Genomic DNA, 288,358 nt, shown 5'->3' with positions numbered 1-288,358 from the left:
GGGTCACCCTGCTACATACACACACGGGTCACCCTGCTACACACACACACACATGTCACCCTGCTACACACACATGTCACCCTGCTACACACATACACGTGTCACCCTGCTACACACATACACGTGTCACCCTGTTACACACACGTGTCACCCTGTTACACACACGTGTCACCCTGTTACACACACGTGTCGCCCTGTTACACACACATGTCACCCTGTTACACACATGTCACCCTGCTGCACACACGTTACCCTGCTACACACATACACGTGTCACCCTGCTACACACACACACTTGTCCCCTGCTACACACACACACACACACACACACACGTGTCACCCTGCTACACACACACACACACACACGAGCGTCACCCTGTTACACACAGACACGTGTGTCACACTGCTGCACACAAACACACGTGTGCCACCCTGCTACACACACACATGTCACCCTGCGACACACACGTGTCACCCTGCTACACACACATGTCACCCTGCTACACGCTTGTCACCCCGCTACAAACACATGTGTCACCCTTCTACACACACGTGTCACCTGTGCATGTCTAGCAGAGTGACTGTGTGTATAGCAGGGAGACGTGTGTGTGTGTGTGTGTGTGTGTGTGTTAGGGAGACACGAGCAGGGTGACACGTGTGTAGCAGGGTGACACGTGTGTGTCAGGGTGACACGTGTGTGTCAGGGTGACACGTGTGTGTGTGTGTGTGTGTAGCAGGGTGACACGTGTGTGTGTGTGTGTGTGTGTGTAGCAGGGTGACGTGTGTGTTTGTATGTTTGTGAGAGAAGGGATCTAACATTTCGAGGCGGGACGACTCTTGGTCAAAGATCCTTGGATGACTGCTGGAGTTCAAATATACAGCAGAAATGATCTGACAGAATGGTGGGATAGGCTCAAGGGGCAGAATGGCCTCCCCTTGTTCCCCACACTGTGATGTATTTCATAATAACGGGTGTATTTGGCCACACAGTGTCCAGTGGAATCTGGGCACAGATTTATTTCCTGTCTTTGCTGACCCCCCCCCCCCAACCAAATTGGAAAACTGAATGAAGGCAAAAGCATATCTGTGCGCAGACAGAACCTGATTTTAAACAGGGTTAACCTCTCCATATGGGAGACCTTCAAGCAGTGTCTACATCAGTTAACAAAACGTTGGGAAAGGGTTGCAATGTGCACCCACTGCACAGGGTGTTCATCTTCACTTTGCAGGATGGCACAGGAGCCATTCAGCCCATCGAACCCGTGGCAGCCCTTGAAAGAGCAATCCAGTTAGTCCCGCCCACCACTGCTCGCCCCCCGCCACCCTGGGAAGTTCTCCTTTTCAAGTATTTATCCAATTTCCTTTCAACAGTTCCTGTTGATTCTGCTTCTTCCCCCATTCCAGAACATCATTTACTGCATCCTCAATCCTGGAAACACTTCGCAGTGACAGGAGCAGACGGCACTGAATTAAAGCGATTGGCAAGAGGGCCAGAGAGGGAGCTGATGGTTTATTTTGTTATCCACCTGATCTGGAAGTTGCTGCCTGAAAGGACAGGGAAGCAGATTCAACAGGAGCTTCCCGAAAAGAATTTGGATAAAAACTTGGAGAGAGAATTCAGGGGAGAGGGGCTAGTTTTACCAGAGCCAGCAGAGGTACAATGGGCCAAGTGGCCTTCTCATTCCATATGGGCGGCACGGTAGCACAGTGGTTAGCACTGTTGCTTCACAGCGCCGGGGTCCTGGGTTCGATTCCCAGCTTGGGTCACTGTGTGGAGTCTGCACGTTCTCCCCGTGTGTGCGTGGGTTTCCTCCGGGTGCTCCGGTTTCCTCCCACAAGTCCCAAAAGACGCGCTTGTTAGGTGAATTGGACATTCTGAATTCTCCCTCTGTGTACCCGAACAGGCGCCGGAGTGTGGCGACTAGGGGCTTTTCACAGTAACTTCATTGCAGTGTTAATGCTATGTTAGAATAAAGATTACTTGTGAGAATAAAGATTATTATTATGATTCTAATAAAGCTACTCATTAATGTTAATCAAATGTTAATCAAAGAATGTTAATCAACAAGGATAATAAGGAAATGGTGCAAATTTAAATGCTTCAGAAAGGAATTGGAAATTAATTTCAGTGAGGTGGCGGATTTTGAATTAAAATTCCCCTTTTGGCTTCGAGTTATAGTCACTGAGTCAGGGGGGGAGATTATGTTTGGAAAATGTGTTTAGTCAGAACCTGGAGATGGTAAGTTAGGGATGAACTGGCCTTGCCGTTGATACCCACATCACGTGAAGTCATTTTCAAAAACCATTTATCATCCCTGATGACACCAAGATTGGTGGAGTAGTGGATGAGGTGGAGGGCTGGTGTAGGCTGCAAAGAGACATTGATAGGATGCAGAGCTGGGCTGAAAAATGGCAGATGGAGTTTAACCCTGATAAGTGCGAGGTGATTCATTTTGGTAGGACAAATTTGAATGCAGATTACAGGGTCAATGGCAGGGTTCTGAGGAATGTGGAGGAACAGAGAGATCTTGGGGTTCATGTCCACAGATCTCTGAAGGTTGCCACTCAAGTGGATAGAGCCGTGAAGAAGGCCTATAGTGTGTTAGCGTTTATTAACAGGGGGCTTGAGTTTAAGAGCCGTGAGGTTATGCTGCAACTGTACAGGACCCTGGTGAGACCACATTTGGAGTATTGTGTGCAGTTCTGGTCACCTCACTATAGGAAGGATGTGGAAGCATTGGAAAGGGTGCAAAGGAGATTTACCAGGATGCTGCCTGGATTCGAGGGTAGGTCTTATGAGGAAAGGTTGAGGGCGCTAGGGCTTTTCTCTTTGGAGCGAAGGAGGATGAGAGGCGACTTAATAGAGGTTTATAAGATGATGAGGGGGCTAGATAGAGTGGACGTTCAGAGACTATTTCCTCGGGTGGATGTAACTGTTACAAGGGGGCAGAACTATAAAGTTCGGGGTGGGAGATATAGGAGGGATGTCCGAGGTAGGTTCTTTACTCAGAGAGTGATTAGGGTGTGGAATGGACTGCCTGCTGTGATAGTGGAGTCGGACACTTTAGGAACTTTCAAGCGGTTATTGGATAGGCACAGGGAGCACACCAGAATGACAGGGAGTGGGATAGCTTGATCTTGGTTTCGGACAATACTCGGCACAACATCGAGGGCCGAAGGGCCTGCTCTGTGCTGTACTGTTCTATGTTCTATGTTCTAAAGTAAGTTGTGAAGAGGACATAAGGAGGCTGCAAAAGGACAGGAACAGGTTAATAACTGGGCAAAGATCTGGAAAATGCAGTGTGATATGGGAAATTGTCCATTTTGGCAGGAAGAATAAAGAAGCTCACTATCTAAATGGTGAGAGATTGCAGAGCTCTGAGGTACAGAGGGATCTGGGTGTCCGAGAGCATGAATCACAGAAGGCTGGTGTACAGGTACAGTAAGTAATTAGCAAAGATAATGGAATGTTACTGTTTATTGTGAGGGGAAGTGAATATAAAAGTAGGGAGGTTATGTTTCAATTAAACAGGGAACTAGTGAGACCACATCTGGAGAACTGTGTACAGTGTTGGTCTTTTTATTTAAGGAAAGATGTACATGTGTTAGAAACAGTTCCGGGAAGGTTTACTAGATTGATACCTGGAATGGGTTGGTTGTCTGATGAGGAAAGGTTGGAGAGGTGAGGCTTGTATCCACTGGAGTTTAGAAGAGTGAGAGGCAACGTGATTGAAACCTTTAAGATCCTGAGGGGTATTGACAGAGTGGCTGTTTCCCCTTGTGGGAGAATCTAGAACTCGGGGGTCACTGTTTAAAAATATGGGGTCACCCATTTTGAGAGGGGTGAATCTCTGGAACTCTCTTATTCGAAAAGCAGTGGAAGCAGAGATTTTGAATATTTTTAAGGCAGAGCGAGATAGATTCTTGATTTGATTAACGAGGAGGGGGTGAAAGGTTATTGGGGGGTCGGCAGGAAGGTGGGGTCAAGTTACAATCAGATCAGCCATGACCTAAATGAAATGAGAGGGAGAGGTAACCGATGGAAGGGGAAACGTCAGTATTAATATTGAATGAACAAACAGCAACAATCCTGGAGTGAGTGGCGGGGGAGACATTTTCTTTGACTTTACTGAGTTTTTGGCAGTAAAATTCTCTCGTCTCCACCTTTCTCCCCGATTAAGAGAAATGGGTGGAGGGATTGAATGAACGGGGAAGTGAGTGAAGAGGGAAAAGACAGCAGAGGAGGGGTGGGAAGAGGCACAGAATGCAAGGGTCTCCCAGGTGGAGTCTGTGCCCAGGAAGTGTAAGGTTGGTTATTAATATTAATGTCCAAACACCGGTCCTGGAGTGAGCAGGGAGAGTGGGTGGACAGTGAATGGGGTTGTGCCTTTATTCCCAATGATGGAGTCAGAGGTGGAGATTAAACACAAGAGGGAGAGACACAGGCCCTGGGAGATGGTCTCCAGTCTGTACTCACGGCCCATCCTCAGGTGTACCTCTCTCCCTCCCTCTTTCCCTCCATTCCCCCATCCACAGGGTGCTTCAATGTGTTTATAACAACTAAATTGTTCCATTGTCTGGCCGTGTTTTATAAAACTGAGATTGGGAGCTGGTCCAGAATGTTGCTGTGCCTTTATTATTTCAATGATGCTTTGCTTTAATCAGTTTCCAGCTTTCTCTCCCCGAGGAGAGTTGATTTTGAAGCTTGGACGACGCAAACAGAATCTTTCCTCGGCGTGGAATCCTCAGACAAGAGTTATAACCTGAGAGAAACATAATACGTTTCAATGTGTCTTTGTCCTTCAAAAAAAAAGATCAGCCATGACCTTATTAAATGGTGGGGTAGGCTCGAGGGGCCGACTAGCCTCCTGATTCATATGTTCATATCTCGAAGCACAATCTCTGACCCACATTGGCTCCTAGCCTGGCAATGCCTCAATTCTCATCCTTTCCAACCTCAAAGTCTTGTTCCCCCCCCCCCCTCTCCATGTAATCTCCTCCACCACAACATCCCTCTGAGATATTTATGCTCCTCCAATCTTGGCCCCTTGAGCATCCCTGTTTTTAAGCACTCCACCAATGATGCCATTCCTTTCCCTGCATCCGAAGCTCTGGAATTCCCAATCCCAAAGCTCTTTATTTCTCTGCCCATTTCCTTCTGTAAGATGCTCCTTGAAACCTCTAGTTTGGTGCCCAGTCCTGGATATCTCCATGTGTGGCTCATTGACAAACTCTGGCCAGTCCCGGATATCTCCATGTGTGGCTCATTGACAAACTCTGGCCAGTCCCGGATATCTCCATGTGTGGCTCATTGACAAACTCTGGCCAGTCCCGGATATCTCCATGTGTGGCTCATTGACAAACTCTGTTCAATACTTCAGTGATTGAAAGCATTTCAGAGATGACAGGTGATATATCTCAGTCAGGAAGGGTTGTCTGTTTGGGATTCGGAAAGGTTTATAATGAACATCCCGGATTGGTATTGGGTCCCCTGATTTTCTTGATATTCCTGAATGGCCTCGGTCTTGGTGCACAGGGAACAATTTGCGGATGACACAAAACTTTGGAAACATCGCGAACTGTGAACAAGATGCTGTTCAACTTCAAAAGGTTGTATACAGGCTGATGGAAAGGGCAGACAAGTTTCAGATCACATTTAATGCAGAGAAGTGTGAAGTGAATCATTTTGGGAGGAAGAATGAGGAGAGACAAATAGAGTGGTGGGGGGCAGGAGCAGAGGGACTGCAGCACGGTTCAATTCCCGTAACAGCCTCCCCGAACAGGCGCCGGAATGTGGCGACTAGGGGCTTTTCACAGTAACTTCATTGAAGCCTACTTGTGACAATAAGCAATTTTATTTCTTTTTCTATATGTAAAGAAATAATTGAAGGTGTCTGGACAAGTTCAGACCATGGATAATAAAGGATACAACATCCTGGGCTTTATGAGTAGAGGCACAGACTACAAGAAAGTTATGTTTAATCTGTATCAAACACTGGTTCAGCCTCAGCTACAGTATTGTGTCCGGTTCTGAGCACCACACTTTAGGAAGTTATGAAGACATTAGAGAGGGTGCAGAAAAGATGATCAAAGATGGTTTAAGGAAGGGCAGCACAGTGGTTAGCACTACTGCCTCACGGTGCCAAAGTCCCAGGTTCGATCCCAGCTCTGGGTCACTGTCCGTGTGGAGTTTGCACATTCTCCCCGTGTTTGCGTGGGTTTCGCCCCCACAACCCAAAGATGTGCAGGGTAGGTGGAGTGGCCACGCTAAATTGCCCCTTAATTGGAAAAAAAATGAATTGGGTATTCTAAATTTATTTTTAAAAGAATTCCTTTTTTAAAAAAAGAATGATTTAGGGATGAGGAACTTCAGTTACATAGATAAACATAGAAAACAGGAACAGGAGGAGGCCATTCGGCCCTTTGAGCCTGCTCCCCCATTCATTATGATCATGGCTGATCATCCAACTCAATAACCTGTTCCTGTTTTCCACCCATATCCTTTGATCCCCTTCACCCTAAGTGCCATATCTAACTCCTTGAAAACAAACAATGTTTTGGCCTCAACTACTTCCTGCGATGAGGAATTCCACAGGCTCACCACTCTCTGGGCGAAGAAATTTCTCCTCATCTCTGTCCTAAATGATCTAGCCCTTATCCTCAGACTGTGACCCCTAGTTCTGGACACACCCACCATTGGGAACATCCTTCCTGAATCAATCCTGTTTAGCCCTATTAGAATTTCATAGGTTTCTATGAGTTCTGAACTCCAGCAAATACAACCCTAACCACAGGGCGTAGCTGAGTAGTGATGCAGAAACCCAGGACAAGGCTCTGGAGAATCCCACCAAGGCAGATGGTGAAATTTGATTCAATAATCTGGGATTAAAAGTCTAATGGTGACTATGAAACCATTGCCGATTGTTGTAAAAACCCATCTCGTTCACTGATGTTCTTTGGGGAAGGAAATCCGGTGGTTGCACTGGTAGTAATCTTCCAAGAATCCTGGAAAAGTCCCAGAGAATTGGAAAACTGCCTTTATTCAAAAAGGGAGGGCGACAAAAAAGAGGTAACTATCGGCCAGTTCGCTTAACATCTGTCATTGGGAATAATGTTCAAGTCCACTATAAAGGATGTAATAGCAGAGCATTTAGGAATGCAGAATATAATCCAGCAGAGTCAGCATGGCTTCATGAGGGGGAAGTCATGCCTGACAAATTTATTAGAATTCTTTTAAAGGATCTGAATTGAGGAAAGGCTGCAGCACGAGGGGTTTGGGGTCCTCGTGTATAAATCACAAAAAAGCTAGCATGCAAATTCAGCAGGGAAGGTTAATGGAATGTTGGCCTTTATTTCAAAGGGAATGGAATTAAAAAATAAGTAAGTCTTGCTAAAACTGTACAAGACACCAGTTAGACCACACCTGGAAAACTGTGAACAGTTTTGGTTCCTTTATCTAATGAAAGAGAGACTGGCATTGGAGGCAGTCCTGAGAAGGGGTAGAGAGGGATTCACTATGAGGAGAGGTTGAGTAGGTTGGGCGTGTACTCACTGGAGTTCAGAAGAATGAGAGATGACCTTATTGAGACATATCAGATTCTCAGAGGGTTTGACAGGGTCGATGCTGAGAGGTTGTTTCCTCTTGTGGGAGAGTCTAGAGGGTATAATCTCAGAGTAAGTGGTCACCCATTTAAGATGAGGAGGAATTTCTTCTCTCACAGGGGAGTGAATCTGTGGAATTCTTCACCGCAGAGAGCTGTAGAGGCTGGGTCGTTAAGTATGTTCAAGGCTGAGACAGGTAGATTTTTAATCAGTGAGGGAATTGAGGGTTATGGGGATAAGGCGGGAAAGTGGAGTTGAGAATGATCACATCAGATCAGTCAGGATCTCATTGAATGGCGGAGCAGACTCGATGGGCCGAATGACTGACTTCTGCACCTACGTTTTATGGTCTTATGAACAGGTCACTGGTCTGTCAAACAAAATCAATATCATCAACATTTATCCATTTCTAACACTGAGCATAATAACCCACAAGGAGAAAGCATGTTGTACAGAATTCCTTTGGACTTCTTTATTGTAAAGTCATGTTTGTATTTGTGCTGGACTGGAAACTGTCGCATTTTCTGGGTTTAATTTTTATTTCTTTCAAAGAGTTACAAAACTAATACACAGAGTAGCCAGGGAAATCCCTTAATCCATCTCTGTGCTTGCTCCAGAAACCAATTCAAGTTCAAAAATTAAATCCAATTCATGATCCCAAATAAGAGACTAGCAAGATTAAAGCAAATTACTGTGGATGCTGGAATCTGAGGCAAAAACAGGAAATGCTGTTTTTGTTTTTCTGGTTGGCAGGATGTAACCAGTGGTGTGTCACAGGGATCGGTGCTGGGGCCTCAACTGTTTACAATTCATCTAATTTACTTGAGCGAGTGGGCAAATGTATGGCAGATGCAGTTTGATTTGGATAAATATGAGGTTATTCACTTTGGAAGCAAAAACAAGAAGACAGTCAGGCACCCAAGTCTGAATGGCCATTAATTAGGAATCTCAGCCGGTCTGACAGCGTCTGCGGTGGAAGAAGGCAGCTAACGTTTCCAGTCTGGATGACTCTTTGTCAAAGCTGCGTTGCACCTGATTTCGGGCTTGATTCTCCGCTGGATCAGGTTTTTAAATTGATGACATTTCATTGCAGAATTGACAATAAGCACTGCCCAATCCCAGAATTGTTGAATTCCTGAAGGATCTATTTTGATTATATTCAGGAGCAACGTTCTCATGCTCAATTTAAAATCAGTGTGAAACCTCCTCAGATGTACACCCTGGGTACACCGCTGTGCTGTCAGTTGTTAATGATGTCGAGGCTTCTACAAACTGACATTTTTTCACCGAGCTTTGGCGGAAATTTTTCAACGTGTTTTTTGCGAGAGATTTTCCCCAAATGAGTTACAGCCAATTAATTATTTTGGAAGTGCAGTTACTGTTCTAATGCAGGAAGTGTCACAGCCAATATCTAATAATAATCGCTTATTGTCACAAGTAGGCTTCAGTGAAGTTACTGTGAAAAGCCCCTAGTCGCCACATTCCGGCGCCTGTTCAGGGAGGCTGGTACAGGAAAATCTACACAGCAAGATTGAGAGGTGATCTTATTGAAACGTATAAGGGGCTTGACAGCGTGGGTGCTGAAAGGGTGTTTCCCCTTGTGGGAGAGACTAGAACCAGGGGACATCGTTGAATGATGAGGTGTCTCCCATTTAAGATGGAGATGAGAATTTGTTTTCTCCGAGGTTGGTTAGTCTGTGGCATTCGCTTCCCCAATGAGCAGTTGAGACAGGGACAAGGTCATTGATATTCTGAAGGCTGAGTCAGATAGATGCTTGGCAGCCGAGGAAGCAAAATGGTATCGTAGATAGACAGGAAAGTAAGAGCCCATAATCAGGTCAGCCATGATCTTCTCAAATGGCAGAGCAGACACGAGGGGCCGAATGGCCTATTACTGCTTCTAATTCATATGTGAGGTCTGGATAGAGTGGATAGGGTGGACCAGTTCCCCTTAGTTGAGGTGTCCATGACCAGGGAGCAGAGAGCGGTCAGATGTGGGAGATTTGGAGGGAATTCAATGGAAAATGTTTCACCAAGAGAATGGAGATGGTCTGGAGCTCACTGAAAGGGTGGTGGAGGCTGAAACCCTCATAACATAAAATAACTGTTAACTGCACTGGTACATGAAGTGCCATAGCAATAAGGGCTGCAGATTCACAACTGGAAAGTGAGGCTAGGCTGGAGAACCATTTTACAATCAATGACTGGAGTATTACAGTACATTATAGGGTGTATTCCCCCAACTAAGGTGCCTCATCAAAAATTGTTCTAGAAAGCAGGGTGGGGGATAACATATTGGCATGGATAGAAGATTAGCCAGCTAACAGGATACAGAGAGTTGGCAGAAATGGGTCATTTTCTGGTTGGCAGGATGTAACCAGTGGTGTGTCACAGGGATCGGTGCTGGGGCCTCAACTGTTTACAATTCATCTAATTTACTTGAGCGAGTGGGTAAATGTATGGCAGATGCAGTTTGATTTGGATAAATATGATGTTATTCACTTTGGAAGCAAAAACAAGAAGACAGTCAGGCACCCAAGTCTGAATGGCCATTAATTAGGAGAGGGGAATGTGCAACGAGACCCGGGTGTTCTCGTACACCAGCCACTGAAGGTAAGCGTGCAGGTACAGCAGGCGGTAAACAAGGCAAATAGAATGTTATCATTTATTATTAGGAGAGTGAAATACAAACGTAAGGAGGTTATGCTTCGGTTGTACAGGATGCTGATGAGGTCACATTTGGAGTATTGTGTACAGTATTACTTTACTTATTTATGGAATGTAAATATTTTGAAGCAGTTCGGAGGTTGACCAGACCATTACCAGGAATGGGTGAGCTGTCTTGTGAGGAAAGGTTAGGCTTGTATCTGCTGGAGTTTAGAAGAGTAAGAGGTGATTTGATTGAAACATACAAGATGCTGAGGGGTATTGACAGGGTGGATGTGGAGAGGGTGTTTCCACTTGTGGGAGAATCTAAAACACGGGGTCACTGTTTAAAAATAAGGGGTCGCCCCATTTAAGGCAGAGAGAAGGAGAATTATTTTCTCTTTGGAAATCTCTTCCTCAAAAGACGGTGGAAGCAGATTATTCGAATATTTTTAAGGTAGAGCTATGTAGATTCTTGATTAACTATCCTACACTTCCATTTTTCCAGAGGAATAATCGTGCTGTTGTCAGGAGACTTTGCTGCCGTTCTATTCATGAGTTCTCTTTGCCGTGGTTTATAGAGACGGTTTAGAAGAAGGTAAATAAACTGAATTTGATTCACTGTTTGCTTTGAAAATGTATGGCGAATTGGGAGTGTTCTCCGCATCCATAAATGTATTATTGGGCATTGTGATGTTGTGCAGTGTTCCCGCCAGTTTTAGGGTGTATTCCACATAATAGGGGCTTAAAAATGGAACCCCACCCACATTATGTAAATGAATAGTGTATTTAAGGTCATTAAGGACATAACTGACTGCCATAATATGGTGTGAATGCTATAGTACACCTTTAGAGATAGATGCACGCCATGTGTGGTTTCTGTTTTTTATGGGGAAGCTTGTTGGGGCAGGTTTAAAAGCTACAGCTGAACCTTCAGCTTAGTAGATCTGTTACTGCTGGGAGTGCTTATTTGAATGAACAGACTATCCATTTTAAAACCATATGAGATGGAGGCCTTTTCAGCAGCTGATGGCTCTGCTGAGGCTAAACTTTGTACCTGGCAGACTCGCATGGTCAAAAGGTATCTGAGAGATGGGCATTCTCAAAAGATGTCTATGGGTGCACTCATTGGCAGTTACAGGTTATTCAACGGCATGCTGTGTTGTCCATTAGTAGCTCAGTGTGTGCATGCCTAGATGCTGTGCTCATCTGACATATGTTCATTCTGCCAACCACCCATCCTGAAATTGGAACAAAGCTTTAAATGTGCAATTACATTGTCGCTGACAGCTGCCATTCTGCCTTGAAGCTCCAGCCAAACTCTCTTTCCTCCTGAATTCAGGAGTGTGCCCTGCAACACTGACACAAGATTGCACATACTGAGGTCTCACTCCACCCTTGTTAGGTCATTGAGCCGCTTCTGGCATTGGGACCATGTCCGTCTGACCAGCCCAACATCACCTCAGCCACGAGCTGGTCGGACCTCCCACCCTCCAGCACTGATTGGTTGAGATGACAGCCTCAAACCCAACGTAAGCTGCAGTTGATGTTTTATCGAGCACGTTCCGAAGGCGAACCTGGGAGTCGAAAGGCTGCCGACTTGTGGGTGTGGAATGCACCCTCAGTGGCCCAGGGCGATTATTGGAAGGTAGTCTGTGGCTTCCAGCGGCTGTTATTGGGTATTAATCATCTCGCTGTGAACCTTCTCCATTACCCTCAATAGGTGGAACTCAGGAAATCCATTCTCACCTTCCCTCCGCCATTACTCAGCGCTGTTAAGTTGTAAACAGAGCAACTCCCACATCCCTATTTCGAATTATAATAATAATAATAGCAATAAAGTTACTGTGAAAAGCACCTAGTCACCACACTCCGGTGCCTGTTCGGGTACACAGAGGGAGAATTCAGAATGTCCAATTCACCTAACAGCACGTCTTTCGGGACTTGTGGGAGGAAACCAGAGCACCCGGAGGAAACCCACGCAGACACGGGGAGAACGTGCAGACTCCGCACAGACACTGACCCAAGCCGGGAATCGAACCTGGGACCCTGGTGCTGTGAAGCAAAAGTGCTAACCACTGTGCTACCGTGCCGCCCATTTCTCTGAATGAAGATAAAGTCAGCCTGCTGGCTGCAGAAGGAGCTGCCTGACTGAGTAGATTTGGGACATTCAATCCTATCTTGCACCAAGGATTTGTCTGGATCTTTTCAGTGTTAACTATTGCCGGCAATAGTAATCTGATGTCATGAGTGAAAATGATCATTTCAACCTGCCCCATTTCCCCTCCTCCTGCTGGAGTTAGTGACTTGTTAAGATTACTATTTGGAATCGCGGGTTAATGTCTCACAGCTGATGTGAATGTGAGTGAGTTTTCCACTCATAGTTAAACCAATTCAGCTCCACCTCCCTGTTCTATCTCAGGATAGGGCACATCGGAGAGTGAAACAGTGTCTCCATTTCTGCAGCCCCCTTTAACATTAAGGCAGAGAGATGTCTGCAGAGGCAACGCTCATCCACAAAGAGAGAGTTTAAGAAAAACCTGGCCATAGGGTTACTTCTGGAGAAGGTTTTTAAAGAAAGGCAGAGAAATGGGGGAACTTGGGGAAGCAGTTCCGGGGGCTTGGGGGCAGCAACATCCACAAGAAGTAGACAAGGGAGAATTGTCATAAATATTGAATGCACAGACTTGAATACATAATTCAGACTGATGCTGCCAGAGCAGAATGGAGGGAGTGCTGCTCTGTCGGAGGTGCCGTTTGTCAGGTAAAATGTTCAACTGAGACCCCACTTGCCTGCTCAGTTCGATATGTTATTTCCCGTGACACTATTGTGAAGAAGAGCAAGTGAGTTTCCCCCCAGTAGTCTGCCCAATATGTATCCCTCAACATCACTTAAAAGCAGATTATGGTCATTATCTCAGTGCTTCTTGTGGAATCTTGCTGTGCGTGTGCATGAACCATCTGCCGTATTTATAGCGCTACAGCAGTAACTATGCTTCAGAAATATTTAATTAGCTGTGAAGTGGTTTGGGACAAGCTGAAAGGTGCTATAGAAATTCAAGTTCTTTTCCATTGGGTTTAACATTGTTACTGGATTTGCATGAATGTGTAAAACGGACTCTGTTTTGATTTTGTAACCTTAACCTGATTTTAAAATAACCGCAACACAGTTTCTGAAATGTTCCTGTGTGTTTTTGTATTCATTTTTTTTGCTTCCTTCCCTAGGCTGATGATGGGTGATGAGGATACATATCGACTTGGAGTTCCTGGTGTAAGTGGCAGAGCTTTCCTATCTTGTGACACATTACACCTTTCAGTTTGTAAACGCACTCCAGTTTTCCAAACAGTGCAATGTCATTCCGTGTCTCTGGTTTGCATCTCATTCAGTCCTGATAAACCTAAATATTTACAACTTTTAAGGAGCGGTGTTCAAAATTCTGAACGATTTGACAGGGTAAATAAGATAATAATCTTTATTCTCACAAGTAGGCTTACATTAACACTGCAATGAAGTTACTGTGAAATCCCCTCGTCGCCACATTCCGGCGCCAGTTCGGGTACACAGAGAGAGAATTCAGAATGTCCAATTCACCTAACAAGCACGTCTTTCGGGACTTGTGGGAGAAAACCGGAGCACCCGGGGGAAACCCACGCAGACACGGGGAGAACGTGCAGACTCCGCACAGACAGCGACCCAAGCTGGGAATCGAATCTAGGACCCTCAAGAAACTTAATTCCAGTGACAGGAGGGTTGGTTACCAGGGGGACAGATTTAAGACCATTGGCAAAAGAACCAGAGCGGGAGATAGGAAGAAATGTTAATGGGACATTGTGATCTGGAAGTCGCTGCCTGAAAGGGCGATGGAAGCAGATTCCATAATAACTTTCTGAAGGAGCAGAAGTGTTGGCCAAATGGGAAGGTCTTTTATAGGCTTGATAGGCTGAATGGCCTCCTGTGTTATGAGATCTAAACTCATGTCAATCATCAGCTGAATTCAGAAGCAATTTGAAATGTTATTGTGGTTTAGGATCTACCCTTTCACTTCGCTGCAGTCTCCTGTGCTGCCCCTGCACAGAATGAGTTTTCACCGCTCTGAGAGAATGCAGAATGCAACACAAACATGCTGCAAATTCATTACAAATTAACAATCTTGCCCATTAATAGCTGGTGGGGTAAGTCAGACTGAGACCGAAACTGAGGCATTTGTTGCAGGAACTTTAATCGTCATCAGGTCTGGTGTGGGATTGTTTGTGGCTCTCTCTAGGTGCTTGAAATGAAAAGAGTTCCATCTCTCCAGTCATTCTCACCCACTTCACCAGTTCAAAAACTAAGAAGATACAGAGGAACTTAAATCGTCAACATTTAATATTTCTCTGCTGCTCCTGTGGTAGATATGGTTACGAAACTGTCAGCACATCACACACGATTACAATAAACCAGTTTTACTGAATTATTGTCACAACATTTTAAACATGATGGAAGTTGTATGGTTATTACTAAATATCTGCATCATCTTAACCAGTGAATTTTTAAAAAACAGTTTTTTAAAAAAAAATTCACCAAAAACTTACAATCTTGAGTAAAAATGTCTCGAGGTGCTTCACAGGGGCTTTAACATTTGGCAATGAACCTCATAAACAGATACCTTTCTGGCCTCTCACGATCCAACGTTCATAGGTTCATAAAATTAAGGAGCAGAATTAGACCATTTGGCCCAACGAGTCTGCTTCGCCATTTGCTGCAGAGGGAGGAGTAAAAAGTGTGGGAATGCAATAATTATCGGGGATTCAATTGTAAGAGGAATAAATAGGCGCTTCTGTGGCCGTAAACGAGACTCCAGGATGGTATGGTGCCTCCCCAGTGCTAGGGTCAAGGATGTCTCGGAGCGGGTACAGGGCATTCTGGAGGGGGAGGGTGAACAGCCAGTACTCGTGGTACACATCGGTACAAAAGACATAGGTAAAAAAGGGATGAGGTCCTAAAACCAGAGTATAGGGAGTTGGGAAGAAAGTTGAAAAGTCGGACCTCTAGGTTAGTGATCTCAGGATTATTATCAGTGGCATGTTAGTCAGAGCAGGATATATCGGATGAGTAGGGGGCTGAAGGGATGGTGTCAGGGGGAGGGTTTCAGATTCCTGGGGAATTGGGACTGGTTCAGGGGGAGGTGGGACCAGTACAAACCAGACGTGTTATAACTGGGCAGGACTGGGAACGATGTTCTAAGGGAAGTGTTTGATAGAGTGGTTCGGGAGGGTTTAAACTAAATGGCAGGGGGGAGGGTGGGAACCTATGCAAAGAGTCAAGGAAAGATGAAACAAGGACAAAAACTAAAGGCAGAAAGGGAAATAAGAAAAGTGATAGGCAGAGCAAACAAGGGCCCGATTCAAACAGGGCCAAAGTGAAAAATATTGGGAGCGGGACAAGTATTGTGAAAAAGGCAAGCTTAAAAGCTTTGTGCCTTAACGTGCGGAGCATTCACAATAAAGTGGATAACTAATCGCGCAAATAGATGTAAATGGGTATGACATAATTGGGATTATGGAGACTTGGCTGTAGGGTGACTAGGGCTGGGAACTGATCATCCAGAGTACACTAGTATTTAGGAAGGATAGAAAAAAGGATAAAGCAGTGGAGTGGCAGAGAAAATTGACTCAATAGTGAGGGAGGACATTAGCTCCGACAATGTGGAATCTATGGTTCGAGCTGAGAAACAGCAAGGGGCAAAAACATTACTCGGCATTTTTCATAGACCCCCAAACTGTAATGGAGAGGTTGGGAATTCCTGCCCTGCCTGCCCAGCTCCCTTGCTCTGCCTTGTGGTCACCTATTTCCTTTCTGCCAGTGAGTCTGTGCATGCAGTGCGACCACCTCGCTATACTTGATATCCACGGCACTCCCCACCACGTGGATATTCCACAGTGTCCCCAGCCGCCGCTCCAGCTCTGAAATCTGGGTTTCCTGGAGCTGGAGACATTTCCTGCACACATGCTGGCCCTGGGCAGTGTAAATGTTCCAGGCTTCCCACATGGAGCAAGAGGAGCAAACCACGGTGTTGACGTTGAGGTCCCTGCCATGACTTGCATCTTGAAATTAAATCTTTGAAAGATGCTTGATATCAGATTGGGGTGTAGTTCACTGGGTATGTAGGAACGGGAGAAGCCCATTCAGCCCATCGGTCCTGTCCCACTGTTTAATGAGATCAGGGATTTTCTGTACCTTAACTCCACATCCCATAATATCCAAGGCTTAAAAAAATTCTATTAATCTCAGATTTAAAATGATTAATTGAGATACTGGGTGGGGTTCTCCCACTCAGTGGCGCACTTTCTCTTCCTGCTGCCTGTCAATGGGATTTCCCATTGAAGCCAGCCCACGCCTCCGGGAAGCCCGGGGGGGGGGGGCTGCGCTTCCGGCGGGAAAAGAGAATTCTGACCAGTATCTGTTCCTTTTGTGAGAGTGTTCCAGATATCTTCCACATTTGTGTGAAAAAAATGCTTCCCAACTTCGCGGAAAGGTCTGGTTACATTTCTTTGAAACAAGTTGGGAACAATATTCCTCAGTTCCATTCCGGATTTCACCATTGCAGGCGCTGGCTGGGATATGCCCAAGTTGGGAAAGGTCACTGTTGGTTGAATACACCGAACGCCAGCCAACAGTAAATGTTGTGTCCACCAGTTTGAAAAACACCTCATCTGCAAGTAGTTCTCTATCTCTTTCCCCAAACAATGATTTTCACTAACCCTTGCCCAAAGAAGCGTACTGATTGGCTGGTTACCCACTTGAGTGGCATCAAGTACCATCTGTGATGACTTCAATACCTGACATGGAACAATGGTTTATTTTCTGTGTAATTTACAAGTGAACTCGAATTTTGACACTTTTCTCCATCTCACCCCATTTAGATTTATGGCATTGATGATTACAATGCTTTAGACATACCTGCCACCATATTTAACTCCCCGATGGGCCCCACAGACTCTGCACTACAGACAAGTGAGTATCAGTGATGGATGTTCTATAACTCACTAGGTCCTGAATTATATATTTACATTTTAATACTCTCTTAGACAATTATCAAATTGCTTGCATCAGATTTTATGTATTTTCCCCCACAAAATAATCATTGTCATAATATACACCAGTATATCATGGTGCAGACACACACTGATGGACACACAGTGGGACCAATCAACACACACAACACCGCAGCCAATCACCAGTGAGAGCACACGCACTATAAAGACAGGGGGCATCAGAGTTCCCGCCCATTCGAGTAGCAGCTAGCTAGGTTAACAGAGCTCACAGCCTGCAACACAGACATTCACCATGTGCTGAGTGCATCAACTGGTTAGGACAAGGCAAAGGTCTTTAGTTAAAGCTAGTATCGTATTTACCCACAGTTCAAGTATGTTTAAATAGTTAACCTTTTAATAAAATAGTGTTGCACTACATCAAGTGTTGGTGACCTGTATGTGATCCAGAACACCCAACACATCATGATACCAGGGGTGGTTGCATACTAGCACTTAGACCTACCTGCAAGTGATTTGCCTTCCGCCAGCATTCCGTCATCCTGCAACGTGGACAACATCAGCCCGCCGCCGCCGCTCCGCATCGCCGGCAACCTTGGGGCCAACTGGAAGATTTTTAAACAGCGCTTCCAGTTCTTCCTCGAAGCCACAGACAGGGAGGGCGCCTCGGACACCAGAAAGATTGCTCTTCTCCTCTCCACGGCCGGGGACCATGCCATCCACATTTTCAACTCTCTCACCTTTGCAGACGACGAAGACATGATGAAGTTCAAGACGGTTCTCCTCAAATTTGACACTCACTGCAGCGTAGAGGTGAATGAAAGTTTTGAACGCTACGTGTCCCAGCAGCGTTTGCAGGGTAAGGATGAACCTTTACAATCCTTTCTAACGCACCTCCGCATCCTTGCGCAATCTTGCAGCTACAGGCCCACCTCCGACTCCATGATACGCGACCAGATCATTTTTGGTGTTCAGTCGGACCCCCTACGTCAGCATCTCCTCAAAGTAAAGCAACTCACCCTAGCGACCGCCATCGAGACCTGTGTCCTACATGAAAATGCCACCAGTCGGTAATCCCATATACAAGCGGCTGAATCGGCGCGGCAAGGTCCCCACGAGGCGGAACGGGTCCGAGTGATTGAGCACCTCCAGGGCCTCAGCCTGGATGAGGGCGGCCATTTTGCGCGCTTTTCGCGGACTCCCGCGCTTGTACGCACCAAACGAGGGGACGGCGAGGTGGAGGAACGTAATGCGCAGGCGTGCACCACGCAGGACCGCACCGCGCATGCGCGGTGGCGCAGCGAAAGTGCTGACGTCACGACGTGCAGCAACTGTGGCTCCACCCATTTAAAGCGGCAATGCTCCGCAAAATCTCGACAATGCCTGCGATGTGGAAGACTTGGCCACTATGCTGCCTTCTGTCGAGCAGCTCAGCCTTCCAATTCATATCGCTTCAGCCAGCCTCGCAGGAATGTTCGGGCAATTCAACCCACGGTCACCGAGTCCGATTCCGACCTCCCACACAGCAGTGACACCGAGGACCCGAAGGCGCCTTTTCGAGTCGGTGTCGTAACGAAAAACAGGCTGTCCCCGAAGCAAAGACACCAGCCGCTGTCGGTATACAGCATCGATCCAGACGATGAGTGGTGTGCCACCCTGACAGCCAACCGGTCCCAAATACGATTCCGCCTGGACACTGGTGCCTCCGCCAATCTCATAGCATGGTCTGCTTTCCAAAGCCTTCGTGTCAAACCAACCATTCTTCCATTGGCCTGCCAGCTATTGGACTACAATGGCAACATCATGCCAACTCGAAGTGACGCACAAGTCACGAAAAGCCATCCTTCCTTTCGAGATCGTGGGCTCCTCAACGGACTCTCTGCTTGGCGCACAAGCGTGCAAGCTGCGAAACCTCGTTCAAAGAGTTCACTCTATCTCTCCTGATGACACATCTGCCTTCCAGGATGCTGACTTCAGGACGCAACTCAACGCCATCATCGACCAGCACCACGACGTCTTCGAAGGCATGGGCACGCTCCCATATACTTACAAGATCCTACTCAAACAGAACGCCACGCCTGTGGTGCATGCACCTCGCAAAGTCCCAGCACCCCTCAAGGACCGCCTCAAGCAGCAGCTGCAGGACCTCCAAGACCAAGGAGTGATCTCCAGAATTACAGAACCAACCGACTGGGTCAGTTCCATGGTGTGCGTAAAAAAGCCTTCCGGCGAGCTCAGAATCTGCATTGGTCCAAATGATCTGAATCGCAACATAATGAGGGAGCATTACCCAATCCCTAAGCGCGAAGAGATCACATGCGAGATGGCTCACGCCAAGCTCTTCACCAAACTTGACGCCTCGAAAGGATTCTGGCAAATTCAACTAGACAGATCCAGCAGGAAACTGTGTACCTTGAACACCCCTTTTGGCAGATATTGTTACAACAGGCTGCCGTTTGGGATCATATTGGCGTCAGAAGTGTTCCACAGGATCATGGAACAAATGATGGAAGGCATTGAAGGTGTTCTGTCTATGTCGACGACATAATCATTTGGTCCACCACCCCGCTGGAGCATATCAGTCGCCTCCAGCGCGTGTTCAAACGCACACGGGAGCAGGGCCTACGCCTCAACAGAGCCAAATGCTCCTTCGGCTAGATGGAACACAAGTTCCTAGGGGACCACATCTCCCAGTTGGGTGTGCGGCTGGACGCGGACAAGGTGGCTGCCATCACAGCCATGGAAACGCCAGAGGACAAGAAGGCGGTCCTCCGATTTCTGGGCATGGTCAACTTCAGCTCATCCCTAACCTCGCCTCTCACACCGCAGCTCTCAGGAACCTGGTCAGGAAGACGACAGACTTCCAATGGCTTCCTGCCCACGAGCGCGAATGGAGAGAACTTAAAACCAAACTTACCACGGCCCCGGTATTGGCCTTTTTTGATCCAGCGAAAGAGACAAAAATTTCGACCGATGCCAGCCAATCTGGCATTGGGGCAGTGCTCCTGCAATGCGATGAGGCCTCATCATGGGCCCCCGTTACATATGCATCACGCGCCATGACCCCCACGGAACAGTGCTACGCACAGATAGAAAAGGAGTGCCTAGGCCTTTTGACTGGTGTCGTCAAGTTTCATGATTATGTGTACGGCTTTCCCCAATTCACCGTCGAGACCGACCATCGCCCGCTGGTCAATATAATACAAAAAGACTTGAACGACATGACGCCTCGCCTCCAGCGCATTCTGCTCAAACTCCAGCGATACGACTTCCAGCTCGTATACAACCCGGGCAAAGACCTGATCATAGCCGACGCTCTGTCCAGGGCAGTCAACACCCCGTGTGACCCAGCGGGATTCGTCTGCCAGGTTGACGCCCATGTGGCCTTCGTGGCCTCCAATCTACCTGCCACGGATGAACGCCTCGTCCAAATTCGACGCAAGACTGCGGCTGACCCCCTGCTACAGCGTGTCATGCGCCACCTAACAGACGGGTGGCTCAAGGGCCAATGCCCGCAGTTCTACAACATCAAAGACGATCTGGTGGTAGTCGATGGTGTCCTCCTGAAGCTGGACCGCATTGTTATCCCGCACAGCATGCACCAGCTTGTCTTGGAACAGCTACACGAGGGCCATCTTGACGTGGAGAAGTGCCGCCGACGGGCCCGAGAGGCAGTGTACTGGCCCGGCATCAATGACGACATCGCCAACACAGTGCTCAACTGCCCCACCTGTCAGTGGTTCCAGCCGGCCCAACCACGTGAGACCCTACAGCCCCATGAGTTGGTCACGTCCCCTTGGTCCAAGGTCGGCATCGACCTGTTCCACGCGCTGGGCAGGGAATGTTCTGATTGTAGACTATTTTTCAAACTACCCGGAGGTGGTGCGTTTGCACGACATCACATCGTTTGCAGTCATCCGTGCCTGTAAGGACACCTTTGCTCGTCACAGCATCTCACTCACTGTGATGTCGGACAATGGCCCCTGCTTCGCAAGCCAGGAATGGTCCAACTTTGCCAGGAGGTACAACTTTGTGCATGTGACATCCAGCCCCCTGTACCCCCAATCCAATGGCAAAGCGGAGAAGGGCGTCCATATAGTCAAACGGCTCCTCTGCAAGGCTGCCGATGCTGGGTCCGACTTCTACCTCGCCCTGCTGGCCTATCGCTCAGCCCCACTGTCCACTGGCCTGTCGCCAGCCCAGCTGCTCATGGGTCGCATCCTGAGGACGACGGTGCCGTCCATTCACGTCCCAGACTTCGACCACGTTCCGGTCCTTCAACGAATGCAACTGTCGTGCACAGCACAAGGCGCCTCATGACTCCCGTGCAGCTGATCTCCCTGCTCTGGCTCCAGATGACAACGTCCGTATCCATCTTCCGGATGGGGGCTGGTCTGCAACTGCTGTGGTTCTTCGGCAGGTGGCCCCCCGCTCGTTCCTGGTTCGTCTACCGGATGGCTCCATTCTGCGCCGCAATCGACGTGCCCTTCGTCTCGTTCCACGCTCGCTACGTGATCCTCCGCCAGTGCTACGCCCTCCTGTTGTCCCTGACCTGGACTATGCGGAGATTCCGGTTACTCTGCATCCTCCTCACTCTGACGCAGTCCAGTCTGCTCCTCAGCCGGCGGCTCCCGACCCACCCTTGAGGCGGTCAACCAGAATTCGTCACCCACCTCAGAGACTTAATTTGTGAACTTTGTGCACTAATGGACTCTCTGGTCTGTTCTGTTCTTCCGTTTAATCGTTCAAGTGGTTTGTATATAGTGTTCATCTCGTTATTTGTGTGACATACTGTTTTTTCTGCGCCAGGTATCTTCCCATGTAAATAGCTTAGTTTTATGTACATAGTCCTGTAAATATTTCGCACACACGTAGTCAGGATCATTCACCACACACTATTTATTGTCACGCAGGCATATTTTTTAATCTAAAAGGGGGGATGTCATAATATACACCAGTATATCATGATGCAGACACACACTGATGTACATACAGTGGGACCAATCAACATACACAACACCGCAGCCAATCATCAGTGAGAGCACACGCACTATAAAGACAGGGGGCATCAGAGTTCCCGCTCATTCGAGTAGCAGCTAGCTAGCAGCACAGAGCTCACAGCCTGCAACACAGACATTCACCATGTGCTGAGTGCATCAACTGGTTAGGACAAGGCAAAGGTCTTTAGTTAAAGCTAGCATCATATTTACCCACAGTTCAAGTATGTATAAATAGTTAACCTTTTAATAAAATAGTGTTGCGCTACTTCAAGTGTTGGTGACCTGTATGTGATCCAGAACACCCAACACATCAATCATAAGAGACATTCACTGGTCAGATGGGGTTATGCAAATGAATGGTGCATCAGACGTATCCTGTTGTACTTCACTCTTTCCCAGAGATCTGAACTGAGAGACTATAATAATAATCGCTTATTGTCACAAGTAGGCTTCAATGAAGTTACTGTGAAAAGCCCCTAGTCGCCACATTCCGGCGCTGCTGGCATTGTTCTGCATTGCAGGCCAACTGTGCTAAACCAGCCCCTATACCTATCGGGAAAGATTGAACAAGCTGGAAAGTTTGGGCTGAGTGGGTGATGATTGAGGTCTTTAAAAATATGAAGGAAGTTTGATGTTTGAGAAGAATGTTTCCACCTATGGAGGAGCCAAAGCTAGAAGTTATCAATATCAGACAGTCACTAATTAGTCCAATGGGGAATTCAGGAGAAACTCCAGAGACTGGTGAGAATGTAGAACTCACCCCCACAGAGATTGGGTGAGGAAAATAACAGATGCATTTTAACAGGAAGCTGGAGAAATACATGAGGGAGAAAAGAATAGAAAAATAATGTAAATGGAATGAGTGGAAGGGCAGGTGGGAGGAGATATATAATCTTTTCCTTTGTCTAGTGAAAGCTGAAGAAATGATCTTTTGCAGTATTATAGAATCATAGAATTTACAGTGCAGAAGGAGGCCATTCGGCCCATCGAGTCTGCACATCTTTGGACTGTGGGAGGAAACCGGAGCACCCGGAGGAAACCCACGCACACATGGGGAGAACGTGCAGACTCCGCACAGACAGTGACCCAAGCCTGGAATCGAACCTGGGGCCCTGGAGCTGTGAAGCAACAGTCCTAACCACTGTGCTACCGTGCTGCCCAATAATGAATAATAAACTGTGCTGACTGGATTGATTCCTGCAATTCAAGGATTCCCAATGAGGAGCGCTTTTTTATTCATTCACTGGATCAGGATGTCTGTGGCAAGGCCAGCTTTTATTTCAATTACCTTTGGTGGTTTCCTAGGCCATTCCAGGGGGCAGTGAAGAGTCAACCACCTTGTTGTAGGCCTGGAGCCACATGTAGGCCAGACCGGGTAAGGACGGCAGATTTCCTTCCCTGAGTCAGATGGGCCAATGTTCACAGACATTTAGAAGAATGAGAAACCACATTAAAATGTATAAAAGGCTTTGCGAGCTAAACGGGTGGACAGAGGGGGAGATCATTTCCCCTTGGCCCGAGAGTCTAGAACACTGGGCCACAACGTCAGGATAAGGAATTGGTCAGTTTGGGCTGAGCGGAGGAGAGATTTCTTCATTCAGCGAGTTGCGAATCTCTGGAGTCCTCTTACACAATAGGGCTGTGGATGCTCCAGCATTGGACATATTCAAGGTGGAGATTGATAGATTCACGGACACGAAGACGATGAGGTTTATGGAGCTGGTGCAGGAAAGTGCTGAGGTAGCGGAGCAGCCATGGTTTTATTGAATGCTGGAACAGGTCTATGGAGCCAATTCCTCCGATTTTTTAAAAACTTTTTTTCCCCCAAAATTCTTCCCAATCTCTAGCCATTACCTCAGATCAGCGCCAAATGGTGGCCTTCAAGATGCCTAATTTACAACCTCAAGATGCTCTTGAGGTTGTGACCAGCTAATGTTTCATTGATCTCATTCCTATTTGCGTGTCCTTTTTTTGTATAAATTGGCTGCATTATTTGGCTGCTGCACAGTAAAAAAAGTGATTTTACTGACACTCCTTGAAACATCCTGAAGGCGTGATAAACTCCAATTTCATTTTTGCCCCTTTTCTCTGTTCCTCGCTCGCTCCTGCTGACAAGCTCCTGCTTTCTCGTGCCCTTTCCTCCCTTCTTCACTTTCTCTCTGTGTCTCTTTCTCTTTCCCGTTTTCTCTTGTCACTTGCTCTCTCCTTCTCTCACTGAACGACTTTACCTCTCGTTTTGTATTAATGGCATTTGTTTAATAAGTTTGTGAAATCTTCAGCTTCTCATTTACTGTACCAGACAAGAGTTGAAACTCGACGCGGATTAGTCCAAATTCTAACTACTTCCTGTCTAAGACTTTACAGAGATTTCACTAAATGTTTTCAGCGATGACAATAGCTAACTCTCAATCTCAAAGCTCCTTAACGCATTTGATACCAGCCGTTTCTTATTTTCCGCATTGTATGAGGAAAAGCTTGTTATCACAAGTCTTATTGGACTGTCTGTCACACAGTCTCTCTGTCTGGTTTCATGCTGTAGTTTATTAACAGTTTGAATATTTTTTCCACTGTACATAATGTACTTATAAAATTGCAGTGTAGCTCCTTTTTTAGGAATTAAATTAACGGTTTTAGACTTGGTAGAGATGACAGTGAGGTTTTGTTTTAATACAGGAACAGGAGGAGGCCATTCAGCCCGTCAGCATTGGAGATCTACCAAGGCTCGATGGGATACGAGGGTTTCCTAAGGGAATTGTGTTTGTAGGGAAACAGGCTACGGTTGAATAATGTAGATCGAAAGGTGGACAGTTATTGTAGTTTTCACTGAGGAACAAAGACTTATTTGTGCCGAGCTTCTCCTCAGGAATTGGAAAGCAATAGGCCCATGAGTCCACTTTAGGAATAGGCTTCAGAGAAAGTTCAGACAAGGTTTACAAGAATGGTTCTCGGGATGAGGATAGATAGGAGAAGCTGGAGTTGTGCACCTTGGAGAAGAAAAGGACGAGAGGATTTCTGCTAAAAGTGTTCATAATTATGAGGGAACAGTGTAGAGAGAGAGAAACTGTCCCCATTGGTGGAAGGATCGAGGACCAGGGAACACAGATTTAAGGCGATTGCCGAAAGAAGCAATGGCGACATGAAGTCCAGAAAAGCTTCGGTTTAAGCGTTCTCACGCTTGTGTTTCAACATCTCCATCGCTGCACCATTGACAGCTTCAGCTGCCTGGCTCCCTAAGATTCCAGAATCTTCTCTCAGAGATGGAATTTCTCTTCAACCCTGTCTTAAATGGGAGACCCCTTATTTTGAAAGTGTGCTCCCTGGTTCTAGATTCTCGCACGAGGAGGATTATCCTCTCCGTATCCCGCCATCAAGGCCCCTCAGCATGTTTGTGCTTCAATAGGATCATCTGTCATTATTCTAAACTCCAAAGAGCATAGGCCCAACTTAACTTAACCTTTCCTAATTACACAAATTAAAACCTCAATCTTGTGCGAGAAGATGCATTAAGTATGGGAAATTGAGATGTAATTCATATTTTGTGCCGTGACCTTATTTTTGATGAAGTGACGAGACCTGATATCCTTTTGGGAAAACACTCATCATTTACTGATTTGAAGTTTGACCTGTTTTCCTGGCAGGCGCAGTTGGGGTCAGATTAATAAGTATATTCACAGATTGAATTGACGCACTCAGTATTTTGTGATCTAGGCCTTGTGAGGGAGAAGCATTTTTTTCACAGGCGGGCTGGGGATTTCCAACTAAAGAACTTCACTCAAACTAGACTCCCAACGGGCTAATGAAATGTATTTTCTGTAGATTCAATTTCTGCAGTTGTAATAATGACTCTCACTTTTCTTCCAGATGATGGGCCATATCTGCAGATTGTAGAGCAACCCAAACAGGTAAGCGAGAGACAACAGCAACAAAATTAACCCCCGCTCCGTATCAGAAACATCAGCAACACGTTTACCCCCCCGCTCTGTATCAGAGTAACATCAGCAACACGTTTACCCCACGCTCCATATCAGAAACATCAGCAACACGTTTACCCCACGCTCCGTATCAGAGTAACATCAGCAACACGTTTACCCCATGCTCCGTATCAGAGAGACATAAGCAACACGGTTACCCCCCCCGCTATGTAGCAGAGTAACATCAGCAACACGTTTACCCCCCGCTCCGTATCAAAAACATCAGCAACACGTTTATCCCCCCGCTCCGTATCAGAGAGACATCGGCAACACGTTTACCCCACGCTCCGTACCATAGAGACATCAGCAATACGTTTACTCCCCGCTCCGTATCAGAGAGACATCAGCAACACGTTTACCCCCCGCTCCGTATCAGAGACATCAGCAACACGTTTACCCCATGCTCCGTATCAGAGGGACATCAGCAACACGTTTACCCCCCCCCGCTCCGTATCAGAGGGACATCAGCAACACGTTTACCCCCCGCTCCGTATCAGAGAGACATCAGCAACACGCTTACCCCCCCGCTCCGTATGAGAAACATCAGCAGCACGTTTACCCCCCCCCCCCCGCTCCGTATCAGAGACATCAGCAACACGTTTACCTCCCGCTCCGTATCAGAAATATCAGCAACTTGTTTACCCCCCCGCTCCGTATCAGAAATATCAGCAACACGTTTACCCCCCCCCGCTCCGTATCAGAAACATCAGCAACACGTTTACCTCCCGCTCCGTATCAGAAACATCAGCAACACATTTACCCCGCTCCGTATCTGAGAGACATCAGCAACACGTTTGCCCCCCGCTCCGTATCAGAGAGACATGAGCAACATAATTTCCCACTGTACATTCTCGGCTCTAAGGAGAACAATCCCAGCCACTCTGGTCTCTCCACATTGACCGAAGTCCCTCATCTCTGATACCTTTCTGGTAAATCTCCTCCTCATCCTCCACAAAGCCTCGTCATCCTTCCCAAAGTGCCCAGAATTGGGCACAGTCTTCCAGCTGGAGTCTAACTAGAGTAAATTGGTATTGAATTCTGATTTTAAAATCTTTGCACTCAGCTTGGAGAATCCAAAACCAGCTGGGTCTGAGTCCATGATTCGGTACAGATCTGAGAATTGATTTTAACAAAAGCTGGTCCCTGTTTTCGTGTCTGGACTGATGGATGGATTCCATTGGTTAGTGGGACAGTAATAAGAGGGAAGACATTTTAGATGATCACAGGGAATCAAAGGAGAGTTTAGAAATAAAATGAGTTTCTGGTCAAGTGGGAGTTATACGAGAGTGGAGCGTGGAAATGTTATTTTTTATACAGCATGGTGTGATCGGAAGGCGCTGCCTGAAAGGCTGATGGAAGCAGATTGAAAAGGAACTTTCAAAACGGAATTAGATAAATCCTTGAAGGGGAAAACTTTGGAAGACTGTGGGGAAAGTGTTGGGGGAATATGAATAATCGGATAGTGCTGGTCGAGGCTCAATGGGTTCCTGTACTTGGATTCTATTCTGTGCAGTCAAAAACTTTACTTTCAAGAGTAAATAGGTCATTGCTTGACGAATATTAAGATTTATGGCGAAGAGCAAAGAAAGAGGTTTTCGGCTTTTGTGCCAAATCTTAGCTCACTTAATAAATAATATTTCCAATCCTGTTCTGTGAGCAGTGGCTGAGGACATCTGCTTGTGACTCGTCTGGGACCTGGAGGGCAGTTTAGTTGCTCGGGTGGAGGTGACTGTGGCTGTCAGATATTCCTTATGGACCAATGAATCTTACAGCAGCATTCTGAGATTCATTCACAGCCAATCATTGAGAGAAGCTTCTGTAGGTTGGTGGCAGCTTAGAAATGCCTGGATTTGTATTTTTGGGATATCAGGATCAAACAAAATCAACAGGAAATGACCAGCTTTCTTCATACTTTTTGAAAAATTGGGGTATATTTATTCTTGGAACTTCCCCCTAGGCAGAGATAGCCTTTCTCAGATTATTTTGGATTGTACGCATTGATGCTCTGGCAGATTCTTGTTAAATTGGATTGATCCACCTCGCAGGCTGTATATTGGGTATAGTCAGTGCTGGAGCGATTGCAGCAGTTTCACTGTCACTTGTGGAGTTTTCAGATTGGTGATGTTGTTTCCTGTGTGGCATTGACCCTGTTATTTCATTGTTTCTGTAGCATGTGTTTGGTCAGATTGGTGAAAATGACCAGAGATTCTGAAGAAGGGGCATCGATAGACGAAACTGATTGCTATTCATAAACTTTTTCTAAACAATTTATTTTCTTTCATAAGCTTCTATGATTCGAAGGCAAGCCAGGTCTGTTTGAACAGTAACAACCACAAGATAAACCACAAGTCCTTGATATTAACTTAGCAATGTCAGTAAATGACAGAGTTTTCTAGATGTTGGGTTTGTAATTCTGGCAAATATTCACAATAGGAAGGAAGTCAGCGTATGAAATAAATGTCAGCACTGAAATGTGTACGTATGCATCCCCAAATGATGATTATCTCAGTCCATTTAAGCTTCCTCTTCACCGTATTACAGAGAGTGTTCAGCAGAAAACACAGCCCAATGCTTCATGCTGACACAGATGCCCCACACAAATCCTTCCAATCCAACCTCATCTCCCATGCTCACATATCCATGCAAGTATGCTGCGTAAGTGGGGTTCCCCTTTGTTAAATGAATTTATAATTAAGATTAAATCTGAAATCTAATATTTGCAGCAAGAAATATCTGGTAAATGCAACCCTTGGCAGCTGTAATGAGACAAATATTACTGCGAGAAGAGTGACGTTTTGTTGAGGGTAACTGCAAATCAGTCAATGTGCTACTTTATAGAATCATGGTTCAAACCTGGTTCATCTTTGAGAGTTAATTTTTAATTTGTAATGTCAAATCACTTCACTTATTGGGAATTTTTCCCTGCCTTCAGAGGTAACCTGGCTTTAATGCATCAAAGCCTCCGAAACCATCAGTGTCCCCATGGTAACGGCAGGTGGTGGGACAAGTTGTTGAGGTTCTTTTAAAAAATAAATGGGATCCCAAGCTTGATAAATGCAGCATTGAGTACAAAAGCGGGGAGCTACGCTAAACCTTTGTTCAACATTGGTTAGGCCTCACCCGGAGCTGCATCCGCATTTTTGGAAAGAGTGTCAAGGGCTTGGAGAAGGTGCAGAGAAGATTTCTCTGAACGGTAACAGGGAAGAGGGGTTTGGCTATGTTGAGAGATTGTTCTCCTCGGAGCTGAGGCAGTTAAAGGATATTCGGAATCATGAAGAGTTTTGATAAAATCAGGAGAAACTGCCTCGGGTGGCAGAGGACACGGATGTAAGATAGCTGGTGATGTTCCAGGGGGAAATTTAGTTTCTTTTTAACGCAGCGAGTTCTGATCTGGAATGTGCTGCCTGAAAGCTGGAAGGAGAAATTTGCAAGGCTATGGGGAAATAGCAGCAACGAGTGGGGCTAATTAAAAGCTCGCTCAAAAAGCCAGCATGTATTTCATAGAATTAACGAATGGTTACAGTACAGAAAGAGGCTATTTGGCACATTATTTTTGTGCTGACTCTCTGCAAGAACAACTCACTGACTCCCGCTCCCCTGCCCTTTCCCCATAAGCCTGGGAATAATTTTCCCTTCAGTCATTTATCCAGTTGGGTTTTGAAGGCCTTATTTGAAGTTGCCTCCACTGTCCTCTCGGGTTGAACATTCCAGATTCTAACCACTCGCTGTCTCAATAAATCTTTTTCCTGATGTTTTTTTTTGCCAATAACCTTACATCTGTGTCCTCTGGCTCTTGCCCCTTCCACCAATGGGAACAGCTTTTCCCCATCTACTACTCCGTCCAGATGCCCTCATGATTTTGAACAACTGTAACAAATCTCTTCTCAATCTTCTCTTCCCCAAGGAAAACAACGGGAGTTTCTCTAATCTGTCCATGAAATTGAAACCCCTCATCCCCGGAACCATTTTGTATACCTTTTCTGCACCCTCGTTTTTTTTTAAAAGGTTTATTGTTTCTGATTGAGTTGAATTGTTCTTGTACACATCGGTGCTCACAGTCCAATCTGATTTATCTTTGTAGAGGGGTTTCCGCTTCCGTTACGGATGTGAGGGTCCATCACATGGAGGGTTACCTGGTGCCTCGAGTGAGAAAAACAAGAAAACCTACCCGACTGTTAAGGTCATTGCTTCAATATTAAAGCTACTTTTCTTTTCCACATGAATTGTAAATATCTTGTTGAACGAGTCTGATCACTTCCATTCCCCCCCGCCAGTACCTCAGTTCATGGTGTTTATAAAAAACGTTTTACATTTTCGGATCTAAGCAGAGAAAAATCATTAAAGCAAAGTATCACCGGTTAATGTTTTCAAGCATGTCTCGACACTGAAATAAAATTTCAGGGTAATTCTGTGGATTTCTGTCTGTTCAGCAAATGAGTTGGCAGATGGTGGGTGGAATTCTGACTGTAGAATTTATATTTAGAACATATTCAAATATGTACTTGATTAGATATTTGTGTGGGCATGGGGCATTGGTGAATAAACTCGACATAGGAAATAGCTTAATTCTGTAAGCAGAAAATTTATGTCTGCCGTAAATGCTAATATTTTAACATAGAGACCGGTGGCGCAGGAGATGGCTAAAAATCCTTGGATTTATTTGTTGTAGAATTTTGCCTGCCTTGCATGTCTTCAACAGAAAGCTGCGATTTTGTTGTTGAAAAAGAAACCAAGACTTTTGCATTTTATTCAAACTTGCATCAAAGTAGGTTACGGCAAATAAACACCCCAGGAAACATTCTTCCCAACAATCAACTATACAGTCTGTACAGATTTCTCTCCTTTTACAACCCCCCCCCCCCCCCCCCCGCGACGAACAGCTCCTCAAACATGGTCACAAACATCCCCCACCTTTTCTCAAACTCCCCTGCTGAGCCCCTTAACTCATACTTTATCTTCTCTAACCGCAGGAAGTCATACAGGTCACCCAACCAAGCCGCTACCCCCGGCAGCGATGCCGACCGCCACTCCAGCAAAATTTGTCGCTGTGCAATCAGAGAGGCGAAGGCCAAGACATCAGCCTTCCTCCTCTCCATGAGCTCCGGCTTCTCAGAAACCCCAAATATCACCACCAAAGGCTCTGGGTCCACTCCCTCCTCCACTATCCTGGCTAAGACCATAAACACTCCCGCCCAGAATCTTCCCAATTTTTCATAACCCCGACACGTGTGCATGATTCTCTGGCCCCCGCCCACACCTCTCACACTCATCTGCTATCCCCTGAAAGAACCCACTCATTCTCGCCCGAGTCATATGCACCCTGTGCACCACTTAAACTGTATCAGGCTCATCCTTGCACAAGAGGAGGTCGTGTTTACCCTTCGCAGTGCCTCACTCCATACTCCCCAATTGATCTCCATTCCCAACTCCGCTTCCCATTTCTCCTTGATCTTCGCCACCCGCTCGCCTCCCTGCTCCCCCAGCCACTTATATATATCCCCAATTCTTCCCTCCCCTTCCACATCCGGAAGCAGCAGTCGCTCCAGCAGGGTGTATCCTGGGAATCTAGGGAACCCCTTCCAGACCTTTTGTGCAAAGTCCCTAACCTGTAGATACCTGAACTCACTACCCCTCGGCAACTCTACCCTCTCCCTTAGCTCCTCCAGACTGGTGAACCCTTCCTCCAAATACAAATCCCTCACCTGGACCAGCCCAATTTCCCTCCACCTCCTGTATACATTATCCATTCCCCCCCGGCTCAAACCCATGATTCTCGCACAGCGGCGTTAGCACCGACACCCCTTCCACCCTAAAATGCCTCCTCAGCTGATACCATATCTTCACTCTGGACTGCACCACTGGGCTCCCTGAAAACCAAGACTATTGTGACCACTTAGCCCATCTTCAACCCCTTCTGAACAAAAGGAATATCTCTCTGATTTAAAGTATGGAGCCCAAATCAGTTCAACTTCTGGCTTCTGTTATTTAATCAAATATAGAGTTGAAAATGGGAAGCTAAAATAGGAACAAATCTAGTGCTGAAATTTAAATGCTAAAATATAAATGACGGAGGAAGCAGAAATCCCAAGAGGGAACTGTCGTCGTTGTGTGGTTCCTCTAACCTGTTCTGTTCTGCACCTCATCTCGAGACAGAATCAGTGACCAGGGATTTGTAACAACTTGTTTTTACACAGCATCTTTAATGTCGTAAGACTCTGTCTGAATTCAAATTCTTTTATTTGCCTGGAGGTTGGTTCTCAGCTTGTCTCACCTCCAAATAATTCCTGGTGCCTTTCCAAGACTCTGCTTTTGAACTCCATTCTCACCTTGTAGTGACGGAGACTCTTAAAACCAATGGGTTCGATTTGTGGCAATGACCTAATTCCAATCGGTGACCTCTGACATCTGTGGAGTCTCCAAAAATGTATTTCCATTTAGAAAAGAGAAGGCTGAGGGGTCTTTAAAATAATGAAGGGGTTCAGTGGGATAAACATAGAGAAGAACATTTGGGGCAGCACGGTAGCACGAGTGGATAACACTGTGGCTTCACAGCGCCAGGGTCCCAGGTTCGTTTCCCCGCTGGGTCACGGCCTGTGCGGAGTCTGCACGTCCTCCCCGTGTGTGCGTGGGTTTCCTCCGGGTGCTCCGGTTTCTTCCCACAGTCCAAAGATGTGCACGTTAGGTGGATTGGCCATGATAAATTGTCCTTAGTGACCAAAAAAGGTTAGGAGGGGTTACGGGGATAGGGTGGAAGCGAGGGCTTAAATGGGTCGGTGCAGACTCGATGGGCTGAATGGCCTCCTTCTGCACTGTATGTTCTGTGTTGTATGTAAGATGCAGTAATAATCTTTATTATTGTCACAAGTAAGGGCAGCACGGTGGTGCAGTGGTTAGCACTGCCGCCTCACGGCGCTGAGGTCCCAGGTTCGATCCCGGCTCTGGGTCACTGTCCGTGTGGAGTTTGCACATTCTCCCGTGTCTGCGTGGGTTTCACCCCCACAATTCAAAGATGTGCAGGGTAGGTGGATTGGCCACGCTAAATTTCCCCTCAATTGGAAAAAAATGAATTGGGTACTCTAAATTTATAAAAAAATAAAAATATTATTGTCACAATAGGCTTACATTAACATTGCAATGAAGTTACTGTGAAAGGCCCCAAATAGCCACACTGCTGCACAGCGCCAGGGTCCCAGGTTCGATTCCTGGTTTGGGGTCACTGTCTGTGCGGAGTCTGCACAGTCTCCCCGTGTCTGCGTGGGTTTCCTCCGGGTGCTCCGGTTTCCTCCCACAAGTCCCGAAAGACGTGCTGTTAGGTAACTTGGACATTCTAAATTCTCCCTCAGTGTACCCGAACAGGCACCGGAGTGTGGCGACTAGGAGCTTGTCCCAGTAACTTCATGGTGTGTAGATAGATTTAAATACAGATCAAGCATATGTTTGAATGGTGGAACCTGCTCGAGGGGCTGAATGGCCTCCTTGTTCCACGTTCCTACAAAATAAATTCTCCACATTCCTCCCATTGTTTACTGACTGGGCACAAAACCTTTTTGTAATTATGAACATGTTATTGTTGAAAAGTGAAAGAGGTGATTTGTACAACTTAAAACCCACAAGATGTGTTCCAAAACTGCTATGATATCGTCACCTCAGGCCAACAAGCTAGCTTGATGGTTACATAACTGCCTAATCATGGAAACATTTATATGGATGGCCAAGTGATTTGACATTCCAGAAGGAAATGATACTCACATGGGGGGCCTTTAGGGGTGTCTGCCCCCGCGCCTGCCATCTGATAGGATTTACTCCCTGTCGGGGCTGCTCTTCAATAAGACCGAGGAATCACTCTCTCCTGGAATGCTTCAATTCGAGCATCTTGATAAGGGGTCTAACTAAAACAGGGCTACGGGAAGAAGCTAGTGTGTGGAATTAAATTGGACCGGTCATTCCAGGACCTGGCACGGCCACTGGACCAAATGGCCCCTCAATGTATTGTAAGCTTCTATAATTCTCCGAGACTAATTTTTACTGCCCCAATTAAATTGGATATATCAGGAGGAATAATGGCCATTTAGATTAATTTAGTGAAAAATTCAGCAATATTTCCATCCCTTGTAAGTATTGAAAGGAAATTGTGATAAGTGTAACATTGTAAGTGGTTAAAAAATCTTGATAAATGCTAGTCTTAACATTGCACTCGGGAATATATAATTTAATAATCTGGTTTGCTGACGTTTCTTTAAAGAATAGTTATTACAAACCCATTCAACAAAATAACATCAGCTTAACATCCAATGTATACAGTTTGTATATTTTTTTCCCCTTTACCCCGCCCCCCCCCCGTGACAGACAGCTCCTCAAATATAGCCATAAACCGCCTTCCCCGGAGCGCAAAGCTCTCTGACCCCCTTAAGACAAATTTGATTTTCTCCAACCTGAGAAACCAGTACAAATCCCCCAGCCAGTCCGTGACCCCCGGTGGCGTAGCCGACCTCCAATTGAAAACTATCCGTCGATGGGAAATCAGAGAGGTGAAGGCCATGACACCAGCCCCCTTCCCCTCCAACACCTCCCACACCCCAAAGATCACCACCATGGGGTCCGGCTTCACCTCGACCTGTACAATCCTCGCTATGGTCCCCAACACCACTTCCCATAAGCTCTCCAACTCCTCACATCCCAGAATATATGGGCAAAGTTCACCGGCCCCCTCCCACTCTCCTCACACCCGGCTGCTACCCCCGGACCTTGTGCACCACCTTCAATTGTATCAAACTCATTCTTGGGCAGGATGAAGTTGAGTTCACTCGCCACATCGCCTCACACCAAAGTCCCTCCTCAGCTCCTCCTCCCACCTTCACTTAATTCTTTTCACTAATGTCTTGCCCTGCACCCCCAAACACCCAGACATATCCCCAATCCAGCCATCCCACCTCTTCCGAGAGCAGCATTTTCTCCAGAAGAGTATACTCCGGTACCTGAGGGAATGAAGGCAGCTCCTTACATGCAAAGTCCCATGCCTGCCTGTGCCTAAACTCACTCCCACCTCCCACCCTTGGTAACTCGAGCCTGTCCAGCTGCTTCTCCAGCACAGCAAACGTCCCCTCCGAAAACATGTCCCAAACCTTTTCCAACCTCTCCTCCCTCCCAACGCCTGAACACCTCACCTTTCTCTCTCTCTCTCCCCTCGGGCGTGAACATTTAGTTCCCACAATGGCGTCAACACCAACATTGGACCCAGTTTAAAATGCCTCCTCAGCTGGTTCCAGATTTTTATAGTTGACTCCACCACCAGACACCCCGGACACTTCATCTGAGCGAGCAGCAACGGGGCTATCAGGGCAGCACGGTGGCACAGTGGTTAGCACTGCTGCCTCATGGCGCCGAGGTCCCAGGTTTGATCCCGGCCCTGTTCACTGTCCGTGTGGAATTTGCACATTCTCCCCGTGTATGTGTGGGTTTCACCCCCACAACCCAAAGGTGTGCAGGCTAGGTGGATTGGCCACGCTAAATTGCCCTTTAATTGGAAAAAATGAATTGGGTACTCTAAATCTATTTTTTTTAAATAAGAAAAAAGCAACGGGGCTATCACCAGAGCCCTCAGGCTCGTACCCGTACAAGACTGTTCCTCTAACCTGACCCAATCATCCCCCTCCCACCATCGTCTCACCTTCTCCACGTTCACTGACCAATAATAACGCAACAGATTCGGAGCGCCAGCCCGCCACCCCATCTCTGCCTTTGAAACAAAGCCCTCTTCCCACTCGGTACCTTCCCCGTCCACACAAAATCCGAGATTAGCACATCCAACTTCTGAAAAAAGGCATGGGGAGAGAAAGCGGGAGGGACTGAAGCACAAACGGGAACCTTGGCAGCGCGTTCATCTTCACCACCTGCACCCTCCCCGCCAATGTTGGGTGCAGCGTATCCCACCTTTTCCGGTCCCCCTTTGATCTCCTCCACCAATCCTGTCAGATTCTACCTATGCGTTGTGGCTCATTCATGCGTTACCTTGATCCCTGGATACCGAAACCGCTCGCCTGCCATGTTAAAAGGCAGAGCCCTCCGGTTCGCGCACAATGCCGATGAAGGTTGGTGAATGCTATGGCTGGGGGAGGGAGTGAATGCAGTCGGGGAAGGCGCAGGGGCCAGTTGGATTTCCAGCAGAATTTTATAAGCGGTTCACGACGGCATTCGCCAAAAATACCCTACATTCAATTTATAACCAGAAAAAGCCCAAGCCTCTCCAGTCGGCCCATGATTCTGCCCATGCTTTCCAACAGGTCCGACATGAACAACAGCAGGTCATCGGCGTACAACGACACCCAGTGCTCCTTGCCACTCCTCACAAACCCCTGCCACTCAACCAAGGCCCAAAGTGCCATCGCCAAGGCCAACGCAAACAATAGCGGCGACAACGGGCACCCCTGCCTCGTCCCCCTGTACAACCCAAAATACCCCGAGTTTGTCTCCTTCGTTCGCACACTTGCCATGGGTGATGCGTACAACAACCGGACCCACACCTCAAACCCCAGCCCAAACCCACACCTCCCCAGAATCGCAAACGGATACCACCACAGTACCCAGTCACGGCCTTCTCTACTTCACCTCCAGCACCCGCTCCCCTACGGGTCATAATTACATTCAGAAACCTCCTAATGTTACTGGAGAGCTGCCTCCCCTTCACAAAACCCGTTTAGTCCTCCAAAACTACCTCCTGCACACACCCCTTCGACCTTCTTGCCAATACCTTAGCTAGGACTTTCATGGCCGTATCAAGCAGTGAGAGGGGCCAACAGGACCCTCGCTCCAGTGGATCCTTCCCCTTTTACAGGATCGCAGAAATCGACGCCTGCACCTGCGTAGTTGGCAACTCCCCCTTTTCCACCGCCTCATTGCTGTAGCTGACCCGCCGCCCTACCCATTGTCAACCAGTCAAACTGCCCCGTAACTTCTTTCTTTCCGGCAACAACTCCTTTGTGGGGGGGCCCACAGCGTACCTCCTATCCACCTTGACCATCTCATGCAACAGTCGCCGATGCTCTTCCCTTCTCTATCCTATCCCCTATCCTTCTCGACCTGGAATTAACTAACTTTCTCCCCCGGACCACCGCCTTCAGGGCCCCCTAATACCTGGCTGCAGATATTTCCCCATTCTGATTGAGCTCAACAGAATTCCTAATCACCACCATCACCTTCCCACAGACCTCCTTGTCGGCCAAAACCCCCGAATCCAACCTCCATCCCGGCCTCTGTGCCTGACCAGAGTCCCACGTCTCTTAAGTGCGGAGGGTGGTCCAAAATCACTCTTCCAACGGTGCTCTGCATCTTCCATCTCCATCAGCACCACCGTGGTCACCACAAAAAAGTAAATTTTGGAATAAACCCTAAACACATGGAAGGAATAAACCCGATACACTTCTCCCCCCGGTGCCAAACCTCCCCATAAATCCTCCCAGCTCTCGCCTCATTCTCGGCCTCCCCATCAACTAAGGGCTTGACCTATCCACCCTCTGCTCCAATATACATTTGAAATCCGCCCTCCTTCACTCCATAATCAGCTGCTGAGAATCCCAAGTCCAAGATTGCCCCCAATGTCCTCTTCACGAATCTGGCATCATCACAATTAGGCGCATATACATTCATCAACAGCACCCGAGACCCCAGTAGCATCCCACTCACTATCACAAACATCCCCCACCCCCACCCCCAGGACCCTATTTCCTATCCCCCATAAACCCTGTTTTCTTGCTCAACAGTGTGGCAACCCCTCTCAACTTCGAGTCAAACCCTGAGGGGAACATTTGCCCCACCCACCCCTTCCTCAACCTCATCTGATCTTTCACCCAGATAGGTGCCTCCTGCAAGAAAATCGCCTCTGTTCTCAAACTCTTAAGTACGAAGTCTTACAACACCAGGTTAAAGTCCAACAGGTTTGTTTCGATGTCACTAGCTTTCGGAGCGCTGCTCCTTCCTCAGGTGAATGAAGAGGTCTGTTCCAGAAACACATATATAGACAAATTCAAAGATGCCAAACAATGCTTGGAATGCGAGCATTAGCAGGTGATTAAATCTTTACAGATCCAGAGATGGGGTAACCCCAGGTTAAAGAGGTGTGAATTGTACCAAGCCAGGACAGTTGGTAGGATTTCGCAGGCCAGATGGTGGGGGATGAATGTAATGCGACATGAATCCCAGGTCCTGGTTGAGGCCGCACTCATGTGTGCGGAACTTGGCTATAAGTTTCTGCTCGGCGATTCTGCGTTGTCGCGGGTCCTGAAGGCCGCCTTGGAGAACGCTTACCCGGAGATCAGAGGCTGAATGCCCTTGACTGCTGAAGTGTTCCCCGACTGGAAGGGAACATTCCTGCCTGGTGATTGTTGCGCGATGTCCGTTCATTTGTTGTCGCAGCGTCTGCATGGTCTCGCCAATATACCACGCTTCGGGACATCCTTTCCTGCAGCGTATGAGGTAGACAACGTTGGCCGAGTCGCACGAGTATGTACCGCGTACCTGGTGGGTGGTGTTCTCACGTGTAATAGTGGTATCCATGTCGATGATCTGGCACGTCTTGCAGAGATTGCCATGACAGGGTTGTGTGGTGTCGTGGTCACTGTTCTGAAGACTGGGTAGTTTGCTGCAAACAATGGTTCGTTTGAGGTTGCGCGGTTATTTGAAGGCAAGTAGTGGGGGTGTGGGGATGACCTTGGCAAGATGTTCATCGTCATCAATGACGTGTTGAAGGCTGTGAAGAAGATGACGTAGTTTCTCTGCTCCGGGGAAGTACTGGACGACGAAGGGTATTCTGTCGGTTGTGTCCCATGTTTGTCTTCTGAGGAGGTCGGTCCGGTTTTTCGCTGTGGCGCGTTGGAACTGTCGATCGATGAGTCGAGTGCCATATCCCGTTCGTACGAGGGCATCTTTCAACGTCTGTAGATGTCTGTTACGCTCCTCCTCGTCTGAGCAGATCCTGTGTATACGGAGCGCTTGTCCATAGGGGATGGCTTCTTTAATGTATTTAGGGTGGAAGCTGGAGAAGTGGAGCATCATGAGGTTATCCGTAGGTTTGCGGTAAAGCGAAGTGCTGAGGTGACCGTCCTTGATGGAGACGAGTGTGTCCAAGAATGCAACTGATTTTGGAGAGTAGTCCATGGTGAGTCTGATGGTTGGATGGAACTTATTAATGTCATCGTGTAGTCGTTTCAGTGATGGCACAGGGGTTAGCACTGCTGCCTCACAGCCCCACGGAATCTGGTTCAATTCCGGCCTTGGGTGACTTTCTGTGTGGAGGTGGCACAGTGGTTAGCACTATGGCTTCACAGCGCCAGGGACCCAGGTTTGATTCCCGGCTTGGGTCACTGTCTGTGCGGAGTCTGCGTGGTTTCCTCCAGGTGCTCCGGTTTCCTCCCACAAGTCCTGAAAGACGTGCTGTTAGGTGAATTGGACATTCTGAACTCTCCCTCTTTGTACCCGAACAGGCACCGGAATGTGGCGACTAGGGGATTTTCACAGTAACTTCATTGCACAGTTAATGTAAGCCTACTTGTGACAAAAATAAAGATTAATAATAATAATAATTGCTTATTGTCACAAGTAGGCTTCAATGAAGTTACTGTGAAAAGCCCCTAGTCACCACATTCCGGCGCCTGTTCGGGGAGGCCGGCACAGGAATTGAACCGTGCTGCTGGCCTTGTTCTGCATTACACTGTGCTAAACCAGCCCCTGACAGATTGTTATTATACGTTAGCACTTCCTCCCCGTGTCAACGTGGGTTTCCACCGTGTACTCTGGTTTCCTCCCACAATGCAAAGATGTGCAGGTTAGGTAGATTGGCCATGATCAATGCGCAGGGTTATGAGGGATAGGGAGGGGGAGGGGGCCGAGGTAAAGTTCAGGCTCTTTCAGATGGTCAGTCCAGACTCAATGGGCCGAATGGCCTCCTTTCTGCACTGCAGGGATTCTATGAAATGTGTTTCATGTTAATTACTTAAATTGAAGAACCTGGGTATAATTAGGTACAGCTCGGGTATGGAGGCTGAATGACCTTTTGTGCTGTTATTTCTCTGATATTCCAGTACTGTGCTGTCAGTTTCTGTCATCTTAACACAACCACTTCAGAAAATTATCCCCATGTTTTGTATGGCTTAAGGTGGTAAAAAAGTAATCTGCAATGGCAGAGTTGATTTTGGTGCTGTTCTAAGAGCAATGGGCGGTTGTTAATGTGGGGAAATCCCTGGTATTTCCGAGATGCATAACAGACCATGTGGCACAAACATCCAAATGTATCTTTGGTTCCTATTCAGGAAACAGCATGTGACTCAGGAGCTGCATCACCTTCACAGTCAGGAATATTCTGCCAACGACATGTGGTTGGTTGTGTTGAAACTTGGGAAATTCCCCTTGTGTCACCAGTGGAACTTCACTTAACATGTTGTGAATTTCTGAATGGGTGATGTTGATTTTGGATGTGGCCTATGTTAAATTACCCCATCATGAAGGTAAATTGGGACAGAAAAGAGAATTATTCAGTAATTCATGAGCAGTACTGAGGCACACAGATTTAAAGACATTTCTTCCTCTGTTTTGGATGAGACATTAAATCAAAGCCCCAACTTGCCTCATCGGATGAAGGCAGAAGACCTAAATACAGAATTTGAGGCTCAGAGAGTACCCTTGGTGTTGTGGACAGTGCCACTCCCCCACAACTTCTTCATCGAACCTAATTAATCAGCTACTTCCCATGTTTGTGGATTTTGCAGCCTACACAAGTAGTTACACTTGTGCACACTTGCCGGCTACGTGACTTTCTTTCGTCTACAAGATAATGAGGGGCATGGATAGAGTGGATGGGCAGGCACTCTTTCCCAGGATGGAGCTGTCAGTCACCAGGAGGCAGAGGTTTAAGGTCCGTGGGGCAAAGCTTAGAGGAGATGTGCGAGGCAGGTTTTTTTTACACAGAGTGTGGTGAGTGTCTGGAACGCGTGGCCAGGGGAGGCTGTGGAAGCAGATACATTAACGGCGTTCAAAAGGCATCTTGACAAACACATGGATAGGACGGGTACAGAGGGATACGGCACAAGAAAGCAATAGGGTAGTTGTTATGGGGGACTTTAACTCTCCAAATATTGACTGGAAACGCTATAGTTTGAGTACTTTAGATGGGTCCGTTTTTGTCCAATGTGTGCAGGAGGGTTTCCTGACACAGTATGTAGATAGGCCAACGAGAGGCGAGGATATATTGGATTTGGTACTGGGTAATGAACCAGGACAGGTGTTAGGTTTGGAGGTAGGTGAGCACTTTGGTGACAGTGACCACAATTCAATTACGTTTACTTTAGTGATGGAAAGGGATAGGTATATACAGCAGAGCAAGAGTTATATCTGGGGGAAAAGGCAATTATGATGCGATGAGGCAAGACTTAGGATGCATCGGATGGAGAGGAAAACTGCAGGGGATGGGCACAATGGAAATGTGGAGCTTGTTCAAGGATCAGCTACTGCGTGTCCTTGATAAGTATGTACCTGTCAGGCAGGGAGGAAGTGGTCGAACAAGGGAACCGTGGTTTACTAAAGCAGTCGAAACACTTGTCAAGAGGAAGAAGGAGGCTTATGTAAAGATGAGACATGAAGGTTCAGTTAGGGTCTCGAGAGTTACAAGTTAGCTAGGAAGGACCTAAAGAGGGAGCTAAGAAGAGCCAGGAGGGGACATGAGAAGTCTTTGGCAGGTAGGGTCAAGGATAACCCTAAAGCTTTCTATAGATATGTCAGGAAGAAAAGAATGACTAGGGTAAGAGTAGGGCCAGTCAAGGACAGTAGTGGGAAGTTGTGCGTGGAGTCCGAGGAGATAGGAAAAATGAATATTTTTCGTCAGTATTCACACAGGAAAAAGACAATGTTGTCGAGGAGAATACTGAGATTCAGGCTACTATACTAGAAGGGCTTGAGGTTCATGAGGAAGTGTTAGCAATTCTGGAAAGTGTGAAAATAAATATGTCCCCTGGGTCGGTTGGGATTTATCCTAGGATTCTCTGGGAAGCTAGGGAGGAGATTGCTGAGCCTTTGGCTTTGATCTTTAAGTCATCTTTGTCTACAGGAATAGTGCCAGAAGACTGGAGGATAGCAAATGTTGTCCCCTTGTTCAAGAAGGGGAGTAGAGACAACCCCGGTAACTATAGACCAGTGAGCCTTACTTCTTTAGTTGACAAAGCCTTGGAAAGTTTTATAAGAGATAGGATGTATAATCATCTGGAAAGGAATAATTTGATGAGAGATAGTCAACATGGTTTTGTGAAGGGTAGATCGTGCCTCACAAACCTTATTGAGTTCTTTGAGAAGGTGACCAAACAGGTGGATGAGGGTAAAGCAGTTGATGTGGTGTATATGGATTTTAATAAAGCGTTTGATAAGGTTCCCCATGGTAGGCTACTGCAGAAAATACAGAGGCATGGGATTCAGGGTGATTTAGCAGTTTGGATCAGAAATTGGCTAGCTGGAAGAAGACAAAGGGTGGTGGTTGATGGGAAATGTTCAGACTGGACTCCAGTTACTAGTGGTGTACCACAAGGATCTGTTTTGGGGCCACTGCTGTTTGTCATTTTTATAAATGACCTGGAGGAGGGCGTAGAAGGATGGGTGAGTAAATTTGCGGATGACACTAAAGTCGGTGGAATTGTGGACAGTGCGGAAGGATGTTACAAGTTACAGAGGGACATGGCTAAGCTGCACTGCTGGGCTGTGAGGTGGCAAATGGAGTTTAATGCAGAAAAGTGTGAGGTGATTCATTTTGGAAGGAATAACAGGAAGTCAGAGTACTGGGCTAATGGTAAGATTCTTGGTCGTGTGGATGAGCAGAGAGATCTCGGTGTCCATGTACATAGATACCCTGAAAGTTGCCACCCAGGTTGAGAGGGTTGTTAAGAAGGCGTACGGTGTGTTAGCTTTTATTGGTAGAGGGATTGAGTTTCGGAGCCATGAGGTCACGTTGCAGCTATACAACACTCTGGTGCGGCCGCATTTGGAGTATTGCGTGCAATTCTGGTTGCCGCATTATAGGAAGGATGTGGAAACATTGGAAAGGGTGCAGAGGAGATTTACCAGAATGTTGCCTGGTATGGAGGGAAGATCTTATGAGGGAAGGCTGAGGGACTTGAGGCTGTTTTCGTTAGAGAGAAAAAGGTGACTTAATTGAGGCATACGAGATGATCACAGGATTAGATAGGGTGGACAGTGAGAGCCTTTTTCCTCGGATGGTGATTCTAGCACGAGGGGACATAGCTTTAAATTGAGGTGAGATAGATATAGGACAGATGTCAGAGGTAGTACGGGCGTGGAATGCCCTGCCTGCAACAGTAGTGGACTTGCCAACACTAAGGGCATTCAAATGGTCATTGGATAGACATATGGACGATAAGGAAATAGTGTAGATGGGCTTTAGAGTGGTTTCACTGGTCGGTGCAACATCGACTATGTTCTATGTTCTATTATCATAGAATTTACAGTGCAGAAGGAGTCAATTCGGCCCATCGAGTCTGCACCGGCTCTTGGAAAGAGCACCCTACCCAGGGCCAACACCTCCACCCTATCCCCATAACCCAGTAACCCCACCCAACACTAAGGGCAATTTTGGACACTAAGGGCAATTTATCGTGGCCAATCCACCTAACCTGCACATCTTTGGACTGTGGGAGGAAACTGGAGCACCCGGAGGAAACCCACGCAGACACGGGGAGGATGTGCAGACTCCGCACAGACAGTGACTCAAGCCGGAATTGAACCTGGGACCCTGGAGCTGTGAAGCAATTGTGCTAACCACTGTGCTGCCATGCTGCCCTTAAGTGCTGAGGGCTTTGGCCAAGATTGGTATCATGACCAGTACAGGCTTGGAGGGCCGGAGGGCCTGTTCCTGTGCTGTATTGTTCTTTGTTCAAGTGGTAATTAGTTTGTGAAGTGCTTTTGGCTATTTTGAAGATGTGCTAAGATGTTTTGGAGCTGCACTTCCATCCCTGTGTTTCCTGAAGGTGAAATTCCCACTCCTGGAGATCACTGATTGAACCGCTCAGCCGAGCACTTTGCCCAGTCCTTGAAACACACTCTGAAATCCTCCAATGGCCAAGGTTCATTGCATCGCCGCTTAAACAGTTTCTTGGGGACGTATCGCACACCACACGCAACTACTCAGAGCTCCCCAGCTCTACTGTTACTGAAGGGGGAGCTGAGAACCATCTTTGATCTACTCTTACTGCAGGAGATGTCCGCGATAGCAGAACGCAATCAGCAGTCGCAGATCCTGAGAAGAGAGGGTAATTTGAGAAGATGCTTGTTTAAACAAGGAGAGTGAGTGTTGGTTCGCAGCTATACCACCAGCGAGAAGTCCAACTATTGGCTCAGACTGGCTCAATCTCCCAAACAGCACAAATGGGAGATGTGGAGATGACACACAGACCGTCTGCTATCTGCATGTATCGATGTGCTAGTGCCATGTCTGACAGAATTACCTCCAGTGGAAACACCGCCCACACAGCCAGATGGTGTGAATGTGACCCCTGGTTAATCCGCTGAAGCAGAGATTGCTGAAGAATTCTCTGTTGCTACTAGATTCCTTCTGAAAAAGTGACTAACACCTTCCAGGGTAGAGACATCCACAGAAGACCCAGAGAGGACTTCTAAGGTTAAGAATGACCGAATCCAGGGCAGCACGGTGGCACTGTGGTTAGCACTGCTGCCTCACGGCGCCGAGGTCCCAGATTCGATCCGGCTCTGGGTCACTGTCAGTGTGGAGTTTGCAATTCTCCCCGTGCTTGCGTGGGTTTCGTCCCCCACAACCCAAAGATGTGCAGGGTAGGTGGATTGGACACGCTAAATTGCCCCTTAATTGGAAAAAAATGAATTGGGTACTCTAAATTTATTTAAAAAAAGAAAAAGAATGACCAAATCCCTGAAGTGTGCAGTCAGCCAGTGCAGGATAGACGCCCACCAGATCGTCTTTCCTATTAACTGGATTATTACTGTGTAATAAGGTAATGCCTGGCCTTGTTAATATGTGTAAATGGCTATGGAAAAATACAATGGTTATTTGTTGTGGTGGACCTTCAAAGTCAAGGGGGGGGAGATGTTCTGTATGTGGATTGTCATAAGAACTAGGAGGAGTCGGCCATCTGGCCCCTCGAGCCTGCTCCGCCATGCAATAAGATCATGGCTGATCTTTTTGTGGACTCAGCTCCACTTACCCGCCCACTCACAATAACCCTTAATTCCTTTACTGTTCAAAAATCTATCTATCTTTGCCTTAAAAACATTCAACAAGGTAACCTCACCTGCTTCACTGGGGAGGGAATTCCACAGATTTACAACCCTTTGGGTGAAGAAGCTCCTCCTCAACTCAGTCCTAAATCTGCTCCCCCTTATTTTGAGGCCTGGCCCCCCCTTTTTGCTGGTGTTGTGCTGTTGTATGGTGCCTTTAAGAGTTGAGTCACGTGGTAGTACGCGATGTCATTGGCTACTTTGTGGACTTCGAGTCAGTCTAGACCCAGCCTTTGCCCAGTTAAAAAACAACTAATGAACCTCTGTGAATTATTGCGTTCAACCCATGTGCTTCAGTATTTCCTTTCTTTTATCCTGCAGGTACAACAGAACATACTCTTTCCAAATATTTTCCAAATCTTCACCTGCTGAATATTAAAGATTTAAAAAAAGGGAAATCGCTTAATATTTTTATGTGGGCAATGATCTTCCTGAGTCTGACTATGTAAATGAGCTTAAATGTCAGGACCGAGATTGATTAATCGACTGGTAATTCAGTTCCTTGACCCCCCCCATGCCTCTCTGTGCGTGTAATCTCTGATCAGCGTGGTTTACAACCGCAGCAGCTTCTAACGGTGCATTATTGTCATAAATCTGCAGAGCTTGACCATTTGGCACACCCTAGTCCCTGACAGGTTTTGTGCATCACACATTGCACAACAATGGGATTAGTGCATTTATTTAATAATTGACAAAAATCATTTTTGCGGTTTGCTGAAAACTGTACAAGTGAGGCATAAACTGAGTGCGAGTTCGATCTTTTCAAGTCACACTGTGGCTGGTTTATTAACATAGAAACTTTGGAAATATAGCACACCATCATTTCAGTGACCATATTGTACAGGCACATTATATATCACGTTACCTGTGATGTTGCAGTCTCAGTGAAGTTGAGGTAAACATTGAGCTATGATCTTGGCGAATGGTGCAGCCTACTCGAGGGGCCAACTAAACTTGTCCAACTCCTCTTATTCCTTATAATCCTATCTGATTGGCTTCAATATCCTGCTAATATAAATCAACATTTCACTGTCAATGGATTAATGCTAACTGTTTGAAAAATGAGGAGCAGGAGGAGGCCATTCAAGCCCTCTGTTCTGTTCCTTGGTGATCTATATCTTATGTCCATATACTTGGTTCCATAACCTCTGTGCCCTTACACCCAACCAAACTGTCAACCTCAGGCTTGAACTTTCTAATTCACCCCCAGATTCAACAGCTGTTTTTGGGGGCGAGAGTTCCAGATTTCCACTGTTCCTTGTGTGAGGAAGTGCTTCCTGACATCAGGCCTGAATGGTCTGTCTCTAATTTTAAAGTTCTACCCTTTGTTCCTGGTTCTCCCCCCCGCCCGCCCAACCCCTCCATCCCCACCCCTCCTACCAACTATCACAGATATGGCATCTACAAATGAACAAAATAAAAAGGAGGTATTGTGATGTTCCGAAATAAATATTTATCATGAAACAAATATTCTCTGTTTCATGGTGAATCCCTGTCAATGTTTGGTGCAGTGCAGGCGAAGCCATGGCTACTGCATTCCACAGTGATCTCAATGGTAAGCAGCAGAAACAGGCAGCCTATTACAAACAGAACAGTATTGCAGCATCGGTCACTGCTTTTGGGAGTTGTTGACGGCTGCGAAGTTGTTGTGTGAAATGAGCCAATGCAGTTTCCAGAGTAGATCAGCTCCTCCCGCACTCATTGACAATGTACAATCTCATTCTTGATGTAAAATCTGATCTCACTCAGAGGAACGACAAGAATATTCAGAGGAAGGGCAGCACGGTGGCACAGTGGGTTAGCCCTGCTGCCTCACGGCGCCGAGGTCCCGGGTTCGATCCCGGCTCTGGGTCACTGTCCGTGTGGAGTTTGCACATTCTCCCCGTGTCTGCAAGGGTTTCACCCCCACAACCCAAAGATGTGCAGGGTAGGTGGATTGGCCACGCTAAATTGCCCCTTAATTGGAAAATAATTAATTGGGTACTCCAAATTTATAAAAACAAAAGAATATTTAGAGGTGGGGAATGGAGAAATTCATTCAGGCACTGTTTGAGTCCCTAATTTTAATCATATTGTCACTGGAGGCCCTGTTACAGCTACTTAGGGACTAGAGTTCTGGAGTGCCCTTCCTAAACCTCTCCATCTCAATGTCTCTCTCCTTTAAACTGCCCCTTACACCTATCCCTGTGACTAAGCTGATGGTTACCTGCCCAATGTCTCCTTGTGTATCTCAGTATCAAACACTGTGAAGCACTTTATTTAATATTTTTATGGTGCTATCTAAATGCAGGTTGCCTTTAGTGACCCTTGAAAGACCATCCTGGTTATCTTGGAGGTTATAGAGTGACAGTCAGGAAAGCTGGGTTTGCAAACAGTGAGTTGACGAAGTTTGAGTGTTTCCAACTGCCTCACTGAACGACTGGTCGAAACAAAACTAACCAACTTGTTAACTAGATGCGAAGCTGACCATCCATTTCACACATCAGCAACACTTTAGTGATGTAGTGACTGCTTTTTGTGTCCATTAAGATATTGGAAATGGAAAATGGGCAATGATTTTACCCACTTGGGGTCAGAACATTAAGCATCAACCTTGCACTCTGCTCGAGGCCTATTTTTCCTCTCCTAGCTGGAACCCCGCCCAAGAGAAATTACACTGTTCATTTTGTGAAGCTTGAGCAGTGCAGCACTCCCTCAGTACTGACCCTCTGACAGTGCAGCACTCCCTCAGTACTGACCCTCTGACAGTGCAGCACTCCCTCAGTACTGACTCTCTGACAGTGCGGCACTCCCTCAGTACTGACCCTCTGACAGTGCAGCACTCCCTCAGTACTGACCCTCTGACAGTGCAGCACTCCCTCAGTACTGACTCTCTGACAGTGCGGCACTCCCTCAGTACTGACCCTCTGACAGTGCGGCACTCCCTCAGTACTGACCCTCTGACAGTGCGGCACTCCCTCAGTACTGACCCTCTGACAGTGCGGCATTCCCTCAGTACTGACCCTCTGACAGTGCTGCACTCCCTCAGTACTGACCCTCTGACAGTGCAGCACTCCCTCAGTACTGACTCTCTGACAGTGCGGCATTCCCTCAGTACTGACCCTCTGACAGTGCAGCACTCCCTCAGTACTGACCCTCTGACAGTGCGGCACTCCCTCAGTACTAACCCTCTGACAGTGCAGCACTCCCTCAGTACTGACCCTCTGACAGTGCAGCACTCCCGCAGTACTGACCCTCTGACTTTGCAGTGCCCCGTCAGTAGGGCAGTGATCGTGTCAGCCGCAATCTATGTTGTCAACTCTCTGGAGTGAAAATGTTTATTGCTGATCTGTGGTCTGGGTGTGGAAAGCCAATCTGCTCAAAAACCAGAAAATCTCTGACTTCACATCAGATACCTAAGTTGCCATGCCACGTTGTACAGTTTACTGTTTAAGAAGTAAGGTATTTCAGTGCCCCTAAAGGGTTCTTTGGGAGTTCAGTGCAGATGGTGATCTGGTAATCAGTTTATCATGAGATAAAATTTAGCTTTTCACAATTTCATTTTAAAAATCCAATGATATAAAATCAAAATGAATGTTTGGTATTTGAGATAGGTCTGATGCAATTCAGGAACAAGTGTTCGCCATCATCCTCCATACCTTCTTCATCTCATCATGTGAAATGAGGAGATCTGTTCTTTTTCTTTAATTGAATCCTGCACGATTCTGCTGATAGGGGAGCATGGGCTCAGGGTTGTGAACTACCCATTTGGGAAGAGGCGTTGGGAAACATTGTTGAAATGGGATATGGATACAGTGGTGGGATATGGATACAGTGGTGGGATATGGATACAGTGGTGGGATATGGATACAGTGGTGGGATATGGATACAGTGAAGAGATATGGATACAGTGGTGGGATATGGATACAGTGGTGGAATATGGATACAGTGAAGAGATATGGATACAGTGGTGGGATATGGATACAGTGTCTCAAAACTGACAACCACCAGTCCGAGGCTGTGCCAGGTTTTAGATCTTGCCAAATCTCAGATTGGATGGTTTAGGTCAAACCAGGTCAGGTGGGGTCAAGGTTCACTGATAGCACAGGAATAGACCGGCGCACAAGTAGTGACGGGGTTAACTACTCCAATGCCACACCGTGCCAATATAGCGACTCGCTGAATTGTCCAGGTAAGTCACGTCTTTCACGAATCTGACTCGATTAAAATTGGTGCACGGAAAATTTTACGAATGTCTGGTTTTTGAACAGCCAGATTTGAGACTCTGTTCCGTACAATGAAAAGCTTTCAGAGGCATTTATTTTTGAAGCAAGTGGGGTGGAGCTAAGTTGGTGTTCCAGAGATCAGATAGGCCTCATCTTCTGTGGAATATTTTAATGAGTAGTGTCGTGTTCTCATTCTGTTTAGATCTGCAACTACGTTGGACAAGCAAAGATTGTCGTTCAGTTGGTGACCTTTGGCAGAGATACTGTCCACCTCCATGCCCACAGTCTCGTTGGCAAACAATGCGAGAAAGGAATATGTTTAATTCAAGTGGGGCCAAAGGAAATGATTACAACGTAAGTCAAAACCTGTCCTTCAGAATTGCCTTTTAGAAAAGAAAATTCCTACTTCAAAAACCTACCCTTTCAATGCGAGTGTCATCCTGTTAGTAGACTTTGAAATCTTTTTTGTTACGGTAACTGTCGGTGTGGAGTCTGCACATCCTCCCCGTGTGTGCGTGGGTTTCCTCCGGGTGCTCCAGTTTCCTCCCACAGTCCAAAGATGTGCGGGTTAGGTGGATTGGCCATGATAAATTGCCCTTAGTGTCCAAAATTGTCCTTAGTGTTGGGTGGGGTTACTGGGTTATGGGGATAGGGTGGAGGTGTTGACCTTGGGTAGGGTGCTCTTTCCAAGAGCCGGTGCAGACTCGATGGGCTGAATGGCCTCCTTCTGCACTGTAAATTCTATGATAATTCAATGACTTGCCAAGTTTCTACCATCAAGCCTATCAATGTTCACTGTGTGTGTTTGGCGGCAGCTTCAGATACCAACTCCCCAAATCCCCCAGGAGAAGACAAAGGTCAAATAGGCGAAATTCCCCTTTGGATGTGAGATAGTTGAGAAGCATTAAGCTCGCTTATCCGTGACACACCACTCAGATAGTGCATGACTGGGAAAGAGCATTGGGCTGCTCTCAATGAACTTGTATTTGATGCCTCACTTTATCTCCTGTGTATTCTAGAGGTCAGCCGGAAGAATCCATAGAATACCTACAGGCAAAAGGAGGCCATTTGGCCCATTGAGTCTGCACCACCCCTCTGAAAGAGCACCCTAGCTAGGCCCACTCCCCCGCCCTATCCCCGTAACCCTGTAATCCCATCTAACCTGTAATCCCATCTAACCTTTGGGATATTAAGGGGCAAATTTAGCATGACCAATCCATCTAACCTGCCCTTCTTTGGACTGTGGGGGAAACCGGAGCACCCGGAGGAAACCCACGCAGACACGGGGAGAAAGTGCAAACTCCATAACGACAGTCACCCGAGGCTGGAATTGAACCCGGGTCCCTGACGCTGTGAGGAAGCAGTGCTAACCACTGTGCCACCGTGTTAAATTGCCCCTTAGTGTCCAAAAGGTTAGGTGGGGTTACTGGGTTACGGGGGTGGGGTGGCGGTGTGGGCTTCAGTGGGGTGCTCTTACCAAGGGCTGGTGCAGACTCGATGGGCCGAATGGCCTCCTTCTGCACTGTAAATTCTATGATCTTCTACTGTCAGCCTTTTGAAATTTATAGCATCACACAAGGGGAAGAGAGGCTACAGAGGGGAGGTGGACTGTCTCAGGAGCTTGAACTTGGGATTGTCAGAATTGATGCTCCGCTGGGGCATGTGTCAGGGCAGTGGTTCACTATATAGATATGGCATTGCTGGTCAATTATGGCGATTGTTGTTCCTCTAGATTTCCGAACCTTGGTATCCTCCACGTAACGAAGAAGAATGTGGCCAACACGCTGGAGCAGAGAATGACTCAGGCTTATGTGATGGGTTATAATAACGGGGTTTTAATCCACCAAGAATTAAACCATCAGCACGGCGAGGGTTACAGCCAAAGGGAGCTCACAGGTCAGTTTGAAGCCATTTGCAATTAACACGTGAGATCTCCCTGGCGGTTGGGAAAAGGTCTAACAAGGCTGTTCGTGCCCGAAGATAAGTATAAAAATTGAAAACATTGTCCCAGATTTTTAAGATAATTAGCAAAGCCAGCGTGACAAGATGCAAATGTTTTTTTTACACAACGAGTTGTTGTGATATGGTATGCACTGCCTGGGAGGGTGGAACTTACAAAAGAAAATGGGATAAATACTTGAAAAGGGACATTTTTCAGGGCTTTGGGGAAAGGGCAGCTGGAATGAAACTAATTCAAAAGGTGTTCCAAAGAGAGCTGGCCCAATAATCCAATAACCCCCAATAACACCCAATAACCTCCAGACCTCAACCCACAAGCCTCACGTTTCTGTGCTCTTCCATTTCTGACCTTGGTACCTCATTGACGCCTCGTCTTTAGCTGCCTGGTGCTATGCACCACGCTGATGTTAAATGCAAAGTTAGACCAGCATCTATTGCCCATCCCTAGTTGCCCATCACCTAGTTGGTGGTGAGTTGCCTTTTTGAACCTCTGCAGTCTATGAGGTGTAGGTACAGCCACTGTGCTCGTGATTTTGTAGCGGTTGTGTACAACTGAGTGGCTTCCTGGGCCATTTCAGAGGGCATTTAAGAGTCAACCACATTGGCGTAGGTCTAGAGTCACATGTAGGCCAGACCAGGTAAGGACGGCAGATTTCCTTCCCGAAAGAACATTAGTGAACCAGATGGGTTTTTACGACAATTGACAACAGTTTCATGCTTATCATTAGACTTTTAATTCCAGAGCTTTTATTGAGTTTAAATACAGCCGTGGTGGGAATTGAAACTGGGTCCCCAGATCATTACTCTGGGTCTCTGGGTTAATAATCCAGCGACAATGCCACTGCCTACCTGTGTTTTTTTGTATAATATGAGGAATGATGTAACATTCAGTGAGAAACAGTCCAGTCATTATGTGAACAATTAATAAAGAATATTTATTAACTTAACAACACACATGACAAGAAGGACTATAATACAATATAACACTTAAACATGCTGATGTCGATATATGCATAATTTTACATGAAACTATCTCTAGACCCCCAATTGCACAACTCGCTTGAATTCTGAGACACCCCTTTTCCCAAACAACATCCAATATTAAGGAACTCTATGAGCTAAATCCAGCATATAATTACCACACCCAGGTTAAGGTGGTTATGCTGTGAAATAGTCTTCAGGTTCAGCGAAGGAGAAAAATGCAGGTACAAGTCAATTTCCTTACCTTTCCACTTTGAAGTTAGCACCCCATTGTTTTCTCTGGTTACATGTATAAAATACTTGTTTTCCACTGATAGACAAATTTGTATCTCATCATTTCTCCAGATGTCTGCCTCTAATCAACTCCCTGTTTTGTTTTTTTAATCTTAATTTTCTCCAGTTATTAACACTGGACCCTACGCTTTGGAATTCACCCCCTAAACCTCCCCACCTCCCTACTTTTTAGGACAGTCCTTAACAGCTACGTCTTGGGCCAATCATTTTGTCGCCTGTACAATATTGCCCCATATGGCTCAGTGCCAGATTTTGTTAGAAATATCTGTGGAGCTGCCTTGGGGACACTTTACTATTGTTAAAGCAGCTATATAAACACCAGTTGTTGTTGCTCTCGTTTGCCTTGCCTTTTACACCAGAATGCTAATGATGCAGGATTGTAATACCTGTTTGCAGAGCATGAAAAGAAATTAATCCATGAGGCATCAATACAGCAGGCGAGGGAAATGGACCTCAGTGTCGTCCGCCTCATGTTTACAGCCTTACTCCCAGACAGCAGCTGTCAGTTTACACGGAAATTGGAACCTGTCATTTCTGACCCCATCTATGACAGCAGTAAGTGGAGACTTTATAAATCTGCACCTTGTTAAACTTGATGTGGCAGTAAACTGGAATGTTGTGAAATTTCTATTTGTTCATCCTCTTATTTTAAATCTGTTTACTTTGCCTTTCATATCGCAGAATGTTTTTTGTTTGATAAATTGACATTTTAACAAGGGTCGGAATTAGCGAATAGTATGTTCTTACAAAAGAGTTGGAGTATAAAAGTAAAAGGGTCTTGGGGCACCTCGCCTGGAGTACTGTGTGCAGGTTTTGGTACCCTTACCTATTGAGGGTGGTGGGTATATTTTCCTTTGAGGGAGTTCAGCAAAGGTTCACTAGACTGATTCCTGGAATGTGGAATGATGCCTCAGGAGACCAGGCCTATATTCCTGGGATTTAAAAGAATAAGAAGCGATCGTTGGTCATTTTGGACTAAGATGAGGAGAAATATGTCCACTCAAAAGATTTGTGAAGTTTGGAATTCTCTACCCCATGACTTGTGGCTGTTCCATTACCTCTTGTTGGTGTTGTGATGACCATCAGATGCTCCTGGTCGTCACGGAGACATTTTGAGCTATCGACTAATGCACGTTTGAAACAGGACAGACTTGCATTTCTATAGCACCTTTCACATCCTCAGGACATCCCAAAATACTTTACAGGCAATTAAGAGCTTTTAAAGTGTAGTCACTGCTGTAAGACAGGAAGTGCAGTCAGCACTTTACGCACAGCAAGATCCCACAAACCGCAGTGTGATTGTGACCAGATCCTCTGCTTTAATGACACTGGCTGAGAATTAAACATTGGCCAGGAGAACAAGTTCTGTGGGATTTTTTACTCCACTGGAGAGTCAGGCAGGAGGCCTCCGTTTAACGTTTCATCCGAAAGGTGGCACATCGGGCAGTGCTGCACTCCCTTGGTCACCCACTGGGGGGACAACTTAGACTTTGTGTCCAAGTTTTTGGAGTGGAGTTTGAACTCCCCACCTCCTGACTCGAGTGCTAGCCACTGAGAACCAGGACTGATATCATCTCGGTGTCAACTGGAAGGATTGGGAGTGATCCCAGTGCTGGTAATAACTTCCCAATCTTAATACTGTAGCGTACAGCATTCCCAACCTGAGGCCGTGTTTCTGTCCAGCACCTGGATTGTGGCAAATTGCTGGGACTCATCAGGGCATCACAGAATTGAATTATAGGACGGTTACAATGCTCTCTCTCTCTCTGGAGGGCAACAGTCACTCAGTGTAAGAATATTGTTGATTTAGTTTGTTTAATTCATGGATATCGCCATTGTTAACTGACTTCCTAGGGAAGACCATGGGCACCACGGTAGCACAGTGGTTAGCACAGTTGCTTCACAGCTCCAGGGTCCCAGGTTCGATACCCAGCTTGGGTCACTGTCTGTGCGGAGTCAGCACGTTCTCCCTGTGTCTGTGTGGGTTTCCTCTCACAGTCCAAAGATAACAAAGAACAAAGAAAATTACAGCACAGGACCAGGCCCTTCGGCCCTCCCAGCCTGCGCCGATCCAGATCCTTTATCTAAACCCGTCACCTATTTTCCAAGGATCTACTCCCCTCTGTTCCCCGCCCGTTCATATATCTGTCTAGATGCATCTTGAATGATGCTATCGTGCCCGCCTCTACCAGCTCCGCTGGCAAACTGTTCCAGGCACCCACCACCCTCTGCGTAAAAAACATTCCATGCACATCTCCCTTAAACTTTCCCCCAGATGTACAGGTTAGGTGGATTGGCCGCGCTAAATTGCCCATAGTGTCCAAAAAGGTTAGGTGAGAGTTACTGGGTTACGGGGATAGGGTGAAGGCGTGGGCTTAAGTGGGGTGCGCTTTCCACGGGCCGGTGCAGACCCGATGGGCCGAATAGCCTTCTTCTGCACTGTAAATTCTATGATTCCTGGAACAGATTTCGGATTGCTATCCTTCCCTCCCTCATTCACTCATTTCATTCCTTTATTCTCACAATATCGCTCTCCTCACTATCCCTCTGCACTTTCACCGTCTCTCGCACACTGCTCCTCTTTCTCAATATAGGGTAGGTTTACAGATAATTGTTGTTCTTCCTAAATAGCCTCTCTAAACTCTCTAATGATCAGTTAAGTAGGGAGCGGCTTTCAGAATGTCAGTGATGTCCAGTAAATTTCCTTTGCTTTGCTGGTGCTGTTGGGGAGGTTTTAAGCCAGTATGGCAGGCGGATGGAATCCGAGGTACGCTTAGATGGGGCAGGTTCAGATCAGGAAACAGGAGGCAGAACATTTGTTAGCGATGTCGTCAGTGACTCGGAAAGACAGAAGAAGCAAGGGTTAAAACCTGTGCTGACTGTGCCCTCTGATGGTCAGCTTTTGGGTCGCCATCGTTAACACTGTGTCAGCGATTCCCAATATGTATCTGGAGCTTTGTCCCTTGGTGGCCATTTTCCGGATGTTGGACTTGCCGGGACTGCAGACCGGGGTGAAGGCGGACGTTCTGGCCTTTACCTCGCTGATAGCCCGGAGGTGAGTTCTGCTAGGATGGAGAGCATCCCCTCCGCCCGGCGGCTCGGCCTGGTTGGGTGACCTTATGGAGTTTCTATATCTGGAAATGGTCAAGTGCAACGTGAGGAGATTGGTGGAGGGATTCAGCCTGAGATAGCAGCCATTCATTTCCTACCTTAAAGAATTAGTTGTCATCAGCTGTTGAGGGGAGGGGGAGGTGTGGGGGAGGGGGAGGTGTGGGGGAGGGGGAGGTGTGGGGGAGGGGGAGGTGTGGGGGAGGGGGAGGTGTGGGGAGGGGGAGGTGTGGGGGAGGGGGAGGTGCGGGGAAGGGGGAGGTGCGGGGAAGGGAAGGGGGAGGTGCGGGGAGGGGGAGGTGCGGGGAGGGGGAGGTAGGCGGCGGGGAGTGCGAGGTGCGGGCGAGTGGGAGGGGAGGGGAGGTGCGGGGAGGGGGAGGTGCGTGGGAGGGGGTGGAGGTTGGGTAGGGGGGGTGTAGTTAGTTTTGTTGTGAAAAAGTTATATGACAGGTTGTGTTGGTCTTGTTTTATGTGTGTGTTTTAACATTATTATATACTGTGTAACATCAGTTATGTTATTGATGTCCTGTATTTTATAAATGAAAATCTTGAATACAAATATTTTTTTTAAACAATGGCAATATCCATGAATTAAACAAACTAAATCAACAATATTCCTACACTGAGTGACTGTTGCCCTCCACAGAGAGAGAGAGCATTGTAACCGTCCTATAATTCAATTCTGTGATGCCCTGATGAGTCCCAGCAATTTGCCACAATCCAGGTGCTGGACAGAAACACGGCCTCAGGTTGGGAATGCTGTACGCTACAGTATTAAGATTGGGAAGTTATTACCAGCACTGGGATCATTCCCAATCCTTCCAGTTGACACCGAGATGATATCAGTCCTGGTTCTCAGTGGCTAGCACTCGCCTCTTGAGTCAGGAGGTGGGGAGTTCAAACTCCACTCCAAAAACTTGGACACAAAGGGCGTCATTCTCCGACCCCCCGCCGGGTCGGAGAATGGCCGTTGGCCGCCGTGAATCCCGCCCCCGCCGAAGTCTCCGGTACCGGAGATTGGGCAGGGGCGGGAATCGGGCCGCGACGGTTGGCGGGACCCCCCGCTCAATTCTCCGGCCCGAATGGGCCGAAGTCCCGCCCAGAAATTGCCTGTCCCGCCGGCGTAAATCAAAGCTGGTATTTACCGGCGGGACCAGCCGGTGTGGGCGGGGTCCCGGGGGGGGCGCGGGGCGATCTGGCCCCGGGGGGTGCCCCCACGGTGGCCTGGCCTGCGATCGGGGCCCACCGATCCGCGGGCGGCCCTGTGCCGTGGGGGCACTCTTTCCCTTCCGCCTCCGCCACGGTCTCCACCATGGCCGAGGCGGAAGAGACTCCCTCCACTGCGCATGCGCGGGAAACTATCAGCGGCCGCTGACGCTCCCGCGCATGCGCCGCCCGGAGATGTCATTTCCGTGCCAGCTGGTGGGGCACCAAAGGCCGTTTCCGCCAGCTGGCGGGGAGGAAATTCGTCCGGCGCGGGCCTAGCCCCTTAAGGTTGGGGCTCGGCCCCCAAAGATGCGGAGCATTCCGCACCTTTGGGGCGGCACGATGCCCGACTGATTTGCGCCGTTTTGGGCGCCAGTCGGCGGACATCGCGCCGTTTCCGGAGAATTTTGACCCTGGTCACAATAACACGGCGGTTTGTGGGATCTTACTGTGCGTAAAGTGCCGGCTGCATTTCCTGTCTTACAGCAGTGACTACACTTTAAAAGCTCTTAATTGCCTGTAAAGTATTGTGGGATGTCCTGAGGATGTGGAAGGTGCTATAGAAATGCAAGTCTGTCCTGCCTCAAACGTGCATTCGTCGATAGCTCAGAATGTCTCCGTGATGACCAGGAGCATCTGATGGTTATCACAACACCAACAAGAAGTGTAACTGGTGTTTTGTCTTCACTTTCTTGTTTTCACAAGGATTGCTGAACTTTTATTTTCAATGTTACAGAGGCACCAAATGCATCAAATTTGCGGATTGTCAGAATGGATAAGACTGCTGGATGTGTGATTGGAGGAGATGAGGTTTACTTGCTTTGTGATAAAGTCCAGAAAGGTAAATTTATTCAGCAAGTGCTGCCGTTATAACTCGATGTAAAATATTCTATATTTGCTTATGGTGCTCGCTGCTTATTGAGCGTGGCTTTGAATCTGTTCCAATCATTCATTGTCTGTGTGCTTGTGACTGTTTGTCTTTTCTGTCTAAGTACGGATATACCCCAATGCTCTGCTATCTGACTTTATGAAGCTTCATTAACTCTCCATTATGAAGGGGTATTTTCCTAGGCTGCAGAATGCATAATTAAATTCTAATATTAAGTCTCCAAGATAATTTCACCTGCACTTCTAGTGAGCAGCTTGTTGTGACTATGATGTGAAGATTCCAACACTTTCGGCTAGTCTCTCACCTTTCATCCTTGAAACTTTTGCTCACCCAAAGTTCTGCTTCTTGTATCCTTACCCCGAGTCCTGTTCCCATGTGCTCACTGATCTACACTGGCTCCCACCCCAGCAACACCTCAGTTTTAAAATTCACATCCTTGTTTTCAAATCCTTGTGAAGGCATTTAAAAACATATTTATTAATTTTTATGGGATGTGGGCGCCGCTGGTCGGGCCAGCATTTATTGTCCATCCCTAGCTTCCCTTCAGAAGGTGATGGTGATCTGCCTTCATGAACTGCTGCAGTCCCTGAGGTGGAGGTCCACCCACTGTGCTGTTAGGGAGGGAGTTCCAAGATTTTGTCCCAGCGACAGTGAAGGAGCAGCGACATTTTTCCAACTCAAGGTGGTGTGTGGCTTGGAGGGGAACCTCCAGGTGGTGGGGTTCCCAGATATCTGCTGCCCTTGTCCTTCTAGTACTGATGTGGAGATGCCGGCGTTAGACTGGGGTGAGCACAGTAAGAAGTCTTACAACACCAGGTTAAAGTCCAACAGGTTTGTTTCGATGTCACTAGCTTTCGGAGCGCTGCTCCTTCCTCAGGTGAATGAAGAGGTATGTTCTCTTCATTCTCTTCATTGTTCATTCACCTGAGGAAGGAGCAGTGCTCTGAAAGCTAGTGACATCGAAACAAACCTGTTGGACTTTAACCTGGTGTTGTAAGACTTCTTACTTCTAGTACTGGTCATGGGTTTGGAAGATGCTGTCAAAGGAGTTTTGGTGAGTTGCTGCTGTGGATCCAGTAGATGGTAGACACAGCTGCCACTGTGTGTCGGTTCATGTTTAAGGTGGTGGATGTGATGCCAATCAAGCGGACAACTTTGTCCTGGATGGTGTTGAGCTTCTTGAGTGTTGTTAGAGCTGCGCTCATCCAGGCAAGTGGAGAGTATCCCATCACACTCCTGACTTGTATCTTGCAGGTAGCGGACAGGCTTTGGGGAGTCAGGAGAGGAGTTACTCGCCGCAGGATTCCCAGCCTCTGACTTGCCCTGGTAGCCACAGTATTAATGTGGCTGGGTCCAGTTCCGTTCCTGATCAACGGTAACCCTCAGGATGTTGATCTTGGGGATGTCAAAGGGAGATGGTTTGATTCTCTCTTCTTAGAGAAGGTCATTTTCTGGCACTTGTGTAGTACAAATGTTACTTGCTACTTAGCAGCCCAAGTCTTAATGTTGCCCAGGACTTGCTGCATTTGGACAGGGACCGCTTCAGTATCTGAGGAGTCACGAATGGTGCTGAATATTGTCCAGTCATCCACAAACATCCCCACTTCTGACCTTGTCATAAAGGGAAGGTCATTGATGAAGCAGCTGAAGATGGTTGGGTCTTGGACACTACTCTGAGGAACTACTGGAGCGATGACATTGTTGATGTTGACAAGACTCGGAATGGGGGCTAACTAGCCTTGAAGCATGGCTCCTATGAGATCTTTTGAGTGTAGTGAATTTACCCTCCTATCTACAATCATTATTCAACCAAATGTACTGTCACTGATCATGTCCATGACCCATTAGACAGACTGCTAAATCTCAAAAGCACGTTTCTGCATTTCACCACCTTTCTCTCTCTCTCTCTGACCGCTATTGCTTCTAATTGGTTAGAGTGATAGAGGCTAGACGTTTTGGGGAAGTGTTTGTAAGTGGTCACTCTCAGGGATTCTCCAGTGACGACATCAGGGGAATTTGCCAAGCTTTAGTAAGTACATCTTGTCCGATATTTGTGAATACTATATTTTTGTAACAAGTTAAACTTGTACCTATGCCAGTGCAAACCTTTGGAAATTTTACTTCTATTGAAGGTGATTTTTTCCCAAAAAGATTCAGATTAAATGTATATTGTTTATACTTGGAAGAAAAACATACAATTAAATAAACCTGGGGCAGTTGTTGTGCAAATGTGATTGAATTGAGAGCATAGATTAGTTACAATACAGAGTGAACACTTTGATTGCCGATAATGGCATGGCTTTATCAGAGGGAGGTCATGCCTAACAAATTTGATTGACTTTTTTGAGGAGGTGACCAGGTGTGTAGATGTGGGTAGTGCAGTTGATGTAGTTGATATGAATTTCAGCAAAGCCTTTGACAAGGTCCCACATGGGAGACTTATAAAGAAGGCAAATGCACATGGGATAGAGGGGAACTTGATAAGGTGGATTCAAATCTGGCTGAGCTGTAGGAGACAGAGGGCGATGACAGACGGCTGCTTTAGTGACTGGAAGCCAGTGACCAGTGGGGTACCACAGGGATCCGTGGTGGGTCCCCTATTATATGAACAACATAGATGACTATGTGGGGGTAGGATCAGTAAACTTGCAGGTGACAAAAAGATTGGCTGCGTAGTTTACAGTGAGGTTGAGTGTCTTGGTTTACAGGAAGATATTGACGGGATGGTCAAATGGGCAGATAAGTGGCAGATGGAATTTAACCTGAAAAGTGTGAGGTGATACACTTTGGTAGAAGTCATTTGATAAGGAAATATTCAATGAATGGCCTGACACTGGGAAGTTCCGAGGAACAAAGGGACCTTGTTCGTCCATAGATCTCTGAAGGCGGAAGGGTTGGTTAATAGGGGGGTGAAAAAGGCATATGGACCTTTAAATGAAATGAATGAAAATCGCTTATTGCCACAAGTAGGCTTCAAATGAAGTTACTGTGAAAAGCCCCTAGTCACCACATTCCGCCGCCTGTTCGGGGAGGCTGGTACGGGAATTGAACCATGCTGCTGGCCTGCCTTGGTCTGCTTTCAAAGCCAGCAATTTAGCCCTGTGCTAAACAGCCCCTTTAGCAGTTGAGGCAAAGATTATTATTATATTGAAAAAAAGAAAATTATTTCTGAAATCCGCTTTCACCATCTTTTCAAATCCAAACAACCCTGAGTGAAAACAATTCTCCTCATCTCCCTCTAAATCCTTTTACAAGGATTTTGATTCCATGACTCTCGGTCATTGACCGAGTCTCCAAAGGGAATCGTTCATCCCTGATCCAGGCTGTCAAAACCTCATTGCATCTTGAAAATCCCTATTTGGTCACCTCTGAACCTACCCTGTCCCAGGAGAGCAGTCTGCAACTTTCCACCCTCTCCTTGGAACTGAAGTCCCTCGTTCCTGGGAAACCTCCGCAGAATTGTCCACAACATTCCAGCTGATACCAAACCAGTAATTTGGAAAGTTCCAGAATGATTCCATTCCTTAATTTACATACCCAACGTGCCTGACAGTTTGCCACCTATTCTCTGCACCTGGTCTCCACTCTTCAATCCCATTTCAGGCCTTAATAATTCACACACTGTATGTTTGATCTACATTTACATGGAGTTCCTTATCTCAAGTGAAGGCCCTCATTAAGCAAACTCCGATCCCCCAATTAATCCCTGATATTGGCTTTACACAACGTCAGAAATGGATACCACTATTTCAGGGAGGGGTAAATTTTAGAATAAATATTCTTTGAACTTGTCAAAACCTTTCCCGAAGTCTAAATTGACAGGAAGTATGACTTTTCTCACTGCATAAGAATTTTAAAGAGGTGTTTTTTATATAATACGCATATGTCCAAAAGTGTTTAGCAACCAATCTTGTTATATTTGAAGTGTTGTCCATTTCTTTGTGTTGGTCAATCTGGAAGACAATTTGGACATGTCTTAACAATCCTCTATATTTCTAAACAAAATCATCAGTTATCCTGCAACCTGATAACACATCTCTTCATCCTGTTTAAAACTTTGATGAGGTGTAGGTTTGGTAGTTTTGCTTTTCCACAATCTGATAACCATTCTCATTTGGCCAGATGATATCCAAGTTCGGTTCTATGAAGAGGATGAAAATGGTGGAATTTGGGAAGCGTTTGGGGACTTTGGTCCGACGGATGTTCATCGGCAGGTCGGTGTCTGAATAACCTCCTTGCTCTGATTGCTTTCTCTTCACTGCTGATGACTTTTGACTTTTTTTAAATTCTCGCAGTGCCAGGGACCCGGGTTCGATTCCAGCCTCGGGTGACAGTCTGTGGGAGTTTGCTCTTCCTCCCCGTGTCTGCGTAGGTTTCCTCCAGATGCGCCGGTTTCCTCTCTCAGCCCAAATGTTTGCAGGTTAGGTGGATTGGCCATGAGAAAATGGCCACGGGCATGGGACTAGGTAGCATGCCCTTTCAGAGGGCCAGTGCAAGCCCGATGGGCCGAATAGCCTCCTGCACCTTAGGAATTTTATGAATCCATGGTTCAAATCCTTCCTCAAATAAGGAGACCAAAACTGGACACAATTCTCCAGACGTGGTCTCCCCAACACCCTATACAATTGCAACAACACTTCTCTACTTTTATACTCCATAAATGCTAAAATTCATGTTAGCCTTTATGACAAGGATTTGAGTACAGGAGTAGTGAGGTCTTGCTCAATTGTACAGGAGCTTGGTTAGACCGCACCTGGAGTACTGTGTGCAGTTTTGGTCCCCTTACCTCAGAAAGGATATTATTACCATAGGGCGAGTTCACCAGACTGGACCTGTACTCTCTGGAGTTTCGAAGAATGAGAGGTGATCTCACTGAAACCTACAAAATGCTTAAAGAATAGACAGGGTGGATGTAGGTTAGATGTTTCCCCTGGTCGGGGAGTCTAGAACCAGGGGGCATAGCTTTGAAATAACGGAGAAGCCACGTAGGTCCGAGATGAGGAGAAATGTCTTTACTCAGAGGGTTATCAATCACAGGGCAGTGGAAGCTCAGTCATTGAGCATGGTTAAAGCAGAGACTGACAGATTCACAGATTCCTAAATACCAATGACATAATGGGGAAAGAGTGGGAAAATGGTATTGAGGTGGATGATCAGATTTGACCATATTGAATGGCGGAGCGATGGGCTGAATGGACAACTCGTGTTCCTATGCCAACAGCAATGTGGAATTATTAGTTTGGATGTTACACTTTTTATACACAAAAAGCGAAATAGGCTGCCGGTTCTGGAAATCTGACGTAAAAACCAAGTGTTAGAAATGCCCGGCAGGTCTGGCAGCATCTGTGGAGGAAGAGTTAATGTTTCAGGTCAATGATCTTTTACCAGAATTGAACAAGTTCAAGTTTTAAAGGGACTAAAAGCCTGTGATCGGGGCGGAGATTAAATGATAAAAGGAATGAGAGTTCAGGGCCAAAGAGGGCGGTAATGGGACCAGGAAAGAAACAAAGACCGTCCAGACGGGACGCACCTGCCATCAAGGGAAAGAAATAAAAGCAGTGGCAATGATCTGAAATTGCCGAATTCCGTGTCGGGCCTGGTGTGATAGAAAGTGTCTGATCAAAAAAGGAGGCGCCACTTCTCGCGCTTGTGAAAAGCAGTAAAATAACTCGTCTGTCAAATGAATAGTTCGCAGTGTCTGAAGCAGAACAAGGCTGGTAACGAGATGTTTTGGGGACTTGAACAATGGTCAGTCACAGCAGTGACTGAGGAACTTTCCCTCTCCGTCCATAGTAAACAATTTAATAAATGAACGAGGCTGCTTCATGCCTAATTATCAGTAAATACTGTCACCAGTTTTGACGGACGGCTTAATAACGCAGTCTTTCCTTCCAGTTTGCTATAGTTTTTAGGACACCAAAGTACCGGGATGTGGACATTTCCAAGCCTGCGTCTGTGTTTGTCCAGCTTCGGAGAAAATCCGACAACGAAACAAGTGAACCAAAGCCATTCACATACTACCCGCTGATTAAAGGTGAGGGACAATCTCCTGCAGTAATTATAGGTTCAAGTCAGTTCTCCACATGAAGAAGATATCAAGTGGCAGCTGAAGGTAGCCATTTGGTCCTCTCAGCCTCTCTGACATTCAGTGGGCTCACACTGATCTTCAACTCCGCTATTCCCACAAACCTAATCAATCCCAACCTTGAGTTCACAAGGAGCATCCACAGCTCCCAAGAAAAGAGAATTCCAACGCTCACAACCCTTGCAGTGATGGGATTTCTCCTAAATTCAGTCCTAAATAACGACCTCTTGTCCTGAGACTGACTCCTGCCCTTTCCTCGTGTCAGTTTGTTCTAATTGTCATCATTTTGGAGAAAGAAAAAAATCACTTTGGCTGCCTGAGGCTGATAAATTCCATAGAATCCCCACAGTGCAGAAGGAGGACATTCGGCCCATCAGGTCTACACCGACCCTCTGAAAGAGCACCCTACATTGGCCTACTCCCCCACCCTATCCCTATAACCCTGCAGATTGATCTTGGCCAAGCCACCAAACCTGCACATCATTGCACCCGCCTCACCCTATCCCTGTAATCCTGCCCAGCCCCACAACCCTCGGAGATCTCTGCACTTTTCCAATTCTGGCTTCTACAACTCCCTGATTTTAATAATTGACAGCGTATCTCCACCTCACTGGGCCCAGAGCCCTGAACCATGTGGGGTGTTTACGTGCACGGGGTGGGGTTTACACATGGGAGGGTGGGGGGGTTTACGTGTGTGAGGTGTTTATATGTGGGGTGTTTATATGTGTTGCGTTTATTCCTGGCTCTCTCCAGATAAAGAGGAAGTACAAAGGAAGCGACTGAAACTTTTGCCGAATTTCTCGGACCATTTTGGAGGAGGACCAGGTTCAGGTGGAGGTGGAGTTTACGGAGGAGGGGGTGGAGCAGGCGGGTGTGAGTATAACACCCGTTACCAGAGGAATGTCCACTCAAATGTTGTCTTTAATTGTCTGACTGTCCAACTGGTAAATTGTGGCCCAATGTTTGACCTGAATTGGTGTTTCTCCGACTTGGGATTCTCTGTTCCTGCCGGCAGCGCACCCCTGCCTGTGGGTTACCCCACAGCGTGGGGGTGGCTTCAATGGGAAATCCCATCAACAAGCCTCGCGAGGGGAATCCCGCTCTCAGCGAACAGTCCACTACCGAGAAAGGCGGGGCTGGGGGACCTGACAACCAGCCCATTGTTTAGTATTTATCTCTGGTACACAGTTTGTGGTACACAGTTTGTGATACATGTTTTTGGTACACTGTTTGTGGTACACGGTATGTGGTACATGTTTTTGGTACACTGTTTTTGGTACACGGTTTGTGGTACATGTTTTTGGTACACTGTTTGTGGTACACGGTTTATGGTACATGTTTTTGGTGCACTGTTTGTGGTGCACTGTTTGTGGTGCGCTGTTTGTGGTGCGCTGTTTGTGGTACCCTGTTTGTGGTACCCTGTTTGTGGTACACTGTTTGTGGTACTCAGTTTTTGATCCACTATTTGTGGACCCTGTTTTAGGTACATGTTTTTGGTACACCGTTTGTGGTACACAGTTTGTGATACATGTTTTTGGTACACTGTTTGTGGTACACGGTATGTGGTACATGTTTTTGGTACACTGTTTTTGGTACACTGTTTGTGATACATGTTTTTGGTACACGGTTTGTGGTACACGGTATGTGGTACATGTTTTTGGTACACTGTTTTTGGTACACTGTTTGTGATACATGTTTTTGGTACACTGTTTGTGGTACACGGTATGTGGTACATGTTTTTGGTACACTGTTTTTGGTACACTGTTTGTGATACATGTTTTTGGTACACGGTTTGTGGTACACGGTATGTGGTACATGTTTTTGGTACACTGTTTGTGATACATGTTTTTGGTACACGGTTTGTGGTACACGGTATGTGGTACACGGTATGTGGTACACGGTATGTGGTACATGATTTTGGTACACTGTTTGTGGTACACGGTATGTGGTACATGTTTTTGGTACACTGTTTTTGGTACACTGTTTGTGATACACTGTTTGTGATACATGTTTTTGGTACACGGTTTGTGGTACATGTTTTTGGTACACTGTGATACATGTTTTTGGTACACGGTTTGTGGTACACGGTTTTTGGTACACTGTTTGTGGTACACGGTTTATGGTACATGTTTTTGGTGCACTGTTTGTGGTACGCTGTTTGTGGTGCGCTGTTTGTGGTACCCTGTTTGTGGTACACTGTTTGTGGTACCCTGTTTGTGGTGCCCTGTTTGTGGTGCTCTGTTTGTGGTACACTGTTTGTGGTACCCTGTTTGTGGTACACTGTTTGTGGTACTCAGTTTTTGATCCACTATTTGTGGACCCTGTTTTAGGTACATGTTTTTGGTACACTGTTTGTGGTACATGTTTTTGGTCATCTGTGTTTGGTACACTGTTTGTGGTACCCTGTTTTTGGTACATGTTTGTGGTACACTGTTTGTGGTACACTGTTTGTGGTACTCAGTTTTTGATCCACTATTTGTGGACCCTGTTTTAGGTACATGTTTTTGGTACACCGTTTGTGGTACACAGTTTGTGATACATGTTTTTGGTACACTGTTTGTGGTACACGGTATGTGGTACATGTTTTTGGTACACTGTTTTTGGTACACTGTTTGTGATACATGTTTTTGGTACACGGTTTGTGGTACACGGTATGTGGTACATGTTTTTGGTACACTGTTTTTGGTACACTGTTTGTGATACATGTTTTTGGTACACTGTTTGTGGTACACGGTATGTGGTACATGTTTTTGGTACACTGTTTTTGGTACACTGTTTGTGATACATGTTTTTGGTACACGGTTTGTGGTACACGGTATGTGGTACATGTTTTTGGTACACTGTTTTTGGTACACTGTTTGTGATACATGTTTTTGGTACACGGTTTGTGGTACACGGTATGTGGTACATGTTTTTGGTACACTGTTTTTGGTACACTGTTTGTGATACATGTTTTTGGTACACGGTTTGTGGTACATGTTTTTGGTACACTGTTTGTGGTACACGGTTTATGGTACATGTTTTTGGTGCACTGTTTGTGGTACGCTGTTTGTGGTGCGCTGTTTGTGGTACCCTGTTTGTGGTACACTGTTTGTGGTACACTGTTTGTGGTACCCTGTTTGTGGTGCCCTGTTTGTGGTGCTCTGTTTGTGGTACACTGTTTGTGGTACCCAGTTTGTGGTACACTGTTTGTGGTACTCAGTTTTTGATCCACTATTTGTGGACCCTGTTTTAGGTACATGTTTTTGGTACACCGTTTGTGGTACACAGTTTGTGATACATGTTTTTGGTACACTGTTTGTGGTACACGGTATGTGGTACATGTTTTTGGTACACTGTTTTTGGTACACTGTTTGTGATACATGTTTTTGGTACACGGTTTGTGGTACACGGTATGTGGTACATGTTTTTGGTACACTGTTTTTGGTACACTGTTTGTGATACATGTTTTTGGTACACTGTTTGTGGTACACGGTATGTGGTACATGTTTTTGGTACACTGTTTTTGGTACACTGTTTGTGATACATGTTTTTGGTACACGGTTTGTGGTACACGGTATGTGGTACATGTTTTTGGTACACTGTTTTTGGTACACTGTTTGTGATACATGTTTTTGGTACACGGTTTGTGGTACACGGTATGTGGTACATGTTTTTGGTACACTGTTTTTGGTACACTGTTTGTGATACATGTTTTTGGTACACGGTTTGTGGTACATGTTTTTGGTACACTGTTTGTGGTACACGGTTTATGGTACATGTTTTTGGTGCACTGTTTGTGGTACGCTGTTTGTGGTGCGCTGTTTGTGGTACCCTGTTTGTGGTACACTGTTTGTGGTACACTGTTTGTGGTACCCTGTTTGTGGTGCCCTGTTTGTGGTGCTCTGTTTGTGGTACACTGTTTGTGGTACCCAGTTTGTGGTACACTGTTTGTGGTACTCAGTTTTTGATCCACTATTTGTGGACCCTGTTTTAGGTACATGTTTTTGGTACACTGTTTGTGGTACATGTTTTTGGTCATCTGTGTTTGGTACACGGTTTGTGGTACCCTGTTTTTGGTACATGTTTGTGGTACTCTGTTTGTGGTACACTGTTTGTGGTATCCTGTTTTTGGTACATGTTTTTGGTACTCTGTGGTACACTGTTTTTGGTACACTGGGCGTCATTCTCCGACCCCCCAGCGGGTTGGAGAATGGCCGTTGGCCGCCGTGAATCCCGCCCCCGCCGGTTGCCGAAGTCTCCGGTACCGGAGATTGGGCCTGGGCGGGAATCGGGCCGTGCCGGTTGGCGGGCCCCCCCGCTCGATCCTCCGGCCCGGATGGGCCGAAGTCCCACCGAGAAATTGCCTGTCCCGCCGGCGTAAATTAGAGTACCTATTTACCGGCGGGCCAAGGCAGCGTGGGCGGGCTCCGGGGTCCTGGGGGGGGGGGGGCGCGGGGCGATCTGACCCCGGGGGGTGCTCCCACGGTGGCCTGGCCCGCGATCGGGGCCCACCGATCCGCGGGCGGGCCTGTGCCGTGGGGGCACTCTTTCGCTTCCGCCTCCGCAACGGTCTCCACCATGGCGGAGGTGGAAGTGACTCCCTCCACTGCGCATGCGTGGGAAACTGTCAGCGGCCGCTGACGCTCCCGCGCATTCCCCGCCCGGGGATGTCATTTCCGCGCCAGCTGGCGGGGCAACAAAGGCCGTTTCCGCCAGCTGGCGGGGCGGAAATCCCTCCGGCGCCGGCCTAGCCCCTCAATATCGGGGCTCGGCCCCCAAAGATGCGGAGCATTCCGCACCTTTGGGACGGCGCGATGCCCGTCTGATTGGCGCCGTTTTGGGCGCCAGTCGGCGGACATCGCGCCGTTGGGGGAGAATTTCGCCCACTGTTTGTGGTACACTGTTTGTGGTACACTGTTTTTGGTACACTGTTTGTGGTACACTGTTTTTGGTACACTGTTTGTGGTGCTCTGTTTTTGGTGCACTGTTTGTGGTACATGTTTTTGGTGCACTGTTTGTGGTACATGTTTTTGGTACACTGTTTGTGGTACATGTTTTTGGTACACTGTTTGTGGTACATGATTGTGGTACATGATTGTGGTACACTGTTTGTGGTACACTGTTTGTGGTACACTGTTTGTGGTACATGATTGTGGTACACTGTTTTTGGTACACTGTTTGTGGTACACTGTTTGTGGTACACTGTTTGTGGTGCTCTGTTTTTGGTGCACTATTTGTGGTACATGTTTTTGGTACACTGTTTGTGGTACATGATTTTTGTACTCTGTTTGTGGTACACTGTTTGTGGTACATGTTTTTGGTCATCTGTGTTTGGTACACTGTGGTACCCTGTTTTTGGTACATGTTATTGGTACACTGTTTGTGGTACACTGTTTGTGGTACATGTTTTTGGTCATCTGTTTTTGGTACACTGTTTGTGGTACCCTGTGTTTGGTACATGTTTTTGGTACATATTTTTGGTACCCTGTTTGTGGTACACTGTTTGTGGTACATGTTTGTGGTACACTGTTTGTGGTACATGATTTTGGTACTCTGTTTGTGGTGCCCTGTTTGTGGTACATGATTGTGGTACACTGTTTTTGGTACACTGTTTGTGGTGCTCTGTTTTTGGCGCACTGTTTGTGGTACATGATTTTGGTGCTCTGTTTGTGGTACCCTGTTTGTGGTACCCTGTTTGTGGTACCCTGTTTCCGGTACTCTGTTTGTGGTGCTCTGTTTGTGGTGCTCTGTTTGTGGTACACTGTGGTACACTGTTTTTGGTGCTCTGTATTTGGTACTCTGTTTGTGGTGCTCTGTTTTTGGTGCTCTGTATTTGGTACTCTGTTTGTGGTACACTGTTTGTGGTACACTGTTTTTGGTACTCTGTTTGTGGTGCTCTGTTTGTGGTGCTCTGTTTGTGGTGCCCTGTTTGTGGTGCCCTGTTTGTGGTGCCCTGTTTTTGGTGCGCTGTTTGTGGTACACTGTTTGTGGTACACTGTTTTTGGTACACTGTTTGTGGTGCTCTGTTTTTGGTACACTGTTTGTGGTACACTGTTTGTGGTACACTGTTTTTGGTACACTGTTTGTGGTGCTCTGTTTTTGGTACACTGTTTTTGGTACACTGTTTGTGGTACACTGTTTGTGGTACATGATTGTGGTACACTGTTTTTGGTACACTGTTTGTGGTACACTGTTTTTGGTACACTGTTTGTGGTGCTCTGTTTTTGGTACACTGTTTTTGGTACACTGTTTGTGGTGCACTGTTTTTGGTACACTGTTTGTGGTACACTGTTTTTGGTGCTCTGTTTGTGGTGCTCTGTTTGTGGTGCTCTGTTTGTGGTGCTCTGTTTGTGGTGCTCTGTTTGTGGTACACTGTTTTTGGTACACTGTTTGTGGTACACTGTTTTTGGTACACCGTTTGTGGTACACCGTTTTTGGTACACTGTTTGTGGTGCACTGTTTGTGGTACACTGTTTGTGGTACACTGTTTTTGGTACACTGTTTGTGGTGCTCTGTTTGTGGTACACTGTTTTTGGTACACTGTTTTTGGTACACTGTTTGTGGTGCTCTGTTTGTGGTGCTCTGTTTGTGGTACACTGTTTTTGGTGCTCTGTTTGTGGTACACTGTTTGTGGTGCTCTGTGGTGCTCTGTTTGTGGTGCTCTGTTTGTGGTGCTCTGTTTGTGGTACACTGTTTGTGGTGCTCTGTTTGTGGTGCTCTGTTTGTGGTACACTGTTTGTGGTACACTGTTTGTGGTACACTGTTTGTGGTACATTGTTTGTGGTGCTCTGTGGTGCTCTGTTTGTGGTGCTCTGTTTGTGGTGCTCTGTTTGTGGTACACTGTTTGTGGTACACTGTTTGTGGTACACTGTTTGTGGTACACTGTTTGTGGTGCTCTGTGGTGCTCTGTTTTTGGTACACTGTTTGTGGTACTCTGGTTTTGGTACACTGTTTGTGGTGCACTGTTTGTGGTACATGTTTTTGGTACACTGTAGGTTTAGTGGCTGCTGTCCACACTTTACAATCCATACATTGTACTGAAGTGAAACCCACGGTCTGTCCACCCAAATTCCTGTCGGGTCATCCTCTGGACCGAGAGTGAAATTTCATAAATTCCACCACTAAATATTTTATCAATTGTGCTTTGTAGGATTCCACAGGAACTGGCCATTCGGCCCAAACAATCCATGTTGGTGTTTATGCTCCACTCAAACCTCCTCCCATTTTTCCTCCTCTAAATCTACCATTGTAACCCTCTGTTCTCCTTTCCCTCGCATCCTTATCAAGTTTCCCCTTAAATGTCTCTACACTGTTCACTCCAACCACTCGCTGTGGGAGCGGGTTCCACATTTTGTATAAAGAAGTTTCTTTCTGACTCCCTATTGGATATTTTGGTGACTATCATTTATACAAATGGCTTCTAGATTTGCTCTTGTCCGCGCGAGCAAACATTGTCGGTATCCAGCCTACCAAAACCCTTCAGCATTTTAAAGATCTCAATTAGAGAGCTTCAGATCACCTCCTCAAGAGGAAAGAAGACCCAGCCTGTCGATCATTTCCTGATTTGTAAACCAATGCCATTCTGATATCACCCGTGTGAATCTGGATGCACACTCTCTGTTCCCTCTACATCCTTTTTGTAATCCTGTTTGGGTAGACAGTTGTTCCAGGGGTGTTGATTGATGTGTATCTGAAGCAGCAGAACGTGCTTTACCGTACGGGGTTGTGAACCAAATGAAGGGAAGCTAAATAAATTTCAAATAGCTGTTTTCTGAATATTGCCTTCCCTTTCCCTGGTATTATAGTTTGACAAAAGTTTGTGAAGTGTTGGATAGATTGAAGCTGGAAGTTGCTGCCAAGATCCTGATTTGATTGTTTCACTCCGTCACAGGGCTGTCGTTATACTCTTGATGTAACTGGCTGCTCTTGTCAATTTTCACTGTGTTTGTGGCTTACTGTTTTCTTTTTCTCCCAGGTACCAATTACTTTACTGGATTTCAAGGATTTTCCAACTATGGAAGTTATGCATATAACCCCGGAACGCCAAACTCCAGTGCGGGAATGAAACACGGTAAAATTGCAGACTTGATTTTAGTTATGAACGAACAAACGATTTTGGCATTTCTGCAAAATATTCAGCGAGTGGCACGGGATTGTGAATGGGGGGGGTTACGGGGTTGTGAATGGGGGGGTTACGGGGTTGTGAATGGGGGGGTTATGGGGTTGTGAATGGGGGAGGTATGGGGTTGTGAATGGGGGGGTTACGGGGTTGTGAATGGGGGGGTTACAGGATTGTGAATGGGGGAGTTACGGGATTATGAATGGGGGGGGTTACTGGATTATGAATGGAGGGTTACGGGGTTGTGAATGGGGGGTTACAGGATTGTGAATGGGGGGGTTACGGGGTTGTGAATGGGGGGGTTACAGGATTGTGAATGGGGGAGTTACGGGATTATGAATGGGGGGGTTACTGGATTATGAATGGGGGTTACGGGGTTGTGAATGGGGGGTTACAGGATTGTGAATGGGGGGGTTACGGGGTTGTGAATGGGGGTTACGGGATTGTGAATGGGAGGGTTACGGGGTTGTGAATGGGGGGGTTACAGCGTTGTGAATGGGGCGGTTACGGGGTTGTGAATGGGGGGTTTACGGGGTTGTGAATGGGGAGGTTACAGGATTGTGAATGGGGGGGTTACGGGGTTGTGAATGGGGGGGTTACAGGATTGTGAATGGGGGGGTTACGGGATTGTGAATGGGGGGGTTACAGGATTATGAATGGGAGGTTACGGGGTTGTGAATGGGGGTTACGGGATTGTGAATGTGGGGGTTACGGGGTTGTGAATTGAGGGTGCGGGGTTATGAATGGGGGGTTACGGGATTGTGAATGGGGGGTTACGGGGATGTGAATGGGGGTGCGGGGTTGTGAATGGGGGGGTACGGGATTGTGAATGGGGGGTTATGGGGTTCTGAATGGGGGGTGCGGGGTTTTGAATGGGGGAGTTACGGGGTTGTGAATGGGGGGTACGGGGTTGTGAATGGGGGGGTTACAGGATTGTGAAGGGGGGTTACGGGGTTGTGACTGGGGGGGGTACGGGGTTGTGACTGGGGGTTAAAGGATTGTGAATGGGGGGGTACGAGATTGTGAATGGTGGGGATACGGGGGTGTGAATGGGGTGGTACGGGGTTGTGAATGGGGGGGTTACGGGATTGTGAATGGGGGTACAGGGTTGTGAATGGGGGTTACGGGATTGTGAATGTGGGTACGTGGTTGTGACTGGGGGTTACGGGATTGTGAATGGGGGTTACGGGGTTGTGACTGGGGGTTAAAGGATTGTGAATGGGGGGGTACGGGGTTGTGAATGGGGGGGTACGGGGTTGTGAATGGGGGGATACGGGGTTGTGAATGGGGGGGTTACGGAATTGTGAATGGGGGTACGTGGTTGTGAATTGGGGTTACGGGATTGTGAATGGGGGTACGGGGTTGTGACTGGGGGTTACGGGGTTGTGACTGGGGGTTACGGGATTGTGAATGAGGGGTTACGGGATTGTGAATGGGGGGGTACGGGGTTGTGAATGGGGGTTACGAGATTGTGAATGGGGGTTACGAGATTGTGAATGGGGGTTATGGGATTGTGAATGGGGGTTATGGGACTGTGAATGGGGGGGTTACAGGCTTGTGAATGGGGGGGTTACAGGCTTGTGAATGGGGGGGGTTACGGGGTTGTGAATGGGGGGGTTACGGGCTTGTGAATGGGGTGTTTACAGGATTGTAATTGGGGGGTACGGGGTTGTGAATGGGGGGGTGCGGGTTTGTGAATGGGGGGTTACGGGATTGTGAATGGGGGTTACGGGATTGTGAATGGGGGTTACGGGGTTGTGACTGGGGGTTACGGGATTGTGAATGGGGGTTACGGGGTTGTGACTGGGGTTTAAAGGATTGTGAATGGGGGGTACGGGTTGTGAATGGGGGGGTACGGGGTTGTGATTGGGGGGATACGGGGTTGTGAATGGGGGGTACGGGGTTGTGAATGGGGGGGTTACGGGATTGTGAATGGGGGGGTACAGGGTTGTGAATGGGGGTTACGGGGTTGTGACTGGGGGTTACGGGGTTGTGACTGGGGGTTACGGGGTTGTGAATGGGGGTTACGGGATTGTGAATAGGGGTTATGGGACTGTGAATGGGTGGGGTTACAGGCTTGTGAATGGGGGGGTTACAGGCTTGTGAATGGGGGGGTTACGGGGTTGTGAATGGGGGGGTTACGGGCTTGTGAATGCGGTGTTTACAGGATTGTAATTGGGGGGGTACGGGGTTGTGAATGGGGGGGGTACGGGGTTGTGAATGGGAGGGAAATGGGATTGTGAATGGGGGGGTTACGGGCTTGTGAATGCGGTGTTTACAGGATTGTAATTGGGGGGGTACGGGGTTGTGAATGGGGGGGGTACGGGGTTGTGAATGGGAGGGAAATGGGATTGTGAATGGGGGTTACGGGATTGTGAATGGGAGCGGTACGGTATTGTGAATGGGGGTTACGGGGTTGTGAATGGGGGTTACGGGGTTGTGAATGGGGGGGCTACAGGATTGTGAATGGGGGGGTTACAGGATTGTGAATGGGGGGGTTACGAGATTATGAATGGGGGGTTACAGGATTGTGAATGGGGGGGTTACGGGGTTGTGAATGGGGGGGTTACAGGATTGTGAATGGGGGGGTTACGGGCTTGTGAATGGGGGGGGTTACAGGATTATGAATGGGAGGTTACAGGGTTGTGAATGGGGGTTACGGGATTGTGAATGTGGGGGTTACGGGGTTGTGAATTGGGGGTGCGGGGTTATGAATGGGGGGGTACGGGGTTGTGAATGGGGGGGTTACGGGATTGTAATTGGGGGGCTACCGGGTTGTGAATGGGGGGGTTACGGGATTGTGAATGGGGGGGTTACGGGGTTGTGAATGGGGGGGTTACAGGATTGTGAATGGGGGGGTAACGGGGTTGTGAATGGGGGGGTTACAGGATTATGAATGGGAGGTTACGGGGTTGTGAATGGGGGTTAGGGATTGTGAATATGGGGGTTACGGGATTGTGAATCGGGGGTACAGGTTTGTGAATGGGGGGGTACGGGATTGTGAATGGGGGGGTTACGGGATTGTAATTGGGAGGCTATGGGGTTGTGAATGGGGGGGTTACAGGATTGTGAATGGGGGGGTACGAGATTGTGAATGGGGAGTACGGGATTGTGAATGGGGGGGTAGGAGATTGTGAATGGGGAGTACGGGATTGTGAATGGGGGGTTTACGGGGGTTACAGGGTTGTGAATGGGGGGTTACAGGATTGTGAATGGGGGTTACGGAGTTATGAATGGGGGTTACGGGGTTGTGAATGGGGGGGCTACAGGATTGTGAATGGGGGGGTTACAGGATTGTGAATGGGGGGGTTACGGGATTATGAATGGGGGGGTTACAGGATTGTGAATGGGGGGGTTACGGGGTTGTGAATGGGGGGGTTACAGGATTGTGAATGGGGGGTTACGGGCTTGTGAATGGGGGGGTTACAGGATTATGAATGGGAGGTTACGGGGTTGTGAATGGGGGTTACGGGATTGTGAATGTGGGGGTTACGGGGTTGTGAATTGGGGGTGCGGGGTTATGAATGGGGGGGTACGGGATTGTGAATGCGGGGGTTACGGGATTGTAATTGGGGGGCTACGGGGTTGTGAATGGGGGGGTTATGGGATTGTGAATGGGGGGGTTACGGGGTTGTGAATGGGGGGTTACAGGATTGTGAATGGGGGGGTTACGGGGTTGTGAATGGGGGGGTTACAGGATTATGAATGGGAGGTTACGGGGTTGTGAATGGGGGTTACGGATTGTGAATGTGGGGGTTACGGGATTGTGAATCGGGGGTACGGGTTTGTGAATGGGGGGGTACGGGATTGTGAATGGGGGGGTTACGGGATTGTAATTGGGGGGCTACGGGGTTGTGAATGGGGGGGTTACAGGATTGTGAATGGGGGGGTACGAGATTGTGAATGGGAGTACGGGATTGTGAATGGGGGGGTAGGAGATTGTGAATGGGGAGTACGGGATTGTGAATGGGGGGTTTACGGGGGTTACAGGGTTGTGAATGGGGGGTTACAGGATTGTGAATGGGGGTTACGGAGTTATGAATGGGGGGATACGGGGTTTTGAATAGGGGTACAGGGTTGTGAATGGGGGTTACGGGATTGTGAATGGGGGGTACGAGGTTGTGAATGGGGGTTACAGGGTTGTGACTGGGGGTTACGGGATTGTGAATGGGGGGGTACGGGATTGTGAATGGGGATTACGGGATTGTTAATGGGGGTTAGGGGATTGTGAATGGGGGTACGGGGTTGTGAATGGCGGGTAGGGGATTGTGAATGGGGGTACGGGGTTGTGAATGGGGGTTACAGGGTTGTGAATGGGGGGTACGGGGTTGTGAATGGGGGGCACGGGGATGTGAATGGGGGGGCACGGGGTTGTGAATGGGGGGCACGGGGTTGTGAATGGGGGGTTACGGGATTATGAATGAGGGGGTTACGGGATTATGAATGGGGGTTACGGGATTGTGAATCGGGGGGTACGGGATTGTGAATGGGGAGGTTACTGGATTGTAATTGGGGGGCTACGGGGTTGTGAATGGGGGGGTTACGGGATTGTGAATGGGGGGGTACGAGATTGTGAATGGGGAGTACGGGATTGTGAATGGGGGGGTACGGGGTTGTGAATGGGGGGTTTACGGGGGTTACAGGGTTGTGAATGGGGGGTTACAGGATTGTGAATGGGGGTTACGGAGTTATGAATGGGGGGATACGGGGTTTTGAATAGGGGTACAGGGTTGTGAATGGGGGTTACGGGATTGTGAATGGGGGGTACGAGGTTGTGAATGGGGGTTACGAGGTTGTGAATGGGGGTTACGGGGTTGTGACTGGGGGTTACGGGATTGTGAATGGGGGTTACGGAGTTATGAATGGGGGGATACGGGGTTTTGAATAGGGGTACAGGGTTGTGAATGGGGGTTACGGGTTTGTGAATGGGGGGTACGAGGTTGTGAATGGGGGTTACGGGATTGTGAATGGGGAGTACGAGGTTGTGAATGGGGGTTACGGGGTTGTGACTGGGGGTTACGGGATTGTTAATGGGGGGTAGGGGATTGTTAATGGGGGTACGGGGTTGTGAATGGCGGGTAGGGGATTGTGAATGGGGGTTACAGGGTTGTGAATGGGGGTTACAGGGTTGTGAATGGGGATTACGGGATTGTGAATGGGGGTACGGGGTTGTGAATGGGGGGCACGGGGTTGTGAATGGGGGGCACGGGGTTGTGAATGGGGGGTACGGGGTTGTGAATGGGGGTTACAGGGTTGTGAATGGGGGTTACAAGGTTGTGAATGGGGGGTACGGGGTTGTGAATGGGGGTTACGGGATTGTGAATGGGGGTTACGGGGTTGTGAATGGGGGGTTACTGGATTGTGAATGGGGGTACGGGGTTGTGAATGGGGGTACGGTATTGTGATTGGGGGCGTACGGGGTTGTGATTGGGGGGGGTTATGGGATTGTGAATGGGGGGTTACGACGTTGTGAATGGGGGGTTACGGGATTGTGAATGGGGGGGTAATGGGATTGTGAATGGGGGGGGGTACGGGTTTGTGAATACATAGATACATAGAAGATAGGTGCAGGAGGAGGCCTATTGGCCCTTCGAGCCGGCTCCGCCATTTATCACGATCATGGCTGATCATCCAACTCAATGGCCTAATCCTGCTTTCTCCCCATAGCCTTTGATCCCATTCCCCCCAAGTGCTATATCCAGCCGCCTCTTGAATATATTCAAAGTTTTAGCATCAACTACTTCCTGTGGTAATGAATTCCACAGACTCACCACTCTTTGTGAAGAAATGTCTCCTTATCTCTGTCCAAATGATTTACCCTGAATCCTCAGGCTGTGACCCCTGGTTCTGGACACACCCATCATTGGTAACATCTTCCCTGCATCTACCCTGTCCGGTCCTGTTAGAATTTTATAGTCTCTATGAGATCCCCCCTCATTCTTCTGAACTCCAGCGAGAACAATCCCAACCTAGTCAATCTCTCCTCATATGACAGTCCCGCCATCCCTGGAATCAGTCTGGTAAACCTTCGCTGCTCTCCCTCGAGAGCAAGAACATCCTTCCTCAGAGAAGGAGACCAAAACTGCCCACAATACTCCAGGTGTGGCCTCACCAAGGCCCTGTACAATTGCAGCAACACATCCCTGCTTCTTTAAAACAGAGATGAGGAGGAATTTCTTCAGCCAGAGGGTGGTGAATCTGTGGAACTCTTTGCCGCAGAAGGCTGAGTGTCTTTAAGACAGAGATAGATAGGTTCTTGATTAATAAGGGGATCAGGGGTTATAGGGAGAAGGCAGGAGAATGGGGATGAGAAAGTATCAGCCATGATTGAATGGCGGAGCAGACTCGATGGGCCGAGTGGCCTAATTCTGCTCCTATGTCTTATGGTCTTCTATACTCGAAACCTCTCGCAATGAAGGCCAACATACCATTAGCCTTCTTTACCGCCTGCTGCACCTGCTGCTTACCCTCAGCGACTGGTGCACAAGGACACCCAGATCCCGCTGCACACTCCCCTCTCCCAACTTGGTAAGTGAATAACCTCACACTGATGATACTGCATCACCAAATGATACTGCATCTGCCATTGATTTGCCCACTCGCCCAACCTGTCCAGATCTTGCTGTAGGATCCCTGCATCCTTGTCACAATTCACCTCCCCACCCAACTTGGTATCATCTGCAAACTTTGAGATGTTACATTTTGTTCCCTCATCCAAATCATTAATATATATTGTGAATAGCTGGGGTCCCAGCACCGATCCCTGTGGTACCCCACTGTTTACTGCCTGCCAATTTGAAAAGGGCCCATTAATCCCTACTCTTTGTTTCCTCTCTGCCAACCAGTTTTCTATCCACCTCAATACATTTCCCCCACTCCCATGCACTTCAATTTTGCACAATAATCTCTTCTGCGGACTTTGTCAACGCCTTCTGAAAGTCCAAATATACCACATCGACTGGCTCCCCCTTGTCGACTGTACTGGTTACATCGTCAAAGAATTCCAACAGATGGGGGTTACGGGGTTGTGAATGGGGGGGTTGTGAATGGGGGGGTATGGGGTTCTAAATGGCGGGGTGCGGGGTTGTGAATGGGGGGGTACGGGGTTGAGAATAGGGGTCGTGAATGGGGTGGGGGTTACGGGGTTGTGAATGGGGTGGGGGGTTACGGGGTTGTGAATGGAGGTACAGGGTTGTGAATGGGGTGGGGGGTTACGAGGTTGTGAATGGGGCTACGGGGTTGTGAATGGGGGGGTACAGGGTTGTGAATGGGGGTACAGGGTTGTGAATGGGGTGTGGGGTTACGAGGTTGTGAATGGGGCGTGGGGTTACAAAGTTGTGAATGGGGCTACGGGGTTGTGAATGGGGGGGTACGGGGTTGCGAATGGGGGGTACGGGGTTGTGAATGGGGGTACGAGGTGGGGGGGTATGGGGTTGTGAATGGGATGGGGGTACGGGGTTGTGAATGGTTGGGGCACGGGGGGGTTATGGGGTTGTGAGTGGGGGGGGTACGGGTTGTGAATGGGAGGGTACGGGTTGTGAATGGGGGGGGGTTGCGGGATTGTGAATGGGGGGATTACGAGGTTGTGAATGGGGGTATGGGGTTGTGAATGGGGGGTACGGGGTTGTGAATGGGGGGTACGGGGTTGTGAATGGGGGGTACGGGGTTGTGAATGGGGGGGGGTACGGGGTTGTGAATGGGCGGTACGGGGTTGTGAATGGGGGGTACCGGGTTGTGAATGGGGGGGTATGGGGTTGTGAATGGGTGGTACGGGGTTGTGAATGGGGGGTACGAGGTTGTGAATGGGGGGTGGGTTCGGGGTTGTGAATGGGCGGTATGGGGTTGTGAATGGGCGGTACGGGGTTCTGAATGGGGGGTAGGGGCTGTGACGAGTGTTACGGGGTTGTGAATGAGGGGGGTAAGGTTTTGTGAATGGGGGGTACGATTTTGTGAATGGGGGGTACGGGTTTGCGAATGGGGTTACGGGGTTGTGAATGGGGGAGGGAGGGTATGGGGTTGTGAATGGGGGGGAGGGGAAGTACGGGGTTGTGATATGGGAGTGCATGCTCCATCATTCCGTCCCATCGACTTTTATAATGGGGCCAGAAATTGCCCAATTTTGGCCAAGTGGCTAATCGACTCAACAACGCCCGCAGGGCTGTCTACAAATGTGAAATTTGGATTCCCCGGACGTGTTCCCCAATCCCCCACTGGGAGCCATTTTTATCAGGAGCTCGGGCACTGATTGGCTGAAAGAGGTTTGCGGACTCAACCCAAATGTGCGCAGGGTCAGGGACACTGCTGGAGGTTAACCAACCAAAATGAACAAGTAGGGGCAATTTTAACTGGGATGCAAGAACAGAGAGATCTGGAAGAGGGCAGGTTAAATTGAGAAGGCGGGGCAGCACGGTGGCGCAGTGGTTAGCCCTGCTGCCTCACGGCGCCGAGGTCCCAGGTTCGATCCCGGCTCTGGGTCACTGTCCGTGTGGAGATTGCACATTCTCCCTGTGTCTGCATGGGTTTCGCCCCCATAGCCCAAAGATGTGCAGGGGAGGTGGATTGGCTTTGATAAATTGTCCCTTAATTAGAAAAAATGCATTGGATACTCTAAATGAAATGAAATGAAAATCGCTTATTGTCACGAGTAGGCTTCAAATGAAGTTACGGTGAAAAGCCCCTACTAGCCACATTCCGGCGCCTGTTCGGGGAGGCTGGTACGGGAATTGAACCGTGCTGCTGGCCTGCCTTGGTCTGCTTTCAAAGCCAGCGATTTAGCCCTGTGCTAAACAGCCTTATATTTTATTTAAATTTGAGACGGCTGAGAAAGGCAAAGATCCCAAATGGATCTTAACTATTAGAGGCGGCATCCAAGAGGGTTCTGGTGAATCAATGTTCACCCTCAGTCGGGGATTGTGTCCAATTCTGGGCACGGCATTGAGGACGTCAGTGCCTTGGAAAGGGTGCGGAGGAGATTTCCTGGAATGGGATTGGGGATGAAGTTACATGGAGAGACTGGAGGAGCTGGGAGTGTTCTCCGTAGAGCAGAGAAGGTGAAGGAGAATTATTAAGAATTCACTTCCATCCATGTGCAGGTTTTAATTAAACAAACAAGGAGAAACTCTCCAGGTGGGTCAGAAATCAGAGGAGATGGATTTAAGGTGATTGCCAGAAAATCAGAGGATGAGATGAAGAGGCTTTTTGGCGGTGGGTTGTGACCTGGAGTCGATTCCAGTGAAGCCACATCCGCTGAATGAATAAAATAGAAAATAACCTCTTTCAAAAGGAAATTGGATAAATATTTGAAAAGAGTTCCTTGCAGGACTATGGGAAAGGAGGTGGGGGGTGATGGAATCCCTCTTTCCAAGAACTGGAACATGTATGATGTGGCCGGCGACCCATTTCTGTGCTGTATGAATGAAATCCACATCCATCTTCCTGCTGTGTCCCACTCAGTCAATCCGACCCGTTATTAAGTGACTATTTGATCTTGTTTTTGATGCTGAGGGACTGAAGAAGACGTTCTTTTAACTCTGCATTTCCCTGATCAAAATCTTGTTGGAGGTTTCAGCAATCAATGAGTTAACTCCGCTACTGAATACTTTGATTCTGTTGCAGCTGCTAACTGTCCTACTGAACACGGCGACGGTAATGTGATGACTGCTGGCAATGTCACCTCCAGTTTCCAGCCCCCACAGGAATCCACAGAGTTCCTCAGTAACTCGGAGGCTACAGAACCAACAGGAATAGGCGAAGAACTTCAAGAAGCAGGTAAGTCAGTTGTGTTGTAGCGATTAAAGTGAAAAGAGCTGCTTTTTCATCAAATATTTTCAGTTGGAGTAACTTGCATTGGATGCATTTTAAAAGACTGAATTTCGCTGTAAAATCCAGAGAAAATCTAAACATCTCTTCTTGACATCCAATAACATTCGCCAATCGCTGAATCCCTCACCACCAACATCATTGAGCAGAAACCTGATGGGTTGTTAACTGTGTTAACGCAAGCGCTGCCAGATTGCAGGACTCCCAGGGGTTTCCATTTGTATTTCAGATTTCCAGAATCTGCGGTATTTGGTGTTTATATTAACACTGACGCTTGCTGTCTTTGGCGATTACTTTTGTTGTATTTTAACTAAGTCTTCAAACTGAAAAGAAATTAGTGATTCCTGTTGCAATATCTTCAGTGCGTGTCCAGTGATCAATGGCTCTCGTGCCTTGCGAGAGAAACTAGCAAAACCATGATGTGTGTACAATGTTTGTACAATGCAATGCTTGACTGTCACTGAAAATAACAGAATGATTGACCTGTGCGGTGACTGGTTTCAGATCAATATTTTCTGGAGAAAGCCCTGACTCTAGCTGAGCGACACGCAAGTGCCCTTCTGGACTATTCCGTCACTGGTGATGCCAAGATGCTGCTCGCTGTTCAACGCCACCTTACTGCAGTTCAAGACCAGAATGGAGATACGTGAGTTGTTCAAAAATGCCATTGCTCCTTAGCGATGTAGCTCACTGCGGAGGGCTTGTGAAGTCTCTCTGGTTGGTTCCAGTTAATATCACATAGAATCTTACAGCACAGAATCAGGCCAGTCAACTCAATGGGCCTAACCACTGTCTATTGCCACTGGAGAGAGATGATGGGCCATTGGTGTCACGTCTCATCTGAAAAACGTCACGTCTGACGGTGCAGCACTCCCTTAGTACTGGCACTGGGGGTGTCAACCTTGCTTCTGGGATTAAGTGTCTAAAGCAGGACTTGAACCCACTTGGACCTAATTTTCACTCCTAAAATCCACATTGTTCCCAGAGTGGGGAATGAGGGGGACCTGGGTCAGGGTTAATAAAATTACACCTTTGCTGGTTTCCTGAACATAAGCAAATTCTCAAGTGGATACAAATATAAACCTTGGAGTAAAATACTGCAAAATATTGCATAATTAGACTGTTTTCAAAGTCAACTTTTTCCAAGATTAATTTTATTATTTCTATCTTCCCTAGGAATGATAAGTGAAGTAAAATGTGAGAAAGGTGCAGAGATATTACATTTCCTGTATCACACCACTTGACACGTGTCATGCTCAAATCTTCCTTCACTACCCAGAGAATGAATCAATGTTTGTCTTTTGATATCTCAACTGTTTCAGCTACATTTCAGAGACTTTTGCCACGATAGTTACTGTTAAAGTGTGTCAGCGAATGGTGTTAACCAGGGATTTATTAAATCTTCAAAGTGCACGGCTTCACTGGTGAATATTTGTGTGTGGTTTTACTGATGGAATCTGCCCGGAATGTTCTCTGGTACTGAAGGCCTGATTTGAACAGTGGAGACACTGGAAAACTGGTAGTAATGCTTCATAAAGGACAGCTAGATAAAGTCACAGACAATTTCATAGAATTTACAATGCAGAAGGAGGCCATTCATAGAACATTACAGCGCAGTACAGGCCCTTCGGCCCTCGATGTTGCACCGACCTGTGAAACCACTCTAAAGCCCATCTACACTATTCCCTTATCGTCCATATGTCTATCCAATGACCATTTGAATGCCCTTAGTGTTGGTGAGTCCACTACTGTTGCCGGCAGGGTATTCCACGCCCTTACTACTCTCTGAGTAAAGAACCTACCTCTGACATCTGTCCTATATCTATCTCCCCTCAATTTAAAGCTATGTCCCCTCGTGCTAGACATCACCATCCGAGGAAAAAGGCTCTCACTGTCCACCCTATCCAATCCCCTGATCATCTTGTATGCCTCAATTAAGTCACCTCTTAACCTTCTTCTCTCTAACGAAAACAGCCTCAAGTTCAATTCGGCCCATCGAGTCTGCACAGGCCCTTGGAAAGAGCAACCTACTAAAGACCACACCTCCACCCTATCCCAGTAACCCCACCCAACATTTGTTTAGACACTAGTGGCAGTTTAGCATGGGCATTCTACCTAACCTGCACATCTTTGAACTGTGGGAGGAAACCGGAGCACCCGGAGGAAACCCACGCAGACACGGGGAGAACGTGCAGTCAAGTGGAATAGAAGGAGAAATGATGAAAGGAGCAGAAGTCGACCATTCAACCCACCGAACATGCCCGCCATTCAATATGATCATGATGTTTTTGCACATCCACTCCCCATATCCCTCGACTCCCTAAGACACCAAAAATCAGCCTATCCCTGCCTTAAGTACATGCAGCAAGGGCGTGTTCACAACCTGCTGGAGTAGAGAATGTCAAACATTCACAACTTGTTGGGTGAAGACATTTCTCCTTACGTATTGTAAAATTCAGGACCGTATTTTTAAAATCAAAATTTCTCAAACAATTCAAAAAGAGATTGAGAAAAGACAAGTACAACTGAGCCTTAAAACTGAGGTACCCAAAGAGATAAATTATTTCTCTGTATTGCCGAGGAGTACGGACTTATGCTGCCAAAATGTTGAAACTATGAAGAGTGCCAAACTGAACAGTTTCCTCTGTGTTTTTGTCCTGAATGACAGAGCTTTACATCTCGCAATTATTCATCTCCAACCTGGCGTTGCTAAACACCTTTTACAAGTTATCATTAGCCTTCCTGAGAAAGGCGCCATCAACATGAGGAACGATCTTTATCAGGTACGGTTTATTCATTGTCAAGCTAGGAGAGCTTCACTGATATATGTCTAATTGTATATGTACAACCGGAGTGCTCGGGATTGAGGGAGATATTGCAGCTCAGGATTGAGGGAGATATTGCAGCTCGGGATTGAGGGAGATATTACAGTTCGGGTATGAGGGAGATATTACAGTTCCGGATTGAGGGAGATATTGCAGCTCCGGATTGAGGGAGATATTACAGTTCGGGATTGAGAGAGATATTACAGTTCCGGATTGAGGGAGATATTGCAGTTCGGGATTGAGGGAGATATTGCAGTTCGGGATTGAGAGAGATATTACAGTTTGGGATTGAGAGAGATATTACAGTTCGGGATTGAGGGAGATATTGCAGTTCCGGATTGAGGGCGATATTACAGTTCCGGATTGAGGAAGATATTACAGTTCGGGATTGAGGGAGATATTGCAGTTCCGGATTGAGGGCGATATTACAGTTCCGGATTGAGGAAGATATTACAGTTCGGGACTGAGAGAGATATTGCAGTTCGGGATTGAGAGAGATATTACAGTTTGGGATTGAGGGAGATATTGCAGTTCGGGATTGAGGGAGGTATTGCAGTTCGGGATTGAGGGAGGTATTGCAGTTCGGGATTGAGGGAGATATTGCAGTTTGGGATTGAGGGAGATATTGCAGTTCTGGATTGAGGGAGATATTACAGTTCCGGACTGAGGGAGATATTGCAGTTCCGAATTGAGGGAGATATTACAGTTTGGGATTGAGAGAGATATTACAGTTTGGGATTGAGGGAGATATTACAGTTCGGGATTGAGAGAGATATTACAGTTTGGGATTGAGGGATATATTACAGTTCGGAATTGAGAGAGATATTACAGTTCGGGATTGAGGTAGATATTACAGTTCCGGACTGAGGGAGATATTGCAGTTCCGAATTGAGGGAGATATTACAGTTCGGGATTGAGAGAGATATTACAGTTTGGGATTGAGGGAGATATTACAGTTCGGGATTGAGAGAGATATTACAGTTTGGGATTGAGGGATATATTACAGTTCGGAATTGAGAGAGATATTACAGTTCGGGATTGAGGGAGATATTACAGTTTGGGATTGAGGGATATATTACAGTTGGGAATTGAGCGAGATATTACAGTTCAGGATTGAGAGAGATATTACAGTTTGGGATTGAGGGAGATATTACAGTTCGGGATTGAGGGAGATATTACAGTTCGGGTTTGAGGAGGAGATATTACAGTTCGGGATTGAGGGAGATATTGCAGTTCGGGGTAGAGGGCGATATTACAGTTCCGGATTTAGTGAGATATTACAGTTCGGGATTGAGGGAGATATTGCAGTTCCGGATTGAGGGAGATATTGCAGTTCTGGATTGAGGGAGATATTACAGTTCAGGATTGAGGGCGATATTACAGTTCCGGATTGAGGAAGATATTGCAGTTCGGGATTGAGGGAGATATTACAGTTCGGGACTGAGAGAGATATTACAGTTTGGGATTGAGGGAGATATTACAGTTCGGGATTGAGGGAGATATTGCAGTTCCGGATTGAGGGAGATATTGCAGCTCCGGATTGAGGGAGATATTACAATTCGGGATTGAGGGAGATATTACAGTTCGGGATTGAGGGAGATATTGCAGTTCGGGATTGAGGGAGATATTACAGTTCAGGATTGAGGGAGATATTGCAGTTCGGGATTGAGGGAGATATTGCAGTTCCGGATTGAGGGAGATATTGCAGTTCCGGATTGAGGGAGATATTGCAGTTCCGGATTGAGGGAGATATTACAGTTCGGGATTGAGTGCGATATTACAGTTCCGGATTGAGGAAGATATTGCAGTTCGGGATTGAGGGAGATATTACAGTTCCGGATTGAGGAAGATATTGCAGTTCGGGATTGAGGGAGATATTGCAGTTCGGGATTGAGGGAGATATTACAGTTCGGGTTTGAGGAGGAGATATTACAGTTCGGGATTGAGGGAGATATTACAGTTCCGGATTGAGGGAGATATTGCAGTTCGGGATTGAGGGAGATATTGCAGCTCCGGGAATTCAATCAGCTGCTTCATTTAAGGCTTCAACCGACAATTGTAGACATTGGTGAATCTGGTTGGATGACATTGTTCTATCTGGTTACACTCTTCCCCCCCCCCCCCCCCCCCCCAATAGCCCTGTATCAATCTCAAACTAATCCCACTGCCCCGCTCTCTCCCCATAGCCCTGTATCAATCCCCAAACTAATCCCACTGCCCCACTCTCTCCCCATAGCCCTGTATCAATCCCCAAACTAATCCCACTGCCCCACTCTCTCCCCATAGCCCTGTATCAATCCCCAAACTAATCCCACTCTCTCCCCATAGCCCTGTATCAATCTCAAAATAATCCCACTGCCCCGCTCTCTCCCCATAGCCCTGTATCAATCCCCAAACTAATCCCACTCTCTCCCCATAGCCCTGTATCAATCTCAAAATAATCCCACTGCCCCGCTCTCTCCCCATAGCCCTGTATCAATCCCAAACTAATCTCACTGCCCCCCCTCCCCCATAGCCCTGTATCAATCCCAAACATAATCCCACTGCCCCACACTCTCCCCATAGCCCTGTATCAATCCCCAAACTAATCCCACTGCCCCACTCTCTCCCCATAGCCCTGTATCAATCCTCAAACTAATCCCACTCTCTCCCCATAGCCCTGTATCAATCTCAAAATAATCCCACTGCCCCGCTCTCTCCCCATAGCCCTGTATCAATCCCAAACTAATCTCACTGCCCCCCCTCCCCCATAGCCCTGTATCAATCCCAAACATAATCCCACTGCCCCACACTCTCCCCATAGCCCTGTATCAATCCCCAAACTAATCCCACTGCCCCACTCTCTCCCCATAGCCCTGTATCAATCCCTAAACTATCCCACCGTCCCGCTCTCTCCCCATAGCCCTGTATCAATCCCAAACTAATCCCACTGCCCCACTTTCTCCCCATAGCCCTGTATCAATCCCCAAACTAATCCCACTGCTCCACTCTCTCTCCATAGCCCTGTATCAATCCCCAAACTAATCCCGCTGCCCCACTCTCTCCCCATAGCCCTTTATCAATCCCAAACTAATCCCACTGCCCCACTCTCTCCCCATAGCCCTGTATCAATCCCAAACTAATCCCACTGCTCTACTCTCTCCCCATAGCCCTGTATCAATCCCAAACTAATCCCACTGCCCCACTCTCTCCCCATAGTCCTGTATCAATCCCAAACTAATCCCACTGCCCCACTTTCTCCCCGTAGCCCTGTATCAATCCCAAACTAATCCCACTGCCCCACTCTCTCCCCATAGCCCTGTATCAATCCCAAACTAATCCCGTTTTCTCTCCCCATATCCCTGTATCAATCCCAAACTAATCCCACTGCCCCACTTTCTCCCCGTAGCCCTGTATCAATCCCAAACTAATCCCACTGCCCCACTCTCTCCCCATAGCCCTGTATCAATCCCAAACTAATCCCGTTTTCTCTCCCCATATCCCTGTATCAATCCCCAAACTAATTCCACTGCCACTGTCTCTGACCATAGTCTCTGATTCACATATTTATCCAAATTTTCTTGAAAAGGTGCAATGGTCTCTACCTCAGTCATTCCCTGTGCTAAGAAATTCGTACAAAATATTTCCTCCTGGTTGGAATTTGAAATCGCTGACTTTGTCTCTTCCAAGAAGACAAGTTTCACTTTTCATTTCCCATCACTGGCATTATCCACACTTTGAGCTCTTAGTCTTTAAAGTCCTTTATATCGTCTTAACAAAACAACATTTTATACAAAGTTTTTAGTGTTTCCTTCCCCTCGTGCTCTATTTTCATATTTGTAAAACCAGAATGCAGCTGGAATTGTCTAATGGTTTTATTTTACCTGAACACTCATTCAGGAACCTTTGGAGTTTATTTGCTTTTGAGATAAGTGTCAGAGTTTATTCCCCTCTCTAGTTACTCTAAAGGGCATTGTGGCAGATAGTTTTAACCAGATTGGGTAAACTGGCCAATCACACCTTGAAGTAATTAGTAACCCAGTTGGGTTTTTGGAAGAATCCAGCAGCTTTAATCCAAATCCCACAGCGCAGGAGAGGGCCATTCGGCCCATCGGGTCTGCACCGAGCCTCTGAAAGAGCACCTCATCCAGGCCCACTGCCACACTCTATCCCCATAACCCCACCTAACCTGCACATCTTTGGACTGTGGGAGGAAACCGGAGCACCCGGAGGAAACCCACGCAGACACGGGGAGAAAGTTCAAACTCCACACACACAGTCACCCGAGGCTGGAATTGAACCCGGGACCCTGGCGCTGTGAGGCAGCAGTGCTAACCACTGTGCCGCCGCGCTGCCTCAGCGTGTCCCTGTTGCTAACCACAAGTTACTCAATTTATTGAACTCACTTTCATTCTGAACCTTGTTGAGATTTGAACTCCTGACCCCTGGATTGTTTTCTGAGTTATTGTATCCTGGATTTGCAATAAGATATCTTTACACCTATACTCAAATCTTCTTGTAATAAAGGCCAACATACCATTTGCCTCCTTAACTGCTTGCTGTACCTGTATGTCAGCTTTCCGAGACCTATGAACAAGGACACCCGAGTGCTTTAGAAATTCAACACACCGCAGCGTCTCACTATTTGAGAAATACTCTTTCTGTCCTCCTTCAAAATGGATAACCTCACATTTCTCCACATTCCATCCCTGAAATTTTTACCCACTGTCTTCGCCTCTCCAAATTCCCTTGAAATCTCTTTGCATTCTGCTTCTCGCACTTCCACGTTTCTTTGTGTCATCTGCAATCTTGGAAATAATTATTATTAATATTACAATTAATCCCCACATCCAAATCATTGCTATTGATTGTGAACAGCTGGGGCAATATCCCACTAGGCACAGCCTGCCAACCTGATTTTTATTCCTTCTCGTGTGTTTTCTGTCCATTAACCAGTTCTCAATCCATATCCCCGAAGTCCCATTTGAAAATGGAACACAGATCATTACAGCGCAGTACAGGCCCTTCGGCCCTCGATGTTGCGCCGACCTGTGAAACCACTCTAAAGCCCATCTACACTATTCCCTTATCGTACATACGTCTATCCAATGACCATTTTAATGCCCTTAGTGTTGGCGAGTCCACTACTGTTGCAGGCAGGGCATTCCACGCCCTTACTACTCTCTGAGTAAAGAACTACCTCTGACATCTGTCCTATATCTATCTCCCCTCAATTTAAAGCTATATCCCCTCGTGCTAGACATCACCATCCGAGGAAAATGGTTCTCACTGTCCACCCTATCTAATCCTCTGATCATCTTGTATGCCTCAATTAAGTCACCTCTTAACCTTCTTCTCTCTAACAAAAACAGCCTTAAGTCCCTCAGCCTTCCCTCATAAGATCTTCCCTCCATACCAGGCAACATTCTGGTAAATCTCCTCTGCACCCTTTCCAATGCTTCCACATCCTTCCTATAATGCGGCGACCAGAATTGCACGCAATGCTCCAAATGCAGCCGCACCAGAGTTTTGTACAGCTGCAACATGACCTCATGGCTCCGAAACTCAATCCCTCTACCAATAAAAGCTAACACACCGTACGCCATCTTATCAACCCTCTCAACCTGGGTGGCAACTTTCAGGGATCTATGTACATGGACACCGAGATCTCTCTGATCGTCCACACTGCCAAGAATCTTACCATTAGCCCAGTATTCTGTCTTCCTGTTAGTCCTTCCAAAATGAATCACCTCACACTTTTCTGCATTAAACTCCATTTGCCACCTCTCAGTCCAACGCTGCAGAGTGTCCCTCTGTAACTTGTAACATCCTTCCGCACTGTCCACAACTCCACCGACTTTAGTGTCATCTGCAATTTACTCACCCATCCTTGTATGCCCTCCTCCAGGTCATTTATAAAAATGATAAACAGCAGTGGCCCAAAAACAGATCCTTGTGGTACACCACTAGTAACTGGACTCCAGTCTGAACATTTCCCATCAACCACCACCCTTTGTCTTCTTCCAGCTAGCCAATTTCTGATCCAAACTGCTAAATCACCCTGAATCCCATGCCTCCATATTTTCTGCAGTAGCCTACTGTGGGGAACCTTATCAAATGCTTTACTGAAATCCATATACACCACATCAACTGCTTTCCACTTGTTTGGTCACCTTCTCATAGAACTCAATAAGGTTTGTGAGGCACGACCTACCCTTCACAAAACCGTGTTGACTATCTCTAATCAAATTATTCCTTTACAGATGATTGTACATCCTATCTCTTATAAACCTTTCCAAGACTTTGCCCACAACAGAAGTAAGGCTCACTGGTCTATAGTTACCGGGGTTGTTTCTACTCCCCTTCTTGAACAAGGGGACAACATTTGCTGCAATTTTGTTTACTAATCTATTGTGTGGGCCCTTATCAAATGTTTGGAAAATTTATATATACCACATCCACTGGTTCTGCCTTACTTATTCTGCTAGTTACAGCCTCAAAATAAAACCCAACAGATTTTTAAAATAGGATTTCCCTTTCACAAATCCATGGTGACTGTGCCCAATCCTGCCATCACTTCATAAAGTGTCCTGTTACCACATCCTTTATTATGGATTCTAGCATTTTCCCACGATTGATATCAGGATATAACAGGTCTGTTGTTCCCCATTTTCTTTCTCCCTCCTTTCTTAAATAGTGGGGTTACAATTGCCACCCTCCAATCTGCAGGAACCATTCCAGAGTTTATAGAATTTTGAAAGGCCATCACCAATGCCATCTACTACCTCTACAGCCACCTCTTTCAACACTCTGGGACGTGGAGCATTTACTTCAAATTCCATTAATTTCTCTGAACTTTTTTTACAAATAATAACTTGCAGTTCCTCATTTACACTCGTCCCGATTCTCCAGTATTTCTGGGAGGTTCTTTGTATTTTCCATTTTGTTTTGTGAAAACAGACAAAGTATTTATTTAGTTTTTCTGCCATTTCCTTATTCCCCATTATACATTCTCCTGACTCTGTTTGTAATGGATAGGGTGCTGAGAGATTGTTTCTCATGGCTGGGAATTTAAAACACGGGGGACATTTATACTCCATCTGCCATCTTTTTGCTCATTCACTTAATCTTTCTATCTCTGTCTTCCCCAGTTTACCTTCCCACCCTCACTTTGTAGTGTCAGCAAACTTGATACATTAGCCTCTCTCTCTCTTCGCCTAAGTCATGAATATGTAAATAATTGAGGCCCCAGCACTGATCGCTGTGACACTCTACGATTCACTGCCTGCCAGTTTGAAAATGCTCCGTTTCTGTCCACTCTTTGCTTCCATGCCCTTAACCAATTCTTGATCTGTACTAATATATTACCCCTAATTCCATGAGTCCTTATCTTGCCTATTATGTGGCACCTTATTGAAAGCCTTTTGGAAATCCGGGTATACTCCATCTACTGGTTCCCTTTATCTACCTAACTAGTTACATTCTCTAAAAAAACTCCAATTAATTTGTCAAACAGGACTTCCCTTTAACAAAACTATGTTAACTTGCCCTAATCATACTCTGCTTTTCTAAGTAATATTGCTCAGACTTCCTGAAGAAGGAATGTCTCCCAGTGACTGCTTTTAGGCTAACTGGACTGTAGTTCATTATTTTCTCTCTCTCTCACTCTCTCTTTTTCTGTCTCCTTCCTTGAAAAGCCATGTAATATTTGTCAATTTCCAATCTGATGGGACTGAACCTGAATTTAAGGAATTTTGGGAAAGTGGGGATTTTTCAACCTGATTCCCATTATCTAATCCAAAGAAGCTGTGCTCGCCAACGCTCTTTAATTGTTCTAGTATTGACAGTGGGTCTCTCTGAACTGTGCACAAACACAGGAGTGTTTTCTTTTCAGACTCCGTTGCACCTGGCAGTGATCACGAAGCAGGTGGAGGTGGTGGAGGCATTGCTGCAAGCTGGAGCTGATGTGGGTCTCCTGGATTGCCACAGTAACTCAGTCCTACACCTGGCTGCGGAGCAGGGAGATGTGAAGATGCTGGGTGTCCTGCTAAGCAAAAGGAGCAAAGCTGTCCTCGAACTCCTCCGTCTGCCAAATAATGCAGGTGTGTAGATCAGGGATTGTGAGGCAGCCCTACCCCACGGGAGGAGATGGGCCTCTCTGATTTCCACAGTGCTGGTTTGTTGAATCTTATAATTGACAGTGGGTAAATAATATTTTACACTGAAAAGGTTGATTATTCGGGGTGCCTGTCCCTCATGAAGTTTTTTAGAATTAGCAGAATTCCTTCCAGATGTTTTGATTTTTGTGATGTCGCTTATTTTTACATTTTACCCCCCTGAGGATTGTGACCTTGGCCGGGATTCTCCCCTGCCTGGCGGGCGGGGGAATCCGGCGGGATGGAGTGGCGGGAACCACTCCGGCGTCGGGCCGCCCCAAAGGTGCGGAATTCTCCGCACCTTTAGGGGCTAAGCCCTCACCTTGAGGGGCTAGGCCCGCGCCGGAGTGATTTCCGTCCCGCCGGCTGGCGGGAAAGGCCTTTGGCGATACGCCAGCCGGTGCCGAAAGGACTTCGCCGTGCGACACATGCGCGGGAGCGTCAGCGGACGCTCCCGGCATCCCCGCGCATGCGCAGTGGAGGGGGTCTCTTCCTCCTCCGCCATAGTGGAGACCATGGCGAAGGCGGAAGAAAAAGAGTGCCCCCACGGCACAGGCCCGCCCGCCGATCGGTGGGCCCCGATCGCGGACCAGGCCACCGTGGGTCACCCCCCCGGGGCCAGATCGCCTTGTGCCCCCCACCCCAGGACTCCGGAGCCCCGCCCGCGCCGTCTGCCCCCGCCGGTAAGAGAGGTGGTTTAAGGCGAGGGTTGACAGCAGCGGGACTTCGGCCCATCGCGGGCCGGAGTATCGCCAGGGGGAGACCGGCGCGGCGCGATTCCCACCCCCGCCGATTCTCTGGTGGCGGAGAATTCGGGACACGGCAGGGGCGAGATTCACGCCAGCCCCTGGCGATTCTCCGACCCGGCGGGGGGTCGGTGAATCGCGCCCCTTGTCTGTGTTAATTCTGAAGCAGGTTCTATTGCAGAAACCTACCGGTTTAGTTTTGTGTTGAATCAGTGGAATTGATCTGTCCAAATACGTGACTCAGCCCCAAGCTCAGAAAAGCAGACCTTAGTGTATAATAATCTTTATTATTGTCACAAGTAGGCTTACATTAACACAACAATGAAGTTACTGTGAAAAGCCCCTAGTCGCCACATTCCGGCGCCTGTTCGGGTACACTGAGGGAGAATTCAGAATGTCCAACTCACCAACAAGCACGTCTTTCGGGACTTGTGGGAGGAAACCGGAGCACCCGGAGGAAACCCACACAGACACGGGGAGAACATGCAGACTCCGCACAGACAGTGACCCAAGCGGGAATCAAACCCGGGACCCTGGCGCTGTGAAGCAACTGTGCTAACCACAGGGTAAAAGCAAATTACTGTGGATGCTGGAATCTGAAACCAAAACAGAAAATGCTGGTAAATCTCAGCAGGTCTGACAGCATCTGTAAGGAGAGAAAAGAGCTGATGTTTTGAGTCTGGATGACCCTTTGTCAAAGCTAAAAGGCACAGAAAGTGGGAGATATTTATATTGTAGGGTGAGGGAATGAAAGATGAGTCATAGCCACAGAAACCAAGGGGAAAGAGTGCTGATGGCAGTCCCCAGAGGGAATAAAAGGTGTGAAAAGCCAAACAGCAGAGAAACTAAAATCAGAGGGTGCTAACCACTGCCACAGTGTAATGTTTCCATTTCCTACACCAATTATCTTTAGTGCCAAATAAGAGGCATTGTTGCTGTTCAGACACACCAGAGAGTGGCTTGAATATTAAGACCATAAGACATAGGAGCAGAATTAGGCCACTCGGCCCATCGAGTCTGCTCCGCCATTCAATCATGGCATTTTTCTCATCCCCATTCTCCTGCCTTCTCCCCATATCCCTGATCCCCTTATTAATGAAGAACCTATCCATCTCTGTCTTAAAGACACTCAGTGATTTGGCCTCCACAGCCTTCTGCGGCAAAGAGTTCCACAGATTCAGCACCCTTTGGCTGAAGAAATTCCTCCTCATCTCTGTTTTAAAGGATCGTCCCTTCAGTCTGAGGCTGCGCTCTCGGGTTTTGGTTCCTCTTACTCGTGGAAATATCCTCTCCACGTTCACTCTGTCTAAGCCTCTCAGTATTCAAATAGCCAAAGAGTAAGAATAGACGAGATGGCAGTTGTAGGGTTTTGGATAGCGTTGGTCAATCTCAATCTCAATGAAGATCTCGTAGTCTTAAGTAGGTTAACTATTTATTTATCAAAGGCAAGAAGTATGTACATATAAAGAGTAAAGAGTTCAAGCTAAGAGCTTTCTCCACACTTGCTTGTGAGCAGGGCTCTGTCCAACACTAAGCTGACCCCTCAGTGTGGTCAGTGTGTGTGGGTAGTACCCACCTCAGTTCCACGTTAACCCTATATGTGTCAGACCCTATACGACAGTGACTCGTGGAAAATGCAGGAGGACAGACTCTGGGTCAAATAACCTGTTTTTGTGTCGGACGATTCTGATTCCTTTAAAGAACATAATAACTAGGAGCAGGAGTCGGCCATCTGGCCCCTCGAGCCTGCTCCGCCATTCAATGAGATCATGGCTGATCTTTTGTGGACTCAGCTCCACTTTCCGGTCCAAACACCATAACCCTTAATCCCTTTATTCTTCAAAAAACTATCTATCTTTATCTTAAAAACATTTAATGAAGGAGCCTCTACTGCTTCACTGGGCAAGGAATTCCATAGATTCACAACCCTTTGGGTGAAGAAGTTCCTCCTAAACTCAGTCCTAAATCTACTTCCCCTTATTTTGAGGCTATGCCCCCTAGTTCTGCTTTCACCCGCCAGTGGAAACAACCTGCCCACATCTATCCTATCTATTCCCTTCATAATTTTATATGTTTCTATAAGATCCCCCCTCATCCTTCTAAATTCCACCGAGTATAGTCCCAGTCTACTCAACCTTTCCTCGTAATCTAACCCCTTCAGCTCTGGGATTAACCTAGTGAATCTCCTCTGCACACCCTCCAGTGTCAGTACGTCCTTTCTCAAGTAAGGAGACCAAAACTGAACACAATACTCCAGGTGTGGCCTCACTAACGCCTTATACAATTGCAGCATAACCTCCCTAGTCTTAAACTCCATCCCTCTAGCAATGAAGGACAAAATTTCATTTGCCTTCTTAATCACCTGTTGCACCTGTAAACCAACTTTTTGCGACTCATGCACGAGCACACCCAGGTCCCTCTGCACAGCAGCAAGTTTTAATATTTTATCATTTAAATAATAATCCCTTTTTGCTGTTATTCCTACCAAAATGGATAACCTCACATTTGTCAACATTGTATTCTATCTGCCAGACCCTAGCCCATTCACTTAACCTATCCAAATCCCTCTGCAGACTTACAGTATCCTCTGCACTTTTTGCTTTACCACTCATCTTAGTGTCGTCTGCAAACCTGGACACATTGCCCTTGGTCCCCAACTCCAACTCATCTCGGTAAATTGTGAACAATTGTGGGACCAATACTGATCCCTGAGGGACACCACTAGCTACTGATTGCCAACCAGGGAAACACCCTTTAATCCCAACTCTTTGCTTTCTATTATTTAACCAATCCTCTATCCATGCTACTACTTTACTCTTAATGCCATGCATCTTTATCTTATGCAGCAACCTTTTGTGTGGCACCTTGTCAAAGGCTTTCTGGAAATCCAGATATACCACACCCATTGGCTCCCCATTATCTACCGCACTGGTAATGTCCTCAAAAAATTCCACTATATTAGTTAGGCACAACCTGCCCTTTATGAACCCATGCTGCATCTGCCCAATGGGACAATTTCCATCCAAATGCCTCGCTATTTCTTCCTTGATGGATTCCAGCATCTTCCCTACTACCGAAGTTAAGCTCACTGCCCTATAATTACCCGCTTTCTGCCTACCTCCTTTGTTAAACAGCGGTGTCACGTTTGCTAATTTCCAATCCGCCGGGACCACCCCAGAGTCTAGTGAATTTTGGTAAATTATCTCTAGTGCATTTGCAATTTCCCTAGCCATCTCTTTTAGCACTCTGGGATGCATTCCATCAGGGCTAGGAGACTTGTCTACCTTTTGTCCCATTAGCTTGCCCATCACTACCTCCTTGGTGATAACAATCCTCTCAAGGTCCTCACCTGTCACAGCCTCATTTCCATCAGTCACTGGCATGTTATTTGTGTCTTCCACTGTGAAGACCGACCCAAAAAACCTGTTCAGTTCCTCGGCCATTTCCTCATCTCCCATTATTAAATCTCCCTTCTCATCCTCTCGCGGACCAATATTTACCTTAGCCACTCTTTTTTGTTTTATATATTTGTAGAAACTTTTACTATCTGTTTTTATATTCTGAGCAAGTTTACTCTCATATATCTATCTTACTCTTCTTTATAGCTTTTTTAGTAGCTTTCTGTTGCCCCCTAAAGATTTCCCAGTCCTCTGGTCTCCCACTAATCTTTGCCACTTTGTATGCTTTTTCCTTCAATTTGATACTCTCCCTTATTTCCTTAGATATTCATGGTCAATTTTCCCTCTTTCTACCGTCCTTTTTGTTGGTATAAAACTTTGCTGAGCACTGTGAAAAATCGCTTGGAAGGTTCTCCACTGTTCCTCAACTGTTTCACCATAAAGTCCTTGCTCCCAGTCTACCTTAGCTAGTTCTTCTCTCACCCATTGTAATCTCCTTTGTTTAAGCACAAAACACTAGTGTTTGATTTTACCTTCTCACCCTCCATCTGTATTCCACCATATTGTGATCGCTCCTTCCGAGAGGATCCCTAACTATGAGATCATGAATCAATCCTGTCTCATTACACAGGACCCGATCTAGGACCGCTTGTTCCCTCGTAGGTTCCATTACATACTGTTCTAGGAAACTATCGCGGATACATTCTATAAACTCCTCCTCAAGGCTGCCTTGACCGACCTGGTTAAACCAATCGACATGTAGATTAAAGTCCCCCATGATAACTGCTGTACCATTTCTACATGCATCCGTTATTTCTTTGTTTATTGCCTGCCCCACCATAATGTTACTATTTGGTGGCCTATAGACTACTCCTATCAGTGACTTTTTCGCCTTACTATTCCTGATTTCCACCCAAATGGATTCAACCTTATCCTCCATAGCACCGATGTCATCCCTTACTATTGCCCGGATGTCATCCTTAAATAACAGAGCTACACCATCTCCCTTACCATCCACTCTGTCCTTGCGAATAGTTTGATTCCCTCAGATATTTAACTCCCAGTCGTGACCATCCTTTAACCATGTTTCAGTAATTGCCACTAAATCATAGTCATTCGCGATGATTTGCGCGATCAACTCATTTACCTTATTCCGAATACTATGAGCATTCAGGTAAAGTACACTTATGTTGGCTTTTTTACCTCTGTTTTGAATCTTAACACCTCGATCAGTAACCTCTCCTAAGTTATATTTCCTCTTAACTTTTCTCCTAATTTTCCTTGTCGTTGAACCCATATCTTCATGTAACAACCTGCCGCGTCGCCTACCATTAACATTTTTACTTCCCATTTTATTCCTTTTAGTATTCCTGGTCCTATTCACTGAGCTCCCCTTAGTCACTGTACCTTGTACTGTCGCCCTTTTTAATTTTTGACTATGGCTTCTCTGCCTTACACTTTCCCCCTTACTGCCTTTTGGGCCTGTCCCTGTTTTACTACATAAATTCAAATAGCAAGAAATTGCATATGACCTATCTTCTGATATTGAGTCTTGGCCATTCCCAAATGAGGAGTCACAGGTTGAAGAATAACTGGTATATCTGAGACAAACTCCTGTACAACAATGAGCAGACATATTGTCCCTGACTCCTGATGGATTTCAGCTTTTCCTTGATTTGTGCTGTTGGATATTTTAAGTTGCTGGGAAGGGGAAGATGGTAAATGGGCTTTAAGTTTCAGCGTAGCACTCCATCATCATTATATTTCCAGGATTGCCGCACTATGACCCTCCGCCAGTTTCAACCTTCCAAAAATGCAACCGATGAAATTGATTAGCAAGGATGTGGCTTTATATCCGGGCTGAATGAACTAGACATCGAACCGCAGTGATTTCTCCGTTCCAGTTAAGCTGACGGATTGTGCACAGTCTTGCTAAAGATTTTCTCTCCTAGCTTTGGTTTTCTGTCCCAATTAAGTGGAGCTCTGAAAATCACTTTAACCGGTAATTTTGAAGTTGATGGCAGTGCAATAGAATAATTGGTTCTCATGCTTTTGATATCATTCTCTGGGCATTTTAAATTTTGTGGACAATTCTTCGCAGTGCCTTATACCGGTTCCCATCACCAAATCTGATCCAGCTGATTTTGTCATTCTCCATTGAGTTTCCACCAATAAGATAGTGGACTGTTCACTTGATTATTTTAACAATTATATAAAGTAAAGACAAGAATTATTAGTTTGGCAAATAAATCAACAGCTGGTGAAATAAGCAGTGACCCCGCACCTTGTTATTCCCAGGTTTCAGTGCCATACACCTGGCTGTGATAGCGAACAGCCTCTCGACACTGAGGCAGTTGATTGCAGCGGGAGCGGAGGTTGATGGTCAGGAGCAGCATTCCGGCCGGACTGCACTCCACCTTGCCGTCGAGCAGGAAAACATCTCTTTGGCCGGTAGCCTTCTGTTGGAGGTGAGTTTGGAGCAATTACATTTCACAATCTCAGACAATCTCAAAGAGTGTTAGAGCCAGAGGAATTGATGTAATATTGGAGATCCAGCAATCAATTACACGCAGCAGAGCAAGATCCCACAAATGGCAATATGATAATGACCCAGGTCATCTGGTTCAACATCAGACGAGTGATACATTTCAGCCCAAAGGGACGGGGACAACGGCCCACCCTTCACAGTAATAATCACAGGTTACATTAACCGGAGAAACATCACAGCGGAAAGATTGAGCCTCTGACGGTGCAGCACTCCCTCAGTACTGACCCTCTGACAGTGCAGCACTCCCTCAGTACTGACCTTCTGACAGTGCAGCACTCCCTCAGTACTGACCCTCTGATAGTACAGCACTCCCTCAGTACTGACCCTCTGACAGTGCAGCACTCCCTCAGTACTGACCCTCTGATAGTACAGCACTCCCTCAGTACTGACCCTCTGACAGTGCAGCACTCCCTCAGTACTGGCCCTCTGACAGTGCGGCACTCCCTCAGTACTGACCCTCTGACAGTGCGGCACTCCCTCAGTACTGACCCTCTGATAGTACAGCACTCCCTCAGTACTGACCCTCTGACAGTGCGGCACTCCAACAGTACTGACCCTCTGACAGTGCGGCACTCCCTCAGTACTGACCCTCTGACAGTGCGACATTCCCTCAGTACTGACCCTCTGATAGTACAGCACTCCCTGAGTACTGAGCCTCTGACAGTGCGGCACTCCCTCAGTACTGACCCTCTGACAGTGCGGCACTCCCTCAGTACTGAGCCTCTGACAGTGCGGCACTCCCTCAGTACTGACCCTCTGACAGTGCGGCACTCCCTCAGTACTGACCCTCTGACAGTGCGGCACTCCCTCAGTACTGACCCTCTGACAGTGCGGCACTCCCTCAGTACTTTTTAAATGAATTTAGTGTACCCAATTCATTTTTCCAATTAAGGGGCAATTTAGCGCGGCCAATCCACCTACCCTGCACATCTTTGGGTTGTGGGGGCGAAACCCACGCAAACACGGGATCGAACCTGGGACCTCGGCGCCGCGAGGCAGCAATGGTAACCACTGTGTCACCGAGCTGCCGAGCCTGCTGGCTGTCAAACCGCTGCCAAGACACTTGGAAATGTTTCATGATGCCGTTCAGAAACAAGTCATTTCAAATAGTTTCCTTTCAAATCTGATCATTTGTCTAAATTGAAAGGTCACAATTCTGGGCACGCTGCATCTTCCCATCATCTTTTTGGCACAAAGCACTTTGTGCGTGTAGTGGGAGATCTGGTCAATGTTGCAGTGGTAATTCGCTACAAACATGTTGTGATTAGCAGGTGCTTGTATTGAGGTAGAGCTGGTGAAACGTTGCCCTGGCTGGCGGTGATTGTATTTTTGATACCGTTGCTTTGCAGTAATTGATAATGAAGTGCAGCTCCCTCCAGTGGTGAGTTTGAGCTGCAGTCAGACTGTGCTTTCTGAGAATTGGGTGATACTTTCTCTCTGCCCCACGATTGTATTGAGGAAGGTCCCACGGAGGCAGCAAAGCCTCACTGAATTATCTCCGTCTGTTCAGGCTAATTGTGAAACTATAGAATCCTCTAGCGACGCTCTTTTTAATTCTCATAATGTAACTTGTTGACATTGGAATTTCTGATGTATTTTGTTGTGTACAATAGACCTTTCCAGATATGGTTGAAAATGGGAAGTTTGTCTACCCCTCATACTGCTACAGGATTTCTGACCGACTCCAGTGTTCTGGGTGTGATTCAGATAAAGAGAAACCAAATACTTGCATTTAAATATCGCCTTTCAGAGCCCCAGAATGTCTCAAAGTGGTTTGCAGTCACTGAAATACTTATTGAACTGCTGTTGTGTAGGAAACAAGCAGCCCAGTTAATGCACAGGAAGCTCCCACAAACAGCAATGTGATAATCAGTTTTCAATGATGTTGGTTGAGGAATATTATTGTAGCAAAGGTGTCCATCAGCGTTACCACGGACTGTCTGGTGCGTTACCATGCACTGTCTGGCGGCGTTACTACATGCTATCCAGTGGCTACCGCGTGCTCTCCAGCAGCATTACCGCTCACTGTCCACCGGTGTTACTCCGCACTGTCCGGCGGTCTTGCCGCATGCTATCTGGCGGCATTACTGCGTGCTCTCCAGCGGCATTACCATCTGATGTGTTTCAACCCTCAGGGCAGTGCTGAAATTGATTCCACCACATTTGATGGATCGACGGCACTTCACATAGCAGCTGGAAGAGGCTGTTCCAAACTTTGTGCCCTTCTAATGGCAGCAGGTATGTAGTCGGGTGTTTTTGTGCAAGGGACGCTTCACTGGGTAAATCTGGTTCTTCAAAGGATGATGTTGCAATACAATAATCTTTATTGTCACAAGTCGGCTTACATTAACACTGCAATGAAGTTACTGTGAAAAGCCCCTAGTCGCCACATTCCGGCACCTGGTTGGCTACACGGAGAGAGAATTCACAATGTCCAATTCACCTAACAGCACGTCTTTCGGGACTTGTGGGAGGAAACCGGAGCACCCGGAGGAAACCCATGCAGACACGGGGAGAACGTGCAAACTCCGCACAGACAGTGACCCAAGCCGGGAATCGAACCCGGGTCCCTGGCACTGTGAAGCAACAGTGCTAACCAATGTGCTCCTGTGCTGCCCATAAAAGCATTAAGCAGAATAATGCTGTGCATCTCACGGATGGTGCGCTGAATGCCCCAATGTGTTGTTTTGGGAAGGAAGCGAGTATACTTGTGGAGACCTGGGGCCTCGAATTTGATTGAATCATTAACAGAAAATAATCCCACACATTCTGTTAGCCTCTAGTATCTGGAGCATGGGGCGTCTGGGCAGAGGCTTGTTATTGTGAGCATTGGGGAGGAGCACATCCTCTCACAACACCCACACTGCGCACCCTCAGGCAGCCACTGTGCACGTGAAGCAGTACAGAGAATCAAAATGCGTTAAGGGAGACCATTCCGCTGTCTTTGAACAAACTATCCAATCAGCCCACATCCACTCAGAAACTTGTTGCTCGGCCTTGAGGGTGACCTGCTTCCTGATCTATTTGAAATTATATGTTTGTATTTCAAATGAAAGTTTAATTCTATCTTAAAATTGATTTCACAATTGACTTTATTACAAACGTTCTTATTGGTCACTTGCTAACCTGGCGTTTTTTCTGGCATCTAATTTTCCCAGGTGCAGATCCACAGATCGAGAATCATGAACCACTGGATGACGAAGATGATGATGAAGGGATTTTTCACGGGACCACACCCTTGGACATGGCAGCTTCGGAAGAGGTAAGATAACCAACTGAAATAAGTCCATTCCTGGGAGACTCACTGATCGATCATTTGAAGGGAAGAAAGGTTTTAACTTCAGAAGTACTTTGCACATTCCAAGGATGTCCAGAAGTGTCTCACAACTAATAATAATAATTGGTTGGTGTCATTCGCACTGCCCTGAAAACATCTGCTTTCCGAGTATCCATTCAAAAACATTCTCATCTCTCTTATTTGGCTTTTCTTGCAATTCATTTTTGATTCTTTTATTAGGAAATCTAGGATGTGTGTGATTGAGGGTAATATATTCAAATGGATTGAAGATTAATGGATAGGAAAGAGTAAGAATGAACGGGCTGTAATTTAGCAGTGATCACTCCCGGGGCCTCCGCTATTTACAACATATCAATGATGTGGATGAGTAGACCCAGGGTAATGTATCCGAGTTTGTCTGTGGTACAAAGCTAGCTGGGAAAGTAAGCTGCAAAGATGACACAACAAGGAATATCTCAACAGGTGGAGTGAGTGGGCAAGAACATGGTAGATGGCATATAATCTGTGGAAATATGAGGTTATCCACTTTGGTCGGAAAAATGCTTCCCATTCAGAAGACTGAAGTACAAGATGTCGTTGTACATGAATCACATGAAGTTAACGGAAGTAATAACAAACAATTAGGAAAACAAATGGTAGGCTAACCATTATTACAAAGCGATTGTCCTATGAGAATAGAGGAGTCTTAACTGCAATTGTATCGGGCCTTGGTGAGCACCAGACCTGGGATTTTGTGTATAGTTTTGATTTCCTTACCCAAGGATGTATACACAGGTTTTCGAGAGCGTGCAGCAAAGGTTCACCAGATTGATTCCTCAGACAAGAGGATTGTTGTAGAGTAGAGATTGAGTAGAATACACCTATATTCCTAAAGTTTATTAGAATGAGAGGTGATGTTATTGAAAGAGGTAGAGGGTCACAGTCTCACGGTAGGAGCTGGCCATTTAGAACTGCGATGGGAATTTCTTTATTCAGATGGTTGTGAATCTCAAATTCAGTGGCTGCTCAGTGAGTATATTCAAAGTGGAGATTGATAATTTTCTAGCTATAAAGGGAGTGGAGGGATATGGGGTCACGTGGGAATGTGAAGTTGATACAAAAGTTCAACCATGATCTTATCAAATGGAAAAATAATTACCACTGGTCCAAGAGCATCAATGTCATAAATTTACTGCCACTAAAAATAGTGATGTGGAGATGCCAGCGTTGGACTAGGGTGAGGACGGTAAGAAGTCTTACAACACCAGGTTAAAGTCCAACAGATTTGTTTTGAATCACTAGCTTTCGGAGCGCTGCTCCTTCCTCAGGTGAATGAAGAGGTGGGTTCTATAAACATTTATATAGACAAAGTCAATGATGCAAGACGATACTTTGAATGCGAGTCTTTGCAGGTAATTAAGTCTTTACAGGTCCAGACGGTGCGACTGGAGAGAGGAATAATCCCAGGTTAAAGAGGTGTGAATTGTCTCAAACCAGGACTTTGGTTGGATTTTGCAAGCCCAGGCCAGGTGGTGGGGGGGGGTGAATGTAATGCGACATGAATCCAAGGTCCCGGTTGAGGCCGTACTCATGTGTGCGGAACTTGGCTATAAGATTCCAAGAAAAGGCTTGAATGTACGTATGGCCTAACCCTTTGCTCTTATTTCTCATCCCCTTCTAGTTATTAAATATTCTGCTGTCTCATTAATTGTGAGCTATTTGATTTATCAATTGTCATTTATTTTCCAGGTGTATGATATCCTGAATGGTAAACCCTACCAACCAAAAGCTGCAGCTATTTCTCCTTTCCCACAAGGTAATAATTAGTCACCGCTTCAGGGAAACACATCATTAATGTTTATCACTCCTTCAAATGAACCATCTCCAGAAGTATTGTTGTGCTGCAAACAGGTGGGGAATCTCAGTCCTTTGACTCCACAGCTTCTAAATTGTATAATCTGGTGTATCCTGTTCAGAATTGGATTATTTGATATCTGACATTTGTTTTATATGTAATTAAATAAGTTTTAATAGGGGCCTGTGATTGTGCTAAAGATTTGCAGAAGGATTTCGATCAATTATAAAACTGAGCAAGAAAATGCCAAATGAAATGTTACTCTGGGAAACGCGATGGGTAAAAAATGTAAATATTAATGGCAAGAACAGAAATGGACATGTCGAAGCAATTAATAATACAAATAAAATATTCAGAACTTGGATTTTTAGAGTGCCTTCCACGCCCTCGGGGTGTCCTGACGGATTTCCCAGCCAATGGAGTACTTTCGTGTTGCAGTCATTGTCATGATGTAGGAAATGTGGCAGCCACTTGTTTAGAGAGAATGGTGTAGTGTCTGTCCAGTGAAACTTGACTGGTCAGATCACGCTATAAAAATGACATCCAAGAAAAGGCGACATTGATTCCGGAGGGTGTACAGTTTATAAACTCAATTTGCCAATCCTTTCCCTCCATGTGAAGCATTTCTGTGTTCCACTGGAACGTCAGGAAGCTAAATAAGGTAGAAATGTTCAACCTTCCTGGAATACTCGACCAGGCAGCACAATGTTGATTCTACACGGAGTCTGTTTGTTTGTCAGGTGATCTGGGACAACTGGATGTGGAAGCTAAGCTGGAGCTTTGTAAACTGTTGGAGGTGCCGGAACCCAGTCTCAACTGGATGACCCTCGCACAGAAATTGGGTCTTGGGATTCTAATCAATGCCTTTAAACTCAGCCATTCGCCAGCGAAAACTCTGCTAGATAACTATGAGGTGAGCTGAATATGTCCTCTCTCTTATACATATCTCATTTTGAAGCTGGATTTAGATTTGTCACCTGTACCGAGGGACAGTGAAAAGTATTGTTCTGTGTACATCCCAGGCAGATTATCCATACATGGGAAAAACATGGAACGTACATAAATACACAATGTAAATACATAGACACAGGCATCGGGTGAAGCATACAGAGTGTAGTACTACTCAGTAGAGAAGATGTGTGGAGAGATCAGTTCAGTCCATAAGAGGGTTGTTTAGGAGTCTGGTAACAGCAGGGAAGAAGCTGTTTTTGAGTCTGTTCGTGCCTGTTCTCAGACTTCTGTATCTCCTGCCTCCTCGGATAAAGACGTTGAGAGAGAGAATAAGCCGGATGTCCATTGGATTAAAAATAGAGGGGGCTGTGTACTTTACAAGCCAGGTTTGAGACTGAATGGTTAAGGTATCTCCCCCTACCCCTCCCCATTCATAGAATGACACAAAGATTTGCTACTTTGAAAAATGCACTGACTGTCTGTTGACATGGTTGGGGGGCGAACAATAGCCAATGTGCTGCACTCACTGCCGGATTCCCCCAGCGTTTCGATCAGGAATGGGTCCTGAATGCAGGTTTGTACCACCCCTCAGCAGAGCAAAGCTGAAACTGCTGTACACCATCTGTCAATGCTGCCTCAAATATTCACCACTCTCAGGTGCTCTTTCAGTTTGCATGTCTCCTTTGTGCTGTACTAACCCCTTTCTATTCCCTTGTTTATTGAAGGTATCTGGTGGCACAGTCATGGAGATTCTGGAAACATTGGAGTCTATGGGCTACAGTAAAGCAGTTGCGGTGCTTCACAAAGCACTGGCAACCTCAGAAAACACGCAACCAGATGAGAGAGACAACTCACCAACACCCATTGAACAGCACAACAGTAAGTGCAAATGTGAGAAAACTCCGGCTGGTAAAAGTAGGGAAAATCCCAAGATATTCTATAAATATATCAATGGGAAGGGGATAACCAGGGAAAGAGTAGGGCCCATTAGGAACCAAGGGGGAATCTGTGGGTGGAGCCAGAGGACATTAGTAGGATGTTGAATGAATGCTTCACATCTGTCTTCACCCAAGAGAATGAGGTAGATATGGAACTCGGTGAGAGAGACTGTGAGGATCTTAAGAAAATTGTCAGAGGGAATGACAAGGTATTGGAGGTGTTGGGAGGCTTGAAAGTGGATCAGGGGTTATGGGGAGAAGGCAGGAGAATGGGGATGAGAAAATATCAGCCATGATTGAATGGCGGAGCAGACTCGATGGGCCGAGTGGCCTAATTCTGCTCCGATGTCTTATGGTCTTATGGACAAATATGGATGAATTGTGTCCCAGGTTGCTGTGGGGGGCAAGGGAGGAGTTTGCAAGGGCTCTGACCCAACATTTTAATTCCTCTCTAGCTATGGGGGAGGTGCCAGAGGATTGGAGAACCGCTAATGTGGTCCCACTATTTAAGAAAGGTTGTCGAGACAAGCCAGGGAACTACAGACCAGCGAGTCTCAAGTCAGTGGTAGGGAAACTATTGGAGAAAATTCTGAAGGAGAGAATGTATCTCCACTTGGAGAGGCTAGGTTTGATCAGGGAGAGTCAGCATGGCTTTGTCAGCGGGAGGTCATGCCTAACAAATTAGATTTTGTTTGAGGAGGTGACCACGTGTGTAGATGAGGGTAGTGCAGTTGGTGTAGTTTATATGGATTTCAGCAAAGCCTTTGACAAGGTCCCACTTGGGATTCTTATCAAATTATACTGTATCCCAAATGCATTTGCCTTTATAAGGTGGATACAAAATTGGCTTAGCTGTAGGAGACAGAGAGTGATGACAGACGGCTGCTGTAGCGATTGGAAGCCAGTGACCAGTGGCATACCACAGAGATCGGCGCTGGGTCCCCTATTGTTTGTAATTTATATAAATGACATGGACCTCCGGTTGCGGCTATGCGGAGCTAAGTCGCACATTCGGTGGCTCCCGCAAAAACGGACTTTTGGGCTCTTTACAGGGCCCCCAACGGCACTTTTTCGACGTTTCCCGGTGTGGGAAGGAGATTACAACAATTCCCCGATAGTATATGGCTTTTACCAGGAGCGGGGCGACTAAAAAGGTGGTGGTGGACCCGAAGAAGGTGCGAGGGAAGAGAACAAAATGGCGGCGGGCGGAGACCAGGCAGCGTGGAGGCAGTGGGCGCAGGAGCAGCAGGAGGGTATCCAGCGCTGCCTCAGAGAGATTAAAACGGACCTGCTAGAGCCGATGAAGGCTTCTATCGATAAGCTGCTGGAGACACAGACGGCCCAGGGGGTGGCGATCCACGAAGCTTGACAAACGATCTCCGACAACGAGGACGAGATCTTAGGCCTGGCGGTAAAGGTGGAGGCGCACGAGGCGCTCCACAAGAAATGGCAGGAGCAGTTCAAGGAGATGGAGAACCGGTCGAGGTGGAAGAATCTGCGGATTCTGGGCCTCCCGGAGGGGCTGGAGGGGCCTATGTGGTCACCATGTTGAACTCGCTGATGGGAGCGGGGTCCTTCCAGGGGCCCCTGGAGCTGGAAGGGGCCCACAGAGTGCTGGCGAGGAGGCCCAAGGCTAACGAGCCTCCGCGGGCGGTGCTGGTGCGGTTCCATCGGTTCGTCGATCGGGAGTGTGTGCTCAGGTGGGCCAAGAAGGAGAGGAGCAGCAGGTGGGAGAACGCGGAGGTTCGGATATATCAGGACTGGAGTGCGGAGGTGGCGAAGAGGAGGGCCGGGTACAATCGAGCGAAGGCGGTGCTGCACAGGAAGGGGGTGAAGTTTGGCATGTTGCAGCCGGCGCGACTGTGGGTCACCTACAAGGACCGGCACCATTGTTTTGAGTCTCCGGAGGAGGCGTGGGCCTTTGTTCAGGCCGGGAAGCTGGACACAGATTGAGGGTCGGGATGGGCGATTGGGGACTGCGGTGGATATGTTACTTTTTGAGGGGGGGTCCTTTGCTCTTGGTTTCTTTTTCTTTGTGTTTTTCTCTTTCTGGTCGGTGAGGGTGGTTAGGGCGGGTTGGGCACTGTTTTGGTTGGGTTGGTTGGGGGGGCTCTTGGAGGGGGGGTAAGCAAATGGAACAGGTGTGGATGGCCGGCGGTGAGATGGGGCCCCGCGGGGGAGGGGGAGGCCCGAGTCGGGGGTGAGGGGGGACTGGGCCTGTAAAAGGAGCTGCGTCAGAGGTGGCGGGGCCGAGCAGGTGGAAAGCGTGGGCTTTTTCCCGCGCTGAAGACTGGAGGGGCCGGGGCCGGGAAGTGAGGGTTGTTTCCCGCGCTTAGGATGGAAGGGGGAGGGGGAGAGCCTATGGATGGGGAGCGGGAGAGGAGGGTGTGTCACACAATGGGAGGAGTCGAAGTAGAGGCGGGAGTGGCCGGGGTCAGCAGGAGTCAGCTGACTTGCGGAAGTGCAATGGGGGGAGTAAAACAGCTAGGATGGGTCCTAGCCGGGGGGGGAGGGAATCGAGTTGCTGCTGCTTTGGTCAAGGGGGAGCTGGAGCGAGTGGCGGGGGGGGGTCGAGATGGGGTCTGCCGCCCTGGGGAACGGGCCGGGCGTGGGGTGCGGGCGCGTGGCTGGCCGAGGAGGGGTTATGGCTAGTCGGCGGGGGGGGGGGGGGGGGCGGGTAGCTCCCTGATCCGGCTGATAACCTGGAATGTAAGGGGACTGAATGGGCCGGTTAAGCGGGCCCGGGTGTTGGCGCACCTGAAGGGGCTGAAGGCGGATGTGGTTATGCTCCAGGAGACACACCTGAAGGTGGCAGACCAGGTAAGATTGAGGAAAGGGTGGGTAGGTCAGGCGTTTCATTCGGGGCTGGATGCCAAAAATCGAGGGGTGGCGATCTTGGTGGGAAAGAAGGTGTCGTTCGAGGCGTCGAGCATTGTGGCAGACAATGGCGGTAGGTACATAATGGTAAGTGGTAAGCTGCAGGGAGAGAGGGTGGTACTGGTCAATGTGTATGCCCCGAATTGGGACGATGCGGGTTTTATGCGGCGCATGTTTGGTCGGATCCCAGACTTGGAAGTGGGGGCCTGATAATGGGGGGAGACTTTAACACGGTGTTGGATCCTGCACTGGATCGCTCCAGGTCTAGGACGGGTAGGAAGCCGGCGGCGGCTAGAGTGCTGAGGGGGTTTATGGACCAGATGGGAGGGGTGGACCCTTGGAGATTTGCATGGCCGGGGGCTAAGGAATTTTCATTCTTCTCACATGTCCATAAGGCTTATTCCCGAATCAACTTTTTTATTTTGAGCAGGGCGCTGATAGCGAGAGTAGAGGATACCGAGTATTCGGCAATAGCCATTTCGGACCACGCCCCGCATTGGGTGGACTTAGAGCTGGGGGAGGAGAGGGACCAGCGCCCGTTGTGGCGCTTGGAGGTGGGGCTGTTGGCGGACGAGGAGGTGAGCGAGCGGGTCCGAGGAAGTATAGAGAGGTACCTGGAGGCCAACGATAACGGGGAGGTCCAAGTGGGGATGGTATGGGAGGCGGTGGTTAGGGGAGAGCTGATCTCCATTAGGGCCCACAAGGAGAGGTGGGAGCGGGGGGGAGAGGGAGAGGCTGGTGGAGGAGATGGTGAGGGCAGACAGGAGGTATGCGGAGGAGCCCGAGGAAGGATTGCTGAGGAAGAGGCGCAGCCTCCAGGCTGAGTTCGACCTGGTGACCACCAAGAAGGCGGAGGTGCAGTGGAGGAAGGCCCAGGGGGCGATTTACGAGTATGGGGAAAAGGCAAGCCGGATGCTGGCGCATCAGCTTCGGAAGCGGGACGCAGCTAGGGAGATCGGGGGAGTTAAGGACAGGGGATGGAGGTGGGTTGGCATCAATGGGGTCTTCAGGGACTTTTATGAGGAATTGTATCGGTCCGAGCCCCCACTGGAGGAGGGAGGGATGGGCCGCTTCCTGGACCAATTGAGGTTTCCGAAGGTGGAGGAGGGACTGGTGGCGGGATTGGGGGCCCCGATTGGGCTGGAGGAGCTGACCAAAGGGATAGGAAGCATGCAGGCGGGGAAGGCACCGGGCCGGACGGTTTCCCGGTCGAATTCTATAAAAAATATATGGACCTGTTGGGCCCGCTGTTAGTTAGGACCTTCAATGAGGCAAGGAAGGGGGGGGCTTTACCCCCGACGATGTCCCGGGCACTGATCTCCTTGATCCTGAAGCGGGACAAGGATCCCCTGCAGTGTGGGTCTTACAGACCGATTTCGTTGCTAAATGTAGATGCCAAGGTGCTGGCGAAGGTCTTAGCCACGAGGATTGAGGATTGTGTGCCGCAGATCGTCCACGAAGACCAGACTGGGTTCGTGAAGGGGAGGCAGTTGAACACGAATGTGCGGAGGCTTTTGAACGTTCTCATGATGCTGGCGAGGGAGGGGGAGGCGGAGATCGTGGTGGCGATGGACGCTGAGAAAGCCTTCGATAGGGTAGAGTGGGGGTACCTGTGGGAGGTGCTGAAGAGGTTTGGGTTTGGGGAGGGGTTTGTCAGGTGGGTTAGGCTGTTGTATGAGCTCCCGATGGCGAGTGTGGCCACAAACAGGAGGAGGTCCGAGTACTTTCGGTTGCACCGAGGGACGAGACAGGGGTGTCCCCTGTCCCCCCTGCTCTTTGCACAGGCGACTGAACCCCTGGCTATGGCACTGAGGGAGTCGAGGAACTGGAGGGGGTTGGGGCGGGGTGGGGAGTAGCATAGGGTGTCGCTCTATGCAGACGACTTGCTGCTGTATGTGGCGGTCCCGGTGGGAGGAATGCCAGAGGTAATGAGGATGCTTAGGGAATTCTGGGATTTTTCGGGGTACAAGCTCAACATGGGGAAGAGCGAACTGTTCGTGGTTCACCCAGGGGACCAGGAGAGGGGGATTGGCGAGCTCCCACTAAAAAGGGCGGAGAGGTGCTTCAGGTATTTGGGGGTCCAGGAGGCCAGGAGCTGGGGGGCCCTGCATAGGCTTAATTTTACAAGGCTGGTGGAGCAAATGCAGGAAGAGTTCAAGAGGTGGGACACGTTGCCACTGTCCCTGGCGGGTAGGTGCAGTCAGTCAAAATGACGGTGCTCCCAAGGTTTTTGTTCCTGTTCCAGTGCCTCCCAGTGTTTATCCCAAAGGCCTTCTTTAGGCGGGTCAACGGGAGCATAATGGGGTTTGTGTGGGCGCGAGGAACTCCGAGGATGAGAAGGGTGTTCCTGGAGCGGAGTAGAGTTAGTGGGGGGCTGGCACTGCCCAACCTCTGTGGGTACTACTGGGCCGCCAATGCAACGATGATGCGCAAGTGGGTGATGGAGGGGGAGGGGGCTGCATGGAAGAGGCTGGAGACGGCGTCTTGTGTGGGTACGAGTCTGGGGTGCTGGCAACGGCGCCGCTGCCACTCCCTCCAAGGAGGTATACCACGAGCCCGGTGGTGGTGGCTGCCCTCAACATCTGGGGGCAGTGGAGGCGGCACAGAGGGGGAAGTTGGGGCATCGGTGTGGACCCCAATACGGGGGAACCACAGGTTCGGCTCAGGGAGAACAGATGGAAGGTTTTCGATGTGGCACAGGGCAGGGATACGAAGGTTGGGAGACCTGTTTGTGGACGGGAAGTTCACGAGCTTGGGTGAGCTAGAGGAGAAGTACGGGCTCTCCCCCCCGGGGAACACCTTCAGGTACTTGCAGGTAAGGGCGTTTGCCAGGCGGCAGGTGGTGGAATTCCTGCGGCTGCTGCCACACACAGTACAGGACAGGGTGCTCTCGGGGGGGTGGGTGGGAGTGGGGAAGATTTCGGAAACTTACCAGGTGATGCAGGAGGAGGAGGAGGCCTCGGTGGTGGAGTTGAAAGGTAAGTGGGAGGAGGAGTTGGGAGAGGAGATTGAGGAAGGGACGTGGGCAGATGCCCTAGGGAGGGTGAACTCTTCCTCATCGTGCGTGAGGCTCAGCCTCATACAGTTTAAGGTGCTGCACAGGGCACACATGACCGGGACAAGGATGAGCCGATTTTTTGGGGGTGAGGACAGGTGTGTTAGGTGCTCAGGGAGCCCAGCAAATCACACCCATATGTTCTGGGCATGCCCAGCGCTGGAGGAATTTTGAAAGGGCGTAGCAAGGACGGTGTCGAGGGTGGTAGGATCCAGGGTCAAACTGGGCTGGGGGCTCGCAATATTTGGGGTCGCAGAGAGTGCAGGAGGTGAAAGATGCCGGTATTCTTGCCTCTGCGTCCCTGGTAGCCCTGCAAAAGATTCTTCTTCAGTGGAAGGATGCGAGGCCCCCCAGCGTGGAATCCTGAATCAACGCTATGGCGGGGTTTATTAAGTTGGAGAGGGTGAAATTCGCCTTGAGAGGGTCGGTACAATCGTTCCTAGACTGCCTGGCAGAACGGTAGACATTGGTCAATGGCAGCAGCAACTCAGGGGGGGTGGGGGGGTTTATTTATTTATTTTTAATTTACACTGGAGGGTCTGAGGGGGTGTATATACCTGTTGTGTTAAGTCGGGGTGTTAATTTATTATTTATGTACAGGGGGGAGGGGGGTATGGAGGGTTGCTTTTCTAGACTATGATTTGTACTTAACCCTGTTGGGTTCCTTTTTCATTTTGTTATTGATATTTTATGAAAACCTTAATAAAAATTATTTTACACATTTCCAACTTGTCCTTTATACAAAACACCTGATGCACCATAAATGACAACTTTGTCCTCAAACCAATTATTATTATTGCCCATACATTGTGAAGTTCATTCCATTCCTATCTCTCCAATGTTCAGCCTCTTGAGCATCCCAGATCTTCGCTGCTCCACCACTGAATGCAGCTGCTTTCGCTGTAACAGATTCCCCATCTCCCTCCCTTTAAGATGATTCTCAAAATCCTACCTTTTTGACTAAGCTTTTGGTCTAAGGTGGAGGTGAATAGTTACAGGCCTTTATTCCTTCAAGTGTAAAATTACTCTCATCGTGGTATTCTTTTAAATGAAGAGGCCTCTGTGGTTTGGGTTGAAATTGATGTGACAAAGACGTCACAAAGAGCCTGAAGAAAGGGGTTTTCAGGCTGGACCTGTTACTTTTACAGTCAGCATTTTATGATAATTCTGTTTATGTTTGAAACCGGTTACGAGAGTCCATTATCAAAGATTTTCTAGCAGAGCACTTAGAAAACAGTGGCAGGATCGGACAGAGTCAGCATGGATTGATGAAGGGAAAATCATGCTTGACAAATTACTGGAATTTTTCGAGGATGTAACTAACAGAGTTGATGAGGGGGAAGCCAATGGATGAGCATTTGGATTTTCAGAAGGCTTTCGACAAAGTTCCACACAAGAGATTAGCGTGTAAAATTAAAGAGCATGGGATTGGGGCAGTGTATTGAGATGGATAGAAAACTGGTTGGCAGACAGGAAACAAAGAGTAGGAATTAACAGGTCTTTTTCAAATAGGCAGGCAGTGACTAGTGGGGTACCGCAGGGATTGGTGCTGGGACACCAACTATTCACAATAGATATTAATGATTTAGGTGAGGAAACAAAATGTCACATCTCCAAATTTGCAGATGGCACAACTGGGTGGGGGGGGGGGGGGGGGGGGTGAAGCAGAGATGCGCGAGTGGGCAAATGAATGGCAGATGCTGTATAATTTGGATAAAAGCGAGGTTTCCACTTCGGTAGCAAAAACAGGAAGGCAGACTATTATCTGAATGTGCTCAAACACCAGTCGCTGAAGGTAAGCATGCAGTGCAGCAGGCGGTAAAGAAGGCAAATAGTATGCTCGCCTTCATTGCGAGAGGTTTCGAATATAGAAGCAGGGATGTCTTGTTACAATTATACAGGGCCTTGGTGAGGCCACACCTGAATATTGTGTGCAGTTTTGGTCTTTTATCTGCGGAGGGATGTACTTGTTCTCAAGGAAGCGCAGCAAAGGTTTACCAGACTGATTCCTGGGATGACATGACGAGAGATTGAATCGGTTAGGATTGTATTCGCTGGAGTTCAGAAGAATGAGGGGGGATCTCCTAGAAACCGATAAAATTCTAGACAGGATAAATGCAGGAAGGATGTTCCTGAAGGAGGTGGTGTCCAGAACCAGGGGGAGAACGTTTAGGACAGAATTCAATACATCATATTCTGTCACTAGAGGAAGTTTGGCTTTTTAAATGTGCAAAAACGTAATTTGTACTTGGTGACTATGATAAACCCCTCATTCTTTTGCAGATATTCAGATTGACTCAAAATCCCAGCAATGTGACAGTGTGTACGACAGTGGAGTGGAGACGTCATTTAGGAGACTGAGCCATATGTCCTCCGAAGCATTCTGCAACGACCAGACTTCGTTCGAACTGTGACATTTGCAGCAAGAATCGGAGTTCAAAGTTGATTAATCAGGACCAACCTCACCTGTGTAATCCAGTTTTGATTACTGCCACAAGGCAACAGGTTTGCTTGGAATTATTCAGACAAGTTCTCAAACCTAATTATCACTTTTTTTTCTACTATGTTTAAAAATACACATGGACCAAAAAAAAAATGCCAATAATCTTGTGGGTCCAAGCTCCAGAAACATAGGGCGGGACTCTCCGTTTTGCTGGCAGCCCCGGGAGTTTCCCGACAGTGTGGGGCTTCCCCACATTGGGAAACCCCATTGACCAGCAGGCATAACGGAGAGTCCCGCCCATAGTGCATTGTGTTGGCGGAGGTGCTGTTTGCCCCCCCCCCTCAAGGGGACATATATTCCAGTGTCTGGGTGCCATTGATCCCTCAATCAGATTCTGGTCACATCATACCGTTTGTGGGATCTCACTGCACAAATAAGCTGCTGAATTTACAATCTGACAGTGACCACAGTGCAACTTGTTACTCCATCGGGTGCCCTGCCCTTGCAGTGAGAAAGGCACTCTATGGAAATGCAAGTCTTTACTTCTGGCTGTTTATTGTTGCAAATGCAGAAAATGAAGTTGTGGGGATTGAGCTGAATGTTTTTCTTTGGAACAAAAAGCTGGATTGTTGTACATTTATCACAGATTATTTCATTCAACCTTTTACTCATTCTTAAAATGGGTTTTTGTAAATAGTTTTAGCTTCTGTTGCCTAAATTACCCCCAGATTTTTTATTTTTGCTTAATGTAGTTTGAAATTCTTAGCTTTTTTAATAAACAAATTTTAAAAATGGACCAATTACATTGACTAGCTGTTCTGTTCCCCAATTTGAACCATTCATTTTATCATCAATTCAGAACTTCACAAACAAATACTCTCTTGGTGCTCCCACCTCACTGGTGACACATTCTCATTCTTTCTGGTCTTGTTGGACATGGTACAAGTCATATTTGCACAAATGTTTTACAGAACTAGCGAAACTACTGTATGTGATTTGATTTAGCAGGGCTGTGGGAGAGGTCACACTTACACTATCTAATCTGTTTTAAAAAAAATAAATTTAGAGTACCCAATTCATTTTTTCCAATTAAGGGGCAATTTCGCGTGGCCAATTCACCTACCCTGCACATCTTTGGGTTGTGGGGGCGGAACCCACGCAAGCACGGGGAGAATGGGCAAACTCCACACGGACAGTGACCCAGAGCCGGGATCGAACCTGGTTCCTCGGCGCTGTGAGGCAGCAGTGCTAACCACTGCGCCACCGTGCTGCCCTAATCAGTGTTGCCGGAAGAAACTTCAGAGCAAAACATCCAGGTCCAAATTGCGAGGTGTAGCAAACTGAAGGAAAATTCAAACAGATAAAAATACAATTTAGCACAAATAACACAGGGCAGTGCATAGTAAGTGGTCAATCACTAAAATCATGCGTCTTGACATCCCCACTAGAGGGAAGCATTTCAGGCAAATGTGATGTATTTTGTACATAGTATAGCCATGTATCGTACGGACTGGAACAGTGACGATATCTCAGCCAGCTGCTTTTGGACAAAAGTAAAGGGAATTTCTAGGTTTTTCATATAAATACAGGAAGATGGAGGATTTGTACAAAATATGAGTTGTGCCACAATTGGAGGTTTGGCGCAGTGGAAACTGACGAGTGACAAGGACAGATGTTGAGAGGAAAAGATTCACCAAAAACTTAAAAGAATTAAAATAAAATTTTCACAGACACAAATGCATCAGAACTGTCCAGCCGCTTCCAGTTTATCAAGGACTCTAGCCCCTATTATGACAAAGGACATCACTGATTCTTATTCTAGAAGGCCTAACTTTCCAATGGAACGCACACAGCAAAGCAAGTAGTCTAGTTGAGTATATAAATAGAAAATGCTGAATATTTCATCAGGCCAAGAAATGTCTGTGTAAAGAGTTACATCTCAGGACTGTAAATCTTTCATCAGAACTGGAAAATGTTAGCTGTTAACAGGGTTGAAGTAAATACAGAGGCAACTAGCAAGGGGAAGGGGGAACCAAACAGGAATGGTCAGGTGGCAGGTGAGAATGAATGTGCAGCACCCACTGTCTGAGCAATGGTTACGATCAGAGGTTGTTGAGAACAGTGTTGAGGCCAGATGTCTGCCAAGTGCCTGATGGAAAGACAAAGCAATGTTCCTCGAGTTTCACAAACAGCGGAAGACAGAAAGTGGGAGTGAGATGGAGAATTCAAACAGACTGTGGTTGATCATCTACCTTGGGGCCCATTTTTCCCCACATCCCTCGATGTCATTAGTATCCAGAAATCTATCGATCTCAGTCTTGAAGCTGCTGAGTGACTGAGTTCCACAGCCTCTGGGGTAGAGAATTCCAAAGAGTCACCATCGTCTAAGTAAAAAAAACCTCCTCATTTCGGTCTTCATTGCCCTACTAATATGAGACACTCCCCTGTTTCTAGACTCACAGCCAGGGGAAAAAGCCACATCTCCCCCGCCACACCCTGCAAGAGTTTTGTTTCAATTAGATCAGCTCTCATTCTTTGAAACCCTGGAGAGCACAGGCCCAGTTTCTTCAATCTCTCCTCACAAGACAATCTCCCATCCCAGGGATTAATCTGGTGAACCATTATTGTGCTCCCTCCTTGGCGAGTATATCCTTCATCAGAAAAGGGGACCAAAATTGTACACAACACTCCAGGTACGGTCTCACTGACCCTCTACACAATTGCAGCAAGATATCGTTACCCCGCTATTTAAATCCACTTGCCATGAAGGCCAACATACCATTTGCCTTCCTAAATGTTTGCTGTACCTGCATGCCACCAGCTTTTAGTGGCTCATAAACAAGGACACACAGGTTTCTTTGGACATCTACACTTCCCAACATCTTATCTTTTGATAAATATCTTGCCTTTCTATTTTTGATGCTAAAGTGGACAACGCCATGTTCTTGGCCATTTACTTTAGCCTGTCCCAAGTCCCCTTGAAACCTCCTCAGAACGCATCATCAGCAAAACTGGAAATATTCCATGAATCCATATTGACTTTGCCCAATCATATCATTTTTTAAGTGTCCAGTTGTCATATGTGAATTGGACATTCTGAATTCTCCCTCATTGTACCCAAACAGGTGCTGTGGTGTAGCGACTAGGGAATTTGGGCAGTCTGGTATTAGTGGTTAGCACTGTTGCTTCACAGCTCCAGGGTCTCGGGTTCGATTCCCGGCTTGGGTCACTGTCTGTGCGGAGTTTGCATGTTCTCCCGTGTCCGCGTGGGTTTCCTCCCACAAGTCCTGAAACACGTGCTTGTTGGGTGGATTGGACATTCTGAATTTTCCCTCTGCGTACCCGAACTGGCGCAGAGTGTGGCGACTAGGGGCCTTTCATGGTAAGGTTATCATTAGATACTGGAAAGGAGCAAATCTAACTCCATTATTTAAGATGGATGGGAGCAAGAAAACTGGCCTATTAGTTTGACATCCGAATCTATAGATCCCCAGTGTGAAAAAGAGTTCTGGAGATCAGGGGCTGTATTCTTCGCCGGCGAGATGCTCCGTTTTGCCAGCAGCCCAGGGGTTTCCCGACGGCATAGGGCTGCCCCACAATGGGAAACCCCGTTGACCGGCCAGTGTAACGGAGGATCCCACCGGCGGGGTGAAACAGAAATGTGGCGCGGCAGGACAGAGAATCCAGTCCCAGGTTTCTCACAGATGTTGGGAATAACAGATGTGAGCACAGTCAGCACTAAAAGCCCCTCCAACAAGAATAATTCAATCACATATCCCTAAAATCTCATCTGTAACTGGGGATCAGGACATGCATTACAACCTCCAATGTTGGTTCTGACTTGGACTTTGAGATTTTCCTTCTGATTCACTGCAAGTGGAACATTGACAAATAGAATAAAGGAATGTGGAATGAAAGCAAAAAACTGCAGATGCTGGAAACCTGAAATAATATCAAAAAGCACAGGAAAAACTCAGCAAGTCAGGCATCTGTGGAGAGAAAGGGAATTAACGTTTCAAGTCAATGGACCTTTCATCAGAACTGAACTTTGTTCTGGTGTTAGTTCTGATGAAAGGTCATCAATTTGAAATGTTAACTCAGTTTCTTGCCCGAGATGCTGACTGACCTGCCGAGTTTTTCTACCGTTTACTGGTTGTATTAAAGCAGTGTGGTGCCCAGAGAGGATTCCAATATAAATCGGCAGCTGCTGAAAGTTCCCTTGCAGCAAGTAAGTATTGAGTTTAACTGCAACACTCTGCAGGGCAGCCATTTCTCTCAAAGGTGATGTGGTCCTCCAATCAAGCACTATCAGGGGTGAGATTGTCGGGGAGCTTGATGTTTGTAGAGGCATTTCCTGCGAGTGGATGGGCCCAGAGGTATCTGTGAGCTTCAGCTGGATCGCACTTTAATCATTTTCCCGTTTGAATCAACTCTAACCAATCAGCTCCTGTGCACAAATAATACCGTAAATATCTGTATAATGACATATGATAAAAGCGAATTAACATTGTCCAATTAAATTCACTGGGTCTTTCTAAAAAAAAAAACAAGCTCCCTTTAACACAGAAATCAGAAATTTCCTTTTTATATCCATTTAATTAAAATCATATGAAAAAGATTTGCTACGCTTAAAACAATTGATACAGTTATTCTTCACATAATCATTTCAACAATTTGGTGATTTAGAAGCTGACTGGTTTTGTCCTGGATGATGTTGAGTGCTGAGGCTTGTTGAAGATGTATTCATCCTGGTAGGTGGAGAGTCCAAAGTGATTTTATGTAAGTCTTTCAAGTAATGAAATTACAGATGGCCAAAACCTTCAGTAAGATTTTTGTGATGGACTTTGACCATTGAAACAAAAGTCAGTACAAAGTGTGTAGTAGGAAAACTGCACCTTTGTTTAACTGAATTGAAAAAAATATACTTCACAACTGGAAACAACATTTCCTTTCCTGATTTTGTCTTTGATTCCAAACACACCCAATTCTGAGTGAGAATTGCAGAAATGAACAACCATCGGCATTCGCCAATTTCATTTCAAGTTCAGTTTTTTTATGTTAAGTCCTCTTGATTACACAAGGCCTGCATGTCCATTATACAAATCAGTCTCTGCCTTTTTAGGATATTAGCTGTCAATAAACATCTGGAAGTGACTGAACACGCAAAGACTGCTTCAATTCGGAGATGCTGGTCGGGCGCCAAGGGTGAAAGGTCGTCAGTTTGGTCTCCTCCAGCATGAGGAAACCATTGTCGCCAAACCTTCCCGGGATATTCCCTACATCCAGCCAGACGTAAGGGGCAATACTGGAAGTTCGCAGAGTGATCCTGTACATCTCCCCTTGCTCGCTGATGGTAGCCTAAAAACAGACAGGGTACTGGTGTAAAACAGGTTATTTCTGTTTACCATGACACAATATTCCCTCAACTGTCGTTAGATTCTGCCAGAAGGGTTTCTAATCTGACAGTACAGGATAAACTGTCTACCTGTGCTGAAATGCACTCACATGGAGAAATACTGCTGGAGTTTGTCATTTCCTAATCTGCAATCCTAAAGAGCAAGATATTAATGACGTTCACTCAGTTAACTAAAAAATAACTACCTTATTTAGACAACTTGACCCAAAACGAAGTGTACAAGGCGAGAATATAAGTCTCAGTTTTTAATTTATCGATCAACCCTCAATCCCCCAGCATCAACAGTGTTTCCAATAGAGATTCTCACTGCCTTTTGTGTGAATAAATACTTCCTGGCATCATAACACTTCAGGAATAAGGGTTGCCCGGGCCACCACAATTCCAGAAATTTCACTTGCTGCTATTAAGGGGTTAACTGAATGTTAAGTCAGGTTTATAAGAGTTATAGAATTCCGACAGTGCAGAAGGCAGCCATTTGGCTCATCCAGTCTGCACCGACCCTCTAAATGGACACCCTACCTAGGTCCACTCCCCCGCCCTATCTCCCAACCCCACCTAACCTGCATATCCCTGGACACGAAGGGACAATTTATCATGGCCAATCCACCTAACCTCCACATCTTTGGGACTGTGGGAGGAAACCGGAGGACCTGAAAGAAATCTATGCAGACACAGAAAGTGTAACTCCTCAGTCACCCAAAGCCGGTATTGAACGCGGGTCCCTGTCGCTGAGGCAGCAGTGCTAACCACTGTGCAGCCGTGCCTCCCGGTGCTTCATACAATTGTCCTGATTTCCATTGCTGTGCTCAAATCGGTTTTAACACACACATAACAAAACTGCAGAGCAAATAATGCAAACTAATTCAGTGTTAATGAAACAGCTGGAATCGCACTGGGAGGCTTAGGCAGGTGTGAACTGCAGAAGCTTGGAGAAAGGTAGAATGGGGAAAGGCAGATATACTGGTCAGGTTTTATTTTAATCCATTCACAGGATGTAGGTGCCATCATTTACTGTCCAAGTCTAATTGCCCTCAAGATGATGGTGGTGAGCTGCCTTCTTGAATACAACTGAGTGGCTTGCTGGATAATTTCAGAGGGGAGTTAAGTCAACCACATTGCTCTGGGTCTGGAGTCACGTGTAAACCAGAAGGGGTAAGGACGGCAGGACCAGGGGTTTAGGTTTACATCCTTGGACAAAAGAGCTGAACTCCAAAGGTGAGAGTGACTCTGTCCTTGACATCAAGGCAGCATTTGACCGAGTGTGGCATCAAGGAGCCCGAGCTAAACTGGAGTCAATGGGAATCGAGGGTAAAATGCTCCACTGGTTGGAGTCATACCTGGCACAAAGAATCACCACCTTCTCAAGGGCAATTAGGGATGGGCAACAAATGCTGGCCTAGCCAGCGAAGCCCACATGCCATAAAAAATGAATTTAAAAGTCAAGAAGATGTAGTGCAGGACTGGTGATTACAGGCTGCTCTCAAAGTGCAGCAGATTGCGCAACGGGTAACTGCATGTTCAGGGACTACAGAAGCTGCCGTATGTCAACAAATCTGTTTAAGGGTCATCTAAAACTCTTTAGAAATTCAGACCTTATATGAGCTGTGAACAGGGACTGCTGCCTGAAAAGGATCCCCTACAAGCCTAATGAATCATACAGCACAGGACCGTGGCCATGCAGGCACTGAGTCTCCAGCAATTCTTTGAAATAACAATCCATGTAATCCCACTCCCCCCTGCTCTGTCACACAAAGAACATAAGAACTAGGAACAGGAGTAGGCCATCTGGCCCCTCGAGCCTGCTCCGCCATTCAATGAGATCATGGCTGATCTTTGTGGACTCAGCTCCACTCTCCGGCCCGTACACCATATCCCCAAATCCCTTTATTCTTTAGAAAGGTATCTATCTTTTTCTTAAAAACGTTTAAAGAAGGAGCCTCAACTGCTTCACTGGGCAAGGAATTCCAGAGATTCACAACCCTTTGGGTGAAGAAGTTCCTCCTAAACTCGGTCCTAAATCTACTTCCCCTTATTTTGAGGCTATGCCCCCTAGTTCTGCTTTCCCCGACCAGTGGAAACAACCTGTCCGCATCTATCCTATCTATTCCCTTCATAATTTTATATGTCTCAATAAGATCCCCCCGCATCCTTCTGAACTCCAATGAGTACAGTCCCAGTCTACTCAACCTCTCATCATAATCTAATCCCCTCCACTCTGGGATCAACCTAGTGAATCTCCTCTGCACTCCCTCCAGTGCCAATATGTCCTTTCTCAGGTAAGGAGACCAAAACTGAACACAATACTCCAGATGTGGCCTCACCAACACCTTATACAATTGCAGCATAACCTCCCTAGTCTTAAACTCCATCCCTCTAGCAATGAAAGACAAAACTCGATTAGCCTTCTTAATCACCTGTTGCACCTGCACACCAACTTTTTGCGACTCGTGCACCAGCACACCCAGGTCCCTCTGCACAGCAGCATGTTTTAACATCTTACCATTTAAATAATAATCCATTCTGCTGTTATTCCTCCCAAAATGGATAGCCTCACACTTGGCAACATTGAATTCCATCTGCCAGACCCTAGCCCATTCACTTAACCTATCCAAATCCTTCTGCAGACTTCCGGTATCCTCTGCACTTTTTGCTTTACCACTCATCTTATTGTTGTCTGCAAACTTTGCCACGTTGCACTTGGTCCCCAACTCCAAATCGTCTATGTAAATTGTGAACAACTGCGGGCCCAACACTGATCCTTGAGGGACCCCACTAGTTACAGGTTGCCAACCAGAGAAACACCCATTTATCCCCACTCTCTGCTTTCTGTTAGTTAACCAATCCTCTACCCATGCCACCACTTTACCCTCAATGCCATGCATCTTTAGTTTATGCAGCAACCTTTTGTGTGGCACCTTGTCAAAAGCTTTCTGGAAATCCAGATATACCACATCCATTAGCTCCCCGTTATCTGCAATTTTCTCTACTTCAACTGTTTAACTATTTCTCTCTGAAAGTGATTACTGAATCTATTTCCGGGACCCTTTTGGCAGTGTGTTCCAGATCATAACTCACTGTGTACACAATATTCATGCCACCTTTGCCTCATTTATCAATTACTCTGGTTACTGACCCTCCTACCATTGGAAACGGTTTATCTTTATTTACTCTATCAAAACCATTCAAGATTTTGAACACCTTTATCAAATTTCCTTTAATCGTCTTGGCTCGATGGGGAACAATCCCAACTTCTACAATCTCTTTCCATAACTGAAGTTCCTCATGTCCGATACTATTCTAGTAATTCGATAACCTCTCCAAATTTTGATATCCTTCCTAAAGTACGGTGGCCATGTAGCTGCTCACTTGGAGAGCTGGTGCAGTAAATGGGCCAAAAGGCCTCCTCCTGCACTGTAACATTTCTGTGTCCTCAGTTAATTTCCCCCCACTCTCCAATGCAGAGCAGTACACCCCAAATGCATGCTGAGACTGGTGGGTAAGACTAACAGCAGTTTCCACATTCTGAGCCAGAGTATCCAGAAATGGAGTAGCAATACGCTGCAGGAATTCAGTCTGAATACTTGCCAGAAATCATTCAGTCGATTGAATTGCAACAATGACTGATGCCTCAATACATCACGATTAGATAGATTGGAAAATAGCAGCAAACTGGTTTATCACAATCTGAAACAATTGCATACCTGCATTTCCACGGTCTGTGATGTTAAAACGAGGAACTGTTCAAACAGGGCAGGAATTCAGTCTAAGCATGTTTGCATATTTTATAATAATTCCAAAGAGAACAGGATTATTTAAGGGTGTACTGGGGATACATCTCGGTGTATATCAATAATCACAAGGTCAAATACAGACTGTACGGCCTTGACTTTGAGACACCCAAGGCATTGAGCAAGGCAGCTCATAATTTAAACAATTCAAATCACAATGTAACTACTTTAGGAAACTTTTATGGATACAGTGTTAGATGAGGCATAGTAAATATGTTTGCTTACATTAATTTGTGGCTTTCTGAGGATCTGAGCATCTTTTAACGAAGATAACAAATAATAGTTCATAGGTCCCAGCTGCTGGTCATTATCCTCGAGGTTAAATGTTGCCACACAGTTAGAGCGGCAACAACCACATCGCCTCAGCAGATTATCAGTGACTTCCTTGTACACTGGGGCTGAGCTCTTTGCCTTCAGGATAAAGGGCTCAGTGGCATCAACACACACTGGCTCCATCAGATTCCACTTGTAAACCTTAACCTGAAAGACAAATATATTACAAAATTAAATCAAATAATATTTAAGCTCATACAATGTCTACCAGCTTATACATGAAACTATACCGCTAGTTTAAGGTTAAATACATAAAATCACAGAATAATGCAGCATAGAAGAAGCCCATTCGGCCCTCGAGTCTGCACCAACACCTGACCTGCCCACCTAACCCCATTGGCCAGCACTTGGCCCATAGCCTTGAACGTTAAGACGTGCCAAGTGCTCACCCAGGTACGTTTTAAAGGATGTGAGGCCACCCGCCTCTACCCCCCCCCCCCCCCCCCCCCCCCCTCCCAGGCAGCGCGTTCCAGACCCTCACCACCCTCTGGGTAAAAAGGTTTTTCCTCAAATCCCCCTAAACCTCCTGCCCCTCACCTTGAACTTGTCCCCCCCTCGTAACTGACCGTTCAACTAAGGGGAACAGCTGCTCCCTATCCACCCTGTCCATGCCCCTCAGAATCTTGTCCATCTCAGTCAGGTCACCCCTCAGTCTTCTCTGCTCCAGTGAAAACATTCCAAGCCTATCCAACCTCTCTTCATAACTGAAACGTTCCATCCCAGGCAACATCCTGTTGAATCACCTCTGCACCCCCTCCAGTGCAATCACACCCTTCCTATAATGTGGCGACCAGAATTGCACACAGTGCTCCAGCTGTGGCCTCACCAAAGTTCTGTACAACTCCAACATGACCTCCCTGCTTTTGTAATCTGTGCCTCAATTGATAAAGGCAAGTGTCCCAAATGCCTTTTTCATCACCGTTTAACCTGCCCTTCTGCCTTCAGAGATCTATGGAGAAACACGCCAAGATCCCTTTGTTCCTCGGAACTTCCCAGTGTCAGGCAGTTTATTGAATATTTCCTTGTCACATTACTCATTCCAAAGTGTATCACCTCACACTTTTCAGGGTTAAATTCCATCTGCTACTTTTCTGCCCGTTTGACCATCCCGTCCACGTCTTCCTGTCACCCGGGACACTCAGCCTCACTGTTACCCACCCGGCCAATCTTTGTGTCATCCACAAACTTACTGATCCTAACCCCCCACATAGTCATCTATGTTGTTTATATAAGTGACAAATAATAGGGGACCCACCACGGATCCCTGTGGTACGCCACTGGACAGCGGCTTCCAGTCACTAAAGCAGCCGTCTGTCATCACCCTCTGTCTCCTACAGCTCAGCCAATTATGAATCCACTGTACCAAGTTACCCTCTATCCCATATCCATTTGCCTGGTAAAACCTCAACCTTGTAATACCTCAAGTTACATCCTAAAAACAAAGCATCTTCTGGCATTTGAGTTCAAAATAACAATCACATTGAGGATGTTGTCAATAGGATTTGCCAGCTGGGAAATAGGCAAAGCTGTCTCAGTGATGTAGCCATCTTAGATGGCCACCTGCAAAGGACCATGGGAATTATGGCCAACCCAGGACTCAGACAGATACAGAGCTTCCCGTACCAGCCTCCCCGAACAGGCGCCGGAATGTGGCGACTAGGGGCTTTTCACAGTAACTTCATTTGAAGCCTACTTGTGACAATAAGCGATTTTCATTTCATTTCATTGTTGCTGAGAATTGGATAAACAATGTTCATCTCCAATAATGTGATGAGGCTCTATTTATGATATGTTATATCCCAACAGCGTCGCCAATACTGTGAGTGTTTCTATTTCTCTGACTGAACCACAAGGCTTTCCCGTATATCGGTCAAATGACCACACAACCAGTTAGTCAGTTCAAGTTCAAAGATGGTTTATTTACACACAAGGGTTACTTCGACCATGCAAGCACAATATACTACAAGTTAAACTACACCTATCAGCTACAATAACCTATACTTAACTTCCAGGTGACCGGCACTGTGCAAGTGGATAAGGCCTTTATCTTGATTTCACGTGGCTGATTTGAAGAAGTGACTCTGTCTCTGCTGGGCTCATCCATCAGGTAGCGATCGTTGGTCTTGAACTTGGCTGTCTGGTCGTTATGCTGCAGTTGGGCTGGCACAGGCCGGGTCCAAAAGAGGCCAAACACATGGCTGTGTCCCCTTTTATCCCTCTGGGATTTCGTGCTCTTTGGGGCGGTCCTTAATCTTGGACCCAATAATTCGACAGGGCTTCAATCATTGCCTTCGATTTCGGCTAATAAAGGGGTGGGTGGCTTGGTAGCTGGGCGGGTCCTCAGCGGTCATTGACCTTGGCAGTTAGGCTCTCTTAGTAAAGGGAGTGGCGCCGATCAGTGGCTGTATCGGTTTCTTGAGTGCAGTCCTATTGTTCTGGGGAAATGGGCCATTAGAATGCAAACAAGCAGGGGTTTTGATCAGGTCTAGTTGCCTGTGCTTCAAATACACAGAAGCTCTGTCTCTGTCTGAGTCCTGGGTTGGCCATAATTCCCATGGTCCTTTGCAGGTGGCCATCTAAGATGGCTACATCACTGAGACAGCTTTGCCTATTTCCCAGCTGGCAAATCCAGTTGAGTTTCAAGCTTGCATTTTTTTTTAAACATTTGAACTGTTGGCTATTTTCTATACTACACAGAGTATACCGTACAGAAGCAGACCAACTAGCCCATGCTTGTGTTTTTGTCCCACAAGTCATTTCCCCCCATACTTGGAGTTTCGGCGGGAGCGGAGTGCAGAGGCTGCCGGTGGGTGAGTATTTAAGTTTAAAATAACTTACCTTGCAGGAGCAGCACTTGGAGTTTCAGCAGGAGCGGAGTGCAGGGGCTGCCGGTGGGTGAGTATTTAAGTTTAAAATAACTTACCTTGCAGGAGCAGCACTTGGAGTTTCAGCAGGAGCGGAGTGCAGAGGCTGCCGGTGGGTGAGTATTTAGGTTTGAAACACTTACCTGGTCCCGTTTCTGTTCCTCTTTGATGTTGTATTTTTTTTAACATTTTTTTTTTAAGGCGGGAACCGGAAGACAGGGGACAAGGATGTCAGGCAGGCTTTCAGGGAGCTAGGATGGAAGCTCAGAACTAGAACAAACAGAGTTGTTATCTCTGGGTTGTTGCCCGTGCCACGTGATAATGAGATGAGGAAAAGGGAGAGTGAGCAATTAAACACGTGGCTACAGGGATGGTGCAGGCAGGAGGGATTCAGATTTCTGGATAACTGGGGCTCTTTCTGGGGAAGGTGGGACCTCTACAGACAGGATGGTCTACATCTGAACCTGAGGGGCACAAATATCCTGGGGGGGAGGATTTGTTAGTGCTCTTTGGGGGGGGTTTAAACTAATGCAGCAGGGGCATGAGAACCTGGATTGTAGTTTTAGGGTAAGGGAGAATGAGAGTATAGAGGTCAGGAGCACAGATTTGACGTCGCAGGAGGGGGCCAGTGTTCAGGTAGGTGGTTTGAAGTGTGTCTACTTCAATGCCAGGAGTATACGAAATAAGGTAGGGGAACTGGCAGCATGGGTTGGTACCTGGGACTTCGATGTTGTGGCCATTTCGGAGACATGGATAGAGCAGGGACAGGAATGGATGTTGCAGGTTCCGGGGTTTAGGTGTTTTAGTAAGCTCAGAGAAGGAGGCAAAAGAGGGGGAGGTGTGGCGCTGCTAGTCAAGAGCAGTATTACGGTGGCGGAGAGGATGCTAGATGGGGGCTCATCTTCCGAGGTAGTATGGGCTGAGGTTAGAAACAGGAAAGGAGAGGTCACCCTGTTGGGAGTTTTCTATAGGCCTCCAAATAGTTCTAGGGATGTAGAGGAAAGGATGGCGAGGATGATCCTGGATAAGAGCGAAAGTAACAGGGTAGTTATTATGGGAGACTTTAACTTTCCAAATATTGACTGGAAAAGATATAGTTCGAGTACATTAGATGGGTCGTTTTTTTGTACAGTGTGTGCAGGAGGGTTTCCTGACACAATATGTTGACAGGCCAACAAGAGGCGAGGCCACGTTGGATTTGGTTTTGGGTAATGAACCAGGCCAGGTGTTGGATTTGGAGGTAGGAGAGCACTTTGGGGACAGTGACCACAATTTGGTGATGTTTACGTTAGTGATGGAAAGGGATAAGTATACACCGCAGGGCAAGAGTTATAGCTGGGGGAAGGGCAATTATGATGCCATTAAACGTGACTTGGGGGGGATAGGTTGGAGAAGTAGGCTGCAAGTGTTGGGCACACTGGATAAGTGGAGCTTGTTCAAGGAACAGCTACTGCGTGTTCTTGATAAGTACGTACCGATCAGGCAGGGAGGAAGGTGTAGAGCGAGGGAACCGTGGTTTACCAAAGAAGTGGAATCTCTTGTTAAGAGGAAGAAAGAGGCCTATGTGAAGATGAGGTGTGAAGTTTCAGTTGGGGCGATGGATAGTTACAAGGTAGTGAGGAAGGATCTAAAGAGAGAGCTAAGACGAGCAAGGATGGGACATGAGAAGTATTTGGCAGGTAGGATCAAGGAAAACCCAAAAGCTTTCTATAGGTATGTCAGGAATAAGCGAATGACTAGGGTAAGAGTAGGGCCAGTCAAGGACAGGGATGGGAAGTTGTGTGTGGAGTCTGAAGAGATAGGCGAGATACTAAATGAATATTTTTCGTCAGTATTCACTCAGGAAAAAGATAATGTAGAGGAGAATGCTGAGACCCAGGCTATTAGAATAGATGGCATTGAGGTACGTAGGGAAGAGGTGTTGGCAATTCTGGACAGGCTGAAAATAGATAAGTCCCCGGGGCCTGATGGGATTTATCCTAGGATTCTCTGGGAGGCCAGGGAAGAGATTGCTGGGCCTTTGGCTTTGATTTTTATGTCATCATTGGCTACAGGAATAGTGCCAGAGGACTGGAGGATAGCAAATGTGGTCCCTTTGTTCAAAAAGGGGAGTAGAGACAACGCCGGCAACTATAGACCGGTGAGCCTCACGTCTGTAGTGGGTAAAGTCTTGGAGGGGATTATAAGAGACAAGATTTATAATCATCTAGATAGGAATAATATGATCAGGGATAGTCAGCATGGCTTTGTGAAGGGTAGGTCATGCCTCACAAACCTTATCGAGTTCTTTGAGAAGGTGACTGAACAGGTAGACGAGGGTAGAGCAGTTGATGTGGTGTATATGGATTTCAGTAAAGCGTTTGATAAGGTTCCCCACGGTAGGCTATTGCAGAAAATACGGAGGCTGGGGATTGAGGGTGATTTAGAGATGTGGATCAGAAATTGGCTAGCTGAAAGAAGACAGAGGGTGGTGGTTGATGGGAAATGTTCAGAATGGAGTTCAGTTACAAGTGGCGTACCACAAGGATCTGTTCTGGGGCCGTTGCTGTTTGTCATTTTTATCAATGACCTAGAGGAGGGCGCAGAAGGGTGGGTGAGTAAATTTGCAGACGACACTAAAGTCGGTGGTGTTGTCGACAGTGTGGAAGGATGTAGCAGGTTACAGAGGGACATAGATAAGCTGCAGAGCTGGGCTGAGAGGTGGCAAGTGGAGTTTAATGTAGAGAAGTGTGATAGAGGTGATTCACTTTGGAAGGAATAACAGGAATGCGGAATATTTGGCTAATGGTAAAGTTCTTGGAAGTGTGGATGAGCAGAGGGATCTAGGTGTCCATGTACATAGATCCCTGAAAGTTGCCACCCAGGTTGATAGGGTTGTGAAGAAGGCCTATGGAGTGTTGGCCTTTATTGGTAGAGGGATTGAGTTCCGGAGTCATGAGGTCACGTTGCAGCTGTACAAAACTCTGGTACGGCCGCATTTGGAGTATTGCGTACAGTTCTGGTCACCGCATTATAGGAAGGACGTGGAGGCTTTGGAGCGGGTGCAGAGGAGATTTACCAGGATGTTGCCTGGTATGGAGGGAAAATCTTATGAGGAAAGGCTGATGGACCTGAGGTTGTTTTCGTTGGAGAGAAGAAGGTTAAGAGGAGACTTAATAGAGGCATACAAAATGATCAGGGGGTTAGATAGGGTGGACAGTGAGAGCCTTCTCCCGCGGATGGAAATGGCTGGCACGAGGGGACATAGCTTTAAACTGAGAGGTAATAGATATAGGACAGAGGTCACAGGTATGTTCTTTACGCAAAGAGTAGTGAGGCCGTGGAATGCCCTACCTGCAACAGTAGTGAACTCACCAACATTGAGGGCATTTAAAAGTTTATTGGATAAGCATATGGATGATAATGGCATAGTGTAGGTTAGATGGCTTTTGTTTCGGTGCAACATCGTGGGCCGAAGGGCCTGTACTGTGCTGTATCGTTCTATGTTCTATGTTCTATTATGAACTTTAAATTTTAGTTAGATTTGGTTGATCACTTGACGTAAAACAATCAAGTGGTTCCGAATAGGTCACTGCTTCACCTGAACTGGATTCAGACACGTCACAAACATCGATCAAACCAAGATAACGAGCCAACAACCTTTTCCTGGAGTTTAAACAACTGAATCAGCCAGGTGACATCAAAATTCACCTTTAACAAGGAGGTTTAAATATAGTTTAGGCCAACCTTCCCACACAAACGGTTACTACAGTTTGAAACTGTCAGGAAAGATTGACAGGCTGGGACCTTTTTCTGTAGAAAAGAGAAGTTTGCAGTGGCAACCTGATTATGAGTTCTTCTAGTTTTTGAAAGGTTTCAACAGGGTAAATGTCGAGAAGATGTTTCTATTTGTGGAGGACACCAAAACTATTGACCATGACTATAAGATACTTGGTAATAAAACCAACTGGAATTCAGGAGAAACCTCTTTACCCAGAGAGTGGGGAGAATGTGGAACTCGCTCCCACAGGGAATAGGGGAGAGTGTGGAACTCGCTCCCTCAGGGAATGGGGGAGAATGTGGAACTTGCTCCCACAGGGAGTGGGGGAGAATGTGGAACTCACTTCCACACGGAGTGGGGAGAATGTGGAACTCGCTCCCACAGGGAATGGGAGAGAATGTGGAACTCGCTCCTACAGGGAATGGGGGAGAATGTGGAACTCGTTCCCACAGGGAGTGGGGAGAATGTGGAACTCGCTCCCACAGGGAATGGGGGAGAATGTGGAACTCGCTCCTACAGGGAATGGGGGAGAATGTGGAACTCGCTCCCACAGAGAGTGGTTTGAGACAAATATCATGAATACATGCTACCAAATGTCTGAGTGTAAAGTTAAGAGTTGATATTGAACAATGGGAACAAAGGCTATGGGGAGAAAGCAGGATTAGGCTATTGAGTTGGGTGATCAGCCATGATTGTGATGAATGGCGGAGCCGGCTCGAAGGGCCAAAAGGCTTCCTCCTGCTCCTATCTTCTATGTATCTATGTAAAAATATTTCCTGCGACCAATTCATATAATTCACCCAATTTTTTTAATCAGCGGTGCTACTTTCAATTTATCTTGATAGGCAATTCAGTTTGACCTGATGTTTCATATGAAATCATTTTTCAAAACCACTCACTATACAGAGTAAAAGGGCAAATTCTTACATTGAAAAACCAGGGATTGAACCGCTGGACAAGCTCTCCTGGTATTGATGTGTAGGGAAATACAGTATTGGCAACTGATGGCGCAGTCAGATCCAACTTATTCATATCTTTAAAAGTATTTACAACGCAGAACAGGCTGATCAATTAAAGGGTATATGTCGGTTACGCTCAAAACGTGGGCAGCACGGTAGCCTTGTGGATAGCACAATTGCTTCACAGCTCCAAGGTCCCAGGTTCGATTCTGGCTTGGGTCACTGTCTGTGCGGAGTCTGCACGTTCTCCCCGTGTGTGCGTGGGTTTCCTCCGGGTGCTCCGGTTTCCTCCCACAGTCCAAAGATGTGCAGGTTAGGTGGATTGGCCATGATAAATTGCCCTTAGTGTCCAAAATTGCCCTTAGTGTTGGGTGGGGTTACTGAGATAGGGTAGAGGTGTTGACTTTGGGTAGGATGCTCTTTCCAAGAGCTGGTGCAGACTCGATGGGCCGAATGGCCTCCTTCTGCACTGTAAATTCTATGAATTCTATGAAAACAAACTGTCTCCCTCCCGCCCTCTTCATTTATTCCCATCAATGTTTTATTGTGTTCTCCCTCAGACGCTTTTCTACTTCCTCTTTATGTATTCATGCTATTTGTCTCAAACCACTCTCTGTGAGAACGTGTTTTGGTGTCTTCCACAAATAGAAACATCTTCTCTACATTTACCTGACTGAAACCTTTCATAACATAGCCCCTCACCCTGGCCCTCAGTTTTCCCAACCTGTCAATCTCCCCTGACAGTTTCAAACTCCTGGTTCTGGTCTGAGTAAATCTTTCCAGCAGCTTCTCCGGTGCCCCCAAAGGACGAGTTGTTATCCATACCTGAAGAATGAGTTTAAGGTCTGTCGGTAAATCGGAAATGCCATAGATCAACAGTGTTCCACGGTCTTCAAAGGCGACTGGCAAAACAGGGGCAAAGAACTTCTGCGCAAAGTAATGAAGCATCTTCCACTTTCCACCATATTCTGGGGTGAAGAAAAAAGCAGGATATTTTCAGTTGTTACTGCAACATCAACTGAAAACATGTCGATATTTCTTTTGGTTTACCTTGAAATCCTAACCTTCAAGGAAAAGGTAAACAGAAATCGTGCCAAATCTTTTTAACAAATAACATCTAGAAGCACAACAGAGAGAGATAACTGGACCAAGGACAAACGGTTGTGCGCTCAATGCTTGTTACTGGTAACACAGGAAGCGTTATCAAAAGTACTAGAGTAATAAATAAAGTTGAACTGAGAATTCTCCATCGTGCGTGTCAAAATTCACCACATCAATGACAGACAGACAGTTAGGACATCCGAGAATTGGAGCTGAGATTGAAGACAAACAATAGTTGCATTGGAAAAGCCCAGGTGACGCTGTGCCAAATGACCAGAGGAAAGTTCCAAGTTGATTCCCTATTTGGACTGGACTGGAACAGCTCACCTGGTGACCTGTCGACCCAGTGCTGGACTAGAGAAAGTCAGGGGGAATTACCATCACACTAGTTACCCAGTACTGCTGGCTGGTTTGTGCAGCAGGGGGAAACGAGAAAAGAGAATCAGGAAAATTCAAAAGTATCTTTTGACATAACAAGATGAATCTGGCTGGCACAAAGAGATGGGAATTGTTTTTAAGTGTAGAAAAGTGGAGTTTTCTCAAACTTGAAAGGAGAAAGTTATAGGTAGGAATGAACAATTTGTCTGTTCTCTAAGTTTATTAAGTTAGAACACAGAAAGGAATACGTTAATTTTAGGACATTTTGTATTTATTTCACAACTCGCCACATCTCGGAGTAATCCAAATCCAATTAACGGTAACGGTAGAAGCCAATTTGCTTGCAGCAAGAAGCCACGAGCTATGTGTTACAACAAGTCTTTGTATCACACATCCTCATATCTCAGAGAGCAGCAAATTATTGCTCTGAAAAAGAATCTTGAAAATGCACCCAAGGTTAAAACCCAAGACCGATCAGAAACAGCAACAAACTCAAACATTTTCTTGTTGCAAGATTTTTCAGGAGAAACTCTTACTTGTTTTATTCTTTGGGGGACAGTGATCACAGAATGATTAGGTTTAAAGAGATTTTAATTCTGATACATCAGAAACCAGAGTCCAGGTTTGGAAGATGACTTTAGAAGGGTCAGATTCCACAGAACGAAGGAACATGGAAAGCAGACAGCAAACCGAAGACAGTACAGACAGGAGCGGCAGTTGCAAATCAATAATGTGGAGAATACAAGATAAACTTAGAATAAACAAACAGAAATAGATTAACAAATTAAAAATGAAATACAGGAAATGAAATGAAATCTTGTCGGGGGGAGGAAGTCATTGGCATTCTCCCTTACAAAGGAATGAAAGCGAAACAAAGAAAATAGGAAAGGTTTGAATTTATACGTGCGACAATGCAGAATTGCCGAGCTGAAACTTATAGCCAAGTTCCGCACGCATGAGTAAGGCCTCAACCAGGACCTTGGATTCATGTCGCATTACATTCATCTCCCCACCACCTGGCCTGGGCTTGCAAAATCCTACCAACTGTCCTGGCTTGAGACAATTCACACCTCTTTAACCTGTGATTATCCCACTCTACAGGGGCTCCGTCTGGACCTGTAAAGACTTAATTACCTGCAAAGACTTGCATTTAAAGTATCGTCTTGCATCATTGACTTTGTCTCTATGTGTGTTTCTGGGACCCACCTCTTCATTCACCTGAGGAAGGAGCAGCGCTCCGAAAGCTAGTGTTTGAAACAAACCTGTTGGACTTTAACCTGGTGTTTTAAAACTTCTTACTGTGCCCACCCCAGTCCAACGCCGGCATCTCCACATCTTGTATTTATATAGCACCTTGCCAACTGCAAAACGTTCCAAAGCACTTTACAACCAATGACGTACTATTGAATATAGTCATTGTTACAACTTGGGAAACACACCAGTTGATTTGTAAACAGTAAGATCCCACGAACAGCAATGTGATAACAACCAGGTAATCTGCTTTTTAACACTGTGAATGAAAGGATAAATATTTTCCATAACATTGTGGAGAACTCACTCTGTGCTTCTTTCAAATATTGCCGTGGGATCTTTTACATCTGCATCAGACGAGCCCTTGGTTAATATCCTGTCTGAAAGACAGCACCTCAGACAGTGCAGCACTCCCATAATGTCTGGTATAACGCTGGGGTCAGGAATCCTTTGTAACTGTTTTTTGTTAAATTATATATTGTTTTCCCAATTAAGGGGCAATTTAGCACGGTCAATCCACCTAACCTGCACATCTTTGGGTTGTGGGGGTGAAACCCACGCAGACACGGGGAGAATGTGCAAACTCCACACGGACAGTGACCCAGGGCCGGGTTTCGAACCCGGGTCCTCAGCGGCGCAGTCCCAGTGCTATCCACTGCGTCACATGCCGCCCCTACTATTTTCATTTTTAATGGAGGTCAAATTTTATAGGAAATTCTGGAAACCTTAGATTTTAATGAACCTGAAAATGAAAGCGGAGGTCATCACAATGGTAAAAAAGGTCATTTTCGATTAGATATTTTCTATTATATTTTATAATTCCTATTCATTAACATTCATAAAGAACACAAAATATCAAATTATATTACAAATCCTAAGGACATAGACAGGAGCAAAAGTCTCGACAGCCTCTTATGTCTGTCCTCCATTCAATACAGCCACAACTGACCTGTCTCAGCTCTGCTTTCCTACTCATTCCCTATATCCGGTGATACTGAGGCCAAAAAGTAGGCACTTTCTAACCATAAAACTGTATTTCCTGTTGTTGTGTTGTCACATTTTCGAGTCAACCATTTCTACCATTATAAAATCGGAAAACCAATTTAACGGTATCAATGATGACTCACGCTCATTCGCCTCTGTACTTCCAATCACTGGAATCTAGGCATTAGCAAGAATGCTGTGATACTTGAGTAAGTCCTAAAATTCTTTCTCCTTTCCAACCAGAAGGTCAAGTTACAAAAATAAATCTCCTCAGTATTTAAACGACTGTGTTCTCTGAATTCCAGTGCCAATTCCAGGTTTGTAAATGTCTGAACAATGCAGTGCATCAACCCATCAAAATCAACACAAATCTTCGAGGCTGAGCATTAGGACCTGATGAGATGGCTAAAATAAAATTCTATTTCTATTGCACCTTTAATAACCTCCGGACATCCCAAAGTGCTTCACTGTGAAAGACTTTTTGAAGTGGAGCAGCTGTTGGAAAGTAGGGAATGCTGCTGCCAATCTGCACTCACAAAGCTCCAGCAAACAGCAAAGTGACGATGCTATCCCAGAACAAATGGGTCCCTCAGGCTAATGTTACAATCCCAGTCGATGTTATTACCGAGCAGGAAAATCGCAGCATGGAACCCTGGCTCATAAGAACCTAACTTGCTTTTTTTAATAAAACGTGGTGAAACAGACTCACAGGACCAGCAATTCTTTTTAACAAGAAAAAATGTATTAAACATGAAAAGTTGGATTATGTAATACTCCTTACCTCCTCCCTTAGCTTCAGAAATACACACAGATTTAAAGATTAACACCGTTATGACACCCTGAGCTAGTGTGATCAATTCCAGCCCCATTTGACCTGGAGTCACAACACAGGTGAAATTAGATTTTGTGTTAATTACCATGGCTTTGGTTGAGTTAAATTGACCAGTCACCAGGTTTGTAAAATTTAAACACAAGTAATCTTTTATTAACACTAATTATAAAATACAACTTCCTCTCCTCTATCTAATTCCCAACCTCCCCGACCCCCTTTCTAACTCCCCCCTCTCTAACTCCCCCCTCGCTCTACGCACACAGGCAACACAGAGGGAAAAGGGTGGTTGAGAGGTAAAGAAAATATAATAATATAAAAGGATAAGGATCTTTGATTCAGATGGTTGTCTTTCAGTTAGTTTCTTTCTCAAGGTTAACCATTCAGTTGGGTACTTTCTACTTCAGCGTGTAATGATCTTCACTGTAGACTCACAGAGACAGCAGCAGAGAGCGGGGAATACAGAACTCCTCTCCCTCCGATAGCCCAGAGATTTCTGGCAGGTTCGTTCTGAAGAAAGCACCTGACAGGAAATAATCACTGATTGTTGTCAGGCACAACACTGTCCCTGGCCAACCCACTGGTTCCTAAGATTCACCCAACACCGACGAGTCTGGTTTCTCCTCTCCAAAATACAAAACCTAGGGAGACACTGTCCCAGCAAGCACTCTGCTGCTTAAAGGCACACTCCTATTATGAGTCCACGGACCAAAGATAAAATAAATGGGAACAAAGGAAATCATAGAATTTATCATAGACTTTACAGTGGAGAAGGAGGCCATTCGGCCCATCTAGTCTGCACCGGCCCTTGGAAAGAGCACCCCACTTAGGCCCACACTTCCAACCTATCCCCGTAACCCCGCCTAACCGTTTTGGACACTAAGGGCAATTTAGCATGGCCAATCCACCTAACCTGCATATATTTGGACTGTGGGAGGAAACCGGAGCACCCGGAGGAAACCCACGCACACACGGGGAGAACGAGCAGACTCCGCACAGACAGTGACCCAAGCAGGGAATTGAACCTGGGACCCTGAAGCTGTGAAGCAATTGTGCTAACCACTACGCTACCGTGCTGCCCGGACTCAATAGACAGCTCGGACTCTCACAACACTGATTACAAAGTACATCTCAAGATACTGTGGTCTCATCACCCCAAAAAGTCCCCTTCAAGCACACAAGATGCCTGCGGTCAAATATACACACTCCGCTCTGAACCCAAGTTAGTGTCTATGGATTTCTCCACAGAATTCCCCAGATGACCACGAGAGTTTCCAAGCTCCACTCCCAAAACATGCTTTAAAATCTTCTCTCAAATGCTTTCCCTTAGCAGTTTGCATTCTGAAATCCAGTCCAGGTTTTGCAAATGATACTTTTAAACAAAGCTTCCACTTCACTTTTAGCAGCAAATCCTATCCAGGATTTTACACCACCCCCTTTTAGGTTTCCTTTGTCTTAACCCCTTTTACATAAACTCTGAAATCCAGCCACAATTTCCAGAGTTATTTCAACTCGTATTCCAAAGTAAAATCTCACAAACCTGAAAATCACTTCAGATAGCTTTCTGGCCTCTCACAATCCAATGTTCTTAAGTTCATAAGATATAGGAGCAGAATTAGGCCATTTGGCCCATCGAGTCTGCTCTGCCATTTGATCAGGACTGATCTCATCCTGGCCTCAACTCCAATTTCCTGCCCGTTCTCCATAACCCTTCATCCCATTACCCATTAAAAATCTGTCTAACTCTGTCTTACATTTACTCGCTGTCCAGCATCCACCGCACTCTGGGGTAGCAAATTCCACAGATTCACAAACCTCAAGTTTCTCCTGAACTCTGTTTTAAATTTGCTACCTCTTTATGACTTCTTGTTTTAGAATGCCCCCACAACAGGCTTCTGCTCCACATCTACTTTATCCATATCTTTTATAGAACATAGAACATAGAACAATACAGCGCAGTACAGGCCCTTCGGCCCACGATGTTGCACCGAAACAAAAGCCATCTAACCTACACTATGCCATTATCATCCATATGTTTATCTAATAAACTTTTAAATGCCCTCAATGTTGGCGAGTTCACTACTGTAGCAGGTAGGGCATTCCACGGCCTCACTACTCTTTGCGTAAAGAACCTACCTCTGACCTCTGTCCTATATCTATTACCCCTCAATTTAAAGTTATGTCCCCTCGTGCCAGCCATATCCATCCGCGGGAGAAGGCTCTCACTGTCCACCCTATCCAACCCCCTGATCATTTTGTATGCCTCTATTAAGTCTCCTCTTAACCTTCTTCTCTCCAACGAAAACAACCTCAAGTCCATCAGCCTTTTTATCATCTTGCATACCTCAATTTGATCTCCCTTTGTTCTTCTAAAATGTCTTTTCAACTCTGTGACTTTACTTAACAGTTCTCTATTCTAGTACCTTTACCCTCAGACTTCTTCGAAACTTCTCATCATTTCTCTAGCTTCCTTAACTAACTGCTCTTAAGATCTCGACACTTGTTTTCTAAACCATTACTCCATGGCATGGCTTTTCGACTAGCCTTTTAAACACAGCTGCTTCTAACAGCTGTGAGAGCTGCCTTCGCTCTCACTACCTATCTCCAACTACCCACAAATTAGCTAAACTAAAACTAAAAAGCCTCTACCTTACAAGGCTCCAGTCGCGAGGCAACACCCACATGCTTCAACATTTATTTATTCTTCACACCGTAGCTCTCTCTCGGCACAACACACATTTGGCACTTAACCAACTCACACACATACATACACCTTTGTCCAACATGAATCTAACCAAAGGTTTTACTCTTCCAGACACAGAACCATTAAATTAAACCCACTTAAAACTATACCTCATTTCCAATGTTTACCAATACAAATATAAATCCCTAAAACCACCTTTGTTTTCCTCACACAAAGGTCAATGTCTTAGCCACAGAGAATATATTAAAGCACCCAGCTCACCACACATCCCTCAAACCAAGGATAAAACTGGAGCCGGAGAAAAACACGAAGCAGTTCCTTGTATCACTGCCCGCTGAACAAAAAGCTGCTGCCCTCCTGTTCTGCCACCAAGTCCTCTCTTGCCAACTGATCAAAAATTAACTGAAGCATTGTTAACTCAGTCACGGCCAGAGAGGAAACAGTACGGGTCTCTCTACAATGCCTCTATGAATGTTCTACTGAAATGCCATGGGAAATATTACGTACGTACATAGGAAGAGGAAACCATTCAGCTCCTTGAGCCTGATCCACAATTCAACAAGGTCAGTCAATCTGCAACCAAACTCCATAAATCCTCCTTTGCCCCATATTAGAACATGAACATCATCAGGGAATTCTGGTTTCCATAGAATTCCTACAGTGCAGGAGGAGACCATTTGGCCAATCGAGTTTGCACTGACGCTCTGAAAGAGCACTCTACCTAGGTCCACTCTGCCACCCTATCCCTGTAACCCTGCACATTGATCATGGCCAATCCACCTAACCTGCACATCTTTGAACTGCGGGAGGAAACCGGAGCACCCGGAGGAAACCCACCAGATACGGGGAGAACATGAAACTCCACACAGACAGTGACCAAAGGCCGGAATTGAACCATGGTCCCTGGCGTGGTGAGGCAGCAGTGCTAACCACTGTGCCATCATGCCACACCTTAATTACTTAATCAGCGGAATTCAGTGTGAATTCCGCCCCACCGCCCTCTGCCGTATTCTCCGGCGCCCGGTTTCGGGCGGGGTTCACGCCACGCCGGTCGGGGGCCGATGGCAGCGGCCCTCCCGGCAATTCTCCGGGCCCCGATGGGCTGAGCGGCCATCCGTTTCTGGCCAGTCCCGCTGGTGTGGATTAGACAAGGTCCCACACGGCGGGACCTGGCAGGTAAGTCGGCTGGGGCGGTCCTGGGGGGGGGGGGGGGGGGGGGGGGGGGGCGGCGCGGGGGGGATCCGGGCCCCACGGTGGCCTGGCCCGCGATTGGGGCCCACCGATCTGAGGGGGGCCCTGTGCCGTGGGGGCACTCCTTCCTTCTGCGCCAGTCCCTGTAGGACTTCGCCATGGCTGGCGCGGAGAAGACAACCCTGCACATGCGCCAGAATACGGCGGCCGGTCTGCACAGAACCACGCCAGTGGTTCTGCGCATGCGCGAGATCATGTCGGCCCTTCGGCGCATGCGCTAACTCGCGCAGTCCCTTCGGCGTCAGCTGGCGCTGCGCCACCCCTCCCACGTCCACCTAGCCCCCGGAAGTGCAGAGAAATCCGCACTTTCGGGGGCTGTTGACACCAGAGTGGTTCGCGCCGGTTTTCCCGCCGGCGTGTGGACTTAGTCCCGTGAAAGGAGAATCCAGCCCAATATCTTTGGTTAACCAAAAACTATTTTCCTCAAATTTAAAATTAACAATTGAACTATCATTAATTGCCAAATTTACAGGTGTTCAAAACTTCAACCATTATTTCAGTGTCAAGGCATTTTCTAATTTCCCTTCTGAAATGTCTGGCCCCTAGTTCCAGTCTCGCAAACCAGTGGAAATAGTTTCTCTCTATCTACGCTACCTGTTCACCTTAAAATCTTGAAAATTTCATGATATTGGACCTCTTTGGACTGTGGGAGAAAACCGGAGCACCCGGAGGAAACCCACGCAGACACAGGGAGAACATGCAAACTCCACACAGACAATCACCCGAGTCAGGAATTGAACCCGGGTCCCCGCCACTGTGTGGAAGCAGTGCTAACCACTGTGCCTCACAATAACATTGTCAAATTTGTCAATGTTGTCAAAAATTCAATTTGCTCACAATAAAATCCACTATCCACTTCGACCCATTCACTTAATCTATCAAAATGTCCTTGTAATGTTATGCTTCTATTGGCAATACTTACAATGCTGACCGTCCTTGTGACCGGCTTTCGGTTCCATCATCTAAGTTATTAATAATCATGATGAATATTTGAAATGAAAATGAAAATCGCTTATTGTCACAAGTAGGCTTCAATGAAGTTACTGTGAAAAGCCCCTAGTCGCCATATTCCGGCGCCTGTTCGGGGAGGCTGGTACGGGAATTGAACCGTGCTGCTGGCCTGCTTGGTCTGCTTTAAAAGTCAGCGATTTAGCCCAGTGTGCTAAACCAGCCCCCAAGCAGACCCTTGCAGGATACTAGTGGTCACATCCTGCCAGTTATAATACCTGCTGTCCTGTCTCTTAACACTCAGCTAACCTCCGAACCAGGTTAACAATATTCCTTCAATTCAGTGACATTCAACTTTAGATAAGAATCTCTTATAAGGAACTTCATCAATGGCTTTCTGGAAGTCCATATAAATAACATGCACAGACATTCCCCTTTTCATTACTTCAGTCATATCTTTTAAAAATTCAATTAGTTTGGTCAGACAGGCACTACTCTTTCCAAATCCATGCTCCTGGTCAGCTGGAAGTTTTCTAGTTTTCAGTTATTTTTATAAGGGCCCCGAAGAATCCAGCACGAGTTTTAAGGATACAAAATGATAACGTTTATTTACTATAACAATATATACATAACAGTAGCAGTAACTTCCCTTGCTACCTTCTCCTTCCTGGTTCCTGGACTGGCCAGCTTATTTATAGTAGGAGTTTCTCCGCCCCCCTCATTGGGGAAGTTCATACTCCCATAGGATTGTGGGATAGTCATTAGTCCCCAGCCAATCGTCAATAGGCAGGTTATAACATCCCTCCCCCCCAAAGTCCAAGGAATCCACCGTAGGCCCTGGCGAAGGAAGGCGTCAAACTCGTTTGGCCGCAGGCCGGACGCCATTTGCACGCGGCGCTGGATCAGGCGGCGTATAACGAGACGGAGACCGGCGCTTCCGTGATGAACGGCGCAGTTGTGCATCCACGGCCTGTGGACCCGAGGATTCCCCCTCTGATTCATCCTGTGTCTCCATCTCGGAGTCAGAGTCTGCTGCCTCCGTCAAGTCAGCGTCTCTATCCCCATTCGGTCCCGTCACGACCTGCGCAGGCTTCGAGTGAGGCACCAGTGGAAGATTTGGAGGACTACCTTCCCTTGTTTCTGGTCTTTGCCGCTGTTGAACTGAGCTCCGGGGGCGGGGAATCTTTTGCGGGGATGATCTTCTGGACCGGACGTGGTCTACATGTTTTCGCTGGAGACGACCCTGGGCTTGCACTTGGTACGATATAGGGCCCGTTTGGCGAAAGATTACACCAGGAACCCATTGGGCACCACCAGCAAAATTCCGCACGAATACTGGGTCACCGGGAGCAAACTGCCGAATCGGACGATGCCGAGACAATCCCGGTCCCTGCCGTTCTTGTGTGCGGCGTACTTTTGCGTCAATGTCCGGGAAGACCATACTAAGGCGGGTGCGAAGTCTCCGGCCCATTAGGAGTTCTGCGGGAGCTACCCCAGTCACTGTATGGGGGGTGGTCCTGTACGTAAACAAAAACCGAGCCAGTCTCGTGTCCATTGATCCGGAAGACTGCTTCTTTAGGCCTCTTTTGAATGTTTGCACTGCACGCTCTGCCAACCCATTTGAAGCCGGGTGGTAAGGGGCAGTGCGGATATGGCGGATGCCGTTCGTCTTTGTAAACCTAGCAAACTCCTCACTCGTGAATGGAGTGCCATTATCCGTGACCAGCACCTCGGGGAGGCCATGTGTGCTAAATGATAAACGCATTTTTTCAATTGTTGCGCAGGACGTTGTCCCCTGCATCTTATGCACCTCCAGCCATTTGGACTGGGCGTCAATTCGTAGAAGGAACATGGATCCCTGAAAAGGGCCTGCGAAATCTGCATGTAAGCGTGCCCAATGCCGCCCTGGCCATTCCCAGTGATGTAGGGGCGCGGCCGACGGAAGCTTCTGATGCTCCTGGCAAATGGAGCAGTTTTGGGCCACCTTCTCAATGTTGGTGTCGAGGCCTGGCCACCAGACATAACTCCGGCCAACATTTTCATCTTGGTCACGCCCGGATGCCCATTGTGCAAGTCTGTTAGTATCAGCTCCTGGCCTTTTTCCGGGACAATCACACGCGTCCCCCACAAGAGGATGCCGTCTTCCACGCTGAACTCTAACAGCTTGGAGGAAAATGCCCGCAACTCGCCTGGGAGTTGTCTATGCTGCCCACCATACAGGACTATGTGCCGAACCTTTGACAGGACTGGCTCCGTCTGGGTCCACTCACGGATCTGTGATGCCGTGACAGGCAAGGTGTCCATAAAATGTAGGGTTGCGACCACCTCACCGGTCGTGGGGGTCGACATGGGGCCGGTTGATAAAGGCAATCGGCTCAGTGCGTCGGCATTTGCTATCTGCGTACCTGGTTTGTGCTCCAGAGAATACTCGTATGCAGCAAGCAACAAAGCCCAGCGCTGGATCCATGCAGAAGCAATGGGCGGTATTGGCTTATCCTCTCTGAAGAGTCCCAGCAGGGGCTTATGATCAGTCACGATAGTGAAATGGCGGCCGTACACATACTGGTGGAAGCGTTTCACCGCGAAAACCACTGCCAGGCCCTCCTTCTCGATCTGCGCGTACTTTTTCTCCGCTGCAGTCAATGTGCGGGAGGGGAAAGCTATCGGTCGCTCGGCCCCGTTCTCCATCTTGTGGGACAGGACAGCCCCAATACCATACGGGGATGCACCACATGTGACGAGCAAAGGCTTTCCCGGATCATAGTGGGTTAGTAACCCAGACGACGACAATTGTTGCTTTACCCGCCGGAAAGCGGTTTCTTGCGGCTGACCCCAAACCCAGGTGTGATTTTTCTTTAGCAGCAGGTGTAAGGGGGCCAGCGTAGTTGCCAGATTGGGGAGGAACTTCCCGTAATAGTTTACGAGACCGAGAAAAGAACAAAGATGCGAAGTGTCAGTCGGGGTGGGGGCATGTTGAATTGCACGCACCTTCTCTGCGACGGGGTGCAGACCATCGCGGTCCACCCGATAACCTAGGTAGACTACTTCTTTTGCCTGAAATACGCACTTTGTGTGACATAAACGGACTCCAGCCTCCGAAAGGCGTTTAAGGACAGCCTCCAGATTTTCCAAATGCTCTTGCTCCGACGTCCCTGTAATCAACACGTCATCTAGGTAGACAGCCACACGTGGTAAACCTCTCAAAATGCCCTCCATAACACGTTGAAAAATTGCGCAGGCAGAGGATACTCCAAAGGGCAACCGTGTATATTCATACAGGCCCCGGTGTGTGTTAATTGTTACATATGGTCGGGAGGCAGGGTCCAGCTCCAACTGCAGGTAGGCGTGACTCATATCTAATTTTGTGAATGAGAGTCCGCCTGCAAGTTTCGCGTAGAGATCCTCTATGCGAGGCATTGGGTATCGGTCGAGTCGGGAAACTGTATTCACTGTAAGTTTATAGTCGCCACACAAGCGAACTGTGGCATCTGGCTTCATTACTGGTACAATTGGTGCTGCCCAGTCAGCAAAACGGACGGGCCTGATAATACCCAAACTCTCCAAACGAGTGAGCTCCCCTTCTACCTTCTTGAGCAAGGCGTAAGGCACTGGGCGCGCCCGGAAATAGTGCGGCGTGGCTCCTGGTTCAACTTGGATACGGGCTACGGCCCCTTTTATTTTCCCCAAACCAGGCTGGAATACCTCTGGGTATCGTCCTAGCACCTCAGTCAACCCTCCAGAAACCGTTTGGAGGATGTGCTGCCATTGCAACCGCAAATGGCGCAACCAGTCCCGACCCAACAGGCTGGGCCCATGGCCACGCAATACGATAAGTGGGAAACGCCCCTCCTGGCGTCCATAGACAACAGGGGTCATTGTAGTTCCTGCAATGTCCAGTGGTTCCCCCGTGTAGGTGGCCAACCTGGCCTGTGAGTCAGTTAATGTAAGGGTCTGTATACCCTGCTTGATGCGGTCGAATGTCCTCTGGGCAATCACGGAGACCGCTGCGCCAGTATCCAACTCCATCTCCAGCGGGTGGCCATTGACCCGTACTGTCACCTTAATGGGGGCCACACGGGGAGCTGCCACACAATGCAGCTGCAGGCAGTCGTCCTCCGTCTCCACGTCCTCAGGTGTGGTCGCCGCAGGTTCATCCACATGGAAGGTACGGCCTCTGGGCTGGTCCCAGTTACGGCCCCTGGGCTGGTCCCAGTTTCGGTCGGAACGACGGCGCCTCTGGCGTCCCCAGGACCGCCGTCCGCGACGGGGTCGGCGCCTACAAGTCTGACACGGACATGGCTCCTCATCCATTGGCTCTGGAGAAGGCTCCCTTCGGGGAGGAATGTCCGATGGCCACTGGCGTCGGTCTGGTCGTTGCCTCGCCCAAGGTACCGCAGGAGTGCGGGGGGACGTTTTTGGGCGGAAAGGGTTGCGCCCCAAGGCATGCACTTCCATTCCCTGTAGCTCCTGTACTCCTCGCTCTGCGCTCTCTCGGAACAAGACTATTTGTATTGCCTGTTGAAAAGTCAATGTTGGCTCCGCTAACAACTTTCTCTGGGTGGCCGCATTGTTAATACCGCAAACCAAACGGTCGCGTAACATTTCTGACAAGGTCTCACCATAGTCACAGTATTCCGCAATCCCGCGTAGCCTGGATAAAAAATCGGCAAGGGATTCTCCAGGGGTCCTCTCAGCGGTATTAAACCGGTAACGCTGGACTATCGTGGACGGGGTTGGGTTAAAGTGTTGCCCCACTATATTCACAAGTTCGTCAAACGTTTTGGTGTCCGGCGCAGCTGGGTACGTAAGGCTCCTAATCACCCCAAACGTATGCGGCCCGCAGGCGGTGAGCAATATGACCACCTGGCGCTCGTTTTCAGTGATATTGTTTGCCCGGAAATAGTAACGCATCCGTTGTGTGTACTGGTTCCAGCTTTCCAGCGCAGCATCAAAAACATCCAAACGTCCGTACAGAGGCATGGTATAATAGAAAACAACTTCCAACCTGTATCCAACAAAAATCCAGGGAGGTGGCTTCAGCAGTGTAGACAGCTATTCACTTTTACCTTCGTCACCAGTTTTATAAGGGCCCCGAAGAATCCAGCACGAGTTTTAAGGATACAAAATAATAACGTTTATTTACTATAACAATATAAACATAACAGTAGCAGTAACTTCCCTTGCTACCTTCTCCTTCCTGGTTCCTGGACTGGCCAGCTTATTTATAGTAGGAGTTTCTCCGCCCCCCTCATTGGGGAAGTTCATACTCCCATAGGATTGTGGGATAGTCATTAGTCCCCAGCCAATCGTCAGTAGGCAGGTTATAACAGTTATCCTGCGATAACCACTAGTGATTTCCTCACTACATATTCTCGGTGAACTGGCTCAAATTCCCTGGTTTCAGTTGCTTACCTTTCTTGTCCAGTGGGCACTCCAGTCTGCGATTGTACTTTGCACCTAATATTTATCTGACAGTAATATCGGTCTTCTACAGAAATTTCCCAAACTCACAAGGAGAGGTAACAATAACTTGGTGTACCCAGACACCAAGCTACACGCTTTACTGCAGCTCCAATGTTATTGTGCAACGGTTAGATGTTACAAATGAAGAAAATTATAATTGTATAATTTTAGGGTTTACAACTGTAAATGGTGACAACATTTCAAACCCAGGAAGTTATTTTGAAATAGTTGATCAGTAACATTTTATTTTTTGTCTTCAGGTAGCTGTGCACAAGCTTTTTTTAAAAAACCACCACAAACATTTCAGTCTAAAATGTGAAATTGAAAAAAGATAGTTTTCAAACCTGCCTTGACACTATAATTACATTTATATTTCCACCATTTCCAAGCTGAAGTGGGAAAAGTTCTCTCTTGGAGAGGGTCTTGCGTCAATTAAGGTGATGTTATACACCCAGCTCGCATCAATCCAGAGCTACTTTGTATAAATGCACATGTGTAAGACAACAGTGCTTCTGTTTTCAATAAACAATGTTCAGGCAGTGATCTCAATACTCTGAGTGTGCTGACAGGAAAGTACAGCAGTCACCACCCGCAAATATAATAATAATCTTTATTGTCACAAGTAGGCTTACATTAACGCTGCAATGAAATTACTGTGAAAATCCTCTAGTCGCCACATTCTGGCGCCTGTTTGGGTACACAGAGGGAGAATTCAGAATGTCCAAATTACCTAACAGCACGTCTTTCGGGACTTGTGGGAGGAAACCGGAACACCTGGAGGAAACCCACGCAGACACGGGGAGAACGTGCAGACTCCACACGGACAGTAACCCAGGGCCGGGATTCAAACTCGGGTAGCAGAAATACTTTTGACTCGGAAGTCAGACGGTTGTGGGTTCAAGTCTCCAAGGCTCCAAAGATTTAAGCACAAATGTCGGTTGACACTCCCGTTCAGTACTGTGGGAGTGCTGCATTGTTGGAGAGCTGTCTTTTTGATGAAATGTTAAACATTAGTTCTCCCAGGTGGACAGAAAAGATTGTGTACATGGCAGTACTGGATGAAGAGGCAGTTACCCCACTGCCCTCCCCAGCAGCACTGAAACAGATAATCTGGTCATCATTGTTGATTCTGGGAGTTGGGTGTTCCTAAATTGGCTGTTACATTTCCTACATCACAACAGTAACTATAATATCATTGGCTGCAAATAGTTTTGCGTTGTCGTGATTGTGAAAGGTGCGATATAAATACATATTCCTCACCAACACAATCTCAGGGGATTTAACCCGCTGATTATTTTGTAATGAGAACGTTTTAAGACCATCCATAACTTGCTGACCCGATGTGCAGATATTAAAACATAAGTTCATAAGTTATAAGATATGGGAGCAGAATTATGCATTTTGGCCCATCGAGTCTGCTCCGCCATTCGATCATGGCTGATCCCATCCTGACCTCAACTCCACCGTCCTGCCCGTTCTATATCACCCTTCAACCCATTACTAATTAAAAATGTCTAACTCTTCCTTAAATTTACTCACTGTCCCAGCATGCACCACACTCTGGGGTAGCGAATTCCACAGATTCACAGCCCTTTGGGAGAAGTAGTTTCTCCTCAATTCAGTTTTAAATCTGCTATCTCGTATCCGGAGACTATGACCTCTCGTTCTAGATTACCCCACAATCCGCTCCATGTCGACTTTATCCATACCGTTTATCATCTTGTGCACCTCAATTTGATCTCCCCTCATTCTTCTAAAATCAAGAGAGTATCGGCCTAAACTGTTCAATCTCTCATCATACGACAAACCCATCATCTCTGGAATCAACCTAGCGAACCTCCTCTGAACTGCGTCCAAAGCCACTACATCTTTCCTCAAATAAAACATTCAGTAGATTCTCTCAAATTGGTTTGAAGAAAGGTTTTCAGCCTGAAATAGAGGTCAAGAAATGCAACGATGACTTTATGTTTGAAAATGCATACCAATGGAAGCCCAGGAGGGCGCCTGCCAGATGTCATTAAGCTGCCAGTATAATGCGCCCATTGTCAAACCTTGGCCATTGATGATCTCACTTTGACTTCGACGGTAGAATTCAGTTTGTGCTTTTATACATTGTGATTGCATCACCTGTTTGTAAGTACAAGGAGGTCACATTTACGATGGACACATATCAATGTTATTAAATAAAAATAAGACTTAGTCAATGATTTAAAATGGCTTAAATCTGTACCTCTCAAACTTAATGCTATTTAAAATTTTCAAAGGTTCAAAATAAAAAGTTGAAAATCTTTAACGTGATGCATCCCTTTTAAGTGATCCTATTTTATGCGAAGCCACTGAAATATTGTTATCTCCAAGTAAAAATTCTATTAGGTTTTCGTCAAAACCATTTTGTTCTTTTTTTCTCCAATCACGGGAAAACAATTCATATTCCCAATTCCTTCACCTCCAAACCCTCCCCCACCCCACCACCCTTCACAGTGGGAACTCGATGAACTGACTGCTGGAGCTCAGTAAAACCATGTCCAATTCTACTTTAAAAATCATTAACAGGGAATTGTGCAAAACACCTGTGTCAGGTTTCCAAGTCTGCAATGAAGCATTTATGTTATAGATACATAGATACATCGAAGATAGGAGCAGGAGGCCTTTTGGCCCTTCGAGTCTGCTCCGCCATTCATCACCATCAATACTGATCATCCAACTCAATAGCCTAATCCTGCTTTCTCCCCATAGCTTTGATCCCATTCTCCCCAAGTGCTATATCCAGCCGCCTCTTGAATATATGCAATGTTTTAGCATCAACTACTTCCTGTGGGAATGAATTCCACAGGCTCACCACTCTTTGTGTGAAGAAATGTCTCCTTATCTCTGTCCGAAATAGTTTACCCAGAATCCTCAGGCTGTGACCCCTGGTTCTGGACACACCCGTCATTGGTAACATCTTCCCTGCATCCACCCTGTCTAGTCCTGTTAAGAGTTCAGCATTGACCTGTTTGCCCAGCTGAACCTGGAGAACTGCTGTAGTTTTGATCACCTGACTTGGGATTATACTTGCATTAAAAGCAGTTCAGAGAAGGTTCACTAAGCTAATTCCTGGGATGTAGAGGTTGTCTTATGAGGAAAGGTTAAGCAGGTTGGGTCTATACTCACTGGAGTTTAGAAGAATCAGAGGTGTTCTCATTGAAACATAGAAATACTGAGGGGGCTTGACAGGTAGGACCCAGAGAGATGTTTCCTCTCGTGGGGGAATTTAGAATTAGGAAACAGTTTTAAAATTAGGGGTCTTGCACTTATGGGGAGAAATGTCTTCTCTCAAAGGGTTGTTAGTCTTTCCATTCTCTTCCCCAGAGAGCAATGGAGGCTGAGATAGACTTCTAATTGATAAAGGATTAAGGGTTATGAGGACGGGGAAGAGAGTGGAGTTAAGGCCACAATAGATCAGCTCTGATCATATTAAATGGTGGAGCAGGTTCGAAGGGCTGAATGGCCTACTCCTAGTTCTCATGATCCTATGAGATCAAACAACACATGCAAACCTGGGAGCTGAGTCACTGGGTTACCAGTTGGCATTGTTCAACACCAGCAATCTAGATACTTTTATTTATCCAATTAAACAGATATTTATGGGGGGGTGGGGGGGTCACGAGATGTAGTGTAGGAGCAGGAGCGGCTGCGTTTTCGCAAGCTCTGAGCTCTCGGTCTCAGCTCTCGGGCAGAGATGATTGGTGCTCACACAGATGATCTGCAAGATATCCTAGAGAATGGATGAAGTGGAGAAGAGAATCCTATCAGTCAATAGGGCAGTTTCCTTTGTGGGAACACACCATCAGTCCTTGTAAATCCTGCTGCATGGTATCCTGGTTGATTCGGGGAGATGGGGCCAGACAAGAAGTATTCATGCCCTGCCTCCTGCGGGGAGCTGAGGTGAATTCCCGTCCGAATTGGAGAACTGGTGGCCATGCTTTCACAATCTCGATTTGAAGGCTGGGCGTTTTGAGTTTGATGGAGCACATTGTATCCAGTCTTCAAGGCCTGGGGTCAGTTGGAAGCCCTGACCCTGGTCTTCTGCTGTCTTGTCCTTTGTGTTCGTTGAGAAGGATTGGAAGCGGCCGGAGTGTCGTGTGTTCGCCCAGAATTCTCTTTACCAGGGCTCCGGGACAACGACATGGCCCTGGGGCTTTGGACCATCCTGTCATGGCATTGCCCTTTACAAGCTCTGTGAACTGCGATATTATCCTGCAATTCATCAACAACCTTGAACTTTGTTCCCTTGATTACACTTCTGATTTTGTGTTATGCCTTTTACCCTGACACGGGGTATATGAAATATGAACACAGAGGTGTTTGTCACCTGTTATATTATGAGAATCATGCGGAGCTGGTTGTATAACATGAGGGTTGTGCAATAGTTCCTACTTTGTTTTATGTGCTGTAATCCTTGCTTTTATACTGAGGGAGTATATTTTTTTTAGATAACCTTCACTTTATTTGTCAATAAGATGAGTAGCGCCACAGGAGGGTGGCAGGTAGATGGTTTGAAGGTTGTTGCTATGGCTTTATAAGTCCTCATTGTGGGTGAGGAAGACCCCCCGTTATTCTGGGATTAAGGAATCCTTGCTGGTCTCCTATGAAGGTACAGGCAGATCATGTATCCTGCAGAAGACTGGGTTCCTTCTGTTTTGGTTGGCACCTCTGGTGTTGGGAGTAGAGGGGGAATATGTACTGGTGCACGCCCGAGCATGGGTGGTTAATCCGTGGATATCTAGCCTTTCTGCAGTTGGTCTTTTATATTTATTGGCTGTGCGAGTAGTGGCAGTGGTCATGTGATTGAGTAGGTTAGAGCAGTAGTAACTGTGTTTATCTGGGGGTTCCTGGACTGCTCTCCTTCTTCAGATTAGGTACCCCATGGGATGTAGTATCCTGCTGGCTGAGGGGCCTGAATGGAGTCGCAGTGCTTTGTTTCAGCGCTGTTGGAGGTTTTCCTCAGATGGAGGAGTAGGTCCCTCTCCTCCAAGTGGCCTTGCACAGGGACTTCCTTCTTGAGGCTTGGGCTCCCCTGGGAAGAGGGCAGTTATGGTACTCTGTCCCAGGTATCCTTTTTGCGAAAGTGTACATTGCTAGATCTTGTCGGACACCTATTGGCTACTCCTGGTGTTCCCCCTCTGGGTTTCCTTTCTTTATCTGGGTAGGCGAGGCGCTCACACAGGCTCCGATTTGTTATATTTAATCCTAGAGGGTTTCCCTTATCTTGTTGGGGCGAAGAGAGTTGTATCTCCCTGCGAGATAGCCCGTTGATGGGTGTATTGATTAAGATCATAAGACATTGGAGCAGAATTATGCCATTCAGCCCATTAAGCTTGCTCCATCATTCAATCATGGCTGATACGTTTCTCATCCCCGTTCTCCTGCCTTGTCCCCATCACCCCTGATCTCCTTATTAATCAGGATTCTTCTTCTTCGTGTCGGTGGGTTTCTTCGGTGGAAAACAGTTTCTGTTTTCCGGTGATGGTGGGGCCTGAACGGTGCCTCTGATTTGGCTGGAGTGAGCGCTGCTGTGTAGCGAGTCTCGGCACGGTGTACGTATCCTTGATTTACTGCCCCCTGTATTCAAGAGCGTTCACTGCCATGTCACGTCTTGTACCAATGGCGACATCCTATTATCCCTTCTCTTGGGAATGTTTGGAGATCTTGGGAGGCTGAGTTGTTTTTTACCCCATAAGGAATCTTGTATATTGCGTCGCTTTTATTTGTGCCTTATGGAGGGCGTGCACCACAGGGCCACGTGCTCGTGAACTTTCGTGGTATCCTGAGATCCCCTAATCTTTTTGGTATCCTTTCATTTTCTGTATGAAGGGAGATGCCGACTGCAACAATTACAATGTTTGATCTAAACCAATTGTATTGAACCAGATTTTGGGCATTTGCTGCATCTTGCGGTTATATTTAAAATATCTCCTTAGAACTAATATCTTTGCGGATTTTTTTCTGGATTTCCCTTTCTTTATTTTGGGGTTAAACAGTCATTGGCTGGCTCCTGCAGAAGTACAGGCAGATCTCATATCCAAGAAAAAGATGTGCTAATGTGTCACTGGTGGCTCTGGAAATCTGGAGTTGGGGGGAGGCACGCTTTGGTGCACACCCAAAGGGGCGCAAAAATCTTATCCTATATTTTATTTAGTTGTATGAGGAATTGTTACACATGAAGGTGTGCACCATTTTACCATGTTTCATTGCTTTTCTTCCCCATTCTGTAGCTTATCCATCCACCGTCTTTCCTTCATAAATAGAGGCATCAATTTTACTGATTAAGCGGAACCAATTATGTTGGTGTTCTCCTGTCTTTTTCTGTACTTATTTGCATGGAGTATTTAAGCTGTACTGTGCCAGTTTTGAGAGTTTGTTGCGTTATTGTAAAAATGGGAAAAAATTCTAATTAAAAAAAATATATATATACATAAAAAATAGGTATTTATATGTACAGAAGCCAGTATCCGACGACCTGGGTCACATTGAGATCCAAAAAGACGAGGTGTTGGGCGTCTTGAAAAATATTACAGTAGATAAGTCCCCAGGGCCTGATGGGATCTACCCCAGAATACTGAAGGAGGCTGGAGAGGAAATTGCTGAGGCCTTGACAGAAATCTTTGGATCCTCACTGTCATCAGGTGATGTCCCTGAGGGCTGGAGAATAGCCAATTTTGTTCCTTTGTTTAAGAAGGGTAGCAAGGATAATCCAGGGAACTACAGGTCGGTGAGCCTTATGCCAGTGGTAGGGAAATTACTGGAGAGAATTCTTAGAGACAGGATCTACTCCCATTTGGAAGCAAATGGACGTATTAGCGAGAGGCAGCACGGTTTGTGAAGGGGAAGTCGTGTCTCGCTAACTTGATAGAGTTTTTCGAAGAGGTCACAAAGATGATTGATGCAAGTAGGGCAGTCGATGTTGTCTATATGGACTTCAGTAAGGCCTTTGACAAGGTCCCCCATGGCAGACTGGTACAAAAGGTGAAGTCACACGGGATCAGGGGTGAGCTGGCAAGATGGATACAGAACTGGCTAGGTCATAGAAGGCAGAGACTACCAATGGAAGGGTGGTTTTCTGATTGGAGGGCTGTAACTAGTGGTGTTCCGCAGGGATCAGTGCTGGGACCGTTGCTGTTCGTAGTATATATAAATGATTTGGAGGAAAATGTAACTGGTCTGATTAGTAAGTTTGCAGACGACACAAAGATTGGTGGAATTGCAGATAGCGATGAGGACTGTCAGAGGATACTGCAGGATTTAGATTGTTTGGAGACTTTGGTGGAGAGATGGCAGATGGAGTTTAATCCGGACAAACGTGAGGTAATGCATTTTGGAAGGTTTAATGCAGGTAGGGAATATACAGTGAATGGTAGAACCCTCAAGAGTATTGACAGTCAGCGATCTAGGTGTACAGGTCCACAGGTAACTGAAAGGGGCAACACAGGTAGAGAAGGTAGTCAAGAAGGCATATGGCATGCTTGCCTTCATTGGCCGAGGCATTGAGTATAAGAATTGGCAAGTCATGTTGCAGCTGTATAGAACCTTAATTAGACTACACTTGGAGTATAGTGTTCAATTCTGGTCGCCACACTACCAGAAGGATGTGGAGGCTTTAGAGAGGGTGCAGAAGAGATTTACCAGGAGGTTGCCTGGTATGGAGGGCATTAGCTATGAGGAGCGGTTGAATAAACTCGGTTTGTTCTCACTGGAACGAAGGAGGTTGAGGGGCGACCTGATAGAGGTCTACAAAATTATGAGAGGCATAGACAGATAGACGGATAGTCAGAGGCTTTTTCCCAGGGTAGAGGGGTCAATTACTAGAGGGCATAGGTTTAAGGTGCGAGGGGCAAGGTTTCGAGGAGATGTACGAGGCAAGTTTGTTTACACAGAGGGTAGTGGGTGCCTGGAACTCGCTGCCGGAGGAGCTGGTGGAAGCAGGGACGATAGTGACGTTTAAGGGGCATCTTGACAAATACATGAATAGGATGGGAATAGAGGGATACGGACCCAGGAAGTGTAGAAGATTTTAGTTTAGACGGACAGCAACATCGGCACAGGCTTGGAGGGCCGAAGGGCCTGTTCCTGTGCTGTACTTTTCTTTGTTCTTTGACCAATAATGCACTTACAATCGAGTAAAAAAAATAGAAAGGGTGCTAACTCCAAGGAGTTTCCATTTCATTCTCACAAGTTCCAAATATTAAATTATTCTGAAAAGGTACAATTGATTAGGTCGCTACCTGAGTAAGGTAAAGTGTATCTTTAAGGTTCTGTAGGGGATTCTTTGCGTGAGAAAGGTTAAAGTGAAGCTGAGTTTGGTGCAGCAATATCTTGTTGCCAGCTTTCTGGTGCTGTCGATGATCCATGAAAGGACTATTGTAATACCAGTCTTCAGGCGATGAAACCTTGTCAAATAAAAATGAACAGAAATTTGAGTTCATTCATTTTCCTCTCAGACACAACATTCCCTCAAATATTTTGATTACCCTCCTGGCCACTCTGTCTTCACAAAAGTGATGATATGCAGATCATAGAATCCCTATAGTGCAGAAGGAGGCCATTCAGCCCATTGAGTCTGCACCAGCCCTATCCCCGTATCCCAGTTTGGATACTGAGGGGCAATTTTCATGGCCAATCCACCCAACCTGCACATCTTTGGACTGTGGGAGGAAACCGGAGCACCCGGAGGAAACCCACGCAGACACGGGGAGAACGTGCAAACTCCACACAGACAGTCACCCGAGGCCGGAATTGAACCTGGGACCCTGGACCTGTGAGGCAGCAGTGCTAACCACTGTGCCACCATTATATTCTTTGAATATAATTTGTGACAAAGCCATTTTCCTTTACTTCAGAAAGATGCCTTTTAAATAAAAAAGGAAAAGTGCAAAGAGTTTCAGGTGTATTCCAAATATATAGCATCAAAGAACCTCATGGATCAGAAATGGGCTGGTTTTTGGTGCACTGCTGCTTAAAGGGTTAAACTACCGATGGGGCATCACCTATAGTTCTGACATTAAACTTCTGTGAACCAGAGCGATAGGAAAATCCTCAGGTTAAATCCTCAGACTGGTTTTAATCAGGGCAGTAGTGGAACTGACTGCAGCATTCCTAGCTTTTAAAAAATTACTAACATTAAATCCCCACGTTTTACTTTTCGAGGCATTCTATAAATGCAAGTTGTTATGTAAAAGCACATCAGGATCGATTATGAGGTTCCTCATAGTCAGCAGCTTTCAGCCTTCACTGTTCACATTCCCAGTCCTCTTGGGTAACAAACTGAAGACCAAAGCAGTGTGGCAGTAAATGCTTTCAGGAGTGAAGGGACTGCAGAGGATTAAAAAACCTCACAGGGCCCTCTTCCATGATCCAATTCAGATAACTGTCCCAAACTCAGAAAAAAAGAACACTTCAATAAAAAAGACAATGTCTAGCCAATGCAACTATACGTTTACCCAAAACATTTTCAAGAGTCAACTGCAGTTAATGGAAGGACATTTAAATTTATTTAATCCGTTACTCAGTAAAGATTGCAACCATAAATCATGTGCTTAAATGGAATGTGCTGCCTTAACAGGTGGTGGAAGCAGTTTCGTAACTTTCAGAAGGGAATCTGATATATATTTGAAAATGAAAACGCTTGCAGGGCTATGGGGAAAGGGCAGGGGGGATGTGACTAACTGGAAAAGCTCTTTCAAAGGGCTGGCAGAGGCATGTTAGACTGAATGGCCTCCTTTTGTGCCATCCAGTTCAATGCTAACTTTTCATCACCAACGTTCCCAAGGCAGGAATACTGAAATTCTCAATATGGAGAGTGCCTTTGGAAAGTCTCTGCTTCAGGAGCATTGAAGGTTGACCCTTACGGACGCAATGTAACATAGTCGACTGACATCAAGAATTGCTCACTGTGTGAAGCCAGGTGGCAGTAACAGAGAGACACTGATTACCAGTTTCACAAGACTCTGATGACATTGCTACACCATCTCCTTGCTCACGCACAAACTAACATTAGTACAAGTTACGCAACAAACAAGAATGACTAATTCTGTATGTAACAAGACAAAGGTAACAACACATCTAGCATTGAATTCATGCCCTTCACCACTAAAGCTAGTTTTAGATATCAAGAGGAGAGCTCAAGTGACTGAAAACAGAAAAGCACCTCTGTTAAATTTCCAAATCAGCAGTCACCCAGAACAATTTCAATATTCAAAATACCAGTGACTAATGAAATCTCAACAGTTTCTGCAAAGCAAGAAATGCAGACAGACTCAGCTCAGATCACAGATTATCATAGAATTTACAGTGCAGAAGGAGACCATTCGGCCCATCGAGTCTGCACCGGCCCCTGGAAAGAGCACCCTACCCAAGGTCAACACCTCCACCCGATCCCCATAACCCAGTAACCCTACCCAACACTAAGGGCAATTTGGACACTAAGGGCAATTTATCATGGCCAATCCACTTAACCTGCACATCTTTGGACTGTGGGAGGAAACCGGAGCACCCGGAGGAAACCCACGCACACACGGGGAGGATGTGCAGGACACAGACAGTGACCCAAGCCGGAATCGAACCTGGGACCCTGGAGCTGTGAAGCAATTGTGCTATCCACAATGCTACCGTGCTGCCCATGATCATGCGTAAAATGATCATGCGTAGAATTGGAAAACGCTGTATGATGAACATGGTTTATTGGAATTATTTCAATTAGTTAAAAGGAAACTGACACCATTTAATCACATGATCTGTTTATTTGTCCAGGGATTCCAAACAATAATTTCTAGCCATTGAAATTAAAGAAATAGATTCATTTTTACTGACCGTTTCCAAAGTAGAGAAGGATGGCCAAGATTGGAAGCCGTATTCAGATGCAAATCTTGTTTTTGGATAAAGTGTCCAGTCCCAGCAGTCTGCTATGTAATTATAATAATGAACATCACCATAATGGACATCGTAAGGGTTGTTGGCAACCCACTTCTCCTGAACCGATTCTGCTCCATTAGTGGGACTTGAAGTAATATAAGGACGACTTCTGTCCTCCTGGGAATGGATTGTAAATATTAGTCAAGCACGATGAAGTCTTGAAATAAATATTAAGTGCTGGAAAGAAGCAGGTCTTGTGGCATCTGTGGGGGGGGCAGGGAGAGGGAAGAGAGAGAGAGAGACAGACAGAGAGAGAGAGACAGAGACAGAGTTAACGTTTCAGTCCATTATCATCCATCAGAACTTGTTTCTCCGCAAATACTGCCTGGCTTGCTGAGTGTCAGTAGCATTTTGTTTAATTTTAATGTACTTTGTTTTTATAAAAATACTAAATATAGTTAAATGGCTTATATTGTCTTTTATGGGCAAATTTGGTCCCTATCCCATAATAAATAGCCTGTTGCACAAAGCTATGAAGATGCACACTTCAATAAGCAAGGGAGCAAAAGGTTATGGGGGTAGGTGGGAATCTGGGACTGAGGTTACAATCAGATTAGCCATGTCTTATTGAATGGCAGAGCAGGCTCGAGGTGCTGAGTGGCCTCCTCCTGCTCCTAATTCGATGTTTATATGTACTGCATCTCCAGTAGCATTGAACCTCCCAAAATGCAGGTTTTGCTCACAATATACTGACAATGACCACCTGCTGGTGCAGTGTTGATGTCGTTATAAATAGAGTGAGGGATTTCGCTTGATCTTTTCCAAGAATTCCAGACTGACGCTGCCCATCTCTGCTGATTCATGGACAGCTTTGTGAAACTCGTCTAGAGCCACCAGAGCACAGAGACGAAGCGAACATTACTCTCAATAGGACCTCATCACAAGCACATGGGAGAGATTTTCACTGAATCATCCTAGGCTGGAATCAGAACCAGATCACAGAGATGAGTTAGTCGTGAACTAATCCATTAGTCACTCAATCTCAGCGCTCTGGGTCAAACATCTGTGTAAAATCAGCTTGGATTCTGGAGAAGCAACTAAAGAGTGTTCAGAAAGGCATATACATTGGCTGAAGTGTTGTATATGGCGTGCTACAGTTATATAAAACTCTGACTCGGCCCACCCACAGTAACTATTCACTTCTGAGCTCCGCACTTCAGTGAATGTATACTGGCCTTGGAATGGGCGCAGTGTACATTCACCAGACCAGTACTACAATTAGGAGAACGGGCTTAAGACTTTTGGGGTAGGTGGTAGTGTAGTGGGAATGTCACTGGACTAGTAATCTAGAGGCCCAGGCTAATACTCTGGGGACACGGGTTTGGCAGCTGGTGGAATTTCAATTCAGTTAATAAATCAGGACTATAAAGCTAGTCTCAGTGATGGTGACCATGACAACTATCATCAACTGTTGCAAAAACCCATCTGGTTCACTCATGTCCTTTCGGGAAGGAAATCTGCCGTCTTTACCTGGTCTGGCCTACATGTGACTCCAGATGCACAGCAATGTGGTTAACACTTATATGTCCTCTGGAACTGAGCAAGTTACTCGGTTCAAGAGCAATTAGGGATGGACAACAAATGCTGGGCCAGCCGGCGATGCCCACATCCCAAGAAAGAATAAAGAAAAAAAAGTTAAGAGGTGATCTGATTGAGATGTTTAAGATGAAGATGAATTGAGAATTTTAAAACGTGTGGTTGATTTGTTAGCTAAAGATATTAAGGGTTACGGAATCAAGGAGGGATGACTGACATAAGGTCAGCAATAAGTGAACTGAATGATAGAACAGGTTCAGAGGGCTGAATGGCCACCTGTTCTTGGAGAATTGCTCTTCAATGTTCCAACTCAATAGTTAAGATCTGCAATTCAACTTAATTAATAGAATCAAAAGCCCATGGCAGCAGATATCAGAACATAAGAACAAGGAACAAGAGTAGGCAATTCAGCCCCTTGAAGCTGCTTCGCCATTCAATACGATCAAGCTGATCTCATCTTGGCCTCAACTCTACCTTCCTACCCACTCTCCATAACCCTTCATCCTGCTACTAATTGAAACCTATCCATCTCCTCCGCCAGTAACAGTGGAGTGGTTAGAGCCTGTTCACAGGGGCTGGATTCCAACGAGTTGAATGAGGCATGGGGGTGGAACTTTTACAGACAAAAAGGAGATTCAAACAGTTTTCTGTTCAAAAAGGAAATAGTTTCCAAATATTTTGCACTGTTTGATTCCCAGAAATGTAACAGATACATTGGATTTGTGGGTTGAATTCTTCTAACGAAGCTGTTCCCAGTGAACTTTACTTACAAATCAATACTCTGCTAATCTGACTATTCAAATCACCAGGCTGCATTACATCTTTTTATTTCCTCAAAGCTTGTGACTGTAACAGAATCACGGTCTATTTTTGGAACATTTCATAATACTCAAGAATATAAAGCAACATAGGTTTTCATACTAACACAACCAATAAATTTTGAACTGATACTAAACTGTCCATTTTGCAATGTGATATTGAAGTAAAATGAAAGCCATTTAGTGAAGCTTAATCATTATTGTGCATATTCATTTAGATATCTATCTGTAAGCAACTATAAGTAACAACTTGTTGTGGTAAAATGGACAGCGGCCCAAATGTTGGACCCGATATAAAATTGGACATTCTAAATTAAAAACTGGGCATTTTAAATCAAATTACAGTCAGCTCCAGGACTGGCCTGATGGGAATTCGAACTTGGCCAAGTTCGAATACACTGAACACAGACAGACTGACAGGGCATGTCTGGACCTGCCCATCAATCACCCATCAATCACTGTCAATCACCCATCAATCACTGTCAATCACCAGTCAGGACATAATCAATCCTATTCATATGGATCGCTTTATTTGGGTTGCTCCGATAGAGCTAAACATTCCAGCAGCCAGTTACCATATATGGAGAGAGATTACGTGCAAACAATACACATAGGAATAGACCACTGGGGTTGGGTTCCTGGTGTCCTGCAGAGTTGCAATCGGCAACACCATTGGGTATTGCGATCCCTTCCTCGAGAGCTCATTGACTGAGGGCCAGAGAACTTTCTGGCAAGGCAAGTAGAAGGATATAAAAATCGACCACCAGGACCCTCCCCAGCAAAGACTCGCAGAGGTAGCAGAGAAGATTGGAACCGATCAGAGACAGAAGGAAGCAGCGTGTGAGACCCACATTCACGGACGAAGGCCCCGAGGAATCAAGCCTCAGAGAATCAGACCAGCAGCTTAACTGAGTCCATTGGCTCATAATAATAATAATCTTTATTATTGTCACAAGTAGGCTTACATTAAAACTGCAATGAAGTTACTGTGAAAATCCCCTAGTCGCCACATTCCGGCGCCTGTTCGGGTACACAGAGGGAGAATTCAGAATGTCCAATTCACCTAAACAGCCCGTCTTTCGAGACTTGTGGGAAGAAACCGGAGCACCCGGAGGAAACCCACGCAGACACGGGGAGAACGTGCAGACTCCGCACAGACAGTGACCCAAGTGGGAATTGAACCTTGGACCCTGGAGCTGTGAAGCAACAATGCTAATCACGGTGCGACCGCGCCACCAGGTAGTATTATGAATTTTGGGAACATTTTGGACTGTTTTGGGATAATTTAAGAAGGGTAACTGTTTTTACTGTTTGATAAATAAATTTGGTTGAACCATACACTTGTATTTGTCCTTTGTTTACCTGGCAAAGAAAGACACTGGGTAAAACCTTGAGTAATAAACTGGTCGAAGTGTCTGAGGTTTTACAGACAACACTGTCTTTCTGAAGACAACTTGTTTTGTTATTTTGATACCCAACCCCCAGAAGAGCAATTGCGGTATTTTAAAAAAATAAATTTAGAGTCCTCAGTTCTTTTTTTCCCAATTACAGGGGAATTTAGCATGGCCAATCCACCTAGCCTGCGCATCTTTTTGGGCTGTGGGGTCAAGTTGCAGTGCACCATGATATTCACTCTAAAATTCACTGGTGTTGGGAAAATAAAGGTAATTTTAAGGGATTTATTTAGTATTGGGAAACATTAAACATAAAGTATAGTGTTAAGTAGGTTTAATTTAATATTTGTGCCTGGAAAGGTAAAACCTATAGATACATGCTGGGCAAGGGTGTTTGTACGAGGAGGGATTGGTTTCAATTCCAATCGTGATTCCATTGTACTTAAGTGATGGCTATGGTGCGTAGAATAAATAGTAAGACGTTTTACAACACAAGGTTAAAGTCCAACAGGATTGTTTCAAATCACTAGCTTTCGGAGCACTGCTCCTTCCTCATGATTCTCCGGAGGAAGGAGCAGTGCTCCGAAAGCTAGTGATTTGAAACAAACCTGTTGGACTCTAACCTGGTGTTGTAAGACTTCTTACTGTGCTCACCCCAGTCCAACGCCGGCATCTCCACATCAAAAATAAATAGGTGAACAGATGTATGCAGGCACTGCTTAGAAACTGGAGCAGTGTGAGATAGGGAAGATTTTAGTTTAGCTAATTTGTGGGCAGTTGGAGATAGGTCATTAGAGAGAAGGCAGCTCTCACAGCTCTGCTAGAAACAGTAGGTTTCAGAAGGCTAAAAAGGGAACATCTTTCAGCCTTACCAGAAGAAAAGTCATACTGTGGAGTAATGGTTAAGGAAACAAATGCCAGAAATCTAAAGTCCCAAGATGGGGAAACTAGAGAAATGAAGAGAAGTTTCCAAGAAGTCTGGAGACCAAGGTATTGTTCAGAATAGTTCAAGTAAGAGTAAATAAAGTGTTCTAAGTTAGAGACAAATGCAGTAATCAGATTTAAAGTGGGACAGCAGCCTTCAAAGGTAAATAATAATAATAATCTTCATTAGTTTCACAAGTAGGCTTACATTAACACTGCAATGAAGTTACTGTGAAAATCCCCTAGTCGCCACATTCCGGCACCTGTTCGGGTACACTGAGGGAGAATTCAGAATGTTAAAATTACCTAACAGCACGTCTTTCGGGACTTGTGGGAGGAAACCGGAGCACCCAGAGGAAACCCACGCAGACACGGGGAGAACGTGTAGACTCCGCAGGGAGAACGTGTAGACTCCGCAAAGTCAGTGACCCAAGCCGCGAATCGAACCTGGGACCCTGGAGTTGTGAAGCAACCGCGCTAACATCTGTGCTACCGTGTTGCCCAACCAAACGTCTGTGCCATTTTAATACAGTCATGGGATCGACAATTAAAGCAATTGTGCGAGGTTTGCACAGCAATCAAGACAAAGAAATCCTAAAGGTGTTTGTGCAAAATTCCTGGACTAGATTCACTGTTAAAGGCGGAGCGGAAACTTTGTCGGAAAGTGTCATTTGGAAAACCTGGTCTGGATTTCAAAATGAAAACAGCTAAGGGTAGCATTATTAGAGAAGATTTGAAAGTATGTCTTTACGAGTGGAGTTTAGAAACTCTCATGTGATCATCATCCAAGGGTATTTGGAAGAGAAATCCACAGACACTAACTTGGGTTCAGAGTGGGCTGTGTGTCTTTGACCATAGACATCTTGTGTACTTAAAAGGGACTTTTTGTGTTAATGAGACCATTGTAGATTAAGATGCAATTTATCTATTGAGGTTGGGGCCCAAATTTGCATATTCAAGTAAACAGTTAGTCTCACCTCGCCTCGGAGACCCTGAATGGCCGCCGTTTAGCACTGGTTTCCACAGATGTGGACCAGGGGTACTGACACCGGGGGGGGGGGGGTCTCCCAGATGATCAGAGGGCCCCTGGGTGGTCAGGCTCTGGACAGGGTGATACCCTGGTACCTCCGATGCCACCCGGGAACCTAGGCATTGCCAACCTGGGTGCCCTGCCCTTATGAGGTGGAGTGTGGGGGGGTTTGATGGCCCCTTTATTGGTGACTTGGGGAGGGGGGGGGGGGGGAGAGGAGTCTAGAGGTCCTGCACTGGCGAGCGGAACTCGTTAGTGCAGGAAATTGGACTAAGTGCGGCTTAAGATCTTCAGGAATGTGTTTTATCGATTATATCAAACACAGCTATTTAAGAGGACGTTAGATAAACATGAGAAATACGGGTATAGAACAATATGTAAATAGGATAAGATGAACGAGGGATGAAGCTTATGTGAAATACAAACACTAGCATGAAACTGGTGCTGTGCTGTAAATCCTTCTGGAATAATCAATCCACAGGTTGCATTTATTTAACAATTGGCACAAGTTTCCTGCCGCCGATAATCGTATTGGAAATTAGTTTAAAAAACTTATTTCATACCTAAACTGGTTGCTTACCTTGAGCACAATTTCTCTAATAGTATTAACATAGAGTTGTACATAGTCATTGAGGTACAGTGTGGTACTTGTTGGTGGAATACCGAACCAATTTAATGCAAGTGCAGCCTCATTTTCATTGTTTCCACTCCAGATTATGATGGATGGATGGGATTTTAGTCGGCGGATCTGAAGAGAAGGAGAAGCAAAAACTTAATTCAACCCAAAGAAGTAATGACATTTGTGCATTCTGATGCCTGAAAAGAACTACAGGGCTGCAAATGTAACTGATACAAAGAAGTGACTGCGAGGATCTTTAACTGGAAAGCAGGCCAGGGTTCCTGCAGAGGGATGAAGAGATTATTACATCTCATGTTACAGAAGTGTTGCAATCGTGGACAAAAGAATTTTTGGTTGGTGATTTCCAAAGTAACACAAACTTTAGCCTGAATATGTTCAAGAAGAATTTAAGATCTGTGTTTAATCTGACCCAAGAGTCATAGAGTATTACAGGCCCGTCGACCCATCGCATCCGCACCGATTATACCAACAAGGTGCAAAGGGCCTGTAAGTAGAACTGATAAGTGGTCTGGTGCATGGAATGTAACGGGTGCAAAAAGAAGGACAAACTACAATTAAAAGAATTACAAATTATTTGAATTAAAAGATGAAGAAAATGCTCGGCACAACATCGAGGGCCGAAGGGCCTGTTCTGTGCTGTACTGTTCTAGGTTCTATGTACCCTATTGAGAGCATCGAGTGAGAATACTGGGTGGGGTCAAGCTCTGACATTCGGCAGGCCAAGTGTTCCGATTAAGAGAGGGGAATGTGTAACGAGATTAGAGTTTCCTCATGCACAGTCGCTGAAGGTAAGTGTACAGATACAGCAGGCGGTAAAGGCGGCCTTCATAGCAAGAGGATTAGAGTACAGGAGCAGGGATGTCTTGCTGCAATTATATAGGGCCTTGGTGAGGCCATGCCTGGAATAGTGTAAGCAATTTGGTCTCCTTACCTGAGGAAGGATGTTATTGCGATGGAGGGAGTGCAGCGCATGTTTGCCAGAGTAATTCCTGGGATGGTGGGACTGACATAACAGTAGAGATTGAGTCTATTAGGATTATTTTCGCTGGAGTTTAGAATAATGAAGGAGGATGTCAAAGAAATCACAAAATACCAACAGGACTAGGCAGGGTAGATGTAGAAAGGGTGTTCCTGATGGCAGGGGAGTCCAGAACCAGGGGTCACAGTCTGAGGATACAGGGTAGACCATTTAATACTGAGATGAGGATAGGTTTCTTCACCCAGAGTGGGGAGCCTGTGGAATTCGTTACCACAGAAAGTTGAGACCAGAACAAAGCAGTTTTTCAAGAAGTTAGATCTAACTCTTAGGCTAAAGGGATCAAAGGATATTGGGGAGGGGGGGACAGGTTACCGAATTGGATGATCAGCCATGACCATAATGAATGGCGGAGCAGGCTCGAAGGGCATCCCCCTGCTTCCATTTTCTAGGTTTCAATGCTTCTGGCATTTATTGAACAATGGCTGAAATTGTACCAATGACTGCTGACATCACTGGAAACAAACTAGACAAACTACAAAAGACGATCGCAAGGAAGCTGACAGTAATATTTTTAAAGTATATAAAACCATCAACATTTGCCAGAGTAAGCCAAGATAAAATGTTGTAACATAATAGGTCACAATTCTCAGATGGACGAAGAGATGGTTTCAGCAAGGCTAGAAAGCTGTACAATACAAAACAGTTCTGTCATATGCTTCAATAAATTAAGACACGTTGTGCAGATACCATATTTAAAGCTCAAGAATCACATGATACACACAATAATACACCTTGTTAAAGCAGATATTTTCCTTCAATGTTATGAATTAATCATGGATATGTTCCCTAAGATTGTCACCCCATGATTTCCAGATATGCATTCCCGACAAGGGCTCTGTACTGGAGAGGCACATTCATAAAATGTACCATTTCATCTATTTTCCTTTCAGTTGGTAAAGTACGTCGGTCATTTAGACAGAATTCCCTTGGTAACATGTGTCAGTAACTCTTCCTGTTGTGGGCGATTCTGCGGATGTCAGTGTTGGCTATGTTGTTCATGGGTGGTTTTTATGATTCCTATCCTAGTCTCGCAGGCACGTCCTGTGAGGACATCTTTGGTCAGTGGCCGGTAGAGATGGTGAGGGCTGGAGAGCAGCTTCCCCCTCTTCCCATCTCTCCTGCCATTCTCTCTCAGCGGCTGCTCTCGATGGTCAGAGGGTATTGACACCATTTTCGATGATGGATTTCCATTTGGGTCACAATTGGGTACCTGTTTCCCACATGTTGCTGTTAATAGAGCAGAACTTCATGGAGATCTTACTGAAACATACAAGATCCTGACTGGACTTGATAGAATGGATGTTAGAATGGAAGTTGAACAGATGTTTTCCCTTGTTGGAGACAGTAAGGGAAACAGTTTAAAAATAAGCAGTCTCCCATTTAAGAGGTGGGCAGAAATTTTCCTCATAGGATCACAAGTCTTTGGAATCATTTTCACTAGAAAGTGGTAGATGTTTATCTAACAAGGGAGTCAAAGGGTATCGGGGGTAGGTGGGAAAGTGGCACTGAGGGCACAACCAGATCAGTGAAGACGTTACAGAATTGCAGAACAGGTTTGAGGGGCCGAATGGCCTATGCCTGCTAATTCCTGTTTGTATGATTCTCCCCTTCACCCATACACACCCATATACCCACATACACACCCATATACCCACACATACACACCCATATACCCACACACTTACACACCCATATACCCACACACACTTACACACCCATATACCCACACACACTTACACACCCATATACCCACATACACACCCATATACCTACATACATACCCATATACCCACACATACACACCCATATACCCACACACGCTTACACACCCATATACCCACACTTACACACCCACTTACACACCTATATACCCACACACACTTACACACCCATATACCCACACACACTTACACACCCATATACCCACACATTTACACACCCATATACCCACACACTTACACACCCATATACCCACACTTACACACCCAACTTACACACCCATATACCCACACACATACACACCTATACCCACGCACTTACACACCCATATACCCACACACACACACTTACATACCCACACACTTACACACCCATATACCCCCACACACTTACACACCCATATACCCACACTTACACACCCATACACCCCACTTACACACCCATATACCCACACACACCCATATACCCACACACCCATATACCCACACACCCATATACCCACACACCCATATACCTACACACCCATATACCCACACACCCATATACCCACACACACCCATATACTCACACACCCATATACCCACACACCCATATATCCCCACACCCATATATCCCCACACCCATATACCCACACACCCATATACCCACACACTTACACACCCATATACCCACACACATACACACCCATATACCCACATACACACCCATATACCCACACACTTACACACCCATATACCCCCACACACACTTACACACCCATATACCCACACACACACTTACACACCCATATACCCACACACACTTACACACCCATATACCCACACACACTTACACACCCATATACCCACACACACCTATACCCACACACACCCACATATACCCCCACCCATATACCCACACACACCCATATACCCACACACCTATATACCCACACACACCTATATACCCACACACACTTACACACCCATATACCCACACACACTTACACACCCATATACCCACAAACACTTACACACCCATATACCCACACACACCCATATACCCACACTCCCATATACCCACACACCCACATATACCCACACACACCCACATTTACCCACACACACATATACCCACACACACACATATACCGACACACACCCATATACCCACACACACTCATATATCCACACACACCCAGATGCCCACACACACTCATATGCCCACACACACTCATATACAAACAGTGGAGGCGTTAGTTATGATCTTTCAAAAGTCACTGGAGTCAGGGAAAGTCCCTGAGGATTGGAAAATCGCTGTTGTAATCCCCCTGTTCAAGAAGGGAACAAGAAAAAAGATGGAAAATGATAGGCCAATTAGCCTAACCTCGTTTGTTGGCAAGATTCTAGAATCCATCGTTAAGGATGAGATTTCTAAATTCTTGGAAGTGCAGGGTCGGATTAGGACAAGTCAGCATGGATTTAGTAAGGGGAGGTCGTGCCTGACAAACCTGTTAAGAGTTCTTTGAAGTGATAGCAAATAGGTTAGACCAAGGAGAGCCAATGGATGTTATCTATCTTGACTTCCAAAAGGCCTTTGATAAGGTGCCTCACGGGAGACTGCTGAGTAAAATAAGGGCCCATGGTATTCGAGGCAAGGTACTAACATGGATTGACGATTGGCTGTCAGGCAGAAGGCAGAGAGTTGGGATCAAAGGTTCTTTTTCGGAATGGCAACCGGTGACGAGTGGTGTCCCGCAGGGTTCAGTGTTGGGGCCACAGCCGTTCTCTTTATATATTAACGATCTAGATGACGGGACTGGGGGCATTCTGGCTAAGTTTGCCGATGATACAAAGATAGGTGGAGGGGCAGGTAGTATGGAGGAGGTGGGGAGGCTGCAGAAAGATTTAGACAGTTTAGGAGAGTGGTCCAAGAAATGGCTGATGAAATTCAACGTGGGCAAGTGCGAGGTCTTGCACTTTGGAAAAAAGAATAGAGGCATGGACTATTTTCTAAACGGTGACAAAATTCATAATGCTGAAGTGCAAAGGGACTTGGGAGTCCTAGTCCAGGACTCTCTAAAGGTAAACTTGCAGGTTGAGTCCATAATTAAGAAAGCAAATGCAATGTTGTCATTTATCTCAAGAGGCTTGGAATATAAAAGCAGAGATGTGCTTCTGAAGCTTTATAAAGCATTAGTTAGGCCCCATTTAGAATACTGTGAGCAATTCTGGGCCCCACACCTCAGGAAGGACATACTGGCACTGGAGCGGGTCCAGCGGAGATTCACACGGATGATCCCAGGAATGGTAGGCCTAACATACGATGAACGTCTGAGGATCCTGGGATTATATTCATTGGAGTTTAGGAGGTTGAGGGGAGATCTAATAGAAACTTACAAGATAATGAATGGCTTAGATAGGATGGACGTAGGGAAGTTGTTTCCATTAGTAGGGGAGACTAGGACCCGGGGGCACAGCCTTAGAATAAAAGGGAGTCACTTTAGAACAGAGGTGAGGAGAAATTTCTTCAGCCAGAGAGTGGTGGGTCTGTGGAATTCATTGCCTCAGAGGGTGGTGGAGGCCGGGACACTGAGTGTCTTTAAGACAGAAGTTGATATAAAAAACTTAAATAAATATATATATTTTTTTAAAAGACAGAAGTTGATAAATTCTTGATTTCTCGAGGAATTAAGGGCTATGGAGAGAGAGCGGGTAAATGGAGTTGAATGGCCATGATTGAATGGTGGAGTGGACTCGATGGGCCGAATGGCCTTACTTCCGCTCGTATGTCTTATGGTCTTATACCCACACACACATATACCCACACACACACATACCCACACACACACGTATACCCACACACCCATATACCCACACACACACATACCCACACACACATATACCCACACACACCCATATACCCACACACACCCATATACCCACACACACCCATATACCCACACACACACACATATACCCCCACACACACATATACCCCCACACACACACACATATACCCACACACACACACATACCCACACACACATATAGAACATAGAACATTACAGCGCAGTACAGGCCCTTCTGCCCTCGATGTTGCACCGACCTGTGAAACCACTCTAAAGCCCATCTAAATTATTCCCTTATCGTCCATATGTCTATCCAATGACCATTTGAATGCCCTTAGTATTGGCGAGTCCACTACTGTTGCAGGCAGGGCATTCCACGCCCTTACTACTCTCTGAGTAAAGAACCTACCTCTGACATCTGTCCTATATCTATCTCCCCTCAATTTAAAGCTATGTCCCCTCGTGCTAGACATCACCATCCGAGGAAAAAGGCTCTCACTGTCCACCCTATCCAATCCTCTGATTATCTTGTATGCCTCAATTAAGTCACCTCTAAACCTTCTTCTCTCTAACGAAAACAGCCTCAAGTCCCTCAGCCTTTCCTCATAAGATCTTCCCTCCATACCAGGCAACATTCTGGTAAATCTCCTCTGCACCCTTTCCAATGCTTCCACATCCTTCCTATAATGCGGCGACCAGAATTGCACGCAATACTCCAAATGCGGCCGCACCAGAGTTTTTTACAGCTGCAACATGACCTCATGGCTCCGAAACTCAATCTCTCTAACACACTCTCTAAAAGCTAACACACCGTACACCTTCTTAACAACCCTCTCAACCTGGGTGGCAACTTTCAGGGATCTATGTGTACATGGACACCCAGATCTCTCTGCTCATCCGTACTGCCAAGAATCTTACCATTAGCCCAGTACTCTGTCTTTCTGTTATTCCTTCCAAAATGAATCACCTCACACTTTTCTGCATTAAACTCTATTTGCCACCTCTCAGCCCAGCTCTGCGGCTTATCTATATCCCTCTGTAACTTGTAACATCCTTCTGCACTGTCCACAACTCCACCGACTTTAGTGTCATCTGCAAATTTACTCACCCATCCTTCTATGCCCTCCTCCAGGTCATTTATAAAAATGACAAACAGCAGTGGCCACAAAACAGATCCTTGTGGTACACCACTAGCAACTGGACTCCAGTCTGAACATTTCCCATCAACCACCACCCTTTGTCTTCTTCCAGCTAGCCAATTTCTGATCCAAACTGCTAAATCACCCTGAATCCCATGCCTCTGTATTTTCTGCAGTAGCCTACCGTGGGGAACCTTATCAAACGCTTTACTGAAATCCATATACACCACATCAACTGCTTTACCCTCATCCACCTGTTTGGTCACCTTCTCAAAGAACTCAATAAGGTTTGTGAGGCACAACCTACCCTGCACAAAACCGTGTTGACTATCTCTAATCAAATTATTCCTTTCCAGATGATTATACATCCTATCTCTTATAAACCTTTCCAAGATTTTGCCCACAACAGAAGTAAGGCTCACTGGTCTATAGTTACCGGGGTTGTCTCTACTCCCCTTCTTGAACAAGGGGACAACATTTGCTATCCTCCAGTCTTCTGGCACTATTCCTGTTGACAAAGATGACTTAAAGATCAAAGCCAAAGGCTCAGCAATTTCCTCCCTAGCTTCCCAGAGATTCCTAGGATAAATCCCATCCGGCCCAGGGGACTTATCTATTTTCACACTTTCCAGAATTGCTAACACCTACTCCTCATGAACCTCAAGCCTTTCTAGTCTAGTAGCCTGAATCTCAGCATTCTCCTCGACAACATTGTCTTTTTCCTGTGTGAAATCTGATGAAAAATATTCATTTATCACCTCTCCTCGGACTCCAAGCACAACTTCCCGCTACTGTTCTTGACTGGCCATACACACCCATATATACCCACACACGCCCATATATCCACACACACCCATACACACCCATATATCCACACACACCCATACACACCCATATATCCACACACACCCATACACACCCATATATCCACACACACCCATATATCCACACACACCCATACACACCCATATATCCACACACACCCATACACCCACCCACACACTTACACACCCATACCCAGCCACACACTTACACACCCATACACACACACTTACACACCCATACACCCACACACACACCCATATACCCACCCACACACTTACACACCCATATACCTGCCCACATACTTACACACCCATATACCCACCGACACACTTACACACCCATATACCCACCCACACTTACACACCCATATACCCACACACTTACACACCCATATACCCACACACACTTACACACCCATATACCCACACACTTACACACCCATACACACACACCACTTACACACCCATATACCCACCCAGACACTTACACACCCATATACCCACCCACACACTTACACACCCATATACCCACCCACACGCTTACACACCCATATACCCACACACACACTTCGACACCCATATACCCACACACTTACACACCCATATTCCCACACTCACCCATATACCCACACACACTTACACACCCATATAGTCACACACACACATTGGGTGGCAGGACCCTTCCCATTTCACATACTTCTGCTCTCACACGTTCCCCCTCTCTCCAGGAGCCATAACACCGCCCCCTTTGTCCTCACCTTCCATCCACCAGCCTCCGCAATACAAGGATCATCCTCCACCATTTATGCTCCCTCCAAATACATAGTCCTCTCTCAGCATTGCAAAGGCACTGTTCCCTCCATAACTCTGGTTCACTACTCAGTCACCCTTTTCCCCTGGCACATTTCCACTCAAGTGCATGGAACACAAGTTGCCCTACACCTCTTTACCTCTCACCATCCCAGGCCCCAAACATTCCTTTCAAATTAAACACTGATTTACTAGTACTTCTTTCAATTCAGCATCCTGTATCTACTGTTTACAATGTGGTCTCCTCGACACTGGGAAACCAAACACAGACTGGGCGATGGCTTTGTTTTCAATGGCCCGAGCTACCAATCAGCTGTCACTTTAATTCTCCACCTTGCTGCCACTCTGCCCTCTCTGTCCTTGGCCGCCTGCAGTGTTCCACAGAATTCAATGCACGCTCTCAGAACAGCACCTCATCTTTTGACTGGGCACTTCACAGCCCAGGATTCAACAACTTTAGATCATAATGATTGATACAGAACTGGCTAGGTCATAGAAGGCAGAGAGTAGCAATGGAAGGATGCTTTTCTGATTGGAGGGCTGTGACCAGTGGTGTTCCGCAGGGATCAGTGCTGGGACCTTTGCTGTTTGTAGTATATATAAATGATTTGGAGGAAAATGTAACTGGACTGATTAGTAAGTTTGCAGACGACACAAAGGTTGGTGGAATTGCGGATAGCGATGAGGACTGTCAGAGGATACAGCAGGATTTAGATTGTTTGGAGACTTGGGCGGAGAGATGGCAGATGACAGTTTAATCTGGACAAATGTGAGGTAGTGCATTTTGGAAGGTCTAATACAGGTAGGGAATATACAGTGAATGGTAGAACCCTCAAGAGTATTGACAGTCAGAGAGATCTAGGTGTATAGGTCCACAAGTCACTGAAAGGGGCAACACAGGTGGAGAAGGTAGTCAAGAAGGCATATGGCATGCTTGCCTTCATTGGCCGGGGCATTGAGTATAAAAATTGGCAAGTCATGTTGCAGCTGTATAGAACCTTAGTTAGGCCACACTTGGAGTATGGTGTTCAATTCTGGTTGCCACATTACCAGAAGGATGTGGAGGCTTTAGAGAGGGTGCAGAAGAGATTTACCAGGATGTTGCCTGGTATGGAGGGGCATTAGCTATGAGGAGAGGTTGAATAAACTTGGTTTGTTCTCACTGGAACGACGGAGGTGGAGGAGCGACCTGATCGAGGTCTACAAAATTATGAGGGGCATAGACAGAGTGGATAGTCAGAGGCTTTTTCTCAGGGTAGAGGGATCAATTACTAGGGGGCATAGGTTCAAGGTGCGAGACGCAAGGTTTAGAGGTGATGTGCGAGGCAAGTTTTTTTACACAGAGGATAATGGGTGCCTGGAACTCGCTGCCGGAGGAGGTGGTGGAAGCAGGGACGATAGTGACTTTTAAGGGGCATCTTGACAAATACATGAATAGGATGGGAATAGAGGGATACGGATCCCGGAAGTGCAGGAGATTTTCGTTGAGACAGGCAGCATGGTCGGCACAGGCTTGGAGGGCCGAAGGACCTGTTCCAGTGCTGTACTTTTCTTTGGTCTTTGTTAATTTTTGTCCCATTTTGTTTTCTTTTTCTTGTCTTTTCCTTCTTTCTCTCTCTTTTCCTTTTTATTTGCTTTTGGACATCAGTTATTCAAGAACCCGCCATCTAACCTCCTCTAGACATATCTCTTGTTTCTTTACTTGTCTCATTACCTCTCCTTTTGTCCCTGCAGCATGAACACTTCCGTCATTTACTCTCTCCTGCCCTCCAGTCCTTCCATTTTGCTGTTCTCCCACTTCACTTACTCAAAACTGATCCTATTTACTAAGTTACATTATGCTTTGTTACTGCTCCCAGTTCTGATGAAAGTTCAAAAGTCTGATAGGTTAATTCTGTTTCTCTCTCCAAAGATGCTGTCACACCTGACTATTTCAAGCATTTTCCGTATTTAGACCATCAGAATGGTCGTGGACACTCACAGGAGTTGCGGCAAAGCCATTCAAGATCATTAACCTTGAACGGTTGTACGTAGCAGCGGGCCATGTCACTCTCACTATACATTGTTAGGTACAATTTGTATTTACATTTCTTTACATCCAACTGCAGCTGTTTTTACAACTGTAATAAACATACATTAGAGAAGACTCTGTCTCGTGTGAGTATATAAGAAAACAAAATAAGGAACAGGAGCAAGAGTTGGTCACCTTCCCTGCCCCGGGTCACTGTCTGTGTGGAGTTTGCACATATCCCCGTGTCTGCGTGGATCTCACCCCCACAACCCAAAGATGTGCGGTTAGGTGGATTGGCCACGCTAAATTGCCCCTAATTCGGAAAAAAAGAATTGGGTATTCTAAATTTATTTTTTAAAAGAGTTTGTCACCTGAACCTAATTTGCTATTCAACAACAACATGGATGAACGTCGACTCCACTTCCCCACCTACCCTTACATCCCTCAATACTGTTCAACACTATTAGTGCCCAAGAATCTATTGATCTCAATTTTGAATACACTCAACGAATGACCAGCATTCTCGGGTAGACTAAATCTACATATTAGTTGGTTCCAGTTAATGATTTTAAAATCTTTTTATTTAATAAAAATTACTCTCATTGGCAACTATTATTTCAGTCATCAGTGACAGAGTGATAAACACAAAGAAAAAACAAAGCTGAATCTACATAATATCTTGGTCAACTTCAGGACATTCGTAAAAGAGCCAATGGATTATTATTAATGAGCAGTCACTGGTGTTATGTAGCAATATATGTGAGCATTATATGTAGCGGCACAGTGGTTAGCAATGCTGCCTCACAGCTCCAGGGACCCGGATTTGATTCCAGCCTCGCGTGACCGATTGTGTGGAGTTTGCACTTTCTCCCTGTGTCTGCGTGGGTTTCCTCCGGGTGCTCCTTAGTATCCAAAAAGGTTAAGTGTGTTAATGGGGAACGGGCGGGGGATCTTTTGCAGGGTCGGTTCAGACTCGATGGGCCAAATGGCCTCCTTCTGCACTGTAGGGATTCTATGATTCTATGATATGGTGGTCAATTTGCTAACAGCAAGATCTGAGAGAGTAAAATGAGGGAATTTGTGTGTGGAACCGGAAGATATAGGTGAGGTTTTAAATGAGTACTTTGCATCTGTGTTCATTAAGGCGAAGGATGATGCAGATAAAGAATTCAGGGAGGCGCATTGTGATTTACTTGAATGATTTAACATTGAGAGGGAGGAGATATTAACAGTTTTAACGGTATAAAAGTGGTTAAATCCCTGGGGCCGGATGAGATGTATCCCAAGCTGCTGTGAAAGGCAAGGAAGATGATTACAGTGGCTCGGAAAAAAAATTCCGAAACTTCTCTGGCCACAGGAGAGGTGCCAGAGGACTGGAGGACTGCTAATATGGTGCCATTATTCAAGAAGGGATGTAGGGACGAACCAGGAAATTACAGGCAGTGAGTCTAACTTCAGTGGTAGGAAATGCCTGGATCTGGTATGTCTTTCTTGTGGTGACTATGAATTGGATTCAATTTGAATTGGTTTTGGAGCAGACAAGGAGCTGGATTAGGGGTTTGCCCCTGTCCACACTATGAGCTCTGGCTTTGTAACTCTGATAAAGTAATTTTTTTTAAACTACTGGAAAAAATTTTGAGGGACAGAATTAATCTCCACTTGGGAGAGGCAAGTGTTAATCAAGGATAGCCAGCTTGGTTACCTCAAAGGGAGTTCTGGGGCGAAATTCTCCGGTATCGGCGCGATGTCCGCCGACTGGCGCCCAAAATGGCACAAATCAGTCGGGCATCGCGCCGCCCCAAAGGTGCGGAATGCTCCGCATCTTTGGGGGCTGAGCCCCAACCTTAAGGGGCTAGGTCGGCGCCGGACGAATTTCCGCCCCGCCAGCTGACGCGGAAATGACATCTCCGGGCGGCGCATGCGCGGGAGCGTCAGCGGCCGCTGACGGCATTCCCGCGCATGCGCAGTGGAGGGAGTCTCTTCCGCCTCCGCCATGGTGGAGACCGTGGCGAAGGCGGAAGGGGAAGAGTGCCCCCACGGCACAGGCCCACCCGCGAATTGGTGGGCCCCGATCGCGGGCCAGGCCACCGTGGGGGCACCCCCCGGGGCCAGGTCGCCCCGCGCCCCCCCCAGGACCCTGGAGCCCGCCCGCGCCGCCTTGTCCCACCGGTAAGGTAGGTGGTTTAATCTACACCGGCGGGACAGGCATTTTAGCGGCAGGACTTCGGCCCATCCGGGCCGGAGAATCGCAGGGGGGGGCCCGCCAACCGGCGCGATTCCCGCCCCCGCCGAATATCCGGTGGTGGAGAATTCAGCAACCGGCGGGGGCGAGATTCACATCAGCCCCCGGCGATTCTCCGACCCGGCGGGGGGTTCGGAGAATCTTGCCCCATGTCTTAAAATGTAATTTAATTTTTTAAGGTGGTGACTAGGTGTGCAGATGAGGGTAGTGTGGTTGAAGTAGTCTACATGGACCTGAGTAAGGCTTTTGACAAAGTCCCACATGGGAGGCTAATGAAGAAGGTAGGAGCCCATGGGATCCAGAGCGATTTGGTAAACTGGATCCAAAAATGACTTTGTGGTAGAAGGCAGAGCGTGATGGGTGAAGGTTGTTTTTATGACTGAAAGCGTGTGTCCAGTGGTTTTCACAGGGATTGGTGCTGGGTCCCTTGTTGTTTGCAGTATACATGAATGATCTGGATGTGAATGTAGCAAGTATGATAAGTAAGTTTGCAGAAGACAGAAAAATTGGTGGTATGGTAATTAGTGAGGAGCAAGGCCTTAGATTACAGAACGATATAGACCTCCTGGTTAGATGGGCAGAAGGGCAGTAAAGAGAATTTACCTGTGAAAAGTGTGCGTTAATGCATCTTGGGAGGACTAATAAGGCAAGGAAATATACTGTCAGGCTCTCGGAGTACAGATGATCAAGGGGACTTTGGTGTGCAGGTTCGCAGATCTCTGAAGACGACAGGGCAGATTGATACGGTGGACGTTCTGCACGTTCTCCCCGTGTCTGCGTGGGTTTCCTCCGAGTGCTCCGGCTTCCTCCCACAGTCCAAAGATGTGCAGGTTAGATGGATCGGCAATGCTAAATTGCCCTTAGTGTCCAAAAAGGTTAGGAGGGGTATTGGGTTATGGGGACAGGGTGGAAGTGAGGACTTAAGTGGGTTGGCGCACTCGATGGGCCGAATGGCCTCCTTCTGCACTGTATGTTCTATGAAAATATTAGTGGGACGTTTGGATGTTTGTTGATGGTTTAAACGAGAGGAAGAATAACAGAGCTCAAAATCTGCTATGTACAGAGTTCCTTGCCTTTAGTTTCTGTTATATGGAAGTTTTTAAACTTCAGATATTGCCGTCGTGAATTACTGAGTTACAAGTTTCAAATTCTTGCACACAAATAGAAACCAGTTCAAATTGCAATTTCTGGATACTTCCAAAGAAGTGATCTTTGTCGAAAAGCCTTACTGCACACACTGACCGTTTAAATTTATCTCTATTGTAAGACTTGTTGTTAATAAGCATTGCTCACGATCAGCTATAAATCACCCGTCTGGTCACTGGTTCTATCACAGCACATGAGGTTGGATACCATCTTTAAATAAAATAAGAGCACCATTTTAATGTGAAGTCTGAAGTATGTTCTATGTTAAGAAGGCCTATGGGATTCTTGTCTCTATTAAGCGAGGCATTGAATATAAGAGCAGGAAGGTTATGCTGGGGCTGTACAAAATGCTGGTCAGACCCCAGCTGGAGGACTGTGTGCAGTTCTGGTTACCATACTCTCGAAAGGAAGTGCACTGGAGAGGGTACAGAGGAGATTCACTAGGATGTTGCCTGGGCTGGAGTGTTCCAGCTATCGAGAGAGATTGGACATGCTGAGGTTGTTTTCCCTGGAGAAGAGAAGGCTGAGGAGGGACCTGATTGAGGTTTATAAAATTATGAGGGGGGTTAGGAAGGTATTTTTCCTGTTAGCGGAGGGATTAATAACCAGAGGGCATAAGGTAATAAGAACAAAGAACAATACAGCACAGGAACAGGCCCTTTGCCCTCCAAGCCTGTACCGGTCATGATACCAACCTTTGCCAAAACCCTCAGCACTTTTCCTTGTGTCGTATCCCTCTAAACCCATCCTATCCCGTACCAGCCTCCCCGAACAGGCGCCGGAATGTGGCGACTAGGGGCTTTTCACAGTAACTCCATTTGAAGTCTACTTGTGACAATAAGCGATTTTAATATCCATGTGTTTGTCACAATGCCCTTTGAACGACGTAAAGAAGCCAGATTTTGAAATAGTGCATGAAACCAATCATTCCAAGGTTGAAAATGATGATGGGAACGTCCGTGAAGGAATTGTGTGGTCATTGAGTTTGAATCCAGTGTATTTTGATGGCTGATTCAATTAACTGTGCAGTTTAAGATAACGTTTGCAGCAATGTGTTGGGTGGACTGGCCTAACTGCTACCTGGAGTCTCTTGATGAGGCAGATTGGCAGAAGGTCAAGGAATGGGAAAGCTCCATGTGCTTCAGGTTTGGAGATGTCAACCTGCTCGTGTCTTCCAAAAGGGTGGTCTTCTCTTGCAGGATAGCTGGCATCGGCCTTTTCATCAGTACAGATGCGGATTCTAGCGACTTCTCTCTATTGTGGAGCAGATCTTCGATGGAAAACAAGCACAGATGAGGTCAGACATGAAGAATGACTGTGATAGTGTTCGGGAAGACTGGAGCTACATTTTACTGGGTCACGCCATTACTGACTGCCATTAAGGAAGTTGGAAATTTCTCGTCAAAGAATTCACAAAGTCTTGTTAATTTCTGGGAATAAGTGTTTGGTGGATAGAAAGATTATTTGGAAGTTGCATTGACAGGTCGCACATCCGGCGCCACAAACTGAAAGCTTTACTGCTAGACGCTGGAGTGCTTGAAAAGAAAACCGTATTGAGGAAGTCACGGCTCGATGTGAAATTTGTATGAAATATAGAAAGACGCCACCAGCCAGGGAGTTTAACGATGCAGTGGCAATGGATTTAAACCTGAGGAAGGAGCAGTGCTCTGAAAGCTAGTGATTCAAAACAAACCTGTTGGACTTTAACCTGGTGTTGTAAGACTTCTTTTTATACTATTACAAAGAGAGAGTGAAGAGGTGCTGTACACTTCACAATATATTGGGCAATTATGAGGAGCCAACTACGGCAAATAGAGAATTGACTGATGATGATGTCACACTGAAGCGCAAGATTAAGGTTATTTATTAAAAATGACAACTACCCAAAGTAGGGACAAAGGTAACATACATGCCCAGAAAGGCCAGTGTGTGAATAGATGCCACCTTCATCGGAAGAACAGGAAATATAAACATTAGTTAAACGTGCAGGACGAAGGTTAGGAGATCAGACCCTTGGGTTGGAAAGATGTTTTAGTCTGCCAGACAAAATAATGATCACAAACCTCGGTGACAGAAACAGGGTATGCACTGCACTATAATGCTGTGTTCCTCAGAAAAAAATAAAGGCTCAGAGAAATTGCAAGGATCAAAAGTGCACAAAAAATTTACAGACTACATGAAACAACAATAAAATAGAAACCAGACTCTCCAATAAGAGTGCATATTCTGAAGATGAGCCCCTATTAGAAACATTACTCCATTATCTACTGACTTATAAATCAAAGCTCGTTAAATATAATGGAGCGATTAATACATTGGAAAGTTGCATCAAGTTCTTAAAGAGTATGATCAAAATTAAAATGATCAAAAAGATAAAATAATTCAGTCAACATTTGTGCATTACTTAAACGTCACCATCGTCTCGATTTGCTTTGTTACACAGAACTCTAGATTAGTGTTTTTCAAACTTTATTTCCAGGGACCCATTTTTACCAACCAGCCAACCTTCACGACCCACGGCGGCCGACCTTCCCGGCCGACCTTCGCGAACCACGCCGGCCGGCCTTCCCGGCCCATGCCGGCCGACCTTGGGGGCCCACGACGGCCGACCTTCGGGGCCCACGGCGGCCGACCTTCGGGGCCCACGCTGGCAAACTTCCCGGCCCACGGCGGCAGACCTTCCCGGCACATGCCGGCCGACCTTCGCGGCCCACCATTTTCTCTTACCTTGTAACGTTTAGGTGAAATGTGATGAACCTCCAATTTCGAGAGGATGAAAACATTTTCAGTTTCTGCACTTTTTTCCTGTAAAATTTTATCAAACAAAAACTCCTCCAAACTTGTCAAAAAAAGGCTACGACCGTATTTTAAAAATGTTGCCGCACTGCGCATGCGTGCCCGCTCATCGGTGCGCATGCACAGAGTTTTGCGCATGAGCGGGCACGCATGCGCACTGCAGCTGCATTTTTTTTATATGCTCGTGGCCATTTTGAAGGCTGCTGCAGCGTTATTAAAAGCCAGTTACTGCAGCTGTTGCGTGCGGATTTGCGCGATTGGGAGCGCCGCGACGGACGGCTCCGCGACCCTCCCAACACCCGCCTGCGACCCAGCCGCGGGTCGCGCCCCCGACTTTGACAATGCCTGCTCTAGATCACTTCCTTCAGCCTGCCCATCACTATATCTGGTGAAGCTGCTTTCACTTCATTATCTTTGTGAACACCAGACATTGTTGGAAAATCTAGATGCTTTTAAAAATGTATTAAATTAGATCAGCATTGGATTTCTTATCTGAATTTGTATTTATTTACCTGATGAGTAATTTCTGCCTTTACTGAATCCAAATAGCTCTGGTCAGTCGGATAAAGTGCACAAGCAAACATGAAATCCTGCCAAATCTGAAAAACGAGAGCACGCAAGAAGATATTTAATTAGTAAGAAACCAACTATTGGTAAAGGTTCATCAGCATTACCTCTTGTGGTCAAACATAGCTCCAGGACATTCTGTCAGTGAATCAGCAATTGCTCAGTAACACTGGAAGCATTCTGAAGCGATTAATGGGCAAGTACAAAACAGCTATGGATTGTTCACTAACGAGGAGTGTTAATATTCATTTTTTCTTCCAGATAACAGAGAATTTGTGGAAAGGACACAAGCTCAAATCATGGATTGAAAGCTTAAATTAGAGAACGAGGAAGGACCATATCAATATTGCTCATCTGCTGACGCAGCAGGAAATGTCCCAAAAAGTTTAAAAATAGAAATGGGTGATGTGTAATCTGATTTTATAGTATGCTTTATGAATGCAACCCCTTGAGAATTTGAAGACTTCAATTTACATACGATCTGATGTTTCAGAAATTTCCAAACACAAATTACTTCAATGTTACGACAATGACCACAGTGTACACAGCAAGATCCCACAGGTACCATTAAGATGAATGTCTGGTTAATTTATTTTTGTTAATGGTTGTTCAATGAGAAATGCTGGCCAAACATTTGGGGGGAACTTCCACTGCTCTTCCTTAAATGAACGATCATTGAATCATAGAAACTTACAGCACAGGAGGCCAATCAGCCCATTGTAATATCTCTTTGAAATGGCCAGGGATATTTTAATAGTGGACTAAAGAGGCAGACTGAACCTAATTTAATAAGGAGCGCTTCCTAGCTATTTCATTGGCTGGTCAGCCTAGTGTGCTCAAATCTTCAAATGGAGATAAACCCACAATTTACAGATTCAGAGGGAAAATGCTAACAACTGCGAACAGTTAGCACGAACAACCCTACAAAATCCTATATAAGAAATAGATGGGGAGAAGGCAGTATGCCCCTTCACAGATGTTTCATCATTTTGTAAGATCGTGGATGATCTTCTCCCTCGATTCTATTCTCTCGCAATATTCCAGTTCCTTTGATTCCCTTTGTGTCCAAGATTCTGTTGATTTCTAACTTGAGCATCCACAGCTCTCTGGAGTAAAAAATATCAAAACACCACAACCCTCTAAGTAACAAAACTTCTCTTTAGCTCAATGCCAAATGGTCACCCCTTATTCTTACAGAGGATTGGGAGGGAAGAGAGCGAGAGAGACGCTAGGCGATCGGGGGCCCCTTGGTGGTCGCGCTCTCAGGAGGGTGACACCCCCGATGCCATCTGGGAATGGTGGCACTGCCAACCTGGCACCACTACCCGGGCAGTGGGGGTACTGCCAAGGTGCCCAGGTAGCACTGCCAGAGTGCCAGGCTGGCAGTGCCAAGATACCCAGGTGGCATTGTGCCCATGCCAGGGATTGGGCCCAGGGGTGCTTTGCGCTTGTGAGGTGCAGTGTCTGGGCTCGAGGACCGCCTAATTAGTGAGTTGGGACATTGGAGGAGTCAGAGATCAGGGCACCAAGCTCACTAGTGCAGGAAATTAGCCTAGTTATGGCCTCGGTGGGGTGTCCTTTACCAAGGCCCAGAAATGAAGAAGAGTCCCATTTAATAACGGGGTCATTCTCAGCGCTGCCAGCTCCGGGAAGCACCCGGCTAAACACACCCAAAACGGGACTCCGTTTCATTTCCATTAAATTGGTTAAAAACGAGTTGGAAGAGAGCAAGGAGAGTGCAGGAGTTAAAGGCAGTTTCTCAGAATGTTAGGAAATAGGGACTGGTCTGCTCTGGGACTGCTGCTGCTCACTATGAATATCTATAATTGAAAAATGGCTAGAAGTGCTGCCCAAGTTTGCAAATGGTATTAAATGGCAGGTAGGGTAAAGTTAGGAATGATCAGCTGATACGAATAAATCAAAATAAACGACATGGGATATCGGCACATTGGTGGAAAGGTCAAAAAGTGGCAGATGGAATTCAATGGCAGTAAGCACGAAATGGTACATTTTGGTAAAATAAAATTGAGAATGATACTTTGCATGGGGAATGGCTGACTGAGGTTCTGATTCACAGGCCATGAAAGTTGATCGGTAAAGCTGATGGAATGCTAAGTTTTATGAATGAGGTATAGATTATAAAGACAAAGAAATATAGAAAATAGGAGCACGAGGAGGCCATTTGGCCCTTCGAGCCTGCTCCGTCATCCATTATGACCATGGCTGATCATCCAACTCAATAGCCTAATCCCGCTTTCTCCCACTATGTAATGATGAATCTCTTTTGAACCTGGGTAGGGTTCAAGTGGAAAACTGATTGAGGAAATACAACTGCGAAGGAAGACTGGTAAATTTGGTGCTATTGTAAACAAATATCAATTTTCCAATATCACTGTGGCTCACACTAAGAAGCAGGTTTATGGGGTCGGGATGCTGTATGTATATTTGTGCGCGTGTGACTAATTTAATTAAGCTGAAGAGAGTCAGACTGCAAGGCTTAAATAATCTAAGGGTTAGATATAAAAGCAGGCATTTTGAAATGTAGATGAGCAAAGCTAAAATGGGATTGTTAACTTTATGGATGGAAATTTGCATGAGGAGATAAATAAGGTTTGTTTGTGTTTACATGTTGAATTTCAATGAAAGCATTAAAACTAGCAAAGATCGGACTTCCAGTGGCGGCTATGAAGGAGTAAGTCGCACATTTGGTGGCTCCCGCTCGGGTCGGACTTTTGGACCATTTCCCCCGATTTTCTACCGGACTGGATTTGAAAAATCGATGACAGAGGCAATTGTGTACTGGATTCCCACATTGGTGCATGGAGAGGAGGACTAGAAGTGCTCGCAAAGGCAGAAACAGAAGAACAGAGAAGGCTTGGGCTAAGCTGCAGCGGGAGACAGCATGGCGGCAGACCGGAGCTCTGGCTTGTCGACCCAGCGGTCAACGGAGCAGCTGATGCAAGTTATCCAGGAGGGCTTCGCCAAGCAGAGACAGGAACCGTCTCTGCTTGGAACCGATTAAAGAGGCAATTGCGCGGCTGGAGCTTAGATTGGATGCCCAAGATCGTGCGATCCAGAAAGTAGAGAAGGCGCTGGCTGACCAGGAGGAACACCAAACTGCAGTGGAGTTGGAGGTGGGGATGCTGAGAAACCAGCAGAAATGGCTCTTGGAGAAGGTGGAGGACCTAGAGAATAGGCCCCGCCGGCAGAGCCTGAGGATCGTTGGGCTCCCGGAGGGGCCCGAAGGAGAGGACGCTGGGGCATACATAGCGGGCTTGTTCGAGAAGCTGCTGGGGGATGGGGCATTCCCCCGACCCTTGGAGGTGGACAGGGCTCACAGAATGCTCGTGAGGAAGACGCGAATGGGAGACCCCCTGAGGGCAATGGTGGTGAGATTCCACAGGTACTTGGACAAGGAGTGTATTTTACAGTGGGCCAAGTAGGGCAGCACGGTAGCCTTGTGGATAGCACAATTGCTTCACAGCTCCAGGGTCCCAGGTTCGATTCCGGCTTGGGTCACTGTCTGTGCGGAGTCTGTACATCCTCCCTGTGTGTGCGTGGGTTTCCTCCGGGTGCTCCGGTTTCCTCCCACAGTCCAAAGATGTGCAGGTTAGGTGGATTGGCCATGCTAAATTGCCCTTAGTGTCCAAAGATTGCCCTTAGTGTTGAGTGGGGTTACTGGGTTATGGGGATAGGGTGGCGGTGTTGACCTTGGGTAGGGTGCTCTTTCCAAGAGCCGGTGCAGACCCGATGGGCCTAATGGCCTCCTTCTGCACTGTAAATTCTAGACACGGAGCTGTAAATGGGACAACAGTATCCTGCGGATCTATCAGGACCTGAGTGCGAAGGTGGCCAGGAGAAGAGCGGGGTTTAACCAGATATGGTCGACCCTTTTTAAGAAAAAGGTGAAGTTCGGACAGCTGTATCCGGCCCGTCTCTGGGTCACATACGAGTAGCAACATTTTTATTTCGAGTCGCCTGAGGAAGCGTTGGACTTCGCAAAAAGGAAAGGACTGGTGGCAGACTGAGAACTTTGAACTTTGCTGCAAAGTTCATGTTTTAAAAAGTTTCTCGTTTTTCATTTTGCGGATGTGATTTGCAATGCCTTCTGTATTGATTTGGAGCCAGTTGCAGAGCTGAGTGAGTTAAAGTTTACATTTGCACTGTTGGGGGATGGAGGTGTGTTTGTCTAGATGCTGGATCTTTTGCTTGATCTTTTCTTTGTTTAGCGGGGTTCTTTTTCTCTGTCGGGCAACTGTGTTGGGATTGTTCTTCATTTGAATATGTATGTACGAGTGGGGGGGGAGGGAACAATAGGTGGGAGAATGTCTGGCGCCAGGGGCGAGGGCCATCAAACTAGCTGGGTGGGCTAGCTCACGGAAGCGTAGTGGGGGGTGAGCAGATGTTAGGCTTATCAAAGGGGCTGATTTACATTGTGCTGTTACTGGGGAGGGAGGGGGGGGAAATGTTCTGCTGACGAAGGAGGGACTTTTGCTGAGGGACAGAGAGGAGTTCAGGGGTGGAGGCTGCCTGGGGACGGGCAGGAGGGGGCGTGGGGCGCAGGCTGGAGACTGGCCTAAGAGAGGGGATGGCTGATCGGCGAAGGGGAGGGGTGTGGTGATGAGCCACCCAACTAGACTGATCACCTGGAATGTACGAGGGCTAAATGGGCCGGTCAAGAGGGCACGCATGTTCACGCATTTGAGAGGACTGAAGGTGGACGTGGTAATGCTGCAGGAAACGCACCTCAGAGTAGCTGACCAGATTAGATGAAGGAAAGGTTGGGTCGGACAGGTTTTTCAATCGGGACTGGACTCGAAGACTAGAGGGGTCGCAATCCTGATCAGCAAGCGAGTGGTGTTTGAGGCGGGGAGAATAGTTTTGGATGGGGGGCCGGTACATTATGGTCAGTGGGAAATTGGAGGGGGTGCAGGTGGTACTAGTAAATGTGTATGCGCCAAATTGGGACAATGTGGAGTTTATAAAGAGGATGCTGGGGAAGATACCGGACCTGGATTCGCATAAGCTGGTCATTGGAGGGGACTTCAACACAGTTATTGACCCTGGCTAAGACCGGTCAAGCTCAAAAACAGGCAGGGTGCCAGCAATGGCAAAGGAACTAAGAAGGTTCATGGAGCTGATTGGGGGGGGGGGATCCATGGAGATTTGGGCAGCCAAGAGCGAAGGAGTTCTCCTTCTACTACACGTGCATAAAGTGTACTCCCAGATTGATTTCTTTATTTTGAGCAAGGCCTTGCTGGCAGGGGTGGTGGACACGGGGTACTCGGCGATTGCAATCTCAGACCATGCTCCGCACTGGGTTGACCTACGGGTTAGTAAAGACAGTAACCAGCACCCGCACTGGAGGTTAGATGTGAGACTTTTAGCTGACGAAGAGGTATGCGGGCGGTTGAGGAAATGTATCCAGAACTACCTGGAGGTCAATGACACGGGAGAAATTTCAGCAGCGGTAGTCTGGGAAGCATTGAAGGCGGTGGTTTGAGGGGAGCTGATCTCGATACGGACCCACAGGGAGAGAGAGAGGGGGGGGGGGGGTAGTGGAACATAGAGTCTCACTTTACGCAGACGACCTGCTCCTGGATGTATCGGACCCAGCAGAGCAGATGGAAGAAATCATGACGATTCTGGGGGAATTTGACCGGTTTTCGGGGTATAAACTAAATATGGGGAAAAGTGAGATGTTTGCGGTCCAGGCGAGGGGATAGGAGAGGCAACTGGGGGAACTGCCGTTTAGAGTGGTAGGGGAAAGCTTTCGGTATCGAGGCACCCAAGTGGCGCGGGAATGGGAACGGCTACACAAACCTAATCTGGCCCGACTAGTAGACCAAACGAAGGAAGATTTCCGAAGGTGGGACGTGCTCCCGCTGTCACTGGCTGGGAGGGTGCAGATGGTGACGATGACGGTCCTCTCGAGATTCCTGTTTGTGTTTCAGTGTCTCCCCATCTTCATTCTGCAGTCCTTTTTTAAACGGGTCAACAAAGTGATCACTGGCTTTGTATAGGCGGGCAAGACCCCGCGAGTAAAAAAGGGAATGCTTGAGCGGAGCCGGGGAGAGGGCAGGCTGGCGCTGCCAAACTTCAGTAACTACTATTGGGCGGCAAATATAGCCATGATCAGGAAGTGGGTGGTGGGGGAGGGTCGGCATGGGAGCGTATGGAGGCGGCTTCACGTAAGGGCACCAGCTTGGGGGCATTGATAACGGCGCCACTGTCGTTCCCGCCGGCATGGTACTCCACCAGCCCCATGGTGGTAATGGCCCTGAGAGTCTGGGGGCAATGGAGGAAGCATGTGGGAGTGGAGGGAACATCAGTCTGGTCCCAAATTTGTAATAATCACTGGTTTGCTCCGGGAAGGATGGACGGGGGGTTTCGGGGATCGCAAACAGCAGGGATTGAGAGGATGGGGGATATGTTTATAGAGGGGAGTTTTCCTAGCTTGAGGGAGCTGGAGGAGAAATTTGGATTGGCGAGGGGAAACAAATTTAGGCACTTGCAGGTGCGGGACTTCCTACGTAGGCAGGTCTCAACCTTCCCGCTCCCACCACCAACAGGATAGGGTAGTTTCCAGAGTGTGGGTGGGAGAAGGGAAGGTCTCCGACATATATAAGGAACTCATGGGGTCAGAGGATACGCAGATCTAGGAGCTGAAGTGCAAGTGGGAGGAGGAGTTGGGAGGAGAGATAGAGGATGGTCTCTGGGCAGATGTGTTGAGTAGAGTCAACGCGTCCACAACATGTGCCAGGCTCAGCCTGATATAATTCAAGGTCGTTCACCGGGCTCACATGACAGTGGCCCAAATGAGCAGGTTCTTTGGGGTAGAAGATAGGTGTGCAAAGTGTGCGGGAGGACCAGCGAACCATGTCCATATGTTCTGGACATGTCCAAAGCTTAGGGGATTCTGGCAGGGGTTTGCAGATGCCATGTCCATGGTGTTAAAAACAAGGGTGGCACTGAGTCCCGAGGTGGCGATTTTCAGTGTGTCAGAAGATCTGGGTCTCCAGGAGGAGAAAGAGGCAGACGTTCTGGCCTTTGCTTCCCTGGTAATCTGGAGACGGATACTATTAGCTTGGAGGGACTCAAAGCCCCCGAAGTCAAAGACCTGGCTATCAGACATGGCTAGCTTTCTCTGTTTGGAGAAAATCAAGTTTGCCTTGAGAGGGTCACTGTTAGGGTTCACCCGGAGGTGGCAACCGTTCGTCGACTTCTTTGCGGAAAACTAATTGGCAGCAGAAGGGGGCGGGGTTAGTTTAGCTTAGAGTAGGGGGTTAATAAAGGTGGGACCTGTAAGGTAGGAAGCAGGCTTTGGCACTATGTTTATAGATTCATGTACATTGTTTATATTGTTGTTGTAAAACCAAAAGTACCTCAATAAAATGTTTATTTTTAAAAAACTAGCAAAGATCATAAATTAATAAAGCAATGTTATTAAGTTTACTTTTCCCAAAAGTCGAGACCATAAAGACAACATGAAAGATTGTTGAAAAGATAACTTCCAAAGAAAAGTTAAGAACAATGGGTTTAAAGACAATAGAGAAAGAAAATATTTAAAGAAAGGTTGAAACCAGGATTGGGGGAAGAAGGTGAAGAGTGTGCTGTGCGACATCAAACCTTTGAAGTGAGCAGTCTCCAGCCACCCAAGGGAAGTGTTTGTTTCTTCCAGAAAGCAAGGAGAGTGCGAGGGAAAGAGAAATCCTGTGAAATATCTGCCCCCCCACCCCCAATGTAGCAACAGCCTTGTGGTAATATTACTGAAATGTAACGGTGTTACAGTTAAATAAAGGTAACCACAGGGGCATGAGGGAGGAACTGACAACAATCGACTGGGAGCAAAGAACAAAAGAACAAAGAAATGTACAGCACAGGAACAGGCCCTTCGGCCCTCCAAGCCCGTGCCGACCATACTGCCCGACTAAACTACAATCTTCTACACTTCCTGGGTCCGTATCCTTCTATTCCCATCCTATTCATATATTTGTCAAGATGCCCCTTAAATGTCCCTATCGTCCCTGCCTCCACTACCTCCTCCGGTAGCGAGTTCCAGGCACCCACTACCCTCTGCGTAAAAAACTTGCCTCGTACATCTACTCTAAACTTTGCCCCTCTCACCTTAAACCTATGCCCCCTAGTAATTGACCCCTCTACCCTGGGGAAAAGCCTCTGACTATCCACTCTGTCTATGCCCCTCATAATTTTGTAAACCTCTATCAGGTCGCCCCTCAACCTCCTTCGTTCCAGTGAGAACAAACCGAGTTTATTCAATCGCTCCTCATAGCTTATGCCCTCCATACCAGGCAACATTCTGGTAAATCTCTTCTGCACCCTCTCTAAAGCCTCCACATCCTTCTGGTAGTGTGGCGACCAGAATTGAACACTATACTCCAAGTGTGGCCTAACTAAGGTTCTATACAGCTGCAACATGACTTGCCAATTCTTATACTCAATGCCCCGGCCAATGAAGGCAAGCATGCCGTATGCCTTCTTGACTACCTTCTCCACCTGTGTAGCCCCTTTCAGTGATCTGTGGACCTGTACTCCTAGATCTCTTTGACTTTCAATACTCTTGAGGGTTCTACCATTCACTGTATATTCCCTACCTGCATTAGCCCTTCCAAAATGCATTACCTCACATTTGTCCAGGTTAAACTCCATCTGCCATCTCTCCGCCCAAGTCTCCAGACAATCTAAATCCTGCTGTATCCTCAGACAGTCCTCATCGCTATCCGCAATTCCACCAACCTTTGTGTCGTCTGCAAACTTACTAATCAGACCAGTTACATTTTCCTAGCAGAGCCTAGTGGGAAAGACAGTAGAACAGCAATGGCAGGAGTTTCTGGGAGTAATTGAGGACACAGTACAGAGGTTCATCCCAAAGAAAAGAAAGGTTATCAGAGGGGGGATTAGGCAGCCATGGCTGACAAAGGAAGTTAGGGAATGCATCAAAGCAAAAGAGAAAGCCTATAATGTGGCAAAGAGTAGTGGGAATTCAGAAGATTGGGAAGGCTACAAAAACAAACAGAGGATAACAAAGAGAGAAATAAGGAAAGAGAGGATCAAATATGAAGGCAGGCTAGCCAGTAACATTAGGAATGATAGTAAAAGTTTCTTTAAATACATTAAAAACAAACGGGAGGCAAAAGTAGACATTGGGCCGCTCCAAAATGACTCTGGTAATCTAGTGATGGGAGACAAGGAAATAGCTGAGGAACTAAATAAGTACTTTGCGTCAGTCTTCACAGTAGAAGACATGAGTAATATCCCAACAATTCAGGAGAGTCAGGGGGCAGAGTTGAATATGGTAGCCATCACTAAGGAGAAAGTGCTAGAGAAACTAAGAGGTCTAAAAATTGATAAACCTCCGGGCCCAGATGGACTACATCCTAGAGTTCTAAAGGAGATAGCTGAAGAAATAGTGGAGGTGTTAGTTATGATCTTTCAAAAGTCATTGGAGTCAGGGAAAGTCCCAGAGGATTGGAAAATCACTGTTGTAATCCCCCTGTTCAAGAAGGGAACAAGAAAAAAGATGGAAAATTATAGGCCAATTAGCCTAACCTCGGTTGTTGGCAAGATTCTAGAATCCATCGTTAAGGATGAGATTTCTAAATTCTTGGAAGTGCAGGGACGGATTAGGACAAGTCAGCATGGATTTAGTAAGGGGAGGTCGTGCCTGACAAACCTGTTAGAGTTCTTTGAAGAGATAGCAAATAGGTTAGACCAAGGAGAGCCAATGGATGTTATCTATCTTGACTTCCAAAACGTCTTTGATAAGGTGCCTCACGGGAGACTGCTGAGTAAAATAAGGGCCCATGGTATTCGAGGCAAGGTACTAACATGGATTGACGATTGGCTGTCAGGCAGAGAGTTGGGATAAAAGGTTCTTTTTCGGAATGGCAACCGGTGACGAGTGGTGTCCTGCAGTGTTGGGGCCACAGCTGTTCTCTTTATATATTAACGATCTAGATGACGGGACTGGGGGCATTCTGGCTAAGTTTACCGATGATACAAAGATAGGTGGAGGGGCAGGTAGTATTGAGGAGGTGGGGAGGCTGCAGAAAGATTTACACAGTTTAGGAGAGTGGTCCAAGAAATGGCTGATGAAATTCAACGTGGGCAAGTGCGAGGTCTTGCACTTTGGAAAAAAGAATAGAGGCATGGACTATTTTCTAAACGGTGACAAAATTCATAATGCTGAAGTGCACAGTGACTTGGGAGTCCTAGTCCAGGATTCCCTAAAGGTAAACTTGCAGGTTGAGTCCGTAATTAAGAAAGCAAATGCAATGTTGTCATTTATCTCAAGAGGCTTGGAATATAAAAGCAGAGATGTGCTTCTGAAGCTTTAGAAAGCACTAGCTAGGCCCCATTTAGAATACTGTGAGCAATTTTGGGCCCCACACCTCAGGAAGGACATACTGGCACTGGAGCAGGTCCAGCGGAGATTCACACGGATGATCCCAGGAATGGTAGGCCTAACATACGATGAACGTCTGAGGATCCTGGGATTATATTCATTGGAGTTTAGGAGGTTGAGGGGAGATCTAATAGAAACTTACAAGATAATGAATGGCTTAGATAGGGTGGACGTGGGGAAGTTGTTTCCATTAGCAGGGAAGACTAGGACCCGGGGGCACAGCCTTAGAATAAAAGGGAGTCACTTTAGAACAGAGATGAGGAGAAATTTCTTCAGCCAGAGAGTGGTGGGTCTGTGGAATTCATTGCCACAGAGGGCGGTGGAGGCCAGGACGTTGAGTGTCTTTAAGACAGAAGTTGATAAATTCTTGATTTCTCGAGGAATTAAGGGCTATGGAGAGAGAGCGGGTAAATGGAGTTGAAATCAGCCATGATTGAATGGTGGAGTGGACTCGATGGGCCGAATGGCCTTACTTCCACTCCTATGTCTTATGGTCTTATGGTGTTGCATGAAAAGGGTACTTATTTATGAGTCTGGCGAAGTAGGAATCTTTTGAGAAATGTTATAAGACTAAATTTAACTGAGTAACTGTAATATTGTTTGTAAGTTTTCTTTTCTTGTTAATGAATGTTTTAGTTCAATATTTAACAAACCCAAAAGTGGTATTGGATTTTTTATCCCGACTTCCCTGCACACAACTTCTGATAATAAAATGCGAATTGCAAATCGTTGCGAAAGCCCAGCAATTATCATCTGCCATCCTAACACTGCTTTTATTAAAAGTTTGGAGATGACAGGTGATTTTACAGGATGTGTAAAACTATGAAGGATGGTGTATGGATGGATATTAAAAACTGCCTCCAATGGCTGAGGGATCCAGAACAAAGGAACGTTTATTGTAAAATATAAGACTTCAGGGACAGAGGTAAAGGGGGACTTTCTTTGTAAAAAAAAGAGTTGGGATATACTATTGGAGTTTGTGTTATGAAGCAGAGACTAGGAGACTGGTGATTGAAAAGAGTTTGGGGTGGGGTGGGGAGTTAAGGGATATGAAAATAGGCAGACACTTGCTCGAGTTATTATTTTTATTCCTGTAGAGAACAAACACCATCCCAGAATGATTGGGTCAAACAGCCTGTTTCTGTGGATTTTGTCCTGCAAATCAAGTATGGCTCAAGATCTGATGCTGTCAATGTTTAGAGGAATGAGAGTTTTCACCAAACTCTCAAACAACGCTGGGTTAAGTAGTGGCGATTTTAAGCTAATTGTCCAAAACTACAGTGGGGAGATGAAGAGAATATTTATTTTCAGCAGCAAGATATGATCATTTGGAAAGTACTGCCTGAAAACGAAGCAGATTCACCAGTAACTTTCAAAAAGAGAATTGAATCATTTCTTGAAAAGGAAACATTGTGTGTTTTGGGGAAAAGAGCAGGGGATTGGGATTAATTGAATAGATCTTTCAAACAGCCAGTACAGACATGATGGACTGAATGACCTTCTTTCTGTGCTCTATGACTTTAGTGTGTTGCTATCTCGAAATTGTGACAAGGATTTTAAGGGTCTGAGACTTTCTCACATATAAACAAAACCCAGCTTTTTAATTTCTTACCATAATTCCCAATTCATCGCACAGGTTATAAAATTCATCTTGTTCATACACTCCTCCTCCCCAGACCCTTAACGCATTCATATTGGCATCAACTGCTGACTGCAACAAGTTTTGCAATCTGTAAATTAAACGAGAAAAAAAAATGTCAAGTGGTAAGCAATGCACCAAATATGGTAGTGCAAATCTATCATGAGTAATTCTGAAAGTTCAGATTGCCACATGATCAAATGTTACTGCCTGGTCATTAAAGCTTCACCATTGATTACAATGATACTCAAACAGTGGAGTTTCCATGAATTGGTGGTGATGAAATACCCCATCTGTGACAAATACATACTGGAATGTCGCTGACAGCACTCCTAAGATTTACCAATATCCACTCAAGTCAAGAGAGAGGGACTCAAGAATCACATTCAATTAACATCTCAATCATACATTAACTTGTATCAGCTGATCCTTCCTAAGTTTACACATTTTTCTTGCTGAGTTATAATATCAGAACCATCCTCATTTTCAACATCCAGAGTTATGGAACCTGAAAACAAAGCAGATTCACCAGTAACTTTCAAACACTTACATTATTTTAGAGATCCAAATGGATCGTCATACTTCACATTAAAATGGTGCTCTTATTTTATTTAAAGATGGTATCCAACCTCATGTGCTGTGATAGAACCAGTGACCAGACGGGTGATTTATAGCTGATCGTGAGCAATGCTTATTAACAACAAGTCTTACAATAGAGATAAATTTAAACGGTCAGTGTGTGCAGTAAGGCTTTTCGACAAAGATCACTTCTTTGGAAGTATCCAGAAATTGCAATTTGAACTGGTTTCTATTTGTGTGCAAGAGTTTGAAACTTGTAACTCAGTAATTCACGACGGCTTTGGCGACATTGTTATATCTGAAGTTTAAAATTTTCCATATAACAGAAACTAAAGGCAAGGAACTCTGAACATAGCAGATTTTGAGCTCTTTTATTCTTCCTCTCTTGTTTAAACCATCAACAAACATCCAAATGTCCCACTAATATTTTCATAGAACATAGAACATACAGTGCAGAAGGAGGCCAATCGGCCCATCGAGTCTGCACCGACCCACTTAAACCCTCACTTCCACCCTATCCCCAGAACACAATAACCCCTCCTAACCTTTTTGGTCACTAAGGGCAATTTATCATGACCAATCCACCTAACCTGCACGTCTTTGGACTGTGGGAGTAAACCGGAGCACCCGGAGGAAACCCACGCAGACAGGGGGAGAACGTGAAGACTCCGCACAGACAGTGATCCTGCGGGGAATCGAACCTGGGACCCTGGCGCTGTGAAGCCACAGTGCTAGCCACTTGTGCTACCGTGCTGCCCAAAATAGATACAAACATAAACAGGCACAAACATCAGATCTGACAATTAAACCTATCTAATTATATACCTCCTTCAACACTGGTTTAACCCAGGACAACTTCAGACTGGGGTTTCAATCAGGTTTGATACGATTATATGTCTTCGGGTGACAATAAATAGATTTAGGAAAAGGATACATACATAATAAATTATTTAGAGTTGAATTCGGAAAAGCTGAAAATTTTAATGCCCTGATTTTCTATCTCAACTCTTTCCTTAGGACTATAGACTTCAATCTTTGCATCATCCTAGTAAATTGGCACTGTTCACTATCCATGGCTTTTTCCTCCTTTCTATAATGGGGCAACAAAATATGCAAAGTTCCACTACTTCAGCGTATATATCTACAGAGTTAGCAGGACTGAGACCAAAGAAACTTAACCACAAACACACTGGTCTGGTTCACATAGAAGACACTTCCACAACTCTAATTCAATGTGCAGTAAATAAAACATCTATTCTGGCTTTTATTTACATGATTTCATTCTTCATGTACTTGTGCTACGATATAAAAATAGACACAGTCACTACAGTAATGCACATCTCGGAACTGTCAAAACTTAATAATAATAATACTTACACATCAAATGTCACTCTGTCCAGAAAGGCATCTGCAGGAATCCAGTTTGAACCCTTGAGGAATATTGGGACTCCATTTATCTTAAAATAAAAGCTTAGTCCTGGAGATCCTGATACTGGCTCTTGTATCAGTTCCACTGTTCGGAAATAAATCTATTGTAATCAGGAGACGGTACAAATTTTGAACTTTAGGAAAAGGGGAGTAAAATAACTTACAATTACAGCATCGATATGAAATGATGGTTCCAAAATTATTTTTTTTATGCCTATTAGAATCTAAATGATAGCCATGATTCCATGGAATATGAATCTAGTGCACTGATTTATAAAGAAAACTATTAGAAGCTGACCTCCTTGACGACAAAATACTTTAATGTCCATGAGAAAATTGTATGCAAGAGCCATTAAAATTGACTCCTTTATCACAAGATGTGGACGTCGCTGGTAAGGCCAGCATTTTATTACTCATCTCCAATTGCCCTTGAGAAGGTGATCTGCCTTCATAGAACATAGAACATTACAGCGCAGTACAGGCCCTTCGGCCCTCGATGTTGCGCCGACCTGTGAAACCACTCTAAAGTCCATCTACACTATTCCCTTATTGTCCATATATTTATCCAATGACCATTTGAATGCCCTTCGTGTTGGCGAGTCCACTACTGTTGCAGGCAGGGCATTCCACACCCTTACTACTCTCTGAGTAAAGAACCTACCTCTGACATCTGTCCTATATCTATCTCCCCTCAATTTAAAGCTATGTCCCCTCGTGCTAGACATCACCATCCAAGGAAAAAGGCTCTCACTGTCCACCCTATCTAATCCTCTGATTATCTTGCATGCGTCAATTAAGTCATCTCTTAGCCTTCTTCTCTCTAACAAAAACAGCCTCAGGTCCCTCAGCCTTCCCTCATAAGATCTTCCCTCCATACCAGGCAACATCCTGGTAAATCTCCTCTGCACCCTTTCCAATGCTTCCACATCCTTCCTGTAATGCGGCGACCAGAATTGCACGCAATACGTCAAATACGGCTGCACCAGTTTTGTACAGCTGCAACATGACCTCATGGCTCCGAAACGCAAGCCCTCTACCAATAAAGGCTAACACACCGTACACCTTCTTAACAACCCTCTCAACCTGGGTGGCAACTTTCAGGGATCTATGTGTACATGGACACCCAGATCTCTCTGCTCATCCGTACTGCCAAGAATCTTACCATTAGCCCAGTACTCTGTCTTTCTGTTATTCCTTCCACAATGAATCACCTCACACTTTTCTGCATTAAACTCCATTTTCCACCTCTCAGCCCAGCTCTGCAGCTTATCTATGTCCCTCTGTAACTTGGAACATCCTTCCGCACTGTCCACAACTTCACCGACTTTAGTGACATCTGCAAATTTACTCACCCATCCTTCTACGCCCTCCTCCAGGTCATTTATAAAAATAACAAACAGCAGTGGCCCCAAAACAGATCCTTGTGGTACACCACTAGTAACTGGACTCCAGCCTGAACATTTCCCATCAACCACCACCCTTTGTCTTCTTCCAGCTAGCCAATTTCTGATCCAAACTGCTAAATCACCCTGAATCCCATGCCTCCGTATTTTCTGCAATAGCCTACCGTGGGGAACCTTATCAAACGCTTTACTGAAATCCATATACACCACATCAACTGCTTTACCCTCGCCCACCTGTTTGGTCACCTTCTCAAAAAACTCAATAAGGTTTGTGAGGCACGACCTACCCTTCACAAAACCGTGTTGACTATCTCTAATCAAATTATTCCTTTCCAGATGATTATACATCCTATCTCTTATAAACCTTTCCAAGACTTTGCCCACAACAGAAGTAAGGCTCACTGGTCTATAGTTACCGGGGTTGTCTCTATTCCCCTTCTTGAACAAGGGGACAACATTTGCTATCCTCCAGTCTTCTGGCACTATTCCTGTAGACAATGATGACATAAAGATCAAAGCCAAAGGCGCAGCCCCTCCTCCCTAGCTTCCCAGAGAATCCTAGGATAAATCCCATCCGGCCCAGGGAACTTATCTATTTTCACACTTTCCAGAATTGCTAACACCTCCTCCTTATGAACCTCAAACCCTTCTTGTCTAGTAGCCTGACTCTCAGTATTCTCCTCGACAACATTGTCTTTTTCCTGCGTGAATACCGACGAAAAATATTCATTTAACACCTCTCCTATCTTCTCGGACTCCACGCACAACTTCCCACAACTGTCCTTGACTGGCCCAACTCTTACCCTAGTCATTCTTTTATTCCTGACATGTCTATAGAAAGCTTTAGGGTTATCCTTGATCCTACCTGCGAAAGACTTCTCATGTCCCCTCCTGGCTCTTCTTTGCTCTCTCTTTAGGTCCTTCCTAGCTGACTTGTAACTCTTGAGCGCCCTTACTGAACCTTCATGTCTCATCTTTACATAAGCCTCCTTCTTCCTCTTGACAAGTGATTCAACTACTTTAGTAAACCATGGTTCCCTCACCCGACCACTTCCTCCCTGCCAAAAGGTACATACTTATCAAGGACACGCAGTAGCTTTTCCTTGAACAAGCTCCACATTTCAATTGTGCCCATCCCCTGCAGTTTCCCTCCCCATCCGTGCATCCTAAGTCTTGCCTCATCGTATCATAATTGCCTTTCCCTCAGATATAACTCTTGCCCTGCGGTATATACCTATCCTTTTCCATCGCTAAAGTAAACGTAATCGAATTGTGGTCACTATCACCAAAGTGCTCACCTACCTCCAGATCTAACACCTGTCCTGGTTCATTACCCAGTACCAAATCCAATATGGCCTCGCGACTCGTTGGCCTATCTACATACTGTGTCAGGAAACCCTCCTGCACACATTGGACAAAAACGGACACATTTAAAGTACTCAAACTATAGCGTTTCCAGTCAATATTTGGAAAGTTAAAGTCCCCCATAACAACTACCCTGTTACTTTCACTCCTATCCAGAATCATCTTTGCAATCCTTTCCTCTACATCTCTGGAACTTTTCGGAGGCCTATAGAAACCTCCTAACAGGGTGACCTCTCCTTTCCTGTTTCTAAACTCAGCCCATACAACCTCAGTAGCCGAGTCCTCATAAAACGTCCTTTCTGCCACCGTAATACTGTCCTTGACTAACAAGCCCTAACAAGCCACAAGCAAGTGGTTGTTGTGTCATTTCAGAGGCAACTATATTGCTGTGGGTCACGTTGGATGAGACTGGGAAAGGATGGTAATTTCCTTCCTAAAGGACATTAGTGAACCAAATAGGCTTTTGCGATAATCCTGTAGTTTCATAATCACCATTAATTTCTTTACAAGATTTTATTTAATTAACTGAATTTAAATTACCCAGCTGGGTGAACCAAATGGTGGGGTATGAATTCATGTCTCTGCATGTGCAGAGTCTGCACATCCTCCCCGTGTGTGTGTGGGTTTCCTCCGGGTGCTCCGGTTTCCTCCCACAGTCCAAAGGTGTGCGGGTTAGGTGGACTGGCCATAATAAATTGCCCTTAGTGTCCAAAATTGCCCTTAGTGTTGGATGGGGTTACTGGGTTATGGGGATAGGGTGGAGGTGTTGACCTTGGGTAGGATGCTCTTTCCAAGAGCCGGTGCAGACTCGATGGGCCGAATGGCCTCCTTCTGCAGTGTAAATTCTATGATAATCATTAAACCAATGTTCTTATTACTAGCCCAGTAATATATAGCCACAAATGCTTCCGTACCCTGCATAAAATAAATTATTAATGCCTAATTTAACTCTTAGCCTTTAATTCTCTTAGCTGACAACTTGATGGTCAAGACACAAGAAATGTGAATTGTTTTCTCTTCTTCATGGAGGCAAGGAAACAGGTTTTCTTTAAAAGTATAATTAGTGTGGTAGCACGGTGGTGCAGTGGTTAGCACTGCTGCCTCACGGCACCGAGGAGCCGGGTTCGATCCCGGCCCTGAGTCACTGTCTGTGTGGAGTTTGCACATTCTTCCCGTGTCTGCATGAGTTTCACCCCAACAACTCAAAAGATGTGCAGGATAGGTGGATTGGTCATTAAACTGCCCATTAATTGGGAAAAGAATTAATTGGGTACTTTAAATTTAAAAATATAGAAAATTAGTGACCAAAAATATAACATTTTAAAATGGTTTTCATACTTTGTTTTTTTTTTGGGGGGGGTGGGGGGGGGGTGGGGGGGTGCTCATTAAAAAGTTTTAAATTTGTCACCCTGTGCATTTTGTAAATAAATATAAATAGACAGTTAAAATTGACTGACCATAATAGACTTTTCAATGTAGTGTTCTCTGCTGATTGTGAAAGTAACAGTCATGTTGTAACCAGTCTGATTGCCATGTCCATTGGGCCACCAGAGATCAACAGAAGCATCCTGAAAAAGAATATAGTCCCAATAAATGATACATTACTTCCATCGTTATACACAAGTTCATTGTGACGATTAAGCACAACATAAATCTTACACTTGCTAAAATTGGAATTAACCTTTTCATGGTAACTTCATTGCAGTGTTAATGTAAGCCTACTTGTGACAATAAAGATTATTAATTATAAGCAAACAATTGAACAATAATGCATGGAAGGCATGATGGGCTAAATGTTTGTCTTGAGCACACTTGGGTACAAAGTTTCATGAGCCAAGAGTAATTTAGTTGTGATCTTGAGCAGGTGCCTGCAATGGAGAGTAGCAAAGAAACAGGCCATTCAGCCCAACTGGTACGTGCTGGTATTTATTCTCCACACGGGCCCTCTCCCATCCCTCTTCATCTAACCCCATCACCATATCCTTCTATTCCTTTCTTTTTCAAGCACTTACCCAGTTTCCTCTGAGATGCAACTACACTTTTCAACCAAACCACTCCCTGTGGGAGCAAGTTCCACACTCTGGTTTCTCCCAAATGTCTGGCTGGATTCATTGACAACAATCTTATATTTATGACCCCTAATATTCAACTACCACGCCCCCCCCACCCCACCTTAACAACTGAAAATGTTCTGTGTTCATCATCTATAATTTTTAAATGACGACCAATTATAGGATACGTGCTGCTATCATGAAGGAGTGCTAAAGATGCAAGTATAAATTCACTTTTATATATCTATCCGTTACCATTTGAAAAATCAGTAAATAAAGTAATAAATAATCAATGCAGGACGAAGAGGCTTTTTACATCGCCTGTCTTCCTAGCCCCTCTGAGGGCTGCACCTTATCCAAGGCAGCCTCACCATCAGTACAGTCTGTCACAGGTGGTTTAGCAGAAACACCTAGCCCCCCCAATCCTCACTCCCGACGCTTCTTCCTCACACCTTCCCAGATAAATCACTCCTTGCATTTTGTTAAATTTAGAGTATCCAATTAATTTTTTCCAATTAAGGGGCAATTTAGTGCGGCCAATCCACCTACTCTGCACATCTTTGTGTTGTGGGGGTGAAACCCACACAAACACGGGGAGAATGTGCAAACTCCACACGGACAGTGACTCAGAGCCGGGATTGAACCTGGGATCTCAGCGCCGTGAAGCAGCAATGCTAACCAGTGCGCCACCGTGCTGCCCCCAGATAAATCACTCCTGCTTTTGGAATGCTTCAGGGTTTGAAACTGCAGAAGGTCCTGCTTGGCCATGCTAGTCCTCTCAAAAGCTACAGAAATTCGCTAGTCAGAGAGAGAAGAAACGAAAGCAAAGGCTGTCTTCACAGCCAGCTATGCATCGCCACAGCCAGCTGTGCATCGCCACAGCCAGCTGTGCATCGCCACAGGCAGCCGTGCATCGCCACAGGCAGCCGTGCATCGCCACAGCACATCGCCACAGGCGGTCACGCATCGCCACAGGCGGTCACGCATCGCCACAGGCAGCCGCGCATCGCCACAGGCAGCCGCGCATCGCCACAGCCAGCCGCGCATCATCACGAAAGAGAAAATGCTGGAAAATCTCAGCAGGTCTGGCAGCATCTGTAGGGAAAGAAAAGAGCGAATGTTTCGAGTCCGATGACTGTTTGTCAAAGCTAACAGACAGAGAAAGTGGGAAGTATTTATACTGTGGAGTGAGAATGAAAGATGAGCCACAGAAACCCAGGGAAACCTGGTGCTAATTGCCACAGAAACCAAGGGGAAAGAGTGCGAATGGCAGTCCCCAGAGAGAACAAAAGATGTGAAAGGTCAAACAGCAGAGAAACTATCAGAGGATGAACTGTAGATGTGGGGGGAGGAGAAGCGGGAAGCAAAGAGGAGAAAGGTGAAGGAAAGGTGGATAAGATTGTGGGGGGGGGGGGGGAGAATTAAATATACATTAAGAAAGAAAGAATGGTAAAAGACAGTTAAAATGAAATGAAAATAAATGGGTCGAGGTGGGGTAGAGCTGATCATCTGAAGTTGTTGAATTCGACGTTCAGGCCGGAAGGCCTAACCGGAAGATGAGATGTTGTTCCTCCAGTTTGCGTCGAGCTTCACTGGAACATTGCAGCAGGCCAAGGACAGACATGTGGGCATGGGGGCAGGGTCTTGCATTAAAATGGCAAGCAACGGGAAGGTCAGGGTCCTGAATGCGCACAAACCCAAGATGCTCAGCAAAGCGATCACCCAGACTGCATTTGGTCTCTCCGATATAGAGGAGACCACATTGGGAGCAGCGAATGCAAAAGACCAAATTGGAAGAGATGCAAGTGAAACGCTGCTTAACCTGGAATGAGTGTTTTGGGCCTGGGATGTTGAGCATGGAAGAGGTAAAGGGGCAGGTGTTACACCTTCTGCGATTGCATGGGAAGGTGCCATGGGTGATGGGAGAGGTACTGGGTATGGTGGAGGAGTGGACTAGATTGTCTCGGAGGGAACGGTCTCTGTGGAATGCTGACAGAGGGAGTGAAGGGAAGATGTGTTTGGTGGTGGCATCACGCTGGAGTTGGCGAAAATGGCGGAGGATTATGCTTTGCATACGGAGGCTGGTGGGATGAAATGTGAGACCAAGGGGACTCTATCCTTGTTCTGGGAGGGAGTGGAGAGGGCGAGGGTTGTGGCGCAGGAGATGGACCGCACACTGTTGAGGGCCCTGTCAACAACTGTAGGTGGGAAATCAAGGTTGAGGAAGAAGGAACACATTTTCGAAGCATCATTTTGGAAAGCGGCATTATCGGAACAAATGCGAGGGAGGTGAAGGAGTTGATAGAAAGGGACGGAGTCCTTACAGAGTGTAGGGTGCGAAGAGGTGTAGTCCAGATAGCTGTGGGGGTCAGTGGGCTTGCAGTGGATATTAGTGGATAGTCTATTGCCGGAAATGGAGACAGAACGATCAAGGAAGGGAAGGGAAGTGTCTGAGATGGACCAGGTGAAAGCGATGGAGGGGTGAAAAGTGGAAGCGAAGTTGATGAATTTTCCAGGTCCGGGCGAGAGCAGCACCAAAATAGTTATCAATGTATCACTAAAGGAGTTGTGGGAGGGGACCCGGGTAGGCCTTGAACAAGGAATGTTCCACATACCCCATAAAAAGACAAGCGTAGCTAGGACCCACGCGGGTACCCACTGCTACACCTTTGATTTGGAGAAAGTGAGATGAGTTAAAGGAGAAGATAGAACGAGTTTAGCCAGGCGGAGGAGAGTGGGGGTGGATGGGAATTGTCGGGCCTCTTTTCGAGAAAGAAGCGAAGAGCTCTCGGGCCATCCGGGTGTGGGATGGAGGTGTCGAGAGATTGCACATCCATGGTGAATAGGAGGCGGTTCGGGCCCGCGGACTGGAAGCTGTCAATATGACGCAGGGCACCAGAGGAATCCTGGATGTAGGTGGGGAGGGAATGGACCAGAGGAGTGAGGATGGAGTCAAGATAAGAGGAAATAAGTTTGGTGGGGCAGGAGCATGCTGACACAATGGGCCTACCGGGACAGTCCTTTTTGTGGATTTTGGGAAGTAGGTAAAAGCGGGCTGTCCGGGGTTGGGAGACTATGAGGTTGGAAACCGTAGGGGGAAGGCATCCGGAGGAAATGAGGTCGCTAACGGTGTTGGAGATAATGGCTTGATGTTCAGTGGTCTGGTCATGGTCCAGGGGGAGGTAGGAAGAAGTATCTGAGAGTTGGCGCTCAACCTCTGCGAGGTAGAGGTCAGTGCACCAGGTGACAGCAGCACCCCCGTCGGCAGGTTTGATGACAAAGTCGGGGTTAGACCTGACAGAGTGAAGAGCAGAAAGTTCAGAAGGAGAGATTGGAATAGGTGAGGGGGGCAGAACAATTAAGAAGGCCAATGTCCCGTCAACAGTTCTCAATGATAAGATCAAGGGCAGGTAATTGTCCCGGCCGGGGGGATCCACTTGGAGGCAGAATGTTGGAGGCACATGAAAGAATCAGCGGAATGGGGGGGGAGGATTCTTGCCAAAAGAAGTGGGTATGGAGACGAAGGCGACGAAAGAAGAGTTTAACATCATTTCAAGCCCGGAATTCATTGAGGTGGGAACGTAAGGGTACAAAGCTGAGTCCTTTGCTGAGAACAGCACGCTCAGTCTCAGAGAGGGTAAGGTCGGAGGGTATGGTGGGGTATGAGGGATTGGGACTAGTGGAGGGCCTGGGATGGGCAGTGGTGTTGATACTGGGAGAAATGGGGTACGAGGGATTGAGACTGGTGGAGGGCCTAGGATGGGCAGTGGTGTTGATGAGTTGTTGAAGCTTGCGTTCCTTAACATCTGTAAGAAACAGAAAAAGATTCTTGTTGAGGCATCGAATGATGCGAAGGATGAAATGAAACTGGGGACAGGGAAAGCTTTGAGAGAGAGTAAGACGGTGCTGCTGGAGAGAGATGTCGAGTGTCTTCATGTGGCGGCGCATGGCACTGAGTGTGGCTTTCAGGATGCGGCGAGAGCAGCAGTTGGAAGAATGTTGTATATCCTGGAGGTTACATGCAGGGTGGAATTTAAGTTGAAATCCCCGTGGGGTAGGTCGGAGACGAGGACAGTCACTGAGGAACGAAATATGGCTGTGGAAGCGAGTCTTGGTAAATACCTTGTCCAACACGAAGAAATAAATGGAAAGCAGTGAAGTTGGATAGTGAGGGAGTGACTTACGGAAATCCTGTCGGAGAGAAGAGCAGTACTTCTTCAGGGTATGCATTCCTGGAAGAGAGGTGGCAGTGAGTTAAACATTGGATAATAGCAAATTACTGCGGATGCTGGAATCTGAAATGAAAGGGAAAATGCTGGAAAATCTCAGCAGGTTTGGCAGCACCAGTAAGGAGAGAAAAGAGCTAACGTTTCGAGTCCGATGCATCCTCGCAGCCGGCTGTGCATCGTCTCAGGCAGCTGTGCATCCTCGCAGCCGGCTGTGCATCCTCGCAGCCGGCTGTGCATCCTCGCAGCCGGCTGTGCATCCTCGCAGCCGGCTGTGCATCCTCGCAGCCGGCTGTGCATCGTCTCAGGCAGCTGTGCATCGTCACAGGCAGCTGTGCATCGTCACAGGCAGCTGTGCATCGTCACAGGCAGCTGTGCATCGTCTCAGGCAGCTGTGCATCGTCTCAGGCAGCTGTGCATCGTCTCAGGCAGCTGTGCATCGTCTCAGGCAGCTGTGCATCGTCTCAGGCAGCTGTGCATCGTCTCAGGCAGCTGTGCATCGTCTCAGGTAGCTGTGCATCGTCACCATGCAAAAATGAAAATGTGTCAAATGGTTGGTCTGCAAAGCTTTGTGGTGGAACACATTAAAATCTGTTAGTGATGCTGTTATATTTCTTCCATGATGCGGAGATGCCAGCGTTGGACTGGGGTAGCATCTATTCACACAGTGGCCTTTCTGGGCATGTTTGTTACCTTTGTCCCTACTTTGGGTAGTTGTCATTTTTAATAAATAACCTTAATCTTGCGCTTCAGTGTGACATCATCATCAGTCAATTCTCTATTTGCCGTAGTTGGCTCCTCATAACTGCCCAATATATTGTGAAGTGTACTGCACCTCTTCACTCTCTCTTTGTAATGGTATGATAAGAAGTCTTACAACACCAGGTTAAAGTCCAAACAGGTATGTTTCAAATCACTAGCTGTCAGAGCACTGCTCCTTCCTCAGGAGCAGCGCTCTGAAAGCTAGTGATTTGAAACAAACCTGTTGGACTTTAACCTGGTGTTGTAAGACTTTTTACTATGTTTCTTCCAGGCAGTAATAAATACGGCCTGTGAAAGAGCAGTTTGGACCATTTGGTGACCTTGCAGCACAGGCATAACGAGCAATGCCACAGACTGTCACACGCTGCACAATTTGTACCCTGTGTCACGCTGCAGATCAACTTAAGCAGGTTCCAGATCACAGTTCTATCTCAAACCCCACCAGAAGACACCAGTCTAACAACCATTCTGCACAAATATAGAATCAGTCTGCACACCTGTAATAGCCACTCACTGATTATGGAGGGGCTAGAATTACCACTGTCCCACACCCAATGACCATATTGGTGGTCTGGTAGAGAGACATGAAGATCACTGGACTCGCTCGCAAGTTAAGGATGATTAAGAGGCATCAATGCCATGGGCTTACCATCTCCTTCTTAAGAGCAATTCGGGAAGGCAACAAATGCAGACCTTGCCAGCATTGCCCACTTCCGGTACAAAGAATAGATGAAAAAAGTGAAATGTTATGACTCCTCTGGCATATATCTCCAATTGTGACATCTGTAATAGGCTGGACTAATGCTTGGTCTACTGTAGTTCATTTTGTAAGATGCAATGGAAACAGGGGTGGCACGGTGGCACAATGGTTAGCACTGCTGCTTCACAGCATATGGGACCGATTCCAGCCTTGGGTGACTGTGTGGAGTTTGCATGTTCTCCCCATATCTTCCTGGGTTTCATCCGGCTTCTCTGGTTTCCTCCCACAGTCCAAAGATGTGCACATTAGGTGGGGTTACGGGGACAGGGCGGGGGTGTAGGTCTGGGTGAGGTGCTCTTACGAAGGGTCGGTGCAGACCTGATGAGCCGAATGGCCTCCTTCTGCACTGTGGAATCTATAGATTATTCATCTGGTGAGGAACATGGTTAGAATGCTCCAAGATCTTCAAACTTTTACCAACATTATGGCTAGATATCTTGGAGCAAGAATGCAGTCAACCATAAAATGTTTCAGTAACTGTATAGATGAGATAGTTCTGACACAGCGCCGAGGATCCGGTTCGAAATTGGTCTTGGGTCACTATCCGTGTGGAGTTTGCACATTTCCCCGTGTCTGTATGAGTCTTATCCCCACAACCCAAAGATGTGCAGGGTCGGTGGATTGGCCCCGCTACATTGCACCTTAATTGGAAAAAAGGAATTGGGTACTCAAAATTTATTTTTTTTAAATATATTGATCTGACAGCAGCTTCCAGAATGTAAAAAAGGTAAGAAAACTGTTTGGGGAAAAAAGTATAGAAGACAATATCCCTTTGCAATCTGCCAGTTGTGGGGTGAGAGCAACATCTGCATTATACATGCAGAATGAAATAGTAAGGAGGACATTTATTTTACTTGAATTATTTTCTCTCCTCTTTCCAAGTCCCATCAGATGGAAACTAATTCATGACAAATAGGATCAAACACACTCAGCAAATCCAAGCTTCGGTCATCCAATAACCATTTGCAGATATATCAGTGGAGAAGGTTATTTATTTAATTGAAAGATTTACTTTGTTAAGTCACACTTCTGATAATAAAAAGACCTCTCACCTGATTAATGTCCAGTTTGACTTTACTTCTGCTATCTTCTCTGTTCTCAAGAATTATTTTGTATAATTGTTGTGTTTGTAAAGTTGGAATGTTAACCATCAGCTCACCTTCAATAGGCTTCGGGAAAACAACATCAAAAAAGCTCTCTGCTTCCACAGACCACGTCCGTGTTTTCTCATCTAAAGATAAAAAGAAATGCTCTTTAAATTCTAACAACTATCCAATAATTCAAACATATTTGAATATTCACGAGTCCCTTGTCCTAATTCACCTTTTGAACATCCTTTTGCATTTCACTGGCTGCGTTGGACTTGACATAAATCACTTTAGATAAGAAAGTGTAAATCCTTCTGGAGAGGAAAACCCAAGGTCAGTCTAGGAGGCATGGAATTGGACTGGCCATCAAGAATAAACTCGTCAACCGACAACAAATGACTCATGACCTCCGTCTACAACTTGCCAAGAACCAGCAGGTAACGGTCGCGAGTGCCTACTCCCCAACTCTTGATGCCAATGATGAATTCAAAGAAGGTTTCTACTCCACCCTGGACTTGAGACTCTCCAACATTCCGAAGGAAGCCAAGATCATTCTCCTTGGGGACTTCAAAACCAGAGTGGAAAGGCCTCCCAAATCTGGAAAGGAACCTTCGGAAAGGAAGGAGGTGGGAATTGCAACTCCAAAGGGGTTCTTCTGCTCACCAAAAGCACGGAGCACCAGCTTGTCATCACTAACACATTGTTCAAGACTTCCTGGAGATGGCCACAATCAGAGCACTGGCACATGTTCGACTTTGCCATCGTCCGGTCCGGAGACCAAAAGGATGCCCTCATCCTAAAGTGATGGATTCACCACCAGCTCATCCATTCCTCTACGTCCAACAAACTTCACCAGAAGCAGCGGAAGATGAAGAAACAGCTCAGAAAAAAGATCAACGTTGAGCGGCTTCAAGAGCCAAGCATTCTAGTGAACTTCCAACAATGCCTTCTCAAAAATCTCCAACGTGTCCATTCTAATGGAGGAGGAGGAAAACTGGAAAGAGCTGAAGGCAGTAATCATCTCAAACTGTGAAGGAATCATTGGCTACAAGGCCAGGAAATACCAAGACTGGTTTAACGAGAATGACCACAAGGTCCAAGACCTCATCGACAAGAAGAGGAAAGCCATTCAAAGAACTCCTAAACCCATTGGCAACGGCGCTTAAGGAGTGTCGAGGAACTGGAGAAGGATTGTGCGGAGTGCGTCAAGCACAGGATTTCGCTGTACGCAGACGACCTGTTGTTATATATTTCGGATCCATTGGGTGGGCATTGGGGCATTATGGGGATTTTGGAGGACTTTGGCCGGTTCTCCTGGTACAAGTCGAACATGGGAAAGAGCGAGGTGTTCCGGGTTGAGACCAGAGGACAGGAGAGGGGGTTAGGAAAGTTGCCGTTGAAGGTGGTGGGGGCATGTTTTAGATACCTGGGCATCCAGGTGATGCGGGGTTGGGCGCAGCTACATAAGTTGTCCTCCCACAAGTCCTCCCACAAGTCCCAAAAGACTTGCAGGTTAGGTGAATTGGGCATTCTGAATTCTCCCTCTGTGTACCCGAACAGGCGCCGGAGTGTGGCGACTAGGGGATTTTCACAGTAACCTCGTTGCAATGTTAAAGTAAGCCTACTTGTGACACTAATAAAGGTTATTAATTATTAATTCAGCGATTCGGTGACCTGTTTGTAGGGGGCAGTTTCGCAAAATTAGAGGACCTGGAGGAAGAGTATGAGCTCTTGAGGGATGATTTCAGGTACTTACAGGTTCGGGATTTTGTGCCCCTGGGGCTGCAAGACAAGGTGCTGTGGAAGGGGGAGATAGGGGAAGGGAAGGTGTCTGAGGTCTACAAGGAAGCGATGGATTGGGAGGGAGCCCCAGTGGGAACATTAAGCGGAAGTGGGAGGAGGAGTTGGGGGGTGGGGTTGCAGGATGTGGGAGGCAGCTCTGCGAAGGGTGAATGCGTCGCGAGGCTTAGTCTTATTCAGTTTAAAGTAGAGTTCATAGTGCACCAATGATGGTGGGAAGGATGTGAGGTTCTTTGAGGGAGTAAAGGAGAGGTGTGGGTGGGGTACGGGGAGGCCCGCGAGTCATGTTCACATGTTTTGGGCTTGACCGAAGCTGAGGCGGTTCTGGCAGGGGTTTGCAGACATGGGGCGAAGTTCTCCCCCAACGGCGCGATGTCCACCGACTGGCGCCAAAAACGGCGCCAATCAGACGGGCATCGCGCCAGCCCAAAGGTGCGGAATGCTCCGCATCTTTGGGGGCCGAGCCCCAACATTGAGGGGCTAGGCCGGCGCTGGAGGGATTTCCGCCCCGCCAGCTGGCGGAAATGGCGTTTGTTGCCCCGCCAGCTGGCGTGGAAATGCGGCGCATGCGCGGGAGCGTCAGCGGCCGCCGACAGTTTCCTGCGCATGCGCAGTGGGGAGAGTCTCTTCCGCCTCCGCCATGGTGGAGGCCATGGCGGAGGCAGAAGGGAAAGAGTGCCCCCACGGCACAGGCCCGCCCGCGGATCGGTGGGCCCCGATCGCGGGCCAGGCCACCATGGGGGCACCCCCCCGGGGTCAGATCGCCCCGCGCCCCCCCCAGGACCCCCGAACCCGCCCACGCCGCCTGGTCCCGCCGGTAAATACCAGCTTTGATTTACGCCAGCGGGACAGTCCAAAGATGTGTAGGTTAGGTGGATTGACCATGCTAAATTGCCCTTGGTGTCCAAAAAGGTGGGGTGGGGAATCGGGGATCGGGTGGAGGTGTGGGCATGGTGCTCTTTCCAAGGGCCGATGCAGACTCGATGGGCCGAATGACCTCCTTCTGCACTGTAAATTCTATGATTCTATGATATCGGAGAGACCAAACGCAGACTGGGTGATCACTTTGCTGAGCACCGTCGGTCTGTGCGCATTCAGGACCCTGACCTTCCCGTTGCTTGCCATTTTAACACAAGACCCTGCCCCCATGCCCACATGTCTGTCCTTGGCCTGCAGAAATGTTCCAGTGAAGCTCAACGCGAACTGGAGGAACAACATCTCATCTTCCGATTAGGCCTTCTGGTCTCAACATTGAATTCAACAACTTCAGATGATTAGCTCTTACCCCACCTTGACCCATTTGTTTCATCCCATTTCATTTTAACTGTCTTTTACCGTTTCTTTCTCTCTTGTCCTTCTTTATACATATTTACCCCCCCCCCCCTACCTTATTCACCTTTCCTTACCCTTTTTCCCCTTTGCTTCCCCCTTCTCCTCCCCCCACATCTATATCTGTCACAGTTTATTCTCTGATGTTAGTTTCTCTGCAGTTTGCCCGTTCACACCTTTTGCCCTCTCTGGGGACTGCCATTAGCACTTTTCTGCGGCCATTAGCACCCCGTTTCCCTGGGTCTCTATGGCTCATCTTTCATTCTCACACCACAGTATAAATATATCCCACTTTCTCTGTCTTATGGCTTTGACAAAGGGTCATCTGGACTCGAAACGTTAGCTCTTTTCTCTCCCTACAGACGCTGCCAGACCTGCTGAGATTTTTCAGCATTTTCTCTTTGGTCTCCAACTGGGAATGTTACCTTTTCACCTCGCCAAGACAAGCTTTCATTATGTGGCCCACAACTGGGCCTCACTTCATAAATGAAGAGCGAGATTCTCCGACCGCCACACCTCCCGCCGGGTCGGAGAATTGCCGGGAGGCAGCATGAGTCCCGCCCCCGCAGGCTGCCGAATTCTCTGACACCGGGGATTTGGCGGGGGCGGGAATCGCGCCGGTCGGCGGCCGCTAGCAGCGCCCCCCCCCCCCCCCCCCCCGGCGATTCTCCAGCCCACGATGGGTCGAGTGGCCGCCCGTTTTTCAGCCAGACCCGCCGGCGTATATTACACCAGGTATTTGCCGGCGGGACCTGGCTGTGCAGGCGGCCTCCGGGGTCCTCGGGGGGGTCTGGCCCCGGGAGGTGCCCCCACGGTGGCCTGGCCCGCGATCGGGGCCCACCGATCCGCGGGCGGGCCTGTGCCGTGGGGGCACTCTATTCTTCCGCGTTGGCCGCTGTGGTCCTCCGCCATGGCCGATGCGGAGATGATCCCCCCTGCGCATGCGTTGGCGCTCCCGCGCCAACTTGTACCAGCCGGCGGAGGCCCTTCGGCGCCGAATGACGTGGTGCCAAGCCCCTTCCCCGCCGGCTGGCGCGGCGCAAACCACTCCTGTGCCGGCCTAGCCCCTGAAGATGCGGAGTTGCCCACCCCGCCGATTCCCGCAGAATCCCGCCCAAAATTATTCCAGTTTGGTTAGTGGTATTAAGGCAATCTTGCAGAGATGCAACAACTTCCCCCTATCCTTGGTTCAGACTATTAAAATGAACATGCGCCCTGGATTTTTATTTCTCTTCCAGTGACTCCCCATTTTCCTCCTCAAATCCTTTTTTTATTAAGGTCAACAAATTGATATGCTTTTTTATTTGTGAGAGTAGGACTCCCAGAATGCGTGATGTTCTTCTCCGAAGGGGATAGACAATCGGCGGGCCTGGCCCACCCTAATTTTCTGTTTTATTATTGGGCAGCCAATATTCAGAAAATATTGTTGTGGTTTAGTGATCCTGGATTTATATGGGGACATTGGAAGCCCGCTCCTGCACTAACTCTAGTTACTGCACCGTTGGTTTAGTGATTCTGGATTTATTTGGGGACATTGGAAGCACACTCCTGCACTACCTGTAGTTACTGCACCCTTGCCATTTTCCCTGTTAGATTTTCCTCAAATCCAGTAATCCAGTGATCTCACTGGACAGCATTTCAAGCTCCTTTCCCTGTCTTCGCTAGCCCTCATTTGTAATAATCATCTTTACCTACCAGCAGGTTTGGACTCGACATTTAAATCTTGGGCAGTGAAGGATCTGAGCGGTTTGGGGAGCTGATCGTGGAAGGGAGGTTTGCCAGTTTTAGGAAGTTAGCGGCGCAATTCCAGTCTTCTTAGGTATTTCCAAATTTGCGCTTTTTCACAAAGTTTTTCCCTCCTTTCCTTTGGCACCACCCTCTTCCTGATGAAGAAGTCCAACAGGTTTGTAGGTTTGTTTCGAATCACTAGCTCCTTCATCGGGTGAGCTGTGCTCCGAAAGCTCGGGATTCTTAACAAACGTGTTGGACTTTAATCTGGTATTGTAAGATTTCTTACTGTGCTCACCCCAGTCCAATGCCGGCATCTCCACATCCTGATGAAGAAGATTCTGTCTCTGGCAAACCTGATGGGAGGTCAATTTCGGACATATATAGTCACATCCTTTCAATGGATTCTGCTCCTTTGAGTGGTATGAGGGTGAAATGGGAGTGCGAATTGGGTTCCATTCTTAATGGTGAGATGTGGAGTGAGGCCCTTCACAGGGTCAACTCTACGTCTTCATGTGCTCCGCTGAGACAGATATAGTTTAAGGTTTTGCAAAAGACGGATGTGACCAAAGCAAAGATGAGCAGGTTCTTTCCTGGGATAAGTGTGAGCACTGTTCTTGTGGGCCGGCGAACCATACACAAGTTCTGGTCCTGTCCCAAGTTAACAGGCTTCTGGCCTTCTTTCTTTAACACCATGTTGGAGATGCTCCGTTTAGATCTGGATCCATTTCCACAGGTGGTCATATTTGAGGTATCAGATTCACCGATGATACAGTCTGGGATGAAGGCGGATGTCCTCACTTTGCCTCGTTGATACCCGAAGGCGAATTTTGCTTGGGTGGGGGTCTCCCACTCCACTTAGGGCCTCTGCTTGGCTGGGTGACCTGATGTCGTTTCTGCATTTGGAGAAGGTCATGTTCACCATCAGTGGAGAGATTCTATCTAAGATGACAGCCATTCATTTCCTTTTTCAAGGAGTTAGTCACCGTCAGCTTTTAAGAAGTTTAGATCAATTTTTGTATTTAAGTTAATTAGGTGTTGTGTATGTTTTTGCCTTTTGTTTTCTTTTTGATTGTTTCGGATTATTCTGATTATGAAAAATTTCTTAGAATAAATATGTTCTTTTAAAAAGCAGTCTGTGGGAGCTACCAAGGAATCTCCCTACTCTCCATCCCCAGGAAGGTCATCGCTCAAATCCTCGCTAGCCATCTTCTCCTGTCTCTGAAAAAATTCTTCCGGAAAGCCAGTATGTGGCTTCTGACCAAACCATGGAACAGCAGACATGATTTTCACTGCTCAGCAACTCGAAGAGAAATGCCAGGAGCAACATCAACCACCCTACATGGCCTTCATCGATCTGACCAAGGCTTTTGACTCGTCAATGGGGAAATGCTGTGGAAGACCCTGTCAATGGGGAATTGCTATGGAAGACCCTGTCAATGGGGAATTGCTATGGAAGACCCTGTCAATGGGGAAATGCTATGGAAGACCCTGTCAATGGGGAAATGCTATGGAAGACCCTGTCAATGGGGAAATGCTATGGAAGACCCTGTCAATGGGGAATTGCTATGGAAGACCCTGTCAAGGGCCGGTTGTTCAGAGGAATTCACCAACATCTTCCAACTCCTCCACGACAAGATGTCCATGATAGCCCTCGCCGATGGAAATAAGCAGGAACCTTTGCGGTCAAGACTGGAGTCAAGCAGGGATGTGTCATCACCCCCACTCTTTTCTCCATCGCCACCATCTTTCACCTTGCCAAGGGCAAGCTTCCCAGTGGAGTGGGCATAGTCTACAGGCGGATGCGTCTTCAGGATGGATGGAAAACCTTTCAACCTCAACTGATTGAAATCCAAGAAGAAAGCGACATTGCACATGGAGCTTCAGTATGTGGATGACATCACCACCTCCACTTCCTCAGGAGAGAATCTCCAAACCATGAGGAAGCATACCAAAGAATCAATCTTATCCTCAACCTGAAGAAGACTCGAGTCCTTTACCAATCTGCACCAGGGCAGGATCTGGTCTCCCCCTCCATCAAGATCAACGGATAAACCCTACCAAATGAGGAATATTTCCCATACCCAAGGAGTCACCTATCCTCCAAGACTGACATCGATGCGGAGATCCAACATTGTATCCCATCCACAAGCACCTCCTTCGGACGCCTAAGGACAAGAGTTTTTGATGACCTCAACTTCCGTGCTGACACCAAGATCCTCGTGTACAGGACGGTCATCCTCCCAACTCTTCTATAAAGCTCAGAAACTTGGATTATGCACAGACACCACTTCAAGGCCCTGGAGAGGTACCATCAACCCTGTCTAAGACTGATTCTCCACATCAGCTAGGATGACAGGCGTACTAACATCAGTGTCCTTGAAGGAGCCAAGAGCACCGGCATTGAGGCCATGATTATCCAAAACCAACTCTTGGCCTATATCGGTTGACTATATAACTCATTAAATCCCACGGGTTTTACACCTGCGGTATTGGACGGTCATATTTTGAAATGTATACCAGGTTTACCTCCATGGATCTCAGCTTCTTGGACATTCTGCTAATTCAGTTGGTTGAGTCCAGCATTGGAACAGCTCAACTCATAGTTCACGTCGTCTCAACGTCGGAATCTTTTAAAGTACTGGTTGCAAATGCAGCCTTCGCATTTAAATTACATTGCATGTTCTGGCTGGTTAAAGTGTCAGGAGATTAGCTGGTTACTGTAGCTTCCTTATCAACTACTAATGTTAGATTCACAGATGCTTTACACCTGCCAATGAGACACAACGCTGTCGAGTTCAACTTTCATTTGAAATGAGAAAACTCAGCATGGAAGGACCTTCGATGCTTACGCTATGTTCACTACTCTAGACAGAATGTTGGAAGTGAAACATACTACAATCAAAAAGCCACCAGTTTAGGGAGCAACCACTTCATTTTTTTCACTTGGTTTGATACGTTGTCAAGGAAGTAGTTCGGTATTAAGTGCACAGCTGAGCAGTAAAAGGTATGGTATCGTAAACTGCTTGGAAACTGGTCAAGTCACTGTAAAATTATACAAACACCCATGTATAATCTCTACCTGAAACTGGGAAATGGTCAGGCAACCTGGGCTTTCTGCCCAGAGATCTACTTTGCACACTAACCCTGATAGACTCAACACCAACTCACAGGAGAGCAGCAGTAAACCTGTGGTAACACATCATAAACCACAACGCGAGGATAGAATTTTACGAACTTCCTGCTTGCCCCTCTGCAGAGTGCAGTCAGCCCATACTCAGCAGTAACCCCTGTAGCACATCCCCTCGCTGCCTCATCACTATGCTTGATACTTACATAATTACATTGTTAGTGTCCAGCATGTTGTGAGCACAAGGGCTAATTTATGGCTGCACAGTACAGGGGGAAGCTTTACCTGCCTGAAGCACACATCAGGGGAAATTGGGGGGAATTTGCCTCTAATCTCTCCATATCTAATCTGGATGACTCCCAGACTGTAGCATTTAATTTGTCGTTTGTAAAAACAAACTTACTGAAATTGGTGTTTACACACACATTTTAGTTTCACCTACTTTCTCTTTTTATAATTTACTTCTTTAAATTTAAAAAGTAACTTAAAACGGAACAAGGGAGTTAAATTTGTAACAAGTTCTTATAATTATTTGTGCTTTCTGTCGTCTAGATTCTCTGCTCTGGAGTTTCCTCACTAAACCTCTCCACCTCTCTCCCTCACCTCTTTGGCCAAGCTTTTAGATATCTCTCCTAATATCTCCTCATGTAGCTCAGTGTCAACCTTGTCTAATGTTGACTTCCGGTTGCGGCGATGCGGAGCTAAGCCGCACATTTCAGCAGCTCCCGCTATAACGGACTTTTGGGCTCTCCGGAGGAGCCCCAACGGAACTTTTTTGATCGAATCCCGTGTGGGAAGGTGAAGTAAGGTCCCCCTTCCGTCGTATGGCGGGGATTAGCAATGGAGCGGCGGAAAAAGAGGCTTTGGAGCAGCGGCAGAAACGAGGGGGAAAAAACAAGATGGCGGAGGACAGAGATCGAGCAGCCTGGGGGCCGGACCAGCAGGAGTTCCTCAGGCGCTGCGTGGAGGAGCTTAAAAAGGAGGTGCTGGCACCAATGCTGTTGGCGATCGAGGGGCTGAAGGAGACCCAGAAGGCCCAGGCGGTGGTGCTCCGTGAGGTGAGGGATAAAACCAACGAGAATGAGGACGAGATCCTGGGCCTGGCGGTAAAGATGGAGGCGCACAAGGCGGTGCACAGGAGGTGGGCCGAGAGACTCGAGGTCCTGGAGAACAGGTCGAGGAGGAAGAATCTCCGGATTCTGGGTCTCCCCGAAGGAGTGGAGGGGGCTGATGCCGGGGCGTATGTGAGCAAGATGCTCCATTCGCTGATGGGTGCGGAGGTCTCTCCGAGCCCCCCCAATCCGGTTGATCACGTGGAATGTGAGAGGCCTAAATGGGCCAGTTAAGAGGGCCCGAGTGTTCGCGCACTTAAAGGGACTGAAGGCAGACGTGGTCATGCTTCAGGAGACACATCTGAAGGAGGCAGATCAGGTCAGGTTAAGGAAGGGATGGGTAGGACAGGTGTTCCATTCGGGGCTGGATGCGAAGAATAGAGGGGTGGCAATACTGGTGGGGAAGCGGGTGTCGTTTGAGGCCATGAACATAGCAGCGGACAATGGAGGCCGATACGTGATGGTGAGCGGTAGGTTGCAGGGGACGGGGGTGGTATTGGTAAATGTATACGCCCCGAACTTGGGCGATGCTTGATTCATGAAATAGATGTTGGGGCTTGGACTTGGAGGTCGGAAGCTTGATAATGGGTGGGGATTTCAACACGGTGTTGAACCCAGCATTAGATCGCTCCAGATCTAGGACGGGGAAGAGGCCGGCTGCGGCCAAGGTGCTCAGGGGGTTTATGGATCAGATGGGGGGAGTAGATCTGTGGAGATTTACCAGGCCTTTGGCCAGAGAATTTTCTTTTTTCTCCCATGTACATAAGGCCCATTCCCGGATAGATTTTATTGTCCTGGGCAGGGCATTTATCCCAAAAGTGGAGGGAACGGAGTATTCGGCCATAGCCATTTCAGACCACGCCCCGCACTGGGTGGAATTAGAGCTCGGGGAGGAGAGGGACCAACGCCCGCTGTGGCGGTTGGATGTGGGATTGCTGGCAGACATGGAAGTGTGTGGGAGGGTGCAGGGGTGCATCGAAAGGTACCTGGAGGCCAACGACAACGGGGAGGTGCAGGTGCGAGTAGTATGGGAGGCGCTGAAGGCGATGGTCAGGGAAGAGTTTTTTTTTTTATAAATGTTTTATTGAAAATTTTTTCCCAAACAACAATTTTTCCCCTCTTACAAAGCAAACGCAACAATAACAATACAGAAATTTTAAACAATACACAAGTAACAAAACCCCTTTATCTTTGACCTAAACTAAACCCCCCCCCCTCCCCCTGGGTTGCTGCTGCTGGTCATCTGTCTTCCCTCTAACGTTCCCCTAGGTAGTCGAGAAATGGCTGCCACCGCCTGGTGAACCCTTGAGCCGATCCTCTCAGGGCAAACTTTATCTGCTCCAGTTTAATGAACCCCGCCATATCATTTACCCAGGCCTCCAGTCCGGGGGGTTTCGCCTCCTTCCACATGAGTAGGATCCTGCGCCGGGCTACTAGGGACACAAAGGCCACAACGTCGGCCTCCTTCGCCTCCTGCACTCCCGGCTCTTCCGCAACTCCAAATAGAGCTAACCCCCAGCCTGGTTTGACCCGGGCCTTCACCACCCGCGAAATCACTCCCGTCACTCCCTTCCAATACCCTTCCAGTGCCGGGCATGCCCAAAACATATGTGCGTGGTTTGCCGGGCTCCCGCCACACCTCCCACATTTGTCCTCCACTCCAAAGAACCTGCTCAATCTTGCTCCCGTTATGTGTGCTCTATGTAGCACCTTAAATTGAATCAGGCTAAGCCTGGCGCATGAGGAAGAGGAATTTACCCTGCTTAGGGCATCAGCCCACATACCCTCCTCTATCTCCTCCCCTAGTTCTTCTTCCCACTTTCCTTTTAGTTCGCCCACCGACTCCTCCCCCTCTTCCCTCATCTCTCGGTAAATCTCTGACACCTTGCCCTCTCCGACCCACACCCCTGAAAGCACCCTGTCCTGTATCCCCTGTGTCGGGAGCAACGGAAATTCCCTCACCTGTTGTCTAATAAATGCCCTCACCCGCATATATCTCAAGAAATTTCCCCGGGGCAACTTATACTTTTCCTCCAATGCTCCCAAGCTCGCAAAAGTCCCATCTATAAATAAATCTCCCACCCTCCTAATTCCCAACTGGAACCAGCTCTGAAATCCTCCATCCATTCTTCCTGGGGCGAACCTATGGTTGTTCCTGATTGGGGACCCCACCAGGGCTCCCCGCACCCCTCTCTGTCGCCTCCACTGTCCCCAGATATTCAATGTTGCCGCCACCACCGGGTTCGTGGTAAACTTTTTAGGTGAGATCGGTAGCGGCGCCGTCACCAGCGCCTCTAAACTCGTCCCTTTACAGGACTTTCTCTCCAGTCTTTCCCACGCCGCTCCCTCACCCTCCATCATCCATTTACGTATCATTGCCACATTGGCGACCCAATAGTAATCGCCCAAGTTCGGTAGTGCCAATCCTCCTCTGTCCCTACTACGCTGAAGGAACCCCCTCCTTACTCTCGGAACTTTCCCTGCCCACACGAAGCTCGTGATGCTCCTGTCTATTTTATTAAAAAAGGTCTTAGTGATTAGTATAGGGAGACATTGAAATACAAATAAGAACCTCGGGAGGACCATCATCTTAATTGCTTGCACCCTGCCCGCCAGCGATAGAGGCTGCATGTCCCACCTCTTGAAGTCCTCCTCCATTTGTTCTACCAACCGTGTCAGATTAAGTCTGTGCAAGGTTCCCCAGCTCCTAGCGATCTGAATCCCCAGGTATCGGAAGTTTCTTTCCACTTTCCTTAGAGGCAAGCCTTCTATCTCTCTACTCTGGTCCCCTGGATGTATCACAAATAATTCACTCTTCCCCATGTTTAGCCTATACCCCGAGAAATCCCCGAACCCCCTCAAAATTTGCATAACCTCTATCATTCCCCCCGCTGGGTCCGACATGTATAACAATAGGTCATCCGCATATAACGAGACTCGGTGTTCTTCTCCCCCTCTAATCACCCCTCTCCATTTCCTGGAGTCTCTCAACGCCATGGCCAGAGGTTCAATTGCCAACGCGAACAACAATGGAGACAGCGGGCATCCCTGTCTTGTTCCCCTATATAGTCGGAAATACTCCGATCTATGTCGACCTGTAACTACGCTTGCCGTTGGAGCCCCATAAAGAAGTCTAACCCAGCTAATAAACCCGTTCCCAAACCCAAACCTCCTTAACACTTCCCATAAATACTCCCACTCCACCCTATCAAATGCCTTCTCTGCGTCCATTGCCGCCACTATCTCTGCCTCCCCCTCCACTGGGGGCATGGCATCATTATCACCCCTAATAGTCGTCGCACGTTAACATTCAGTTGTCTCCCTTTTACGAACCCGGTCTGGTCTTCGTGCACCACCCCCGGGACACAGTCCTCTATCCTCGATGCCAGTACCTTTGCCAACAATTTGGCGTCCACGTTCAACAATGAAATGGGTCTATAGGACCCGCACTGCAACGGATCTTTATCCCTCTTCAAAATTAACGATATCGTCGCCTCCGACATCGTCGGGGGTAGAGTCCCCCCTTTCCTGGCCTCATTGAACGTCCTCACCATCAACGGGGCCAACAAGTCCACATATTTTCTGTAATACTCCACCGGGAACCCGTCTGGTCCTGGGGCCTTCCCTGCTTGCATGCTTCCCAGTCCCTTAATAACTTCGTCCACCCCAATCGGTGCCCCCAGGCCTACCACCCCCCGCTCCTCCACTTTCGGGAACCTCAATTGGTCCAGGAACTGCCGCATCCCCTCCTCTCCCTCTGGGGGTTGAGACCTATACAGTTCCTCATAGAAGGTCTTGAACACCTCATTTATCTTTCCTGCCCTTCGCACCGTGTCTCCCCTTTCGTCTCTAATTCCTCCTATCTCCCTCGCTGCTGCCCTCTTTCGCAATTGATGAGCCAACAGGCGACTCGCCTTTTCCCCATATTCATACCTCCTCCCCTGTGCCTTCCTCCACAGTACCTCCGCCTTTCTGGTGGTCAGAAGGTCAAATTCCGTCTGGAGTCGTCTCCTCTCCCTGTACAATTCCTCCTCCGGGGTCTCTGCAAATTCCCTATCCACCCTTAAAATCTCCCCCAGTAATCTTTCCCTTTCCTTGGCCTCTGTTTTCCTTTTGTGGGCCCCAATGGAGATCAGCTCTCCTCTGACCACCGCTTTTAGTGCTTCCCATACCACTCCCACAGGGACCTCGCCGTCGTCATTGACCTCCAGATATCTCTCAATACACCCCCGCACTCTTGCACACACTCCCTCATCCGCCATCAGTCCCACATCTAATCGCCAGAGTGTTCTCTGCTCCCTTTCCTCTCCTAATTCCAGGTCCACCCAATGTGGGGCATGATCCGAAACCGCTATGGCTGAGTACTCAGCTTCTTCCACCCTAGAGATCAACGACCTTCCCAAAACAAAAAAATCTATCCGGGAGTACACTTTAGGGACATGGGAGAAGAAGGAAAACTCCATAGGCCTAGGTCTAAGAAATCGCCATGGATCCACTCCCCCCATTTGGTCCATAAACCCCTTAAGTACCTTGGCCGCTGCCGGCCTTCTTCCGGTCCTTGAGCTGGATCTACCTAGCCCCGGGTCCAGCACCGTATTAAAGTCCCCTCCTAAAATCAAGTTTCCTACCTCCAGGTCCGGTATACGCCCCAGCATCCGTCTCATAAATCCCACATCGTCCCAGTTTGGGGCATACACGTTAACCAACACGACCTCCATTCCCTCCAGCCTGCCACTCACCATTACATATCTACCTCCGCTATCTGCTACGATGTTCTTTGCTTCAAATGCGACCTGTTTCCCCACCAAAATGGCCACCCCTCTATTCTTTGCATCCAGTCCTGAGTGGAACACCTGTCCCACCCATCCTTTCCTTAGCCTAACTTGGTCCGCCACCTTTAGGTGCGTCTCTTGGAGCATAACCACGTCTGCCCTTAGTCCTTTCAAATGCGCGAGCACTCTGGCCCTTTTTATCGGTCCGTTCAGGCCTCTCACGTTCCACGTGATCAGCCTCACTAGGGGGCTACCTGCCCCCCTGGTCAGGGAAGAGTTAATCTCCATCAGGGCTCATAGGGTGAAGAGAGAGGGCAGGGATCAGGAGTGGTTAGTGGGGGAGATTTTACGAGTGGACAGGAGATATGCAGAGGCCCCTGATGAGCGACTACTCAGGGAGAGACAAAGTCTCCAGACGGAGTTCCTGTTGATCACAGGGAAGGCAGAGGCACAGTGGAGGAAGGCACAGGGGCGATGAATGAATATGGGGAGAAGGCGAGCTGGATGATGGCACATCTGCTCCGTAAGAGGATGGCAGCGAGGGAAATAGGTGGAGTCAAGGATGGCAGGGGAACTACAGTGCGGAGTGCGGTGAAAGTGAATGAGGCATTCAAGGCCTTTTACGAGGAGCTGTCTAGGTCCCAGCCCCCAGGGGAAAAAGAGGGGATGCGACGATTCTTGGGCCAACTGAGGTTCCCGAGGGTGGAGGAGCAGGAGGTGGCTGGTTTGTGGGGTGCCAATTGGGGTGGAGGAGCTGGTTAAAGGACTGGGGAGCATGCAGGCAGGGAAGGCCCCGGGACCGGATGGGTTCCCGGTGGAGTTCTATAGGAAGTATGTAGACCTGTTAGCCCCGTTGCTGGTAAGGACCTTCAATGAAGCAAGGGAGGGGGGGGACCCTGCCCCCGACAATGTCGGAGGCGATGATCTCTTTGATCCTGAAGCGGGATAAGGACCCACTGCAATGCGGGTCGTATAGGCCGATCTCGCTCCTAAATGTAGATACTAAGTTGCTGGCAAAAATGTTGGCTACGAGGATTGAGGACTGTGTCCCGGGGGTGATTCACGAGGACCAGACGGGATTTGTAAAGGGTAGGCAGCTAAATACCAATGTGCGAAGGCTCCTAAACGTGATAATGATGCCATCGGTGGAGGGAGAGGCGGAGATAGTGGCAGCTATGGACGCGGAGAAGGCCTTTGACCGAGTAGAGTGGGAATATCTCTGGGAAGTGAAAATGAATGAAATGAAATGAAAAATGAAAATCTTTTATTGTCACGAGTAGGCTTCAATGAAGTTACTGTGAAAAGCCCCTAGTCGCCACATTCCGGCGCCTGTTCGGGGAGGCTGGTACGGGAATCGAACCGTGCTGCTGGCCTGCCTTGGTCTGCTTTAAAAGCCAGCAATTTAGCCCAGTGTGCTAAACCAGCCCCTGTTGCGGAGGTTTGGGTTTGGAGAGGGGTTTATCAGTTGGGTTAAGCTCCTATATAGAGCCCCGGTGGCGAGTGTGGTTACGAATCGGCGGAGGTCGGACTATTTTTGGCTGTATCGAGGGACGAGGCAGGGGTGCCCCCTGTCCCCCTTGTTGTTTGCACTAGCAATTGAACCTTTGGCCATGGCATTAAGGGAGTCTGGGAAATGGAGGGGGATGGTCCGAGGGGGAGAGGAGCATCGAGTGTCGCTGTATGCAGACGACCTGTTGCTGTATGTGGCGGACCCAGTGGAGGGGATGGTGGAGGTCATGCAGATCCTAAGGGAATTTGGGGACTTCTCGGGCTACAAGCTCAATGTAGGGAAGAGTGAGCTCTTTGTGGTGCATCCGGGGGATCAGGGAAGAGGGATAGACGACCTACCGTTGAGGAGGGCGGATAGGAGCTTTCGATACTTGGGGATCCAGGTAGCTAGGAGCTGGGGGGCCCTGCTCAAACTGAACTTGACGAGGCTGGTGGAGCAGATGGAGGAGGACTTTAAACGGTGGGACATGCTGCCACTCTCGCTAGCGGGCAGGGTACAGTTGATTAAAATGGTGGTCCTCCCGAGGTTTCTTTTTGTATTTCAATGCCTTCCAATTGTGATCACCAAGGCCTTTTTTAAGAGGGTAGGCAAGAGCATTATGGGCTTTGTGTGGGCGAGTAAGACCCCGAGGGTAAGGAAGGGGTTCCTGGAGCGTAGTAGAGATAGAGGAGGGCTGGCGTTGCCGAATCTGGATCCGTAAGTGGGTGATGGAGGGAGAGGGGGCGGCATGGAAGAGGTTGGAGATGGCGTCCTGCAAAGGAACGATCCTGGGGGCGCTGGTGACGGCACCTCTGTCGCTCTCGCCGACAAGGTACACCACGAGCCCGGTGATGGCGGCAATGCTAAAGATCTGGGGGCAGTGGAGACGGCACAGGGGTGCGATGGGAGCCTCGGTGTGGTACCGACCAGAGATAACCATCGGTTTGTCCCAGGAAGGATGGACGGGGGGTTTCAGAGCTGGCATCGGGCAGGGATTAGAAGAATGGGGGACCTGTTCATTGATGGGACGTTCGCGAGCTTAGGGGCGCTGGAGGAGAAGTTTGGGCTACCCCCGGGAAATGCTTTCAGGTACATGCAAGTGAGGGCGTTTGTGAGGCGGCAGGTGAGGGAATTCCCGCTGCTCCCGGCACAGGGGATTCAAGACAGGGTGATTTCGGGCGTATGGGTCGGAGAGGGCAAGGTGTCGGCGATATACCAGGAGATGAAAGAAGAAGGGGAGGCTTTGGTAGAGGAGTTGAAGGCTAAATGGGAAGAGGAGCTGGGGGAGGAGATTGAGGAGGGTCTGTGGGCTGATGCCCTAAGTAGGGTAAATTCCTCTTCCTCGTGTGCCAGGCTTAGCCTGATACAATTTAAGGTTGTTCACAGAGCGCATATGACGGGGGCGAGGCTGAGCAGATTCTTTGGGGTGAAGGACAAATGTGGGAGGTGCTCAGGGAGCACGGCGAACCATGCCCATATGTTTTGGTCGTGCCCGGCACTGGATGGGTTCTGGAGGGGTGTTGCGAGAACTATATCCAAGGTGGTGAAAGTCCAGGTCAAGCCAAGTTGGGGGCTAGCATTACTTGGAGTAGCGGACGAGCCGGGAGTGCAGGAGGCAAAAGAGGCCGGCATACTGGCCTTTGGTCCCTGGTAGCCCGGCGAAGGATCTTGTTAGTGTGGAAAGAGGCAAAGCCCCCCAGTGAGGAAGCCTGGATAAATGACATGGCAGGGTTTATCAAGTTGGAGAGGATAAAGTTTGCCTTGAGAGGATCTGCGCTGGGGTTCTACAGGCGGTGGCAACCGTTCCTAGACTATCTCGCGGAGCGTTAGATGAAGGTCGGACAGCAGCAGCAACCCAGGGGGGGGGAAGGGGGGGATATCTTTCTTGGGGGGGGGGGTTTCTGGGGGGCATCTGAGCAAGAAAATATTTTTTGTAAAATATTAGCCATGCACATTACACTAATCAATAACCAACCGTTGGTAATGAGTTAAAGACTCATTAAATGTTATGGTTCATAAAGCACTCAACAAGCAGATTCTATTAACTAAACTGCAGTCTTTTGCATCCAAAACCACAGTTAAAAAAATTAATGAAAAGGCAAGTTTTATCCATGGGACATGAAAAATGATTGCCATCAAACTTCCAAATTAGCAGCAAAATATAATGGCTCTGTAAATGATACTAAACATTAGGAAAGTAAAATGTCTTCAGGCGCCCTGACAAAAATGACCAAAGTCCATACCATAGATAGTGGTTGCTGTGAGATACGTCAGGTGACAGATATCATACATTTCAATCCTTATATCTTTCCAGATGCCCTGTGTAGGGAATGATGGACCCCAGTCCCAGCTGAAAGAGCACTGCTCCTAAAATTGAATGGACAAGAATGTTAAATAAATCAAGGGCATTCAACTTATTGCATTGATTGATTGTGGGCTCAATACCATATTTGTTCTTTAATCTAACAAAACTGTAAATTACACAGGACTGCAACAAAGAAACAGGCTATCGGAACTTTAAACTTTGTGTTTTGATTGCGAGAATGTTAAGATGAAAATGGAATGCTTTTTTGATCATAGCGAGTTCTTCACTCTCAATTACTGAATGGTGGGAACTGTTTGTTCAGCAAATACATATTTACATTCATTGTGAGATACACATTTTCTGCTAAAATTAATCTCTGTCGCTATAATGGTGTCACTGCAGCCATATCGGGGCTAGTCTGTACAGCAACACTGAATCTGTAGAATGTTGATTCTCTGCTGGTAACTGGAGGAAGCAGGCAATCTGAGCGCAAGGCTTAAGAGACTAATTTTGTATATTTGGAACACAGTGCGACTCACCAACCCCCCTCGAAATCCCACACATGCATCTCACAACCAGATCACCCTTCAGGTGGAAAATGCAAACTAATGGACACTGCCCAGTCACAGACAGGCTGGGACGATGTGACAACTACAAACCAGAACCCTAATTTCTGGCAAAACTGTGGAGAATGTGCCAGGGGAAAGCCTGGGCGGAAAGCTGGCAGACACGTGAGATGTAGCCAGTGGTGCCAAACTTGCCTCAAGTTGGTGGAAGAGCAAACCTGAATCCAGATCTCAGTCCATAATCTAGGTCGATATTTCAGTGCTGCACTGAGAGAGCGCTGGATTGAAAGAGCGCTACACTGAGAGAGCGCTGCATTGAAAGAGCGCTGCACTGAAAGAGCGCTGCACTGAAAGAGCCCTGCACTGAGAGAGCGCTGCACTGAAAGAGCGCTGCACTGAAAGAGCGCTGCACTGAAAGAGCGCTGCACTGAGTGAGCGCTGCACTGAAAGAGTGCTGCATTGAGAGCGCTGCATTGAAAGAGTGCTGCATTGAGAGCGCTGCATTGAAAGAGCGCTGCACTGAAAGAGCGCTGCACTGAAAGAGTGCTGCATTGAAAGAGCGCTGCACTGACAGAGCGCTGCACTGAAAGAGTGCTGCACTGAAAGAGCGCTACACTGAAAGAGCGCTACACTGAAAGAGTGCTGCATTGAAAGAGCGCTGCATTGAAAGAGTGCTGCATTGAAAGAGTGGTGCCCTGAAAGAGTGCTGCACTGAAAGAGCGCTGCACTGAAAGAGCGCTACACTGAAAGAGCGCTGCATTGAAAGAGTGGTGCACCTACAGAGCGCTGCACTGAAAGAGCGCTACACTGAAAGAGCGCTACACTGAAAGAGCGCTACACTGAAAGAGTGCTGCATTGAAAGAGCGCTGCACTGACAGAGCGCTGCACTGAAAGAGTGCTGCACTGAAAGAGCGCTACACTGAAAGAGCGCTACACTGAAAGAGCGCTACACTGAAAGAGCGCTGCATTGAAAGGGAGCTGCATTGAAAGAGTGCTGCACTGAAAGAGCGCTGCACTGAAAGAGTGCTGCACTGAAAGAGCGCTGCATTGAAAGAGCGCTGCATTGAAAGGGAGCTGCATTGAAAGGGAGCTGCATTGAAAGAGTGCTGCACTGAAAGAGCGCTGCATTGAAAGAGCGCTACACTGAAAGAGTGCTGCATTGAAAGAGCGCTGCACTGACAGAGCGCTGCATTGAAAGAGTGCTGCACTGAAAGAGCGCTACACTGAAAGAGCGCTACACTGAAAGAGCGCTGCACTGAAAGGGAGCTGCATTGAAAGAGTGCTGCACTGAAAGAGCGCTGCACTGAAAGAGTGCTGCACTGAAAGAGCGCTGCATTGAAAGAGCGCTGCATTGAAAGGGAGCTGCATTGAAAGGGAGCTGCATTGAAAGAGTGCTGCACTGAAAGAGCGCTGCACTGAAAGAGTGCTGCATTGAAAGAGCGCTGCACTGACAGAGCGCAGCATTGAAAGAGTGCTACACTGAAAGAGTGCTGCACTGAAAGAGCGCTACACTGAAAGAGCGCTGCACTGAAAGAGCGCTGCATTGAAAGAGCGCTGCATTGAAAGAGCGCTGCATTGAAAGGGAGCTGCATTGAAAGAGTGCTGCACTGAAAGAGTGCTGCACTGAAAGAGCGCTGCATTGAAAGGGAGCTGCATTGAAAGAGTGCTGCACTGAAAGAGCGCTTCACTGAAAGAGCGCTGCATTGAAAGGGAGCTGCATTGAAAGAGAGCTGCACTGAAAGAGCGCTGCATTGAAAGAGCGCTGCACTGAAAGGGAGCTGCATTGAAAGAGCGCTGGATTGAAAGAGCGCTGCATTGAAAGAGCGCTGGAATGAAAGAGCGCTGGAATGAAAGAGAGCTGGATTGAAAGAGTGCTACACTGAAAGAGCGCTGCATTGAAAGAGCGCTGGAATGAAAGAGCGCTGGAATGAAAGAGCGCTGCACTGAAAGAGCGCGGCACTGAAAGAGCGCTACACTGAAAGAGCGCTGCACTGAGAGAGTGCTGCATTGAAAGAGCGCGGCACTGAGAGAGCGCTGCATTGAAAGAGTGCTGCATTGAAAGAGTGCTGCACTAAAAGAGCGCTACACTGAAAGAGTGCTGCATTGAAAGAGTGGTGCCCTGAAAGAGCGCTGCATTGAAAGAACGCTACACTGAAAGAGTGCTACACTAAAAGAATGCTGCATTGAAAGAGTGGTGCCCTGAAAGAGCGCTGCATTGAAAGAACGCTACACTGAAAGAGTGCTACACTGAAAGAGTGCTGCATTGAAAGAGCGCTACACTGAAAGAGTGCTACACTGAAAGAGTGCTGCATTGAAAGAGTGCTGCACTGAAAGAGCGCTACACTGAAAGAGCGCTGCATTGAAAGAGCGCTACACTGAAAGAGCGCTGCACTGAAAGAGTGGTGCCCTGAAAGAGCGCTGCACTGAAAGAGCGCTGCACTGAAAGAGCGCTGCACTGAGAGAGCGCGGCATTGAAAGAGCGCTGGATTGAAAGGGCGCTGCATTGAATGAGCGCTGCATTGAAAGGGTGCTGCACTGAAAGAGTGGTGCCCTGAAAGAGCGCTGCAATGAAAGAGCGCCGCATTGAAAGAGCGCTACACTGAAAGAGCGCTGCATTGAAAGAGTGCTGCATTGAAAGGACGCTGCATTGAAAGAGCGCTGCATTGAAAGAGTGGTGCCCTGAAAGAGCGCTGGATTGAAAGAGCGCTGCATTGAAAGAGCGCTGCATTGAAAGAGTGGTGGCCTGAAAGAGCGCTGCAGTGAAAGGGAGCTGCATTGAAAGAGAGCTGGGTTGAAAGAGCGCTGCATTGAAAGAGCGCTGGAATGAAAGAGCGCTAGAATGAAAGAGCGCTGCACTGAAAGAGCGCTGCATTGAAAGAGCGCTGGAATGAAAGAGGGCTGGAATGAAAGAGCGCTGCACTGAAAGAGCGCGGCACTGAAAGAGCGCTGCACTGTAAGAGCGCGGCACTGAAAGAGTGATGCACTGAGAGAGCGCTGCATTGAAAGAGCGCTGCACTGAGAGAGTGCTGCATTGAAAGAGTGGTGCCCTGAAAGAGCGCTGCATTGAAAGAGCGCTGGATTGAAAGGGCGCTGCATTGAAAGAGCGCTGGATTGAAAGGGCGCTGCATCGAATGAGCGCTGCATTGAAAGGGCGCTGCATTGAAAGAGTGCTGCATTGAAAGAGTGCTGCATTGAAAGAGTTCTGCATTGAAAGAGTGCTGCATTGAAAGAGTGCCGCATTGAAAGAGTGCTGCACTGAAAGAGCGCTGCAATGAAAGAGCGCTGCAATGAAAGAGCGCTGCACTGAAAGAGTGCTGCACTGAAAGAATGCTGCACTGAAAGAGTGGTGCCCTGAAAGAGCGCTGCATTGAAAGAGCGCTGCATTGAAAGGGCGCTGCAATGAAAGAGCGCTGCATTGAAAGGGCGCTGCAATGAAAGGGCGCTGCATTGAAAGAGCTCTGCACTGAAAGAGGGCTGCACTGAAAGAGTGGTGCCCTGAAAGAGCGCTGCATTGAAAGAGCGCTGCATTGAAAGAGCGCTGCATTGAAAGAGTGCTGCACTGAAAGAGCGCTGCATTGAAAGAGCGCTGGATTGAAAGGGCGCTGCATTGAAAGAGCGCTGGATTGAAAGGGCGCTGCATCGAATGAGCGCTGCACTGAAAGGGCGCTGCATTGAAAGAGCGCTGGATTGAAAGGGCGCTGCATTGAAAGAGTGGTGCCCTGAAAGAGCGCTGCATTGAAAGAGTGCTGCACTGAAAGGGCGCTGCATTGAAAGAGCGCTGCATTGAAAGGGCGCTGCACTGAAAGAGTGGTGCCCTGAAAGAGCGCTGCATTGAAAGAGTGCTGCACTGAAAGGGCGCTGCATTGAAAGAGCGCTGCATTGAAAGGGCGCTGCACTGAAAGAGTGGTGCCCTGAAAGAGCGCTGCATTGAAAGAGCGCTGCATTGAAAGAGCGCTGCATTGAAAGAGCGTCGCATTGAAAGAGTGCTGCATTGAAAGAGCGCTGCATTGAAAGAGTGCTGCACTGAAAGAGCGCTGCACTGAAAGAGCGCTACACTGAAAGAGCGCTGCATTGAAAGAGCGCTGCATTGAAAGAGCGCTGCATTGAAAGGGCGCTGCACTGTGAGAGCGCTGCATTGAAAGGGCGCTGCATTGAAAGAGCGCTGCACTGAACGGGCGCTGCATTGAAAGGGCGCTGCATTGAAAGAGCGCTGCACTGAAAGGGCGCTGCATTGAAAGAGCGCTGCATTGAAAGAGCGTCGCATTGAAAGAGTGCTGCATTGAAAGAGCGCTGCATTGAAAGAGTGCTGCACTGAAAGAGCGCTGCACTGAAAGAGCGCTACACTGAAAGAGCGCTGCATTGAAAGAGCGCTGCATTGAAAGAGCGCTGCATTGAAAGGGCGCTGCACTGTGAGAGCGCTGCATTGAAAGGGCGCTGCATTGAAAGAGCGCTGCACTGAACGGGCGCTGCATTGAAAGGGCGCTGCATTGAAAGAGCGCTGCACTGAGAGAGCACTGCATTGAAAGAGCGCTACACTGAAAGAGCGCTGCATTGAAAGAGCGCTACACTGAAAGAGCGCTGCATTGAAAGAGTGCTGCACTGAAATAGCGCTGCATTGAAAGAGCGCTGCATTGAAAGAGCGCTGCACTGAAAGAGTGTTACACTGAAAGAACGCTGCACTAAAAGAGCGCTGCACTGATGCGGGCTTTTGGTTACAATATTGAATATCTGATGTAATGCAGGGAGCTCCGAGTGTCCTGGCCAATACTCATTCCTCCATCACCAAAATTAATTTAACTAGTCAGATACCTCTTGTGCTGTGTAAAACTTTGAAAATGTGCAAAATGGCTGCTGGGGTTCGCCTACATTACAAGTGTGACTGCATTCCAAATCAACAAGTTGCTTATGAACCTCTTTAGGGTGTTTCTGAGGGGCCTAATAAGATCCAATATAAATGCACATTCTTTCACATACATGGATGAGCTGTGGTTCTACATGAGCTACAACAGCAACACTAAGCAATATTAAACCAGTGACAGGGAATGTTCCCATGTGGCCACATGTTAGGGATCATATTGCTTTCCACACAGGAATACTACTGGAATTTTCCAAGAAGCTTAAGAGCTTCTATACGCAGCTGTAAAGGTTGTAGTAATCCTCAGGTTAAACCACCACCAGTCAGCTCTTCCCCTCGGTTAAACCACCACCAGGCAGCTCTCCCCCTCGGTTAAACCACCACCAGTCAGCTCTTCCCCTCGGTTAAACTACCACCAGGCAGCTCTTCCCCTCGGTTAAACCACCACCAGTCAGCTCGCCCCCTCACAGGGGAAAGCAACCTCTGGTCATCTGGGACTATGGTGACTTTACTGTAATACATCCCGAGGCACTTTATTGGAGGATTATAAAACAAAATACAGACTGTGACACTGAGCCTAATCTATTCAATCTCCTCAGACCAGGTTGTACATTAAGCTGGTTAATATTGCCCAATATGCTTGAAAGGTTTGTCACATTTTGTTGTGTTCAATACTTTGTTAGGAGGCCTCCAACTGAAATAACTTACACACATTATTTTTAAACTAGTTTAAAATAGAATGTCATGACCAAGTAAAAAACATTTCTTTAAGTAGTCTGTCAGCTAAGGATTTATAAGTCTGTATGTAGCCTCCTTTTAGTTTAGGAGTGATTTAGTCTTACACAAGTTAAAGATTAGTTTATTATAAAAACTAAAAAAACTACTGCTGAAAGTTTCTTCGGTAAAAGTGATAGATATTAACTAAAATACAGTAACAAAGATTAAAAGCAGGTAAAGATTTGATTTTAACTTAAAGATGAGATTTCAAATCAGTCTTGTTGCAGTGAGACTATTACTGTCCCATCTGCTTGAATTCCTGCTTTTTGAAGGGGTTGAAAGTTGAAGTTCATCAGTAGCTGCGATGGCTTCTGTGGTGGAAGAGTCCGAATTTTCCTTCGCAGGTGAAGAAGAGCAGGTCCTGGTAGCTGTCCCAGAGCGGTTTCTTAAAACCTTCCTCTGGCTCTCCCAGCTGAGAATCAGTTTCACCATGTCTCTCTTATGATGTTCAAAATAGTTCTCTCTTCAGGCAGCTTCCAGCCTTCTCTCATGATAACGAAACCCAAAGATGACTGCCTCCAAACTCCATATTAGGTTTGGGCCTTTCAAACAGCCTGTGGTAATACCTGGTATTGCAGTACCTGAGAGGTGAATGACCATTGGCTAGACCTAGGAGTCTACCATTGGCTAACGTACATATACCCCGCCTCTCAGGGCGGGGCTAAGAACCCATGCCGTCCCAGCAGCCTTCACTTTCTGTATCGAAGCTGCTGGGTACAGTTCTAGCTGATTAAAGCCGATTAGATATGACTCCCCTTGTCTCGAGAGTTATTGATTGTGCATCAATTTAATCAGCTATTACTTCTGAAGGATGGATCTCCGCATCAAGCCGGCATGCCTTCAGCTCAGCCCCCACGCAGACAACTCCGCTGCTACTTTTAAGCATTGGCTGGCGTGTTTCGAGAGCTACCTCGACACGGCTGCCGACACCCCCACGGAAAGGCAGAAAATACACCTCCTACGCTCGCGGGTCAGCCCTGCGATCTACCCTCTGATCGAAGGGGCGGCGAACTATGCTGCAGCTATGGAGCTGCTAGGACATTACATCCGTCCACTGAACCAGGTCTATGCCCGTCACCTGCTGGCAACTAGACGGCAGAACCCAGATGAAACACTGGAAGACTTCTAGCGGGCACTAATAGTGCTGGGCCAAAACTGCGGCTGCCCAGCAGTGACAGGGAACGAGCACACGGAACTTTTAATTCGGGACCCTTTCGTGGCAGGTATGACTTCCCCCGACATCCGCCGAAGGCTCCTTGAAATGGACACACTGGGCCTCACTGAGGCACGGGCCCTGGCAGGGTCCATGGACGTTGCGTACAAGAACGCACTGGCTTTTGCCCCCGCCCGCACGGCGCCCCCCTGGGCAGCGTGGCACCCGGCGGTGGCAGCCCCCCAGACTTACCCGCTAACCCCGCAGGCCTGCGCGGCAAGACGGCCCGCTACCGCCGCCGGCCAACGCTGCTTCTTCTGCGGCTAAGCGAATCATCCACGCGCGCGCTGCCCGGCCTGCGCCACCACCTGCAAAGGGTGCGGCAAGAAAGGCCACTATGCCGCGGTCTGCCTGGCCCGCGCCGTGGCCGGGAGTCTCCAGCGACTATCAGCAGCCTTCCTTCCAGGTCCCGGCCGTCCAAGGCCCACCGCCGCCCTTCTCTCCCCAGGCAGCGTGCGACCCGCGGCCGTGGCCATTTTGCCCCCCGGCAACCACGCTGGATGGGTGGGTGCCGCCATTTTGTTCCTCGCCGTCGCCATCTTCGGAATCCCCGTCCCCGGACTCCATGTGCGACCCATGGCCGACACCATCCTGGATGGGGCCTCAAGCCCCCAGCACAGCTGACTACACGCTGCCCGACCAGAACTCCCCCTTGCTGCAGCTGGCCTCCGTTACCCTGGATCAGAATCGGCCCCGGACGCTAGCGGAAGCCACCACAACGATCGCCATCAACGGCCACGTGACGTTGTGCCTGATCGACTCCGGGAGCACGGAAAGCTTTGTCCACCCCGACACGGTAAGGCCCTGTTCTCTTTTCACCCATCCCGTAAAACAAAGGATCTCCCTGGCCTCCGGGTCACACGCAGTGCAGATAAAGGGGTTCTGCCTAGCGAACCTCACTGTGCAAGGCAGGGAATTCCGCAATTTCCGCCTGTACGTTCTGCCGCACCTCTGCGCAGCCACCCGTCTTGGGCTGGATTTCCAGTGCCACCTACAAAGCCTGACCTTTCAATTTGGCGGCCCTACACCCCCCCTTACTGTCTGCGACCTCGCGACCCTTAAGGTCGACCCGCCTTCCCTGTTTGCGAACCTCACCCCAGATTGCAAACCCGTCGCCACCAGGAGTAGACGGTACAGTGCCCAGGACCGGACCTTCATCAGGTCTGAGGTCCAAAGGCTGTTGAAGGAAGGGGTCATCGAAGCAAGCAACAGCCCCTGGAGGGCTCAAGTAGTGGTGGTAAAGACCGGGGTGAAACCGGTTTACGCAGCTGGACGCGTACCCTCTCCCCCGTATAGCCGACCTGGTAAACAGGATTGCGCAATACAAGGTCTTCTGCACGGTGGATCTCAAGTCCACCTACCACCAGCTGCCCCTCCATCATGGGGACCGCCAGTACACTGCCTTCGAAGCAGATGGGCGGCTCTACCACTTTTTAAGGGTTCCCTTCGGTGTCACGAACGGGGTCTCGGTCTACCAGCGTGAGATGGACCGAATGGTTGACCGGTACGGCTTACGCGCAACGTTCCCGTATCTTGACAACGTCACCATCTGCGGCCATGACCAGCAGGACCACGACACCAACCTCCGAAAATTTCTCCAGACCGCGAATCTCCTTAATCTGACCTACAATAAGGAGAACTGCGTGTTTAGCACCAACCGTCTATCCATCCTAGGCTACGTAGTGCGAAATGGAGTCATAGGCCCCGACCCTGAGCGCATGCGCCCCCTCATGGAATTCCCCCTCCCTCACTGCCCCAAGGCCCTAAAGCGCTGCCTCGGCTTCTTTAGCTATTATGCACAATGGGTCCCTAATTACGCAGACAAGGCTCAACCCCTGATCCAGTCCACAACCTTCGCCCTGTCGACGGAGGCCCGCCAGGCCTTCTGCCGCATCAAAGCGGACATCGCAAAAGCCATGATGCGCGCCATCGACGAGTCCCTCCCCTTCCAGGTCGAGAGCGACGCGTCCGACGTAGCTCTGGCGGCCACCCTCAACCAAGCGGGCAGGCCCGTGGCTTTCTTCTCCCGCACTCTCCATACTTCCGAAATTCACCACTCCTCGGTCGAAAAGAAGGCCCAGGCCATAGTAGAAGCTATGCGACACTGGAGGCATTACCTGGCCGGCAGGAGATTCACTCTCCTCACGGACCAACGGTCGGTGGCCTTCATGTTCGATAATGCGCAGCGGGGCATGATTAAGAACGGCAAGATCTTGCGGTGGAGGATAGAACTCTCCACCTACAAGCTGAACGAGCCTCCTGATGCCCTGTCCCGCAGCACTTGTGCCACCGCACAAGTAGACCGCCTCCGAGCCCTCCACGAGGACCTCTGCCACCCGGGGGTCACTCATTTCGTTAAGACCCGAAACCTGCCCTACTCCATCGAGGAGGTCAGGACAGTCACCAGGGACTGCTGAATCTGCGCGGAGTGCAAACCGCACTTCTACCGGCCAGAGAGAGCGCATCTGATAAAGTCTTCCCGTCCCTTTGAACGCCTCAGCATGGACTTAAAAGGCCCCCTCCTGAACGTGATTGACGAATACTCCCGGTTCCCATTCGCCATCCCCTGCCCGGACATGACCACGACCACCGTCATCAAGGCCCTCAGTGTATTTTTACACTGTTCGGTTTCCCCGCATACATTCAGAGTGATAGGGGGTCCTCCTTTATGAGCGACGAACTGCGTCACTTCCTGCTCAGCAAAGGTATCGCCTCCAGCAGGACGACCAGTTACAACCCCCGGGGAAACGGGCAGGTAGAAAGGGAGAACGGAACGGTCTGGAAGACCATCCTGCTGGCCCTTCGATCCAGGAATCTCCCAGTCTCCCGCTGGCAAGAAGTCCTCCCAGTGGCCCTTCACTCCATTCGGTCGCTGCTCTGTACTACCACAAACCAGACACCTCACGAACGTCTCCTTGTTTTCCCCAGAAAGTCCTCCTCCGGGACCTCGCTCCCCACCTGGCTAGCGACACCCGGACCCGTACTACTGTGGAAACATGTGAGGGCGCACAAGTCGGACCCGTTGGTCGAGAGGGTCCACCTGCTGCATGCCAACCCCCAGTACGCCTACGTAGCGTTCCCCGACAGCCGGCAAGACACGGTCTCCCTTCGGGACCTGGCGCCCGCCGGAGCCCCACACGCACCATTGCTGCCCCCCCCCCCCCCCCGCAGCACCTGACCGGAGGGTCAGTACTGCCGCCGGAGCCCCTACCCAGCGCCGAACAGGCACCAACGCCCCCTACAGGCGCCCCTCCCCACCTTTTGCGCAAACAGCACCGCCTAGGGGTGACGAAGCTGCCTGGGAGGAAGACGCCACGTTCCCGGAGCCACAACTGCCGGGGCCCCCACCAGGATCATCGCCGAAACTCAGACACTCCAGAAGGACGACCAGGCCACCCGATCGTCTGATTGCTGCACCCTAAACACTTCTTCTGTTACCCTCGACATCACGGTACCTCCATACCTGGTCCTACCATGCAAAAGGCGACAGTAAAGCTGGCCATCACCCCGCTGGGTTCCTTTTTAACAGGGGGTGAATGTGGTAATACCAGGTATTGCAGTACCTGAGAGGTGAATGACCATTAGCTAGACCTAGGAGTCTACCATTGGCTAATGTACATAGCCTCGCCCTGAGAGGTGGGGTATAAGAACCCATGCCGTCCCAGCAGCCTTCGCTTTCTGTATCGAAGCTGCTGGGTATAGTTCTAGCTGATTAAAGCCGATTAGATATGACTTCCCTTGTCTCGAGAGTTATTGATTGTGCATCACAGCCTTACCCTCACTTGGGGTTCCTTTTTTCCTATTAAGGTTCTTATCTATAAATATCTTTGTTCTGAAAGAAGACCAGCAAGTGGAAGGATTTCATTTACACTTTTGGGACATTTGTTGAATCGTGTTTTCTTGAGATAAGCAGTTTGATACGCTGTTGGTACCAGGCGCCAGGTTGTCTGTCCAGACATCCCTTCCTGAACAAAGGCCTTTTACAAGTATTTTTTTTAAGCAAAAGTGCTATTTTTTTTTAATTTAGAGTACCCAATTCATTTTTTCCAATTAAGGGGCAATTTAGCGTGGCCAATCCACCCACCCTGCACATCTTTGGGTTGTGGAGGCGAAACCCACGCAAACACGGGGAGAATGTGCAAACTCCACACGGACAGTGACCCAGAGCCAGGATCGAACCTGGGACCTCGGCACCGTGATGCAACAGGGCTAACCCACTGCGCCACCGTGCTGCCCGCAAAAGTGCTTTTCAAACAGTTGTCCTTAGAAATATTTAATTTCATAACCATACATTCAGCTTAGAATTCCGATGGAGGTTATTTAGTCCATTGTGTTTGGGCTGGGTCGCTGAAAGGTTATTCACTGAATTCCCCCTACTTTTCTCCTTCTCCCTTCAAAGTTTTCTAATTCAAACATTTTCACCCTTTAAGGTGTAAGCTTGGAGGTGGAGCAAAACAAGCTTTATATTCGACTGCCTGATCTGGTCGATCACTTCAATATTTACTGAACTTTGCTCTCTCTCCTCAGTCAAAACTATCTCCCACTCTAAAACCTTAGAGGGAAAAGATCTTTCCTTTAACACATTCTCCTTGACCTCCAATAAATAGAAGGAGATCTTGGATTTCTTTGTCACCAAGAGAGAAGATATTCCATCAGTGTTCTCTTCCACGTTCCCTTTTCCCACAAGGTCAAGTCTCCCACTTTCCCTTCCCAATTCTGAACTTCTGACCCACTCCAGTTTGGGGGTACAGAAAGTTACACACACAGGCCATTCGGTCCAACTGATCCATGTCAATATTAATGCTTCAGACGAGCCTTCTCCCATCCTACGGAATCTCACCCTATTGTAGCACAGTGGTTAGCACTGTTGCTTCATAGCGTCAGGGTCCCAGGTTCGATTCCTGGCTTGGGTCACTGTCTGTGCAGAGTCTGCATGTTCTCCCCCGTGTCTGGTTGGGTTTCCTCCGGGTGCTCCGGTTTCCTCCCACAAGTCCCGAAAGACGTGCTGTTAGGTGAATTGGACATTCTGAATTCTCCCTCAGTGTACCCGAACAGGCGCCGGAATGTGACGACTAGGGGTTTTTCATAGTAACTCCACAGAATCATAGAATTTACAGTGCAGAAGGAGGCCATTCGACCCATCGACTCTGCACCGGCCCTTGGAAAGAGCACTCTACCTCAGCCCACACCCTATCCTCATAAGCCAGCAACTCCACCTAACCTTTTTTTGGACTCTAAGAGCAATTTAGCATGGCCAATCCACCTAACCTGTACATCTTTGTGCTGAGGGAGGAATTGCAGTGTTAATGTAAGCCTACATGTGACAATAAAGATTATTATTTCACGGGTTTATCCAACTGCCCCTTAAATATGTCTCTGCTATTCCGGAGCACTTCAGCCTAGGGTCTGTGATGAATGCAACAAGTAGTTACATATTACAGGCGCGATTTAACCAAATGGGAACGATGTCCCATTGCGAGTGCGTTTAGTTGTGTGTTTCCCACAGCGCTATCTAACGTGACTCTGGTTATATATGGGACCTCAACAGGGAAGGCACGACCAAGGCCGTACTCAGTCCCATTTCCTGTGCTGAGGAGCCCCATTCGCTGAAACTCCTCAGTGCAGGGAGAGATCGAGACGCATTTTTAAATGATGCCCCAACCTCTCGAGCTCCCCACGCGACCTGGAACACCAATGATGCATTAGTTTTAATTTCCCAAAACTCCCAAGATGTGGGGAAGGTTCCATTGGATTGGAAGATATAAACGTAACTCCATTATTCAAAAAGGGAGACAGGCAGAAAGCGGGAAATTACAGCCAGTTATCTTAATATCTGTCCTCAGAAATGTTAGAAGTTATTAAGTACTTGGATAAGTTCAACGTAATCAGGCAGAACCAATATGGCTTTGTGAAAGGGAAATCATGTTTAACCAAGTTGTTGCCGTTCTTTTGAGGAAGAAACGTGTGCTGTGGATAACGGGGAACCAATGTGCTTCGATTTCCACAAGGCATTTGATAAAATGCCACATCAAAGGTTATTGCAGGAAATAAAAGCTGATAGTATCGATAGTATATTGGCACAGATAGAACATTAGCTAGCTAATAGAAAGCTGAGAGTAAGCAAGTAACAGGTCTTTTTCAGGTTAGAAAGATAGAAAATAGGAGGCCATTCAGCCCATCGAGCCTGCTCCACCGATCATTATGATCATGGCTGATCATCCAACTCAGTAACCTGTTCTTGCTTTCCTGCAAGATGTAATGAGTGGTGTGCCACAGGGATCAATGCTGGGCCTCAACTGTTCACAATATATACAAATGACTGTATGAAGGAATTGAAGGGATTGTTGCTGAATTTGCTGACGTCAAAAGATAGGTAGGAATAAGCTGTGAAGAGGACATAAGGAGGCTACAAGATGATACAGATACACTGAGTGGGAAAGGAATGGGCAAATGGAGTACAATGTGGGAAAGTGTGAAATAATCCATTCTGGCAGGAAGAATAAAAAAGCATATGAAAAAATGAAATGGAAATCGCTTATTGTCACAAGCAGGCTTCAAATGAAATTACTGTGAAAAGCCCCTAGTCGCCACATTCCGGAGCCTGTTCGGGGAGGCTGGTACGGGAATTGAACCTTGCTGCAGGAGCATCCGGAATAAGGTGGGTGAACTTGCGGCATGGGTTGGTACCTGGGACTTCGATGTTGTGGCCATTTCGGAGACATGGATAGAGCAGGGACAGGAATGGTTGTTGCAGATGCCGGGGTTTAGATATTTCAGTAAGCTCAGGGAAGGTGGTAAAAGAGGGGGAGGGGTGGCACTGTTAGTCAAGGGCAGTATTACGGTGGCAGAAAGGGCGTTTGATGAGGACTTGTCCACTGAGGTAGTATGGGCTGAGGTTAGAAACAGGAAAGGAGAGGTCACCCTGTTAGGGGCTTTCTATAGGCCTCTGAAAAGTTCCAGAAATGTAGAGGAAAGGATTGCAAAGATGATTCTGGATAGGAGCGAAAGCAACAGAGTAGTTGTTATGGGGGACTTTAACTTTCCAAATATTGACTGGAAACGCTATAGTTCGAGTACTTTAGATGGGTCCGTTTTTGTCCGATGTGTGCAGGAGGGTTTCCTGACACAGTATGTAGATAGGCCAACGAGAGGGGAGGCCATAATGGATTTGGTACTCGGTAATGAACCAGGACAGGTGTTAGATTTGGAGGTAGATGAGCACTTTGGTGATAGTGACCACAATTCGATTAAGTTTACTTTAGTGATGGTAAGGGATAGGTATATACCGCAGGGCAAGAGTTATATCTGGGGGAAAGACAATTATGATGCGATGAGGCAAGACGTAGGATGCATCGGATGGGGAGGAAAACTGTAGGGGATGGGCACAATGGAAATGTGGAGCTTGTTCAAGGAACAGCTACTGCGTGTCCTTGATAAGTATGTACCTGTCAGGCAGGGAGGAAGTGGTCGAGCAAGGGAACCGTGGTTTACTAAAGCAGTTGAATCACTTGTCAAGAGGAAGAAGGAGACTTATGTAAAGATGAGGCATGAAAGTTCAGTTAGGGCGCTCGAGAGTTACAAGTTAGCTAGGAAGGACCTAAAGAGAGAGCTAAGAAGAGCCAGGAGGGGACATGAGAAGTCTTTGGCAGGTAGGATCAAGGATAACCCTAAAGCTTTCTATTGATATGTCAGGAATAAACAAATGACTAGGGTAAGAGTAGGGCCAGTCAAGGACAGTAGTGGGAAGTTGTGCTTGGAGTCCAAGGAGATAGGAGAGGTGCTAAATGAATATTTTTCCGTCAGTATTCACACAGTAAAAAGACAATGATGTCGAGGAGAATACTGAGATTCAGGCTACTAGACTAGAAGGGCTTGAGGTTCATAAGGAGGAGGTGTTAGCAATTCTGGAAAGTGTGAAAATAGATAAGTCCCCTGGGCCGGATTCTCTGGGAAGCTAGGGAGGAGATTGCTGAGCCTTTGGCTTTGATCTTTAAGTCATCTTTGTCTACAGGAATAGTGCCAGAAGACTGGAGGATAGCAAATGTTGTCCCCTTGTTCAAGAAGGGGAGTAGAGACAACCCCGGTAACTATAGACCAGTGAGCCTTACTTCTGTTGTGGGTAAAATCTTGGAAAGGCTTATAAGAGATAGGATGTATAATCATCTGGAAAGGAATAATTTGATTAGAGATAGTCAACACGGTTTTGTGAAGGGTAGGTCTTGCCTCACAAACCTTATTGAGTTCTTTGAGAAGGTGACCAAACAGGTGGATGAGGGTAAAGCAGTTGATGTGGTGTATATGGATTTCAGTAAAGCGTTTGATAAGGTTCCCCACGGTAGGCTACTGCAGAAAATACGGAGGCATGGGATTCAGGGTGATTTAGCAGTTTGGATCAGAAATTGGCTAGCTGGAAGAAGACAAAGAGTGGTGGTTGATGGGAAATGTTCAGACTGGAGTCCAGTTACTAGTGGTGTACAACAATGATCTGTTTTGGGGCCACTGCTGTTTGTCATTTTTATAAATGACCTGGAGGAGGGTGTAGAAGGATGGGTGAGTAAATTTGCAGATGACACTAAAGTCGGTGGAGTTGTGGACAGTGCGGAAGGATGTTACAAGTTACAGAGGGACCCGGGAGCGGTGTTGGACTGAGAGGTGGCAAATGGAGTTTAATGCAGAAAAGTGTGAGGTGATTCATTTTGGAAGGACTAACAGGAAGACAGAATACTGGGCTAATGGTAAGATTTTTGGCAGTGTGGATGAGCAGAGAGATCTTGGTGTCCATGTACATAGATCCCTGAAAGTTGCCACCCAGGTTGAGAGAGTTGTTTGGAAGGCGTACGGTGAGTTAGCTTTTATTGGTAGAGGGATTGAGTTTCGGAGCCATGAGGTCATGTTGCAGCTGTACAAAACTCTGGTGCGGCCGCATTTGGAGTATTGCGTGCAATTCTGGTCGCCGCATTATAGGAAGGATGTGGAAGCATTGGAAAGGGTGCAGAGGAGATTTACCAGAATGTTGCCTGGTATGGAGGGAAGATCTTATGAGGAAAGGCTGAGGGACTTGAGGCTGTTTCCGTTAGAGAGAAGAAGGTTAAGAGGTGACTTAATTGAGGCATACAAGATGATCAGAGGATTGGATAGGGTGGACAGTGAGAGCCTTTTTCATCGGATGGTGATGTCTAGCACGAGAGGCCATAGCTTTAAATTGAGGGCAGATAGATATAGGGCAGATGTCAGAGGTAGGTTCTTTACTCAGAGAGCAGTAAGGGTGTGGAATGCCCTGCCTGCAACAGTAGTGTACTCGCCAACACTAAGGGCATTCAAATGGTCATTGGATAGACATATGGACAATAAGGGAATAGTGTAGATGGGCTTTAGAGTGGTTTCACAGGTCGGCGCAACATCGAGGGCCGAAGGGCCTGTACTGCGCTCTAATGTTCTATGTTCTATACTTTAAAAGCCAGCGATTTAGTCCAGTGTGCTAAACCAGCCCCTATCTAAATGGAGAGACTGCAGAGGGAACTGGGCGTCCTAGTGTATGAATCACCAAACAGTTAGTATGCAGGTACAGCACATGGAGGCCTGGAATCCCGGGGCCCGACCCGGCCTTGCCCACTCCCAGGGCCCAACCCGGCCCCGCCCGCTCCCGGGGCCGGACCCGGCCTAGCCCGCTCCCGGGACCTACCCAGCCTCGCCCGCTCCTGGGGCCCGACCCGGCCTCGCATGCTCCCGGGACCGACCCGGCCTCGCCCGCTACCAGGGCCGGACCCGGCCTAGCCCGCTCCTGGGGCCCGACCCGGCCTCGCCCGCTCCCGGGGCCGGACCCGGCCTCGCCCGCTACCGGGGCCGGACCCGGCCTCGCCCGCTACCGGGGCCCGACCCGGCCTAGCCCGCTCCCGGGTCCCGACCCGGCCTCGCCCGCTCCCGGGGCCGGACCCGGCCTCGCCCGCTACCGGGGCCCGACCCGGCCTAGCCCGCTCCCGGGTCCCGACCCGGCCTCGCCCGCTCCCGGGTCCCGACCCGGCCTCGCCCGCTCCCGGGTCCCGACCCGGCCTCGCCCGCTCCCGGGTCCCGACCCGGCCTCGCCCGCTCCCGGGTGCCGACCCGGCCTCGCCCGCTCCCGGGTCCCGACCCGGCCTAGCCCGCTCCCGAGTCCCGACCCGGCCTCGCCCGCTCCCGGGTCCCGACCCGGCCTAGCCCGCTCCCGAGTCCCGACCCGGCCTCGCCCGCTACCGGGGCCGGACCCGGCCTCGCCCGCTCCTGGGGCCCGACCCGGCCTAGCCCGCTCCCGGGTCCCGACCCGGCCTCGCCCGCTCCTGGGGCCCGACCCGGCCTCGCCCGCTCCCGGGACCGACCCGGCCTCGCCCGCTACCAGGGCCGGACCCGGCCTAGCCCGCTCCTGGGGCCCGACCCGGCCTCGCCCGCTCCCGGGTCCCGACCCGGCCTCGCCCGCTCCTGGGGCCCGACCCGGCCTAGCCCGCTCCCGGGTCCCGACCCGGCCTCGCCCGCTCCTGGGGCCCGACCCGGCCTCGCCCGCTCCCGGGACCGACCCGGCCTCGCCCGCTACCAGGGCCGGACCCGGCCTAGCCCGCTCCTGGGGCCCGACCCGGCCTCGCCCGCTCCCGGGTCCTGACCCGGCCTCGCCCGCTACCGGGGCCCGACCCGGCCTCGCCCGCTACCGGGGCCCGACCCGGCCTCGCCCGCTACCGGGGCCCGACCCGGCCTCGCCCGCTACCAGGGCCGGACCCGGCCTCGCCCTCTCCTGGGGCCCGACCCGGCCTAGCCCGCTCCCGGGTCCCGACCCGGCCTCGCCCGCTCCCGGGTCCCGACCCGGCCTCGCCCGCTACCGGGGCCGGACCCGGCCTCGCCCGCTCCTGGGGCCCGACCCGGCCTAGCCCGCTCCCGGGTCCCGACCCGGCCTCGCCCGCTCCCGGGTCCCGACCCGGCCTCGCCCGCTCCCGGGTCCCGACCCGGCCTCGCCCGCTCCCGGGTCCCGACCCGGCCTCGCCCGCTCCCGGGTGCCGACCCGGCCTCGCCCGCTCCCGGGTCCCGACCCGGCCTAGCCCGCTCCCGAGTCCCGACCCGGCCTCGCCCGCTCCCGGGTCCCGACCCGGCCTAGCCCGCTCCCGAGTCCCGACCCGGCCTCGCCCGCTACCGGGGCCGGACCCGGCCTCGCCCGCTCCTGGGGCCCGACCCGGCCTAGCCCGCTCCCGGGTCCCGACCCGGCCTCGCCCGCTCCTGGGGCCCGACCCGGCCTCGCCCGCTCCCGGGACCGACCCGGCCTCGCCCGCTACCAGGGCCGGACCCGGCCTAGCCCGCTCCTGGGGCCCGACCCGGCCTCGCCCGCTCCCGGGTCCCGACCCGGCCTCGCCCGCTCCTGGGGCCCGACCCGGCCTAGCCCGCTCCCGGGTCCCGACCCGGCCTCGCCCGCTCCTGGGGCCCGACCCGGCCTCGCCCGCTCCCGGGACCGACCCGGCCTCGCCCGCTACCAGGGCCGGACCCGGCCTAGCCCGCTCCTGGGGCCCGACCCGGCCTCGCCCGCTCCCGGGTCCTGACCCGGCCTCGCCCGCTACCGGGGCCCGACCCGGCCTCGCCCGCTACCGGGGCCCGACCCGGCCTCGCCCGCTACCGGGGCCCGACCCGGCCTCGCCCGCTACCGGGGCCCGACCCGGCCTCGCCCGCTCCCGGGTCCTGACCCGGCCTCGCCCGCTACCAGGGCCGGACCCGGCCTCGCCCTCTCCTGGGGCCCGACCCGGCCTAGCCCGCTCCCGGGTCCCGACCCGGCCTCGCCCGCTCCCGGGTCCCGACCCGGCCTCGCCCGCTACCGGGGCCCGACCGTGGAGGATAGAACTCTCCACCTATACGTACAATATTACATATCGTCCGGGGAAGCACAACGAGTCCCCAGATGCCCTGTCCCGCGGCACATGCGCCAACGTGCAGAAAGACCGCCTGAGAGCCATCCACGATGACCTCTGTCACCCGGGGGTCACCCGGCTTGTTAACTTCATCAAGACCCGAAACCTACCTTACTCCACCGAGGAGGTCAAGGCCATGACCAAGGCTTGCCAGATCTGTGCGGAGTGCAAACCGCACTTCTACCGACCAGACAAGTCTTGCCTGGTAAAGGCCTCTGGGCCCTTTGAGTGACTAAGCGTGGACTTCAAAGGGCCCCTCCCGTCCACCAACCGCAATGTTTATTTCCTCACTGTCATCGATGAATTCTCCCGCTTCCCATTCGCTGTCCCCTGCCCCGATATGACCTCAGCCTCCGTAATCAAGGCACTGCACAGCATCTTCACCCTGTTTGGTTTCCCTGCTTATATCCACAGAGACCGGGGTACATCGTTCATGAGCGATGAGCTGCGTCGATACCTGCTCAACAAGGGCATCACCTCGAGCAGAACGACCAGCTATAACCCACGGGGAAACGGGCAGGTGGAGGGGGAGAACGCAACAGTTTGGAAGGCTGTCCTTCTAGCCCTATGGTCAAGAAGTCTCCCAACCGCCTGCTGGCAGGAGGTCCTACCCGATGCCCTACACTCCATTAGGTCGCTCCTCTGTACAGCCACGAACGAGACCCCTCACAACCGTTTGTTTGTCTTCCCCAGGAAGTCCACCTCTGGGGTCTCGCTTCCACGGACGACTCCGAGACCAGTCCTGCTCCGGAGGCATGTGAGGAGCCATAAGACAGACCACTAGTCGAGAGGGTCCAACTGCTACACGCTAACCCTCAATATGCCTAAGTCAAGCATCTCGACGGCAGGCAAGACACCGTTTCCCTGCGAGACCTGGCACCCGCTGGCTCTCCCACCGACGCCCCCCCCTTCTACCGACGCTCCCTTCCCCCCCAGCCGGCGCCGGCACCAATCACCCTGATCACCCCGGATACCCCCCCGCTCCAACACGGGCAAAGGCTCAGACAACCGTGTTCCCGGATATACCCCCACCGAGGACGACCGTATCCGCCGCACCACCGCCGGAGCTGAGAAGGTCAACACGGACAATCAGACCACCCAAAAGACTGAACATGTAATTCCACGTCACCCCCGACGGACTATGCGTTTTTTTTAAACAGGGGGTGAATGTGATGAACGATAACTGTATAACTGTACCTTTAACGTGATGATCCCTTTAAGACCGGATTTGGAACCCTGGGGGACTCCGCCTCCGCCCCCCAGGAAGCTGTATATAAGGTAATGTTCAGTGGGCAGCGTGCAGGGAGCACACTTCTCGGCAGCTGTCTGGTTCTCTGCTAATTAAAGCCTTTGAATTATCAATCTTCTCTCTCGAGTCGTAACTGAGGGTAGCTCGCTCATCGAGTCTGCACTGACCCTGGGAAAGAGCACCCAACCCTGTCCTACGCTCCCACCCCATCCCCATAATCTAGTGACCCCACCTGAACTTCTGAATATTAAGGAACAATTTAGCATGACAATCCACTGAACTTGCACATTTTCTTTTCTTTTTTTATATAAATTATATAAGTACCCAATTCTCTTTTAATCTCCAATTAAGGGGCAATTTAACGTGGCTAATCCACCTACCCTGCGCAACTTTGGGTTGTGGGGGTGAGACCCAAGCAGACACGGAGAAAATGTGCAAACTCCACACGGACAGTTACCCGGGGACGGGATCAAACCTGGGGCCTCAGCGCCGTGAGGGAGCAGTGCTAACCCATCGCGCCACCGTGTTGCCAGGTAACTTGCACATCTTTGGACTGTGGGAGGAAACCGGAGCACCCGGAGGAAACTCACGCAGACACGGGGAGAACGTGCAGACTCCACACAGACAGTGACCCGAGGCCAGAATAGAACCCAGGTCCCAGGTGCTGTGAGGCAGCAGTGCTAACCACTGTGCCACCCATGGCGTAATGCTGATAGGCTTACTAGTCCACCTATCAAAAGCAAAAGCGGATAGAAATGCTCCATGTTTGGATGAGCAGCTCCAAGAAGAATCTTCCATTGAAACTCACCTCTTTGACCGGGATTTTGAAAAATGATGCCAGGGCCGCAGAGTGAGGATTCGCAGGCCCAATATGGCCCCTGGGCCGTACACTGGGCAGGCCTGCTTTAAGGCCATACTCAGCAAAAAGAAAACTGAATGACAGGCAGAAAAAATTGGTTGGTCCTGACTGATGGTTTCCATCAGTTTTTACTGGTAACTTTCCTGCCCTTTTTGATTTGTTCATTGCCCACAGCCTCAGCGTTTCTTCAAGGTTCCATTACTTTGAGCCCATTGTTACAAATATGTAATTTCATTTTTCATGTGTTTTGGAGGTATAACATTCAGTTTTCAGAATTAAAGAGTTAAATGTAAGTTCAGTGGAAAAACCTGGGTTTGAGAAATAATCTTACAGTAATTACTACTCAAAGGACTGTCCATTCGGCGGCACGGTGGTTAGCATTGCTGTCTCACAGCGCCAGGGAACTGGGGCGGCACGGTGACACAGTCGTCAGCATTGCTGTCTCACAGCGCCAGGGACCTGGGGCGGCACGGTGACACAGTCGTCAGCATTGCTGTCTCACAGCGCCAGGGACCCGGGGCGGCACAATGACACAGTCGTCAGCATTGCTGTCTCACAGCGCCAGGGACCTGGGTTCAATTCAGGCCTCGGATGACTGTGTGACGTTTGCACGTTCTCCCCGTGTCTCCGGGTGCTCCGTTTTCTTCTCACAGCCCAAAGATGTGCAGGTTAGGTGGACTGGCCATTCTAAATTGCCCCTTAATGTCCAAAATGGTTAGGTGGGGTTACTGGGTTATGAGGATAGGGTGGAGGCGTAGGGTGCAATTTCCAAGGGCAGGTGCAGACCCGATGGGCTGAATGGCCTCCTTCTGCACTGTAAATTCTATGATTCTCTATGTTTACGTAGCGGTCAGAGGCAGGAGTGTGAAAACGGACTACTGTTTTTGGGCCAGAATTCTACTCTCCTCCCCCAGCGGGTTATGAAGTGGGGGGAGTGAGAAATAACATGGACTGGTTTCCCTCTGGCCATAATGTGGCATTACGGAGGCCGGACAGGGCCTAGGATTGAAGTACACCCATTCGTCTTTTTACGGTCCTATTCTTGCCCGGTCTCAATTTTTAGGCTGGTGAGTGCAAGTCGACAGAGGGCGAGAAACAGAAAACCAAGTTCTCACCTTCAATCTGAGGTAGGAGGCCCCCTCCTCTCACAAGCTGGAGACCTCCAGCTTCTTGGTCGAGATGAGGTGTCTATAGTTGTCTTCATACAGAGTTCAAATTAGCCCTGTAGTTCCCAGATCAGAGAAGCTAAACACATCTTTGTAAACAAATAGGTGGAAGCAGCCAATCTGGGGGGTCATTAACTCCATTTGAGATAAATTATTCATGTGGGTCCTAGAATCAAAAGGCTTGGTTTTGAAGATAAAAGTTAATTAATTATAATATCGATTGAACAGCTCAACTAACCTCTTTCCCATGGAGAACAGTGATTGTGGGTGCAGCCTTGGTTGTAATTCTGGGAAGTTGTCGGTGGGATTTTTCCAGAAGGTCTTTGGTCTTAAGAGCTAAATACATCGAAATTTAGGGAGAGAAAGCCCTAAGTTCAGGAGGCAGAGGAACAAAATTCGGCAAGTGCTGTGGAACATCTGTGTATCAGGAGGATGGAGCTATTAGAAACCCGGGTGTTTCACATTTTCTGTTAAAGTCAGGAGTTGCAAGTGAAGTTCAGGCACGAGCGGAGAACCTGACCAGGCAGAATTGGTCACAAGAAGGCGAACCTTCAAGAACCTGAAAAGTAGCCAAAGTCTTCCTGGGGAAGGAGACATATGGAAACGAGAAGACAGAATTGAGGAATTTAGCCTGAAGTATCTGTGGTGGTGTTTTATCATGTTTTTGATATAAAGAGTAATTAATAACCAAAGACAGTTTAGTTAGTGGAGCTTGCTTTACTTGGGTCTTATTCAGTAAAATTCATTGATTTTAAATCATGGAATCTTGTAGCTTCATTCTTTCAGTAGATAATGGGTTTTCGAATTTCTGTTTAAATGTTAATTATAACACCATCAACACAATGGAAAAAGTGAAACTAAAAAGTGCAACATTTCCAGGAAGCGCATATTATATACTCCACGCACCTGACACCACAGGGCTGTACCAAGAATTAATAGATGTTGTAAGTACGTTTGCTTAACCAATTATATCTGATCAAGCAGGCACACAAACAGAACTTTAACAACCACTCACTGACAAATCTATCCTTAACATCAATTCTTTCTCAAAATGCTTATTGTGAAACTAGATAGAATCAGTCTAGACAACAACTTGTACTTATACAGCAATTTATGTACATAGGACATGTGGAGGTTATTCAGACCCTCAACCTGCTTCACCACTCTGGCAGGTGTGTTCGCAGACATCTTTAACCTCTCCCTACTCCGATCCGAGGTTCCCACCTGCTTCGAGAAGACCACGCAATGTGCCTCAATGAGTATTTTCCGCTGGCCTTGACATCGATCGTAATGAAGTGCTTCGAAAGGTTGGTCATGAGACACATCAACGCCATACTCCCAGAATGCCTCGATCCACTGCAATTCGCATACCGCCGCAACCGGTCCACAGCAGACATAATCTCCCTGGTCCTACACTCATCCCTGGAGCATCTCGAGAACAAGGACTGACTACAGCTCCACCTTCAACACCATAACCCCAGCCAAGGCCATATCAAGGCCATATCAAAGCTCCAAAATTTGGCTCCAACTCCATCTACAAGTTTGCTCAGTAAGAAGTCTTACAACAACAGGTTAGTTTCAAATCACTAGCTTTCGGAGCGCTGCTCCTTCCTCATTTTCTTGGACTGAGCAATTGCCATACCAGGCTGTGATGCAGCCGGATAGGATGCTCTCTATCGCACATCTGTAGAAGTTTGAGAGAGTTGATGTAGACATGCCAAATTTCTTCAGATTTCGTAGGAAGTAGAGACGTTGTTGGACTTTCTTGACTGTTGCATCAACGTGAGTGGACCAGGACAGACTATTGGTAATGGCGACCCCCAGGAACTTAAAGCTATCGACCATCTTTACTTCGGAGCCATTGATGCAGACGGGAGTGTGTGTCGTGCTATGTTTCCTGATGTCTATGATCAGTTCCTTGGTCTTTCCAACATTTAGAGAGAGGTTGTTTTCCGTACACCATGCAACCATCGCTGGCAGCCATCAGCCATCCACCAGTGAACACCGAGCCATCAGGGCTGCGTCATCAAAGACAGGGCCCCACATCAACTTCTTCCATCTGCAGGGCAGCACGGTGGCGCAGTGGGTTAGCCCTGCTGCCTCACGGCACCGAGGTCCCAGGTTCGATCTCGGCTCTGGGTCACTGTCCGTGTGGAGTTTGCACATTCTCCCCGTGTTTGCGTGGGTTTCGCCCCCACAACCCAAAAAAAAAGATGTGCAGGCTAGGTGGATTGGCCACGCTAAATTGCCCCTTAATTGGAAAAAATGAATTGGGTAATCTAAATTTTTTTTTAAACTTCTTCCATCTGCCACAAATCGACAAGGATTAAAACCTTTAAACTCAAACAACATAGAACATAGAAAAGAAGAAAAAAAAAGAAAATCGCTTATTGTCACAAGTAGGCTTCAAATGAAGTTACTGTGAAAAGCCCCTAGTCGCCACATTCCGGCGCCTGTTCGGGGAGGCTGGTACGGGAATTGAACCATGCTGCTGGCCTGCCTTGGTCTGCTTTCAAAGCCAGCGATTTAGCCCTGTGCTAAACCAGTCCCTAGAATCCCCACAGTGCAGTGGGAGGCCATTCGGCAAGTTTGCTGATGACACAACCGTAGTGGGTCGGATCTTGAACAACGATGATTCAAAATACAGGAGGGAGATAGAGAATCTAGTGGAGTGGTGTAACAACAACAATTTCTCCCTCAATGTCAGCAAAACTAAAGAGCTGGTCACTAACTTCAGGAAGCAAAGTATCATACACACCCTGTCTGCAGATGGAGGTGGAGATGGTTGACAGCCTTAAATTCCTAGGTGTGCACATTACCAAAAATCTGACCTGGTCCACCCACGTTGACGCTACGACCAAGAAAGCACAACAGGGCCTATACTCCCTCAGGAAACTAAGGAAATTCAGCATGTTCACACTGACTCTTACAGATGCAGCATGGAAAGCATCCTATCTGGCTGTATCACAGCCTGGTATGGCAACTGCTCAGCCCAAGACCGTAAGAAACTATAGAGAGTCGTAAACACAGCCCAGTCCTGCCTCCCATCCATTGACTCTGTCTACACCTCCCGCTGTCTGGGGACCCCTCCCACCCAGCCTATTCACTCCAATTCAGATGGGAGCTATAAAATAAATGGCAGGAGCATAGAGCCGCAGAGAGATCTGGGCATGCAGGTTGTAGAAGCCAACTATTTTCTAATACACCTGATAGGTAAAAGATAGCTATTTAGCGTAAATATTAAGCCCCAGTCTTTCTAAATACCCATTTTAAATTCACTCATAACCTCAGGTCATTTCAAAACAGAACAGCATGACACAGCAAATTCCATTACAGATTAAAACAGCACATTTGCAAGACAGTTTGACACTATACTTGTGCTATCGGATCAAGGACAGAGCAACACCATAGCAACGCCATAGTTATATGAAGGCACCATTGTTCACAATGCAGATAACACCTAAGTCAGCAGAAGACCAGTTTAAGCTGGTCGCGATAGCAGCACAGAATCGCATCCCATAACATGCACAAGTATTCAGACATGAAACACTTAAAACTAATGTTGCACATTGAAGATTGACAGCAAACCGTCAAATCAAACTCATTTGATTCTAACCCAAACCAATTAGGATTATATAGGGGTGTAGATAGATGGCTAAAGTCTGATATGATTTAGTATAACCGTGTGGGTCCGAACGGCCATTTTTATCCGGATCATTCTATACTTTGATCTAAACTATTCTCTATCTCTATACTTTCACTTTTCCACTCTAACTCTTGAAGTAAATGCAAGCTGTTTGTCCTAAGCAAGACACCATCTCTGTATTATTTTAAAAGTTAAATTGAGTACAAGACCATAAGACATAGGAGCGGAAGTAAGGCCATTCGGCCCATCGAGTCCACTCCACCATTCAATCATGGCTGATTTCAACTCCATTTACCCGCTCTCTCTCCATAGCCCTTAATTCCTCGAGAAATCAAGAATTTATCAACTTCTGTCTTAAAGACACTCAACGTCCCGGCCTCCACCGCCCTCTGTGGCAATGAATTCCACAGACCCACCACTCTCTGGCTGAAGAAATTTCTCCTCATCTCTGTTCTAAAGTGACTCCCTTTTATTCTAAGGCTGTGCCCCCGGGTCCTAGTCTCCCCTGCTAATGGAAACAACTTCCCTACATCCACCCTATCTAAGCCATTCATTATCTTGTAAGTTTCTATTAGATCTCCCCTCAACCTCCTAAACTCCAATGAATATAATCCCAGGATCCTCAGACGTTCATCGTATGTTAGGCCTACCATTCCTGGGATCATCCGTGTGAATCTCCGCTGGACCCGCTCCAGTGCCAGTATGTCCTTCCTGAGGTGTGGGGCCCAAAATTGCTCACAGTATTCTAAATGGGGCCTAACTAATGCTTTATAAAGCTTCAGAAGTACATCCCTGCTTTTATATTCCAAGCCTCTTGAGATGAATGACAACATTGCATTTGCTTTCTTAATTACGGACTCAACCTGCAAGTTTACCTTTAGAGAATCCTGGACTAGGACTCCCAAGTCCCTTTGCACTTCAGCATTATGAATTTTGTCACCGTTTAGAAAATAGTCCATGCCTCTATTCTTTTTTCCAAAGTGCAAGACCTCGCACTTGCCCACGTTGAATTTCATCAGCCATTTCTTGGACCACTCTCCTAAACTGTCTAAATCTTTCTGCAGCCTCCCCACCTCCTCCATACTACCTGCCCCTCCACCTATCTTTGTATCATCGGCAAACTTAGCCAGAATGCCCCCAGTCCCGTCATCTAGATCGTTAATATATAAAGAGAACAGCTGTGGCCCCAACACTGAACCCTGCGGGACACCACTCGTCACCGGTTGCCATTCCGAAAAAGAACCTTTTATCCTAACTCTCTGCCTTCTGCCTGACAGCCAATCGTCAATCCATGTTAGTACCTTGCTTCGAATACCATGGGCCCTTATTTTACTCAGCTGTCTCCCGTGAGGCACCTTATCAAAGGCCTTTTGGAAGTCAAGATAGATAACATCCATTGGCTCTCCTTGGTCTAACCTATTTGTTATCTCTTCAAAGAACTCTAACAGGTTTGTCAGGCACGACCTCCCCTTACTAAATCCATGCTGACTTGTCCTAATCTGACCCTGCACTTCCAAGAATTTAGAAATCTCATCCTTAACAATGGATTCTAGAATCTTGCCAACAACCGAGGTTAGCTAATTGGTCTATAATTTTCCATCTTTCGCCTTGTTCCCTTCTTGAACAGGGGGGGTTACAACAGCGATTTTCCAATCCTCTGGGACTTTCCCGGACTCCAGTCACTTTTGAAAGATCATAACTACGCCTCCACTATTTCTTCAGCTATCTCCTTTAGAACTCTAGGATGTAGTCCATCTGGGCCCGGAGATTTATCAATTTTTAGACCTCTTAGTTTCTCTAGCACTTTCTCCTTTGTGATGGCTACCATATTCAACTCTGCCCCCTGACTCTCCGGAATTGGTGGGATATTACTCATGTCTTCTACCGTGAAGACTGACGCAAAGTACTTATTTAGTTCCTCAGCTATTTCCTGGTCTCCCATCACTAGATTACCAGCGTCATTTTGGAGCGGCCCAATGTCTACTTTTGCCTCCCGTTTGTTTTTAATGTATTTAAAGAAACTTTTACTATCATTCCTAATGTTACTGGCTAGCCTACCTTCATATTTGATCCTCTCTTTCCTTATTTCTCTCTTTGTTATCCTCTGTTTGTTTTTGTAGCCTTCCCAATCTTCTGACTTCCCACTACTCTTTGCCACATTATAGGCTTATCCATGTTAGTACCATGCTAGTACAAGTTGCTTCTCTTTAAGTCCTTTTTGCTAGCCAGACTTATTAGAGAATAGGATTTAAGTGATTCTCAATAGTAATCAAATAGAGGCAATAAACAATTCTTATTTGCACCCGAGAAGTTTTAACTCAAATTTCTACTGAGTTTTAGTGTTCGCAAATGCCACTAGATCTGCATGGTAGATCTCTTACACAGATCCACAGATCCTTAAAAGTGGCAGCACAGGTGGAAATGGTGGTAAAGAAAGCATATGGCATGCTTGCCTTCATAGGATGGGGTATCCAGTATAAAAGCTCGAAAATTATGTTACAATTATATAGAACGTTGGTTAGGCCACATTTGGAATATTGTGTCCAATTCTGGTCACCACACTACCAGAAAGACATGGAGGCTTTGGAAAGAGTACAGAAAAGATTTACCAGGATGCTGCCTAGTATGGAGGGTATTAGCTACGAGTGACATTGAATAAACTGGGATTGTTCTCCCTAGAGAGACGGAGGCTGAGGGGCGATCTGATAGAAGTTGATAAAATTATTAGGGGTACAGATAGGGTGAACAGTTGAAGGCTTTTTCCCAGGGCGGAAATGACAATTACAAGGGGACACAAGTTCAAGGTGAGGGGGGGAAAGGTTCAGTGGAGATGTGCAGGGGAAGTTTTTTTTACACAGAGGGTGGTGGTGGCCTGGAATGCACGGCCAAGTGATGTTGTTGAGGCAGATATGTTAGTGGCCTTTAAGACTTATTTGGATAGGCACATGAACAGACGGGGTATAGAAGGAGACAGGCGGCGGTTGGTCTCGATAGGACACGTGATCGGCGCAGGCTTGGAGGGTCGAAGGTCACGTTCCTGTGCTGTATTGTTCTTTGTACACTCCTGTATGCCTCACCCGATACCTGTGTCGATGTATTTATAAATAATAATAATCGCTTATTGTCACAAGTAGGCTTCAATGAAGTTACTGCGAAAAGCCCCTAGTCACCATATTCCGGCGCCTGTTTGGGGAGGCCGGTATGGAAATTGAACCGTGCTGCTGCCTTGTTCTGCATTACAAACCAGCTGTTTAGCCTGGTTTTTACATTGCTTACTTTATGTTTGCTCTATGTATTCTCTTTTCATGTACGGAATGATCTGTCTGAACTATATGCAGAACGATATTTTTTATTGTACCTCGGTACACGTTACAATAAACAAATACAATCCAATCCATTCAACTAGATCACTGCTGATCGTCTATCTCAGTGTTTTTCAAACTTTCTTTTACCCGGGGCCCATTTTTACCAACCGGCCAACCTTCATGAACCACACTGCCTGATCTTTGCCATCCTCCATTCTCACTTACCTTTACGTGATAAGTGAGCCTGCTTGGTCCTCATGATCTAACTTGCTTTGTTATTCAGTGTTACATTTCTGATAATGGATTTAGCTGATGATTTAAGATCTCCCTGCATCCACTGAAAAAAATACAGAGGTTTGTCCTCAAACTCGTCATGTTTAGTCTTCAAATGTCTTTGAAGTTTTAAGTGTTTTAAACTTTAATTTGCCAGTGCATCCCTGCCTATAACATACGTGAACTTTGAATCCTGATTTGCAACGGCACCCACACCTCACAAAATCATCTTTATGCTGCTTTGTTCCTGTTTTCAGCTTCTTCTTCATGGGTTGTTGACCAGAGGCCCTGGAGTTCACACCACCACTGCTGGCAGCTACAAAATGGAGGAATCTCTCTTGTGGGCCCAGAACACGTGACGTCAGGGTACGGGGCACATGACCTGCTCTCTGCCACCGCTCCAGGCAGGAAGACTCCAGTGATTTTTAAAAATGTTAAAATCTGCTCCTGGGTCAGCTGACGTCAGGAGGCGTTCTGCCCCGCTGGGCTCCGGGCCTGTGCAATGCTGAGGGAGCACACATGCGCGGAACGGCAGGCATCCTGAAAGCCGGTAGCGGCTGGCATTTTTCTAAAGCCGGTCGCACCGTTGGGCACATCTTACCACGATCGGGAACGTTGCAACGCATGGCCCCGCGACCCTCCCGACACCCGCTCGTGACCCACCCACGGGCCGTGACCCTGGGTTTGAAAATGACTGGTCTACCTCAATGGCCTTGATGTCTTTAATATATATATAGAAATCAACAATCTCAGTCTTGACTAGCCCAACAGCGTTCCGGAGTAGAGAATTCCGAAGATTCATTATCTTCTGAACAATAATAATAATCTTTATTATTGTCACAAATAGACTTACATTAACACTGCAATGAAGTTACTGTGAAAAAACCCCAGTCGCCACATTCCGACGCCTATTCGGATACAGAGAGGGAGAATTCAGAATGTCCAATTCACCTTACACAGTCTTTCAACTGTGGGAGGAAACCGCAGCACCCGGAGGAAACCCACGCAGACACGGGGTGAACGTGCAGACTCCGCACAGACAGTGACCCAAGCCGAGATTCGGACCTGGGTCCCTGGCGCTCTGAAGCAACAGTGCTAACCACTGTGCTACCGTGCCGCCCATCGTAAACTGCCACCGCGCTGCTATTTTAAAATCAAACCCAGGCTCCCAGAGCATTACTCTGGGCCTCTGGATTACCAGTCCAGGCTCCCAGAGCATTACTCTGGGCCTCTGGATTACCAGTCCAGGCTCCCAGAGCATTATCCTGGACCTCTGGATTACTAGTCCAGGCTCCCAGAGCATTACTCTGGACCTCTGTATTACTTGTCCAGCGACAATACCCTATTTTGAGGCAAATTAAATAACAAATTAAAATAAATCAAATAACATTGGGGAGTTCTTTTCCTAAAGGATATTAATGAATCAGATGGATTTTTATAACAATCAATGGCAGTTACATGGTCACCATTACTGAGACTAGCTTTCAATTCCAAAGGTTTCAATATTAATTAATTGAATTTAAATTCGGCCAGCGGCCATGGTGTGATTTGAACCCACGTTTGCAGATCATTAGCCTGGGCCGCTGCCTTACCAGCCCAATAACATTACCACTATGCCAACATTCCCTGTGAATGGAAGATGCCTTGTGCTCTCAACCTGTCCTGTCACCTTCAATTACATTTATATATCCTTTCATTCCATGCCAGAGGCAGAATTTCTCACCAATGCTTCACAATTTGCTAAGCACTTCTTTTCTAAAACAGTAACAATGATTAAATGCACTAGGTTTCCTTGTCCACTGATTGGAGCTGAATAAAATGTCCCAAGTTGCTTCACAAGATCATTATGAAACAAAATTTAATACCGATCCACAAAAGGAGACATTGAGACAGGTGACCAACAGTAATACTGAGAGAGGAAAGAATAGCAGGGTTATTGTGAAAGAGAGTGGAACTGGTTACATTGCTCTTGCAGAGGGCTGGCATAGACTCAACAGGCCGAATGGCCGCCTTCTGTGCTGTAACCGTTCTATGATTCTAAGTAGGTTACAAAGAGCTACTTTGAGGAGGGGAGAGAGAAGCAGGAATCTGGAGAGGTTTAGAGAGGGAATTCTAAAGCTTGGGGTTGAGGCCGTTGAAGACGCAGTCACCAATGATAGGAACGTGGGAATGAAACAGCGATTAAAATCAAAGGTGTTCAAGAGGCCAGAATTAGAGCAGTGTAGATTTCGGTAGAATACAGAGATAGCAAAGAATGAGGACCTGGGGGAATTTGGAAAATAGGGATGGAAATTTTTTTATTGAGTGTTGCTGGGCCAGAAGCCAATTTAAGTCATTGAGCACAGGTGTACTAAGAGGTACTAAAAGAAGTACATCTAAACCATACTTCATTCTACAGCTGTAAAACCCAGTCAAACACCTCTTTTCTTCTCCTCTCACCTTCTTCCATAATCCTCCCTGCATGAAAACCGCATGAAGCGCATTTTTAGACCTTGATGCTTAGTTATAATCTACAGGAGAAGGAATTATATATCACTCTTAACTTTAAGCTTCCAAATGCACTTATGAATTTCAAAATCAGTTGTGACAGGGGCTGTAGGAAAAGAACAGGTTGGATTGGATTGGATTTGTTTATTGTCACGTGTACCGAGCTACAGTGAAAAGTATTTTTCTGCGAGCAGCTCAACAGATCATTTAGTATATGAAAATAAAAGAAAAAGAAAATACATAATAGGGCAACACAAGGTACACAATGTAACTACATAACACCAGCATCGGGTGAAGTATACAGGGATGTAGTGTTAATGAGGTCAGTCCATAAGAGAGTCATTCAGGAGTCTGGTAACAGTGGGGAAGAAGCTGTTTTTGAATCGTGCTTGCGCGTTCTCAGACTTTTGTATCTCCTGCCCGATAATGCCACACAAAACAAAAGTGGAACAGAAATACATTTTTGGCATATAACTGCTGAGAACGTGAAACATAATGGGCCAGGTTTGGCAGCTCGAGACAAAGGGACAGCGCTCACTGCTGACCTTGCAGAAAGCGGCCCACAAAGATCGAGCGATTTCTGGGAATTTCCCCTTTCCTGACATTAGTTTTAATGTGGTGCCAGATCACGGGGATCTCCAAGTTCCCAGCAACAGCACTGCTATCAAACAGGCTAAACAGCCAATTGCATTGAGATATTTTCCCATACAGCAAATCAGGAAGTAAAATGCACTGATTATTTTTAATTTTTAATTAAAGTTTACAGAGAACTAAATACATGCTTGGGACATCGATATGGGATTAAGTTAGAAACTGAAATATCATGAACATCAAAAAAATGTTAAGTGTAGAATTTACTATAAGAAAAATTTGACAATTCCCAAATATAAAATGAGTTTTTCACAGCCAAAATATTAATTATGAACTTAGTACACTGTTAAAAACCCATACATTCAACAAGGTGCAACTCAAGGATTTTACAGTAAGATAATAGTGTTCCAGGGGAAAATTGCATCAGTTCAGTGATTTCTAATCAATTGCATTCTGGGGTGGAATTTCAATTGCCTATAGGGAAGTATAAAATCACTGACAGCAAGTTCTAATTACTGGATTTTACAGTGCATGTGCAGGTTTCAGAAGTGTCTGTCAAGTTCAGGGGAGTAACAAAGACCAATGTTGAGTTTCACCAACATTACTACTGCAAAATAAGAGCTGAAGACTGAATGCTCTCAATTGGCATACCTTTCTGATAAAGTTGACATGACATTCTCCTCTTTGCTGAACAGGAGGACATGCAGGAGGCACTGGGTATTTGCTATGCTGAGCACTCTGCTGTGCAGCATACAAGACAGCAGATAGAAAGCGGACCTCAATGAAGTTTCTTTCTCTGATCACATCAGTTGCATCAAAAGTCTAAAATGATTTTTTTTTAAAAAGGAAAATCAAAGATTAATGAAAACGTTACGGTGGCATTTCACAATCAGACTGGCCCTTACAGTTTGTATTTTAAAACAGGCGGATATTCTTGTCTGCAATTCATACAAAAAGTACTAAAAATGTCACGGATTAACAAAAATTATAATGGCCATTTTACTTGTTATCAGATTCGTGAAGGGAAAACGGTGAGCAGAGATCATCTTACATCAGGCCCGTTTGTGACAGCTTTATGGCACTTTGCCCAAGTGACTCTTCTTGTGTGGGACCGGGCAGCCAGCGCTAATCCGGGACTGAAAGGGTGAGAGAGAGGAGGGGGAAAGGGTGAGAGGGAGGAGGGGGAAAGGGTGAGAGAGAGGAGAGGAGGGGAAAGGGTGAGAGAGAGGAGGGGAAAGGGTGAGAGAGAGGAGGGGGAAAGAGAGAGAGAGGAGGGGGAAAGGGTGAGAGAGAGGAGGGGAAAGGGTGAGAGAGAGGAGGAGGAGGGGGAAAGGGAGAGAGAGAGGAGGGGGAAAGGGAGAGAGAGGAGGGGGAAAGAGAGAGAGAGGAGGGGGAAAGGGTGAGAGAGAGGGGGAAAGGGTGAGAGAGAGGAGGGGAAAGGGTGAGAGAGAGGAGGAGGAGGGGGAAAGGGAGAGAGAGAGGAGGGGGAAAGGGAGAGAGAGGAGGGGGAAAGGGTGAGAGAGGGGGAAAGGGTGAGAGAGAGGAGGAGGGGGAAAGGGAGAGAGAGAGGAGGGGGAAAGGGAGAGAGGAGGGGGAAAGGGAGAGAGAGAGGAGGGGGAAAGGAAGAGAGAGAGGAGGGGGAAAGGGTGAGAGGAGGGGGAAAGGGTGAGAGAGAGGAGGAGGAGGGGGAAAGGGAGAGAGAGAGAGGAGGGGGAAAGGGAGAGAGAGGAGGGGGAAAGAGAGAGAGAGAGGAGGGGGAAAGGGTGAGAGAGAGGGGGAAAGGGTGAGAGAGAGGAGGGGAAAGGGTGAGAGAGAGGAGGAGGAGGGGGAAAGGGAGAGAGAGAGGAGGGGGAAAGGGAGAGAGAGGAAGGGGAAAGGGTGAGAGAGGGGGAAAGGGTGAGAGAGAGGAGGAGGAGGGGGAAAGGGAGAGAGAGAGGAGGGGGAAAGGGAGAGAGGAGGGGGAAAGGGAGAGAGAGAGGAGGGGGAAAGGAAGAGAGAGAGGAGGGGGAAAGGGTGAGAGGAGGGGGAAAGGGTGAGAGGAGGGGGAAAAGGGTGAGAGAGAGGAGGGGGGAAAGGGTGAGAGAGGAGGGTGAAAGGGAGAGAGAGGAGGGGAAAGAGAGAGAGGAGGGGGAAAGGGTGAGAGGAGGGGGAAAGGGTGAGAGGAGGGGGAAAGGGTGAGAGAGGAGGGGGAAAGGGTTAGAGAGAGGAGGGGATAAGGGTGAGAGAGGAGGGTGAAAGGGAGAGAGAGGAGGGGAAAGAGAGAGAGGAGGGGGAAAGGGTGAGAGAGAGGAGGGGGAAAGGGTGAGAGAGAGGAGGGGGAAAGGGAGAGAGAGAGGAGGGGGAAAGGGAGAGAGAGGAGGGGAAAGGGAGTGAGGAAGGAGAAAGGGTGAGAGAGGAGGGGGAAAGGGTGAGAGAGAGGAGGGGAAAGGGAGAGAGGAGAGGGAAAGGGAGAGAGAGGAGGGGAAAGGGTGAGAGAGAGGAGGGGGAAAGGGGGAGAGAGAGAAGGGGGAAAGGGAGAGAGAGAGGAGGGGGAAAGGGAGAGAGAGAAAAGGGAGGAAAGAGTGAGAGAGAGAGGGGAAAGGGAGAGAGAGAGAGGAGGGGAAAAGGGAGAGGGAAAGGGTGAGAGAGAGGAGGGGGAAATGGGTCATGGAAACATAGAAATTAGGAGCTGACCGTGTGTCTTCCTGTGACGGCCATGGTGGCAGCCATGGAGTGAGTGATCACATGTAAGGTGGCTCCTGCCTGAGGTTGAACGATTGGCCATTTTATGCCCATTGTCTGGACCTCTGGTGGGTAATACATAGATACATAGAAGATAGGAGCAGGAGGAGGCCTTTTTGCCCTTCAAGCCTGCTCCGCCATTCATCACCATCATGGCTGATCATCCAACTCAATGGCCTAATCCTGCTTTCTCCCCATAGCTTTGATCCCATTCGCCCCAAGTGCTATATCCAGCCGCCTCCTGAATATATTCAAAGTTTTAGCATCAACTACTTCCTGTGGTAATGAATTCCACAGGCTCACCACTCTTTGTGTGAAGAAATGTCTCCTTATCTCTGTCCGAAATGGTTTACCCTGAATCCTCAGGCTGTGACCCCTGGTTCTGGACACACCCACCATTGGTAACATCTTCCCTGCATCTACCCTGTCCAGTCCTGTTAGAATTTTAAACGTCTCCATAAGATACCCCCTCGTTCTTCTGAACTCCAGCGAGAACAATCCCAACCTAGTCAATCTCTCCTCATATGACAGTCCCGCCATCCCTGGAATCAGTCTGGTAAACCTTCGCTGCACTCCCTCGAGAGCAAGAACATCCTTCCTCAGAGAAGGAGACCAAACCTGCACACAATACTCCAGGTGTGGCCTCACCAAGGTCCTGGATAATTGCAGCAACACATCCCTGCTTCTATACTCGAAACCTCTCGCAATGAAGGCCAACATACCATTAGCCTTCTTTATTGCCTGCTGCACCTGCATGCTTACCTTCAGCGACTGGTGCACAAGGACACCCAGGTCCCGCTGCACACTCCCCTCTCCCAATTTACAACCATTCAGGTAGTAATCTGCCTTCCTGTTTTGCTTCCAAAGTGAATAACCTCACACTTATCCTAATTATACTGCACCTGCCATTGATTTCATTTCATTTCATTTCATTTGCCCACTCGCCCAACCTGTCCAGATCATGCTGGATCATAATGCCGAAGAGTTACTAAACAAGGTGTGTGACAAATAAGGGGCAACATTCAGACCAAGAAGACTCATGTGGCAGAGGGGGATGTGGCACCATTGCCCGCTCAATGGTCAACAGGGCAATTGGTGGCATTCCTGGGGGCTGAGTTCAAGCAGCAAAGGAAGCCAGCGTCAAAAGATTTGGCCACGGCGGCAGAGCCGATTCAGACTGCCCGGAGAGAGTGGAGCAGATGCTGAACGGCGCAGAATGCGTCGATCCAGACGGTGGAGGAGGAGGTAACTGACCAGGTGGATCGCTTAGCCTCGTTGGAGGCTGAAATGCTCATGATGGTGGAGGGTCAGAAAAAGACGAGGGAGAAGGTCGATGACCTGGAGAATCATTCGAGGAGGCAGAATCTGAGGATCATGGGGCTGCCTGAAGGGATCGATGGAACGCAAGCCACAAAATACGCGGGCAAGGTGTTTGAGTAGCTGGTGGGGGGAGGGTGTCTTTGACCACCCTGCTGAAGTGGGTCGGGTACACAGGTCACTGTGGAGGAGGCCAAAAGGAAGGAAGCTGCCAAGAGTGATTATCACGAGGCTTCGTCAGTCCTTGGATAAGGAGATTCTGGAGTGGGCGAAGGAGACACGGGAAGGGGTTACAGTTCGTATCTACCTTGGGAGCGGAGCTGACCAAGCGGTGGGCTGGGTTTAACAAGGTCAAGGCAGCCATCTATTGGTAAAAGGTGTGGTGTAGGATGCTGTACCCAGCTCGTATATGGGTCATGCATGGGGGACAGGAGCCTTATTCCGACACGCTGGAGGAGGTGGGCAGCTTTTTTGAGGGACCATGGATTGGGGGAGATTTGAGGACCTTGAATTTCGGTTGGGTTCATATGCGTAACTGACTGGAGGTGTTGGGACTCAGGGAGGGAGGAGAATTGTATGTTTTTACGTGGGGTTATTTTGTTGGGTTTTGCTCCCCACTCTGTACAGTAATATGTTGAGTTCTGTATATGCAGAGTTTTGTACCTTTTTCACCTCCCCGTGTTGGGGGTACTGTGATTTGTAATATAAAATGTATGGGCTTGGTGTGGCACGCGGTTGGGTGGTTCAAGGGTGCTTTGGTATAGGGGGAGTGGGTTGGTTGCTGTGGGTGAGGGCCATCCTGCTGGCATGGAGGTTTGTTAACGGACATGAGGTGGGGGAAGAGTTGCGAGGGGGAAGGGCAATCATTGATTTGTACCGGCAGGGCTGGACTCTGCGTTTAGGGTTTGGGAGCAGGCAGGGTAGTGCTTTAGGGCAGTCAATTTCAAACCCAGGGTCGCGACCTACGGTGGGTCATGGGCGGGTGTTGGGTGGGTCACGGGGCGTTCCGTCGCAGTGTGCCCGTTCGCGGGAAGTAGTGCCCAACGGCTGCGACTGGCTTTCAGAATTCCGCCCGTCCCCGTGCCTCCTCAGCAGTGCGCAGGCCCAGAGCCCAACAAGGCAGACCGCCTCCTGCCAGCATACTGACTCAGGAGCAGAATCCTTTTTCTTATAGTTGATGCAATCCTCCGGCCTGGACCTGGACAGAGAGGTCACGCACCCCAAACACTGACGTTACATGCTCTGGGCTGAAGAGAGAGTCCTCCATTTTGTTATTAACAAGCAAGCAACAGGACTGAAGGATTTAAATGGATTGTTTTGTAATAAGGAAAAGAGGGTCAGAGACACAAACAGGCCAGGATCGCACAACTGAATTTGCTGGAGAGAGCTGCACAGGAGAGTCCACAACAGGACAAAGCAATGTTGGTGTGAGTTCCAGGGCCTCTAATGAACACCAATTAAGAAGCTGAAAGCAGGAACAAAGCAGGAAAAGATGATTTTTTTAAGGTATGGCTTTATTAATTATGCCAATGCAAATCAGGATGTAAAGCCCATGTGTGTTATATGCAGGGAAGTGCTGGCAAATGAAAGATTAAAACCCTCAAAACTTCAAAGGCATCTGAAGATTAAGCATGGCAAGTTAGAGGACAAACCTCTTGATTTTTTCAAAGGATGCAGCGAGAACTTAAATCATCAGCTGGAGTCCTTAGCAGAAATGCAACATTGAATGACAAAGCACGAGAGATCGTGAGGACCAGGTAGGCTCACCTGTGGCATTAAAGGTAAGTGAAAATGGTGGGTCACAAAGGTAGGGCTGCATGAGTCGTGAAGGATGGCCAGTTGGTAAAAATGGGTCCTGGGCAAAAAGGTTTGAAAAACACTGCTTTAGGGACCTGTTCGTGGAGTTAGATTTGCGGAGTTGGGAGAGTTGAAGGAGGAATTCCTGTTGTCGAGGGGTAACAGACTCCGTTATCTGCAGACTGGGCCCTTTGTTAGAAAGGAGGTGGACAAGTGTCCGAGGTTGCCACGCCCGCTGGGGTATGAAAAGTTTCTCTGCGGACGAGATAGCAGAGGGTTCGATCTCGAGATATAAACGGGGAACCAATGGAAAGGGAGAGGACATCAGTGGAGGATGTAAAGCAAAAGTGGGAGGAGGAGCTGGAGTATTTGTGGCAGGGTTATGGAGTGAGGTCCTGCCTAGGATAAATTCAACCTCCTCGTATGGGAGGCTAAGCCTCATTCAGTTTAAAGTGGTGCAAAGAGCGCACATGACAGTGGGGCGGATGAGTCGGTTTTTTCCAAGTGTAGAAGATGCGACAGTATTTACGGGTCCAGCCAATCACACCCAAAAGTTCTGGTCGGATGAAATTGGGGGAATTCTCACTGTGAGGGTGGTTCCGAGTCCGTGGGTGGCGATATTCGGGGTGTTGGAGGATCTGGGAGTGCAGGTGGGGAGAGAGGCCAATGTGTTGGCCTTTTCCTCACAGGAGGATGATGGGATCCGGAGCCTTCCAAAGCGACCAGGTGGCTTGGCGGAATTCCTCCATCTGGAGAAAGTTACATTTGCCATGAGGGGATCAGAGGAGGGTTTTTTCAAGATGGGGACTGTTCGTCACCTTATTTAAGGAATGGTAAACATCAGCGGAGGAGGGGGGGGGTTGTTATTTTACTGTATTGTGGATACGTTTTTGTAAGTTTGGGTTTAAATGGGTGCTTTGTGTTTTGTAAGAAATCTGCAAATGCTTTGAATAAAAATATTTTAAAAAAAGAAAATAGGAGCTGGCCATTCAGCCCTTCAGGCTTGTTACGCCATTCTGAACAATCATGGCTGATCCTCTGTCACCACGCTCTCCCCATACTGACACCATTAAGAGTCTACAAATCTGTTTCCTTCTTCAATAAATTTAGTAACTTGACCTCCACAGCCTTCTGTGGTAGAGAATTCCACAGGCTCACCACCTTCTGAGTGAAGACATTTCTCCTCATCTCGGTCTTAATGGCCCACCTCGTATCCCGAGACTATGGCCCCTTGTTCGAGACTCCGCTCCTCCAGCCAGAGGAAACGCCATCCCTGCGTCCAGTCTGCTCAGCCCTGTCAGATGTTTCTACACTTCAATGAGATCCCACCTTGTTTTTCTAAATTCCAGTTGATACAGGCCTACTCAACCCAATCTCTCCCCAGATGACAATCCTGCCAGGGTATTACCCCAATCCCAGGTGTTTCAATTTTGCACACTAACCTCTTATGTAGAACTTTTACGTTTTCTGAAAATCCAGATACGCCACATCCACTGGTTCACCTTTATCCATTCTAGTAGTTACATCCTCAAAACACTCCAGGTTTGTCAAACATGATTCCCTTTCATAACTCCACATTGACTTGGCCTAATCCCGTTGATATTTTCTTAGTGTCCTGTTATCGCATTGTGTCTAATCAACTCGAACATTTCCCTACTCCAGATGTTAGGTTAACCAGTGTGTAATTCCATGTTTTCTCCCTCTCTCCTTTTTTTAAATAGTGGGGCTACGTTTGCCATTGGTCTTATCGGTGCTGGTACAGAGGTTTAAAAGTTCCAGTAGAAAACAGTGTAGGTGGGGAGCCTGCTAGGTGGAAAATTGCAGTCTGCCCTTTTCAGCTCCACAAGGCAATATTACAGATTCTGGCAGTTTATTTCTGGGGAGTGTCATGTAACATGACTCATAACTCCCACTTCTCCACCTTGGTTTGGACAATGGATGGATATTCCTTCTCTGGATTCTTGAGAGAGTTAATGTTTCACCCATTAATAAGTTCAACAGGTTTCATGTTCCCTTTGTCCTCGCAGACTGATTATGCCCATGGGCCAGGGGCCTGGACGTAGAAATGTACAGGGCCTTTGTACAACTCTTTGGATTTGATCTCTGCAGTCACAGGGACATTTACGTTTCTTTAGCGATAACGAGATTGCTGCTGTTCTGAAAATCAGAAATTCCTTTTCGAAGAGTCATAGCCGGATATTAAGATTAAAAAGGAGGGAGAAATTTTAAGAACAGATTGTGAGAGTTCTCCAGGTATTTAAAAGGCAAAGAGTCAATAACGTGAGCGTTGGTCCCCAGGAGGGTGAGTCTGGGGAATTAATAATGGAAAATAAGGGGATAGTGGATTAACTGAACAGATATTTTGTCTGTCTTCATTAACATGAAAATAACATCCCAGAAGTAACTAAACCAGGAGGTGAAAGGGAGAGTGGAATTTAAAACAATTACAATCACCAGGGAAGGGGTACAGAAAAAAACTGATTGGAACTATAAGACAAGAGTATTGAATATTTTTACGGCAAAGGTACATAGATTCTTAACTAACAAGGGAGTCAAAGGTTATGGGATTGTCGACTTCCGGTTGCAGCTATGCCTTGGTCGGTCGCACGGTCGGCAGCTCCCGCCGATAACGGACTTTTGGGCCATTTTATGGAGCTCCAGCGGCATTTGGACGGCGATTCCCGGTGTGGGAAGGAAACAGTGAGGGTCCCCCAGCGCTGTATAGAACGGACCAGGACCGGAGCAGTCACAAAAGTGGCTTTAGAGAAGAGAGGAGAACTGGCGTGAAAAAAACAAGATGGCGGCGGGCAGTGATCAGGCAGCATGGGCCCAGTGGTCTCGGGAGCAGCAGGAGTTTTTGAGAAGCTGCTTTGCTGACTTGAAGGCGGAGATGGTGGCCCCTATGAATGCGTCAATTGAAAGGCTGGTGGAGACCCAGAAGATGCAGGGGGCGGCGATTAAGGAGATGCAGCAGAAGGTCTCGAGAATGAGGACGAGATTCTGGGCCTGGCAGTCAGAGTGGAAGCGCACGAGGCGTTGCACAAAAAATGGCAGGAGAAGCTGGAGGACCTGGAGAATAAGTCGAGGAGGCAGAACCTGTGGATTCTGGGTCTCCCTGAAGGCGTGAAGGGTCGGATGTTGGGGCGTATGTGGCCACGATGCCAAGTACGTTGATGGGCGCCGGGGCCTTCCCGAGGCCCCTGGAGCTGAATGGAGCGCACAGAGTCCTGGCCAGGAGGCCAAGGGCGAACGAGACGCCGAGGCCTATGGTGGTAAGGTTCCACCGCTTCACCGACAGTGAGAGTGTCCTGCGATGGGCGAAGAAGGAGCGGAGCAACAGGTGGGAGAACACCGAGATCCGGATTTACCAGGACTGGAGTGCAGAGCTGACCAAGAAGCGGGGCAGGATTCAATCGGGCCAAGGCGGTCATCCACAGGAAGGGGGTGAAGTTCAGGCTGTTACAGCCGGCGAGGCTGTGGGTCACATACCAGGACCGACACCACTATTTTGATACGCCGGATGAGGCGTGGACTTTCATCAAAAATGAGAAGTTGGACTCGAATTAATGGTTTGCAGTATGTTATGAGGGTTGTGGGTGAGGGGGATGGGGCGATGTTTGGGTGGGGGTTTTCCCCGCGTTTTCTTGGGTCTGGGTGGCCCCGCGGCCTGGGACCCTCGGGGATTGGGGCGAGGCCGTAGTTGGGAGGAGCTGCGTCATAGGGGGGTGGGGTCAGCCCAGGCAGTGAGCGTGGCATTTTCCCGCGAAATGGTGGGGGTGGTACCCGAAGCGGGGGGCGGTACTGTGTATGCTCCGTACTGGGACGATGCGGGGTTCATGAAGCAGATGCTGAGTCGGATTCCGGATCTGGAGTCATGTAGTTTGGTAATGGGGGGTGGACCAGATGGGGGAGTGGATCCGTAGAGATTTGTCAGGCCAAGGGCAAGGGAGTTTTCCTTCTTCTCCCATGTACACAAAGCTTACTCGCGGAGAGATTTTTTTTGTGCTAAGCAGGGCGCTGATCTCGAGATTGCGGAGTATTCGGCCATTGCGTTCTCGGACCATGCCCCGCACTGGGTGGAGCTGGGGGTGGGGTAGAAGACAGGCCAATGCCCGCTGTGGCGAATGGACGTGGGACTACTGGCGGATGAGGAGGTCTGTGGGCGAGTCCAGATGTGCATCCAAAGATATGTGGAGGCCAATGATAATGGGGAGGTGGCAGTGAGTGTGGTCTGGGAGGCGCTGAAGGCAGTGGTCAGGGGGGAGTTAATCTCAATCAGGGCCCACAGGGAAAAGAGGGAGAGGATGGAGAGGGAGGGATTGGTGGGGGAGATACTGAGGGTAGATAGAAGGTATGTGGAATCACCCGAGGAGGGGCTGCTGAATGAGAGCCGGAGCCTCCAAACGGAGTTTGACTTGCTAACCACGGGGAAGGCTGAGGCCCAGTTGAGGAAGGTACAGGGAGCAGTGTATGAGTATGGGGAGAGGGCAAATCAGATGCTGGCGCACCAGCTGCAGAAGAGGGAGATTACGGACTTCTATGGTAAACTGTATAAGTCAGAACTCCCGGAGGGTGGGGAGGGGATGAGGCAGTTCCTGGACCAACTGAGGTTCCCAAAGGAAGGGCGGATAGAGGGACTGGGGGCCCCGATTGGGATGGAGGAGCTAGTTAAGGGGTTGGGGAGTATGCAGGCGGGCATGGCCCCGGGGCCGGATGGGTTCCCCGTAGAGTTCTATAGGAAATTCTCGGAGGTGTTGGGCCCGCTGTTGTTGAGAACTTTTAACGAGGCTGAGGAAAAGGGTATCCTTCCCCCGACTATGTCGCAGGCTCTGATCTCGCTTATCCTCAAGCGGGATAAGGACCCGCTGCAATGCGGCTCCTATAGGCCGATTTCACTCCTTAATGTGGATGCCAAGCTGTTGGCCAAGATTTTGGCCACGAGGATTGAGTCCCAGGAGTGATTCATGAGGATCAGACGGGGTTTGTGAAGGGGCAGGCAGCTGAATACGAATGTGCGGGGGCTCCTGAATGTGATCATGATGCCCTCGGAGGGTGGGGACGCAGAAGTGGTAGTGGCAATGGTCGCGGAGAAGGCCTTTGATCGGGTGGAGTGGGAGTACCTCTGGGACTTGTTAGGCAGATTTGGATTTGGGGAGGAATTCATAGGGTGGGTCAAATTGTTGTACCAGGCCCCGGTAGCGAGTGTGTCGACGAACCGGCTGCGGTCAGGGTACTTTAGGTTATACCGTGGAACGAGGCAGGGGTGCCCTTTGTCCCCCCTGCTGTTTGCCTTGCCGATTGAGCTGCTGGCCATGGCGTTGAGGGAGTCCAGAAACTGGAGGGGGTTGGTTCGGGGGGGGGGGGGGGGGGGCCGCACCGTGTTTCGCTGTATGCGGATGACCTGCTTTTGTATATTGCGGATCCGGTGGAGGGGACGCGGGAGGTCATGCAGGTTCTTAGGGATTTTGGAGACTTTTCGGGATACAAGCTAAACGTGGAAAAAAGCGAGCTTTTTGTGGTGCATGCAAGGGGCCAGGAAGAGAGGTTGGAGGAGCTACCGCTCAAGATGGTGGAGAGGAGCTTTCGGTACTTGGGCATCCAGGTGGCCAAGAGCTGGGGGGTCTTGCACAAGCTCAATTTAGCGCGGCTGGTGGGTCAGATGGAGGAGGACTTTAGGAGGTGGGATGTGTTGCCACTCTCCCTGTCGGGCAGGTTGAAGTCCGTAAAGATGACGGTCTTCCCTAGGTTCTTGCTCGTGTTTCAGTGCCTGCCCATTCTCATCCCCAAGTCCTTTTTCAAGCGGGTAAATAGGAGTATCACGGGATTTGTGTGGGCAAATAAGAGTCGGGGGGGTTTGGCGCTGCCGAACCTGTGCAGTTATTACTGGGCAGCGAATGTGTCGATGATTCGGAAACGGGGAATGGAGAGAGAGGGGGCGGCATCCTGTATAGATACTAGTTTGGGGGCACTGGTGACGGCACCGTTGACGCTTCTGCCGACGCGGTATACCACGAGCCCGGTGGTGGCGGCGACACTGAGGATTTGGGGGCAGTGGAGACGGCATAGGGGGAGATAGGGGCCTCAGTTTGGACCCCGATACGGAACAACCAAAGGTTCGTTCCAGGTAGGATAGACGGTGGGTTCCTAGGCTGGCAAAGGGCGGGAATCAGAAGGATGGGGGATTTGTTTATCGACGGGACTTTTGCCAGTCTGAGGCCGCTGGAGGAGAAATTTGGGTTGCCCCCGGGGAACACCTTTAGGTACCTGCAGGTTCGGGTATTTGTGAAAAAACAGGTGGGGGAATTTCCGCTGCTGCCTGCCCGGAGGATACAGGACAGGGTGGTCTCGGGGGTGTGGGTGGGGGATGGCAAAGTTTCGGACATATACCAGGAGCTGCAGGAGGCGGAGGAGGCCTTGGTGGAAGAACTGAAGGGCAAGTGGGAGGAGGAGCTGCGGGAGGAGCTGGATGAGGGCCTGTGGGCTGATGCCCTGGGCAGGGTCAATTCCTCCTCATCTTGCGCCAGGCTTAGCCTGATTCAGTTTAAGGTGGTGCACCGGGCGTACATGACAAGGGCGAGAATTAGTAGGTTTTTTGGGGTAGAGAACAGGTGCGTGAGGTGTTCAGGGAGCCCAGCAAACCATGCCCATATGTTCTGGACATGCCTGGCACTTACGGAATTTTGGAAGGGCTTTGCAAAGGCCATGTCCAAGGTCTTGGATACTCGGGTAAAACCGAGCTGGGGGATAGCGATATTTGGGGTATCAGACGATCCGGGAGTGCAGGAGTCGAAAGAGGCCGGAGTTCTGGCCTTTGCCTCCTTGGTAGCCCGGAGAAGGCTCTTGTTAATGAGGAGACGCTGAGAACCCGGGTTCGAATCCCGGGTCACTGTTCGTGTAGAGTTTGCACATTCTCCCCATGTCTGTGTGGGTTTCACCCCCACAACCCAAAGGTGTGCGGTTAGGTGGATTGGCCACGTTAAATTGCCCCTTAATTGGAGAAAAAATAATTGGGTGCTCTAAATTTATATATTTTTTAAATTTAACGGTATCCTCAAATTGTCAGCCATATATACATACCGGGGCAACCATGCTTCAAAAGATCAATGAGTCAACCAGAAAATGTAGCATTAGACTGGCATGAGTTTCAAACCTTCTTTTGATAAATATGTGAAATGGAGAAAGTGGCCATACATTATATGCCGGAATCTTATTATTCTTTAAATATTATTTTTAAATTACTAAGACTTTTAGAGTTCCAAGCTGTAAACTTCTACGATTCTAAATAAGCAATCTCTGCATTTCCAGTGTTATATGAGTTTGATAAGGTTTAACTCACATATCGACTAAACATGTTGTTTGACGTCCCAACTGTGATATTGTTGATGAGGATTGTTGCAACAGTGTCGAGTCCATCACAAACCAGATTTACTCTCTTCCACTTACTGTTATAAGAAAGAAATTGAATCAGATGAAAAGATCTACTTTAAAGATTCACTGCAGGAAGTCATCAAGGTTCCTTAGACTGCACCAGCTAAATCAGTGATCTCTACCGACTCGGACAAGGGCATCAAATGCATGCGACCATCACAATCCAGAAGATCCCCTCCAAGTCACACACCCTTCTCATCATTGTCATTGGATCAAAATCCTGGAACTCCCTCCCTATCAGCACTGTGGGTGTACCTACACCACTGGGACTGCAGCCGCTCAGTAAGACGGCTCACCACCACCTTTGCGAGGACAATCAGGGATGGGCAATAAAAATGCTGCCGAGCCAGAAACGCCAGTCTCCTGTGAAGGAATAAAAACAAACTTGGCTCTGGGTAGAACAAGAACTCAGCCTAATGTCAGGCTGAGACACTGCGGGTCAGATAATGGACTTGTAGTGAGGGAACAGAATGTGTGTTGGGGTCAAAGACAACGCCTTTGCTCTTCCCTATGTCTATCTGGAGCAAATCGGAACTTATCCAAAATTGTATGTCAAACAAACAGTCGGACAGAGCAACGGAAATTTAGGAATGAGGAGAACAGAGAGGTTAGAGGGCGGGGAGGTCAGGGAGTGGACGGGACAGCACAGACACCACTCTGCTTAAACCTATAGTCACTTTAGTGAAGCCTGATATCCTGGGTGTAACATGTTGTGCAAAACTTTCAAGGTGCAACACACTGCAGATATTAGTTATGTACATGAATCTAATTGTAAATTAACAGGTCAGAAAGTTCCAAAAACAGCTTGCCATTGGAATTACAAGTCCTAGCAAGGTAGTTTACCCTTTCTCCCACTCAAAGGGCATCTCCCAATGTCAAAGGATAGGAAGCAAAAACCACTTAGTTTTCAATCCCATAGTCCGCTCTGCCAACAACTGTCTAGGAATCGCAGCATTTGTACTAACCTGACATCAGACGGTAGTGTGAATATCCGGCTATATGTCCAATTATCCAATGCAATCCATCTATAGGCATCATCATTAAACCTATAGTAAGGATCCTATAAGTAAAAATCGAGAGTTAAATTCACGTACGATATCTCACTAACAGATTCCTGGTGTTTTTTTTTTATTCATTTACGGGATGTAGGTGTCACTGGTTAGGCCAGCATTTATTGCCCATCCCTTAATGCCCTTGGGAAGGTAGTGGTGAACTGCCTTCTTGAACAGCTGCAGTCCATGTGGTGAAGGTACACCCACAGTGCTGTTAGGGAGGGAGTTCCAGGATTTTGACCCAGTGACACTGAAGGAACAATGATACATTTCCAAGTCAGGATAGTGAGTGACTTGGAGGGGAACTTCCAGGTGGTGGGGTTCCCATGTATTGGCTGCTCTTGTCCTTCTAGATATTAGCAGTCATGGGTTTGGGAGGTGCTGTCTAAGGAACCTTGGTGAGTTATTGCAGTGCATCTTGTAGATGGTACACACGGTTGCCACTGTTCGTCGGTGGAGGGCTTGAATGTTTAGAACATAGAACAGTACAGCACAGTACAGGCCCTTCAGCCCGCTATGTTGTGCCGACCATTTATCCTAATCTAAGATCAACCTAACCCACACCCTTTCAATTTACTGCTGTCCATGTGTCTGTCTAAGAGTCGCTTAAATGCCCCTAATGACTCTGACTCCACCACCTCCGTTGGCCGTGCATTCCACACACCCACCACTCTCTGTGTAAAGAACCTCTGACATCTCCCCGAGACCTTCCTCCAATCACCTTAAAATTATGTCCCCTCGTGACAGCCATTTCCACCCTGGGGAAAAGTCTCTGGCTATCCACTCTATCCATGCCTCTCATCACCTTGTACACCTCTATCAAGTCACCTCTCTGTCTTCTTCACTCCAGTGAGAAAAGCCCTCGCTCCCTCAACCTTTCTTCACAAGACATGCCTCCAGTCCAGGCAGCATCCTGGTAAATCTCCTCTGCACCCTCTCCAAAGCATCCACATCCTTCCTATAATGAGGCGACCAGAACTGGACACAATATTCCAAATGTGGTCTAACTAGAGTTTTATAAAGCTGCAGCAAAACCTCGCGGCTCTTAAACTCAATCCCCCTGTTAATGAAAGCCAACACACCATACACCTTCTTAACAACCCTATCAACTGGGTGGCAACTTTGAGGGATCTATGTACGTGGACCCCAAGATCCCTCTGTTCCTCCACACTTCCAAGAATCCTGCCTTTAACCCTGTATTCAGCATTCAAATTCGACCTTCAAAAATGAATCACTTCACATTTATCAAGGGTGAACTCCATCTGCCACCTCTCAGCCCAGCTCTGCATCCTGTCAATGTCCTGTTGTAACCTGCAACAACCCTCAACACTATCTACAACTCCACCAACCTTCGTGTCATCGGCAAACTTACTAACCCACCCTTCCACTTCCTCATCCAAGTCATTTATAAAAACCACAAAGAGCAGAGGTCCCAGAACAGATCCTTGCGGGACACCACTGGTCGCCGACCTCCAGGTGGAATATCTTCCATCCACTACCACAGCTAGGTGGAGGGGGGGAGCAATCAAGCATGTTGATCTGCTGGAGTGCTGTCGGAGCAGGTCATGGGGAGTCAGGTGGTGAGTTACTCACCAGAGGATTGCTACTCTTTGACCTGCCCTGGTAGCCACAGTATTAATGTGGCTGGGTTCAGTTCAGTTTCTGATCAATGGTAACCCCCAGGATTTGATTTGATTTATTATTGTCAACTGTATTAGTTTACAGTGAAAAGTGTTGTTTCTTGCATGCTGTACAAACAATGCCGTACATAGGGAAGGAAGGAGAGACTGCAGAATATAATGTTACGGTTATAGCAAGGTGTAGAGAAAAGATCAACTTAATATGAGGTAGGTCTATTCAAAAGTCTGGTGGCAGTAGGGAAGAAGCTGATCTTGAGTCGGTTGGTACGTGACCTCAAACTTTGGTATCTTTTTCCTGACGGAAGAAGGTGGAAGAGAGTATGTCCGGGGTGCGTGGGGTCCTTAATTATGCTGGCTGCCTTTCTGAGGCAGCGGGAATTATAGATAGCGTCAATGGATGGGAGGCTGGTTTGCGTGATGGACTGGGCTACATTCACGACCTTTTGTAGTTTCCCGTGGTCTTGGGCAGAGCAGGCTCCATACCAAGCTGTGATACAACCAGAAAGAATGCTTTCTATGGTGCATCTGTAGAAGTTGGTGAGGGTCATAGCTGACATGCCAAATTTCCTTAATCTTCTGAGAAAGTAGAGTCGTTGTGGGCTTTCTTAACTATAGTGTCGGCATGGGGGGACCAGGACAGGCTGTTGGTGATCTGTACACCTAAAAACCTGAAGCTCTCGACCCTTTCTACTTCGTTCTCATTGATGTCGACAGAGGCAAGTTCCCCACTACGCTTTTTCTTGACATTGAGGGAGAGATTATTGTCGTCGCACCAGTTCACCAGATTCTCTATCTCATTCCTGTGGTCTGTCTCGTCATTGTTTGAAATCCGACCCACTACGGTGGTGTCATCAGCAAATTTGAAAATCGAGTTGGAGGGGAATTTGGCCACACAGTCAGTCATAGGTGTATAAGGAGTATAGTAGGGAGCTAAGGACACAGCCTTGTGGGGCACTGGTGTTGAGGATGACCGTGGAGGAGGTGTTGTTGCCTATCTTTACTGATTGTGGCCTGTGGGTTAGAAAGTTCAGGATCCAGTCGCAGAGGGAGGAGACGAGGCCAAGGCAATGGAGTTTGGAGATGCGTTTCATAGGAATGATGGTGTTGAAGGCTGAGCTGTAGTCGATAAATAGGAGTCTGACATAGGTGTCTTTGTTATCCCGGTGTTCCAGGGTAGAGTGCAGGGCCAGGGAGATGCCGTCTGCTGTGGACCTGTTGCAGCGGTAGGCGAACTGTAGTGGATCAAGGCAATCCGGGAGGCTGGAGTTGATTCATGCCATGACTAACCTTTCAAAGCACTTCATTCCAATGGATGTCAGAGCAACTGGACGATAGTCATTAAGGCACGCTGCTTGACGTTTTTGTGGTACGTGGATGATGGTCGTCTTCTTGAAGCAGATAGGGACCTGATTGTTGTAAAGAGAGGTTGAAGATGTCTGCGAATACCCCCGGCAGCTGATCCGCGCAAGACCCGAGTGCTCGTCCGGGTACCCCATCCGGGCCAGTAGCTTTCCATGGGTTGACCTTCGAGAAGGCTGCTCTGACGTCTGCAGTGGTGATAGAATCATAGAAGTTTACAGCATGGAAACAGGCCCTTCGGCGCAACCAGTCCATGCTGCCCAGTTTTTACCATTAAGCTAGTCCTACTTGCCCGTACTTGGCCCATAACCCTCTATACCCATCTTACCCATGTAACTATCTAAATGCTTTTTAAAAGACACAATTGTACCCGCCTCTACTATTACCTCTGGCAGCACATTCCAGACACTCACTACCCTCTGAGTGAAGAAATTGCCCCTCTGGGCCCTTCTGAATCTCTCCCCTCAAACCTATGCCCTCTAGTTTTAGACTCCCCTACCTTTGGGAAAAGATGTTGACTATCTACCTTATCTATGCCCCTCATTATTTTATAGACCTCTATAAGATCACCCCTAAGCCTCCTACGCTCCAGGGAAAAAAGTCCCAGTCTATCCAGCCTCTCCTTATAACTCAAACCATCAAGTCCCGGTAACATCCTAGTAAATCTTTTCTGCACTCTTTCTAGTTTAATAATATCCTTTCTGTAATAGGGTGATCTCAGATACAAGTTCATCCACGGCTTCTGGGGTGGAGGGCTCACTCTCGCTGACCTCTTGCTCAAAGCGGGCATAGAATGCGTTCTCATCAGGGAGGGGTGCGTTGGAGCCGACGATTTTACATGCCTTCATCTTGTAGCGCGTTGTATCTTGCAGACCTTACCATAAACGGCGGGGATCCGTGTGGCTAGCCTGGGATTCAAGCTTGGTCTGGTACTGTCTTTTGGCATCTTTGATGGATTTCTTTAGATCACATCTGGTCACCTGACTTGAACGCCTCAGACCTAGACTTCAGCAAGCAGTGGATATCCCTGTTCATCCAGGGTCTCCGGTTGGGAAACACGCGGATTTGCTTCTTTGGCACACAGTCTTCGACACACTTACTAATGAAGTCAGTTACTGTAGTGGCGTACCCGTTCAGGCTGGTCACAGAGTCCACTGACTCTAAGCAGTCCCGTAGGAGATCATCCGATTTCTCAGACCAACAATGCACGACTTTCTTTGACGGATTCTCCCGCTTCAGATTTTGCTCATAAGCCGGGAGCAGCATAGCCTTGTGGTTAGATTTGCCAAAGTGTGGGCGGGTGATAGAGCGGTAGGCATGTTTGATATTTGTGTAGCAGTGGTGCAGGATGTTTGGGCCTCTGGTGGAACAGGTGACGTGTTGGTGGTAACTTGGTAGTACGCTCTTGAGCTTGGCCTGATTGAAGTCCCCAGCTACAATGAATAAGGCCTCGGGATGTTTCGTTTCAATGCTATTTGTGGTGGTGAATATTTCATCCAGTGCGATTTTCACATTCGCATCACTTTTGATGTTGATTGTTGGGGATTCAATGATGGTAATGCCATTGAATGTCATGGGGCGATGGTTAGATCCTCTTATGCAGGAGATGGTCATTGCCTGACACTTGTGTGGCACAAATGTAACTTGCCACTTGTCAGCCCAAGTCTGGATATTGTAATAATAATAATCTTTATTATTGTCGCAAATAGAAAGACAGCAATGAAGTTACTGTGAAAAGTCCCTAGTCTTCACACTCCGGCACCTGTTCATGTACACGGAGGGAGAATTCAGAATGTCCAAATTACCAAACAAGCACGCCTTTCGGGACTTTGTGGGAGAAAACCGGAGCACCCATGGGAAACCTATGCAGACACGGGGGGAACGTGCAGACTCCGCACAGTCAGTGACCCAAGCCAGGAATCGAACCCGGGTCCCTGGCGCTATGAAGCAACAGTGCTAAGCACTGTGCTACCGTGCTCCAGGTCCTGCTGCATTCGGACACGGACTCCTTCATTATCTAAGGAGTTGTGAATGGCCATTGATGAAGACCTGAAGATAGTTGGGCCCAGGAGACTACCCTGAGGAACTCCTGCAGCGAAGTCCTGGAACTGAGATGATTGACCATCTTCCTTTGTCCGGGTATGACTCCAGCCATTGGAGAGTTTCCCCCTGATTCCCACTGACTCCAGTTTAGCTAGGGCTCCTTGATTCCATTCTCAGTCACATGCTGCCTTGATGTCAGAACCATAGAATCTACAGTGCAGAAGGAAGCCATTTGGCCCATTGAGTTTACACCGGCCCTTGGAAAGAACACCCCACCTAGGCCCAACATCTACCCTATCCCCTCAACACCACCCTATCCCTGTAATCCCATCTAACCGTCTTTTTGGACACCAAGGGCAATTTAGCTTGACCAATCCACCTAACCTGCACATCTTTGGACTGTGGGAGGAAACCCACGCACACACGGAGAAAACGTGCAGAGATGGGGAGAACGTGCAGAGATGGGTAGAACGTGCAGACTCCGCACAGTGACCAAGCCGGGAATCGAACCTGGGACCCTGGAGCTGTGAAACAACTATGCTAACCACTGTGCTACCGTGCTGCCCATAGGGCAGTCACTCTCACCTCACTTCGTCTAAAATGACATTTTTGGGCACCACAGTGGTTAGCACTGTTACCTCACGGCGCTGAGGACCGGGCTTCGATCCAGGCTCTAGGTCACTGTCCGTGTGGAGTTTGCATATTCTCCCCGTGTCTGCGTGGGTTTCGCCCCCACAACCCAAAAATGTGCAGGTTAGGTGGGTTGGACACGCTAAATTGTCCCTTAATTGGAAAAAGATAATTGGGTACTCTAAATTTAAGAGAGAAAAATGAAATGCAATTTTGATTTCTTTGAATCTATTTTATAATTTACAGAACAGAAACGCCGTGCCAGTGCTGACCCCTTCCCCGTGCTTGTGACCGTGCCAGTGTGGACCACCATGCCAGCCCCCCCAGGCCCTGCCCTCTAGTCCCCGCCCTGTCCCCGCCCTCCCAGGCCCCTCCCCCATTCCCCGTGCCCCCATTCCCCTCCCCGCCCCCCCAGGCCCCTCCCCCCCAGGCCCTGCCCTCTAGTCCCCTCCCCGCCCCTCCCCCATTCCCCACCCCCCATTCCCCTCCCCCCAGGCCCCGCCCCCGCGCCCCCTCCCCCCAGGCCCCGCCCCCCGCGCCCCCTCCCCCCCCAGGCCCCGCCCCCGCGCCCCTCCCCCCCAGGCCCCGCCCCCGCGCCCCTCCCCCCCAGGCCGCGCCCCTCCCCCCCAGGCCCCGCCCCCCGCGCCCCCTCCCCCCCCAGGCCCCGCCCCCGCGCCCCTCCCCCCCAGGCCCCGCCCCCGCGCCCCTCCCCCCCAGGCCGCGCCCCTCCCCCCCAGGCCCCGCCCCCGCGCCCCTCCCCCCCAGGCCCCGCCCCCCGCAGGCCCCGCCCCCGCGCCCCTCCCCCCAGGCCCCGCCCCCCCCGCAGGCCCCGCCCCCGCGCCCCCCGCCCCCGCGCCCCCCCCCCCCCCTCCCTCCTCCCTTGCCTGGATGGTGCCGGCGCCGAGCAGGGCGCTGTGCGCGCTCCCCGGGACCGTCGCCGCCGCGCTCACGCTGCCGTTCCCGTTGCGGATTTTCCAGCCGTTTCCCCGCAAACTGTGAACTTCCGGCCGGTGAGCGGGCCCGGCCTCCGCCCGCAGACACACGGCCAGCAGCAGCAGCAAAAGGCGGGAGCCGGGTCGAGGAGGAACCGCCGCCATCGCCTCAGGCCCAGGACTGCGACCCCTGACCTCGGCCGGGCCCGGCAACTGCGCCTGCGCACTCTCCGCCCGACAACCGCGCCTGCGCACTCTCCGCCCGGCAACCGCGCCTGCGCACTCTCCGCCCGACAACCGCGCCTGCGCGTACAGGGGCTGGGTATTAGAATACAGTCAACCAACTAGCATACAACCAACAAGAGTACGAACGTGTGAAATCAACATGAATACAATCAACAGGACTAAAATCGGCGTGAATACAATCAACAGGAGTAAAATCAGCGTGATTACAATCAACAGGAGTAAAATCGGCGTGAATACAATCAACAGGAGTAAAATCGGCGTGAATACAATCAACAAGAGTAAAATCAGCGTGATTACAATCAACAGGAGTAAAATCGGCGTGAATACAATCAACAGGAGTAAAATCGGCGTGAATACAATCAACAAGAGTAAAATCAGCGTGATTACAATCAACAGGAGTAAAATCGGCGTGAATACAATCAACAGGAGTAAAATCAGCGTGATTACAATCAACAGGAGTAAAATCAGCGTGAATACAATCAACAGGAGTAAAACCAGCGTGAATACAATCAACAGGAGTAAAATCAGCATGAATACAATCAACAGGAGTAAAATCAGCATGAATACAATCAAAAGGAGTAAAATCAGCATGAATACAATCAACAGGAGTAAAATCAGCATGAATACAATCAAAAGGAGTAAAATCAGCATGAATACAATCAACAGGGGCGGTGCATTGGCCAGGCTAAATTGCCCCTTAATTGGAAACAAATAATTGGGTACTCTAAATTTTTTTAAAAGAAAATAAAGAATACAATCAACTGGAGTAAAATCAGAAACCAAAAGAGAAAATGCTGGAAAATCTCAGCAGGTCTGGCAGCATCCTGTAAGGAGTGAAAAGAGCTAACGTTGAGTCCAAATGACCCTTTGTCAAAGCTAAAAGGCACAGAAAGTGGGAAATTTATACTGTAGGGTGAGGGAATGAAAGATGATTCATAGCCACAGAAACCAAAGGAATAGAGTGCTAATGGCAGTCCCCAGAGAGAATAAAAGGTGTGAAAGGACAAATAGCCGAGAAACTAAGATCTGAGGGTAAGTTGTGGCAGATATAGGGGGGGGGGGGAAAGAGGATGGGGGACATGAGTGGGAGAGAGCTCAAATTGAGAAAAAGTTGGGGGGGGGGAGAGGGGAAGGGCAAGGGCAAGCAAAAGGGGAGAAGAGATAAGGAAAGGGGGGATAAGAGTGGGGGGGGGAATTATATAAAGAAAGACAGAAATAAAAGGTAAAAGACAATAAAAGATGTTGAGGTGGGGTAGAGCTAATCATCTGAAGTTGTTGAATTCGACGTTCAGGCCGGAAGGCCTAACCGGAAGATGAGATGCTGTTCCTCCAGTTTGAGTGGAGCTTCACTGGAACATTGCAGCAGGCCAAGAACAGACATGTGGGCATGGGAGCAGGGTCTTGTTTTAAAATGGCAAGCAACGGGTAGGTCAGGGTCCTGAATGCACACAGACCGAAAATGCTCAGCAAAGCGATCACCCAGTCTGCGTTTGATCTATCCGATATAGAGGAGACCACATTGGGAGCAGCGAATGCAACAGACCAGATTGAATGAGGTGCAAGTGAAACGCTGCTTAACCTGGAATGAGTGTTTTGGGATGTTGAGCATGGAAGAGGTAAAGGGGCAGGTGTTACACATTCTGCGATTGCATGGGAAGGTGCCTTGGGTGATGGGACAGGTACTGGGTATGGTGGAGGAGTGAACTAGATTGTCTCGGAGGGAACGGTCTCTGCGGAAAGCTGACAGAGTGAGTGAAGGGAAGATGTGTTTGATGGGGCATCACGCTGGAGTTGGCAAAAATGGCAGAGGATTATGCTTTGCATACGGAGGCTGGTGGGATGAAATCTGAGAAGGAGAGCAACTCTATCCTTGTTCTGGGAGGGAGGGGGGGGGGGGGTGAGGGTCGTAGCGCAGGAGATGGATTGCATGCTGTTGAGGGCCCTGTCAACAACTGTAGGTGGGAAATCAAGGTTGAGGAAGAAGGAACACATTTTCGAAGCACCACTTTGGAAAGTGGCATCATCGGAACAAATGTGACGGAGGCGAAGGTAGCTGCAAGAAATGGATGGAGTCCGTACTGGGTGTAGGGTGTGAAGAGCTGTCATCCAGATAGCTGTGGGGTCAGTGGGCTTGTAAAGGATATTAGTAGATAGTCTATTGCCGGAAATGGAGACGGGAAGGTCAAGGAAGGGAAGGGAATTGTCTGCGATGGACCAGGTGAAAGTGATGGAGGGGTGGAAACTGGAAGCGAAGTTGATGATTTTTTCCAGGTCCGGACGAGAGCATGAAGCGGCACCAAAATAGTCATTGATGTACTGGTAAAGGAGTTGTGGGAGGGGACCCGGGGAGGCCTTTACTTTATTAAGGAGTAAAATCAGCATGAATACAATCAACAGGAGTAAAATCAACATGAATCCAATCGACCAACAGAAATACAATCAACCTACAAGAGTAAAATCAATAGGAATACAATCAACCAGAGTAAAATCAACAGGAATACAATCAACCAGAGTAAAATCAACAGGAATACAATCAACAAGAATAAAATAAACAGGCATAAAATCAACAGGAACATAATCAACAGGAATAAAATCAACAAATTTAAAATCCTCCCTTCACTCTGTCAATCCCAGTGTCCACTGTTACTGAGGTCTAAGACTATAAGTACGAAGTCTTACAACACCAGGTTAAAGTCCAACAGGTTTGTTTCGATGTCACTAGCTTTCAGAGCGCTGCTCCTTCCTCAGGTAAATGAAGAGGTATGTTCCAGAAACACATATAGACAAATTCAAAGATGCCAGACAATGCAATTTAATCACCTGCTAATGCTCGCATTCCAAGCATTGTCTGGCATCTTTGAATTTGTCTACATATGTGTTTCTGGAACATACCTCTTCATTCACCTGAGGAAGGAGCAGCGCTCTGAAAGCTAGTGACATCGAAACAAACCTGTTGGACTTTAACCTGTTGTTGTAAGACTTCGTACTGTGCTCACCCCAGTCCAACGCCGGCATCTCCACATCATTAAGACTATAAGGGTCTGGTACATATATGATTAATGTGGGACTGCGTACAGTACCACCCACTCAATGATGACCTGACACCTTAGGGGTCAGTTTAGCGATGGACAAAGCAGTTTAGAATTGTACCATCAGCATGGAGACAGTTCCTAACTTGATTCCTTAATGCATATAGTTCTCATGATTAGTAAATACATAACTAAACTACTAAAAACTACAAAGACTTCATTAGGGTCTACCAAACGGTATCCAGCACCCTACAAGTGACCACTTCCCCCTCACTCAGCCACCTTTACCCCTTCAATGTATCGCTTCTCCCTCTCTCCCAGTTTCCCACTGTACACCCTTCAATCCTCATCCTCACTCCTCCTATCCACATCTCCAACTCCCTCTTTTTCCCGATAATATGATAGAATGTTTCATCAAGATGGAGAATTATGTCGTTGATTTTAAGTCTAGGGTCTTAATCTTAATGAAGGAAACTATGTTGATATGTGACGCAAGATGGCTTTGATGCATTGGGAAATGTTACTAAAAGAGATGATGGTGGATAGGCAATGGCGAACATTCAAAGAGCGCATGGGGGAAATGCAACAATTGTTCATTCCTGTCTGGTGCAAAAATAAAACAGACCGAGCATTGGGAGAAGTTTAGAATTCAGCAAAAGAGGACCAAGGGATTGATTAATAGGGGACAATAGAGTACAAGAGTAAGCTTGCGGGGAATATAAACACTGACTGTAAATGTTTCAATAGGTACGTGAAGAGAAAAAGATTGGTGAAGACAAATGTAGGTCCCTTACAGTCAGAAACAGGGGAATGTATAATGGGGAACAAAGAAATGGCTGACCAACTAAATACACACTTGGGTTCCGTCTTCACAAAGGTGGACACAAATAACATATCAGAAACCTTGGGGAACACCGGGTTTAGTGAGAGGGAAGAACTGAAGGAAATGGTGTTGTGGAAATTGATGGAATCGAAGGTTGATAAGTCCCCAAGGCCTGATAATCTACATCCCAGAGTACTGAAGGAACTGGCCTTAGAAATAGTGGATACATTGGTGGTCATCTTCCAGGATTCTATAGACTCTGCAACAGTTCCTACAGACTGGAGGGTAACAAATGTAACCCCACTATTTAAAAAGGAAGGTAGAGAGAAAACAGAGCATTATAGACCAGTCAGCCTGACATTCCTTGTGGGGGAATTTCTGGAGTCCATTATGGAAGAGCACTTGGAAAACAGTGGCAGAATTGTACAGAGTCAGCACAGATTTATGAAGGGGGAATCACGCTCGACAAATCTACTGGAATTCTTCGAGGATAGAACTAGTAGAGTTGATGAGGGGGAGCCAATGGATGTGGTTTGCTAAGGTTTTCAAAAGTTTTTGACAGTGTCCCACAAAAGAGATTAGTGTGTGAAATTAAAGAGCATGGGATTAGGGGTAGTGTATTGAGAGGGATAGAAAACTGTTTACCAGACAGGAAACAAAGAGCAGGAGTAAACAGGTCCGAATGGGCGGACAGTGACTAGTGGAGTACTGCAGGGATCGGTGCTGAGATCCCAACTTTTCACAATATACATGATTTAGATGAGGAGGATGCAGAGATCCTTCAGTGTGATTTGGACAAGTTGAGTGAGTGGGCAAATGAATGGCAGACGCTGTATAATTTGGATAAATGCGAGGTTATCCACTTTGGCAGCAAAAACGAGAAGGCAGACTATTATCTGAATGGACATAAATTAGGAGAGGGGAATGTGCAACAAGACCTGGGTGTCCTCGTGCACCAGTCACTGAAGGTAAGCATGCAACAGGCGGCAAATGGTATGTTGGCCTTCATTGCGAGAGGATTTGAGTACATGAGCAGGGATGTCTTGCTGCAGTTATACAGGGCCTTGGTGAGGTGATATCTGGAGTATTGTGTGCAGTTTTAGTCTCCTTATCTGAGGAAGGATGTTATTTCTCTACAGGGAGTGCAGCAAAGGTTTACCAGACTCCTGGGATGGCGGGACTGAACTCTGAGGACAGATTGAGTCGGTTAGGATTGTATTTGCTGGAGATCAGAAGAATGGGGGGCGGGGGGGGGGATCTCATAGAAACCTATAAAATTCTAACAAGACTGGACATGGTAGATGCAGGAAGGATGTTCCCAATGGTGTGGGTGTGTCAGAACCAGGGATCACAGTGCGAATTCTGGGTAGACCATTTAGCACTGAGGTGAGGAGAAATCTCTTCACACAGAGAGTGGTCGGCCTGTGGAATTCACTACCACAGAAAGTAGTTGAGGTCAAGACATTGTATGCTTTCAAGAAGGAATTGGAAATAGCTCTTGGGCAATAGGGATTAAAGGAAGTGGGTGGGGGGCGCAGGATTAGGCTATTGAGTTGGACATTCAGTCATGATCATAATGAATGGTGTGGGTCGAATGGCTTCCTCCTGCTCCTATTTTCTATGTTACCATCGCTCTTATCCCCTCATCATTTCCCTATTTCTCCTTCCCTTCTATGGTCTTCTCGCTTTGTGATTTACCACTCCATTACGCAGGGTTGGTGCTATTCACTCTTTTCCAGCCGCTCATATTTCAATAAATGCTATTTACGGTGGTAATAATGCATATCTTTCAAGAAGTGAACAGCTAGTTTCACATTGGCAAAAAACAGCCATTAAGTACGGCCAGTAAAGAGAGGGACAGTTAGTGATCTAGGTTTTCTGCCCAATCATAGAGTCATAGATGTTTACAGCATGGAAACAGGCCCTTCGGCCCAGCTTATCCATGCCGCCCAGTTTCTATCACTAAGCTAGTCCTACTTGCCCGCATTTGGCCCATATCCCTCTATACCCACCCTGCCCATGTAACTGTCTAACTGCTTCTTAAAGGAACAAATTTGTACCAGCCTCTACCACTGCCTCTGGCAGCTCGTTCCAGATGCTCACCACCTTCTGTGTGAAGAAATTTTCCCTCTGGTCTCTTTTGTATATCTCCCCTCTCACCTTAAACCTATGTCCTCTAGTTCAAGACTCCTCTACCTTTAGGAAAAGATGTTGACTATCTACCTTATCTATGCTCCTCATTATTTTATAGACATTTGCTACTCTCCAATCTTCAGGCACCTCTCCTGTGGCTGTTGATGATTCTAATATCTCAGCTAGGGGGCCAGCAATTTCCTCCCTAGCCTCCCACAACATCCTGGGATACATTTTATTAGGTCCCGGGGATTTATCTATCTTGATGCGCTTTAATACTTCCAGCACCTCCTTCTCTGTAATATGTACATTCCTCAGTAAATACTGACGAGAAATATTGATTTAGGACCTCTCCCATCCCTTGTGGATCTGCAGAGATGACCTTGTTTGTCCTTAAGAGGCCCTATCCTCTCCCTAATCACTCTTTTGCCCTTTATGTATCTGTAAAAGCTCTTTGGATTTTCCTTTGCCTTATCTGCCAACACAATCTCATGTCCCCTTTTTGCCTTCCTGATTTCTCTCTCAACTCTCCTCCGACAGGCCCAATACTCTTCAGGGGATCCACTTGATCCCAGCTGCCTTTGCATGTCATATGCTTCCTTCTTCCTTTTGACCATGGCCTCAATATCCCGAGTCATCCAGGGTTCCCTCCTTCTACCAGCCTTATCCTTCACTCTAAAAGGAATGTGTTCACCCAGAACCCTAGTTAACACCTTTTTGAAAGACTCCCACTTACATGTGGCGCAGTGGGTTAGCACTGCTGCCTCACGGTGCCAAGGTCCCAGTTTGATCACGGCTCTGGGTCACTGTCCGTGGGGAGTTTGCACATTCTCCCCGTGTTTGCATGGGTCTCACCCCCACAGCCCAAAAGCTGTGCAGGGTAGATGAATTGGCCACGCTAAATTTCCCCTTAATTGGAAAAAATGAATTGGGTACTCTAAATTTATTTTTAAACTTGCCAGTTGTCCCCTTGCCTGCAAACAGGCTCCCCAATCAACTGTTGAAAGTTTCTGCCTAATACCCTCAAAATTGGCCTTGCCCCAATTTAGAATTTTAACTTTTGGGCCAGAATTATCATTTTCCATAGCTACCTTAAAACTAATGGAATTATGGTCACTGGTCACAAACACTTCCGTCACCTGTCCTTCCTCATTCCCCAAGAGGAGGTCAAGTTTTGCCCCCTCTCTAGTCGGGCCATCCACATATTGAATGAGGAATTCTTCCTGAATACACTCGACAAATTTCCCTCTACCCAAACCCCTAGTGCTATGGCTGTCCCAGTTAATGTTGGAAAAGGTTTTTTAAAAATTTAGAATACCCAATTCATTTTTTCCAATTAAGGGGTAATTTAGCGTGGCCAATCCACCTAACCTGCACCTCTTTGGGTCATGGGGGCGAAACCCATGCAGACACGGGGAGAATGTGCAAACTCCACACGGACAGTGACCCAGAGCCGGGATTGAACCTAGGACCTCGGCGCCGTGAGGCAGCTGTGCTAACCACTGCACCACCGTGCTGCCCTCATGTTGGGATAGTTAAAGTCCCCAACTATTACCACCCTTTTTTTCCGGCAGCTATCTGTAATCTCTTTACATATTTGCTCCTCAATACCCCTCTGACTATTTGGGGGCCTATAGTACAGTCCTATCAAAGTGATCTCTCCCTTCTTATTTTTCAGTTCTACCCATATAGACTCAGTGGGCGAACCCTCGGATATATCCTCTCCCTGTATTGCCGTGACATTGTCCCTAATCAAAAATGCAACTCCCCCTCCTCTCCTATCTCCTGTTCTATCTTTCCTACAGCATCTGGATGCCAGAACATTGAGCTGCCAGTCCTGCCCCTCCTTTAGCCATGTTTCGGTAATAGCTACAATATCCCAATCCCATGTACCTATCCATGCCCTGAGTTCATCTGCCTTGCCCATTAGCCCTCTTGCATTGAAATAAATACAGTACCATCTGTTTCTCTGCGTTCCACTTTTCTCCTCACTGACTTTTGTTTCTATCTTCTCTTTACTACCCTCCGATTTCCTGCATCGGTTCCCATCCGTTCTGCCACATTAGTTTAAATGCTCCCCAACAGCGCTAGCAAACAACCCCCCTAGGACATTAGTTCCAGTTCTGCCCAGGCGTAGACCATCCAATTTGTCATGGTCCCACCTCCCCCAGAACTGAATCCAATGTCCCAAAAATCTGAATCCCTCCCTCCTGCACCATCTCTCAAGCCAGGCATTCATCCTGTCTATCCTGTCATTCCTGCTCTTTTTTATAAATTTAGAGTGCCCAATTAATTTTTTCCAATTAAGGGGCAATTTAGCGTGGCCAATCAACCTAACCTGCACATCTTTGGGTTGTGGGGGTGAAACCCACGCAAACACAGGGAGAATGTGCAAACTCCACACGGACAGTGACCCAGAGCCGGGATCGAACCTGGGACCTCAGCGCCGTGAGACTGCAGTGCTAACCACTGTGCTGTCGTTTAGTACTCTGACTAGCACGTGCCACTGGTAGCAATCCCGAGATTACTACCTTTGAGGTCCTACTTTTTAGTTTAGCTCCTAACTCCCTAAATTCAACATCTAGGACCTCATCCCGTTTTTTTTTTCCTATGTCTTTGGTGCCTATATGCACTCTAAATTTATAACAAAGAGTAGGAACGACAGCTGGCTGTTCACCCTCCCCCTTTAGAATGTCCTACAGCCGCTCTGAGACATCCAGGACCCTTGCACCGGGGAGGCAACATACCTTCCTGGAGTCTCGTTTGCGTCCACAGAAACACCTGTCTACTCCCCTTACAATCGAATCCCCTATCACGATAGATCTACCATTCTTTTTCCTGCCCTCCTGCGCAGCAGAGCCAGCCATGGTGCCATGAACTTGGCTACTGCTGCCTTCTCCCGGTGAGCCATCTGCCTCAACAGTATCCAAAACGGTATACCTGTTTTGTAGGGAGATGACCGCAGGGGATCCCTGCACTGCCTTCCTACTCTTTGTCTGCCTGTTAGTCATCCATTCCCTATCTCCCTCAGTACTCTTTATTTGCGATGTGACCAACGCGCTAAATGTGCTATCCATGACGTCCTCAGCATCACAGATGCTCCAAAGTGAGTCCATCCGCAGCTCCAGAGCTGTCAAGCGGTCTAACAGGAGCCTAAGCTGGACAATCTCCTTGCACGTAAAGGAGCCAGGGTCAGTGGACGTGTCCCTGAACTCCCACAAGAGGAGC

The 288,358-nt window shown here is 47.6% G+C and overlaps 2 protein-coding genes across 4 annotated transcripts in view; one reads left to right on the top strand and one right to left on the bottom strand.

Moving 5' to 3' along the window:
* The window catches only part of LOC140408253 (nuclear factor NF-kappa-B p105 subunit-like), a 128,654-nt gene extending 12,616 nt beyond the window's left edge, over positions 1-116,038 (top strand). The window contains exons 2-25 of one of the 2 annotated variants that reach the window (XM_072495207.1): positions 10,757-10,846; positions 13,474-13,519; positions 17,152-17,242; positions 26,142-26,182; positions 30,333-30,431; positions 49,955-50,106; positions 51,485-51,648; positions 53,383-53,541; positions 58,037-58,141; positions 62,312-62,403; positions 64,085-64,223; positions 65,028-65,147; positions 72,232-72,327; positions 81,991-82,143; positions 82,699-82,840; positions 84,863-84,977; positions 92,893-93,100; positions 99,597-99,766; positions 101,982-102,084; positions 103,005-103,108; positions 104,873-104,939; positions 105,719-105,891; positions 106,655-106,808; positions 115,083-116,038. In XM_072495207.1, coding sequence (XP_072351308.1) covers positions 13,478-13,519; positions 17,152-17,242; positions 26,142-26,182; positions 30,333-30,431; positions 49,955-50,106; positions 51,485-51,648; positions 53,383-53,541; positions 58,037-58,141; positions 62,312-62,403; positions 64,085-64,223; positions 65,028-65,147; positions 72,232-72,327; positions 81,991-82,143; positions 82,699-82,840; positions 84,863-84,977; positions 92,893-93,100; positions 99,597-99,766; positions 101,982-102,084; positions 103,005-103,108; positions 104,873-104,939; positions 105,719-105,891; positions 106,655-106,808; positions 115,083-115,213 — 2,820 coding nt within the window. In that variant the 5' untranslated portion in view covers positions 10,757-10,846; positions 13,474-13,477 and the 3' untranslated portion in view covers positions 115,214-116,038. The remainder of the gene's footprint in view (positions 1-10,756; positions 10,847-13,473; positions 13,520-17,151; positions 17,243-26,141; positions 26,183-30,332; positions 30,432-49,954; positions 50,107-51,484; positions 51,649-53,382; positions 53,542-58,036; positions 58,142-62,311; positions 62,404-64,084; positions 64,224-65,027; positions 65,148-72,231; positions 72,328-81,990; positions 82,144-82,698; positions 82,841-84,862; positions 84,978-92,892; positions 93,101-99,596; positions 99,767-101,981; positions 102,085-103,004; positions 103,109-104,872; positions 104,940-105,718; positions 105,892-106,654; positions 106,809-115,082) is intronic. The other variant, XM_072495208.1, reaches the window with a different exon arrangement.
* Positions 116,039-119,818: 3,780 nt separating this feature from the next.
* On the bottom strand, positions 119,819-279,096 carry manba (mannosidase, beta A, lysosomal). Of its 2 annotated transcripts, XM_072495205.1 has the most exons (17): positions 278,852-279,096; positions 272,209-272,303; positions 271,152-271,257; positions 258,632-258,802; positions 225,017-225,140; positions 207,378-207,556; positions 199,984-200,094; positions 195,708-195,859; positions 193,725-193,842; positions 181,632-181,718; positions 164,504-164,671; positions 158,120-158,338; positions 155,536-155,700; positions 149,254-149,398; positions 133,188-133,330; positions 124,672-124,926; positions 119,819-120,600 (listed from the first exon to the last, which is right to left on the bottom strand). In XM_072495205.1, the coding sequence occupies exons 1-17, from the start codon at positions 279,062-279,064 to the stop codon at positions 120,376-120,378; spliced, it is 2,676 nt and encodes an 891-aa protein (XP_072351306.1). In that variant the 5' UTR covers positions 279,065-279,096; the 3' UTR covers positions 119,819-120,375. The 2 variants fall into 2 exon arrangements, with proteins under 2 accessions (XP_072351306.1, XP_072351307.1); XM_072495206.1 differs by lacking the exon at positions 258,632-258,802 and having other exon boundaries at positions 278,852-279,095.
* Between the last annotated feature and the right edge of the window lie 9,262 nt (positions 279,097-288,358).

Source organism: Scyliorhinus torazame, chromosome 3 (genome assembly GCF_047496885.1).
Source record: "Scyliorhinus torazame isolate Kashiwa2021f chromosome 3, sScyTor2.1, whole genome shotgun sequence".
NCBI lineage: Eukaryota > Metazoa > Chordata > Chondrichthyes > Carcharhiniformes > Scyliorhinidae > Scyliorhinus > Scyliorhinus torazame.
This window is presented reverse-complemented; position numbering and strand designations above follow the sequence as displayed.

Excerpts from the sequence above, each read along its gene's own strand:
- manba (XM_072495205.1), bottom strand. The coding sequence starts at position 279,064 with ATGGCGGCGGTTCCTCCTCGACCCGGCTCCCGCCTTTTGCTGCTGCTG. Across the intron at positions 200,095-207,377 it reads TCAAACTGGACATTAATCAG|GATGCTTCTGTTGATCTCTG; the intron begins GTGAGAGGTCTT and ends ATTCTTTTTCAG. Across the intron at positions 164,672-181,631 it reads AGGCAGAAATTACTCATCAG|ATCCGCCGACTAAAATCCCA; the intron begins GTAAATAAATAC and ends CCTTCTCTTCAG.